At 40.4% G+C, this 254,008-nt stretch overlaps 2 protein-coding genes, 1 long non-coding RNA gene and 2 pseudogenes across 7 annotated transcripts; 4 read left to right on the plus strand and 1 right to left on the minus strand.

Moving 5' to 3' along the window:
* The first annotated feature begins 32,296 nt into the window (after positions 1-32,296).
* On the plus strand, positions 32,297-129,493 carry LOC109389098 (tubulin beta chain-like; annotated as a pseudogene).
* A 12,601-nt stretch (positions 129,494-142,094) lies between these two features.
* On the plus strand, positions 142,095-142,939 carry LOC109389099 (60S ribosomal protein L6 pseudogene; annotated as a pseudogene).
* A 2,234-nt stretch (positions 142,940-145,173) lies between these two features.
* Positions 145,174-166,726, minus strand: MAP3K8 (mitogen-activated protein kinase kinase kinase 8). 4 transcript variants are annotated; one of them, XM_019654406.1, is made up of 9 exons: positions 166,192-166,525; positions 165,835-165,932; positions 161,750-162,108; positions 155,256-155,423; positions 153,804-154,065; positions 152,229-152,335; positions 148,232-148,384; positions 147,271-147,517; positions 145,174-146,318 (listed from the first exon to the last, which is right to left on the minus strand). In XM_019654406.1, exons 1-9 carry the CDS (start codon positions 166,437-166,439, stop codon positions 146,188-146,190), a joined length of 1,773 nt encoding a protein of 590 aa, XP_019509951.1. In that variant the 5' UTR covers positions 166,440-166,525; the 3' UTR covers positions 145,174-146,187. The 4 variants fall into 4 exon arrangements, with proteins under 4 accessions (XP_019509951.1, XP_019509953.1, XP_019509954.1 ...); XM_019654408.1 differs by lacking the exon at positions 166,192-166,525 and adding an exon at positions 164,990-165,500 and having other exon boundaries at positions 165,835-165,925; XM_019654409.1 differs by lacking the exon at positions 166,192-166,525 and adding an exon at positions 164,990-165,244 and having other exon boundaries at positions 165,835-165,850.
* A 19,358-nt stretch (positions 166,727-186,084) lies between these two features.
* MTPAP (mitochondrial poly(A) polymerase) lies at positions 186,085-210,098 on the plus strand. 2 transcript variants are annotated; one of them, XM_019654375.1, is made up of 10 exons: positions 186,178-186,268; positions 190,225-190,342; positions 192,047-192,219; positions 192,737-192,970; positions 193,936-194,160; positions 198,015-198,226; positions 200,028-200,254; positions 207,382-207,474; positions 207,610-207,683; positions 209,351-210,098. In XM_019654375.1, the coding sequence occupies exons 2-10, from the start codon at positions 190,249-190,251 to the stop codon at positions 209,711-209,713; spliced, it is 1,695 nt and encodes a 564-aa protein (XP_019509920.1). In that variant the 5' UTR covers positions 186,178-186,268; positions 190,225-190,248; the 3' UTR covers positions 209,714-210,098. The 2 variants fall into 2 exon arrangements, with proteins under 2 accessions (XP_019509919.1, XP_019509920.1); XM_019654374.1 differs by lacking the exon at positions 190,225-190,342 and having other exon boundaries at positions 186,085-186,268.
* Positions 210,099-235,507: 25,409 nt separating this feature from the next.
* On the plus strand, positions 235,508-241,105 carry LOC109389102 (uncharacterized). The gene is made up of 3 exons (XR_002125346.1): positions 235,508-235,604; positions 237,487-237,698; positions 240,423-241,105. It is a non-coding gene; the product is annotated as an uncharacterized LOC109389102 (long non-coding RNA).
* Positions 241,106-254,008: the final 12,903 nt, after the last annotated feature.

Here is a 254,008-nt window from a genome sequence, read left to right on the forward strand (position 1 = left end):
ATCTATGACAACGGGATCAAGAATTTATACTGGGGTAAAAATAGTCTATTTAATAAATGGTGCTGGGAAAATTGGACTGACACATGCAAAAAAAAATGAAACTGGACCACTTCCTTATGCCATATACAAGAACAAATTCAAAATGGATTAAAGACTTAAATGTAAGATCTGAAACCATAAAACTCCTAGAAGAAAATATAAGGAGTAAATTTGCAGGCAATTTTGGTTTTTTTTGTGTTTTGTTTTTAGCTGAGCCATCCTGCCACCTGTTGTCAGCTCAGTGGCAGCTCAGCTCAGGCCGGGACTCGAACCACTGTTACTCAGAGCTCGCACTGTTGAGTGAGCTCTTAACCAACTGAGCCACTTGGCCAGCCCACCCTGAGCAATATTTTTACTGATACATCTCACTGGGCAAGGGAAGTAAAAGAAAAAAATGAACATATGGGATTGCATCAAACTTGAAAGTTTTTTCACAACAAAGGAAAGCATCAATAAAACAAAAAGGAAGCCTACTGAATGGGAGAAGGTATTTGTCAATGATATACCTGATAAGAGGTTAATATCCAAAATTTATAAAACACTCATGCAGCTCAACACCAAAAACACAAACAACCCAATTAAAAAATGGGCAGAGGATATGAAGAGACATTTCTCTAAAGAGGACGTACAGATGACCAACAGGCATATAAGAAAATGTTCAAACTCACTGATCATTAGGGAAACGCAATTAAAAACCACAATGAGATACCACCTCACCCCTGTCAGAATGGCTATCATCAATAAATCAACAAACAACAAATGCTGGCGAGGTTATGGGGAAAAGGGAACCCTGGTGCCCTGTTGGTGGGACTGCAGACTGGTGCAGCCACTATGGAAATCAGTATGGAGGTATCTCAACAAATTGGAAATGGAACTACCTTATGACCCAACCCCACTCCTAGGTATTTATACTGAAAAACCCAAGACACTAATTCAAAAAAATACATGCACCTCTATGTTCATTGCAGAGCTATTTACAATAGCCAAGACTTGGAAACAATCAAAATGCCCATCGGTAGATGACTGGATTAAGAAACTGTGATACATTTATACAATGGAGTAACTCAGCTATAAAGAAGAAAGAAATTGTACCATTTGCAACATGGATGGACCTAGAGAACATTATACTAAGTGAAATAAGTCAGTCAGAGAAAGACAAATACCATATGATCTCACTTATATGTGGACTCTAAAGAACTGAATAAACAAGCAATGTAAACAGAATAGTCTCAGAGGCACAGAGGAAAAACTGATGACTGCTAGTTGGGAGGGGGTGAGGATGAAGGAGAAGGGGAATGGACGAGACAACATAAATTGGTAACTACAATATGGCCTCAGGGATAGAAAAGACAGTTTGGGAATATAATCAATAATGTTGTAAATATTTTTTAGGGAGCCAGAAGGACTCATGTCTTGTTAGGGAGACCACTTCATAGACGGTGTAGAGGCCTGACCACCGCACTGTACACCTGAAGCTGCAATTGAATAATATTATATGTCAACTATAATTTAATACATATATAGTCATGGGATGTGGAATACAGTGTGGGAATGGAGTCAATGGCATTGTATTAGATATGGATGATATTGGGGGTGGGGGGCAGTGGATGGGGGGAGAGGGGTTGTCACTTTGTAAGGGGTGAAAATGATAACTTTTACATTGTTTTGTACACCTGAAACTAATAATAAAATAAAGATTTTTCTCCAACTCATTAATTAATGAGGGAACCACTAAGATATTAAGACCAGCTGAAAGAGATTTGAAGACCTAGGTATTTGTAGGCAATTTTACAAAAGTAATGTTAGGGCACAATTACTGGGTTGTATACAAAACTAATTACTGTCTTAGAGGAAATAAACTATATATAGTTCACACCAGAGCAACACGGGTTTTAACTATATGGGTCCACTTATATGTGGATTTTTTTTCAATAAATACTATATATTTTCTCTTCCTTATGATTTTCTTAACAGTTTTCTGTAGCTCATTTTGTTATATGATTACAGTACATAATACATATAACATACAAAATATTGGGGGTACCAAAAAAATGTATACAAGTGGACTCTTTGGTCAATGTTGCTCAAGCAGCAGTTTACCGTAATCAGAAATGCCTGGACACTGATGGTAACCACTTTGAGCACCTCTTGTAATTGCAGAAGTCAAATGTGACTTGAATTCATCTTTTGTTATTGGTATATATTGAGTATTACAATTTTAATACAGTTTTCCTTTCTTAAAATATGTATAAATTTTTTAGGCACCCTCTGTATGTGTTAATTGACTGTTTAGGTTATCAATAAGATGTTCTTTTGGTCAACATTAGGCTATTAGTAAAGCTTTTGGGGCATTAAAAGTTATACGTGGGTTTTCAACTGTGCAGGGGGTCAGTGCCCCTAACCCTTGTGTTGTTCAATGGTCAACTAAAGGTTTTCTTTTCCTCCCAGATAAAAAATATTTGCATCTCTAACAAAGAAAAATCTGTTACTTACAAGTATGTAACTTTTCCAAGTCTAAGAACTTTAAAGAACAGTAAAGAGTGAGTTGAAGAAAGTGCATTACCCTAGATAACCCTTAGGTGGGCTTTTGCCTATATGACATTGAAAGGACATTTGGCCCACAATTTACCTTATTTCCAAGTTTTTTATCATGTTTTGTTTTGTTTTTTAAAGATTTTATTAGGGAATTGGGGGAGGAGAACATCACTGGGGAATCGGGAAAGGGGAACAGACAAGTTGCTGTCCTTTAGCTCTTCAGTCTAGATGTGGAGGACACTGCTTCACTGGCCCATGTTGCTATTATCATTGCACTCTTCCCTGGTGAGGCAGTCACTTGCAGGCCATTGGATGGCTGCTCACGGTGGCTCACGGCAGCTCACAAAAGCCTACATCCGCTGCTGGCCAGCCCCACTATAGCCTATGCCATCGCCGGCAACTCACAGCAGCCCAGCTTCAGGTTGAGCTGTTGTTCACCATCTTAGCTGTAGAGGGCACTAGCCCTCATATGTGGGATCTGAACGCAGGCCCTGCTGCTCAGAGCTGGCGTCCCAATCCAACTCCTAACCAATGCGCCACTCGGCTGGCCCTTATCATGTTTTTTGATAGTGAGAGAAAGGTGACGAGACTGCAGGCCTGGAGAAGAAATACTGAGGTGGCAGCTCCATAGATGGAGACACATCTGTCGGACTGCAGTCTCCTCATGTGAAAACTAAGTGGGTCTCGCCAGACCATTGGTCCTCACCCATGGCTGCTCATGAGAATCATCCGGGGAGATTTTAAAAACACTGATTCTCCAGCTCTTCCCACAGACTATAGAATTCTAGCTTCTGAGCATGTGGCCTCGTCATCAGAATGTCCAGCAGTCAGCTACCAAGTCATTGTCTTTTGTCCCCAAGCTCATGAACCTCCAGCTTCTCCTAGCTCTGGTATCCTGGACTTCGTTTGTTCGGCTGCTCTTGGAATAATCAATACAATGACTTTTTTCAATTCCTTAGCCTTTTTGGAATTACAGAAACCTTTGAGAACCTGAAGAAAGCAATGCACCTCTCTCTGGAAAAATGCTAATTTGACTTATACAACATTCAACCTTCGGGACCCCAAACCACCTCCCACACCATCAAGAAGCTGGTTTTAAATTAAAAATTCCTGACCTATTGTAAGTCATATCTGAAAAATATTGAAATTCCTCATGTGTAGCCCTTTACAGGGTGCTATATAAAACAATTTACATGGACCCATTTCTCCCTCAGGAAGGCTAGCTAAGATACAGATGGACCAAGATGACGTGACATGCCCACTGCCTCCTTCTGACTTCCCATCCAGCAGCCTTCAGAACCAACATTTTCAGTGCTTCCTAGTTCTGAGAGTCATGAGACTCACATGCGCGCCACCCCCAGGGACCCTTACTTATTTCATTTGCAATGGACTCAGCATTTATTTAAAGCCACCCTGTGCCTCTAATGGGCAGTCAGAGTTGAAATGCTTCAGGAGAAGACAGAGAGAGGAGATGGGGGGAGAGCTACTGCTGATTCTACTGGCTAGGTGTGCTGATGTGCAGGGGCTGCCCAAACTAATTACTCCCAGCTACAGGTAAGCAAAATTGAGTGGTTTTATAAGCTGCTTAAAATTTAATAATCCAAATATAGAGTGCCTTTAGCGCCATGCATCAGAAAGAGGACCAGCCGAGGAATGAGAAACCTGGGGTTCAGTCCTAGTCCTGCCAGGGCTCCTACTCCCCAGGGCCTGCCTCCTGCATACTTGTCAAAGGCACAGCCTACCTCAGTTCAGACCCCACCTCTGCCTGTAACTTAGATGCCATGCCATCCCTGCAAGTAACTTAGATGCTCTTAGCCTCTGTTTGACTTTCAAGTAGTAGAACAGTGTTACCTCCTGTGTTTTTGATGAACACCGGAGTCCCTAGCATAAATTCTAGCACAGAGCAAGTGCTCAATAAGTTTTCGCTGTTACTATTATGATTCAGCCTAGCAAACCTCCCAGAGCCATCGTGAGGATAAAGCCTTCAGGGAACAGTGCAGTGGTGTGACTATCACTGACCTGGTTTTCATTAGGCTGAAGCCAGGACACGAGTTTGGCTGATGTCAGAGTTTCTTGGAGCACAACTTGAAGTCTCTTATCCCAGTCCTCAATACTTTCAGAAGGGTCTCCTGAGACTAAACTTTAGAATGTTCTAGAACAGCCCCATCCTAGTCAAATATGGGACCAGAGTCAGGTTAGCCAAGGTTAGCCAAGCATTCTTTTAATGGTTTATAGCTACTTTCTCATGTGAGGCTGAGAGAAAACTCGCTCTTGGGACTTCAGCAAAGCCTGAATACAAAGGCAGCAACCGTGATTGGACCAAAGTGGTCAAATTAGAAAAAAAAAAGAAAAATCAAGTGAGCACTACCTCATTCTGGATGTTTCAAATGCTCCACAGTAGATTCTAGAAGAGTTTATAGGGAACTGAAATTCTTAGGCAGAAATTTTCAAAACGTTTTCTTTTGTATTTTTCTTATGAATGCTGCGAAATACTCCCTGAAAAACAACTGAGTTCCCCAAATTCCTGGACACAAGAAGTTTGGAGCATGGAGCTCCCTGAATAGTTATAAATGAATCTCTGTTCGTTTGATCTGAAATTGCTTTCACCCACTTAATGAAGTTTTGCTGTCTCTAATGGCAGAACGGTGTGGATTGTACCCACAAACTCAGGCTTCCAAATAATAGCCTGCTGCCTGTTTGAACAAAGAAAAGGAAAGAAATTCTCTTAAAAAAAAAAAAAAGGAGACTCTTTAAAATGTCCTATCACACTAAATATAAAGTGTTTGCAACATGGGATAATGGTTTGCCAGCTGATCAAACAGTATTCCATATGCAGCAAATTCAAGGAGCATTGCAGAGAATAATAATAATAATACTCAGTAAACGTTGGGATCATAGCTATATGTGTTGGGAACATAGCTAAGGACTTTTCCTTTTCCTGTATTAGCTAACTGAATTCCTCTAATAATCCTATGAAATTAATATTATTCCTATTTTACAAATGGTTTAAGTAAAGCTGAGAGAGTCTAATGAATTTGCCTAAGGTCATACAAAGTTAGTTAATTAGTTTAAGTAATTTAAGTCTATGTTTTTCTAGACTCCTCTTAACCATTACACTATACTACTTGAATACATACCCCAAAACACATTTTGCTCAGAATTTTATTCTCCTATTTCCAAGAAAATGTTAACAGAATTGAAACTAGAAAGATGACAGAGTCATATTTTTCTCTCTCCTTCTCTCTGAGACCCTTCCCTCCTTATATCAGGGAGTAAGTAACAGTAATAACCAGAAGGCAGGCAACAGAAAGAAGGGCCCAATGAAGAAATGTGAGCTGATCAAGCGATAACTGTACAAAACACCTTCAATCAAATTCACAAAATTTCTAGAAAGTTTAAACACTTCAAAGCTCTCTTCAAGTATAAAACAATCAATTTGCTACCAAATTTTCTTGCTGCATGAAGGACATAATTTTTTCAGCTATATTCCTGGCTCCCCCACCTTCTGACTTGGGAATTTCAAAACTCAGTGTAGTTATGAGGTACATACCTCATGTACCCAGTAGGTTCCTTATTAACTTTTATCTTACTGACCAGCCATGTAAAATTTTAAACTTCTAGAGAGGCCTAAAACTAGGATGTGAAAAGTCAAAAAACAGGAGGAAGAAAGAAGAGACAGTAGGCCTGAGAGCCACTGAGTAAGAATAAAAAGAGATAGTTACAGCTGAGGGCTAGGAGCAAGGCTAGTGAGACTGGAGCGCCTAAAAGTTCCACAAAGAAGGAACCAGTAGCATTTATGTGCTTTGCAAAAAAAAGCCCAAACTTGGGGCCGCCTGCTCACTAAAGAGCAGAGCTGTTCCCTTCCTAGTACTCCGTGACACCCTGGCCCCCCCCACCACCAAAAACTGATTAGAATGTGTGTTACATCCTGCATTGGACCATCCCATCCACATTTTCCCGTGAGTTAATAATTTGACCCCTCTTTAAGGTCTTGCTGTGTGTATTGAAACTGTCTGTTAACTCTCCTATGGACTGCTGGGTTCGGTATTTAATCTCCAGCAGGAATTTCAGAAGGTCAAAGTCCCCATCTGTGAAGGATGCCGTGCAAGTAATGAAACAAGGCAGGCAAGTTCACCCTGGAGGAGACGGAAGTCTTTAAGTGTGGTTGACAAACGACCTTTAGACTATAGACATTTGGGGCCTGGGGTGGAGTGCACAAGGAAGAAAATTAGCTCAGGGAGAGAGATTCTTAAATCAGTGGGAGAAAGAAAAACATATGATACGTGAAGTTGCCAGCTACTGGGACATTTGGTTTCTATTAGCTGTACAAGCAATGGTTTGGGTTGTTAGCATTGATGTGTGTGCATGTGCGTTATGTTTAATGGGCACCAGAGCAGAGGCATCAATAAAACTGTAGTGGAGTGAGTATGTGAAGGAATTAAAGCTAGAACTTACTAGTATGTGGAATAAATAAACACAAATATTTGGAGGTCCCAGACTCTCTGAAGCCTGTGGTTTCCCACGCTTACAGGGAGCGCTCCATACAGTGTCAGCTTCCTCATTTCAAAGTCAAAAGCATCCTAAAGCAAACATGAGGCTCATAGTTAAATGGTTCCTCTCTGATTTACACATCAATATTTCTCTGGCTGTTGATTTAGCCCAGTCATCCCTGATAGCACCTTGCCAAGGAAGCTTTCTCCATATGCTCCCCGGTGATGCTGTCAGGGCCAGCCATGGAAGAGTGGCTGAGACAACACACTCCATGCTAAATCTGAGGGCATCGGAAATTTCCTTTTACTTTCTCAAATTTCAGTTTGGTAACCTCAATCCCAAATACTGTCATGGAAATAGTTTTCTTCTTCAGGTTGGTAATAGGTTATCTAGTTTATTGGCCATCAGTATGCATACACAGGCCTCTCCTTACAGAAAGGCAACTGGGGAAATCGAGGCATCTATCCATTGGCATGACCCGTGTCAGCATTTCTATAGTTGGAGGTCACGAAGTCTAAGCTGCATGAACTTCTGAGGGTCCTGAGGCAGTGAGAGTTTGCGGCAGCAACCAACACATTTTCCAACTGTTTGGAAAAGTGGTAAAACAATAATATTAGTAGGTACCATTTACTAAGAACTTGCTATGTCAGGCGTTTTTCATACCTTATCTCTAATTCTCAGACAGCTCATGTTATGAATGAGGAAAATTGACACTGTACATACTGGGGGGCCTGGAAAGGTCTTACACAGAGTATGGAGCAGAACCAAAGCTTGAACACATGGATCCATTTGACTTTGAAGCCTGTGTCCATCCTGTGGGCTATACTGCCTTTTCAGACAAGGCCATTCCACATTGGAGCCAGGTATGGGGTAAGATGCCCATCTTCTACCCTCATCTTCAGGCTCTCCTATAGTCTTCCTTTTCTTATTCTTTTTCTCACAGGTTTGATGTGATGTCAAAAGGGAACATCCCTGAACATATTCTAACAGATGCTTAGCAGATGTGTGGCCTATGCAACTCATCTTTGGTGAGGTGGTTTGTTTGTTTGATTTTTAGCACCTGGATGGAAGGATGGTTTGGAACACAGTTTATCATAATGCTTCTCAGGGAAGCGGTCAGGACTGAAAACGTTGGAAGCCACCATTCCATGGATTTGTTTTCCAAATATAAAAAGGGATACCAGGAGCAGAGGAAATTCCTGGGAACGATTTCCAACATTCCTGAGTTAGCTCTCATGGGTGTGACCTGCTGTTTACCCCATGGTTGGCTCTGCAGAAGCTCTCCAGCACCTTCTACCTGCTACAGAAAATACCACCCGCATTTTGGTCTTCCACCTCCTCTAGTTTTTGCAAAGTCCCTTGGCTCTCACTTATTCTGAACCAATCTTGCCCAGCTGCATAACCACCAATTGAGAGACATTTAATTTTATATTCAATGCATTCATATCTATTTGAAGTATATGTTAAGGGCACTCTGCACTATAAACTCTTCTCAAGTCAAGCAGAACACTCTAAGAGGCCCCTGAGAACAGAGCATTTGCATAACTCCTACTGAAAGGCACTGGGTGTCCTCTTAGCTCAAGAATGATAAGCACATATTTGGCCCTCAGTGATATGGATTGTGTCCCTCATGGTGCATCTTTCAAGGCACATCATATTGAGTAAGTACTTAACATAGCTTGTTGATTTGTGAGGTGTGTGTGTCTGTGTGTGTGTGGTGTGGTGTGTGAAAAGGAAAGAAGGGGGAATTAAGCAGTGATGATAGGCAGCAAGAAGAGAAGCACAAAGAATTAGATAATTTCTATAATCAATGTTTACTATTTATTACCAAGGGAAAATACATTTGCAATGAAGAGCCCTTTATGATTGTACAGAATGATACTGTGTATTCTAGATTTTCATTCTGTTTTCTGTTTTGAAAACATAACTTTCAGATACTACTTTTTTTTTTTTTTTTTTTTTTTTTTTTTNCTCAGCGGCTGCTCAGCTCGGGCTGGACTCGAACCGCTGTTGCTCAGAGCTCAAACTCTTGAGCGAGCTCTTAACCAACTGAGCCATTCGGCCGGCCCCCCTGAAAACATAACTTTCAGACGCAATTTACACTCACATTTTTGCCTCTAGACATAATTATCAGCTAATGGTTATTGGAAGAATTCATTGATAACCTTTCTAAGTCAATGTCTTTCAGAAGACCCACTTGTATTCATTCCTTCCATTGGCTGGCTGAGGTCAAAGGAACATGGCGTGTGTGTATATCTATGTCTGTCTGTATCTTTCCACTTTATTCTTCTTTCTCTTTCTCCCTCTTCTTTTCCTTCCTATTATTATACCATCCATATTTTGTCAGTTAGCAGTTATTCAAATATTATGTACCTGCATATTTGTATAAAATAATCCACCTAAACAAGGAGGAAGTCCTCTATCTTCTTCCTTATCAACTACATGGGTTAACAGAATGAATATTGAACTTAAGAATCAGATTAGATTCAAGTCCTAATTCATTCAATTTCTAGCTGTGTGATGGAAAATGTATTTAATCTCTACAGTGAACTCATCTATAAAGTAAGATAATACCTGCCTCACAGTGCTATTTTTAATATTAAATGAACAAGCATATGGAAAGTATCTGGCACATAGTACCTGACATTCAAAAAATACTCACCACATTTTTCATTATTTTCTGATGTTCCATTTGGCAGGAAAGATAATACACCAAAACCTCAACCATCAATAAAGCCTGGAATTCAGATATAGAAAGAAATGCAAGACTGGTGTAGAACACTGGATCCAAATTTTCTTTGTTGTATTTCCTAGCTATGTCTTAATAGGTGATCTTAATTTTAGGGAGAATTAAGATTTTTCTGAGAAAAGAGAACATTCCCAGGACATTCAAGGCTGATCGCTCAATTAATGTTGGCAACATTTCCTCTACCAATATTATTTGTTCCTATTTTTAAACATTTTTTTAAAAATTGCCATTCATTGATGAATTATAGAGAATTTGTTTGGTGTTCAGTCATTGTCACTGGAGTCATCATGGAGTCATCATCAAAGAGAATGAAAATGGAACTTCCCCTTCTCTCTCGCATCAAGTATGGCTAAGCCTTGGGCTTGAAGTTTGGGGCTCAATTGCCCCACTCCAGCTCCTCTGAGATGCGACAAGCTGGGTCATCCCAGGGGAGGAGGAACATGGACCACTTGGTCTGGACTGAGAGAACCAAAGAAGTTGGTTTTAACACATGGCGTAGACACATCATTACCATGATGGGAGAAGGAGACTACATGGATACCTGAAGCCTAAACACCAATTAGGGGGCTGGCTTAGCATGGTGGAAGTAGATGATTCTACCAGAGCTCCCATCTTGGAAAAATAATTTGAGTATCTCATGTGCAACAAAAGTCATGTACTGTGTAACGATGTTTAGGTAAAAAACTGACCACATATATGACGTACAACGGTGGTCCCATCAGATTAGAATAGAGCTGAAAATTTCCTATCACCTTGTGACTGTAGCCATAATAATGTCATTACAATGTGTTTGTGTTTTAAGCTAAATGTTATTACAAAAGTGTCAAAAAGTTAAAAAAAATAAGTTTATAAAGTAAAAAGGTTATAGTTAATTTAGTATTGAAGGAAGAAAAATTATTTTTTATAAATTTAGTGTAGCTTAAGTTTACAGTGCTTATAAAGTCTATAATAGTGACCTGGCAGGCAGCTTCCAAGAGTGGCCAGTGACCAAATTCAGATCTGATGGTGGTCGGTGACTAAACCAGCATGTGAGCAAAAGTGGCTGACGTTCACTTTGGGGAGGAAAGTGGGGCATGAAAAGTGTACCCACAATGAAAATAGCTCTCCCTGCCCCCCACCTCTATTTTTTATTGAAACATTCAAGCCTAAATGAACAGGAGTAGAGCTATATCCTTCAAGGGAGGTGGGACAGAAACCACCTATTCTGCCTCCCCTTCCACATCAGGTAGTTTTCAGATCTCTGGGCCAGCAAAGTTCACAGATAGCCTGAACTGAAACTCTCCCTCTTCCTAGTCCCTCAGATAGTCTCAGCTCCTCTCATTCTTGATCCCAACTAACTGAATTATTTGTGTTCATCTGGATTCAACCAATCTACTTGACTGACTTCTGACCTATTTTATGATATTAAGAACTAGAAAAACTTTGAAAGGACTACATTTTGGGAATGCACTTTTCTTAGGAAATAGTAAGGTGATTGCTGTTTCCTGAGTCACACCACTAGGTGAAAGCTCTGCAAATCTGTTCACCTGTACTGATGGCAAATCCATGATCATACTGGTCCTTCCTGCATGGCTCTTCATGATGGGGCACTGAGCAGGGGCCACCACAAGTGAACCCCACATGCGCTGAGATACTGCTCCTCCCTCAGCAGCTCTGGTTGTGGGCAGCCTCCTTCCTGACCCCAGTGTACCCTGGAAATGTCATCATTATCTAATTATGCCAGGAGAGGCTTGGGAAATGTCTGTGTAGTTCTGAGGTGAAATCCTTCCTAATGACCATCAACATCTATAACAAGATACTGTAAATAAACTGGAATAAATAGATTCACAATTGTGTTGTCATGTTTGCTCTTTCATTTTTTAAATCTTTAAACCTCTTTTTCTTTTTTACCCTGTAACCTTTTGGGTAAGTAAGAAAATAGTGTAGTTTATGTATGACCATGCCAAATCTAGCCAGAAGGAATCTAAAATTGCTGGCTAAGAACCACCAATCATTTCTGCAGGGAGAGAAGGTCTAGAGCCAGTTGGGTCAGAACCAAATTAGTTCCCCTGATAGGTCATTGGGCAAGAGGCAGAAAGAGGGATGGAAGGAAGAAAGAGCATTTCCTTTAGCCAACTTCTCAAGGTGCTAACAAAATGCTGGGGGAAGAGGGATACCTCACTCCTTAGGTTTAAAGCATTAAACCTGAGATCTGACCTCAGAATTGTAGCAACTATTTTTGCGTTTTCAAAACACTCACCAACTCTTAGTGCCTCAGATGGGTCTACCACAATATAAACTCTTGAAGATCACCCAAGAACTATCACTTATTTGAGTGAGTTGAATTACGGCCCCCAAAAGATATGTCCAACTAGAACCTCAGCATGATACCTTATTTAGAGTAAGGATCTTTACAGACGTAATTAAGGTAAAGATCTGGAGATGATATCATGCTAGATTAGGATAAATCCTCAATCTAATGACAACTGTCTGGATAAGAGACAAAAGAGGAGCAGGCACAGAGACACTGAGAGAAGAAGGCCATGTGAAAACAGACGCAGAGGCTGGAATTATGCAGCCTTACGCCAAGAGACACCAGAGGTTGCCAGCAGCTACCACAATCGAGAAAAAGAAATGGAATAGATTCTGTCTCAGAGCCTTCATTGAGGAACCAACATTGCCAACACCTTAATTCCAGACTTTTGCCTTCTAGAACTATGAAAGGATGATTTCTATCATTTTACGCTGCTATGTTTGTGGTAATGTGTTAAATTGGCTCCAGGAAACGAATACACTTGCCTCCACAAGAAACCATACATTGGTTTCTTAACATAGAGCCTCAATGAAGAGGAAAGAGACAAAATGTTTTATCTGTTCTTACAGAAATAGAACCTAAGACACAAATAGATAGTATGTATGCCAGGTTGATAGATCAGTGACCAGGGCAGGTGACCTGACTCCCAACCCAGGGTTCTTCAAGCTGACTGATTACATCCTACCTGGAGAGAGCAGCACCTGAAAACATTTAAGGCCATGTTGTTACCCTGGTAGACACAATCAACTATAAATATTCCCAGTGAGCAAATGCTTCAAGGATCTACTCACGTTGTCTCCAAGCAGGTTTCGATTGAGTCATCTATAACTGAAATGGTATCTCCCACATCCCACGTCACCCAAAGTTTTGGTCACTGATGTTAGCACATGAAACCTTATTAAACTGTGAGTTCCAAAAGGCATTAACTGGGCTCTTTCTCTGCTGTATTCCGGGCACCTAGCACAGGGTTTAAAGAATAATGGTTGAGTAAGTGAGGGAGGACCCCCTGTCTTACCCTAGCTTGACAGGATATGCCTGACTAGATTTGGAGGGCATTCAATGGAAGGTCACCATCAGACTCATTGAAAACCCACATAGATGGATGGCTCCACAACCTGTGCTCAGTCCTTCAGGACCTACCTCAGTTGTGCACACTCCAAGCCAGCATTTCTCAGCCTCTATTCCACAGGGAAATGCCTGACTGATGAACTCAATGAGTTGCCTCACTCTTGTGGGTCCACATATGCCAGGGCAGAGGTGGTGTGGCAACCCAGACTGCTAACTTCTAAGTGCACTCTGTTCTACCCCAAGCCAGAAACCATACTGCCATGTGGAATGAGTGTGATGTTATTATGGGAAAACAATGGATCCTTTCTAATTTTTTAACTAAGTGATTTTTAAGTTTAGGTGTTCCTTTGCTGGTCGCTCTTTTCTTGCAGCACAATCACAACTGATAGGACTTGCCAATGAATTTCTGCACTGTGGTTGTAAACTTCTGGTCTACACAATGGTTATGCTCTCAGCTTCTGAGACCAATGTCCATGGCCATTTTAAAGAAAGAATGGCAGCTGCCTACTCTGCTCTAAGAAGGGTAAGACCCTCCGGCTGAGGAAACTCTGGCCTAATGGGTTCTTGGGGCAGACTCCTGGGAAAAGACCAGGAGAGGAAGCTGCCGCAGGTACAGCTCATCCAGATTAGGGAAACCGACTTGGCTGTCCCACTATACAGGAGCAAGGCAAAAGCTCAGACTACTTCCATGAATGCTTTGATTAAACCTGGGTGGTCTGCAGCAGGGCTGTAAGCTCCAGCCTGGACAGGTCGACACTAAAAACTCTAGAGCTTGGGTTGAGATTTTGCTTTTAACCATCATTCATCTAAAGCTACAACTGATGTGGGTCAGAAGTTAAATGTGTCCTGAGAGGGGGAAAAAGACAACTGCCTTGGGTCAGACATTTAAGTACATTGCAGAGGCAGAGCGCAGCAGCAGAGATCTTCGCAAACATGATATTCATGTCCCAGTGTCATGGGGGCACAATCTTATTGAGCATTCAAGGAACCTGTGGGCCTTGCATACCAAAGGTAGAAATAAATGAGAGGCACCTAGTACAGAGTATCAGTCATCCAACACATGTTTGTTGATTCCTACCGTGTTTCCCCGAAGATAAGACCTAACCAGAAAATAAGCCCTAGCATGATATTCAGGGTGCTCATAATGTAAGCCCTACCCCAAAATAAGCCCCAGTTAAGATTGTCAGCCAGACATGACTGTATTTGAATCAATGTAGATTATTGTACATGAATAAATGAATAAAATGCATCTTTTGGAGCAAAACTTAATATAAGACCCTGTCTTCTTTTCGGGAAAACACAGAACTGCATGAGAAGAGCTTGAGACAGATCTACGTTTTGGAAGTCTGTAATGATAGGTGGTGTCATCCAACCCATGCCCCTCCTACATCACAAACCTTCTCCCTTCATCTCCAACTATTGAAATCTTACCCACTCTTCAAGGTCATGTCAAAGACACCCTCCTTCGGGAAGCCTCTTTTGATTCCATCCCTAGCCCCATCTTCACAAATACGATCCCTCCTCTCTTTGAACCTCTCCAAGCATTTAATTTCTACCTCTATGATGACACTAATCAGAATCTACTTTGAAGAAGTTATTTTCAAAAGTCAAATTCCCAACCAGGCTGTACATTCCTTGAAAGCAACATCATGTTTATCATTGTAGCCCCTGCAACACTCAGCACAGGTCCCTGCACCGAGCAGGTCGTTAAATGCATTTATTTAAATTATTTAACCTGCACATGGAGTAATAGTTGAAGGTTTCAGGTAGTGAATAAAATCATTCAGGATGGTTCTTGTCCTCCTAGACTCACACACATGCACACAAACACACACACACACACACACACACACACACACACACACACACACTCCCAAGAAGACAAACAGGAATGGAAGTCGTGGTGACAAAGTATGGACACCAAAAGCATAATAATATATGGACTTTTAAAACCAGAATTAAAGTTTTACTGTTTTCAGAATAGTTTTATTATTTATATTGCAGGTGAAAATGACCACAGTATCACATCTTCCAAGAAGTACAGTCACTGGATTGAGTTTGGAGGACTGGGCTCTAGTGCTGGTTTTGCTACTAACTAGCCATGTGACTCTGGACACAGCAAAATCTCACAAGACCCAAATTCCTATAAAATCAGGGAATTTGACTGAATCATCTCTACGGTTTTACAATTTTGTGATTTTTTTAAAAAGACATTTCTTTTGTACCAGATCTTCTAAATAAAGATGACCTCAGATCTTTATGAGAATATCAAAAGGCAAAGTCAGTTCTCTGCTTAGAAAAAAAAAAAAAAAGACTTTTTTTCTGTTGTCATCTGAGATTTTATCACCAGTTTTTCATGTTTCTAATTAAAATGCCAAATCCCTACTTTGTATAATATATCAAAGAGAGATGACCCTGTTACAGATGAGGAGGCTGAAACTCAGAGTTTATTTGTATTAACTGACTTGCTGCAAATCACACAAGTAGTGAATGTCAAGGCCAGGATCCAGCCCTGAGCTTGGTGTGTCCTGGCATGGTCATCTACCAGTCTGTCCTGCTGCCCACCACAGCAGAGCGTGCTGTGCTGCAGGGTCAGGCAGTGGGTCTATAGGCTTCTCACGGGGCCAGCCTGGCTGGGTGAAAGTGGGCTCTTTCGGCTCATGTCACTGACAGACTGTTAGAACTGTTGCTACTCATTGAGGGATTAGAGTTAAAGGGAGGAGGGGTCATTCTTTGAAGAAACTCTATGGATCTATATTTGAATTGGGGGGATAAGGAAGAGAAGAAATACTAGATCTAATTTCTCTGTAGTTTCCAACATTAAGTCCTGATAACAAAAAGTTGGAAAGGGAGAAGGGGAAGGAACCACAGGTGTACCTGTGATCCAGGTGCAAGAGTATTCCCTCATTGGCTACTGTTTCACCCCACATGTGCCCCAATAGACGAGTCTTCTCCCGTCAGACCCACTGAGAGTAAAAGCAAATTGGTGAGATCCGAAATGCTGTAGAAACTGGGACATTCTCCAGTGCCTCTTAACTCAGTTTGTGCTATTTCCCAGAGACCAGCGATTATAAAGGTTGTTGGCATCTCTTATGATGCCTGCTCTGAATGCTCTATGGTACCAAATACACAAGAATTGTAGCCTGATGAAGATTCAGAGGGGTAACCTATCTCCTCCTCTGTCTTCAGGCATGAATGGCTCTGTGGTTAAGCACCTCAGCTTCTAATACCAACTGCAGATGTCACTGAATATTCTCGAGTCTCCTGTCAAGCTGATTCTTAGCCCAAATAAGATTAAGAGCAAGTATGCACATAAATGAGATCTGATGATTTTGTTACTACAGTAATACCTTGGTTTGCGAGTATAATTCGTACTGGAAACAAACTACTCATATTGCAAGACACCGCTCATTTACCACGTTAAAATGTATTAGAAATGTTTGTTCGTCATGCAGAACACTCGCAAACCACATTACTCACAATCCAAGGTTTTACTGTATTTTGATAGAGATGTTGTGGCTATGAAGTTGTCGATTGTCTTGGGCCAAACTGTTCACTTGGCATTTCCAAGGCTTTTCCTTTCCTCTTCCATTCTTCTCTCTGTAATCTTTGGCCCATTCGCTGGGCTTTTTCTACAGCCTGGGTAGTGCCAAGGCTAATTTGTTTCGTCTCCCGAAATGGTCAATTTCCCACCTAGCAAAAGTTGGCTCCTAGCTGACCTGCCGAAGTTGATGCCTCAAAGGAATTTGCTCGTAAGTTCAGAGGTAGCAAAGGCTCAGCTCCCGGGAGTTCCCTCCCTTACCTGACAGAGCAGGGGAGGTTCTTGCCTTCTCAGGTCCACATTTGCTTGTAGTTTTTCTGATCATTTACTTACAATTAGGCTTAAACCTAACTTGAAACACGTGTGTTTTTTTCAGCCCCACTTCCAGTGGCCTAAAAAAAAAAACAAACCTGACAGTTCCTCACAGTCTGAATTTTATCTTTCCACTCTGGGAGCCACACGGCAGAATTATATTCCTTAGTCAAACAAACGAACTACAGAGGGTCCATTATGTTGCTTCTTCAAAACAGGAAGCTGGGGTTAGTGATGGCAAAGGCTGGTTTTACATAATGAGGGATGCTCGGGGCTGCACACACCGCCCTGCACGTTGCAGGCAGAGCCCAGCAAAGTCTACTCCTTCCAACCCTGGAGGGTTTGCTCAGCTTGCACAGTCACACCCTCAGACGTGATGATCAGGCTCCTTTCCCAGGAGAATGCCGGCCCCCACGTCTGGCACAGAGTCCACTTGCAGAAGAATTGTGCGGCTCTTCCAGCGCTCTGAGAATTAACACAGCCATGGAGATGGTTTCCAAGTCCACTCTCCACTGTGCCTCTAGGGCAAGTCTGCCTCCGGGCCCCACGTAGGTGGGCCCAACCGCAGATGCAGAGGGAAAGAAAGCTCAGTGACCTTTCACGAATACCACCAGAGGAAGAAGAGAGCATGTCCAAGGGTCCAGATGTGAATAATCCGCTGACGTGCAGAGGGAGAAGGGCACTTGCCCTATTCCTTCCACCTCCAAGCTCATCCTTGATGGATGCAGCTGGTACTCCTCTTTGTAACTTTGGTTCCAATGACCACAAAGAGCCTTCCAATAGGCCACAGGGAAGTAGACTTTTGAAAAACCGATCGGTTTCCCCTGCTGCTGAGCAGCGCACCAGAACAACCTAACCTCAGCTTCACCTTGGGTAATGTGGACTTGGCTGGCAAGGTCTGAAAGAGTCAACTACTGATAGGCCTCCTGAGAGCTCAGTGTGGCTCCTTTATGAAGCTTTAAAACAATTGCGAGTCTTCTGCAAAAGGCCTTCAGGGGCCACCCACTCCGGACATGAATCATTTACATACGTATCCTGCGCATCCTACAACAATGCCACCCACAGGCTGCAGGACCCAAGGGCTTTCAAAGGGAAATTTCAGGCAGGGAAAGAAGCACAATTTAGGCCCAAGTTCAGCTGCTCATTGGAGGGTGTGTATCCTTCAGGCCAGGAAGGAGTCAGATCAGACTGCCTTTGAAATGCTTCCGATGACCAACACAGTTAGTTAGACCAGTAGGCCCTTGGCTTCCTTATTTCCTATCCCAGATTTCCTAACCAAAGACCAAGAGAATTGTAACCAGGGGTCCTAGAATCCATGTTTACACATGAATGTTCCCATCAGAGTCTATTAGTAGTAAAACTTTATAATATGGGATGTATGCAAATTTTTACTTTTATGTTGATAAGGGGTCCACATGCTCAAAAAGTTGGCATTTCTGGCCAAAAGTCACCAAGAGAAACCAGAAGCCTGTTCTCCCCTAAGCAGCTTTATAGGTGAACGGGATCAGGATGTTAAATCACCCCAAGTCTAGGGTGCTCAAGCCCTGTGCCCAAGCAGAAATATTTTGCTTAATTTGTTTTTAAAAAACAAAACGAGGCAGGAAGATAATTTCAAGTTCTGTAAATGCAGACCTCAAACTGTGGGTACAACTGACTTCTTCCATGTTCCTCGCCACCTAAAGAAAGTTAGGGTAAGCTTGATTTGATTATAAGGAGACTTATATGCCCACCAAACAGATAATGACTAATTTGGGGGTGAGATTTGCTTTCAATACTAAAAAGGAACTTCAATCTGTCAGGTAAAAAATGTTCCTGTAAATAATGCAAATGGCACAGTGCTTTCTGAGTGTGGTTATAAAAGAATTAAATTATCTCCTATTGTGTCAAGCTGTGGATTAACTTCAATTTTCAGAAGATCTCAGGATCCAAGACTCACAGTTTGAACTCCTTCTGAGGAAAATAAATGCTAAACCCTAAACTGTCACTGTGTGAGGAAGCATATTGTGTGCCCACGGCATAGCCACCAGTTCCGGAAGGGAAAGAGCCTACTTCTGGCAAAACAAAGTGCCCAGAAACTTTAACTACATTGAGACCAGTTTATGTGAAAACAAACTATATGAATGAATATAAAATGCTTAGCATCTGCTGAAAAACAGACTCTATAAAATTAGCATTAAGCATTGAGCAGGTAGTATAGCAGTCATTACACTTTATAATGATTTTTGGAGAAACAGATACAGGCAAAATTCATCTGGGGTGAACATTCTAATTCATAGAATCAGGCCTCAGGAACTCCATTTAGGAACTCCATTTGGCCTGAGTGGGCCCACTCTGCAGCCCTCGTGTCACGTGATGCCAGCTCATGTCTTAGAGGAAACGTTCAGCATGAAGAGCAGAGCACCACAAATTGGGAATGTGATGGCAAGAATCGCACAGCGGGTCATGTGGCTGAAAGAGCGGGGTTCAACGGTGATCCGTTACGGATGTTACAGAAAGTAGCTGTGTACAAAGGCATGGGTATCTTCATCCAGGGCCATTATGAAGCGCCCTTTAAACCTAGAATTTGTTCACAAAACAAAATAAGACATAAGGAAATTAATCAAGGAGGGCATCTCCTGAAGGCCCTTGGCTTCTTCACCTGACCTACACAACCGCGTTCCCAGAAGGCAAATGCCCACCTCTTTGATGGGGTGTCCCAAAGGCTCCTGCTAGGAGGTAATGAATTTGCCTAGACGGTGGTTCACAGTGGAAACCTGGGATTGATTTTGAACATAATGGGTCTGTACATGCTTCAGAAAGTGCCCTCCTCCAAATTATCTCATTTGCTCCTCAGACAGCCCCATGAGGTAGGGAAATTCAAAAGCCTGCTTTCTTTATTACAGAAGGAAATGATCACATCATTGTAGCCTGTGAATAAATTGCACCCCTCCCCTTCCTAAGGGTGAAATAAAACAGGAAAAAATGAAACTGAGGGATGTGGAAAGACTGGGAGTGATGCAAAGGAAAACCAACTTTTGTTTGCAAAATATGAAGGTAAGGGTGAAGATCCTGTCTCCGGATCTCCCTGTGCTACCTCTGTCCTGCCCCTTACCACATGAATGTTGACTCATCCATTCCTCCAGAGGCAAATCCATTACGGAGCAAAGGTTTTTGTCTTCCCAGTGCCTCACTCATGTCTGGGTCACAGTCGGAACATGGAAAGTGCTCCTGAATTAGCAGGTATTATAGGAAAAAATATGGAGTAGATTTAACTTAGAGGATCATTAAAAGAAAGGTGTGGCACCCCCATATGTCCACAGAAAGTGATTTAAATAAGGATAAATGTTCAGGCAGAATTTCTGGGGTTCTTGCATCTCCCCAATAATCGTTTCAAGTATAAACTACCATCTTAGCTTAGGATGGGCAGAGATCCACTCTTACAGTTAGGAGCTTTTGGCTATGTTTGCTGGAGACTTCTCACCCAGTTAAAAAGGAATTCAATAGTATAGTTGAGGCTGCTGTGCTAAGAAGCCTCCCTTAAATCCTTATTGTTGGGACTGGGAATACAGGCCAAGGAAATTCTCTTAAACAAATATAGAGATTGAGATAGAGAAAGAGAGAGAGAGAGAGAGAGAGAGAGAGAGAGAGAGAGAGAGAGAGAGAGAGATCTTTAAGATTTGGACTATTTTGCTTCTCTTTTTTACAAAAAGACTTTTCTACAGGGAATTTAATTTCATAGATGTTTGTTTCTAAATGAGAAGCTGAGCCATATGACAAAAGATATTCTTTTAAATAATTAACTTTTGTTCTAATAGCTAAAATAGTAAGGGGAAATTTTTGTTTATTTTTGGGAGAATAGCTTAAAAATATGAGTTTTTTTCCCTGAATTTCAGTAATCTTATTGATATCAAGTTTACTTCCTAATTTAACACTCTGCTTCTTAAATTAACAAACAGAGTTTTCTATTTTCACTCAGAAATGCTATGATATAAAAGAGTTGAGTGATTTCAGAGACAATTGTCAAGGTAAGCATTATGGACAGGTTAAAACAAAAAAAATATATACTTTATCCGACTTCTCCAAATAGTCCCCTCCATGTTCCTATTATACCTACACCCCTAGAGTATGAAATTGTTTCAACAGTATATGAAGTAAACCATATGGTTCCCATTTTAAAACTTTTGCTTACATTTGTCATTTTGTTGTAGGCTCTTAGCTGAGACTAGCTCCTTTGGTTTCTGTGGTTACAGAAAATTTTCTATAATAGCTTAATATCATTCTTCATTCTTTGTTGCATGGTTCTTCCTCATAACAATGCTTCCTCTTTATCTGCTCATGAGTCTAGCATAGGGTTCGTTCATTCATTCATTCATTCATTCATTCATTCATTCTGTAATAGATGTTGAATGACATAAAGTTCTTGTTTACATGGAATTAGCATTCTAATGGAAGTTAGCAATCAAGCAATAAGCGAAAATATAAAGAAACTTTTTCAGGTTTACTCCAGTATGTAGAGAAAGTAATTTAATCGACCCCGGGGGCGGGGGAGGGGAATCTCTTTATGAGTAACTGGTATAAGGTATAGGGAAAAAGTAGAGCTTTGTTTAGACTGTGAAGTCCAGTGTCAACTTGTGATACCTTGGGAGGCCAGGAACGTGACACATTCCCATTCATAGGTCATTGCTGGACCTTCAGATCTTCTCTGTGCCAATGTGTCTCAGTGTTCACTTGCAAACCCCTCTAAGTGACTTCTTTTCAGCCAAAGATCATTTATATTTGAGGGATCTACTTAGGTTTAACAAAAGCTGGGAAACTCACCATAAAACATTTACAGATGGAAACCTGGCCAGAGAAGAGTGGAACATGAGCCCAGGCCTGGTCCACCTGCACCTGGATATCTTTACCAGTGGCCTTCACTTCCCCCCTCTTGGACCCTGGCCACACTGGTTCTTTCATACAACCTTGAGTAGAAACTGGCTTTCCTTTTCTGCCTTTTCAGGGTGTTTGCAGGTTCCACCCAGAGTCAGTCTCAAGAGGGCAAGAATGCAAGTGAAATCACTGCTTGGCCTATAGTGATCTGCTTTAAGGTAAGATCTACACCATAGTAGAGCCAGCTGGTGGTGATACCACCAGTCTGATTCTCTGACATGTACAAATCATAGTACCCACAGACATAATATCTACATGCACTCATCACAAGCAGTCCCAAAGAGCTGTGGCATGTAGTGCTGGCTGATTTTGACAAGACATAAATCCAGTGATCATATGTAAGAGCTCTATGGAGGAAAGCATTGACTAGCTACAGAAATAAGCCTAGCTGCCCACCCAGCATCCACATTCAATTCAATGTCACCATTTTAGATGTCACATGGTAACAATATGTACTTAAAAGGCGCCATGAAGTGTAATCATTGTTTCTTTGTGAAAAAAAAAAAAAAGCCCACAATTTGAAGGACAAAAACAAGCTGGACGCTTAAACCACCAGACAACAAACACTATTTTTTAAAATGACAGTAACTATTAAATGTGGTATGGGCTCAATGATAGACAAACTGACCAATTGACAAATTTGGGAATCAAAGACACACCAGCTCCTAATATGATTACCTGATTTGTGACTAAGATGATACTGCCATTTCACTGAAAAAAGATTATGTTTTGGGCTGGCCGAGTGGTGCGTTGGTTAAGAGCTGGCTTGGGACGCCACAGGGCCCCAGTTCGGATCCCACATATGAGGGCCAGTGACACTGCCCTCTACAGCTAAGATGATGAACAACAGCTCGACCTGGAGCTGGGCTGCCCGTGAGTCGCCAGCGATAGCATAGGCTGCAGCCCCTGCTGCAGTGGGTTTCCATGGGCTACCGTGTGTAGCCAGCAGCCAGCATGAGTGGCCAGCAGCCACTGTAAATGGCCGTGCAGAAGCCAGCGACTGATCTGCCTCGCCTGGGAAGAGCACAGTGATGGTGCCAACTTGGGCCACTGAAGCAACGTCCTCCACAACTAGACTGAAGAACAAAACGACAGCAACTTGTCCCTTCCCCTCCCCCCAATTCCCCAGCACTGTTCCTATCCCCCAATTCCCCAATTAAAAACAAAAATCTTAAAAAAACCCCACAAAGATTATGTTTTAAATAAATGGTGTTGGATCCATTAGATATTCTTTGAGGGGGAAAAAGTATCTTGACTTCACACCATACATACACAAAAAATGAATTCCAGATGGATTATAGATTTAAAGGTGAGAGGTAAAATAATGAAAGAGAAAAACATAAGAAAATACTTTTATGACAAAGACATCTTTGTCAAAAAACAAACAAACAAAACAAAACACTATCCATAAAAAAATGGTACATTGGATTACATTATATTAAAACTAAGAACTTCTAGCTTGAGTTGGGATGCCTCATCTCATCCTCCCCAGCCCTTGGACTGGGATTTAAACCATTGGCAACCCTGTGCTCAGGACTTTGAACTTGGATTGAATTACACCACTGACTTTTGGGTTTCTAGCTTACAGATGGAAGATTGTGGAAATTCTGAGCCTCCATAAACATGCACTGAGATCATCAGCTGCTTGAGTTCTATTTGGAACTCTTAATGCACTTCTGTGTACCCCAAAAAACATGTGTTTAAAAAAATGACAAAGATTGAAAGAGAACCAAGATGGTGGAGTAGATAGACACAGTGCCTGTGTCCTTCCCTGAACACATTACAATTACAACTAAATGATAGAAAAATCAACCTGGAGAACCATCTGAAGTGTAGCTGAACAGAAGTCCTATAACTAAAAATATAAAGAAGAAGCCAGGTCGAGATGGGTAGGAGGGGCAGAAATGCAGAACAGGCCCTGAACCATGCTATAGCAGTTGAAAATCAGGAGGGATATCTTAGCCACAGAGGTTCCCCCTGGAGGAGCGAGGGACCCCAGCCTCCCACACCAGGTTCCTTAGCCCAGAATACTGGTGCTGGGAAACATTTGGCTGTGAAAAACAGTGGGGATTCTGACCATCTGGTTGGGACAGAAGGCATCAGGAAACACAAACTCCTCTTAAATAGACTCACTCTCTTGCAGGCACTCACCTCAGATTCCACCGGGGAGATGGTGACTCCGGAGTCCTTGGAGACACACAAGGGGCACACTGAGGTGTGTGGCTTCACAGGGAGGACTGGAGGATAGTTGGCATTTTCCTGGTGAAGGGTCCTACTCCCATGCAGCCAGAGGCCTGTGCCATGTTGCCTGTGTTGAGCCCGCCCCTACAGGCCAAATGTGAATCTGATTGTCCTGGTGAGCTCCACTGCTCCTCACTGCTGACTTAGCTGAGACCTTGCCTCACCCAACTTGCACAGTCTGAGGCACTTTCTCTGCAAGCGGCCAATCCCTCCCATGTTTTACTTTTTCTTGGAAAACTATCAGAGTCCATGGGCCCCAGTCAGGTGGCGACTATCCTCACTGTGCTCTGAGACTTTTCCTGAGTGGCTTCAGGCTCAGCACTGTCACCCAACCAGAGTCTACATCAACCTTGTGACCACAACTCTTCCTGCTCTAGTGACCCCCTGAGACCTTGCCTCACCCAAATTGTGTACTGCATGAGGCTTTATCAGTGGTTGAAACTTAAGGGAGCTGGCAGGTGGCAGCAGGCCTCAGGGTGTCCTGGCTTTTTGTGGAGTTACCCCAGACTTGGTACTGGTGGCAGCCATCCTTGGTTTACAGCATGGTCTCTCCCATGCGACACCATGTTTAGCACAGGCAGTGAACAATCTCAGATCATTTTGTAGGCCCCAGCCAGTCATAGGCAGTAGCTGACTTAGACCTGCTTCAGAGCCCATCCCATGAGGCCCCAGAATCAATATAGGTTGGCTTCAGAGTATAGGAGAGCGCTGCCCAGTTAGCCCCACAAGTGGCACACACAAAGGGGTGTCTGCTGGGGTGAATTCCATTAGGTGGGGTAAGCCCCTCCCCCCACCCCGTACAGCAGCCCATAAGCTGTGAATGTGGCCAAACCGCATAGCCAATCAGCCTGAGGGTCAACCCACCTACTAATGTGTCAATAGCAATCAAGGCTCAAGCATAAAAGGAGAGCACACACAACCTACACAAGGGACTCTCTGGGAGCACCTAGCTCAGGTGACCAAGGAGACTGTGTCACTGGGCCCCACAGGACACTTACTATATAAGGCTGCCCAGCCAAAACTGGGAGAAATAGCAGACCTACCTAATACATAGAAACAAACACAGAGAGGCAGCCAAAATTATGGGTGGAGGGTGGAGGGGGGAGAATGAATCCCAAGTGGCAGAGCAGGAGAAAACTCCAGAAAAAGAACTAAATAAAATGGAGGCAAGCAATCTACCAGAGACAGAGTTCAAAACAATGGTTATAAGGATGTTCAAGGAACTTAGTGAGAACTTCAACAAAGGGATAACAAGCATAAAAAGGGACATAGAACCCATAAAAAAAAGCCAGTCAGAAGTTAAGAATGCAATAACTGAAATAAAGAATGCACTAGAAGGAATCACCAGCTGACTAGATGTAACAGAGGATCAAATCAGTGATTGGGAAGGTGAGGTTGCAAAAAACACCCAATCAGAACAGCAAAAAGAAAAAAGAATTAAAAAAATAATAAGGATAGTTTAAGAGACCTCTGGGACAACATTAAGTGTCACAACATTACTACCATAAGGACCATAAGGAGAAGAGAGAAAGAAAGAGAGTGAGAACCTATTTGAAGAAATAATGACTGAAAACTGTCCTACCTTGATGAAGGAAATAGACATACAAGTCCAGGAAGTGCAGAGAGCCCCAAGCAAGATGAAATTAAATAAGCCCACACCTAGACACATTATAATTTAAGAGTCAAATGTTAACGACAAAGTGAGAATCCTAAAAACAGCAAGAGAAAGGCAACTAGTAACTTATAATGGAGCCCTCATAAGACTGTTAGCTTATTTTTCAACTTTTCAGGCCAGAGAGGTTGGCACAAAATATTTAATGTGATGAAAAGCAAGAACCTACAACTAAGACTACTCTACACAGCAAGGTTCTCATTTAAAATCAAAGGACAGATAAAAAGCTTCCCAGACAAGCAAAAGCTAAAGGAATTCATCACCACCAAACCAGTTATTACAAGGAATGTTAGAGGGACTTCTTTAAGACAGGGGAAAAAATCAAAATTATGAATAATAAAATGGCAGTAGCTACATATATGTCAACAATTACTTTCAGTGAAAATGGATTAAATGCTCCATTCATAAGACATAGGAGGACTGAATGGATAAGAAAACAAGACCCTTATATATTCTGCCTATAAAGTACTCATTTCAGATCAAAAGACACACACAGACAGAACGTAAAGAGAAGGAAAAAGCTATTTTATAAAAATGGAAATGAAAAAAAGCAAGCAAACAAAAAAGCTGGAATAGCAATACTTATACCAGACAAAATAGACTTTAAAACAAAGGCTATAAGAAGAGATAATGAAGGACCCAGTAATCCCATTTCAGGGTATTTATCTGAAGAAATTCAAAATTCCACTTTGAGGGGATGTGTGCATCCATATGTTAATTGCAGCATTGTTTACAATAACCAAGATGTGGAGGCAGCCTGGGTGTCCGTCGTTGGAAGAATTAATAAAAAGGAGGTGGTACATACATACAATGGAATATTGGTTGGCCATGGAAGGGAATGGGTTCTTGCCATCTGCGGCAGCATGGGTGGACCTGGAGAGTGTTGTGCTGAGTGGAATATATCAGACAGAGAAAGACAGATGCAATGTGATTTCCCTTATATGTGGAATCTAAGAATAAAATTTACAAACAAAACAGAAACAAACCTATAGATATAGAAAACATTTTCAAGGTTGCCAGATGGGAAGGGGATTGGGGGTGTAGGTGCAAAAAAGGGGAGGGATTAAGAAGTACAAATTGGTTGTTACAAAGTAGTTATGGAGATATAAGGTATAGCATAAAGGATATAGTCAATAATATTGTAATAACTATGTATGGTGCAGACAGATACTAGATTTGCTGGGGTGATAGATGGGAGGGGGCAGGGTGAAAAAGGTGAAGGGGTTAAAAAGTACAAATTGGTAATTACAAAATAGTCATGGGGATGTAAAGTAAAGCATAGGGAATATAGTCAATGATATGGTAATAACTATGTATAGTGCTAGGTGGGTATTAGATTAGTCAGGGGGACCACTTCTTAAATTATGTAAATGTCTAACTACTATGCTGTACATCTGAAATTAATATAAAGTAATATTGAGTGTCAGCTGTATTTGATTAATTTAAAAATTGACGAAGGGGAATAAGAGGTCTAAATTTCCAGGTATAAAACAAATAAGTCATGGGGATATAATGTACAGCATGAGGAATATAATTAATAATATTGTGATAGCACAGTACAGTGTCAGATGGTTGCTGTACTTATCATGGTGATCACTTCGTTAGGTGTATAAATGTTGAATAACTATGGTGTGCCCCTGAAACTAATATAATATTGTATGCTAGCTATATTTTTAACAGAAAATCTTTTTAAAAAATGACAAAGATTACGAAAAAGCTAGGAACTTCTGTTCATCAAAAGATACCATTAAGACTGTGAAAAAGTCAACCTAAAGATGGGAGAAAATATTAACAGCACATATATCTGACAAAAAATCCAAAATATATGAAGTAGTCTTCCAAATCAATTTTTTAAAAGTAAGTCCAGTAGAGAAACAGATGAGACTTAAAAGACACTCAAAAATGAGAATATCAAATGGGTAGTAAACAAATAAAAAGATGGTCATCTTTATTAGTCATCAAGGAGATACAAATGGAAACCACAATGGGATGCTATTACACACCATTTGAATAGCTAAATTTAAAGTAAAAATGGCTAAATATTGGCAAGAATGTAAAGCAACTGGAATATCCCTACATTGCTGATGAGAGCGTTAATTGGTATAACCACTTAGGAAAACTATTTGTCATTATCTACTAAAACTAACATAGGCATCGCTTTTGATGGGCAACTCCACTCTGGATTTATGCCCAACAGAAATGTGTGCATATGTTCACCAAAAAAAAAATGCCCAAATTTTTATAGAAGTATTATTTATTGAGGGTAAACACGAAAAGTACCCAAGGTCCCAACAACAGTGGAATGGATGAATACATTATGTTATATTCACACAACGAAATACTATACAATAATGAGAAAGAATTATGTACAATTATTCACACCAATATGGATGAATCTCACAGCCACACTATTGAGCAGAAGCCAGATATAAAAGAATATGTATGCCTTATGATTCAATTAATATACAGTACACAAAAAGGCAGAATAATGACTTCTCTTTTAGACTAGAGATTGGAAGGGACCATAAAGGGGCACTGTATTTCTCATTCTGGGTTCTGGTTTCATGGATATGTTCAATTTGTGAATATTCATTGAGATTATGATATGTGCACTTTTTTGTATGTATATTATACCTTCAATGAAAAATAACAATTACATAGCAGTTCTTATAGAGACCCCCACAGTAAAATCATATGTATCAACTCTGCAGTCATGACATCTGATTCAAGACATAAAGTGTGCTTAAAACCTGCCATTAATATATTTTTTATAATAATGCAAGAATTGAAGAACTATACTACATACCAGCTCTGGTAGTTAGGTTAGGTGTGTATGCATAGGCAAGTGACATGGGGTTTTCACTACTAATGCACTAATAAAGTATAATGGGAAAAATATGATGCCCAAGAGAAAACCAACTGCTGCTGCTGCTGCTGCTGTGGAACTGGACTAAAAATTGAGAAGAGCTCAGAAGTGGTACCTGGAAACAGAAATTTTGTCACAGAGAGCACATGCTAATGTTTTATTCTTGAGTTAGAGAATTTGCCAAGGTTTTTAGTGAAGAGTCTATTACACTGCCTTGCACTGTGAATTTTTTAAAAAGGTGTAGCTCTGGTCTCCTGAATTAGACTTTACGGTCATTAAGAGTAGACTGTTGTTCTACATCCTTCTTGAGTTCTAGGCACACGGGATGTCATTTTTATTTCTTGGTAGTTAAACACATTTACGGAGGTGTCTTCGAGTTTAAAATTGGAGGTAATGCATTGAGACTGAGGCAGAGGTTGTTAGTTTGAGGTGGGTTGGATGGTGTGTAAGTGAGCGAGCTAATAAATTCATTCCTTGAGCTGCTTTTGTCCTTTCAGGAGGAGTGGCTGGTTGGAGAAATGGAAAGGGAAACTACAAACTCTGACTCACGGTTACAGGTAGGATTCAAGGGGGATTGACAGATGAAAGCAACATGCCTGAGCCAACCTTAGAAGCCCATCACAAAACTGTTCACAAAGTGTGCTCATATCTGAAACCTCAGGTTTTCAGCACTATTCCATTTCCAAGTACAGTAGACTCCCCCCCCCACCCCTGGTTGATGCCTGAAACCATGTATGGTACCTAATCCTATATATACTGTTTTTTTCCTATACATACATACCTATGACAAAGTTTATTTTATAAATTAGGCACAGTAAGAGATTAACAATAGTAACTAATAATAAAATAGATTATATATAAAAAATTATAACAATATATTGTAATAAAAGTTATGTGAATGTGGTCTCTCTCTCTCTCTCTCTCTCAATATCTTACTGTACTGTACTCACCCTTCTTGTGTGATGATGTCACATGATACAATGCCTGCGGAATGAGATGGAGTGAGGTCAATGAGACATTACTATGTAGAAACAGGATGCCTTGAACTCAAGCACTGAAATACCACTACAGTTGGTCATCTTGTTAACCAAATAAAAAACTAAGTTCCTGACTGGTGGGGAGTGTACACAGCGTGGAGACCCTGGACAAAGGGATAATTCAAGCCTCGGGCGGGACGGAGCAGGGTGGCTCAAGATTTCATCACGTGACTCAGAATGGGGGACTACTACATTATGGGTTGAGCTGTGTCCCCCTCAAATTTCACATGTTAAAGTCCTAACACCCAGTACACCCAGTGCCTTAGAATGTGGTGTTATTTGTAAGTAGCGTTATTGCAGATGTGTTAGTTAAGATGAGGTCATACTGGTGTAGGATGGGCCCCTAATTCAATACAACTAGTGTCCTTATAAAAAGGGAAAATTTGAATACACACACACACACACACACACACTCACACACACACACACACACACACACACAGCACCATTGGGTATGATATTTCTACAAGCTAATTAACAGAAAAGATTGCCAGCAAACTACCAGAAACTAACAGAGAGGCATGGAACAGGTTCTTTACAGCCCCAGAAGGAAACAACGTTCCTTGAGACTTGACCTCAGACTCTCAGCCTCTGGAGTTATGAGACAATAAATTTTTGTTGTTTAAGCCACCCAGGTGGTGGTGCTTTGTTAGGGCAGCCCCAGCAGACCAAGTGTTGAGATTTCAATTGCCCATTACAAATCACAAACTTCCTCTTCTACTAGCGATGCACAAGAGCATGTGAGGAGCATTTATAATGTCAAGGGCATGTGTATTTGAACATTAACATTTCAGAAAGCATTACTTCACCTTTGAAAACAAACCAAATATTTTGCCAATTCCTTCCCCCAAAGAGTATTTAAAGTTAATTGGACCTTAGCAATCACCTAAGGTCCAATCCTCCCGTTTTAAAGATGAAGGTGTTGAGGACCCCAGGTGTGAAGTGACTTGCTCAAGGTGAGTTAGCTTATTGGACACAGAACTGAGAGTCCTGGCTTCCAACTGCCAAGCAAGGGGTCTTTCCACTAGATTTGCACTCCATCCTGTGGAAAGTTTATGCAGACAGACAAAAGAAATGTCCACTCTTTCTTTGAGATGTGGCTATGAGCAAAGTGGCAGGAATCCCACCAAGGCTCTGGAGAAACTATTACTCACATTGTAAAGATTAAAAAACAAAAGTAACAAAAACTTTAATAGTCCCAGTCCAACAGAGTTCAAAGGAGAATAGAAGAGGCCAAAATCGAATCATGATCTGAATCTTTGCTTAATCCTACAAGCTACTTGGCATCCCTAGTTCCAGTTTTTGGGATTCCAATATGGAACTAAACACATTGGGTACATTTAACTTCAGACTTGTAACAAATCAGTTGTGCCAAACTATGCAACTCCTCCTCAAGGTAATTTTCCCCAGTAGGAAGACATATAATATAGTAGCAGCCAAAATATGTGCACTAGTTGAAAACACCCACATTCCTAACCTAAGTTTTATGTCACTATCATCTCTGTCTCCCTCTCTCCCTTCTCCCTGACTCTCGCTGAATCTTTTCCAGCTGTTTGATTCTACCAGAAAATAAATAAATAAATAAATAAATAAAAGAGCCTTTCATGTAGAAACATAAATGATGGATCAATTGACCTCAAAACCAAGTTCAGTTAATTCATGATTGTGAGTGAGTGAATTTGAATGGAAGAGATAGCTGCTGGACAAATGCTTTTCATGTTGAAGGGGAGAAAAGCAAGAGCGTTAGATAGTAAGGTTCACTTTTTCAGTCTATACAAACTTGACATGAGTCTTAGTCTAGAAAATTGCATTTTGGATAATACATCCCAACTTGTTAGCACTCTGATAGCAAAGGCAAACGGTTCATTATTTGGCAGACAAATAGTTAATATTAATCACTCTAAAAGCCAATGAGTGTCCCAGAAAAAAAAATACTGTCCTAATTACAAATGGAGAGAAGAGCAATTTTAAAAAACATAATGGATTGGAAAAGAACTAACATGGCAGCTTTTAAAAGCTGTTAATAGATCCAATCTATACAGCATCTATGTAATATTTTTATGATTAATACTAAATTATATCCAAAATGATTCATTTGACTATGAACTATGTCTTAGATAATAGCTTGTATCAATATTTTATTAATAACTTCACATTTATTATTTTGCCTGTCTTTTTCTTTTTCTCTGAAATGACACTTATATGTCAAATAAGTTAACACATATTTGAAATATACCAGGTTAAGCTGTATAAACTGTCCAGGTTAACTCCTCTAGCAAACACTTTTGCTACATCGAGATCAGAATGAGGGATGGAATCATCAGGGACCGCCTTTGTCCCTGAATCATGGACCAAACCAGCACCTGCCTCCATACTGAATCCAGATCTCAACTGAGGTAACAGATGCCAAATACATGTTCATTCAACAAATAGTCACAGACAGTCACTTTTGGGAAAGAAAACGCCCCCCGCCCACCAAACTTGAATGCTCAGTATGTCTAATGTTTGAAACTTTCTTTTCACAAGAGAGGTTTCCCTGGAACAATGGCGGCCAAAGAGATGCCACCTATCACCATGGTATGACAGTCCTTTAGGGCAAAAATCTCGGAATTGGATGTGTGCAGCCCTGGGGGTATGCAAGGACAGGTACAGATTTCCAGATTCTCAACGTCCACATTACTCTTTTCTAAAACTGCCCAAGAGGATGCTTGCATGTTCCTGGTTCTCCTCTTCCCTCTCTCCTTTCAGTCATTCTTATCTCATTTTACTAAGGTATCACTTGCATTTTTCCATTCCAAACCTTACTAGGTGGGCATTGCCCTAATGGGTAAAAATATAGTGTGTCAAACACAGAATCATTTGAAATAGAGGGGTAGGTGAAACTTTTTGTCAGTCAAGCTTCCAAACCCATTTCGTTCCCATCTGTCTCATTAAAAGACATGGTTCTAATAAACTTTTACTTTTAAATTTAATAATTAACTATAAAAATATGTAATATATTTGCTATTTTATAGACTACATGCTAACAATAACTAACTGTATTGATAACTGTTGAAGAAAAAAATACAAGTATTTTAAAACTTTTGTTTTAGTCTATTCATTTATTTGTTGCAGACAAGTAAGAGAAGTTTACCAATAAGAAACTAGCAAAAATGTATACAAGGATGTTATTTGGGGAAGAAAATGAAATAAAAATATGATTTCAAATTAAATTTCCAACCCCTGAAGAACTTGTTCATGATTTTTTAATGGATGTTGATAAGTTTCAGATAGCTCTAATATTCAGGTTCTACTAGATATACTTAAAGAGAACTACAAGAGTTTATCTTTCAGTGTCACATTTATAATAAACTGGAGATTTACATCTTTTGTAACTATTTACATTTATGATGAAAAATTTTAGACGTTAACCTAAAAGTGAGCCAGCAGGTGTATAATTTTTCAAAAGCATTTTAGGGGGACTTGAACAAAGAGCTGGAAGACTATTGCTCAAGACATGAGCTGATTAGTGGATGAGGTAGAGGGAAAGAAGGAAAGAGAAACAAACCACATCGAATGCTGAGGTGAGCAGTTAACTTGAGGCCCAAATCAATCACAGGAGGAACAAAGTTTATAAGAGTTAGACGTGCTTAACTTAAGAAACAGGAGTGAGCCACGGCAGGTTACTATGGTTTGAAACTGAGGGGAGAGGTATATCAAATATGTGTCATGAGACAATAATCACTCAGGAGTAAAAGGAGTCTACCCTTTGCCGTGTGTTCTGAATTAGACGTATCCCCTTTCACTCAGAGCAAAAGGCATATGGTGGTTTTAAAACCCCATAATAAAATCCAGGCTTAGAACAAATAAATGAAGTGGTTATTCACTCACATAAAAATTTATGCTAGGGTTCTTTCATTTATGGAAGCTAAATGTTAACTCTAATATTTATAATATTCCTCTTAAGAGCTAAAATAAAAGTCTCAGGTTGGCGAGGGTATTCTGAGCCCAGACCTAGAAACTTCCAATTAATTGTCCCTGTCTGGAAAAGAAAATATTTTTTCCACAGTAGGCAATTTTCACAAGTGTATTAAAAGTCACTGACTGGAAAATAATAATGAACACAACTTCATTTTCTTCTTTCTTGATTTGGATTAAGAAGACAGTAATAACTGGTCTTCACTCTAAAATTCATTCAGCAAACAAATTTTGTAAAAATATATATTTATACATTGGGGCTTCTTAAAGGAGACTTAGGGAAGCCATTCGCAGAAGGGTACAGTATATAAAATGGACAGCAATGCCTGTTACAGGGAATACCCATGAGAACAAAACCAATTCTAAGCAAACCGTGATGCTTACCTTTGGGGCTTCTCCCTGCCCTTCATTGGTTTGCACAAGTCTCGAAGGATCCAGTTCCTCTTATATTCATATTCCTCTGGGCATTTTGTTATAACCCTAAAACTGAACTCTTAATATTACCCCCTACACACAGAAACCACACACCCTATATCCACCGAACCTCTGTATTTCCTACATCAATCATTGTGTCATAAGTGCCCAACTGTTGAAGTGAGAATCCTGAAATTCATCTAAGAGTCCACCTCTCCTTCTGTCTCCTCCATCATCTGTGAACTCCATTCCCTTGTTATCTCCCAAATCAAAACTATTCTCCTCATTCACATACCTTGGCCTTGGTTCTCCCCTGAACTCTTGTGATGCCTCATAATTAGCCCCTTCCACTCTGCTGACAAAGGAGTTTTCTCACCTGTAGATCTAAGAAGGTGCCTTGTCTGCTGAGAATCTGTGAGATGAAAGCCAAACTCCTTTCCAAGACAATGGAAGCCATTGACGAGCAACTCTCCAGCTTTATTCCTTGCCTTTTTCATATTTATATCAGAGTTACAACTACTTCCGCACATTTGCAGTCTCCCAAGCACTCTTTACTTTTGCACTGTGTCTGTGCCCTTGGCTGAAATAGCAGACCCCACTCCTCTCACCCAGCTACCTGTTCTTCACCCCTCAGGCCTCTTCTTGGTCTCACCTCAGCAGCAAACCTTGCTTAGTGATCTCTGCTGCTGTTGCCTGGCTACCCCATGCACCTGCTCCCATGGCATCCTGCCAGCTTCAGAGCACATCTGTATTTAATTGTCCATTGGCTTCTCTGTCTTCCCCATGAGGCTATGAGCTTCAGCCACCTCTGTTCCAAATCTAACCAAAGCCTGACATATAAAAGGTGCTCATGAGTGTGTAAAGAGAATGAGAAAGGAACACGAGAAGGACAGGTAGACTCATTTCTGTCAAGATGTTTATGCCTCTTTCATGGGAGGAGGGTTTTTGTTTATCCACTCCGCAAACATTTTCTTGAGCTTACACTATGCCAGGCTTCCTGACAGATTTGGAAGGAGTTACCTAAATAGTAATACATGCTTCCTATCCTTCATCAACTCACAGCCAGGTGGGAGAGCCCAACACCTAAATGCATAATTACAATAAAGCACATTCTAAAAAGAACTAGAGGCACCATGCCAAGAAAACAGAAGGAGAAGACTGAGTGACTAGGTCAGTCTGGGGCAGCCTCAGAAACTTCCAGAGAAGATGGGACAATGTTGTTTTTTGTAACAACCAATAACTAGCGCTTTCTGCATGCTCACTATATGCAGTTACTAGTCTAAGTTGTTTCCACGTAGAACTCCACTGACTCTTCATAATAACACTATGTGGTAGTGTATTACTCAGTACAGACTAGTCTTTGGTGCAGTAACAAGTAACCTCCAAATCTCAGTGGCTTAATATAATAAGAACTTATTTCTTTTTCACACAAAATCTGCTACATGTCTGGGCAACTCATCAGGCTACTGTCCTCCATGTGGTAACTCAGTGATCCAGTGTGCTCTGATGGTCTCAGTATTTCTTTAGTGGCTGCAGCCAGGAAATGGAAGAGCAGAGAGAATTAGAAAGGAGTTGGTCACCATGTCTGTCCAAAGTGACGTATGTCACTTGTACTCTACCTCCAGATCCAGAACTAGTCACATGGTCCTGCCTAATGCTAATTGGGCTAGGAGATAAAGTCTTCTGTGTGCCTTGGAAGAAGGAATAGGAAATGGGCCTTGGTGAGCACATAGCATTGTCTCTGTCAAACATATATATAATTGTTAATCTCATATTCAGATGAAAACAGTGGAGCACAGAGAGGTTAAATAACTTGCTCAAGATCACATGTCTAGTGATAAAGTGAAAATCAAACACAGGCCTTGTGAATTAGAACCATCATTCCTAATCATTATTGTGTACTGGTTCTGTGCCTTTAAAATGGAGAGAGAGAGAGGGAGAGAGAGAGAGAGAGAGAGAGAGAGAGAGAGAGAAAGAGAGGGAGAGAGAGAGAGAGAGAGAGGGGCAAAAGTTTTGAGGCATGGGTTTTCCCAGTGGCCCTCAAATAGTACACATAGTACAAATAGTACACATCCATCCATGCATCAGGTTGACCTTGATCTGGGAATATTCAGGGACTTTCCTGCTCTGCAGTCATAAACCCTTACCTTGGAGATGAATAGCTCAGGTTTAATATTAACCAACTTGCCCTCCAGCAGGTCCACTCAGGACCCTGTTAAGGAAAGGAGAGATGTCCATTGGAGCCCACTTTTCTCTCAGGAAACTCTTCCTCGAAAAGTGGAGAATGTGGGTGGGACATATTCTCAAAGTCCACCGCCCCTCCAATTTAGGATGAGTGGGAATTAGAGAGATGTGTCTCCCCGTCACCACCCAACTCTCTGGGTGCTCAGCAAGGCTATTGTGCCAGGGTGGGAGGTTATAAATGAGGCCATTTGGATCATCAGCAGTAGAGCAAAGCAGGTATTATGAGAATGAGAATCCCATTCTTCATAGAACAGGATGTGAGGCTGGAAGCCATGCAGTCCTGAACAATTTCCTCCAGACCATCGGGTTCTATGTGTAACCTTCCCCTTGATCCACACTGATGGGCTCCAAAGTGTTTTCAGGCTTGGAAATGACCATCTGCTCCCAAGGTGCATTCTTTCTTGGAGGACACCATCCCCTCCACTTTACAGGCCTTTCATTTCCACCTGAGAGAACTGGTTAGAATTTTCTAACTTCCAATCATCCTCCCATTGACTCTTGGGGTGCCTGCCCCCATATGTCCATTCTGCTTGGAACCCAAATTAGCTTTAGGGATCCATGGTCCTATCTCTTCTCTGCAAAACCAACTTCATCCCTAAAACTGTGTTTCTGAGTCTGCCTCCTAAAGCTCTTAAATATGGAAAATCCATGAGATGAAAATAGAGCAGTTGCTCCAAGGTCTCACAGCTATTTATAATAATAACTTGTAAGAAAAAATTTTCCAATGAAGTTTTTATAGAAGAATCCTCTGAAATGAGGTGTTTAATTGACACCTCCACAGTAAACACAGTGTAACTGGATGCTCTTTTTGAAATTGGACCCAAGGTCTTTCTTTTTTTTTTTAAGCTTGATAAGTTAAATCCAAAACAGATTCATAATTTGTAAGCTACACGTGTGTGTTTTCAGTCTAGCAAGAAGTAAGGAAATAAATTCTTATTTAAGGTAGATGAAACATCTTTGTTCTGAGTGCTAGGATTGCCTTTAGTTGTATGAACCTTTAAGAATTACTTGATTTTGGGAATGAATGAAGAAATTATATTTGCTTTGTATAAAACTAGAATGTAGTTTATTCTTATAGAGTTTCAATTAATTGTTCCTAGGCAACATGGAAACTGAATGCAGGAAAGGCCTACTGGAATTATGTTCACCACTTCCTCTCCCTTGGAAGGAAACCTGTAGATGTGTCTTAGGTTGGCCTGAGATGTCCTCTTCTCTGTGCTATTTAAGACTTAACATCCTAGAAAGAAATCTGGTTGACATTCTATGTTTTTGGAAATTGCCTTTTAAAGCCGAGAGAGAATCTGATCTCAACTGTCAACGACCCTGAGAAGCCAACCTTGGCACAAGAGTTATGGTTTGGGAAGAGGGTTTTAAAGAGGAGGCGAGGGAGAAAACTTGTCCCTATTCATGGCTTGGCTCTCAAGGTGCAGATATAGAACATGACAAGTCATTCCCCTACCCTACAATCCAAGCCGACCCTGAAATGGAGATTGGCACGCAGGCAGTTTATTGACAAGGGCTCTCAGATAACCATGCATGAGGGTATAAAAGAAGCAGGATTGAGCAGAGGCAGAAGTGTACTTGCAGCCACCACAACAAAGACCTTGACTGATTTTCTGACATGCCCTGGATCCAGAACATCCTTCAAAATGTTCTAAATTGTGGAGAGGGGACCAAACTTTATATCCCTGCTTGAACCAGTCGTTGAACATGGGCTGCCCCAGGGAAGGGCAGAGCCTTCAGCAAGGTAGTTCTCTTCAGTCTAGGCCAGTCTGTGGTCCTTGCACTAGCAGCATCAGCATCACTTGGGAACTTGTTAGAAATGCAAATTCTTGGGGTCCCACCCCAGACTTCCTGAATCTGGAACCCTGGAAGTGGGGCCCAGCAATCTGTGGTTTAACAAGTCTCCAGGTAATTCTGATACACAACAAAGTTTGAGAACCACTGCTCTGGGTGCCAGGCCTGGAGAAGACCTCAGTGAGAGCTATTGGGTGTCAATGACAGCAGCTGGAGGAATGGATGCTTCATCCCTAGAGCGGGGCCTGGATGGTACCCAACAGCATCCATTACGCATGCTCAGAGCTCTCTCTGTGGTGGACATGGGCTGGCTACTGTCCCACAGAAGCAGGCCAGAAGCCAGGCAGGAAGGGGCTGCATAAAGGCGGTCCTGGATATTGAAAGCAGAAGTTGTAGTAGCAATTCTAACCTACTCCTTCAGTTGTATTTCCCTTACTTTATCCCCAAATCTTCACTAAAATGTTGTCAAGTCATGCTCTTATCAGTGTTACATAGAATTAAGAAGTACCTATTTCTTTCTGAGTGACAGAGGAGTAGCTTTCCCACCCCAACACCACCAGGACCGGTGTGGGTTTTATTGGTGGATGCAAACAGGTGTCAGCTGTGTGAGGTGGCCCACTCATCTCCCAAGGGCCAGTGGCTACAGAGACAGCATTGTGTCAGTTTAAGAAGAGGCAGAAATAAGATGAGTGACTCATTGTAGAGCACACAGAAAAACAGCATCCTGAACAACCTTCAAATAGAATTAGAAGCTATTTAAGCCTTCAGGCAGGGCCTCAAAGTTTATTGTATTTACAGGATATATGACATTTGTTTTTATTAAAAAGTTACTGTGCCCTGGACATACCAATTACAACAGCATGTATGGGGTCACTAGTTCCATAGGGAAGCCATGCTAAGGCTATTTTCATTGCATTGACAACTCTCTGGCATGAATGACACTTAATCTTAGCCCCAGGTCAACTAGATGTCCAACATGGAGCTGGGAGTTAACGGGCAAATATTCATTATGCTGGTGTAGTGGCCTTAGTATGAATAAAATTTGCCATTTTAATAGGGTAAATGGTGAACTCAGATTCCTACACCAGGGAAATCAATCATCCCCTTATTTAATTTTTATTTTGAATCCTTTCAACTCTTTATCATTGCCCTGAAATCAACCAATGTAAACCTTTATAATTAGTAGATATACTCATTGTTTTCTGCTCTTCTCTTCCAGCTCCTGTTAAAAACAATCACTTGGTAATCAGAAATTTGGTAAAATATTCCAAGGAAATCTTCAAACAGTGATTAATTCAATTGGGTTATTGGAAAAGTCATGATGCATTTTTGCAACGAAAAACATAGAAAAAATATGTCATAACTTTTTTGACAACCCAATACAAAAGAAATTTGGGGATTGTGAAAATAACACATCCTTAATTTAAACAGTTCTCAATGCAGTGTAATCCTGGACCTCAAAAAATTCCAGAACGTCTAAGAGATGCACATATAAGGCCAAAAAAGTAAAGCACACTAACAAATCAGTATGCGTGATTGAACAGTGGCTTGATAAACATGCACTATGTCGTTGTCTATGGTTGAAAACTGACTATTCAGGAAGTTTTGCATATGCCCCGAAAATAAACCCTCAGTCTCTTTTTTTTTCTTGTTTTCTTTCTTTTTTGCTTTCAATAGGCCGAGTGTTTACAGACACAGATTAGAAAGAATGGAAACTCATTAAACAAATAATAAAATAAGTAGAGGAGTTTAGCACATTGAAGTTTTCACCAAATACAACTGCATAGGAAGGAACAGTACGCACTGAAGTTAATGGCTACAGCAGCCACTCAAAGGCCACACTACCTTAAGGAAATGTGGATGAAAAAACGGGGTTTCTAACTGGGCAGGTCATGGAGGATAGGCATGTCCCAGGCCTGTAACTTCTTCCTTCAGTGAAAGGTTTTAAGACATCCCTGTCCACTGTTCTTGTGCATCTAGGCTAACACACCTTTGAAATGCCAAAAGTGGATATTAACCCTCAAGAGAGCACATAATCTTGTTAACTATCCTGTAATTCAATCCCCACCTTGCTTTCACTCATCTCCATGTAAACTTCCTTAGTTCTTCTGAATCTCAAATGCAAAAGAAGCTGCAAAGCTGTTATTCTCTGGAGCATTCAAGACCTTGCTCCCCAGCATATGTCATCAGTTTGGCTCAAATAAACTCTTATAAAAATTCTCTATAGGTCTGGACATTTCTTACATCAACAGAAATCTGCAAATCTGAGGACACTGCACATAACCACACCCCTCCCCGCATTCTTGGTGGCTTCACTCTTTTGACATTCTCAGCTCAATTTGGTACATCCTTCTCTTTCATTTGATATCTCTTTTACACCTTTGCCCATACCCAATCCCGCAAAGAAATAAAAGGTGAAAAAGAAAAAAAAAATTTAAAGAAATACAACTGCAACCATCAGAACCTTTTTTTCAAGTCACACCCTTGTTCCTGTTTTATATTTTCTCCCAATCTGTTGGGATTTTTTGCTTTTGTTTTGTTTTGTTTTGCTTTTTTGCCATTTTACTTTGTATGTATCCTCTCCTCCAGATTCGAGAAAGGAAAAAAAAATCAAATTCCATCCTGCCAATTTTTAATGTTATTAGCAGCTTTAACGAAAATAAATAAATACCAGGGATGAACTTGCAACTCTTGGCCATTTTTACTTCCCTTTCTGTTCATGTTGTTGATGTAAAAAGGTCCAAACCTGTAGAGAATTTTTATAAAAATTTATTTAAGCCAAGCAGAGGATATACCTGGAAGCAAAATCTCAACAGACTGACAAAAATGCTTCAGAGAATGATAGCTTTCAGCTTCTTTTAAGCATTTGGAATTAAGTAGGGACAGTAAGGAAGATTACATGAAGGTGGGAGAAAGTAAGGTGGGGATTGGATTACAGGATAGTTAAGATTATGTGCTCTCTTGAGGGTAGTTATATTTCTGAAAAGAGGCATTTCAAAGGTATGTTGACCTAGATGCACAGAAACATGGACAGGGCTGGCTTAAAGCAAACTTCTTTAGTAAAAGTTTTACTCAGGAATTTATGTGCCTGGGGTGTGACAACCCACCATGACCTGCCCAGTTATGAATATTTGATCAGATCGTCCTGTGAGGTTACTTTCCACAGAACCCCTTTCTCGTCTGCAATATCTACCACTATTCATTTCTAATAACAAGTTAATATTATCTGTCTCTACCAGATTTCAGACGATGCGTCAGGTTAGTGAGATGTCCTGGCCTCAGTGATTTTATAATGAGGTATTTCTTGAGGCAAACAATACAAAGAGACATTAATTCAAGGGAGGAAAAAAACAGTCTAATGTAACAAAGCAAAGGGCAAGTCAGTATACTGGAAAGAGCTGAAATCATCTAGTGATTCCTCTTCCATGGGAGGATGAGGAAAAGGAGAGATTGTCTTGTGACCTGTCGCCTTGCAGCTGCCAACTCGAATGCTCCTGTATACTGATCTTTTGACGTCATAAGGAAGTGTATTGGAATGCTAAGACCCGAGGGAATGGTCTTGGTCAACTTCCTTATCCGGTGGTCTCAGACCATCCTGGGGATCACAGTATGTGTGAAATCACAACTAGTGCTTAATCACAATGAGTTTCCGTGAAGCAGCTCCCAGTCTAATCGAATCAATTTAACTGGATATAGATATTCAAATTGACTTCTTTGTGACCGTTGTAAATAAAAGTTATTCACCGCTAGTATCAGGGCTCACTCTCTCAGTCTGCAGAGACGAGACCCCAGGCCCGCAGAAACTCTACTTTTGACTCTTGTGATTTCTTAACCCTTTGCCACCCCTCCTCAAGACCCCCAGCCCTTGTCACGCGGGACGTGATATCTGGCGCCCTAACGTGGGACCTCGAAGAGGGAGAGTGAGACTCCGAGTCTAAGAAAAAAGGCTCAACGGCGATTGGGCCCCAGGGAAGAGCCACGGCAACTACGGGATAAAGAGGTAGGGAAAATCCCGGGGAATTTAACCAGGGTAAACGGAAATTTACTAAAACACTTTTGTGTAAAAGAGTGTGAACGTGTGAGTGATTGATTACAGCTTCACGGTGTTAACCACGAAGCTCGAGTGGGCCCCCATCTGCGGTTCCGCAGTCACGTTGAAAAAGGCATAACGGCGATTTGGCTGAAAAGTCAACCTGGCCTGGGGCTGATACAGGCACGCCTTTGTCAAGACGGACTTAAACTCCCGCGAGGGAAGCGGCCAGAGGGGCATCTGAAGGAAATTTGAGTGAAAGGCTTACTTTCTTTCTCTTTACTAACATGGGAAACGCTGAGAGTCAAAACAGACCTTATATTTATCTGTTCAACCAGCTTCTTAAAGCTGGGGGAGCTCAAATTTCAGAACAGAGATTAGAAGAGCTTTTAAGGGTGATTGCAACTTATTGTTCCTGGTCACCTAATTTAGGAATAGTAGACTTGAAAGCATGGGAGGAAATCGGTGATGAACTCTGTGACGTACGGTATTCAGGCGTTCCTCTCCTGGCAACAATTTGGATGACTTGGCGGATAGTCCGGTCAGTTTTAGAGCCTTTACAAACAGACACGGAAGATGGAGAGGAGGACGAGGAAGAAGGCTATCATTCCCCTTCAGTTCGTTTAGTTCCGCCTCCGCCACCAGTGTCGGCTACGGCGAGGGAAGGGGACGTTCCAGGCCACAGGAGGAAAGTGTTAATCCTTTCCTTCCCACTGCTCGCCCCCTGCCCCCTCCTAGGAGAGATTCACAGACGCAGCTTTCCGCCGTAGAAAGAGCCATTTGGCAGGCACGTCTGGAGGGCGATTTGGAAGCTTTAGCTTTTCCTGTTATACTTCATGAGCGTGTTGCTCCTGGTACAGACCCTCAAAACCCAAACGGGGTTTATGAACCTCAGTATGAGGCTTTTCCTTTAAGATATTGAAAGAATTAAAACTTGCTGTAACTCAGTATGGTCCTACTTCGCCACTCACCCTAGGCATAATTCGTAATTTGGCTGATGGAATTGTTTAATTCCTACAGATTGGCATACAATGGCTCAGACACGCCTTTCGCCTGCTCGATTTTTACAATTCAAAACTTGGTGGACAGACGGAGCGGAAACCCAGAGTAGATACAACCAGTCGCATAATGTTGCTATTTCTCAAGATCAGCTCCTAGGGACGAATAACTGGGAAAGCACCTGGAATCAGCTAGTTATGGATGATCAGGCTATAGCTCAATTAAAAAGGATTTGCTTAAATGCATGGGAAAAAATAGAAACAGATGGTCAGGCTCAGAAGTCTTTTCAAAAAATCCTGCAAGGTCCAACCGAATCGTATACAGAATTTGTAGCCCGCTGGCAAGATGCAATAAGGAAGCAGGTAGCTAATTTGAAAGCAGCTGAAATCATTCAACAAATCCTTGCCTTTGATAATGCAAATAATGATTGTAAAAAGGCTATTGGGCCAATGAAAGGAAAGACTGATGTGTCAGGTTATATTTTCTTATGTCAAGGAATAGGAACAGCAATTTAAGGCTGTGATGTTAGCTCAGGCGATGGCAGAAAAGCATTTGGATGAAAAAGTCTTAACTAAAAATGATGCCAACATGTTAGTTTCTATGCTTACAGTAATTTCAGTAGTAAGTTATCTTTTGCAAAGCGTTGTAACAGTTAATTTTACTTATTGGGCTTATTTGCCTAATACTTCTTTATTTACTCTTTTAAATCACACGGTTGTGGGCTATTTAAAAAATACCTATTTACATTGTTTTAAAGACCCCCCATGTCTCTCACTTTGTCACCAAACCTGGGAAGTTTCCAGAAAAAAAAACAAAACTACTTTAAAATGTAACTAAAATATTTCGACTTACTGTGCTTAATCTTAGCTTTACTGTAAATATCCAACAACTGTAGCAGGAGGTGAATTTAATGATGTATGCTCACTTATCACTCTTGCCTGGAGATGAAATGCTTTCTGCAGCTGCAGAAGACTTTTCTACTTGAAACCCCCTCCCTTGGGTAAATACCCTTGGAGAAGGACTTATGGGTGCATTTCTAATCTTATTGATTTTATTGTTTCTAGTTTACCTAGTCATCTGCCACGGACAACAAAAACTCAGACGGGACATAATCAGAAAACCACCTAGTCTGTGTTCCTCGTATTGCTAAAATCGAAAAGGGGGAGATGTTGCCTTGCAGCTGCCAACTCAAATGCTCCTGCGCACTGATCCTTTGAGGTCATAAGGAAGCGTCTTGGAATGCTGAGACCCGAGGGAATGATCTCCATAAAACTCCCTTATCAGGTGGTCTCGGAATGCTGACGCCATCCCAGGGATCATATGCAAGTGTGAAAACACAACTCCTGCTTAATCACAATGAGTTTAGGTGAAGCAGCTGCCAGTTGAATCAAGTCAATTAACTGGGTATAGATATTCAAATTGATTTCTTTGTGACAGTTGTAAATAAAAGTTATTCACCCACCAGTATCAGGGCTAGCTCTCTTGGTCTGCAGAGCCGAGACCCCAGGCCTGCAGAAACTCTACTTTTGACTCTTGTGATTTCTTAACCCTTTGCCACCTCTCCTCGAGCCCCCCAGCCCTTGTCACGTGGGATGTGATAGTGACCTGCTGCACCTACCCTTGACCTTGGGAAAGCAGCTTACCCTACCTGTGCTTCTGTTTCGCATTCTGTGAAATAAGGCTGGTACCAATACCTATCTTACAAAGCTACTGTGTGAATGAACAAATCAATCCCTGCGAAGCACTTCAGTAGCACCTGGGACATGGTAAGCTCCCAATTACTGTTAGCTGTAATGAAAATATCGTTATTCTTCTCTGGCCTGCCTCACTGAGTATGTTGATGGAAAGCCAGGACTAGATGCTCAGTACCCTTGTCCCTGATGCTTTGTGTTTTGTGAACGAGATTGTTTTTCCTCTCATTAGTGACTCGACAAATGAGGAATGCCCACGTCAATTCTGTGGGACACTGGAGCTCACAGTTGAGAGCACACTCTAGAGCCCGACAGAGCTGAGCAACCAGAACAACGTGGCCTCTTTTCAGCCATGTAATCTTGGCCAAGGTGTTTCACCTCTATGAGACTCAATTCCCCCATCTTTCAAGCAGAAAATGATGGCATACCCTATCAGGAGGATTAACTGAGATTGCAAGTGCTAAGTGCTTTCACAAAACAAGTGCTTCGTGATGGTGGCTCATAGACATGTCCTGGAGGAGATGATAATGCAGAGGGAAGAGGGAGGCCTGAGGGACAAGTGAAGCAGCTCTTTAAAAAACTGGTGGGTGTGGATATTTGACACAGAGCCTGACCTAGAGGAGGCTGTTTGGAAGTGGGAAAGGTCTGGCAGATTGAGGCATGGAGTGGATGCAGGGAAGGTGAGAGGCACTCTTTTGCCATAGGCCTGCCAAGTTTGGATTTTCTCATTGTCTGAGTAACCCCGGAAACCCATCATTTTATTTTTCAGAAATTGTGTTGTAGATTGTGACAAGTAGAGATGCAATTGCTCTCCATGAAACTAACTGCTTCAGTTATAGGGAGGGAGCTACCAGAAGACGTCTCCCAGTGAACATTTCCCAAGGAAACCAGGTCAGACCAAGGATTTACACCTCTTCTGAAAGAGCAAAAACATTTGCTTTCCACGTCATCCGAATGTTTGTGGCTTAGGTGCCAAGCCTAACACACTCAGCTTGGGCCAATGAGGCAGGTTCCATCCAGCCCAGTGGTGTGGATTCTGCAACCTAACGATCAGGAGCCCTCTGGCCACATAAATCACAACAGCTCCACACTTTGTGGAGGAAATTAGATCAGAGACAAGCCAAGTGTGATAAAAAATGAAACAGATTGACATTCCAATAAAATAAGCTCTTCTGCCCTCTGGTCACCCCCTAGGTCTCCGGAGATGTATATATTCCAGGAATAGCATGACGCTCACATCGTATTCTTGGTTCAGGACTACCAGACCCAGAGCCTGCTATCCTCCCCCTGCCAGAGGGCAGCTCTGACTGATGGCCAGCTTGCTTCTGTGCGATGCTACCTGTTATTACTAATGATGACCAGTGGTTACCAGGGGAATGTTATGGAATACACAGCTTTGAAAACCCAAAGGGAAAGAAACACATTAAATGACATGGAAGCATTAGGCTCGGGCAGCAGAATGCGACATTGTCCCCCTGTAGCATTGGAGCAGCAGGCAAGGAGGAACAGAGGAGGTTTTTGCCAGCCATCAGGAAATGCGGGTTCCATCCCTTTTTGGTGGTGGGTGATTCACTCTGTGGCTGGGGTTAATTGCTCTGTAGCTCTAGCCAAGTTTCTGTAAGCTTTAAAGGCGAGTGAATTAATGCTGCTAAGCCTTGGAGATAAAACGTGGAGGAGTCACACATGACAATCTCTGGGTTTCTGAAAGAAGAATTGCTAATGTTTGGAAAATTGTGAAAAAGTATTTTGACAGAACGGAGGATGTCCTGCTTTCTGTCCTGCCTGTGACACTCATGGTCAAGATCACTGTGTTCTTTTCTTCCCGCCCCAGAGATTAAATGGCCAAGGGGAGACTGAAGGGAGCAGGGAGAGAAGGGAATCACATATTTAAGCAACTTCACACTCTTCTGTTTTGTAGATTAGTATTTCAGGAGAGGGTCAAAATCCAGTAAAATATCTCAGGACATAAGATTTATACCTACACAAATTACAAGTCCAAAAAGGGGAGTTTGGGAAATTCTCTTGAACTGGTCTTGGGAGGAAAGAGGAAGACGTGGGAACCAGGTAAACATTTCTTGATTTATGTGTTCAAGAGCCTCTTGCTACTGTGAAATAACAAACAATATGGTAAATCTTTCAGTTATGCTGTCGGATCCCCTCTTCATGTCCATCTAGTTCAGCGGTTCTCAACCTTCCTAATGCCGCGACCCCTTAATACAGTTCCTCATGTTGTGGTGACCCCCAACCATAAAATTATTTTCGTTGCTACTCTATAACTGTAATTTTGCTACTGTTATGAATCGTAATGTAAATATCTTTTTTGTTTTCCGATGGTCTTAGGCGACCCCTGTGAAAGGGTCATTCGACCCCCAAAGGGGTCGTGACCCACAGGTTGAGAACCGCTGATCTAGTTGAATGCTACCTCTTCCTGTTGTAAGTTGTTCTTTTACCTTGTTTTATAAAAGTAAAGCATGCTGAATTCTAAAGATATAAACCATATGGTAGAGAGAATAGAACTAAAGATCTTCAGTCACACGCTTCAATCTTATCTCTCCTTTAGTCAAACTACTGCACATCCGTGTACTCAGGAATATTGGTGTATGCACATGTATGTGCATAGTGGTAGGGCTTTAAAAAATTATTATTGGGATTATACTATATGTGTATTGTGTTGCATTGCATTCTATATACATGTTGCCTCTTTCCCTTACTGGTATATGAGAGACAAAATTCCATCTCTGTATTTACCTTAGTTTCTTTAAGAGTTATGATCAAGCCCTGCCCCTTCTATGAAAGTTTTCCTGCTGACTCCAACCCTCCTTTCTTGAAACAAGAGCTGCAATAGCACTCAGGGTCTCATGTGCACCAGGGTTTGTGCTAAGCACTTTCTACTTATTGTCTTGAACCTTCATAACAACCTTGCGATGTTGGCATTATGACGCTCATTTTGAGGCGGAAATTGAGGTGAAATGAAGTTCATTACCTTGCCCATGGTCAGGCAGCTCCAGATTCCATGGAAGAGCCAGATCCTGACCCAAGGGCCTTGGAGCCCAGGTCCTCCTCTTCGCCCGTCCTGGCTTCCATTCTGTCACTCTACCCAGTCACTCAGCAAATAGTGTTTGAGTATCTTCTGTGTTTCTGTGCATTACCCTCAGGGCCCGAGACTCAGGGGTGAGCAAAAGCAATTCTGACCTTGTGTGTTGCTTACTTCTTCCCTGCCTTGTAATATGGCCAGCCTTATTGATAGAGTGCAATTTGCCATTAGCACTGGCATGATGGAGGGTTTCTACTGAAACAAACGAAGGCTCAGTAGAAAGGTGAAATGTGTTGCCTTACCATCAGAGCACAAAGGGGAAAAATCATGCTATTTAAAAAAAAATCCAAAATAGCATATTTGATCATGTTTAAAATCACTGGAAAAAAGCAATAATGCTCTTCTTAATCACATTTGTATTAGCTGGCTTGGCCTGCTATAACAAAGTACCACAGACTGGGTGGCTGAAACAACAGACATGTTTCTCACAGTTCTGGAGGTTGGAATTCTAAGATCAAGGTGCCAGATAGTTCAGTTTCTAGTGAGAGCCCTCTTCCTCCCTTGCAGAGGGTCACCGTTCTGCTGGGTCTCACTTGATAATTATAAAGCCTCTAATTACTTCCCAAAGGCCCCATCCCCAAATAGAGTCACATTAGGAGTTAAGGTTTCAACATATGAATTGGGGGATGAAGGTGGGATACACAATGCTATTCATTGCAACATCCTTCTTTTATCTGTCTCCAGAAGGTTCTTAATAAAGAGAAAATAAGCTATTTGAGGTGATAGACACATTAAGCTGTCATCATCCAGTATCACTTAATACTGATCGGCTCATTCACTAAATGGTGTCTGAAATTCTACAGGCACTAACTAAAGAGGGTGCATTGGGTGTGGACCAAACACATCAGGCTCTATTATCATGGAAATGAAAGGAGAGAACTTGTGTCAGGGCACATTTGACTCTGAGCATCTTCCTGATGTTGTTTTGGGAGGTGTTAAGAGCCTGACTCTGGAGCCTGCCTACCCGGTTGAGGTCTGGCTCCACCACTGCTAGAGTCCTTGGGAAAGTAAAACCCGGATAATAACAGTATCTCTTCTCAGTTTAGTTGTAGGAATTAAATGAGATACTATAAAGGGGACTATCAGACCAATGCCTGTGTGTAGCATGGCCTCTGTTTTTGTTATTATTATTATAGTATTGCTGGTAGAACTCATTTTTATTACTAGAATGTCTCTTACATAGCCCAGGAGTCCCAGAAATTGACTGCTCATGTTTTTGGACAGATGAGCTAAAATAACAGGAGTGAAATACAACAAAAAGAAACAAAGGCACAAAAGTCCACCGCAGGGTGGTGAAGGCTGGTGTTGGAAGCATAGCTGTGTGTACTCAGTCAGGTTCCTTAAGCTTTCTAAGGTTTACTCTGATGACCTGTAAAAGGGGGAGGATAATGCCTATCTTGAGGTGAAGATTTCAGTGAGACAATTGATGTAAAATGCTTGGTAGGTATGTTAGAGTGCAAATTTTTAACTGAGTTGTGATTTTTTAAATAGAAGACTAGGGCACGCTGGCTGACTCAGGATATCCACTAGGTGGTGCTAGGAAACAATGCCTAACAATGAAGAAAACTCCACTGCGTCAGGAAGCATGGTTTCTGATAAACACTCCAAGCTCCGTTCTATACCTCACTTTGAAACTTTTAGCTACTCTTTAAGTTCTCACACATTTCTGCCCCGCCCTGCCTTCCAAGTAAGATGCTCACTCAGCCAACACGCCATTATTGAGTGCCTACAATATACCAGATGCTGGAGATTCAAAAATGAATGGGACACACTGCCTGTCCTTTTCATGAGTTCCACTTGGAACATGTTGGTTTGAGATTTCTGTACTGCTTCAGGTGGAGTTGTCCAACAAGCAGTTGGATATTCAGACTGAAGCTCAGAAAGTAACAACCAGAATGTAGATTTTGCTGGGGAGACATCATACCGGGTTCCCAGGTGATCATGGTCGTGGAACACATGACCCAGGACTGAGGTAAAGTGAGGAGAGTTGTGAGCAGGGGCAGAACGCTGTACAATGTGGGCATGCCGGCAAGAGGAGAGGTGCTGAGTTCAGAAGCAAAGTTCAGGGACCCGTGGTCAGAAGCAGGTCAGGGTAGTGTCAAGGAAGCCAAATGCATAAAAGGACAACGCAGGAGTGCCACAGAGAAGACGAGAAATGCTCACTGCATTTTGAACCGGAAGAAGCCCCTCAACTATTGCTAGGGGACAGAAGGGGAGACGTGCTCGTTGAGACAGCCCAACATAGGCTGCTTCTTAGAGAGTGGAGTGGCAAGAGCCAGTAGTGAGGGAAGGCTGACACTAAACCCAAATGAGGAAGATTGACACTCCCTCTACCGCCCCATTCCCTTTGTCTCAAACAAGCTTTTATTCTTGGACCATTTTCTGTGCCCTGTCATCCTCAGATTCCTCACCTATAAAAACATACAGCATAAAAGAGTGAACTATATATAAAAAGATATATATATATATATATATATATATATATATATATATATATATATATATTCTCATCTAGTGCTAAAAAAATTCCATTCCCCAATTTCAGCGTTTTAGCTACCTGAATAATAAAGGAAAGACTATTCAGATTGTATTTACATAACTTCCTTTGAAATGGAAGCCAACCTCACAACCTTATATCAAACGAATGCATTTCATAAAATGCAAAGCAGCCCATTCAAAATAGTCATTAGCTAGTGTGCAAGGGATTGTGTAAATGTCACGTGTCCCGCTTGTGCACAGGAATTAGTGGCTCCTGAGCGTTACCTTCTACCTACCTGTTAAGCTGCAATTGAGTCTTCAGATGGGCCTGTCGATAACTCCTCGAACACGGGTCAGATGGTTCTGGCACTCCCTTGTTCCAAACACACAGTTAACATTGGACTTGTAAATCATGTATCACTGACCTTCTTGGTCAATCATAATTTTGCATGCATGCGAAGATATTCAGGCATACATACAAAAAATTAAATAAACAATATATGTACATCTTGCAAATGGCAGGAAACATGTTGAGGGTACTTCCCATAAGGCCCAGGCCATGTTTAATGGGTCCATTCTAATAAAGAATGTTTTGAATATGATCCTCACAAGACACTACGGAACTCAACGGAAAGCCACAATTTTCTTATTCACGAGTGTCATAAAACTTGTGCCCATGAAGCCCTTGACAAGATTGTTTGATGTCCCAGCAACAAAAGGGAAATGGTGACTTTATTGCCTTGATGCAAAGATATCCAGAATATATTTATATACGCTTCCAGTAGCCCCCATACCCTGCACCTAGAAGATTAGTTATTGGAAGTCTCATAAGCACTTAATAAACATCTTTGAGTTGAGTGACACGGACAAGAAGAGAGCAAACTCCATTATCCTCCACAACCTAATGAGTAGCCAGTGCTGGTTCTTCCTGGCTCATTCCAGACCCGATAGCACGCAAGAGTCAGTCTGTTACAGAGGCAGGAGCTCCAAAACAAGAATCCCCCCAAAAGACAAAATTTGGTGACTATGTTCCTCCATCTCAAACATCAGCAAAGCATCCATTTGGGGGCAATATTAAAGCTTCTTGATTAGTAATGATAATTGCGTAGTTCAAAGGTCATTCAGAACCCCTGCTTTCCTTCTCTATTGGGCTGCCATGTGGTGGGGAAAGAGAAAGAGCTGGAATCAAACTGGTCATTTTGTTTCCACAGTTTGTCCTTCAGGTTGAGGGATTTGGTGGTATGAGAGTCAGGGGCATTTGGCTGGAAGGAAAAGATGAATCGCTGCTGTATTTCTGTCTCCACTCCCCCTGCCCCTTCCTGTGTCTCTGCTCCTCCCAGGGCTTTCTTTGTGCCTTTCTGACACCAGTGTGCTGACAGTGATGTGCTGCTTGCCTTCAATTTGTTCAAACACTGAGTGATTTTAATTAACCGGTTGCTGTTCCAAGAACCGGCATCAAATACTCTTGTGATCTTTCATGGTGAAGCAGAAACCACTGGGTGGAGGAGACAGGAAGTATCCCTGCCCCCATTGCCTGCTGGTTATGCTGAGCCTGGGCCAGAAACACCCCATAAACCCTCAGGCCGTCATTTATTAGAAATAATGTCACTGAAATGGAAGTTGCCATGGTACAGCGGCCTCCAGCTGAGCCCAGGCTACAGGAGAGGAGGGAGGGAAATTGCATTCCAGCTCATGCTGATTAAACTTTACCTTGACTTCACTCTACAGATAAAGCACAACAGAGGGACAGTGGTGATGATCTTATGAAAAGGGTGATTCAGGTGAGGTTTCTTTTGAACTCAATTGAAGGAATGTAGCAAAACTGTTTGGGGGCAGAGAAGTAAATTCAGAAGCTGAAACAAAATGACTTAATTGCTTTGCCATACACACGCATTTTTTTAAATGAGAAGAGCAACAGGAAAGCTTGCATCATTGATTTTAAATCCTTGGTTACTGCAAGCAAACACAGCAATAAACCTGGAGCGAAATTCCATCCAAGTTGAAATAAATGTGATATTGGCTTTATTACACACGGAGAGAAGTATGGGCTCACTGGGGCAGACAGCTTTTGAATTCTTTTTGCCTGATGTCATCTTAAAGAGATGTGTGGCTGGACATTCTGATCCAAAGGATGTGGATTCAGATCAAACCAAATGTGTGGTTTTGTTTTTCAGCTCTTCTAGGGGTCCTGTCACATGGTGAACTGCCCTCTGGTTTTTGTAGATGCATCTCATCTTCCTGATTAAATTAACACACATAAGCTTTTCCTCCTCTACCATGACCTGTCACCCTGGACATATATAAAATGCACAACTTGAGGTGATTTGTGGGGCCAAGTAGACTCTGGCAAGCTCTGGAGTGTGAAATCATGACCTTAGGCAAGTTACTTTCTGTGAGCTTCACATTCATCGTCTCTAAAATTAAGTGAAGAATAATAATACCTACACTATTTGTTATCTATTGCTGCCTAGCAATTTATCCAAAATGTAGCAGTTTAAAACCACAGACATTTATAATGTCATACATTTCTAAGGGTCAGGAATGTGTGAGCAGCTTAGCTGGGAAGTTCTGGTTCAGGATAAGGCAGATGTCAGCTGGATCTCCTGTCATCTGAGGGCTCTCCTGGGCTGGAAGATCTGCCTCCATGATGGCTTCCTCACAGGCTGTGGGCATGAGGCCTCAGTTCCTTGCCTCATGGGCCTCCCCGTTGGCCACGTCAATGTTTTCATAACAAAGCAACTGGGTTCTCCCAAAGTAAATGATCCAACATAGAGCAAGGGGTAAGCCACATGTCTTTATAGCATAGTCTTGGAAATGACTAGCCATCACTGTGCTGTATTCCATTGGCCACACAGAACACCTCTGAGGGAACGTGGGGGAGGACTGCAAATGCATGAACACCAGGAGGCAGTGATCTTGGGGGCCATCATGGAAGCTGCTTCTCACACTATCTTGATGTGGAGATGAGTGAATTCCCATGTAAAATGAGTGGCAGCTAGTAGAGGCTCAATAAATAAAAGTTATCATTATTATTCCATCGGTAGAAAGCATCCCCCTTTAAAACATGAGACAGAGAGAGAACTGATCAAGAATACACACACACACACACACACACACACACACACACACACACACACACACACCAGGATCAAATGAATACAACATCCATTCATTCAACAACTATTTATAGAGTGTCTCCCATGTGCTAGATACTGTTCCAGTTACTTGAATTGTATTAATAAACAAAACCAAGGTCCCTGTCTTCATGCAGCTAAGATTGCAGGGGTGAGACACAGACCATTAAAATAGACATAATAAATAAGTAGATTATACAACATATTAAAAGGCAGGAAGTGCTATAATAGAAACAAGAAAAGGAAAAACAAGTTAAGTGGCATTAGAAATGCAGGCGTGGGAGATGCAGATTGAAATATTAAATATGGGGTCAGGTGGGCCTCACTGAGAAAGCAGATTTGATAAGATTTTGGGATCAGGGGAGGGGAAGAAAGCTAGCCAAGTAAACACTTGGGGTAAAGCAACCAAGGCAGAGGAAACAACCAGAACTAAGCTTTAAGGTGAGATCACAATTCATATGCGAGAGGGCAAGCAAGAAGGCCAGTGCACTGCATAGAGCGAGGGGTCAAAGACCTAGGAGTGAAAATCAAAGAGATAAAGAGATGATAAGATCATACAAGGTTTTGCAAGCCCTTCCTGGCAGGCTCACAAACCTTCCACTGCAGAGAGTGTAACTGACTAAGCTGCTGTGATAGGAAATCCAGGCCAGGTCTGGGCCAAGGCCATGCTTCCCAAGGAGGCTGCCAGCCAAAGACGGCGCAGAAGGACTGCTACGAGGCAGGCACTTTCCTGGGAGACACAAACTCCTCCGTAAGGATTTCAGATGACGTGCCCAGCCTTCCTGAGAGGACACCACAGTCTGGTATCTTCCCACCTAACTTTCCTCCCATCTCTCTTTCACCAGGGATCTGATAGGCATCTAAGTCTGAGTGTTTTCTCAGCCTCTTCTGCTCCTTCCTGATTTTTTTCTCCCAGGAAGATCCTCTAATAAAAACCTTGTTTTTTGTTTTGTTTTTTTTCTGAGCCATCCTGCTACCTGTTGGCAGCTCAGCGAGGGCTGGGAATCGAACTGGCGACACTGTTGCTGAGAGCTCACACTCTTGAGTGAGCTCTTAACCAACTGAGCCACTCAGCTGGCCAAAACCTTGCTCTTTTACTCTCACTTAGGCTTCTGTGTCTCAGAGACCCGGACTGATGCACTGGAATAAGTGGTTGGCGTTTACACTAGATGAAGAGGGCAGCCACTACAGTGTTCAAAAAAGAGAAGGGACACCATCTGAAGCATTTGTAAAGAATCGTTCTGGCTGCACTTTGAAAGAGAAACCTTAGTAGAGACAAGGGCCTAAGCAGGAAACCAGGTGGAAAGCAGTGCAGTGACCCAGGCAACCATGAGGCTGATGTGGGCCTGCGGGCAGCAGGGAGGGGATCTGATTCTGACCACTGTTTGACAGGGTTTTCTGGTACATTAGGTGTGAGATGTGAACAAAAGAAGAGTCAAAGAGTTTTTGCCTAAGAAACTGGACAGATGGAGTCGCCAATCACTAGACTGGGGGAAAGCTATAAATGGAGCAGATGTGGGGGAAGTTTGGTCACGTCAAGTCTCATGTCTCCTAGGCATTCAAGTGAAGATCTCAAGTAGAGGTTTGGCTATACATACGTGCAGTTTAGGAGAGTGATCCAGACTAGAGATAGATATTTGGGAGTTATTTTGTGTAGGTGGTATAGAAAGAAAGGGGAGAAAGTGAGGATGAGGAAGGAAAGAGGACAAGGACACTGCGACACGATGAGAGTGAGGGGCAGCAAGAGACCCAGAGGTGAGGGAGCCAAACCAAGAAAGGGTGGTGTCTGGAAACCGAGTAAGGACAGTGCATGGATGGGACGGAGCTATCAACATGGTCAGATGGGCAAACACAGTGAAGGTCAACCAAGTGGAGGATTGAGGATTGGCCATTGGATTTAGCAATGCAGAGGGCAGAGGTTATCAGTGACTGTTAAGGAAAAAGATGGTTCTTATCTCACCTCTCAGAGACCACCCCTCCTGTGTGTATGTGCTCTACCATCATCCTCAGGACCGAGGCCCTGGACCGCCTGGATTCCTCATGTCCCCCACACCTGCCTTCCCAAGCATCTCTTCTTCAGGGGACAGCCTTTTAATCTGTAAACCATTCCCTGCTAGAGTGAGGGAAGTGCTTGGGGCAGCATCTGAACAAACATATTTTAACAAGTGGCTTCCAGGAATGCTATTTCTCAACCAAAGGAGACTTGTCACTTCACCCCTCTTGGCTGTAGCTGCTTCATCTGTGAAATAAGGGTTTGAGCTGACAGATTCTACACTGTCCGGGTGATAGAACCTGCACATGCCACTCTATGCATAACAATGTGAACTTCTCAGAACATCATGGGTTTCTGATACATTTCATTTTACCATAAGAAATAAAAAGGTTTTATTCCCCCAACAAAAAGAAGACAACACAGATCTCCATTCTGTAGTCTTATTAGACTTATTCAGCTGTGTACAGTATGTGTTACCAGACATGGGCTTGTTGGGAGAGGAGGAGGAGCCAGCTGTTGCGCCCAGAGGACTGCTCCCAGAGTCTCACGTTAGAGTCCCTTGTTGCCTGTTCATCTAGAGAGGGGTAGTAGATAAAATGATGTAAGACAAATGTATGGGAGAAAACTTTGAACTGAGAAAATCCTACTCATTGGCCAATTTCTTATCCTGGGACTTGGAGGAAAGATCAGCTACCAGTTGATTGAAAATCTGGAGCCCTTAGGCCACAGGGAACCAGTTTCTGGGCTAGAATCCCTGCTAGACGATCTCTAAAGTCCTCTGCAGCTTTAAGTGTCTAAGATCCTATAAAGAGACGCCTTCCTTCAGCTGAAGCTGGAGCCATCTGAAACACTACAGCATGGGCTCCCGAGACCATGAGGTGAATGGCTTTATTTTAGTTTAGTTAATACATTAAATAAGGTTACTGGGTAAGGGGCTTCGGACAGACGGGATATCTAAGACGTCCAGCTGCGCTCGAAGGACCACTTGGACGTTTCAACCTCAGGAAACATGTGTGTGAAGTCACAGACACGGATGAGCATATCTTAGAAAGGAAAGCAGAGAAAGAATGAATTACTTCTCCTGACCACCCTTTCTTTTTTCTCCTGCCTCTGCTTAAAAAGCCTAATATATGTAATTACCATGTCCGACTCTAGATGGCAGTCAAGGAAAGGAAAGGTAAAATTCTCCAAGTCGATAGGGAAGACCAGTAGAAACCAGTTGAAACTACAAAAGCAAATATTAAAAAAAATACAGTATCATAAGAGTAAATAGGTGAAATTTGAAGGAAAAAAACTGAAATGGAATTTTTGCATATAATACACAATCAATTCCTTAAGAGAAACCCTATTCCAAGCTACTTAGAATTCCAAAACCAAATTTATAACTTATTTGGGATATGTTTGAGATAGTTCACAATTACAAAACCAAGATGTATGCCTTGCTTTATACAATAAATACTATTATGCTACATGACTCCTAAAGTTCCTCTAAGTTCTAAGATTCCCTGAATATACTTCTGAAAAGTGATATGCAAATTCAGTTTTTGCAACTCGAATCATATTTTTTTGATAGATTTTAACATGGTCCTCATTTTGCTTGTTCTGCTCTGCCTAGCAGTTTCTAACCCTTTGAAATAAGATCAGTGCTATATCCTGGATCCGTCTGCTTGTGTGGGTCTGCCTCCTCCCCTGGGCCGTAGCTCCTGGGGTCACCGTTGGTGCATCGAGTCTGGGGCCTAAAGTGGAATAGGTGTTCAGGGTGAACTGTGCTGAATGCAGTGGAGGGACCTGGATGTCACAGTTCCTTAAGTAAGGTTGCAGATCTGCTAAGATGGGTACGGGATGCTGAACTGCTAAGGGCTTCTCCCAGAGCACAGGCCTGGAGTTCAGCAACATGCAGCTTGGCGGTTCACATCTCCAGAGAGCTCTGAGTGCAGAACTTGGCAGCCGGCGCTGAGGTCAAACGGTTCTTGGAACCAATATCCCTCCAAAAGAAGCCAACGTCACACCCAAGGTCAGCCAAAATTGAGGCAAGCCAGCACCCCAACTGCAGTTGTGGAATCTGGCACACACAGAGCCAAGTATCCAAAGGATAAACTTCCAGTTTATATGGATGAATTTCTTCCTGGCAGTTGGCCCACTTAAAACCTTATTAATATGTAATTCAGGGGGTAAAAAATGTGCTTGACAGTCCAAAGTGTTTATTGAAAATTCTTTCCAAAAAAATTAGGGATCTTTCACAAAAACATAAATTCATAGAGTTCAAATAGACCCCAAGAAATCACTTAGTCTATTTCATATCTCCAGGCAGAGTAGCTCTTAAGCCATGCCAAAAGCAAAAAACAAAACGAACCAAAAAACCTTCCCCCTTTCCTTTTCATCAAGTTTCCAGAGATTTGACCACATACCCCTTCCTCTTTGTCTTCACCATTAGCACATTGTTTTAAATGTCCCACTGTGGACTGAGGCCGAACTGGATTTAAATTCAGGCTCCTCCACTTACTAGTTATGTGAGTTTAAGCAAGCTACCTAACCTCTCAGACCCCACTTTCTCAATTTGTAAGATGAATATTAGAATCTGTACCAATTGGAGGTGTTGTAAGGCTTGAATAAAAATGTATGTAAATCATTCATGTTGTTTGACCGCTATAGCTAATCAACACTTGGCTTCTTCTGTTCTCTTCTCCCAATGAGGAATGGTTGCACTATCATAATTAGGGAATCACTACTGAAATTTAGTGTCTTGGGTACCAGACATTCTACTTGGCTCACTTCAGCCCCACAAAATGAAAAATCATCCCCTGGCCCATATGATTTTCAGATACACAGCTGAACGTTCATGTGGTGGACAAACCTATTATCTCAGCTCAAAACATAATTTCACGTCACATACAAATGCAAGCATTTTTCACATGGTTAGAAATGCGCTGAATTTTCTAGTCAATTCAGGGAAGGTTGCTTTTTTGTTCTTTGTGTGTATACCTTTGCAGAGAGTTGTTGACAGTTTTGTAAAATCACATTAACCATGTTGATGTCACTAAGTCTGGGACGAAAACAGATGGGCCACCAACACCTGTGTCAGCCCACATTGTAGCCATCCACTTCCTGAGGATTCCACCCAGAGGGGCATGGAACCCATCCGTCCGTTATATCACAGCTACAGCATTGTGTAGATTTAAAAAAATAAACTTTGTGGCTCAGTTGGTTAAGAGCTCACTCAAGATTTTGAGCTCTGAGCAACAGTGGTTCAATGCCCAGCCTGAGCTGAGCTGCCGCTGAGCTGCCAACAGGTGGCAGCATGGCTCAGCTAAAAAACAAAACCAAAAACAAAACAAAACAAAAAATAAACTTTGTGTGAAGGAGGTTATATTATTCATTCATTTTGGGATGGAAAAAGGGGAGTTAAAAAAATATCTGAGGGTGGCCAGGTGGCTCAGTTAGTTCTGAACAACAAGGTTGCCGGTTCGATTCCATATGGACCAGTGAGCTGCACTCTCTGCAACTAGATTGAAGACAACGACTTGGCCTCCTCCTCTGTGCATACACTTGCAGGAGCAGCCCTTCACTGGGAGAGCCCCAGAGTCTGTGGGGGCCTCTCTCAACTCACTCTTGACGTCAAGCCTCATTTCTTAGCAGCAACCAGCTTTGAGTGAGGTCTGGATAGAACCGACTTTTCCACTGGTCCCCAGGGGAATCCCCTAGCGTTCACGCCTCACCTGAGCTTCCTTGCCCTCCAGCTGCAGGCCTGGAGAGAAGCAAATCCTCTGTCTCCAAACCACTGGGGCCGCCAAGGGCAGAGTTCCCACCCAGCTGGAGGCTCACTTCCCCATTTGCTCCCTCCCATTCCCCTCCCATCAGAGCTGTCAGACTTAGCAGATAACCCTGCAGTGTGGGAGACGTACTTACACTAAAACCACACAATATTTGGGACATACTTACACCACAAAAATGTTGTGTTGTTTTTCTGAAATTCAGGTTTAATTAGAATCCTGTGTTTAACCTGGCCGGCCTATCCCTTAAGTCTTCCCATGAGGTGAGAGGTGGGAGGGAAGTCAGGGAGGCAGGGAGAAGGGGGCCTGGCAGGAGATCCTTTGGGGGACAGGTTACCAGTTTCAGACTGTGGCCAAGAGAGACAAAGGCTGCCATGGGGGGCTGGCTTTCTTGACTTCAGGACCAAGAGGGTTCTCAATAAGTTTTCCCAAAGTTCCTTCCCTCTGAGAGTTAAAAGCATTATCTTTAGAATCAGGAAAACATACTGACGATCTGCAGTATCTTCTTATTTTAAAGTGAAGGAAACAGGAGACACACAACCCTTGTGACCCCCAAGATAATGGTTGCATTAGGCTTTTAGTTTCCTGATAATCTCAACTAGTCACCGAATCAGAGTTAACACAGGAGCTTAGAGGTCACTTACAGGACCAACTCATATCACAAGTCAGCACACCGAGGCAGAGAAGCAAAGTGACCTGCTCTTGACACCCAGAGCAGCAGTGTTCTTTCCAGTCTTCTATACAAATACGATGGCAAAGGGCTCTGGATTATAGCCACAGGGAGTGAGGTAGGCGGTCCCGACATTCCTGGGTAATCTGGGTTTCCGGGGAAGTTACGTGTTGGTGCATCACTAGGAAAACTGTCTATTGGGCATAATAAATTATCTGCAAATCTTGATCTCTGGAAGCCAGAGTTGTGAGAATGGATAAAAATCTTTTGATTCCAGGTTTTCTCAAAGCCAAGGGGTCTTTGATCCAAAAGTGTAAGGTTTATACAAGATACATATGATATGGTGCCTATACCCTCTTGTGAAATAGAAGGTATCTATATTGGTCTTTGCCCCTAGTTGCTCACACAAAGCTCCTAAACCTTTGTAATTTCCTAAATTATGAGAGCACCAGGGGCATCCTTTGTTCTAATATTTGGCCTTTGACCCATAACACAAGGCTCCTAGATCCCTTGGGATTCCTGGGTGATAGCAGTGTCTTTTGTTCTAATGAGGTGACTCTGGGTGGGTCCCCATATGGGAGCTGGCCACCAGAAAGACCAAGTCATGATTAGAAGCTGGAACTTTCAATGCCACTCCACATTCTCCAGAGAGAAGAGAGGGGATAGAAATTGAATTAGTAATCAATCGTGCCTACATGATGAAGCCCTCATAAAAATCCCAAAAGTATGCGGAGTTCGGCGAACACTTGGTGCTGGGAGAGTGGAGCACCCAGAGAGAAGAAAACTCTGCACCCCTTCCCATAAACCTTGCCCTCTTATCTCTTCCACCTGGGTGTTCATCTGTATCCTTTATGATATCCTTTATAATAAACCAGTAAACAGTAAGTAAACTGTTTTCCTGAATTCTCCAAGCCACTCTAGCAAATTAATCTAACCCAAGGAGGAGGTCATGGGGACCTCTGATTTATAGCTGGTCAGTCAGAGGCACAGGTGACTATTGGACTTGGAACTGGCCTTTTAAGTGGTGGCGGGGATGGGGGTGCAGTGTTGTGGGACTGAGCCTTTAAGCCGTGGTATTTGATACCATCCCCAGGTAGAGAGTGTCAGAATTGAGTTGAACTGTAGAACACCCAACTGGTGTCACAGAATTGCATGAGGTGGGGGAAAGTACACCTGGTGTCAGAAGTGTTGAGAGTATGTTAGTAATGTGAGTGTCAAGGAGAAACACAGGAGGAAGAGTGAGATTTCTCTACTCACCTCTGCAGTCAATAGTTAGGGTCTCCATAACCTTGAACTTGTCCCTAGAGCAGCGGTTCTCAACCTGTGGGTTGCGACCCCTTTGGGGGTCGAATGACCCTTTCACAGGGGTCACCTAAGACCATCGGAAAACAAAAAGATATTTACATTACGATTCATAACAGTAGCAAAATTACAGTTATAGAATAGCAATGAAAATAATTTTATGGTTGGGGGTCACCACAACATGAGGAACTGTATTAAGGGCTCTCAGCATTAGGAAGGTTGAGAACCGCTGCCCTAGAGGGACTCAGCACTCTCCTGGTGGCTAACTTAGGACATTGCATTTCCTAGAATCTAAGTAGGTGACTTAACCTTTTTGGGCTGAATCACTCTTTGTTGTGAGAGCTGTCCTGTGTATTTATTGCAGGATGTTGGCAACTCTGGCCTCTACCCATTCGATGCCAGTAGCAACACACTCCAGACATTTCCGGATGCTTGGGGTCAAAATCGCACCCCGTCCCATCACCACCACTAAGGACCCAGATCTAAAGCACTGGACACTGTTCTCCGTCTGCTGCTGGTTGCACCATTTCTATCTCGAGTCCCTTAAATCACCAATTAAACACACTCGGTTGAGCCCCACTAGTGAATGTTGCAGTGATGATATTTTTCAGCCAGAACTCAAGCCCTAATACGCCAGTTTTCACAACCAACACCGAGATGTGATTGAAGAGACAAGATTGTCTCAGCTCACACACACACACACCCAAAATCTTTAAATCTGCAAACCCGTCCACTCACATCAATGGGCCATAAAAGCAAGTTTGAGCTACAGGTGCTGTTTGGAACAACCATCTGCTATACTTTTTACATTTCCCTGTACCCGGGATACCTGGCTCCACATCCCACCTGTATAACTGCTCCTGGACCCTGCATTTTGGTAACTCCCTGGCCAATCCTTCTACTTCTAGATTCTACCTTGAAACACTCCCTCTGGCTTCCATGTCCCCTTTAACTCAGGTGAGAGACTCCTTGCTCTAGTCAGAGCCAGCCAGTCATAGCTTTTCGAGATTATTGGGATTCAGAGATAGCTTTAGAGACTAGCAAGGATACGTCAGCCCACCCAGAAGTTTCCATTTCTGACCACCAGGCAAATAAATCCAGAAGGCTCTTCTAAGCTTCCCACTCAGTTTCAGAAGGACCACCAGAGCCAAGGGAATAGGAAGAGCTGGAAGAGGAAGAATGGAGGGGAAACAAAAGGAATTCTGGTTTTATTTTGTGTTTCACAAAGGCCCATTAAGATGAGCAGTGACCCATGCTAACGGGCCTTAGTCATGGAGGCTGTAGTACTTGCTAATAGATAGGGAAACTAAAAGAAAACTAAGCAGAGGTTTCGCGGCAAGTCTGTCACTTAGAAGTGACCAAATGGAGGCGGCGTAGACTATCTCCCGGGCCCTCTTTCTTTTTTCTTAGGTGGCAGCAGGAAACCATATACTTGCAGAATCAGGCCATGTCTCTGCTACAGGGAGAAGAGCATCTTTTGAGACAAGCAGGGTGGAAGCATATGGCGCAGGGCAGGAAGGCAGTGGCCCCCGGCTGGGAGTGTGGCACAAATCCAAATGTTAGACTTGGTGAGAGAGATGGAATCTCTGTAACCTAATAAATTTTGAAGACGTTTTGCAAAGCTGGTGAACTTAATTAGTTGTGGGAGACAAAGGGCCTTTCTGACTCACCCATATTGTACTTGGGTTGAATAATCTGGTTGTTAAAAAAGATTTCAGCTACGACACATGATAAGGAGATTCCAAAAGCTGATCACTCACTAGGCTTCCATAGTGGTGCTGGGAGCCGTCTGCGCCTCAGTATCTGACATGGTCAAACACTGCAATTGTGACAAATTCTGAAGCTCTGACTGAGAAACAGATACTACTTTATATCTTAAAGAATTCAAATTCCCCTTTGGATGCCCCCCAGTAGGATGAAGATCTTACATCCCTTCTGATAGATACATCACAATAATTCTATTTTATACACTTAAGGTAATTTTAGTCACACTAGTCTCTTAGTAAAGGTCAAAGTACACACCCTATTAATCTTAAGATCCTGCTTAGCTAATAGTGTTTAGGATAATTGTTGAGTAGTCACATAGTCACTTCACTACAGGTAAAAAGATTAGCCTTAGTCACATAGTCACTATAGGTAAAAAGGATTAAAACACAGTTAAGATAAGTTGATCTTTTAGCATAAGAAAAAGTCAAGGTGTACCCTGGAGCATAAGAATTACAGGAAGTAAAACCCTGATCTAAACTATGTAAAAGAACTTTTTACTGATGAGATAATGGTCAACTGCCCACTATAAAAGGGGGCATGCTGTAGAATAAAAGGAGACACTTCTCTTCTTGAAAAAGCGCTCCTGTGTCTGCGCGCGTCTTTCTTCTTTTTCCTCGCCGACTCCACCTCCACCTGAGGGAACCCCTGGACCCCGTGGGAGCTGGTCTCCCGCATAGTGGCAGGCTGCCTGATGAGAACCCACGCTGTCTTGCCCCAGTGGTGTAATTTGTCATAAGGCTCTGGAAAACGAGACACAACAATTTGATGTTACAGATACCTTCCTCCCTTTAGATAGGGCACAGTGAAGGGTTAGGGACAATGAAAGAGCTTCTTGCCTCAGCTGCTGCCACCACAGACCTTCAGGAATGTGGCTGTGTTCTAGCAATCCATCTCAAAGGAGCTCAAAAGTAGCTCCTTTGAGCTGCTGTAACAAAAGTACCGTAAACTGGTGACTTAAACAATGAACATTTATTCCTTACAGTTCTAGAGTCTGAGAAGTCCAAGATCAAGGTACCAGTAGATCTAATGCCTGGTGAAGGACACTTCCTGGTTCACAGTCAGCGTCTTCTCAGTGTGTGCTCACACGGCAAGAGGGGGAAGGAAACTCCCTGGGGTCTCTTCTATAATGGTGCTAATCTCACTGATGAGGACCCCACTCTCTGGACCTAATCACCTCCACAAGGACCCATCTCCAAACACCATCCCATTGGAAGTTAGGATTTCAATACTGATTTGGGGAGAACAAATATTTTGTCCATTGCATAACCTCACCTTTATTCATGCATAACCTTTTCAGTAGGATTAGCCATACTTGGGCTATTCTTGGGTACAAAGAAATAATCAGTTGAATCTGGTGAGGCAACTGGAAGCATTCTGAAGGTTCAAATGCTGCTAATTTCAAATCACTCACCTACACTGTGAGGTGAATTCCAGGTAGTGGGCCCCCCTTCTTTCTGTCTCTGTAAGTCCTATAGTTTCAGTCCTTGCTCTCTCTCTACCTCACCCTCTTATCCTCTTACCCTTGCCCACTCTTCTCTGACCACACTGGATACCTGCTCCATGTTTCTGCTTGTTGCTCCTGCTGGAACATTCACCCTCCACTTAGCCCCGGGCTCATGCCCTTAACTCCTTCAGATCTTTGTTCAATGAGGCCTGCTCTGGACACCCTTTCAATTATATTATTGAAAAATAATAATTGAAGAATATAATATAATTGTAAGGGAGGAGATTTTTGTCTCTTTCGTTCACTAACTAGAACCATGCCTGGCACATGCTAAGTGTTACTAAATATATGTAGAATTAATAAATGTCCTGCTTTCACCTCAGTCCTTGTTCCTTCAGATTAAAGGATTCTGATCAAATTTCCTCCACTTATTTCCCAAGAACACTGTTGTCTCTCAAGAAAGGGCACCGAGTTTCTAATATGCAGGTGAAACATTTCCCTGATTTCCTGCACGGTCATGGAGTCTTTCCTATTTTTCATATTTCTTCATTACTTCACTGGAGAACCAGAAAGTCAGCGCCTCAGAATATCATTTTACTCAGAGAGGGTCTTTTATCTTTGACCAAGATTTTTCTAATGTCAGTTCACATTTATGTAGAATTCAAACACAGCCTTTAGATGATCACTAATATTATGTCAGGTATATGAAAGGTCTAATAGATAACTGATTACAAGTTTAAGCCATGACTTGTCAGAGGCATGAAATTGCCTTCACAAGCTTTCTCAATATTTGAATACTAAACACAATAGGAAGAAAAGTGTATGTAGGTACCAAACATTAAGTTAAAACTCAAACAAATCCACAGTTAAATGTTCATCACATGATATCTGAAACCACAGTTCTTTCACTAGGAAACATGAAATATAAATAGAGTCAAGGAAATTTTTATGCAGTGAGACAGTTATATAGCTTCACATTGTAATAAAAGGTAGTGCTTGAAAAATAATTATGATGTTGCTTAGAGGAGTTCTTTTTCTCTTGTCAGAACAATCACTTATCAAATTCTTTCTACCAGAACAAAAGTGGAACATGCAAAGGGACAGCTGAGAACGGAGAGGCCACTTGACTAGGACTCAGGTGCTCTTGAGCGAAAAGACCTGCTTTTCAGTAACTGGCTGGGTCCCTGTGGACATTTAGTTTAAAATCTGTGGGGCTCATTTTCCTCATTTGTAAAATTTGGGGATTGGATTTTTAAGGTTCTCTTCACTCTACAAGTTTTTATTCTGAATTTCTTTCTATTACTGATACTGGAATAACTTCCCCTCTCCCCAATACACACACACACACACACACACACACACACACACACACACACACACACTTCACACCAATGCGCCACATCCCAATCTACTCCTTCTTGGATTCCTAGTCATCTTGCAGAATTAACAGACATCATTGGCTTTGAGATGCATATCACACATTGGCATCTCAGGTATAAACTATGCAATGTTTCTAGATTCAACCCACAGTTTTCACAATAGTTCCTGTAGTTTCTGTCTTTCATATTACCACATCATTCACAATCCCCCCACAGACACACACATTCTACGTTGGCTTCCTTCCCAACAACCCATACTCCATAAAAGGCAGAAATATGAGCAGTGAACCCCAGATACTTGTCCTGGGAGGGGAAGGTCATCTGGTTGCCCTCTCTGAGGGCCCAGACAGGTGTGATGTGTATGCTGGCCAATCAGCAGAGATGGTCTGAGCCAACTCCTAGCATGTTGGCAGGGACTCTGCTGGAGCCTCCTTGAGGACAGGTATCAATAACACATTAGGAGAAGGTGCCAGACCAAGCTTCTAGAGAAACCATCTTGGAAATATGGCAGGTAAAGATATTCACCCCAAGTATAATCACAAAAGTGGGTGTCGTGTTCTGAGGTGAGAAGAAAAGGATGCTGTCATGGAGGCCAAACTGCTGAGGCAGATTAGAGATGGCCAGTGCAGACCTCCACTCCGAGGTTAAAGGAACCTCCTTCGTACTCCCCTTTTCCTTCATTCCCCAGCTCCCCATTTCAACCCTAAAAATGCCTGGAAACCTAAAGTCACTTCTGTACCAACATTTCAACCTGATGACTAAACCTCAAGTACATCAGATACATAAACACTCAGCTACATTTTCCAGAACCACTCATATTCACAGAGCACTGAGGCAACTTCAGGAAAGGATACATTTTTCTCCTATAGGGTCATGAGCAAGCCTAATCCCACATGCCTTCTTGAACACATTTAATTTGGTTTAGTAAGGATTTATTTCAAGGAAACAAAATGCCAGCACATTGTACATATCCAAGCCACATTCATTTCCCTTGTATGTCTGCAGCACCAGATAGTAGGTTGGTCTTTGGAACTGAGCTTTCCAAACTTTAACATGCCTGTGAATCACCTGGGGTCATATTAGAATGTGGATTCTGACTCAGCAGGTCTGGGCAGCACTGGGATTCCGCATTTGGATCAAACTCCCAGGCGATGCTGATCCCTGCACCACATTTAGAGTATCAAGGAGGAATGCTGTCCCTGTGGAAATTCGATGTCATTGTGGTCCTCACTCAATTGCTGTCATTTTGGCTTAAGATTTCAGGACTGTTTTCTGACACTGAGGGCTCCCTGCTGACACAGCCTCGTTGGCCAATGTGCTAGAAATGTCTAACAGAGTCCTGTTAAGAGGGTCTATATTCTGGGCATATTTATGACTTTGCGAAAAACTCCCAAGAGAAGAAAAGGTTCAGTCCCAACTGGGTGGGGCCACTTTGTTCACTGAGGTGCCCTGCAGATGGGAGACCCCATCAGGAAGGCACAGGATGATACAGACTTGACGCCCCCATAATTCTTCCCAGATCCTTTCTCTGGCCCCTGATTTTGCCTGAGACCCACTATCCCCAGAGAAGACACGCTCTCCTATTCCCAGCCCACAGTTGCCAGAATTCAGAAACCCTTAAGAAGCCTAAAATGTATAGGTTTATTTGATTCATTATGGGTTTTTGAACGTTATAACAATTCTAAGCTCATATGCCAGACAAAATGGACCATTAGATTAAAACAAAAAAGGGCAAACTTTGTGTGCCAGAAAGTAAGGAAAACTCAAAGAATGATGGTGCTATAGCAAAAGAATACCAGAGCTAGCTTAGGATGCATGGCATAACCACATTTCCTAGTTTCTGTATTTGGTGCTTTGACATCTGGGGCCTTGCTGACTGTGGAGGGGCTGCTCCTCCCAGGGTTAGCTAGTTCCCAGAGCTAGTCAGTGACTCATCCTTTCATGTTCACACCAAGTACTGTTCCAGAGTCCGTACCCCAACTTTTTCCTTGTTCTCACACTGAGGGACATAGTTACCCTGCTCTCATCACCCCAAGGCCAGGTATAGGACAACTGTGCTCCAGGGCCTGCTGAAATTATTAAAACTAGCCAATCCTATGCCTGCTTATCCTGCCTAACCCTTTCCTTCCCATGGAAACTACAATAATGCCCCCCACATTTTTAATCTCACTTCTTTGCCTCCTGACTGACCCAGGTGCCTCTCCATGTGGCCCTACGTGACATGCCATGTCTCCTATTTCTAGGAATCTGTGAGCATAAAAAAATGTCTTCCTTCATGACAGTCATTTCCATAACCGCATGTCATATTATACCTGACTGACACAACCCTGGACACCCTTAAAACACTCCCATTGGTCAAAGTGAGGAAAAGTGAACATCAAGTAAGTAATGATAGTAATGGATTATAATCTATGGCATAGAATAAGAACCCATGAGTTCATATTGATTATAATGAAAAAATGAACAAAGAAATTAGTGAGGAAAAGGAAAAGCTCTTCCGTACAGCAAAGTGTCAACTAATAAACATAGAAGGAGTGAAGGAATCAGAAACACATTAATGGTAAATGCTACAGCTAGTGGGTAAAGGTTTGAGGGGAACAGGTTATTTACATAGTCACAAAGTATCTCTCCACAAATTATGATTTAATTATAAAGGAAAAATTATTAACTTTATAGAACAGAAACCTGGCAGACACCACCTGAACTCAGAAGGAAGTTTACTCTGCACGGTGGACAATGATAAGCGAGGCCACGTGAAGCTTAGGAAAATCTCTAAGAAGGGTTGTGTCAACAAAGACCTTTAACTAAACTTCTGAAAATACCAGAAAGTAAAACTAAACAGAAGACCTTTTCTTTCCCATGGCACTCTAGCTGGTTGACTATCTCTGCTCAACCAAGCTGAAACAGAGTGGTATGAACTAAAATTACTTCATATTTGGGCAATTCTGTTATTCTCGAAAGTACTTCCCCAAATATTATCTCACTTGGTGCTATTTTTCACAGCAATTTTGTAATACAAGGTACTGTTATCTCCTATTTTATATATTAGCAAGCTAAACCCAGAGACTAAATAACTAGGCCGAGGTCACACAGCAGACCCAGGACCTGACACTGCACTGTCACCCATACTCACTAGCACCATACGTGTCCTTTGAAAAATGCCAAGTGACTCCACGTTACAAAGGGGTAAGAAAAAATTTTACTATTTCCTTTGAATTTCATTTCATGGGTACACTTAATCTGGCTTGCTTCCCTCTCTTTGATCAAATTCCTGAAAATAAAAACTAATATCAGAAAGGCAAGTTACATTAACAGAGTCTTACCAAAAAAAATGCTCGTCAAGTAAAATGTGAAGGTGCAAAACTATAAAGAGATGGATTTCCATCTAGAACAGCCAAAGAGACAAACATCATCTTCAGTAGAGGAACTGCCCCTGCCTCCTGCCCCTCCATTTCTCTCAAGAACATTTTCCTTTGTCAACTGTCATGATAGGAAGTCAAAACAATGCATAAAGCCTAAATGGTATGGATCAAGAAGGAAATCTCAGAAAATAAATCCAGAGGAAATAACCTCTTAATACTACAAATATTTGACTTTTTAATTATGTGCCTATATTGCTGTCATAAAAAAAGACTTTTTTCCCCCCCAGAAATGACCATCTCATAGCGGAGTTAGGATAAACGCATCAATACCGCTAACTACAGGGCAGAGGAGGTTATATCCCATAAACAATGGATCTCATGCTGGGGAGTTCAGAGGACAGAGCAGGCTCTGCAGCACCCCTCTGGGTTCAATTCCAGCACCAAATCCAAGTCTCAGCACCTCTGCTCCCTGTTATAGTTTGGCCATAATCCAGCGAATGTGACTTTCCTTAACGACATGGGAGGCTTTCTCTCTGACAGATCAGAAGGTTCTCATAAAACTGATGCCCCACGGCAGAGGTTGAGCGATGCCTAAATTTAGTTCCACTTCTGACTAAAAGATGCTTCCAACCTTTGGGGAGAGCATTTGCTACAATTCTGAATGTTGGAAGAGTTCATAAATTGTGAATGTTCTTCCTTCAAATAATTCTTGCAACGTCTCCAAGAGGAGGCAGCCTTTCAAAGACTCCCTGCCTGTACAGGAAATTATTATAAGTTTCTGATATTTCTGGTGTAGGGTATGGGGATGATTTGTAGGTTTCTTTGGTGTGTTGAAAGGTGAGCTAAAAGCGTGCTGACCCAGATCACTGCAAAAAACCTTCTCCCCAGTCAGTAATGTCTGCTTGCTTTCCCTGAATGCACCAAAGACTGCTTGGCCACTTTTCCTGACCATGTCCGAGCTGTTAGCCATGCCTGGAATGCCGTCCCCTCCTGTCTTTTTTTTTTTTTTTAAAGATTTTTATTGGAGAATTGGGGGGTTGGGAACAGTGCTGGGGAATTGGGGGAAGGGGAACAGACAAGTCGCTGTCGTTTTGTTCTTCAGTCTAGTTGTGGAGGACGTTGCTTCACTGGCCCAAGTTGGCACCATCATTGCGCTCTTCCCGGGCGAGGCAGATCAGTCGCCGGCTTCTGGATGGCCGCTCACTGCGGCTGCTGGCCGCGCTGGCTGCTGGCTACACACGGTAGCCCCTGGCAACCCACTGCAGCAGGGGCTGCAGCCTACGCCGTAGCCAGCGACTCACAGCAGCCCAGGTCGAGCTGTTGTTCAGCATCTTAGCTGTAGAGGGCAGTGTCACTGGCCCTCATATGTGGGATCCGAACCGGGGCCCTCTGGTGTCCCAAGCCAGTTCTTAACCATCGCGCCACTCGGCCAGCCCCCCCCCTTTTTTTTTTAACCTCAATGCTTCACCGTCTTCAAGAGGTTTTGAAACACAGTGGTTTAAAGCTTTAGATTTGATCAGATCTGGATTTGGACATAAAAGAAGAAATCTCTTAATCTCCTGGAGCCCCAATTTTCTCTTCCATAAAATGGGAATAATAATTGGTCATCATTTGGTCATTGTGTTGATTAATATATGTACTGTGTACTGAGAGTGCTCAATAAACGGCAGCTACTGTTAAACAAAGCCTACTTTATAGAGAATGTTGAAGATGAGAAAAAGCCTTAGACCATTTCTGCTTTTGTAGACTAAGAAATTGAGGCCCAGAAGGTTGAAAGAATTTTTGCCCAGCAAAACTGGCTCTAGAACCCGGATCCGGAAGCACCCAGGGCAGCCTCCAGCCTCACCGTGCAGTATTATTTCTTCTCCTTGAAGAAGTCTCTATTCCCTTCATATCACAGTAACACCCTTCCCCTGAGATCAAAGCACACAGACTGCACCACTCTGGGCACCCGAATTGGTAATTTTATATGCACATGTGTCTTCCTACATTGATCAAAGTTCCTTAAGAATATGATACAACATCATGTCCATGACTGATGTATTTTTGCATACTCACACAGTGCTTTGGTCAAGGCTAGCTCTTACAAGGATACCAGTAATCTCTTCTTATTTTTGAGAAAGTAAAGCAGTAATTTCTTCCTATTTCTCAGAACACAATCTGATTTCTCCACCAACTTGAACTCAAATCTGGGCCGATGAAATGTAGTACACCAACTTCTCTGTAACAGCGTGAACCATTTTGAAAGGTCACTCCTCACTCAACACATTGAAATAGCAACGTGGAGATAACTTCCTTCCTTTGAAGCCAAACTAGGTGGTTCTCTTGTGCTTTTTTATTCACATTCCATGGAAGACACCTGAACCATCATGGCTCCCGTGTCTTTCTTCTGGAAATCACAGTGACACTAATAATATTAAATCTTTCAGAGTTCCATTTTTAGAACCATTACTAAATGCCATTGCCATTTGCATGAATGATCTACACAGTCATGTTATGTCCACATCTTGAATTAAAAGAAGGACATTTAGGAACCCCCAGGAAATCGTACTTTCACAGGAAGTGGAAGATGCAGGAAGATAGCATGAGGAAGGTAAAGCCTCAAAGGCAGGATGTGCAAACATGTGTGGGGCTCATGAACAGAAAGGCCAGCTCAAGTGGCCAGATTGAGTCATTGTCAGAGATCTGACCCATCTCCATAAACCTGATTTGGAAAATCAATGATTTCATCTGCTGGCCCAGAACTGTCTACGTTATGGTAAAACATTTCATTACAGTACTATGATTTCTCCATTCCCATTTTTCAAGTGAAGTAAAAAATTTTCCATGTTGGCAGCTTTATAAATATTATCTGAGCAAACTACAGTCCTTCAGTTCCTCATATACGTAATGACAAAGCACTAAGTAGAGTGCTTTAGTTCATGGACTCTGGCTACACACACTTGCCTTCAAATTTTGACTTCAATACTTACTACTGGAGAGCAGTTATTTAGCCTCTCAAAGACTTGGTTAACTCATCTATAAAATGGGAATATTAATACTACCTACTGACAGGGTGTGAGAACTGAGGGAGATGTAAAGGGCATAACACAGTCATCTGTACATAGTGAACATGGGGTAAATATCACCTATGATGTGATAATGCAGAGGATATTGATGATGATTTGCTTTACATAACACAGGGGATGATACCAACCTACCATCATTAGCAGGGCATGTACTTCAAGATGTGCTTCTGTCTATGGTGGTAGCGATGGTAATTCCCAATGAATTATTCCCACCTTCTTCATCAAGTAACTACCCTTGCACATGTCTACAAGAGAATCTGAAACTACTCTAAAAACTAAAGTCTACTAAAAAACAACAACTCCTATTTGCAACAGCATCACAAAAAATAAAATATGCAGGAATAAATACAAAAAAAAGAAGTAAAAAACTTATATTCTGAAAACTACAAAATACCATTAAAAGAAATTAACAATAACTTAAATAAATGGAAAGACATCCCATATTCATGGATTGGAAGATTTAATGTTGTTAATATGGCAATATTGCCAGCATTTCATTGAATTATGTATCAATTCAATGAAATCTCCAGCTGCCTTTTTTTTTCTTTTGGCAGAAATTGATGACATGATTGTAAAATTCATATGGAAATGTAAGAAACTCAAAATTGCCAAAACAGTCTTGAAAAAGAAGAACAATTTGGAGGACTCACACTTTTTGATTTCAACACATACTACAAAGTTACAGTAATCAATACATTGTGGTACTGGAATAAGGACAGATGTATAGATCAATGGAATAGAACAGAAAGACTGGAATAAACCCATACATTTATGATCAACGGATTTTTGACAAAAATGCTAATACAATTCAATGGGGAGAAAATGTTTTTAACAAATTGTGTTGGGACAACTGATAATCCATCTGCAAAGGAATGAAATCAGACAGTTTCCTCATACCATACACAAAAATTAACTCAAAATGCATCAGAGATGTAGATGTAAGAACTCAAACTTTAAGACTCTTAGAAGAAAACAACAATGTTCATGACCTTTATTAGACCATGATTTCTAAGATATGACACCAAAAGTACAAGCAAACAAAGAAAAAAATAGATAAATCAGACCTCACCAAAATTAAAAAAAATTTGTACTTGAAAGGACACTATCAAGAAAGTGGTAGAATAACCCAGAGAATGGGAAGAAATATTTATAAATCCTATATCTGCTAAGGGGGTTGTATCTAGAATACATAAAGAACTCTTACAACTCATTTATTTAAAACGATAAATAACTCAAATAAAAAATGGACAAAGGCTCTAAAGAGGCACCTCTCCAAAGAAGATAAACATGGTCAATAAGCACATGAAAAAATGCTCAACATCAGGAAAATACAAGTCAAAACCACAATGAAATACCACTTCACACCACTAGGATGACTAGAATAAAAATGACAAATAATAACATGTGTTGGCAAGATATAGAGAAAATGGACCCTTTGTATACTGCTTGTAGGAATGAAAATGGTACAGCTGCTTTGGAAAACAGTCTGGCAGCTCCTCAAAAGGTTAAACAGTTACTGCATGACCCAGCAATTCCACTACTAAGTATGTACCCAAAAGAAATGAAAACACATGTTCATATAAAAATTTGTACACAAATGTTAAGAATGGAACTTTTTGCAATAGCCAAAAAGTACAAACAATACAAGTGTCCATCAACATGATCAATAGATAATAAAATATGGTATGTCTATACATATGGAATATTATTCAACAATAAAAGAAATGAAGTACTGACACATGCTACAACATGAATGAGGTTTGAAAATGTATACCCATTGAAAAAAGCCAGGCATAGAAGTCCACATATTATATGTGTACCTTTGTATGAAATGTCCAGAATAGGCGAATCTATAGACACAGAAAGTACATTAGCCATAGCCTAGACTTGGGGGATCGGGGAGAAAGTGGGGAGTGACTGTTCATGCATATGGGGCTTTTTTGGAGTAATAAAGATATTCTAAAATTGATTGTGGTGATGGTTGTACAACTCTATGAATGTACTAAAAACCATTTGAGGTATACATTTAAAACCATTTAGGGTGAAATTATATCTTACTAAAGCTGTTATTAAACAAAAAGGATGGTATCATCATAAATTTAAAAAAAACCATAAAATGACACCAATAATATAACAACTATGTAAAAATTCAACAAGACACATAATACAGATAAACGACAGCACACATGATGAAATCTGAACACTTTTATATCACTCAGGGGCAGGATTAGGTATAGTTACTTTCAAGATGTGTTTGGTTTTTTTTGTTTTTTTTTAATAAATGCTCTTTTAAACATTAGATGGTCAAGGTGTGGGGGACAAGGGGATAATATTTTTTTGCTTTTCAAAAATTTCTCCAATGAAAATGGGAAGAATTGGGAAGGTAGAAAAAGCGCTACTGATGTCCCACTTCCTGATTTATTTCTGGGTACCTGTAACCCACATTGGGCATCTATTTGCCAGATCAGCCAAAGTGGGTCTTCTTTTCTTCCTTTGTTCCTTTCTTCTTCCATTCCTTCTTTCTTTTCTTCTTTCCCACCTACCTTCCCTCAATAAGCAATTATTGAGCCCCTGCCATTAGGTAGGTATTGCGCTTTGTCTGGGCCTATAAAATGGACTTGGACATTCCCACACCCTCCACATTAACGCATAGCCCCACACTCCTACCATGCAAGATCATGACACAATCACACTTCTGTGCTTCTGGTTATGCCAGTGTCTTAGTTTAGCATATATTTCTCTCCCCTTTTCAGCCTACCAAAGTTCTGCTCATTTTTCAAGGCATGCTTTAAAAACTATCTCTTCCATGAAGTCTTCCCTGATTTCCCTGCTCAAAATGACTTCTTCCTCATTAGTAATTTAGTGGTATCATTTACTCTATTATTCTATTTTTGTGAATATTTGCTAATAAAACTTTATTAAATCCACATACATAACTATGCAAAAGCATAACCTACTATTGATGGACTTTAAGGAAGTTGAATGACTTCCAGAACACACACACATGCTAGTCATTTAATTCTTACGTATTTGCTTTTAGGTCCTAATTTTTTTGGCTTTAATTTTACCAACTATATTCACACCATGATTCTTAAGTGATATAACATTTTCTGAGATAAATAATGGGCTGGTTTTTTCTATAGCCATCAGTTTGTTGTAATAGGTCCAAGTTTATTCTTTCAATTTCAGTGAAGCGTTTTTATGACCCAGGATATGGTCTATCTTGGTGAATGCTCCACATACACTGTGATTTTATTTTTTTCATTTATTTTACTCTGTTTGGTATCATAATTTGTTCGGCAAACATCTTTGACCTTTATTAGGTATTGAGTTCCTTGAAAGCAATGACCTCATTTTATTCATTTTCATTTCCCAGAACCTAGCATAGTGCCAGACACACAGGAGGTACCTAACAAATGTTTACTGAGTTGTCTGCTAGTTAATCCTAAATACTTTTTGCATGATTATTAAACATGCCCTGTGTCAGAATATTTACTCCTGTTAAAAGTCATGTAAACTGTGCTCTTATTTTTGTGCTTTTTCTTAAATAAGGAGCGAAAAATCAAAATCCCAAAAGGAAATTCCAATTTTTCAAAATTGTCTGGCACTTGAGAAAAAGTTACTCCCTGTAGCTCAGTAAACAATTGACATCGAGATGTTTGGAAACTTGGGGGAGGGGAGATATTTAAATAATTACAATGAAGAAAGAACCAAATAAATGAAAATACCCTCCAAGAATTTCTTGCAGGTAATTTCAATGTAGTATACTTAACCAAGTATCATATGAGGTGTGGTCAAACTATACAGTGAATGTTTAAATTAAAAAAGAATTTATTATAGTAAAAGACACATTGCCAGTAATCCCCCTCAAAACACTCCATCTCGCTTTGAACACATCCCGTTGTTCTTGCCACTTTCTGAAGCTGTTCTGGAAGTTTTCTTTCATGAGTGTCTTTAGTTGCACTGTCATGGCTGCCTCAATGTCCTGAATCATTTTGACTTTGGGGAAGAGCCAGAAGTCGCACGGTGCCAGATTCCAGTGAATAAAGTGGATGAGGACACACTGTAATGTTTTTATTTGACAGAAATTGCCATACCAGAAGCCATGTGTGACACAGAGTGTTGTCATGATGGAGGGTGAAACCGTTTGTCCATTTCATGTTAATGCGTTGTTTTGTGATTAATGATTTACAGCACACTTTAAAACACACCTCTCAACCGTAACTCACCCCAACTCACTGCACAGAACAAGTTGAAAGTTGTCACATGCTCTTACTAAGGTTTGATGCGCTGCTTCCCTTATTGAAGATGTCTGCCTTCTCATTGGATGGCATTTGGCAGCAGCATTCACCGTATTTTTTTTATCACACCTCATATTCTATGTTTAAGTATGATTACCAATTTGTCCTGACTTCAGTAGCAAAAAAGAAAGAAAGCCTTTTTACTGGATCTTTTGACAAGTTGTTCCAAGGACTAGATTGACCGAATACTCTCTCTCCCTAGCAGCAAGGGCAGTCCAAGATTAAGTCACGGAGGCTGCTGCTTCAGGAAAAACTAACCCCCGCTGGCTCCAGCCGAGTGCACACACTGCCACCTCCTGGTATGGAGGGGAAATGCAGATATTTTGGCCCTGATCACATTTACCCTGAAAAGAGACCCCAGAGTTGGGATGGCTGCTTAGGAGTCAGACCTCTTTCCAGCAGATACAGGCAGCAAACCACCAGGAACCCTGAGTATGCAGCTATGAGGGAAGCCAGAATTCCCTACGTGAGTGCGCTCTGAGGTGGTGTTCTAGACACTGAGATTATAATGAACGCAACAGACCAAAATTCCTGCCCCAAGCTAACAAGGACAAAAACAAGTTTATCTAACATTTAACATGACATAGATTAAAATTTTATCCATGCACCAGTTCTTAAAGTGAATCCTGAATAGATCTATGACATCCTTTGCTGCACTGTTGAAGTTGAATCCATAATGAATCTATCAAATGGGTTGTATTTTGCTCAATTCGAGTGTTTCCTCCATTTCTCCAGGAGCCTCCCCTAATCCTTTGATAGCAAGAGCACGTCTGTGCTGAGTTTCTCTCCTGTTGTCGACTGCTCTGCTTCTGCCTGATCCTCATTTGTCAATGACTGTGTTTTGAGCAGTTCTCCAACATCACTTTCAAAACTTTCATGAAATCCCACCTCTTTTGCAAGATTTGAAATTCACTTTTCAGTAATATGCATTCTGCTTAGACTCTGCTGTCCAGATGCTTACCACATCAGACAGCATGGAAAGGGTGACCAAGAAAACAATGGATGGGGCCCAATACTGCTTCTTTGTTTGAGACAAAGAGACAAGGCCTACACAAAACACAATATAAAATATAAATTTGGAGTAAAAAGTGGGGAGAGATGATTTAGCACCAATTGATTTAATATGTGGACAGTGCATTAGTGAATGTTTTCATACTAGTTAGCTCAGATCCCCCTCAACAAACTTGGATAATGAATAATCAGGTAGCAAGGACCCCTATGTTTAGTGGAAAAGAATCTACTCACTCAAAAGCATTAGCAAGTGATGAAGAACTTCCGGACATTTTGTTGAAGACTCTCAGAGGATGCGGTGTACATCATCTGTTCCACATTACACAAGTTTAGAAGTCCTTCTCAGGGTCTTCAGCCCCAAGAGTTTTGTTTTTTTTAAATCTTGTTCCTACCTTGATCCTCAAAATTCTCTCCCCTGCTGTCACATAGATTCAGCTTGGCCGCAGCTCCAGTCCCTGAACTGCATATTCCACTCATCACATCTCAAAGCACACAATGACACCACAGCTACCAGCACTTCTCTCCTTAGAGGGGACTTCAGCAGACTGGATTTTTTTTCTTTTTTAGCTGAGCCATCCTGCCACCTGATGGCAGCTCAGCAGCAGAGCAGATCAGGCCATGAATCAAACCGGTGACCCTGTTGCTTAGAGCTCGCACTCTTGAGGAAGCTCTTAACCAGCTGAGCCACTCGGCTGGCCCAGCAGACTGGATTTTTCATTTGAGTTTATCCTTTGTGACCTCCTCTGACCAAAACATCACTATGTTTCTTCCAGAAAAATAGTACTTGCCTCACAACAAACTCTGATGAATACTGGTCTTTTCCCCTGATGTAAAGAAAAACAAACTGGAAAGCTACTTTCACATGGGTTATCTCAGAGTGGTGAAATTGTGAAAGCTTTGTATTTTCTTCCTTTTGTTTATTTCCATTGTCTAAATGTCCTATATTATGAACACCTATTTAAAAAGTTTCATTGAATATGAAAAGTTAACATATGTATAATAATGTCAATGAAGTTGACTTTTTACCTAAAAATTATATTTTATAGAGAAAGGTGTATACATTTTTATCTAAAAGTGAAGAAGCATAGAAGGTTTTATATTCAATTTGTTTCTCCCTATCTGTTAACTACTTGCATACTTCATTGTTTGATTTTTCTCATATCATTTTTGGGAAAATGTTATTTAACAAGAATTCTGGTAAATGTAGCAGAATTGTCCAAGAAGCAGTTTGTAATCAGAACATCACTTGTATAATCAGAAGGGCTTTAACCATTCAGGAAGGAAATTCCTGCCCTTTGTTTAATTAAAGCAGTTTTTCTTGAGGAGGGATAAAAGAAAAAAAAAAACCAAAAAAAAACAAACACAACCCTCTTTCCTAACTAGTGTTTACATGTCAGTTGCCTACTTTAAAAGATGCAAAAACCTGTGAAGCGAAATCATTCAGCCAACTATGCACGTCCACCGGGCCAGTGGCCACTGACCAAGGAGAGCACAAGAGATGTCTTAACTGATCAAATAGAGAGAAAAGCCTGCCTTGGCCACACTGATCAGGAAGTGAGGCTGGCTTACTTTCCTCACACTAGGATAACAGCTTCAAGGAAGTTTACTCCAGGATGTGTATCTACCACTTGCTCAAAGTCTACAAATTTGCAATTGATTGTGTCACATTTCAGCGCCATGTACCTGGCAAGGCTTGATTCTGTTTCCCATCCTCCACCCACAATCCTCTCCTGGCACAGCAGATTGAGAGGAGGGGTCAAACAAGGCAAATTCCAGTTAGATGAATTTAATTAGTCATCTGTCCAGCAAGCTCAGCCAATGTCATTGGTTCCACTACAGCACTAAGAGGGTTCTGCAGACAGTTGTAGGGGTCTCCTCCATTGCTTACGGTTACCTGCCCCTTTTCTTGCACCCTAATCTCGGGGCTCTGCCAGCCACTCCCTCACCAAGCTAGATCCCTGGAAATCACCCGTAACTCTTTCTTCCTTACCTCCCGCACACCATTAACTGCAAGTTCTGTCAGCTTAGCCTTCTAAGCTTTTCTTAATTTTCCTCTTCTTTTCATTCCTGCCCCTTGGACACTGCCAGTGTGTTCAGCTTTCACATATGTGTATACGTAATTCATTCTTTGCAGCTAATTAAACTGGAGATGCCTGAGAACAAAATCTGGAACAAAAGTTGATAAAGTGATTTGCCTAGTAACAGCAACAATAACAAAGCTGGCATGACCCTATTTCCTGATTCTCTGTCAGGTATAGGAGGGCAACAGCCCCTCCCAAACCCCCAATGGTTCCCTTGCCCTCTCAAATCCACCATAACACCTTCAGAATTACTCCCTTTCTTGAAGGCTTCCAATGGCTCATTATGCTTTACAAGATGAAGCCCACTCCCTGATGTAGTACTCGAGAGCCTCTGACCACTGGCCAAGTATTCTCTGTCCACCCGCTCTTCCCACATACACTGCCTCACACTGCATGCTCCCTGAGCACATCTGTTTCTGGCTCACTGTGCCTGAGCCCATGTATCCCGTCCCCAACACTCCATTCAGATTCCACTAGCTTCTGATGACTAACTCCAACTTGCAATTTACGACCTAACTCCAGTTTCTCCCCCTTCAGGCATTTCTTTATTCACACCCATTCTCAAACACACTCACAGACCTCTAAGCTCTTGTAATACCCTGGGCATGTCCATTGCTTCACTTAGCATGTTGAATTAATATGATTTTTCTATCATCATGTTTTCTTTCTGGAAGACAGAGTCTTATATTAATCTTTTTATCTTCCTGTCCAGAGCCAGGTATTGAGAAAACACTTGATGAATATTTAGTGATTAAATGCATGAATGTCAAAGAAGAGCCACAATGCAATTAAACTTTTGGCTAAATGATACAAGACTTTTCAGATAAAAATCAGATATAACCTTCAATGGGAGATGGCTTCTAATAATGAAATTTAAAGGATAATTGATGAGCAAGTGGTTTATAGCTAACCACTTTCCCTATCATGCAACTCTTATGTTTGTTTGATTGTTTCACATTGCCAATTCATGTCATACAGAAGACAAGGCTCTATACAGAGATTTATATGAACAATAGTTTTAATTTCTGACATTACATAATGTATATATAATGTATATATTTTGTATATTTAAATTTGACAAGAAAATCAAGAAAATATTGAGAAATCTAAAGAAGGTTCTATTTTCCTAATTAAAGGATATCTTCAAGAAATGGAAAAAAAGGAAGCAATAGAGCTGCATATAGAAGAATTACAAGAGTGTCCACAAAGCAAAGGAAATGTCAACATTCTGGTATTACTCCAAGTAGAGAGAGGAATTTGTTCAGAGTTAAAATTATCTAAAAACTAGGGGCCAGCCAAGTGGTGCATTGGTTAAGAGCTGCCTTGGGACGCCAGCTCTGAGCAGCAGGTTTGGATCCCACATGAGGGCCAGTGACACTGCCCTCTACAGCTAAGATGGTGAACAACAGCTCAACCTGGAGCTGGGCTGCCATGAGTCACCAGTGACGGCGTAGGCTGCAGCCCCTGCTGCAGTGGGCTGTCATAAGCTACCATGTGTGGTCGCAACCAGGGTGAGCGGCTGGCAGCCAGTGTGAGCTGCCAAGAGCCGCCGTGAGCGGCCGTCCAGAGGCCGGTGACTGATCTGCCTCACCCAGGAAGAGCACAATGATAATACCAACATGGACCAGTGAAGCAACATTCTCCACAACTAGACTGAAGAAGAAAAGACAGCAACTTGTCTGTTTCCCTTCTCTCGAATCCCCAGTGCTGTTCCCCTCTCCCAATTCCCCAATAAAATCTTTAAAAAAACAATCTAAAAAATAGAAGTTCCTGTAAGAGAAACTAGAAAGAAGAGAAGGAACACAATAGAAGGATAAGAAAAACCAGAAAGAAAACTGGAATGACTAAAGAAAATTATTTTCATTAAGTTTTACAGAAAAATAAATCCCTGATATATTCAAACAGAATATTGGAAGTTGCTGTGTTGAGTCTTTAAAATTCTGAGTGGATGGTGGTGGGGGCGGTATTCAGATTATATCACTGATTTTTTCACATTGGCATCAACTGCGATGGCCCATTAGTTTTGTCAGTTATCTATTGTTGTGTTACAAAAATATCCCAGAACTTAGTGGGGCATTGTTCATGATTCTCTAGATGGGCAACTTGCACTGGGCTCAGCTAGGCAGGTCTTCTGCTTGTCTCACCTGGGGTCACTCATGAGGTACTCATTAGCTGATGGATTGCTTGAGTGAATGACCCAAGATGGCTTCATATGCCTGAAAGTTGGTGCTGGCTGTCCGTCTCCATATGTTCTCTCATTCTTAAGGAGATCAGCCCAGACTTCTTTACATAGAAGACTCAGGCAGCAAAAGAGACCAGACTCCATTGCACAAGTGTTTGTTGAGCCTCTACTAGTGTCTCATTAGCCAAAGCAAGTCGTCTGGTCATGCCCCTATTTCAAGAAGAGAGCAAACATGTTCTATCTCTTGAAGGAAGGAGCAGAAAGTCACATTGCACAGGGCATGCATGGAGGAAAAGGGGGAAAGTGTGACCATTAAATGAACTACTGCAATTTAAATTTAATACATTTCTTGTAATTTATCACTGAAGGTTCTGAAAATGCTCAAGATGCCAGCTGGCTTCCTTTCAAAGAGGACCTGATGGAAGAGGCTGAGGAGAGGAACTTTAGGGTGGAGAAATCTGGCAAAACTACTTCAGTCAAGTGATCGAAGTGAACATCAACAGTGATTAATTATTTTGACAGCATGTGCCCTTGATATGATGTAATAAGAACAGAACTTATGTGATCTTCCTCTGCAAAACTGGTTCATGCTTAACCTAGTGTAACCATGAGAAAAAATATTAGACAAATCCCAACAGAAGCACGTTCCTCATGGCACCTGACCAGTACTGCTCAAAACTGTCAAGGTCATCCAAAACAAGGAAAGTCTGAGGCTGTCACAGCCAAGAGGAGCCTCAAGAGATATGAGGAAGAAATGTGTTATCTTGAATGGGATCTTGGAACAGGAAAAGGATATCAGGTAAAAACTAAGGAAATTTGTATAAAGGACAGACTTTAGTAAAAATAATATTGTGTCAATATTGGTTCACTAATTGTAACAAGTGTACCATACTAATGTAAGTTGCAGAGTATATGGGAACTCTCTGTAATACTGTCTTAACTTTTCAATACATCTAAGACTGTACTAAAAAAATTAAGCCTGTCTTTCAAATGTACTAAAAATGCACAGAATGGGTTATAATTAATATGTACCCTAATATGTAGACTAACAATTAAGGTCATGTCTCTTTTAATATTCAATTCCACGTATCCTAGTGTCCATTTAGAAGCCATGAATTGTCTTTTCCTTCCTTATGCTCTCTTCCTTAAAAGTACAAGCTGGGAAATCTGACCAGCTGAGAAAGGACCATGTTGGCTGAGTGGTTCTATTGGTATCATTGCTGGCAGTAGCTGGCTCCACAGCCCAGGACCATTCTTGACCATTGGCAGAAGCACATTGTTATCTCAGGCACACCACTAGCAGCCCAGAGGTTTTTGGAGACGGTCAACCCCTGTGCTGCCTTCGTTGCTCAAAGTTCAGAAAACAAGGGGATTCTCCTCTCACAGTGATGTGCTCAGGCCTAATAATACTGGTAACAATGGTAGTGATAACAGCTAACATTTACTGAGTACCAGACACTGTTTGAAGCAATTTGCATATATTACCTCATTTAATCCTCAAGATCATCCTAAGGAAAGTCCTATATTATTGCATGCTCATGATGATGCTTGGCAGTTTCTTATAAAAATAAACAGATACTTATACCATTTGATGCAGCAATCCCACTCCATTATTTACCCAAGAGAAATGAAAACTTACATTCATACCAAAACCTGCACATGAATGCTTATAATAGCATTATTCATAATAGTGAAAAACTGGAAACAACCCACATGTCCTCCAATGGGAGAATGGATAGATAAATGGAAGTACAGTCACATAATGGTATGCCACTCTGCAATATAAAAAAAACAACTATTGATATACACAATAATATGATTTCACTCACTGCATGCCCTGATATTTAACATGTTCCTCTGTCCCCTGGATTTTCTGTGAACAGGTACTTAGATCTGTTGGTGAGATTTTGAGGAAATTCAAGCTCACTTCACTGGCAAGACTACTTCGTAGGTCCTTCCATTAGGAGGAGCATAATGTGTGGTAATCTCTCTTTTGTGAGGTTAGCAGCCATTGACAATTATTGCCTAGGTACATTAATTCACTAAGGATTCACAAAATGATGAAATTCTAATTCTGCCATTCCTTCTGGAATAGCTTTACAAAGAGAAACTTCCCCTCATCAACTATTTGGTTAACCAGAGGCATGAATTTTTTTTATTCTTTCCCTTTATGCACCTGTTTTCAAAGCAATGAGTTAGTCTTCTAGCATCCTCCAAAGATAATTAATGAAATAGTTTTTAGTATCACTATGAATTCATAAATCTGAATATAGCTGATGTGTTTCAATGCATTGTCATCGTTATTCTTACGGATACTCAAATTATCTGGTATTTGGCCAGAAGGAACATCTTCCAGTTGTCTTCTGTGTCTTTTTGACGTGATCTCAGTGCTTATTTTTTAATTGAGATATAATTCACAAATAAGATTATGTTAGTTTTAAGTGTACAACATAATGATTCAATATTTGTATATATTGTGAAATGATCACCACACTAAGTCTAGTCTTAGTGGTTTTGATAGCTTCCTTTCTTCCATTAAAACAAGATGTCCCAGAGTCTTCTTGTGGAATTCCTACCCCAGACCTGGATTCAGTCATTTCTCCAAGGAGTTGTTCTGACTTTTAGTAGGAAATAGAGTTCATAGTCCACAATCTGGGTGCTAAGAGTCATGTTTCAATTCTTAGTATGCCAGGGATTTCCAAAAATTGATGTGACCTGGGCTTCTTGATACATTTAAGAGACCCTATTCCCAATGGGGGGGGAGAGAGAGAGAGAGAGAGAGAGAGAGAGAGAGAGAGAGAGAGAGAGAGAGAGAGAGAGCTGTCAAGTTAGCAGTAGTAGTTTTATCTGAACTGGGATGACATTTGTCTACATTTGTCTTTTTTTTCCAGTAAGAGGAACAAATGCATCTATTTTTAAACCATGAAAGCAGTGGGAAAGCTTCAATACTTTCTGAGGGCTAGTTTCTCACTCCAGACTGGGGGTCCCAGCCAACAACCTAGACAACTATGATGGTGTGAACTCCTACATCACCAGGTTGGGTCCCCAGGGTGGCACACACAGCAAGGTGCCTCATTGCTCATGACGGAGGCTTGGCCCCATTCCAGTACAGGGGAAATTTGAGGCAGGGATGCTTAGGGCATGGCATCCAGCTGGCAACATTCTGGCTGTGCCTCCCAAGCTCCCAAACCGTTAAAAGCCCATGGACCTCTCAGGCGGGTTCCTGGTGTCTTTCAGAAGACCCAGTGCTCTGCCTGTCCCAGAAGTCTGACCACACTGAGCCTTACTGCTTCTGTGGCTACAGGCCTGGATAGAAGAATATTCCAGGGTGGTGGCCTCACTTCCACAGAAAGGAAGAGGCAGTTTGGATTCCTTTCCACAGAAGAAATGGAGAAGAGATTGATGATTTTTTTCAAACAGCGTCATTAAATTCTGGTGCTCATTCTAGGAGCTGAGATATCCTGCTTCCTGCACATGCACAGCTCAGAGAACAGCACAAGCTCATCCAGTTTCATAAAACTCTCACACAGGAGCTTTATTGTGTAACGTAGTTTCCCAGTCTAAGAAAGACACCCACGGGTAGGCAGAAAATGCATTCTCCAGCAGGGACTACAAAGAGTTTCACTCTGAGTTCCAGCTGAAAGAGTGAAAAGACAGTAGAGTCACCAATGAAACTCCTGGGATTTTTTGCAGTCAGAGAAAAACATGTCGCACCTGAAACTGTCTGGGTGTTGTCTCTAGTTCACAATTTCAAAATGCTTTGGGGAACTTAGAAGGGGCAGATTCTGTAGCTCTTGGGCTGAGAAATGGGAAAGTGTAAGGGCTGACTAATAACTCTCCATGTTCTGACCTCTGGCATTAAAAAGTCTAAAGATTGTGAAAAGATGGGGCCAGGGAGAGTGTCAGCGTCTGACTGCAATCTAGGGCAAAGGGCAAGGCTTACTCCAGAGCTACACTAGGTGAACGAACACTGATGTTAGCTTACCAGAGAGAAGATGGTGCCCCAACAGCTTCTCAGACAAGAACAGTAACTTCTCAAGCCAAAAAGTTCTATTTTATTCATCAGGCTAAATCTCGAAGTTAATGTCATGGTATCTAAGGTGATACTGAAGAAATGGAGAAATATAGAACAGTGGAGAGTTGACAGAGCATTACTTCCTGTCCAGGGCTATTTGCTCAGCTGGCAATAGGTACAATAACTGACATCACAGGTAGACTAAATAACAAGTAAACAAGAGCATCTAAATAATTGTGGTGGAACACAGGATGATGTATACAGTTAGGCATGGTACGCTAATCCTCCAAACACTTCAGAAGGTGGAAATAGAAAGGAAAGGTGTATCCTTTTTGTGGTTTGGGCAAGAACTTGTCCTCTGACGTCCAGAACTGGTTCCTCTTTGTGTTCAGAGGAAAATGAGCAGTTATGCAGGGCTTGAAATGTCACGCAAGTGACTGTTGAAAGCTGTGACAGTATTTCATCCAGAGAAAAGAAGACTTGACTGGGACAGAAGATCTGTTCAAATGTTTAAAGAGCTGGCATGTGAAAGAGAAGTAGATGACATTCAGGGAAGAGAGAGGGACTAACGTGAAATGAAGAAGGAAAATTTTAGCTCCATAAATTTTCTAACAATTAGACCTCTCTGAAATGGAAGGAGCAGCCTGGAGAATGGAGTATTTCTATGGGTAGGTGTGTCCTAGCAGCAAAAGGCGCAAGTCGTGATGGCTGCAAAGACTCCATTGAACCCCAGTTGAAGTCAGGATTGGGAGTTCTGCCTTGTGCCTTCCTGGAGCCAGACATCAGAACTTTGGGTATACAAATAAAATCCTCATAGCCTGGATTTCATCATTACTTACACATTAGAGGAAGAAACCGAGGCTCAGAGGGGCTAAATAATCTGCCTAAAGTTGCCCAACGATTGTGTGCCCGTCTTTAGACATCACAAACTCTTTATCATGCTGAAGCATTAATCTCAAACCCCGTAGGAAAGAAAAGTATTATTTTAAAATGTTATCGGGCCTGACAAGTGGTGTGTTGGTGGGCCGGCCGAGAGGCACTTTGGTTAAGAGTTGGCTTGGGATGCCAGCTCTGAGTAGCAGGGCCTCGATTTGGATCCCACATTAGGGCCAGTGATGCTGCGCCCTCTATAGCTAAGATGGTGAACAACAGCTCGACCTGGAGCTGGGCTGCCATGAGTTGCCAGTGACAGCGTAGGCTGCAGTGAAGCTGCAGTGGGCTGCCATAAGCTACTGTGAGCTGCCAGCAGCCAGCATGAGCTGCCCGCAGCCACTGTGAGCTGTCAAGAGCCGCTGTGAATGGCCATCGATTGGCTGGCGACTGATCTGCCTCACCTGGGAAAAGCACAATGATAATACCAACATGGGCCAGTGAAGCGACATCCTCCACAACTAGACTGAAGAACAAAAGGACAGCAACTTGTCTCTTCCCCCTCCCCGATTCCCCAATGTTGTTCCCCACCCCCAATTTCTCAATAAAATCTTAAAAAAATAAAAATAAAAATAAAATAAAATGTTATCAAAATCCTACCTTCCTAGCGCCATAAATAAAATTCCCTCAGGTATGAAATTTAGTGATTCTGAAATCATCTCATGTCATATCAATGGACCTGTCTGCTGAAAATCCATTGGTTTATAATTAATAAAAAGAAACAGAATTAATGGGTTCTTTTTGAAACTTGTACTAGGAACCCCAGAAATCATGTAACACTAGTTCCTGAACTAGTGGTTTAGGTTTTTGTTGCCACTGTATCTGTTTCATTTTGTGACTGTGTTGTGTCTACATCTGTCATTCTCAAAGTGAGGTCTGGGGACACTTGAGGATCCTTAACATACTGCTAGGGGATCTACAAGGTCAAAGCTGTTGTCCTACAAATGAGTACGTTGTTTGCCTTTTTCACACTCATTCTCTCATTCTTGAATTTTTTTCCAGAGGTTACATCACTTATTATACCACAACAAATTGAATGAAGAAGCAGATATGAGTATCTAGATGACTTCTATGAAGCCAGACATTAAAGAGATTTTCAAAATCATAAAATAATGCCACTCTTTGCAATAATGTTTTTGTTTTGGAAAATAGTTATTTATGCTTACATGTAATTAATTGTTTTATTATTGTTATTTAAATAAATACATACATAAACAAATTTTAAATTTCTGAGTTTTAATTTCAAATGCCATAAATATTAATGGTATAACCTCCACAAATAAGAGCTTTCTGGAGGCTTCAATAAATTTTTAAGAGCAAAAATGTATACATGGCATGTGTTTAAGAATTAAATGTCAGTTTCATTAATATCAATTTGCCTTAGTTTTTTTTGCATTTGATATACCACAAAGATGTTTACTTGTCCTCTGTTTCAAACTGTTGTTATCCACCTTATAGGTTTCCTTCTCGTGGCTTCTAGGAATCTGAAGTCCCTCATCCTGTCACATAGGGCTCAGCCAAAGCCACCTGACAGAATGGCAACCCAAAGTCCTGGCCTAATAATTGTACTTATACTCATATGTCTCAGTTTTACAGATGACACTAACTTTTGAAGATTATAAGTTAATTACTTGAGAACTTATCTCCCTTATCTTATTTGTACCTCCTTATGACTTGGGCTTCTTTGGCCATCTGAAGAACATGTCATTTTGATCACCAAGTCACTGAATCACTGATGTTTCTTGTTATTCTATATATCGTAGTCAAGAACCATGAAGAATTTGAGATTTTAAGCTGTCTGCCAGCTAACAGCTTAGCATGACACAATTTCATGGACTCTGACAGGAGACAGGAGACCTCTGGACCATAAACAAAAGGGCTTTATTGCTCACACTAACAACAGCAGCCAGAGTGTCAACATTTGGGTCACTTCTCAGAGCCCCAATCCTCACAGGGCAATAAAAAAAAGGAACTGCAGGCACCCTGAGTTGAGTTACAGGAGAGAACCATTGAACTTATAACAGCCAGTAAACTGGCTCAATCTTTGCCCCAGATGAAGACATTATCTTTGTTATACCAGACAGTAAGTAGATCTGTCCTCGGCTCCAGAAGACACTATCTCACTTTTCCAAGGCTGTTTACTCTATAAACATCCTCGAGTAGACAGTACAAAACAAAAGCAGTGAGTACCTCTGCAGACAAGATATAGAGAAACACAAGAGAGCATGGATAATTGTCTCCCAACAATTACTGCTTCCATTTATACACAGCATTGAAGCTTGGATCCAAATTTGCACCATTTTCTTTCTTTCTTTTGCCTTTCTTACTTACTTTCTTTCTTTTTTTTCTTTTTTATTCCCCTGATAGTTGGTAGTTTAGAGAATATTTGGCATTAAATCCTGGCTAATATTTTCCAGTCTTATGAACAGTCCATAAGCCTTTCTCCTCTATCAACTTTTACTCCCTTCCAACCAGTCCAATGCTGCCCAGAACAAAATTCAGAAACAAATTTAAAGAAATATCAAAGTTAGAAATAAAGATGGCAGATGGGGTGACTGCAAAGTAAATATCAAACAAAAAAATTCATCCTATAGGGTTCTTGGAAGTCCTTGTTAGAGAGATGTTCTTACTTTTGTGTAAAGAAACTTTCTCCTAAACCAAGTAAATGAGACGTACTATCCAATATTCATCTTTTGAAATCTACTGACATTTCTGGCAGCCTATGTCCTACTATCAAGAACAATTTTTTTTCTGGAAAGAACAACTCTGGTCAGAGGAGGGAAGAGCATTTTCACTGTATTTTATTCTATTCTGTTTGACTTTTATGATAAAGATAATTTTATATTTTTATTTGGTGTTTGCTTGATTGCCTCACTGAAGCTGTCCTGTCTCTGCATCTTGAAATGGCAGCCCACTCCACATTGTCTACTTAGCCTAGCAATAAAAAAAATAAAAATAAAAAAATAAAGGCAGATCAGCAGGAGATGCCAAAAATGTCTAGTGTAAAGAACTCAAACACAACAAATCCATTAGAGCAAGTCTGACACTCAAAGTGGGGTGAGAAATGTTTCAAACCAGTTTGCCCTGGCTGTTCTTAAAACAGTCTTGAGAAGGCAGATAGACCTTGCTAATACCAAGGGTATGGGAGATGAAAATATTGGACAATAGTTTCTGTTGGAGACAGAAATACTTTGAATTTCAAATTACCTCTTAGAGAGAAGTCAACTGGTATTCTGACAGCCCTTGAAGGTTAAAGGGGGAACTTCCCACGGGAATCTAGGCTTGTCAGTCTTTATTATACCCTGAAAATTAGTAGCGTGCCACAGTGGGAAAAGCCTGAGATGGGGAGTCAGTCATAAGCTAATTTGCATCCCGAATCCACCATTAACCTGCTGTGTGACTGTGGGTAACCTACCTAGCCTCTCTGAGATTCAGTTGCTCATCTGAAAAGTGGGGATAAGAACACCTACTTCCATTTGGCTGCTGTAAGGAAGTAAAGAGCCTGTCATGTAGTAGGTGTTCAGAAAGATGTTTTTGTGTTGACAGGTGGGGTTCACAACTTATTTGTTCTCCACAGTGTCAGTCACACTGTGGGTCATCAGCTGACGTTTGCTGCTGATGATTTGTTCCCATAGAATGGGATGCAGAGCTGGTTGTTAAGAATGTGGATTCTGGGGTCCTGCTGCCTGGATTCAAATCCCAACTCCACCATTTCCTGGAGGATGATCCTGAACACATTCATAACTTCTTTCTATTTTAGTTTCCTGGTCTAAAATAGAGCAGAAAACCAGCCTTACACAGTAAAATGTTAGATTGTCTATCACTTAGAGAGCACAAAATAATAATGCAAATGATACTATTAACTTGTATTATTAAAAGGACAAGTCCAGGGGTCAAGCAGGTTTTCCCAAACCTGAAATTCGAAGCTCATCAGGAAATGCATATGCCCTTTTTAGAAACAGAAGGGTCTCTGAGATGTGATATGTATATTTAGAGGAACTTTCTGAGAAGAGGCAACTGCCAGAACGGAAGGGTTGAACTCCAAAATTTCCTGTGTTTTTTTATTGTGTGAGAAAATCAAGTGGTTGTCATTATAGCAACATTTTAAGAGCCCTGCCTATGAGGCTCACATTTACATAGTAGGTACTTATCAATCAAATCTGTTGGTTTGCTTTTCAAAAATACAGTAAAAGAAGAGCTTGAGCCCTTGGTAATGGGAAGAAACCCCTTGGGAGAATCATTAAATTTATTATAAATAGAATCCTTCATAATAATAATACAATAGACCTTTGCCATTCACGAATAATATAATTTCGAGAACCTCAGATCTCCAAACTGATGACAACAGTAACAACACCTGAGCAGATGAGCTTTTCTATGCATCACATTTCTTTGATAACTTTTTTCACATTTCATGGCCATTTCCTCAAGGAAACACATTCATTTTCAATTCATAGAGCTACTGAATTCACTGTAGGCCTTCAGCCAGGCTGCCTGGGTTCAATCCCAGCTGACATTTACTGGCTGAGGGACCTTGGGCACATTATCTGGTGTCTCTGTGCCTCATGAGGTTTCACATCCCACCATAAAATAACAGCCTCTTCTCAGGCTTGTTGTGATGGTTAAAGCACCCAGACCTGTGGTGAGTACACGGTCTGAGCCCCACCTCACAACACTCCTGTTTAAAACCAGTGCTACAGTGAAAGCTTGGTTTAACGTGACCTGAATCTTTGTGGTTACTCCTAACTCATAATAATAAAAAAATATTGTAAATCTGCAAATTTTATGGTATAACTAATACCACTTGTTGGAATATCTCATACGTTTCAGGTGCTTACAGTATCATTTCTAATCGCTCCAGGACTGCTCTAAGATTGTTATCACCTTCATTTTATAGAACAAGCAATTGAGATACAGAAAGATTAATTACCTGCCAAAGGTCACCCAGCCAGAAAGAGCTGAATCGGGGCTGCCCCCCTCCGCAGCCCCATGCCCTTTTGTTGGGCCATGTGGTCTTTCCATAACCTTCATTCAACAACCTGCATTAAACACCGGCTCCCTAGCAGGCCCCAGTGAGGACTGATGCCAAAAAGATGCACAGACACAGGCCCTGGCGTGGAGGAGTGCAGTCCCCTAAGTCATCATTTACGTTTCCTTCCTCGCAACTCACCAGTGACGCAGGTGGTTGTTGCTATACTTCTGATTCATGTGTGCTAAGATTTGTTTGCCTTATTAACTGTTGTCATGCAAGAGACATCACCACCTGCCAGGAGGAATTCCACAATGGCTCATGGTTTGGGATAAGAAATAGGCTTCAGTGGAAAAAAGGAAAATTAAAAAGTCCAAGGGTCAGCAAGAGAAGAGATGGCAAGAGGCTTTGCTTCGAGAAATAGGGACAGATAAATATAATAAACAATCAGATGTCATGTAGAAAATAGGAAAGCCAAAGGTTTTTGAGGATGGGATTTCCAAGAGCTTATTAAATAACAAATTATTAAATTCAGTACAGCTTCACATAATCTCTCATCCTAATCAGTGATTTTTACCAATGGGACCAAGAATAAAGAATTCATTCTGCTTGAACCGGTGGCTCTCTCTGTGAGTTACTTCACCCCTGCTGAATAGACCTGCGTCTGCTCACCCATTAGTTCTTACCTTCCTGTGTCACTCAGGACCCTGGGGTCTCTCCACAGCCCTTTCTCTTTGCCAAATCTCTTTTATTGTGACTTTCTATTGGCCTCATTTTCTTGGGATTACCCACTCTGCTTTTGTTACTTCCCCATATCCCTGTTAAAGTCCATGCTTTTATATTCTGTTGTAAACATTTTCTTCCAATGCCTGTCACAACTCACTACATGCTTTCAGAAGCCGTTCTTTGAAAACGGTGCATCTATTGTGAAAGCTCCATGAGAGCGAGGACTATGTCTAGCTCGTTCTCCATCACGCACCCAGCATTGGGAGGTATGCATGCGTCGAATAAATAAATGAATAATCAAATGAATGAAAACTCTACAAGGTCCTCTTAAACTTTGAAAGCCAAGTGGAAGGCAACTTTCATTGCCTTGTGGAGCAGAGTTGGGCTTTGAGGGCTAATTCTGTTTCTTCATCTGTTGCATTAAAAATGAAGGAACAAAAGTTGACTTTAGTTTCCCACTCTCCCACATCTTCCCGCTCACCCACTTCCCAGAAAGAGTTTCGGGTGGAGAATTAGGATATTCAAGGTTAAAGAGCACAACCTTAACCCATCTCAGAACAGAAGTATAACAATCAAGTGTCCACATTTGGGGATACCATGTGAAACACAAGACAGAGTTAAGACTGCCGTGTGAAGCTATCATGGATACTCATTTGCCTGGGTTGGTTAAGATGTGGTCAGGCCATAAAACAGAGGTGTGTGCCCCACAACTTCTCTGGGGGCTACTGGTTCTATGATGGTCTCCAGCACAGGTTCTACACGGCTTAGGCTCAGCTGGCTCCCTATATTCCTAGCCTTTCCAGGGTTGTGTTGACTTTGGAAAGTGTGACAGTGAGCCTGAATTTTAAAAACTCATCACTAGATGGCATCCCATATTTGTCAAGTCATTCAGGGAACTGGCTTTTCTGAGTTTTTAACTCATCTCTACTTAGTGAAATGCCATTAAACTTGTCTCTACTTGGTGGTTGGTAAACTGTTGTGATTTTTTTTTTTGAAGGTAGTTCTAGAATCAGCAACATTTAATCCTGAAGTGGATGCATAAGAATCCTGTGACAGTCCAGTGTGCAAAATATGATCTCTATGTATGACCTGGCTTGAAAGCAGCTCCCGTCAATCATAGTTATCAAATTTCTACAGCCCACTTTTGTATGCAGACTTCAAAGACTAAGAGCAGAAGTGTGTGCATAAACAAAAAAGTAAACAAAAATCAGTTCAGAGTAACACCATACAGTGTTCAGAACCTGTGACATTTACAATGCTAAGTCTGTGCCTTTCTTTGACAATAGGAGAAAGTCAGGGTTTCAGTTGGATCACAATATGATATTTGGGTTATGATTTCTGCTGTATTTTCTCTGCCTCTTCCTCACAGACTTTTCCTGAATAGAGAATTTCAAGTGCAGGAGGGAAGTCTTAAGACTTGAGTCTCCAGTGGCAAACCAGACTGGGTCTCTTACATGTAGTTCGGGCCCTAAGAATGATACTCATCAAATATGCACCCAGCCAAAATGATCTATTACTCTTCAAGTCTCTTGTATGAACCTAAACACTCTCCAAGCTAAAAATAGTAATAGCTAACATTGATTGAGCACCTACTGCATGCATGGTAATGTGACAAGTCCTTTGCATGCATGTTTCATTCTACAAGAAAATTGTAAGAAGGTATATCAATTACCCATTTTGTGGTAAATGAAAGGAGGCTTATTTATGTAACTTTCCCAAGATCACATAGCTAGGAAGTAGTAGATCTGGGTTCAAACCCAGTTCTAATTAAATACTCTATCATGCCACCTCTCCAAGACTAATAAACTTTTAAGAAAACACTTGAAAAGTCTTCATGGAATTTTCTAGTAACACAACAAGCAGGTGGACAGGGATAGGGGGCAACAGCAATCTTGGAGCTTTTGCGACTTCCAAAGGGCCCAATCATGTGGCTCCTAAATAAAAGGATGTATGTCACCTTAGATGAGCTGTTTCTGTAAAGTAAGAAAATGGAATATTTACCACTGGACATAGAGCCTTTTACTTATCTATGTGATTCATGTTAAGCCAACATGCTATCAGATATAAGAAACTGGACTTAAGCACTGGGCTGCCTCATGTCTATGTGTTATGAGTTATGTAGTATGTGTTACATATTATATATTATGTACAGCACATTTTATACTTCTCAAATACTTCCCCTCATTCCTCATTTGGTTCTCACAATATAGGGGTGAGGTAGAAAGAAAGGTGATGTGATATGACATACACATTAAGAGCTTTGTGCAGGGCTGGCTTCACTGGTGTGCAACCAGCATAGGCACACAGAGCTCCACACTCCGAGGTCTCAGAACTCAAGGTTTAATTAACTATTAATTAAAATATTTTTGTAATTTGATCTGTAAATTTGTGTTTCCTCAGTGAAGGCTGATGGGACAATGGAACATGTGTCGGGAGTTTGAGTCTGTTCTCACCCACACACAGTCCTGCCCCCGGGCCTCCTTGCCTCCAAGTTCTCGGCCACCTGCTCCCCTGATGCCCACAACCACTGCTGCCCTCCTCTGCCAGTGGGGGCCTGGGCACAGGCATCAACGCACACGCTTCATGACCAAATTGCACGGTGGGGCCCCCAGTGTCGGTGAGAGCCTGTGCTCACCTTGCATGTACTCCGTGTCCAAAGAAGTGAGACATTAAACAGGAAATAAAAAGCACCAGGACAGGTTGAAAAAGGGACTCTAGAAGAAGGAACCCGTTTTTGTCTTGCTTTTAGAGCATGAAGCCCCACGTTTTCATTTTGTATCGGGTCCTGCAAATTAGGTACGTAGTCCTGGTTCTGTGATTTGCGCGTTGTTTCAAAAGCAGTGCAGAGCCACAGTAGGCCTGTGGCCTGCTGCCATTTCCACTGTTTCGGGCTACAAAAGAGCCACCGTCTTACAAGAGATTTTCAGTAAGTTTTCCTTAAGTAACAGTCTCACTGGGGGCATTTAAAAACCAGATGCTTAGAATAAAAACGTATTTAAGCACACCTAGCATGAATATCCTCTAGGGTAGGGACCTTAGTCTGTTTTGGCCACTGCTATATTCCAAATGCCTACACTAGTGGGTGCTCAAAAAAAAATATTAGTTGAATAAATGAATGAATTACTATTCAGAAATGCATCTATTGAGAAGGCAGGGCCTAGATTTTTTTTTTTCCTATTCCTCTTGAAACTAAGCACAAAGCTGAGCACTCTGGTGGTACCAAGTTCATTTCAGGCTAATTGGTTCTCTGATCAAACAGGCAAAAGTCAACAGACCATCTTTTATTCAGTGAAGTCTCACTTGCTGTATCTTCACTTAACTTTCTGTACACTTGACAGCTGCCAAGGGCCCAGGTAATGCCATGAGCACTTCTGATGAATGACCATGACATAAGTGGCCAGGGTGAAGCCTCCTGAGGAAGGGACATGACAATCTGACTCTTTCCTCAGTCTCTGTCTGGCCGAGTTCCTATTTTCCTTGGGTGGAGGACTGGGGCCAGGCACACCCAGTCATGTGAGACCTTGGAGGAGAGCGCCCTGGGCAGGAAGGCAGGAAGTTGCAGTGGTGAGCTGAGCTTGTAACTTCCAGTCTGCAGCATTTCGCAGGCTTCACAGAATGTGGACGCAGCTCTTGTAAGGGCTGACCACAGAGACACAGAAGCTTGCATTCTTTGCCCGGGTTACCTGGAACGTCATGACGCCCAGGAGTCAGTGACGCACAAAGAGAATGTCAGCAACAACACCTGGCAGGCAAGCCACCTACCCAAGTCCTCGTTAAGTATTTTATTTCCATTGGAATACATTTAGTTACCTAGAACTGTCAGAATCCAGTCTTAATTATTATGCCACACCCAACTTCATGCAGAAATATATTTCTCCACCACTAAGGAAATGATGTTGTTTGCCCTGGAAAAGAGATGTCAAAAGAGCCACGTTAATGTCATTTTGGGATCTAAAAACTTAACTGTTTTTAAAATGAGAAAATGACCAGTCAACAGTTCTCCATATCCACAAAGGGCAAAACAGAAGGAAATAGATTAACATTTTTGGGAATAGACTTTGAGTAGCCTGAGCGGGAGCATTTTCACGTAAGGATGACTAATATATGAAGCAAGCTTCCCAGAACAATTATAAAACCTCACTAGAGACAAGGCACTGTATGGTCATTCAACAAGCATCGTAATAAGTGTAATAAGCCCCTAACAAGTGCATAGCACTAAGCTGGGTGCTAGGGTAGACGCAAAAGAAATGCAAAATAGGGGCTAGTAGGAAAAATAAAATTCACATGGGACACATGCAAAAAGCAGCAATCACGTACTCATTCAACATCCATGTAAGTACCTGCCATGCAAAAGGCACCGTATGAGACTCTGGAGCAGTTTATATAATTGAATAAAAGTTCTGCCTCTAGGAATAAGGTGGGCTAGAAATCCTGAAACTCTCCTGCTCCAAAACCTAAACATTTTAGACAAAATATAAACTTCAATATTTTAAATGAATGAGTAAGCTTGTAGGAACCTAAGGAAGCTCCCACAAGAACAACGGAGAAACACAAGTTCAGGGAGGCAAGCCAAAAAATGATGCTGTGGCCGATCCAGGGATATTTCCCAACACCAGGTGGCCTGATCTGTGTTTAAACAGCCTTGTTTAGGGTCATAGGAGCCTTGTACACCACTTGAAAGGAGTCAAATCAATGAACACCCCCTCACACGTCCCCCCCCTCACACACAGAGAGATCCTCAAAAAAAGTGAAGTGGAAAAAAAAAAACCTACTTCACAGAAGCATAGACCAAAGAATAGGTCTATTTCTGCTTTGGCTCTGGAATAAGGTTGTACAATTATCTCTGAGTATGCATGGCCACTACCACCCTCATGTCAGTGGGGTTAACACAGCCTAGAAAACCATGAGTGGAGAATTTTGATTTAAAGTGGGCATGGTTTGAAAATGTCTTCAGTGCCAGGAAGAAGCAAACACAAATTCTTTCTGAAAATAAGCACACTCAAACCGACTAGGCCTTAAATAATCCCGGTAGTAAAATAACAAACAGCATGGGCTCACATTTAAAAATTATAAAACATATAAGGAAACAAGATATCATGAACAAGAATGAGAAGAAAGAAAAAAACAATAGGAACTTCCCCAAAAGCACTTCAACGTTGTAATTAAATAAAGGTGTAATTACTATAATCAAAAATTGAAGAGAAAATGTTGGTTTAGAAACAATTAAAGAGAGATTTAAAGATTGCTTTAAATGAATCACCCAAAACTTACCTTTGAGGGACAAAAATTGAAAATAAGAAAATATTAAAGAAAGGCTACGAGTCATAGCAGAGTGAAAGGGCCCAACATGCACTGAATCAGGTTTAGAAAGAAAAATAAAGTAGGGGAAAGGCAATATTGGAAAAAGTAAGTCTGAGAATTTCCAGAATTGATGTAACACGTTCAATAAATCCAATGACTCCCAAACAGAATAATTTTTAACTGCATACCTATAGAAACTTTATTGTAAACTTCAAAATAACAAAAACTGAAAGATCTTCACAGAAGACAAAGAGAAAGGACATATTATCTTGAAAGGAGTGAAAAGAAAATGAATAGCTCTTTCTCAACAGCAAAAGTCTAAGTCAAAACTGCATCTTTACACTCTCAGTATTAATGCTGTGAGAAAGTGTATACTAACCTAGAATTGCCCGCCCAGTGACACTATCTTTCAAGAAAAAGAGTAAAATTGAGACATTTTCAGAAAAAAAAGTACTGAGAATGATTACCATTAACAGATCCCCAAAAATAAACTTTTAAAAAACAGACTTTCAGAAAAAGGATATAATCATAGTGAAAAGGTCTAAGATACAAGAAAGTTTAGTGAGTAAGTAAAGTGTAGGGGAATCACTTGGGGGAATCTTAAACAAACAGACTCTGTGAACCATTGTAACGTTTAGTATGTGAAGTTAGAATTGACTGAACAACAGCATGTGAATGGGGAGTAAAGAGATTGGTGTTAAAGCATTCATAGGTTCTTTGTTTGGAAGGAGAATAAAGTTTATTAATTAACTTTGAATATTATAAAGTATTCATATTAAATCATCAAGGGCAACCAATAACACATAACTTACCAATGGAGTAAAAAAATACATAGATGAAAAAGCACCCTAATCCACATGCTTAAATCTCAAAAACATAATTTTGTGCCAAACCAAGCTCACACTGTAAAAGTTAATTTATACAAAGTTAAAAAATACTCAAAGCTAAGCAATACACTTATTTTTAGGGATACACAAAAAATTTGAAAATATAAAGAAAGGCAAAGAAGTGATTAACAGGATCAGGATATAATTGGCTCTGGAGAAAGAGTGTGAAAAGATATTTGGTAATGTTCATTTCTTAACTTGAGATTATACATGTATGCTGTTTTATTAGTTTTGTGTTATTATTATTTAAGGTGTACATAGGAATAATGGAGATTGTTCTAAAATTTGAAGTGTGTTTATACTTAAAGTAGCTTGCTATTACTGAGAAACACACCACACCAAAACACAGTGGCTTTTGCAAAGAATCACTCATGCATCTGCAGATCCTCTGAGGCTCAGCTAATCTAGACTGAGTTTGACAAGAGACAGAGATATATGCTCTATTGCTTGGGAGGAACTGTAAGGTCATATGGCAAAAGTTATGAATAAAGAGAGAAGTGAAAACTTGAGGTCAATAATGCACCATATCACAGATCTTAAGAAATTAGTTCGATAGCTCAAAGCATTTATATTTTTTTTACTGTGGTAAAATACACAAAATAAAATTTACCATCTTAACCATTTTTTTAGTGTACAGTTCAGTGTTATTAAATACACTTCCATTGTTGTGCAACCATCACCACCATCCATCCCCAGTACTCCTTTCACCTTGAAAAACGGAAACTCTACCCCTTGAAGAATAATTCCTCATTCCTCCGTCCCTCTAGCCTCTGGAGGCCACCACCCCACTTTCTGTTCTTATGACTATAACTACTCCAGGTACCTCATATAAGTGAAATAATGCAGTATTTGTCTTTTTTGTGACTGACTCATTTCATTTAGCAAAATGTCCTCAAGATTCATCAAACTACAAAGGAGAGTATGAGAGCACAGACTCAAAACTTTACACAAAATATGTGCAAAATGAATCCATGAACACATTTAAAAAAGCATCATGACCATGCATGAATTCATTTCATGCATGCAAGAATGGCTTGACTTTAGAATCTATTAATATATTTACCACTAAATAGACTAAAGGAACACATTTCATGTTTATTTTATAAAAAGCATTTGATCTTAGCAACAGCATTTGATAAAATTCACCAGCGATTCATAAAAAAAAAATCTCTAAGCAAATTTGTTAGTATCCCAGTACAAATTATTCAAATGAAATAACTTGAGAACAGTTTAATGATTTACAACAGCAAAAACATAATATTGGGAAATCGAATGAGATAGTACATATCTTAGGTCAAGTTTCCTTAAAAGCAAGGCCTGAGACAGGAATTCAAGTTCATGTATTTTACTGAGATTGTTTTCAGGTGAGAGGGGGCACGGGAAGCAGGATATGGCAGGGAAAGAAACTAGGAGGAATATAGTCTCCCTGGAGTTAAGCTTTTCAGTCTGATCCCATAGGAAGTCCTGGAGCATTAACACAGGAGAGTAGGTCCCACATTCAGACAGCCTAGGGGGCAAGTCTTCATGCTCCTGTTTTACTCAGTCGTTGGCTACTGGCTACCCTGGTGGAGGGAGGGGGAATTGAGAGGTCATGACATCCCTTAGAGTCTAAGCGGTTCTCAACCTGTGGGTCGCGACCCCTTTGGAGGTTGACCCACCCTTTCACATGGGGCGCCTAAGACCATCGGAAAACAAAAATTTACATTGCGATTCATAACAGTAGCAAAATTACAGTTAGAGAGTAGCAACGAAAATAATTTTATGGTTGGGGGTCACCACAACATGAGGAATTGTATTAAGGGGTCACGGCATTAGGAAGGTTGAGAACCACTGCCTTAGACCAAGGCAATGTCCCACAGAATCCCATAGTCACAGATCAGATATTCTGTACAATGACAAGAAAGGCAACTCTATGCCCAAAAACCAAATGTCGGTCGCAGTCGGGGTGAATTACTGTCCTTTCCAAGATTAAAGGGGATGGATTAATCAACTTGCCACCAGGTGACTGGCTGGTCTCTTCAAAGAATGGTAGTCTATCAGCTCAGCATTGGTCTCAGACTGTCTCTGAGACATTCTGCAGTGAACATGGATGGATCAGCCTTTGTTGACAGGGAGCTCATGCTGTTGGACCAACATGCAGCCTCCATATCTCCACCATCTCTACCCAGTGAGCATGTTACACAACACTAGGAGGTTGAGGACAGGAACTAGCTGGCATCTACTAGCCAAGTCACCCTGTCCACTTGGTTTCTTAGTGCCTTTTCTATGGTAGATGTTCTTTTGTGAGCATTAACAAGTGACATGAAGATGCTCACACTTGGTGCCCCCACCATGCATGCATCCATCCACATTCCTCCTCTCCAGGCGTGCTTATCTCCAATCTTTCAAACAAGCTTTTTCAAAGCCCCTGAACAATCAGGAAAGCTATTCTTCACAGCTTAGTACTTCACATACATCCTTTCCTCTTAGACATGAAAGCTATTTCACATCTAGAAATAGAGCAAGAGTCTCTGACTTTCCATTGTGGTGACTGATCTCAACTTTCTGCTCACTTATTTCTGAGATCTTTGATTTTACCTATTAAATAATCCCCTTGAAGGCTGCCCATTTTTCTTGTGCTAGGAGCAGCATATTCTATCAGCCATCTCTGTAGACCTCTGTGGATGAGGGTTATTCTAACTCTGGGGTCCATTCTGGTCATTACACCTACCTGGCTTCTGCCGGTTAAATACTGCTGCCTGGCATCACCTTGGCTACTGAGGATACCAATTCTGGAACAATAATTCCTTCCATCAGCCCTGGCCTACAAAAGACAGCCTTCATTGGGCTTCTCACTAATGTTGGCGAACTACAGTTAAATGGCTGAATCCTCAAAAATTCAAAAGCAAGTTGCTGAAGAACATGTACAGCATGACATTGTTTTTATAAAGCTCAAAATTGAGCAAAAGAAACAATGCTTAGGGGGTCATACAAACATGGTAAAAACTAGATGGGAAGCAAGAATATTGTAGAATTCAGGATGGCAGTTAACTCTGGGCAGAGAGGAGACCATGAGATCAGAAAAGAGAACACAGCATGTTTACTAATATCAACCTCAATAACAATATGTGTGCTAGATTCCTTTCTACACATCTAATAGTTCATAATTTTTATATAACAAATCAATCATGGTAGAAACAATCCTTTGCCTCAAGCTTCTCACACGCTAGTGAGGAAAGTCAACATAAAAAAACAAAGTTTAATACAAAATATATAAGAAAATTGCCTCAGAGAAAAAGTAATTAAGTGTAACTGGGAAGATTGGAGAAGGTTCATGGCATTTGAAGATGAGCCTTGGGCAAATTTTTAAGAAGTAGAGAGAGGGAAGAACGTTACCATTTAGGGTGATGGCATATTAGAAGAACCTGCAGGGGATGCTGGGAAAATGAGGGAGATGGTACATGATTTCATGTCTTAGGTCTTCCTACTGCCCCCAGTTCCTTAGAACAATCTCTGCCATATCCAGGGTCTACTCATGGTCTCCAGTGAAATAGAAAAAACACAGAGAAAGGTGGTTTAAATTGTAGCTCCACCATTCACAAACCTATGACCTTGAAGTGTACCTCATTCTCCTATGTAAAATGGAGACGCTATAGCTACCACAGTTATTTCAAGGTATGGAAAATGTGTGCAAATGTTAGCTCTCTTAGTATCAGGACACATTTCTGTCAATGGCTCGAGTTTTATCTTTGGCTTGATTTTTTATCTTTAAATTCTATGTAGAATACATATTGCTTCCTCGAGTTCAGAGGGAAGGTGGCCAGCCTCAAAGCCAACCCAGCCATGACATATATATGACTTGGGGCAAGTTGTTTTACCTCCCTGAGTCTCCGTTTCTTCACAGGAAAAGCAGAAGGAAGATTGAGTCAGGGGTAGATTAGTAGATTTCACCTCACTTGCCATCAACGGACAGTGGCTGTTACTGAGCAAGGAAGATTTCTGAATCTGCTTTTAGTCTCTGGAAGAGAAGGCTGGCCAGTTCTTGTCTGATCAATAGGCAAGCACAGCGGCCTTTGTCCCCTTTCAAGTTTCTGTGAAGTCACAGGCAAAGTGAAACAGCTGATCAACTGTCCAAATAAGTAAGGTTCTGATGAATTACCTGCTCATCTAGCACTCCTTCACCCTAAGAAAAGAAGTCATTTTATGGTTTAGGCTGATTGCAGCCTCAAAATGAATGCCACAAGGGCTGTGCGTACTTTTAGGAAACATCCCCTTTTAAGTTCATATCTAAAGTGACATCATGCAGAGGCTTCCAGATGGAGAAGAATCTTTTTCTGGAGGAAAGTTTTGACCTTTAAAGAGAGGGGTTAAATAGCCTCTCCTCATTTCAGCCAGGACTTTGGGTTTCAACTATGATAATCAATGCCCAGAACGGTTAGATGTGAGACTTTGATTTGGTATATGAGTCACCGTAGGCCAGCATGGGACAGGGGAATACCCTGTCCACTAGAGAAAAACCTCATAGTGGCAGCGGCAGTGGGTTGAGTCAAATAACAGCTACTCTTGAGAATTTCTGTGCTGATATTTCCCTCACTTATCTCAAGGAACTGAGGGGCTTTTTTTCTTTGTTTAAAAAAAATTAAAAAAAAAAAAGCACCAACACACCAAACAGAATTTCAGAAGTGAATTTCCAAATTGTTACATCCCAAATTCCTTAGAAAGGATCTTTTGTTTGTTGGCTTTAACTGTTCATTATGGGACATTTCAAAATTTTACAGAGAGAATAATAGAAGGAACTGCCATGTACTGATCACTCAGCTTCGGCAGTTAAGAATTCATGGACAATCGTGTTTCATTTCCACCCTTATCTCCTTCCCCCAACCCAATCCCCTGGGTTATTTTGTAGTAAATCCCATATATCATATCATTTCATCAGTAAATTCAATGGGGGTTTTGAACTTGTGTGTCACCAGTTGAACAAGCTATGGACAAGCAAGCTGGCTCTGTCAACATTAATCACCCGCCTGTTCCCACTCCCCTCCTACAGATGGTAACTTGTCCTAGGTCACATGGGTAATAAGTGACAGAGCCAGGGTGTAAATCCAGGCAATCTAGCTCAAGCCAGAAGATAAACTATTTAAACGTGTAGCCCTTATCATATTGCAAGTGACTCTCTAATAAGAAATACTGAATGTGGAGTATCGCTGCTAGTTTGCATAATAGGCTCAACAATATTTTTTTTCATGCACCTGCTATGTTCAGAATTACCACTTATGCATAAATAGTGTTTTACAATGTATAAAGCCCTTTAAACATCATGATAGCCCTCTAAGAGTTATTGCACATACTTTATGAAGAAATAAACTAAAGTTGAGAAGAGCCAGCTACGGTAAATCTCTCAGACATTCACTGGTAAGATGACTCAAACTCCGATTTCAAGAACAATTCTTCTACCAATATAGGCTGTGTTGTTATCAACAAAAGTGTCTGGAAAAATCAAAAGCATTGTACAAATGTAAGTGACATGTCTCCCTCTGTACAAACAGTGAGCAGTTTTTTCCTGAACGAGAGTAAATAGAGTATCAACTCCTGAACTCACTACAATTACTTGTGGGTATCTAAAGGGCTCATCTTGTGGATGACTGTAACAGTAATTCATGCTGTGGTAATAAACTTAAGTCTGAGAAGATGAAATGTGCTCTAGAGAACATGAGAGCTCCCATAGAGAATCCTAAATTACTATAAAACATTTGGTCTCCAGCTTAGCCCTAACTACCCCACACTGTGTGGCCCAGTCCATTCCCCAGGAGGAAAGCATTTGTTTGGATGTTAGACATGACACAAAGCCACACAGAGAAAGTTCATCTAAGGAGCAGCCTTAAAAGGGAAGAAAAAAATGAAAGAGATAAAAGAATCTCAAGAATCCAAGAAAAAAACACAAGCACTAAAATTATTTTTCCTATAGTTTCAGGGAAAACATTCACTGTCATCATTCTCTGAGCCTCATCTACCGTTCTGCTTGTACGCAGGAAATGAGAGTAGAGGGCCTGGGTACTTCCTCCTGTCTTCACTCCTTTTGGGACTCTTATAAAGTCATCCAATTAAGTCTTATATTCTGAGGCCTTTCAAGCAAAATATCTGTCACCCTTTCAATAAAGCACTTTTTTCTGCATGTGGAAGAATGAAAAATTCTGAAAAACAATGTATGTATTAATTTTTCAGTGTACCAAAAGGAAAAAAATTATTTTTTATAATTAGGACATATTTCCTTGAACTATTTTTGCATAAGGCACTTAAAATATATTTGTAAACAATTAAACATCTGTGACAAGTACATTTTAAGGTAATTTAGGGTTTAGTATGTTCTCGCAAATGGTTTCCTATAGTGTAGATTTAACCAAAAGAGTCCTTTAAAAACTCATGGTTACTTTTTCAAAATAAAAGCTAAATATTGTCAGCTTTCTGAGTATCTTTGCCAAGTCATATATACTTTTTATTTTATTTTAGCTTTGCTTTTTCCTAAGAGAATGTCATGTTTTTCCTAGGAAACATCAGCTTACTCAGAGATACTTTCTAAGCTATAGTAAAATTATCAATTCCAATAAGGCAGATAAAACATGTTTTCTTCTCTGTGAAGGGTCTAAGATGTGTATCTACCATTCCAGTGGCTCAGAAAGAAACTGTGGGGTGGGTAGGGGTAATCTAAGCAGGAAGGAAGGCATTGTGGGAAAGTCAAAACATTAGAATGAACCTTGTTTATGGGTGACAAGACCTTGTTTGTATCATTGGCCTTTGTTTCCAGATCTTGAAAGGTCATTTCATGATGATTTCCTTAAAATGGAATGTCAAAGCCATCCAAACCTCACTCCTCTCCCCCCTCAAAAAACTAAGCCTAAATTCAGTTTTGTTGTTGCTGTTCCAAAGGATCTAACCAGATATTTCTTCTCACCTGAGCTTAGTAAACATTTGCCCACTGCTGTGTTCTGGCTCTCCTGAGCTGTGAACCAGCTGGGGACCTTCTGTCTGGTGGATATATTAAGGACCAACAAGCATTTAAATGAGCATTTGGAGTTTAGATTGTACCCTGAAGTTTAGACAATGCCAACCATGAATTTATTAAAAATACACCCTTAAGCAACAGTCTAGGTTTTGTCTGTTTTGAAGAGAAGAGCTTTAGTGACGAAACAAAAACGTATGCCAGATGCACCTCTGCTCTGACGGAACCAAGAATAAATTTTTCAATCACATCTCCTTAAATCCCCAAACAGGGAAACAAATGAGTGATCTGGTGAGGGTACATCCAATGTATGATGGACAGCTAACTTTGAGTGAGGTCAGGCCATATTCCCAACATTTCATGTGCATGCCCTCATTTAATCCTCACAACTCTTTGAGGTAGCAGTATTATAATCCCCAGTTTACATCTGAGTTAAAACCAATGCATAAAGAAGTTATGTATTAGTAACTTCCCAAGTCACAGAGCTATGAGTGGATTAGTGAGGACTGAAACCCAGACTATTTTTCCAAGAGTCCTGTGCTTTTATGACAGCTAACATTATCCAGTGCTTTCTCTGTGCAGGCATCGTGCTAAGCACTTGACATGCATTATCTCAGCAGCCCTATGAATTAGTACCATCATTATCCCCATTTTGCATGTGAGATTCTTATGATCGAAGTTTGCTTAGAGAATTAGGTCAATGTTTGAAGCTAGGTGTATCCTGTAATAAAACCTGGCTCTTAACCAAAATGTGCTCCAATATGCGCTGGGTTTTGTGTATTTTACATATTCAGGTAACCTAGTCTGTGCACACAGATTGTTAGAGTGACGTGTGTCTGGTCTATACTTAAAAACAAAAACAAGAACAGACAACATATGAGGAAGCAGAGGAATATGGACTTTTACTTTTTCATAGCAATTAAGAAGGATTCCAGGTTAAAGATTAAATTGTTATGAATAACTAGCCGCTGAATCATTTGTGTATCCAGCAATGCTTAGCATAGGAGTAATCACTTAATAACAGAGCATAGATAACAAATGCAGAATATTCTACACACTATAGCTCCATGGTTTTCAACCTTATACCAAATGCCTCCTTTACTATTGTGAAGTGAAGCTGATAAAATAAAACCTGTACACTTATTAAAAAAAATTTAATGTGTAAGGATTTCAGAGAAATTATAGAGTTATGTTATTGTACTATACAAATACATTACAACTGACTTCCAGTTAACGTTGTAAGCTGAGCATATACCGAGAGTGCCAAAAAAATGAACACACATGACTTGCATTCATCTTTTGTTATTGGTATATACTGAATATTATTTTAATATAATTTTTTCCTTTCTTAAAACGTGTACACATTTTTTTGGTACTTCCAGTATTTTAGACTCCACATTCTCCTGAAGGACCACTAATATAACAACAAAAGATTTTTTAAAAACATAAACCATAAAGACCACACCCCTCCCCCCAAAAATGAGGGGAATTAGAAAGCAGAGAGACGTATGGTAATTCACTTAGCAGAATCAAAAAACTTGAACACTAACTTAGTATTGTGAAGAGTCAAGAAAGAACCTGAAATAAACTGCAGATCTCCAAAAGGCTGAAGAAATGGTATCATCTGATACTTCTAGAAGAAGTAAAAGCTGGATATTTGATTAAAAGTCTGTTTAAGTAGCAGTAAGACCTCCATATTTACTCCCTTATTCCTAAGACTATCCCTCCCTGCCCTGGTGAAAGACTGGACGTTTATTCTCTCCAAAGAGTAAAACAGAGAGCCTCTGGACTGGGGGAGACCGAGCATAATTGAGAATGATGCTTAAGTTCCAAAAAAAAAAAAAAAAGGGATTAAGAGAAAACGTAATGAATGTTGAGACGCCAACCATCTTTCACACTTGGCTACCAGAAGGCTGACTGCCAGGCTTATACCATCTAAACAGGAGACCAAAAAATCCAAACTCCACTACAAAAGGAAAGACTTAAAGATACAAATATTGACTGTTGTTTTTTTTTCAATGAAACAGCATGTCCAAAGCATGCTGAAGTGCATCCCACAATTAAAAACCAAGCCCATATGCCCAGCACTGCCAAACAGCTTTGAGCTGCTAAATATGAGTGAACAGCCAAGGATCAGCAGACATTTGAAGAAGCCTTTAACAGGAAAAACAAACTCACAAAGCAAACTCACAAAAGAATAAAAATGTAAAGGAAAAAGAGAAAAAAAACTTTAAAAAGAACTATCATTAATTTCTTTAGAACAAAATATTCTATCCATGAAATAAGAACAATGTTTTAAAGGGTTTTTTTGAGAACAATAATGTGCTTTAAAATTAAAATATAATAAGAAAATGTTTTTTCCAATCCGTGGAAGCTTTTGGAGTTAAAATTGAGGAAATAGTCCAGAAATTTAAGAGGAAAAACAGGAGGAATCAAAGAAAATTATAGGATCCAATTAAGAGTCCAGAAAAAACTGAGAAAATGAATAGAAAAATAATATTAAAGTTATTCATGCATATAAATTTTCCAGTTCTGAAAATGAGTTTTCAACTTAAGAGTCCCAGATTTCAAGGAAAATGTGCTAAGATATTATTACTGCAAAGTTTCAGAAAACTGGAGCCAAGGTCAAAGAATCTGAATGACTTTAAGTTTGTCAAGAGCAATAATAGAAAATAGAACAAAACACCTGCAAACTTTTGAAGAGAAACCATTTCTTGTCTATACTTCTATACTCAGCCAATTATTAAGTGAGCATGAAAGTAGAACAACAACATTTTCAGAGAGGCAAATTCTCAGAAAATTTGCCTCCCGTGCGCTCTTTCTCAGAAAGCTATGGAGAAAATACTGCACTGAAATGAAGACGTAAATAGGTAAGAAAGAGGCATGGAAACCATGATGTGATAATGAGAAGAGCTCTTAAGATCTCCAGCCTCATTTTGTGGCTCTGTGAACAGAAGGCACAAAGTTGAGCAGAAGACCTGGAGATCAACCAGTCTGTGATGACATGGGCCAGTTCCTCAGCTCTTCTTTCATGAGAGAAATTGTTGGAAGGAGAGCAGTCAGTGACAGCCTCCAGCTGCTATGCTGGGCTGTGCTCTCACCCTGCGGCTCCCTGCCAACCCTTGAGGTACTAGACGTGGTCATTTCTGCCCACCATGGGATTTGTCTAATGAGGTGTCCAATTGGCCATGCTGAGGTTTCCATAGGGCTGCATGACAGTCTGAGCCTCTTCCTAGCCCATCTTCCTTTCTTCCCCCTCTTCCTTCAGGGGTGATAGGCCTGCTTCCTGGTCTAAGGGCTCTCCCTGCCTCCTCCTGAACCCTCACACTTTTGTCTTTCCACAGGCGGTTCTCCCAACAAATCTCTTGCCCTTCAAATACCATCTTGGTGTCTACTTCCTGGAGGACCTAAACTGACACAAATCCAAAACAAATCAGGTTGCAAGGCTCCTGGAAGAAGTTCTTCAAGAAGACAAAATTATTAGGATACCCAGTGTTTTATTTTATTGGACAATATTAACATAAGTGGAGGGAGTTGGGAATAATTAGTGGTAAATACGTAGACAATAGCCTCTTGCCTTCCCCCCTCCAAAAAAAGGCAATGATTAACTCTAGTGAGGAAAAGCCTGGTTTATTGCATGACTAAGCTCTAAACAGCATAATAATAATGTAAACACTGAACAGTAGTCTAACTAAAAATATAACTTACGTTGGAAGAATAGAGACAGGAAGTGTCCAAGAATATGGTAGGGGTTGGTTGTTAAAAAAAAACTAAATCGTCATCTTGTATATTGAGAAATCAGTAGATAATACCTGCCACAGGAAAATAAGGAAGTAGCTAGTATATAATTTAGTTATAATGTAAATGTGACCAAAAGAATCAGTTAAAATTGTTCAAAGTAGTTGCCCATAAGGAGCAGAAAATGGAGGCAGTAGTTCAGGAAATTGGGGTTTTTAAGTTAAACACCATAAAGAACAACTTAACTCAAACTATGTGCAACTATGTCTTTCATATAATGCAAAACAAAAGAATGCATTACAGGGAAGCTAAGTGTGGAGAAATAAGAAAGATGGAAACACACAGTGAAAGACAAGGAAGCGTTGGGTGAGTGAGAAGGTGGTGGGGGAGAGATCTGCTAGCTAGAGCAAATAGCACGTGTTGTGTCGGGAAAGAACTGATGAAAGGCCAGCATGGCTGGAGTGTGGCGGATAACGAGGAGAAAGGAACAAGATGAGCCTGGCCAGACAGGTGGGGACAGGTACATTACCTTGGGACCTTATCTTAGAAGCTATGGGAAGGCTCTGAAGGGTGGTCAATGGGAGGATGTTTTAGATTAATATTTGAAATTACTGTTTAGGATGCTGATGTGGTTTTGAAAGAGGATAGGAGAGCTGCAGAATAAGGAAGAGGGTGTTGTTCAGATGATAGGCCCTCTGGGGAGGGCTGTGAATTACTCACGAAGTACGTAAATACAGAGGAGCAGCAGATTGGGGGACAAAAGACATGACTGTCCAGTTTTAGTTAAGATAGGTTTCTCATGTCTGAAAATCATCTAGTTCAAGATGTCCAGTAAGTAATTAGAATCATAGCTCATGGGCTTAACAGAAAGTTCCACTTAGACATGCAAATGTAAGATTCATTAACGTGTAGATGGATGTAGTTACAATCCTTGGGAATAGGTGAGATGGTTTAGGAAGAGAGTTGAGAGTGAAACAAATTTGGGCAGAGTGCTATGGAACTCCACAATTTAAAGGTTGAGTGTTGGAGGAGCAACCCCTTTATCTCCTTTAGACAGAGAGGAAACAGGCAAAGTAGTAGGAAAGAAACGAGTGGAGTGTGTATTGGAAGACACATGAAGACCCACTGGGTTCCACCTTGACTCATAATTCAGGTAGTCAAAGGGAACTCTCTCATGACTGGAGTTTAGCCACATAGAGAGAAGAGCCTCAAGACTAGACCAACAGAAAACAAACAAACAATAAAAACGACTGGAGGGCTGCCTGCTGAGTACCAGGGCTCTTAAAGGTAGAAGCAAAAGAAAAAGAGAGTCCCCACCAGGTGTGTGCCCAAACACCGTGATGCTGCTCACAACAACTGAGACACAGAAGAAGGCTCAAATGATGCAGAAAAATAAAGAGAACAAGAAAAAAACCCCACTGTGACAAACCAGAAATTAGCTAAACTTCTGGGAGTTTTGAGACCTGCCTTACAGGTGAAAAACAGTTGTCACCAACGCATTCATAAGACGAGATTGTGTGCTTTCTTTGCCTTTTCATGATTCATTTGGGCAGATTGATGCAAATTCTCTTATGGCTTAACCTTAGCCACTGACATGTGTCATTTCTGGATGGTTCTCCTATCAGTGGGTGGCCTGAGCATGTATTGTCAAAGCCTCAGGTTCTGCTATGTCTGCTTATCACACTCTGTGACTGAGGTCTTTCCAACTGTTGAAACCACTTCCTAAGTACAAGAAATGAGTTGTTTTTCTACTCAGGTAAAATGTAAGTTGTAAACACAAGCCCTCTTAAAAGGGCAACTGAATAAAATTATGCCAAATTGGAATGCCCACTTTAAATGTCTGAAAATAATCATCCCTTTGTTGAAATGGTCTTATCAATTGTTATTTTTCTCTATACACTGTCTTAATAACATCAGAAAACCTAATGGGAAGGCATTATAGTTTTTTACTGTAGCAAACAAAACAAAACAAAATCAATGAAGATTGGTGTGCCTCATTTCTTCTGGTCTTTGGAAGAATTATATTGGTATCTGGATATATACTGTGCATATTGCCTTGATTGCTGTGGATATTAAGTAAAAAATAAATGCCTCAGGAGAAAACTGTTTAATGATAATGACTGCTAACTCAAAATAGGGCATCAGAAAAATCACAGAACAGTGGTTTTGACCACATTGGTCCTGGTTTATAGGGTCATCTGCAGCAATATAAGGAAATGCTTACTTCTTTTATTTTTCCTGTCCCCAAACAATGCATGTGTAGCCGTGCTTTAGAACAAAAATAATATAAAGAAATATGTATTTTTCTCTTCACATTTATTTACTTCCTCATTTGCATCCATATAGTTTGGTTGCTTGAAAATTTAGGCTAAGGGGATGGATGAATTATCAACCAAAGTTCAGCACCCCCCCGCCCCCCCACCCCCAGGAAATTCTGTGCATTTTGATTAGAATTTTGCATAGGAAACAATAAAAACTGACTCCAGCCAACGTATGCAAATAAGCGATTTGTTGGAAACATACTGAATGGCTCACAGTATCAGAAATCAGGTAGCAGACAAACAGGCTGGACAGCTGAGCACAACACAGGTTCATGCTAGTTAGACTGTTGCCACTGCCCTTCACTACCAAGTACTGGTCATTTTCTACTTTAGATCATCCTCTGCCACTCAATCGTATCCTGCCACTATGATTAATCTCTGACTGCCCTGAGTCTCTGCTTTGCCCCCTCAAGATGCAAAGTTTTAGGTGAGAACACCCAATTGGCCCAGGCTTGCTAAAGAGCTCATACTCTGTACTTCAGGGAGACAGGAGACAGAATACTTTTCCCACTTTGAGTTCTGTAGAGGAAGACAGGAACCCCACCCTTACATAAGATTCACACATTTGGGTGTTCCCCAACACCAGAATGGGAGTTCCAATGTTGGGCAACCAAAATATAACATATGACCACCATAACAGGTTTCAAACTTTTGTGACTGTGACTCATTATAAGAAATACATTTTATAGTGCACATCAACACACATACATACACTCGTGCACATGCATACGAATGCAAGTTTCACAGCATAATACTATTTATCATTACTAATCAGATCTACCACCTACTGTCCTGTGGATGGTGCATGAAAAACACCAGGGGTGTGTGCCACCCACATAGACTACAATGCAAATGACATTTCTAGAGTGTGCAGTGCACGACATGCACAAACATATTTAGCAGCCCTGTGTGCACTTTGTTCTATTTAAGTTTTTGTAAATGTTCATTGCTAACCACTGAATTGAATTCATTATCTATGCTATGGATTGACTTGTGTCCCCCCTTATCCCCCCCGCCACCTCCCCAACCAAGATTCAGATGTTGAAGCCCTAACCCTCAGTGTGACTATATTTAGAGAGAGGGTGTTTAGTAGGTAATGTAGGTTAAATGAGGTCATAAGGGTGGGGCTCTAATCCAGTAGAACTGGCGGACTTATAAGAAGAAGAAGAAAGCTCCTCCCCCCTACCTCACCCCACTTGCCACATGCAAATACACCTAGGACAGCCATGTCACCACACAGCTAGAAGGTGAGAATGCAGCCACCTGTAAGCCAGAAAGAAAGCTCTCATCAGAGCCCAAACATGTTGGCCCTCTTTATCTCAGACTTCCAGCCTCCTGAACTGTGAGAAAATAAATTTCTGCTGTTTAAGTCATTCAGTTTATGGTATTTTGTTTTGACCACCCAGGCAGACTAAGACAATCCACCAATTTGTTTTAACCCCAATGTCTGAAAACCACTGCATAGAAATACAAATTAGAAGTTAGTTTCTAGCATCAGAGGTCCTCTGATGATTCTAGGCTGCAGCTGTTTCAGAGGGAAGCCTACCTATTCAGAACTTGCACCTTCCATTTCTCTCCCTGGGGCTTTATCCCCTGCTTGTTTCCCATTTGACCACTTTCTTAACTCTACACGGGCAATTAAATAAATCACCTTCCTTGCTTGCTTGCTTTTTATTTCCTGCATCCTTTCCTTTCCTTTTTCTTCCTTCTTTATTTCCTTTAATAAATGAATTATTTCAGATGTCAACACTTTATTAAACTACAATATCTGTTGAAAGAATTTCATTAACTCAAAATGCATTTCAAGGGCCGGTCGAGTGGCGCATTGGTTAAGAGTTGGCTTGGGAGTGCCAGCTCTGAGCAGCAGATTCCCGGTTTGGATCCCACATGAGGGCCAGTGACATTGTACCCTCTACAGCTAAGATGGTGAACAATAGCTCGACCTGGAGCTGGGCTGCTATGAGTCGCCAGCGATGGCGTAGGCTGCAGCCTCTGCTGCAGTGGGCTGCCGTGAGCTACCATGAGTGGCCGTCCAATGGCCGGCGACTGATCTGCCTCACCTGGGAAGAATGCAATGATCACAATACCAACATGGGCCAGTGAAGCAATGTCCTCCACAACTAGACTGAAGAACCAAAGGACAGCAACTTGTCTGTTCCCCTTCCCCGAATTCCCCAGCGCTGTTCCCCTTCCCCAATTCCCCAATAAAATCTTTTTTAAAAAAAGGCATTTCAAGTACATAAGGATCAACGCTGAAAATTTGGCTTTCAGATCTAAGATGGCAGAGTAGACAAACACTGTGCCTGCTTCCCTCAGTGAACAGATTAAAATTACAGCTAAGTTATAGAACAATCAACCTGGAGAACCATATGAAGCCTGGCAGAACAAAAGTTTTATAACTAAGGATATAAAGAAGAAGCCACATTGAGACTGATAGCAGGGGCAGAGATGCAGAACTGGCTAGCCCTAAATCTCCATGTGCTGACTGAGAACTGGGAGGGATATCTCAATCATAGAGGTACCCCCCAGAGGAGTGAGGCACCCCAGCCCCACACCGACCTCCCCAGCCTAGAGTGCTGGTGCTGGGAAGAGGAGCCCTCACAACATCTGGCTGTGAAAGACAGTACGGATTCTGACCATTTGGGTTAGATGAAAGGCAGTGGGAAACCCCCGTGTCCTCTTCAAGGGTCCTTGCACAGACTCCCTCACTTGCAGGCACTCACCTTGGGCTCCAGCGGAGGGACAGTAACTCTGGGGTTGTCAGAGACATACGGGGATGGGGGGCAGACTGAGTTCTGTTGCTTTGGGTTGAGGGCTGAAGAAGAGCTGCCATGTCCCTGTAAGGAGGTCTTTCTCCCATGCAGCTTGCAGGTGGGCACCATCTTTCCTGTGTTGAGCACACCTCCACAGGCCAAATCTAAATCTGATTGGTTTGGTGAGCTCCGTACCTCCACCTTGCTGACTCACTGGGACCCTGCCCCACCCCACTCTGTCAACACTGAAGGCACTTTCTCCAACAGCAGCCAGCCCTGCTCGCATTGTACTCTTTCTCGGAAAACTATAAGAGTCCAACAGACCCCAGGTGGGCATTGACTGGCTTCTGTGTGCTTTAAGACTTTTGCTGAGTAGCTTCAGGGTCAGCACTGGTACCAAACCAGAATTTAATTAACCTGGTGATCACAACTCTTCCCACTTTAGTGACTCCCTGAGTCCCTGCCTCATCCAATTTGTGTACACGAAGTTTTATCAGTAGGTGAACTTTAAGGGAGCTGGCAGGTGGCAGCAGGCCACAGGGTTCCCTGGCATTTTGTGGGGCTACCATAGGCCCAGAATTGGTGGCAAACATCCTTGGTTCACAGTGTGGCCTCTTCCATGCACCTCCAGGGTTAGCAAAGGCAGCAAACAACCATGGATTGCTTTGCAGCTCTTACCAGGTAGTCTCCAGATAGTCACAGGCAGCGGGTGAATTGGGCCTGCACTGGGGCCCCTCACAAGAATCCTCAGAACCAACATGCTTGGAGGTTGGCTTGATACCACAGCAGAGCACTGCTCATTTAACCCCACAAGCAGCACACACAAAGGGCAGTCTCAGTAGGCACTAGAGCCCACTGAAGACAATACCACTAAGTGGGGTTAAGCCCCCTGCACAGCAGCCTGTAAGCTGTGGACATGGCCAAACCCCACAGCCAATCAGCCTCAGGGTCAATTCCACCAACTGATGTGCCAATAGCAACCAAAGCTCAACTATAACAGGAGGGCACATAAAATCAACACAAGGGACACACTTAGAGCACCTGGTGCAGGTGACCAGGGAGACTGTACTACTGGGCCCCGCAGGGCACCTACTACATAAGGCCACCTGGCCAAAACTGAGAGACAAAGCAGATCTACCTAATACATAGAAACAAACACAGAGAGGCAGCCAAAATAAAGAAACAAAGAAATACATCCCAAATGAAAGAAGAGGAGAAAACTCCAGAAAAAAAAGTACTAAACAAAATGGAGGCAAGCAACCTACCAGATAGAGTTCAAAACAATGGTTACAAGGATGCTCAAGGAACTAATGGAGAACTTCAACAAAGAGATAGCAAGCATAAAAAAAAACAACAACATAGAAACCATGAAAAGGAATCAGTCAGAGGTGAAAAATACAATAACAGAAATGAAGAATGCACTACAAGAAATCACCAGCAGACCAGATGAAGCAGAGGATTGAATCAGTGATGTGGAAGACAAGTTAGCAGAAAACATTGCATGGGAACAGAAAAAGAAAAAATAATCCAAAAGAACAAGGATAGTTTAAGAAATCTTTGGGACAACGTCAAGTATAACAACATTTACATCATAGGGGTACCAGAAGGAGAAGAGAGAAAGCAAAGGGTTGAGGACCTATTTGAAAAAATGACCAAAAACTTTCCTAACCTGGCAAAGGAAATAGACATACAAGCCCAGGAAGTGCAGAGCGTCCCAAGCAAGACAAGCCCAAATAAGCCCACACTAAAACACATTATAATTAGAATGGCAAATGTTAAAGACAAAGAGAGAATACTAAAAGCAGCAAGAGAAAGGCAACTACAATAGTAACTTATAAGGGAGCTCCCATAAGATACATGATTTTTCAACTGAAACTTTGCAGGCCAGAAGGGATTGGCACAAAATATTCAAGTGATGAAAAGTAAGGACCTACAACCAAGATTACTCTACACAGCAAGGCTATCATTTAGAATTGAAGGACAGATAAAGAGCTTCCCAGACAATAAAAAGCTAAAGTAGTTCATCACCACCAAACCAGTATGATGAAAAAAAAGATCGAAAATGTAAATAATACAATGGCAATAGCTACATATATGAGTATTTCAACAATTACTTTCCATGTAAATGGATTAAATGCTCCACTCAAAAGACATAGGAGGGCTGAATGGATAAGAAAACAAGACCTTTACATATGCTGCCTACAAGAGACTCACTTCAGATTGAAGGACACACACAGACAGAAAATAAAGGGATGGAAAAAAATATTTCATGAAAATGGACATGAAAAAAAAACAACAAAAAAAACTGGAGTAGCAATACTAGTACCAGACAAAATAGACTTTAACATGAAGAGTATAAGAAGAGACAAAGAAGGACCCAGTGATCCCATTCCTGGGTACTTATCTGAAGAAACCCAAATGCTACTTCAAGGGGATGTGCATCCATATGTTCACTGCAGTGTTGTTTACAATGGCCAAGATGTGGGGGAAGCCTGGGTGTCTGTCAATGGAAGAATGGATAAAGAGGAGATGGTGCATAATGAAATATTGCTCGGCCAGGGAAGAAATGGGTTCTTGCCATCTGCGGTGGCATGAATGGACTTGGAGGGTATTGTGCTGAGTGGAGTATCAGACCGCAAAAGGCAGATGCAATGTAATTTCACTTATATGGGTCAGAAAATTAAGTTCGTGTATTCATCCTAGAAAAAGTGTTACATGCCTCATTCCTGAATATCATTATGGTCACCTTCAAAGTATTCCCTTTGGGAAGTTATGCACTGACACCAGCTCCTAGTCCACTCTTTTTTAAATTTTTATTGGGGAATTGGGGGGATGGGAACAGCGCTGGGGAATTGGGGGAAGGGGAACAGACAAGTTGCTGTCGTTTTGTTCTTCAGTCTAGTTGTGGAGGACGTTGCTTCACTGGCCCAAGTTGGCACCATCATTGCGCTCTTCCTGGGCGAGGCAGATCAGTCGCCGGCTTCTGGACAGCCGCTCACTGCAGCTGCTGGCCACTCACACTGGCTGCTGGCTACACACGGTAGCCCAGGCAACCCACTGCAGCAGGGGCTGCAGCCTATGCCGTCGCCGGCGACTCACGGCAGCCCAGCTCCAGGTTGACCTGTTGTTCAGCATCTTAGCTGTGGAGGGCAGTGTCACTGGCCCTCATATGTGGGATCCGAACCGGGGTCCCTCTGGCGTCCCAAGCCAGTTCCTAACCATCGCGCCACTCGGCCGGCCCCCTAGTCCACTCTTAAAAGCAATTTTGGAACTCTTTTTCTGGAATGGCCATCAGAGCTGTCTTTGTATTACCCTGGAAGTCCTGAATGTCATCAAAATATCATCCTTTCAATATTTCCTTTATTTTTGGGTAAAAAAGGAAGTCATTGGGTCCAGATCAGGTGAGTAGGGAGGGTGTTCCAACAGTTATTTGTTTACTGGCTAAAAACTCACTCATACACAGTGCTGTGTGAGCTGGTGCATTGTCGTGATGTAAGAGCCATGAGTTGTTGGTGAAAAGTTCAGGTGGTCTAACTTTTCCATGCAGCCTTTCCAGCACTTCCAAATAGTAAACTTGGTTAACTGTTTGTCCAGTTGGTACAAATTCTTAATGAATAATCCCTCTGATATCAAAAAAGGTTAGCAACATCACTGTAACAAGCTCACGAACTTAATTGTCAGACCTCATATGTGGAATCTAAGGAACATAATAAACAAATAAAACAGAAACAAATTGATACAGAGAACATTTTGATGGTTGCCAGATGGGAGGGGGATGAAAATAAGTGAAAAAGGGGAAGGGGTTAAGAAATACAAATTAGGGGACAGCCAGGTGGCTTAGTTGATTAAGAGCGCAAGCTCTGAGCCACAGGTATGCTGGTTCAATTCCCACATGGGCCAGTGAGCTGCACCCGAGCTGAGCTGCCGCTGAGCTGCCAACAGGTGGCAGGATGGCTCAGCTGGTGAGAGCACGTGCTCCTAACAAGGTTGCTGGTTTGACTCCCACATAGGATGGTGAGCTATGCCCACCCACAACTAAGATAGAACACAGCACTTTGAGCTGAGCGGCCACGAGCTGCCGATGGGCAGACGGATGATGACTGGACTTGGAGCTGAACTAGCTGCACCCTCCACAACAAAGATTGAAGGACAACAACTTGGTTGTTCCCCTTCCCCAATTCCCCAACACCGTTTCCCTTCCCCAATTCCTCAATAAAATCTTTTAAAAAAGAAGTACAAATTGGTTGTTACACAGTAATCCTGGGAATGTAGGGTATAGCATAAGGAATATAGTCAATAATATTGTAATAACTATGTATGGTGCAGATGGATGCCAGATTTGTTGGGGTGATAGATGGAAAGAGTTGGGGGATCAGGGTGAAAAAGGTGAAGGGATTAAGAAGTACAAACTGATAGTTACAAAATAGTCATGAGGATGTAAAGTAAAGCACAGAAAATATAGTCAATAATATGGTAATAACTATGTATAATGCTAGGTGGGTACTAGATTAGTCAGCAGGATCACTTCTTAAATTATACAAATGTCTAACCATTATGCTGTACACCTGAAATTATTATAAAATAATATTGAATGTCAACTGTAATTAAGAATTTGAAAAAGGGGGGGATTTTTAATTTTCCAGGTATAAAACAAATAAGTCATGAGGATGTAACGTACAACATGGGGAATATAGTCAAGAATATTGTGATAGTGTGTTGCAGTGTCAGATGGTTGCTGAACTTATCATGGTGATCACTTCTTTAGGTGTATAAATGTTGAATAACTATGGTGCACCCCTGAAATGAATATAATATTGTATGTTAGCTATATTTTAATAAAAATATTTTTGAAAAAATTTGGCTTTGAAACTCTGTTAAGCCTTGTCTTATCATTATGAGCAAAAGTATAGCTTTTACAAGTAAAGAAATAAAAAGGCTAATTTTTTTTAATGTGAAGACAAACCTATCCCCAGCCACTGTATAAGATGTAATCTAATGTTGTCTAGAAATAGCCAAGACTGGTCTCTATCTAAATTAAGAAAAATTACCTTAAACATTGTGTTACCTCCTCTGTACCCTGTTCCTGCTTGTCTTATTTCACCTCCTCTTAGCACTTAGCATTGGCTTGCATCCAGATACGAATGTGTTTTATTTGCTTCTCCTTTTCAATCTCTCCTTTGCCTTCTTGTATACCTTAAAATGTTATAAAAGGATTGAGAACTATCTTACATTGACTTTTACGACATTCAGTTAGTTTGTATGCAACATCCCATATTATCCTCATATACCTGGGGTAAATCTTCTTAACCCCACTTTATTGGTGAGGACTTGAAGGTTCAGAAACTTTAAGTTCACAGTAGTAAGTTTTGTCCATTTCCAAAGTTTGTGATTCTTTGTTCTCTACAACCTTGCCTTCCAATTGCATCATTTTATTCAAATCTAACCAGAGTAAACACTTTCAAATTTTCTGTATTTAGACATCAGGATGTCCTAGACAAGGTAGCATCAGGGCCTACTGCTCTTATCAGCACCTACAAGTCCAAGTTCAATGGTGGGCACTGCACTCAAGCCCCCTGAATGACAGTGTCTGTCTCATAAGAATTTATATTCCCTGCCCAAATGGACTTCCATTGAAGTATTCTGTTGAATTTTGAAGGTAAATCCACCAAGTTGAAAGCTTCAGTGACAACATGGATGAACCTGGAGGGTATTATGCTAAGTGAAATAAGTCAAACTGAGAAAGACCAATACCATATGATCTCATTTATACGTGGAATCTGAAGAACAAAATAAATGAACAATAACAACAACAAAAAAAACCAGAAACAGACTCAGATATAGAGAACAAACTGATGGTTGCCAAAGAGGAGGAGGTTTTGGGGTACTGGCTGAAAAATGTGAAGGAATTAAGAAATACAAATTGGTAGTTACAAAATCGTCATTGGGGTGTAAAGTACAGCATAGAGAATATATTCAATAATCTGGTAATAACTATGTATAGGCCACGTGTGTACTAGACTAATCGGGGGAAATCACTGAATGAAGTATATAAATGTCTAACCTCTATGCTGCACACCTGAAAGTAATATAAAATAATATTGAATGTCAACTGTAGCTGAAAACATGAATAAATAATTTATAGCTTAACAAAAAGAAAGCTTCATAGTTTTTCTCTTACCACATTAAATTTTGTACATCTTGTTTTCAAAATTATCTATAATTTGAATCCATCCATCCTCATCCTCCCATTCTAACCTAGGACATAATAGTCTCTTGTTCAGTGTCTTTTGAGCCATGTTGTTGCAGATATAGGACAGGGTCTCTAGTCAGAAAAACATAGGCTCTTATTCTGGTTGTGACTCTTGGCAGCTCTGGGTCTGAGACCTATCCATGTACCTTCTCAGAATATCATCTCTACAGCTCTGAATTAACAGAATGCTACAACATCGTCTCTAAAGTCTCTTTCCTCTTTGAAATTCAGGTGATCCTTTCGCCTTATAATATGTTCTCAATGCACTGTTCAAGGTTTTGTAACCACAAGGCTAAAAACATGGGGCTTAGTCACTGTATTTAGTTCTAACCTGCTGTTAGTTCTAAATAGCTCATTCTACAGGCGTCCATTTAGAATTAACACTGCTTTTTAGAATAGAATGAGTAATTTCTCCAAAACTTGGGTGTTAATACTGTAAGGTTTTCAGATCAGCAGGGAAAGTGTGGGGAAGGAAGTGGTGAGGGAAAGCCTCCTGGAGCACATTCAAAGAAATAAACAGTGGTCAGTGCAGGTCCGGGGAAATTTCTCTCTGGCCTGCAAACAGGACTGCACGCAAGAGTGACTCCCCAACACCCATTCCGAAAGTGTCCTGAGGTACCTACCCTGTGCAGGGTTATGAGCCCTGACTAACCAACTGGTTTGCAGCAAGTAGCCCTGGGGCTGCTCACACTCTCTCTTTTCCTCTCTCCTTTCGAAATAGAATGTCAGCTTTTCCAGCAGTAAGACTTTGAACAACATTTGGCACAAATCCTGAAACTACGTATAAACTTTCAATGTTTTAAAAATGCAATCAAATCAGACTTCCTGAACAACAGGGCATGGATGTGCCTGCATTTCTTGGTACAGCAGGACCCCCCCCCCCCCAGAGTTCAGCTGTTTCAGGGACTTTTTCTTGTACGTTGGCTAATCAAGCAAAACTACTCCCAGGGTACACCCAAGTTCAATATTTTATTCTTTGGGAAATTTTGAGGACATTGACCAGAGAGGAAGATGAAGAAAAAGTTAATCCATGGAACTCTGAACAGTGGCACCGAGCCAGCCAAGTACCAGATGCCAACGGGAGCCTATGGGTGCCTGGGTGTCCTATGGGTGCCTGGAAGCTGCTATTAACTGACATGTATTAGGCCTGGTGAAGGTCTGAGATGCAAAAAGACCACAGCAACACCACCTTCACCCTGGACCAAACTTATAAATAAGTGGGGATCTCGTTGCTTACACAGTGTGCTTTGAGGGGCTAGGGAAAGATAACCATTCCTCCATTCTACCTACAGAACAACCTTCCCTACAATGCCTGATAGTTATCCATCCATAATTTGCTCCCCTTAATTAAGCATTGCCCTCTCTAGAATTTTCATTCATATTATAAACACTCCTGGGAAACAGATCACACTTACTCCCTGGTGCTTTACTATAAATAACTCTGCTTAGTGGTGCCAATAAGCAGGACAAACCAGTGATGACAGAGATCAGATAGAAGGGGGAGATGTTGTCTCAGTTAGGGGAAAACCTTCTCCTACATCACACATTTGCCTAGGACCAGCCCTATCCTTGTGACACATGCTTTACTTCTACCACATGGAAAAATCTGAGGTCATCGTGTTTTTTCTTGAATCATTAAAACATCTTCCCAAGATGACCTAGATTTGAAACAAAACAAAGACACCAAATGAGAAAAACAGTGTAGGGCATCTTGCATGGCACCTGTCACTTCATGTGTGTTCAGTACATAAATGTTTTTTTCCTAATGCTGCAGTGTCTCTACTGGATTAATTCTTCCACAAGAAGTTACATGCCCTAGAATTGTAGGTTCCATGTCTGAAATGACTGGAAATTTCAATGTTCATAATAAATTGATATTTGAGAAGGAACTCTTGCCATGGATATTAGCAGGGTCTCATACCTGTTCAACATAGCTTTGGCTGATTCCAGGGGATATTTTAACCTTCTGTCAGGTGCAACTGATCTCACAGATTCATTGCACACGAATTTTCATATATCTAACATTTAACTTAAGTATCGTGACTCATCGCTTCCCTATCTTCCCCTTCTACTGTAACCTATCGTCAATCGTGTTTGTGACTTAGCACAGTAAAGACACATTTCATATTTGAAAGTTTGTGTGCAATGAATCTGTAAGATCGGTTGCGCCCAATAGAGGGTTAATTGGAGGTGGGAATTTAAAAAAGCCAGCAAACAAAAGAGGTTAAAAAAATATAGTTGAACAAAGAACAACACAGGGGGATTGGGGCACCGATTTCCCCCGTCAAAAATCCTCCAATAAATTTTGACTCCTTAAAACTTAATTACACCGCTTGTCCCACATACCACGGGGAATTGGTTCCAGGAATTACCCACTCCATACCCAAATGTGCAGGTGCTCAAGTTTCCTACATAAAAAAAGCTTAGATCAATGCATAGATTGGCCTCTGAATTCCAGGGTTCCCAATCATGAATAAAAAACAATACAGGCATTTATTGAAAAAAAACTACGCATAGAAGTAGACCCCTGCAGTTCAAACCCATGTTATTCAAGGCTCAACTCTACTCACATACACAGGATGCACTAGAAGAGAGCTCACTTCCTTATATATTATTTATTATTACAAGTATTTCTGGGCCATTTCAATTACAATGCTCTAACAGCACAAAGCTGATTACATAATACGATATGATAATAGCTCCTTGATTTTACATAGTACTTTTCATAGTCCTGTTTTCAGTTTCCTTCTTCATATTTCACCTCTTCTGGGGTCTCTATATTTCTTTTCCTTTTTTTTGGTTTTGTTTTTAGGTTTTTTTTCTTCAGTGTTACTGCCCATATTTCTACTTCTTACTGTTGCTTTACTCCCTTAATTTGGAGATATGTATTTCTTTATCAATTCATTGAACACACACGATGTGCTTGGCACAGTAATAAGGGACTTTCCTTAAGGCACTCACAATTGAGGGTAAAAGATGAGTAAACCGATCTTTGTCACACTGCGGGAGAACATATGCCACAGAGGAGAGACTGAAGGTGGCTGGGACGCTTCCTAGAGAAGCTGACACTTGAGCTGATTCCTTAAGGACCAGAATTCACAGAGGTTAACCAGACACAGAAGGGGGCTGGAAGGTGGGAAGGACATTCTAATGTGAAGGTGGGAGGCAAAGAAAAGCATGCACGAGGCTGGATACCCTAAGCATTGCTGGAATGAATAGGGTATGAGGGAAGGGTACTAGGAAATGGGCCTGGGAAAATGCCCAGGTAAGATCACTGTACTCTGTGTGCAGGGCTAATTTCATGTTAAAAAGATGTAGAGCCATCGTGCTTAAGTAGTAGAGGACTGAGACAGAACACGCTGGCAAGGCATGCCAGGACTGACCTGGCAGGAGGACACAGGGGACACTGATGCAGGTTAGAAAGGCTGCAACATGGGAGTGAGGTGACGTGTTTCAGACACAGAGCACACAGGATTTGGTGAGTGAGGGGAGGTGCAGAAGAGGGGAGAGTTGAGAATGGCTCTCGGAATTTGGGCAGCAGGGTGCAAAAGGATGAGTTTTCCTAAGGCGTGGGAGGAGGAGCAGGCTTGGGAGAAAAAAAATGAAAGCTTCCTTTAGACTCACCCCTGACTTGCACATGGTGCACCCAGGTAGGAGTGAATGGAGCTCAGGAGGGACAGATTCAGGGGTAGTATGTGTACACATAGAGTGGTGGCAGGTGGGTACACATCAGGAAGCCAAGGGCTCTTCCTGGAGCTGGCAGTCCTGTGTGTTCTGGCCTCCGCCCACCTCTAATTGTTCCTGACATGATCCCCACAGTGGCTGCTGTCACTTCTCACCAGCAAGGGCACCCAGCAACACCAGGCCTTGATGGTGCCCAAGATCAGGTGCCCAGCAGATGTTCAATGCCAAGAGCAGATGGCGGCCTGTGACCTCCACCATAGCGGCTCTCTGACTGTGGCCTCTGTGTTCAAGGGCTGCATGTCCATGAAGGAGGTGGTCAAGCGAAAGCTTAACATCCACAAGGACAGCAGCTATTTTGTCGTGTGGAGCACTAACAATGTGAAGACAGCTGTCTGTGACATCCCGACCCAGGGGCTAAAAATGCCCACACACTTCATGGACAACACCATGGGCCCTCAGGGGCTCTTCCATCGCATCTCCGAGGAGTTCACAGCGATGTTTCTGCAAGGCTTTCCTGCACGGGTGCCCAGGCGACAGCATGGATGAGGTAGCTTGAGTTCACCGAGGCTGACAGTAACATGAACAATCTGAGGATCACCCGTACCAGGACACCACAGCCCAGGAAGAGGCTGGTTTGAAGAGGGGGCAGAGAAGAAGATTGTGCCCTAGAGCTGTGTGGTACCTCGTAAAGCATGGTGCGTCTAGACTCTTTCTTCACTCACAACCTGTTCTCTGACAGACATTTGTCACCATGTGTGCACTTGCACTTCTTCCTGTCTTGAAGTCACATCCTGTACAAACAAAAGCATTTCCACAGTGAAAAACGTAAAGCAATGCGTATGCCAAAACGACATGCCAGCCCACCGAGCTCTACCTCGTCCAAAGACCATGTGCTTGATATTTCCTCTGCCTGGAAAATTCTCCTTTGGTTTTCTACCTTCTCATCCTTTAGACCTCTTCAGGGAGACCTACCCTGACCGCCCCCTGCCTAGGTAGGTACTGTTGTTATCTCAGTAATTGCACGGTACTCATTTTCTTCCTAATACTTAGGGCTATCTGTGGTTTAGTCATTTACTTAGTTCTTCATTTTCTGTTTCCCTCACTAAACTTCATGGTGGTGAGGGCTTGGTCTGTTCAGTTCACCATTGTATCCCTGAGCCCAGTGCAATGCCTGGCACATAGCAGGCCCTCAGTCAGCATTTGCTGAATAAATGAATAAATAATGCATCCACGTCTTCTCCACAAAAGAGGACCGTATCAGGAAGGCCTCAGCAGGAAACCATGGCAAACCTCAGTTGAAGAGAGCTTAATAAAGGGGCTGCTTACCAAGGTGCAGAAAGAGTGTAGAGAAACCACAAGGCACAGTGCAGTACCTCGGGCTGGGAGCAGTGGGTGCTCCATTACCACCCCAAGGTCCAAGGGACCTAGAGGGAGTGATCACCAGAGCCCAGAGAGAGAGCAAGCTAGGTGAATAGGGCCAGGTGGCAGCACCTGGGATCTTGGCCTGAGGGAGGGAACCAAGGAACTAAGTGACTGACAGTATGATTCTCCCTCATCTCCTACAGGTCCCCTTCGCCTAAATATAACTAGAGCCTAGGAGGAGGGTGACAAGGAAGACAGAGTCTGTTAACATGGGCCCTAGAGGTCAGCCCTCTTGATAGCAGATGGAGAAGGTAGAGCGGTGAATGGAGATTACATACTACAAGGACCAAAGGACCCAATAAACGCCCTCCCCTCCCCCTGCCAAAACATGCAGTTTTCTACTTGAGACTCTTACCAACCCATAGGGCATGCCTGTATGTTCAGGCCATATTGTAAAGGCTCCTGGTGGACAAGGAAGCACCCTCAATCCCAGGGAAATTGTTTCTGATCTAAGCGGCCAAGGGACACAATGGGACACATTTCCAAAGCATGCTCTTAGATGTGTCTCTCAGAAAGAAATTCTGTGTTACATGAAAAAAATGGGCACCAAAGTCAAATAAGTTTAGAAAATCCTGGGTTAAATTGATTTTTCACTGCAGGGTTTCTCAAACCCTTTTTACTTTTCTAGTGCATGTAGTTAATATCCCAAAGAAAGGGCTTCTTGGCAGTATCTCAGGGACCAATGTGCTCTTTACAGTACATCTGAGTTCTGCCGTGATAATCCTCCTACTGCAGTTCTAGCTGTAGAATTCAGCTCTGCCATGACCTGATTATGTGGACAATGCAAGTCACTTAACTCCCCTGGATCTCATTTTCCTTGTTAAGGGGTTGATTTTAAATGTTCATATTTTTGGCATTCAGTTCGCTCCCAGAGCCAGGGTTGACCAGTAACCTTGAATTTCTCAGGGTAAAAAGCCTGAATCCTTCAGAGAGCCTCAGAGCAACAACTTCCTCAGAGTGCTCACTGGTGTCATCTTTCCCTCTGTACCCAGACCTTAGTCTTGAACTTGTTTGTCATCATCTCATCAGCTCTGCACAGCTCTGGTCCCTGGCAGTGACACATGCTGACCCAACTGCCTGCAGCAACTTACTCAAGCCCCGGATTCTGCCCAGTCTGGTTTTACCTCCATGAATCACTCATCTCCATCTGCGACACTTCAGTATTCTCCAAGGTCATCCTGCTGTGCCCAGGATCACATGTCCTTCAGGTTCTTAGCTCACAGACCTCATCAGCAGCTCCACCCATTCTGTCCTCAGCAGTTTTCTTCTGGCTGCTGATTCTTTTCTCATACCATTTTGTTTATTGCTTATATGTTCCTTATTTTTCCTACCAACACTGGACAGCAGTTTCGTTTTTTTCTTTCTTTCCCAAATTGCCACTTCCCTCCTTCCCTTCCTCTCACTGGCCCCTGGGGCTTCCCTGTATTCCTTTGGACAGAAATTACCATTCCTCTTCCATGTTGGAACCTGAAAATCCAACCCTCCCTTCAATGGAGACACAGTAAGTAGCAAGTTAACTGTTCACTAGGGCCACCATAGAATTTCTCACTCAAACCAGATACCCTTGAGTGTGAAAGAAGGTGAGATTAACAATTATGCCAACACAGTTGATGTAAACCAGGACTGTTCCAAGCAGGTTTTATGATCACACTTTTGTTTGCACACATAGAACAACCTTCAGCACCACTGAAATTTCATATCATGTCCTTTTATGAGATGTGTTTATATCCTAATCCTACAGATTCAAAGCACTATTCCTGACTGGATGGTTTATTGAGTCACATGCATTGCACGTCTGACAGCACCCTAAATCAGCCAAATTCCTTCTCTATATGACAAGCTCCCTACATGGGTGATTAAACTGGTCATCATGTTCATGGTCATAGTCACTGAAGCTGCAGTTCAGGTAACAGCACCAGCTGCACCCTTGCCTTCTCCCCTTCCCTTTCCCCTTCCCCCAGTTTCTTTCTTACCTTCCTTATCCACCTGGCTCCAACTTTCCAGCTTAATCTAATTGTCTTTTAGTGCTCCCACTGGCACCCATAGCAACATTCACCAAGACATTCCCAAAGTCAGGAGCATAAGGTCTGGGTTGTTATAAGTCCCCAGACCCTTGCTAGCCTGCTTCTGTTGTGAGGTGTGTGCTCCTCTTTCTCTGTAACTAGGTCCTTTTTGGCAATGATTTCACTAGCCTCCACGTATTGTTTTGCTGGTAAGAGACAGAACCCCAACTCAGGCTAGTTTAGCCAAAAAGGGCAATTCATTGACGCTAGGATCTAAGAAAATGTTTGACAGTGGCAGGGACAGGGATGCAGAGGAAAGACTGGAAGCAGAGATTTGAATGTAACCCAGACTCTGTATCTCTTGTCAAGTTAGAAACATCAGCTTCAGTCTCGCTCTTTGATGACTAGCATGACCATATGCTAGGAAATGTGGTTTCTGAGCTCCCAAGTTTTATACCTTAGTAGTGTGTGTGTGTGTGTGTGTGTGTGTGTGTGTGTGCGCGCGCGCGCGCGCGCACGCGTGCATGTGAGCATGTGCACGTGCAGCCACAAGTATATTTCCGTCAATTCCTAGGTGTGAACTTGGGGCCCCTGAGGTCACACTAGTCTGGGAAGGCACAGCGGGTTCAGGCATATTATGATTCTCTGTCTGGAGTATTGATGGACATAGGGGAGAGATATCCTAACTGTTTGTTATGGAGGCTGCTGCAGAAAACAAGTTCCTTTGGTGGTCTGTGTACAATGGTGATTTCTGTTGCATTCTCAGCTCAGATTCTCCTGCCAGTTTTTGTTGACAACTGGGTAAGGAAGAACTTCTTATTTTGTTTAACAGATGTGCCTGGTGAAAATCGGGCACACCTTAGTGCTTTTGACACAGAGATAAGTGATTTCATGACATTGGGCCTCCAGCCCCCAAAATCCAGGCAGAAACCAGCTTGATTAACGACTCCGCATAGCTAAGTGAATCAGCCAGAGCTGAAGCGAGAAAGGCAGGGGTAGTTCCCAGAAGGATGGATTTGCTGGGCTGAGCGTTGCAGAGGCTCCTCGACACTGATCTCTTGGACCCCCAGAACTGCCCACCTAAGTTAGGGAAGCCCATCCAGTGGCACCCACCTTTCAGCCTCCTGACTCCTGGGGATGCGCTACCTCCTGCTGAGCATGAGACACTCTATCAGCACCACTCACTCCAGCTTTCTTTCATATTGTTTTATCTTGTTTGTTATTGTCAGCTTCTGGTGAGGTTATTTTATTTTAGGAAGGTCCTTACAAGCTGTCATGGCATAATTGCCCCAGCCTATGTCCAAACAAGCCAGGAGTCGTCCCTGACACTCACCTCCACCCAGTTTCTTCTAGCACAACAAACAATTTCTTATTTCCACCCCCTCGCTTGTTTCTCTAGTGCCTCCCTTGGTGAGGCTATGTCCCTCGCGTACTGGGTTAGTCATATGCGTGTCAACTTTCAGCGGAGTTTCACCACGTGGGCTGACTTATCTGCTTAGGTGAACTCTCCCAAGTTTCCTTCACCTTTGGCACCTTTCCTTCTGGCACCTTGAACGTTTTCTTTTGTTTTGTTTTTGTTTTTTCCAGATAACATCTGATGCTCCCTTTTGTCAAGCTGCATGGACACGTCTTTGAATTTCTCTTGGGGTCTTTTTCAAAAACCGTGTCGCCTACATGCCCTTTGACTCACAACCTCACACACACTCTTCTGCACACCACCACCACCATCACTACCACTTGATGCCCTCAGAATCCCCTCTGTCCCTCTCCCTCTTTCATTTTATGGATCTAAACCAAGCAAGGCCCTCCTTGTCCCTGTGGGAGTTATCTGCTCTTGTCTGTCCCTCCCTGCTCCTCGTGCTGTCCCCAGCTACTTTTTCAGCATTCCTTCCCATTTCTTCAGCAACCACTGAGCCATCTTCTCTCTCTCCACCCCCATTCTTGCCTGAAACCTCTCTTGTAGGCTTTGCCTTCTTGCATCCAGGAGGTGGTCCCCTGTCTGCCTGCTGGGCTACCAGCCTTGTGTTTCATTTCCTTCTCATGCTGGGCCCACCTCTGTTGTGGCCTGTGTGTGGGTAGTTTATATAAATGTAACTTCTCTTCACCCAAAGATTACCCCAGCCTTTCTTTTCTTTTCCTTTGTAACTCAAATTACAGATATAGGCACTATGCTTGAATACTATTCTTAACTGCATAATTGAATTCAGATATCTTCCTCTTTTTTGTTGCATTTTTAAAGTAACAAAATGATTCTTTGTTATTGTAAAAATAATACATGGTTGCAATAGAAATTTGGCAATGAAAACATTAACATTTTGTTGTAGGGTGTTTCCTTTCTATTGTTTAAAAGGTACTTTAATATATATTTGTAATTGTATCACACATGTAGTTGTCAATCCTTCCACTTCCACTTACTATTAAAACTTGCTCATCAGATAGTCACTGAGTGTTTTTATGTGTGAAGGATGGTTTCAGGCCCTGAAGATACAGTGCTCCCCATGCTCACTGAGCTGATGGTCTTGTGTCTGAAGTAATGGGGCAGTTATGATACTGTACAGGAAGCACAATGTCCCATGCACTCATCTGGTCTTGGAGGAGATGGTCAGGGAAGGCTTCTCCTAGTGACATGAGGGCCACGACAAGATCTGAAGACTCAGTAGGAGTTACCTGGGCAAAAGGGAAGGACAATGCTAGGCAAAGGGAAAACAGCATGTGTGCAGCAGAGAGGGGAAGCAGACAGGAGACGTTTTGAAGGTTTATTCTAGAGATAACAGATCATGCAAGCTAGGTTACCGAGTTTGTATTTTATTGTAAGAGCAACAGACACTTCCTTTTGGCCATAATCAGGTTTGCTGATCAGCTATCTCTAGCTACAGCAATGGAGTATGTAGATCAAACTTCTTTGTATAATTATGAACTCTTCATAGGATACATTTTTATTGATAATATAAGATTCAAAAGTAAATGTACCATAATTTACTTAATCATCTCCCTACCATTACTGATAGTTTACAATTCAATAATGTAGCAGTAAACATATTTCTCTTTGGCTGTCTTCTACACAAACTAAAACCCTTTCTCGGTATTAATTGAACAGCCTCTTCTGTGTAATGAACCCTATCTTTTCTTTCTTCCAATTCTAGTTCATATTTCATGCCTCCAATCCAAGCTCCAAACTGGCCTACAAATTTAGCAGGGCTTGTTAGGACAGCTAAATCGGAGGTCCCACCTGGGCATGACCATATTTACCTACCCACATTCACGACCAAACTTTCCCTAGAATACTCATATCACAGCAGACAGCGCATTTCACATAAAAAAGAAAGCCCTATGGACTGAATGGCATGTGTTTCTGAAAGAAGTTGAAAGTCCTTGTGGGAAGAAAACATACCAATAAATTGACAGTGTGCACACTGACAGAAAATGTACTGAAAACTCATACCACCCATTTTCACAACACTTCCTCTTTTTTCAGACCTTTTTTTAGTTATTCCAGCTTAGTTCGTCATTACCAGCAGTGAGTAAAAGAAGAGGAAGGAAGCAAATAACACTTTTCTTGTGTAGTTGGGCTATTTTAGGTCAGATGTGATGGATCCACAATTGAAGCTTTGAACTGAAAATTCTATCAAGCTTTATATCAGTATCACAAATTACTGACCCTCATTTCTCTGGTTTGGGTGTCGAAGAGCCAAAATGCTGGCTGTAACTATTTAGGCAACGTGGTAGCCTTCCTGCACCATGTTATTGTCTACACATTGTAACTCCTCTTGTTAGTTTGTCATCTTGACTACTTAGCTTCCTCTCAAATTAAATTGTATTCATTAGGGAAACACCCTGTTTTCATGGTTCATAATTTCTCACTAACTAGGCTGTGTACAATCAAGATATTAAAAGCCACACCAAAGTTTATAAATCTTCCAGAAACCTCAGACTAATGAACTATCAAATCCCTTCTAAGTCCTATTCAAATTCCACAGGCTGTTTTGTGCAGAAGGGAGTTTGCCAGATAGAAGAGTTCTTCATTCACTTACTCATTCACTCATTTGTTCAACAATTGGTTAATAAAGCACCCACTATGCATGGGATTTATGACACATACTCTAATCTAAAAGGGTCTCTCTAAAGTGAAGTAAGACCCAGGTTTCAGCCTTAGTCTCAAATTTTGATCAAGACTTAAGAAGTTATTCAACATTCTGAATACCTTAACAAAAAAAGACATCTTTGTAGAACTTGCAAAGATGCTTCTATCACAGTGGCACACCTAACATAACCCCCAGAACAGACCATTTTTAACACTCTCTTTCCCTATATGACAAAATTATTTTCAGTTATAATCATGAAATGAAATGAATTATAGGTATGACCAGAAAAGAAGCACAAACAATGAAAATTTTCTTTTACTGGGCCAGCCGAGTGGCACATTGGTTAAGAGTTGGCTTGGGACGCCAGCTCTGAGCAGCAGGGCCCCGGTTCAGATCCCATATCAGGGTCGGTGATGCTGCGCCCTCTACAGCTAAGATGGTGAACAATAGCTCAACCTGGAGCTGGGCTGCTGTGAGTCACCGGCGTACGCTGCAGTGGAGCTGCAGAGGTCTGCTGTAAAAAGTTAGTGAGTGGCTGGCAGCCGGTGTGAGCGGCTGTCCAGGGCCCGGCGACTGATCTGCCTCACCCAGGAAGAGCGCAATGATAATACCAATATGGGCCAGTGAAGCGACGCCCTCCACAGCCAGACTGAAGAGCAGAAGGACAGCAGCTTGTCTGTTCCCCTTCCCTGATTCCCCAACGCTGTTCCCCTACCCCAATTCCCCAAATAAAAAATCTTAAAAAAAGAAAAAAGAAAAAAATTTTTCTTTTACTGAAATTCACCTATGTAATCATGTCAGTAAGAAGATTAGAATTTTAATATTATAGTTCCAAAAACAAAAGTGTAAATGCTTAATGTTTTAATAGGATTAATGTATTTTTGAAAGAGGAAAAATTACCTATATATTTTCCTGTTGCAGTAAAGAATAATAAATTATAGTTTCTGTTTAGTAGCTGTAACTCCTGAAAATCTGTCAATGACAGATTGATCTTCTTTGCATATTCATGTGCAATACATTCTTTACTCATAGTTGATGGAAGAATGATGTTTACTAATTTTAATTTCAAAACATTTCTTATATATGAGAGAACAGATATACAAATAGGAAAAGAATACAGTTTAGCAGAGATTCATGTAAATCCCATTTCGCAATAATTTTCAGAAATTGTGATACTGTCAATGCTTGTCTTTCTGAGGGATTGATCCCAGCAGTTTTCAAAAGTCTCCATATTCCAAAAATTTGCTCTCTCTTCCAAATATCTTCTCTAGAAAATTCACTATAAATTTCTCCTATATTTGCTAAAAGTTCCAAAGTCTTTCTCCTATAAAAATCAGAGAGTAAACAGTGACATTATTTGAGCTATTCCTTTAGAGCAGCGATTCTCAACCTTCCTAATGCCGCGACCCCTTAATATAGTTCCTCATGTTGTGGTGAGCCCCAACCATAAAATTATTTTCATTACTACTCTATAACTATAATTTTGCTACTGTTATGAGTTGTAATGTAAATATCTTTTTGTTTTCCGATGATCTTAGGCAACCCCTGTGAAAGGGTCGTTTGACCCCCAAAGGGGTCGCAACCCACAGGTTGAGAGCCACTGCTTTAGAACAAGTGTATAGTTCTTGGGGAAAATGATTGAGGCATTCAAATATTGCCCTTTGGGTTTTTTCTGGCAATGTAAGGCCAGCATCTTTTGTCATTTTCCTGCATTCTTCTTCAACATTTAATTCTATTTTCTATGTCAGCCTCACTGGTTCAAATTAGTTGTTTCAGATCTAAAGGCCTTCTTCATAACATCTAAACTGAGCCTTCCAACTTCAAAGTTGGTATTAATTTTCCAAAATTAGTCTCTGTGGTATGCAGAGCTTCATACTGAGCATGTCATCTTCCCTGGGAAAGGATTTTGGTTTGTTAGTTACCGGCTGCAGCATTTTTCATTGATGAGGTGAGATTACTAAGAATGCATAAAATTTGTCCATAATTCCAAAAATGTCACATGAAGAAAAACATCCAAAAGAGTAAATTCTGCAAAGGTGCACAGGATGATTTGCAGATGGCACAAGAAAGAACTAGATCAATTTCTTAGATCTTTACTGTATGCCACCCTGAGCAGTGGTCATAGTTGCAGTGTTGTCTGTCATTCCTTTGACCATGGCAGAGGTTTATGTTCAGTTCATTCATATCTACTTGTTCCAAGATTTCTTTGATGCATTTAGCAACAATCTCCCCAGAAACAGAAAAGAGGCCCAAACTGATTATTTTAACTTGACCATCTTCAATAGAGATACATCTGATTACTTCAAATATTTAATATCAGTAAGAAATACCAGGAGTACCATAAAAAGAATGCCAATGTATTTAGCTTTTTCAATTTGGTGTAATTTCCCAGATGAATGAATTACCTTTGAATTTTGGATATGCATGACATAAAACTCTCTTCTAAAACAATAGTATGTTTAATTTTTACAAAATGTTCTTTCAAAACTAAATTGCAATGTGAGGCTCTATCTACCAGTGCCAACAAATTTTGTTTGATTTCTAATGGTATATCTGCTCTTTAACCACAGAAAGGTCTGGTTTGGCAACAAACATAATTAGGTCCAAATGATGATATAAAATTCCTCACATTTTTTTCTTTCTTAATCTATTTTCACTTGGTGGATTTTAGGAGTTTGCCAGGGTTTTCTGTTTGTCTAAAGCAAGAGAGCTGTGAGTCAGTTAGCTCACATTCGAGGACTCCAAGATTAAATCTCCTCAGGTTTTAAAGCCAGTTATGAAGTTGGACGCTCCATTTTAAAAATCTCATCTGCAAGCAATCCCCAACAAAAAGAAGCAAATTTTAAAAATTTTAATAAACTATGCTCTCTGCACTTTTGGTGCTTTAGACATTTATGAAACTATGATGATGTTATCAAGTGTCAACTTCCTGTTTCATTCTTTTCTTTCTGTAGAACAGTAAAGAAGGAACCATCTTATTGTGAGGAGCTCATTTTCCCTCTTAACCAGGTTACTCCCCAAGTCATATGCAACTCGTATTGGCCCCCCGCAACATTTTATTTTCTTGATCCATTTTTTTAGTTTTAAAACCAACAATGAGCAATTAATATAGAAGAATTAACTTTAATTTTTAAGATGTAACTCCAATTTAAGTTTTTTTTCTGTATTACCAAACAAAAATATTTTACCTTACAGTTTATACTCTATTTTGTTGTCTTAAATTTTAAACACAAATAGAAACTCCAAGTGGTCATATAGAATGGCAGAATGAAGTTACTCAAATTCTGTTTCTTGTCTAAAATCATTGGGCTATCAATCATGGTTTGTTTGAACATAGGGATGTGTAAGAAGAGAGGACCTCTAGACACCAGCCATACCTGAGTGAACTTCAATAATTCTGTGCCATTAAAAACTTACTTTTCATGTAATACACTCAAGACCCATCCTTGTTGTTGCAAATGGCATGTTTCATCTTTTTTTATGGCTGAGTAGTATTCCATTGTGCATGTACAGCACATTATCCAATCACCTGTCCATGGACACTTTGGTTGTTTCTATGTCTTGGTCATTATAAATTATTCTAAGTAAAATAAGTCAGATGGAAAAGGACAAAAAAAGTATAATTTCATTTATATGTGGAATATAATACAAAAAGTAATAAGCAACCTAACAAAACAAACTCATAGATACAGACAACAGAATGGTGGTTACCAGAGGGAAGAGAGGGTGTGGGGAGGACAAAGTGAGTAAAGGAGGTCAAATATAATATATAGTAATGGAAAGAGATGAGATTTTGGGTGGTGAACACACAACAGAGTATGCAGATGTCAAATTATAATGTTATACACCTGAAATTTATATGTTACTAATCATTGTTACCTCAATAAATTTAATTTAAAAAACTTACTCTTGAATTAAATACATGTATCAGAGCTCTCCATATGGATATCTCTATGTGATATCTTTATTGTAATTAATTCCCCAAACTACCTACTTATTAATAAGCTAGGTGCTTATTAAAGGATAAGGAATGATTCTACTTTTCTGAGGTACTTAGAGTAATCAAATTCATAGAGACAGAAAGTAGAATGATAGTCATCAGAGGCTGGGGGCAGAGGAATAGAAAGTTAGTTAGTATTTAATGGGTACAGAGTTTCAGTTTTGCAAGATGAAAACAGTTCTGCGGATGGATTTTGGTAATGGCTGCACAACAATGTAAGTAAATGAACTTAATGCCACTGAACTATACACTTAAAAATGGTTAAAATGGTAAATTTTGTACTTTATGTGGCATACTTTACCACAATTAAAAAAAAAAACTATTTTGGGGGAGGCCGGTTAGCTCAGTTGGTTAGAGCACAGTGCTCATAGCACCAAGGTTGCCAGTTTGATCCCCACATGGGCCACTGAGATGTGCCCTCCACAACTAGATTGAAACAACTACTTGACTTGAAGCTGATGGGTCCTGGAAAAGCACACTGTTCCCAAATCAATCAATCAATCAATACTATTAAAAAAAGATAAGTAATTAAAATGTGCTACCTTTAAGCTTATATGTTACGAAAAGCCAACAGGAATACAGTAATTCTTTAGAATTTAGACCAACGAAAGATTTTTTTCAGTAAGGAGAAAATAAATTTATCACAGGCCAGTGCACAACAATAACAAAAGACTTTCGGTTGATTTCATTATTGTTTGCGGATTCCCTGTAAACAATATGCCCCCTGACCCCCTGCACTCTGGAGAACATCTTCCTCTGCCTCACTCTTGGTATGCCACCACTGCTCTTTCATAGATAATAATCTTGGTCACACATGTCAAGATTAGAAACTTGGTTAAGTAGTGGGTTTTCCCAATCTCAGTTTACCCCAGCTAAAGCCCATCATCACCTCAGTCCCCACCCTTGCCCTAGATGATCACCCATCTCGCCTTCCTCTCTGTCAAACTCATTGCCACTCCTTCAGTCACCCAGACTTCAAAAATGATGCTTATTGTCATTTTGTTCCTCCCTTTCACCTCCACATCCCCCAATATGCAATTCCTACCAATTTTCCATTTGATTGACGCACATCCTGACTATACCCTCTACCGTGTTCAAATCCAAGCTTGCATCACTCCTTTTCTGTATTTATGTAACAGGTTCCCAGCCAAACTCCCTAAATTCAATTACTCTTTTTTCTCAAATGGATTTATTGTTCTGCCTAGGCTGATCTTACTTTGTGCTGCTTTCATCTCAAAACCTTCAATAGCAGCCTCTTTCCTGCCACACCAATGGGAAACTGACCTGCCTGCTCTCAAGGCTCTTCAAAGTATGGTTCCACCCGTTTACCAGAATTTCTCACAATTCATCTACTTCTGTTGGGCAGGACAATTCCTTCAATGCTTCACAAACTTGCCTTGTTCTTCCTGCCCCAGGACAATTGTTTACCCTTCTCTCCTCTACCCAGCCACCTTCTACTCACCCTGCAAAATTTCTTCTGATGCTATAACCTTAAGCAAGCTACATATCTCTCATGAAATTTTAAAAAGTCAAGGTGTTCCCTGTGCCAGAGATCTTCTAATGTCCTTCCAGGTCTGCCCTCCTCTCTTCTCCACCCAGCTGTTAGCCCAGGGAGGGGTTGACCAGTGGGGATTACCTCAGTAGACTCTTATTCTCTGAATTCTGATTGGAACTCTTACCTTCTAACTCCTTCTCTGAGGTCATTGTTCCTTTCAAGGTGACCTCTTCATGAAGAAGCCCCTCTGAATTCAGTAACTGCTCTTTCCCCTAATTCCCTCCAGCCTGGAATGGTAACAGTTGTGCTGCTACTACCCCAGAGCTATCGAATTATGCCCCATGATTCCCCCTCACTGCTGTCTCTGGAAAGAGTGAACCGTGAACAAATTGTTCTCAGATTACTTTATCTCTTGAATAGGAAACTCTAGAATCCCCAGCTCTTGAAAGCCCCATCGCTTTTCTCTTGGAACTCTGTATCAGATACGATGTGCATACCTCCTCAGATTCACTTGACCCCACTTGTCTCCTGTGACCTTGGTTGCTGACTCATAGAGACCCTGCCACCTCTGCCAACCACTACCCATTGCCACAGATGCCACAGCCACATCTGCCAGCACTGGCTATCTCCAAGCCTCCACCAAGGAAAGTGCAAGCTCCAACATGGTCTTCACTGCTCCTGCTCCAGTGGGAGCCACGGCAACTCTGATGCCTATGCCTGGTGGGACCCCAGTGGTTCTGGTCCCTCCCTTCACTTACAGATTTGGATGAAGTGCAAAGCTATAACACATGAGAACTGGCTTCCTCAGCAACTGCCCAAAGGTGCCTGGAGACACAGCCCAGAAGTGCAAGAACGCTAATACTCATGGGAAAACCTTGACCAATGAGGCAGGAGATAGAGGGAGAAAGAAAATGAATCCCTTCCCTTCCTCCCTTCAATGGATGCTGTGCTCTGTATGGCCTCTCTGAAGATATCCCATGGGACTAAGCAGCCTGATGGCTATTTTTTCCTGAAGCTGTGGCCACTTCAGTAATACATCTTCTTTTATGTGTTTCCCATTCTTTCCTGTTTCACTTCCTTCTTCCCTCTCTTCTCTCTTCCCTCACTTTCACTGCCCTGGGATGTACCTCCCATAAAACACTAGCACTTAGTCTCATGCTCCATTTTCTAGAAAGTCCAGTCTAAGAAAGATCCTAACTGATGCAATCCCTTCCAGCTCTATTCCTTCAACTTTATATTCCCTATGTCCGTATACAGCACTCTGTGCCACACGAGTGTGTCCTTAGTTACATTGAATGACCTGGTTTCTATTTTTTTGTGCCGTGATCTTATTGTACAACCAGGCTGTAAACTCTTTATGACCGAAGACCACATTCTATACAGTTCTGTTTGTATTGAAGAAGAGGGTATGTCCCAGTAACACACATTTTAATAATTCAACTAACTTCATTTGTAGAGGTAGAAATAGTACAGGAGTCCTAGGGTTTGGATTTTCACAGTAACAAGTGTTAGAAGGGAATTTCTTTCTTTTCTTTTCTCCAATGACATGGGGAAGCAGTAGGGTTTAGTGGGAAGGGCATATGAGCCTTGGGATCAGATGGACCTGGTTTCAAATCTCAGCTCAGCCATGTGCTAGTGGTGTGCCTTCACATTACTCACCCAACCTCTCAGAGTCTCAGTTCCCTAGTTAAATGTTAGTTTCCATTGTGTCTGAGATTCCCTTGCTTGACAATATGACACTTTGTAAGATAATGGCTCAGTGACACTTTGGCCACTTCTAAGTGAACAGACTTTGTAACTCTTGAGCACAGCCCTCCCCTGTCCACACCCTGGCTCTGGCTAACAGGAGACAGATCTGATCCACTCTGACCTTTGCTTTCTGGGCCTCAGCCACCAAAGCAAATGACGAAAGAGACTAGCACTACCCAACACACCTGCCAACTCAAGGTAAAGTTTAGTTGAAAAGATATTTCCTTTTAGAACATTTGGTATCACTTTGCTGAATTCACCATTTACTATGATTCTATTCATCCTAAACAGAAATAATAATGCCGAAACTGCAACACAGTTTACATGAAAAGGAGTTTGATTCCTACAGAGTTAGCTCATTGGAATGTGGCCATCTACCCACAACGGCACTCCACAGTTCTTAAGCACATGGCTGGCACCTAGCAACATTATTTGTCATTGTTCACGTTAATGAGCAGATCAGGACTTTATTTTCTTGTACCAAGCACCATCAACTCTCCTTTAACATCACCTTGATTTTGTCTCCATGTGTAGAAACTCTTCTCCCTGCATTCTTTACTCCAGAGCCTATTCTCACCGACAAAGGTCACATCTCATGACATCAATGGGAGACAGTATCCAGCCTCTCTGTATCAGTAGAAGAGAAACTTGATCAGCCTGGCCAGATAGTTCCTATCAATTTCCCACACCCTGAAGCTAACATGAATATAAGAAGCTGCCTTGCTTCTGCTCTGGAATTTCCCTGGCCCTGGGTAGCTGAAAAAGAAACAGTAAGCAGCAGACAACAGTGTGGTCTGGTGGCAAGATCCTGATGTCAGAAGTCAAGAGCTTTGGTTCCCATCCCTACTCTGCACACAATTAAATTTGGGCCTTAAGCAGATTCATAAACTTGCCATCATTCCATTTCTTTTCCTATAAAATGAGTCTTAAAGATTTCAGTGGCTGGAAGAAAACTGAGAAGTCATCTGGTTGTACCCCTCAATTTCCAGAGGAGAAAAGAAAAGCAGAAGGAGAGCCCCCTCCCCCCCTCCAATGGCAGAAATGGTTTGGGGGGAAGAGGCTTTGCCTAAGACCAATGCAAAACTCAGTTTAAATAAGATTGTTCTTATTAAAACATGTCCTTCCATAATCTCTGGGAAATAGTCTGTCAAAAAAATAAGATGTAAAACTATATATAAATTATGCTACCATGTGTGCATTTTGTTGTTGTTTTATAAAGAATGGTGTTATATGATCACATATGCTTGCATATGCATAGGATATCTTTGCTAGCAGCAGTTACTTCCAGAGGGCAGAACTGGTGGGGGGTGGGGAGTGGTCAGGAACAGGAGCGAGAGGCTGAAGAGGAGAATGAGGAAGGCGCTTGCCAAATCTTTCTGTTTGCTCTTGACTGATGGCCAGACGGAAAAAGGAACTTTGGGTTTCGGTAAGAAAAATCTGAATTAATTACCTTGTTCTTTCTCTTTCTTTCCTATGTAACTTAATTAAGAGAGAAACAATCAGGGCTTTCTTGCTCGGTGATCCTGGTAAGGACTCACAAATAAGTCCACTCAGGGAAGTTGTGAGAGGTACAGGGAGTCTCCTAGGCCTGAGTCACCACCACTTTGCCCTCTGTCCTATTTGGAAGCAAATCTTTGGCAAGACCCAAATTTCCAAGCAGAGGAAATACCTAGGCAGAAAGAGGGGAGGTGTGTATGTGTGGGGCTATGCCATTTTCTTTCTATACAAGTTCAAAAGTGCAGAGAAGACCTTGTCGGAATCAGGCGTTGCTATCCTGTATCCTCCATTATCATCAGGGCCTGGGGGCTCATAGTCCCCTTAGTCCTTCTAAACCGGAAGTCAACTCTACTCCTAGCTCCAAGCCTTCAGTAGTGCCCATTAACCCTCTTTTTCCTGAAAACGTTCTTTTTTTTCATCTCCTTGATGCCTTGGGAGATTAGGTTCAGAACAGTCCAGTCTATTAGACTTTATAAAGGGATTACTATAGTGGATCAAGGAAACACAAGACAATCTCCATTTTCTGAAGCTTTATATTCATGTAGGACAGAGCTTCATAGAGAGAAAATGTAGCATGAATTAAAGAAAAACAATAATAGCCAACGTTTGTAGAGCAAGTCCATATATTTTCTAGTCTTTAGTGTTATTTGTATGGCGACACAATCATTAGGCGAACTCGGGGCACGTCTGTAGACTTGGAGTTGAAACGTGAGAATGCCGCACTCTCTAGCTGACCCCAGTGTCTGTATTCCCCAGTTGGCTTCCATTGCATGGTCACCAGAAGTAGCAGGGTCTCATGAAATCAGCAGCCAGAAAGCCAGCTTTCACCACCTCTACCTCTGTAATGTCTGATGTGACAGGTGTCTCTGATTTGGTTAAGAATCAGAACTTAACCCAGCAGGAAAATAAAGGAAGCATGTACTTTGTTCTCATGTGTGATAGCACTGAGTGGTGTAGCTCACTCTGATTTTGAAGTGAGACAAAAGAGATTTCCCATATATCTAGATTAAACACAGATGACATGGGAAGAAACTGTTGTTCTTACAGAAGGATAAGTCAAACTCCAAACGTTGAGGGGCTAGCTGCTGCTCCCAGGGCTGAGGTTCTTTGTGCCCCAGAGTAAGGAACATGATTGCATGATGCCCTCTTCACACTCACTCCCTCCCCTGAGAAAGCAGAGCAGAAATACTGGTGAGGGTGCATATGGATTAATACTAAACTGTTTTGTATACAGCTGCTTTGCATCTCTCCTGTCTTTGACCCAAAGTGAACTGATGTGGGTGCCCACACCATGTTATTGTAATCATCATTTTCTCATGCATTTAAGATTAAATCGACATTTAAAAGTCTAACCCAGCTCTCTCCGATCTTGTAAGATGGCAGATGGAAAAGCAGAGAATCTGGACACGAAGGAGAAGAAACCTGAAGCAAGCAGGCTGATGCCGGTGGCAAGGTTAAGAAAGGTAACCTCCAGGCCAAGACGCCTAAGAAGGGGAAGCCCCACTGCAGCTGAAACTCTGTCCTGGTCAGAGGAATTGGCAGATGTTCCGGATCAGCTATGTGTTCCCTAAAGGAAGTTTTCAGCAGCTATATCCCAGGATTGAAAAGAAAAAGGAGAAGGTTCTTGTTACTGTCACAAAACCAGCTGGCGACAAGAATGGTGGCACCTGAGTAGTTACACTTCATAAAATGCCTAGATACGATCCTACTGAAGATGTGCCTTGAAAGCTGTTGAGCTATGGCGAGAAACCCTTCAGTCAGCATGTGAGAACACGGGGCCGGTATCAATCCAGGGACCATTCTGATCACCCTCACTGGGTTCCATAGAGGCGAGAGGGTGGTTTTCCTGAAGCAGATGAGCAGTGGCTTGCGACTTTTGACTGGACCTCTGTCCCTCAATCAAGTTCCTCTGCGTAGAACACACCAGAAATCTGTCATCACCACCTCCACCAAAATTGGTATCAGTGGTGTGAAAATTCCCCAACACCTCACTGATGTGTACTTCAAGAAGAAGAAGCCACGTAAGCCCAGACACAAGGAGGGTGAGATTTTCCACACAGAGGCAGAGGAATACGAGATTACAGAGCAGCACAAAGTTGATTAGAAAGTCGTGGGCTCGCAAATTTTGCCCAAAATCAAAGCTGTTCCTCAGCTCCAGGGCTACCTCCGCTTTGTGTTTGCTCTCACAAGTGAGGTTTATATTCAAAAACTGGTGGTGTAAATTTATTACGTAAAACCTAATTAAATGCCCTATCTGTTAAAAAAAGAAAAGGAAAAAAAAAAAGCCTAGCTCATAGGCAGAAGGTAAAACTGCAGGTAAACGCTTGGCCAAAACTTCTAATAATTCCAAAATGGAATGTGCTTCCTTTTAGCAGGGGGTGGCTAAGGAAGAGGGGTTAGGACCCTCTCTTACTTGTGTCCCCTGCAGGGGCCAGCACAGTTCTTTGCCCAGAGCAGATCCCCAAAAGGCCTCAATTTCCCACTAAATAAACAGCCTGCTCTCCCACTGGGTGCTTTCCCTCCTCACTGCCCACAGGGCTTGGCCCTGGACCCATAGCATCAAGCAACCTTTATTCCCAATCATATTGCAAACCACAAAAAAGAATTCCTCAGGCCCCCTAGAAAACACTGGCTTTCATATTGAGTTACACTACAGAAATTTGCTACCAATAAAAGATCAATTGGCTTCAGTCAGTCAGACAGTGAGCATGCAGCAGAGGGGAACACAAGGGGCTGATAGAAATCAGTCCCTCTGATTTCAGGCCCCACTGCAGTGCTTAGTGACATGGCAGACAGCTGGTAGAAACAGTGCTAGGGGCAGAGATGCAACGGCTGGTGCCCGGATGAAAACCATCTCTCCAATGCTGTGCAAATCCCCACTGGCTCCAGCAAATTCCTGGGAGACGGTCTTCATCATCTGTTTCAGGCTATTTTGCAGATCTCCAGGCAAACACAAGGGGAGTTGTGATAATAAGACACTCTAGCATTGGCCTTGTGATCTTCAACAAGCAAGCAGGTCTCCATGCCTATGTAACAAGGGGTGAGACAAGACGATCTCTGAGGCTCAATTTGGAAAGGTCCCACCTATCTCCCATAATGCATCCCAGAGCCACTACACAATCAGAAACCTTGTTGCCTGAAGGAGGAATATTGAGGTGCGCAAAATAAGGTTCAGGATGTGATTATTCCGTCCTTGATACACTCAATCCTGGCAGCCTGCTGCTCTCCTTCTCAGAAGGAGGTGAGTGATGGATTTCCTCAGAACCCACTCAGGGCCTCAGTCCTTCTCTTATGGTGATTCTCTATCAGGTGACTCCTTCCAAGCTGCAACTCTTGGCTTCCCAGGTCAGCAAGTGCTCAGGGCACAAGTCCGGCCCTGAACTTACCCTTACAGCTCTCATGGCCACTTTCTCAGCCATTACCACTGGGAATCACTTCTTAGAAAATAAATATCCTCAATTCTCTCCACAAGCGCTCCAATTTATTTAAAAGGAATGTTTTTCTCCAAGTGGAATTTGTTAACTAGAACTCAGTTTATATTGACTGTTTACACTTTTCGTGAAAATCAACAAGTTTTATACCTTGACCTAGATCCAGGTTTTGTTGGGCCTGACCAGAGATAATACGAAAGTGGGCACTGGGGGCACTGGGCCTCAGAAGGGTGCCCCCATGCATGTGAGGAGCCGTGAGGAAGAAGCTTCATGATAAACCCACCTCTGCCCTGATCTAGTGACCTGAATCCCAGTGGGAGTCCTGTGCAGTAAGATGCATTTATGGTCTATCGCTTACATCAGCATCGTACGAGAAAGAACACGAGCAATGGAGTCAAAAAGGCCTGGTTTCAAATGCCAGCTCTGTTTCTTTACTTGCTTTGTGATCTTGACCATAACGCGACCATGCTTCAGATCCCCCCACCCACCCCCCGGCCTCTCCGAAACAAAGCGGAGGAAACAATGCATCTTTCAAGTGTGTGTTGTAAGGATTACAGGGCTGGAGTGTTTTGCATAACACATGGGAAACTGTGTAATGCTATTCCCTCAGTGAAGGACAGATCAGACTGCCAGTCCACAGTTTTCATTAGAATTTGGTGTATGTGATTGACGTTCACCTTATACAAAGGCAAGTTAGTTATTAACTTGCTAACACTAATAGGCCCAGAGTATGCAAGCATATAGTCCAAGGTAGTATAAATGTAGAAAAACAAGATACCAAATAGAATCACATTTAGCCTGAACCAGTAGCTGACAATGATGTTTCTACCTCAACATGCGGAAGGGACGCAACTCAGTCCAGATGACAACAGCTTGATACAGCAGCAGAAGAGGAGTGTACACATTTGCAAAGCTCTCAGGTGTTTTGCCTCCTCATGATACATGTTACCCTCTAACCTCTATCCCAACCCTAGAGCCCACCCCTAATCTGGGTTGAGAATCACACTCTTCACAATAATTAAGGCAAAATACTGAATTTATTCTGTTGATTTGACCAGTCACACTGGATAAAAGTGTTGGTTTCATTTGCATGACGTAAAAATATACTTTAAGTAGGAATATTTACATTATGTTACAATGTTAAAAATATATGTATAAGAAAGATTCATGAAGGCACTTGATATAAAACATACATAGTATGCTATTTTATTTTACAAAGGCTTAAAAGAAAATAGAGTCATAGGAATTACAAAAGTAGAATCATTAAGAATTGACAAAAGTTTCTATTTTTCATAAAGGTCACAGTCTCATCCTTTGGGATGTACAGAAATTATGTGGTTTACACAGTTTTATACACATTCAAAACATCATGTTTTAAATGTTTTAAGCATAGCATGTACAATACAAAAATGTTTCCATAGGAACATAACAGAACCTGTCACTAGTAGCCTTTTGTCAGATGGCTCCTTACTAATCAGTTAGCCATTTTTAAGACACTAGCTCAGCTTATCGCTACAATATTCAAGTTGCTCTATTCACCCAAAATATAATGACTTTAATTTATACTAGAATCTCCCTACAAAGGGTCAAAGAATTATCATAAAATATACACCAATATACACAAAACAGCTATTCTGAATTAAATGAAGTTCCCATACTTAAATTAGAACCAAGAATAGTAATTTTAGGCTAATATATTATCCTTGTGATTTGTGTTTTTTTGGGTTTTTTTAAATTTTGAGCAAAGTGCACAGTGAATGAAATCAGTCACCAGAAATGATCCTTCGAGGAACGCTTAACTTCCTTCGAGTCACACTGCCTGAGAAATGAGAACCTTTAGACCTTGTGGGTACCAGGGCAGCTCCACAAACTAAACACACAGGAGCCATGTGAAGTCACATTCATGAGTCATGGGAGCCCATGCTGCCAGCTAAAAAAATGGCACAATTCACTAGACAGAGCCCCTGTGTAGAGTCAGCAGAAACAGTGTCCAGGAAATAAATGCTGAGTCTTAATTTAGAGCAAACGATGTCATCGATCAGCCATATTCTAGTGTTGGTGGGCCCCGAACAAGGTTGAAATAGCCGGCCAGGGCTCCAAGGTCTATGTAGAGAGAACGTTGTCTCTTTAGCATCTCAGATTCCTCAGTGCTTCCTGTGCATGAAGAATCTGAAAAAGGGAACATTGAAAACATAAAATACATGGCTAGGGAACATGTTCAAAATAAATACCCATTTCTTCTGCAAAAAAAAAAAAAAAAAGAAAGAAAGAAAGAAAAAATACATTGGGCCTAATGAAACAGCATTCAAGCTCTGGTTTTAATAAACAGATGTAGACCTGAATGCTATGGACTAGTTTATGTAATATACACAAAAGAGTTCCAAAACAGAGTCAATGATGGCAAGAAATAGCTAGAAATCCTGGCATATTTTCCAGCATCCCAGGTGGTTCTCTTTAAATACACAGAAAAATCAGATAAGAAGCAGAGAAATACAAACAAGCATTCCAGGCTTGACATCTGGGTTTGGACCTACATGGATTAAGAATGCCACAGATTTTAATAATACCAATAGAAACCCTTCTCCATGCATCTTCAATGCTCCTGGAATGCATACTAATTCTCCTAAATGGGAAAGATTCATCGCTGGCCAAGAGGTTTTAAGCAGAGGAAGACAGAAATGCAAATTGACTTCAAACTCAATATTTTATCTGGGTAGAGCAGTGCCATGATATTTTTGACCAAGGACTGGCATGGCTTACTATAACTGATTTAAACAGAACCCCGCTCTTTGCCACCAGCAAAACTGTCATGCTTGATTTGTTTTTAAAGGCAAATAATCTTCTCTTGTGAAAAGGCAAGTCAGAGGCAATTCTCAAGGCCTGTGTTACCTACATTTGCACTGAAAACTTATGATTTGCTGGCAAATAAGCCTCTCTTTTTTTTTTTTTTTTGTAATGCTTTTGCTAACATTCTTGCTGACATTTCTCAAACAACTATGGCACTCAAGAAGTCACTTCATTTCTTTTTTTTCAAGTGCTTTCATGAATTCCATCAGAAGTTTGATGTAGACAAAAAAAAGAAGGGAAGCTAGGCGAGGTGCACATAGCAGGGTGTCAGTACCTGTAATGTTCTCAGGAAGTTCCAACTCTTTTCTACTCAGCAGCCTCTTCCGCTCAAAGAGGGCAGAGTCCAGGCTCTGACAGCGCGGCTGGTCCTCTCTGGGAGGGTTCAGGGCCTCATGTTTTAGTAGGTCTGCTGCCGTGGGGCGGTGATTAGGGTTCCTCTCCAGGGCGGCCTCTATCAGCTCTCTCATGCCAGGACTGCAGTCGTCCGCAATATCTTCTAACGGAGGCGCCTGTTTGTGGATCTATGAACAAACCAGCCCTCTTAGTATCAATGGGATAAAAATATACCCTCAACAAGAAACGTACTCTAGTAACAAGACCTGGAAATTCATTTAGTTCCCACCTCATGTCCTGCAGCAAATACACTTCATATAGTCATACCCTGATAAAAGCTTCCCTTTAATTTCCTAAGGACACCGAGTTAAACCCATCTTTCGGTTCTGTGCATTCAAGAACACATACTAGGTTTGAATAAACAGTGACAGCTTTCTATGTGACCAGTGGCCCATAGGTCACTGTGCCATAACAGTGACGTATCTGCTCCTAAATCTCTCAATGATAAAATGGGAGTGGCATATCTCACTGCGTGCCAGGCTGGTATGGGGACCTATCATCTTATATCTTCTTCTTTCAAGTGTTCAAGGAAATATACAGCTACCTTGGCTCAAAGATATATGCTACTCTGATGCTACTAAGGTGGCATTTTATTATTACACATCTAATAGGATAGCATATAATATATGTCCAACACATACTTGGGCAAGCTCTCACTAAAATAGCAATGCTTTCTTTGTGAGAGTGGGGCTTCCTTCACTTGGGGAGAACTTTCAGTGGCCTCTCATGGGTCAGTAGTTCACCATCACCCCACTCAGGTATGAGTGTGACAGGAAGGAGAACCGCTCTCCTGAGCAGCTGGAGCTCCCATCCCCCCTCAGCCTTGGTTGACCCCCACTTACTATGTACAGGTAGGAAGGGTAGGCTGATCGAGGGTAGCGTTTCACCCAGGGCGGGGTACCCGTCTGCATATGGATGAGCGTGGCCCCCAGGCTGTAGATGTCTGCTTTGGTTGAATGGCCCCTGCACAGAATCACCTCTGGGCTCATGTAAATCTGAAAAAGAAGCGGAAAACATTTGTACGTGTTTCCATTTCCCTAATTCAGTTCTGGAAGCTGGTTCATCCACCAGTACCATATCTACGGCTCACTTCATCTCTTCAGAAGAGCACGTAACTGCTGTGTTTCCTTAGGCTGAGGAGAGTAACACTCTCAGAGAGCCAGGAAGCTCTGGCCCGAGGTGTCCCTGCAGCCTGACAAAGAATGATTTTTCACAGACTGACCAGATGGTAGGCCTGGCAGGAGAGGGCCTGTAACCAAGACCCCACCTGGGACCCCCACTCATAAAAGGTCTGCAAAGCTCTGATCAATGTGTATGTTTAATGCTTCTACTAAAACACCAGTTTCTTTCATATTTAAATGGACACTACAAATGGACTTCAACTGTCAGTCATTAAATTGCCAAACTTCTAATTATCTGCAGTGATAGAAAGTGGCAGAAGTCCACAAGGTATTAACACCCAAAACTTAGAAGAAAAGAAGTTTAAAAAGTGCAGCATTGTAAAAGTGATCCTAATTAGTCATTTCTATGAAGTACTTCTTGTATCTACCTTCTATGTAGCCCAGTGACTAAATATTGAAGGCCATGTTAACACTGTGTAAGGTCTATTTGGTTTCATGAGGCAATGCTGGAAAAGTAGGGCCAGTTTAGAAATAGTTTCTCTAAGAAGAGTTTGTTTCTAAACTTAAAAAAGAGAAAAAGAGAGCAAACACTGGTGCTTAATGATCTGTATTTATGGCTGGTCCTGACATATAGTAGTTAATGTCCTAATTAACAATATTTCACTTTAAGAAATTTTTATATCTATTATTTGAATAGGGAAAGGAGGTTAAGTGTTCCAAGAATACACTGCCGAGTAAATAAGAACTGGCTTACAAAAACTGGGGAAATTGCCCAGTTTCCCCATCCAAACCCCACTTAACTTCTTCCTACAACATACTTCCGTTTCTGGGCTGGCATGTTTCCTCCCTTTCTCTCTGTCACTCTCTCTGTCTCTCTCTCTGTCTCTCTCTCTGTCTCTCTCTCTCTCTCTCTCTCTCTCTCTCTCTCTCTTTCAGCAAACAGGCTAAACTGAGCTCCTTGCTCTCAAACTTCCCCTGAAGAAGACAGATCCTGAAGGACTTTCTTACTAAATATCATAAAAAAGTTATTACATAATCATAGCAGTGGGTAGGATTAACTGACGGGAGAGGATGCCCACCACTACAAGGATTAGGCAAATCCTTGTGCACAGCAGCTGTGCACAGGGCTCTGCAGGCTCTATGCGACTGCACATTTGGGGACAGCAGCATTCTGTCCCCCTGGTGACCTGGCTGCTGACCTCAGGCAGATCGCCAAGAGCTGTACGACTCAGAGATCCTGCTCCCTCAAGCGCTCCAAGGGCCAGGGCAGCAGGGTGTGCTGTTCAAGGGCTCTGTGGGCTGGATGACTGCAGGCCTGCAACAGGCCTGGTGGAACCAGGGAGAGGCTCTCTGCGTGTGTGCATGCGTGTGTGTGTGTGTGTGTGTCCATGCATGTGATGATTAGATGTTATGATTAGCTGTTAACTTACATAAAGTAAGACCAAACACAGGCTCAGAAGAAAATAAAAACTTTTTTAAAAGGCCCACGCTATAAAAGTGATTCTGATTAGCTATTTAAATTCATTATTTATTCTTTCTCTGCACTATGTAATTCTAAAACGATAGACTAAATATGTGGCAGATTAACCCTGTATATGTGTTATACGGTTACAGTATGATGCTCTGAACATGAATGCTGAGACAGATCAAACACAGGTTAACCACTGTCTGCACTGGTGAGCTATATGGCAGAGATCAAAAATCACCAGTGAACAAGTTCTAATGGAAAGCAAGTCTGCATGGTTGACTTTGACTCATTCTAGCTTACTGGCTCTTCAAATACCAGAAGGAAAAACAAGCTTGCTGAAAGGTTTCGCTAGTGACCTCACAACATTGCTCATTATTAAACTTCAGCTCCTGAGTACCATACAGATAGTAAATGTAGGTTGATTAGAAGACTTTATAACTATAAACACCAAAGCCAGGTTAGCACTTCATAAAAAGCAATTTACATGTGGTAAAATCACTCCATCTAAATACTATTCAGGAGTAAACACTATGCTATTATCTCTTATTCAAGCATATTTTTTTTTTTTCTGCTAGAGAATCCCAGAAAGGGCATGTCTTTCTTCAGTCATTGCAAAACGTTCAGTTTGATCACAGTGCCAGGAAGAAAAAGGTATTTTCCATCTTTAATACCATAAATAGTCTGTTTCTCAAACTGGCTCCAGGAAAAAGGGGAGAGTGCCACTTATCTGAATTTCTGACTAAGGCCAAAATATGCTGAACATTTTCCAAAGAAAATATGTCATAAGCATTAAGTCTTATTAGATTTTGTGCTTTGGTGAAGTAGTCTTAAGATCTGGGAACTAAAGCATTCTTAAAAAAAAAAAAAGTCTAGTTTTCTCTTCTGAATATTATTCTGCTTAAAGATGACTACCAAGAATCCTCTCAAGTACTTTCCAGAATAACTACAGTAATATCAGCAAAAGCAAGAATTTATTCTGCCACCCAGGACAGTCTTTGCTTTAAGAGAGTTAAGAAAAGGCTCACAGAATCTTGGTTTGAAATGAAGATAGTTGTTTTGGGCACTGTGATTGAGTTCAGAGCAATACATCTACCAGCTAGATAGACTATTTGGTTGAATACCAAGACTGGCCTGGTAATCCTGTGGCAAAGGTGTAGCCAAGTGCCTTCTCTCCATTTCCTAGGGGCACTTCCAGTAGAAAGAAGGGCATGGGGCTAGGAGGCTGAGAGTTAAGCATCTGCAATAGTGGACATGGGTCAGGGAAGCAGCTTCTATACCCATTTACCTTTTCAGTTGCATCCAACCACATTGCCCATCAGAACCAACTGTGAACTAAACTGTTGGTCTTTTAATAGTTCAGGTAAATTTAACATAGGTCCTTTCACCAAAGAGTGGGGACTACTGAAGTACCACTGAGGCCATGATCCTTATTGGTCTTATCCAGCGTTCCATCCCTCATACCCACAACGGCCTGCCATATAGCAGATGCTCCACAGATACTCGCTACATGAATCAACTATTCAGCCTAATAATGTAAATGTTAAATTAAATATCTTATTTGAAAGCCCATGAATGCATTTCTCTGAATCTCATTTAGATTCAGGAAAGTTTTGTTTTGGTTTTGCTCTTTTTGGTTCACAAGTGAGTTAAATATTATAACAAGTTTATATCTTCAATAACATTTATTTATGCTACAACAGGTTTATTACTGAGGTTTATTAGAAGATTCCCTAGGATTAAAGATAGGCTTAAAATGTTGTTATTCCTCAATATTATTAATGACCATGAAAATTATGTCTGTAATTGCACCAAAACAGTAATATTAGTTATACTAAGAAAATATATACACATATATATCAGTTATATTAAAAAGTTGCCCAGTGGTTAGACCTTAGATTCAGAAAAAAGTGGGTTCAAGTCCCAGGCCTACAACTAGCTGAGTACTTTTGGGCACTTTATTTTAACCTCTTCAATTTTACTCCCTTCTTGTAAAACGGGAATCATAAAGTATTTGCCTACAATAACAGTATTTACCAATAACAGGATTGTTCTGAGGATTAAATAATAGAATTCATTTAAACTGCTAAAATGAGTACTTGGCACAAAGCAAGTGCCCATTAAATATGTTCTAATGACAATAATTTAATGCAATGGTTTTTCTCCCCTTCTTTGTCCTTTCTGCAGTAATGCTAGAACATTTTTTATATTTTACTCTTAAGATATTGACCATTCTTATGGGAATATGAATACCTCTGTTCCGCGCAGGTCCTTAGGAAAATAGATATCTTCAGTCATCTGAACACTGAGGCCAAAATCCACCAAAACAGCTTTTGTGGACATAAAAACAATATTGCTAGCTATAAAGAGAGGAAAATTTTTAGTATAAAATTGTCTATATACCCATAAATAAAATAAAAACATTATCTAAAACAATAAGTCCCAAATCAGAATAGATTGAAATGCTTTCCCTACTGAGATGGGTATAATACATTCAAAAGAGGAGTATGAATCTGGATGAGAGTTTAGGTGAAAATCACTTCAAATCTGTTAAGAATTCAGCCAAAGTGGATATAAATGATTGTACCCATAGATAACAATGCTCAAGATATAACAGCCAAGACATGGAAACAACCTAAGCATCCATTGATAGATAAATAGATGAAAAAAATGGGATATATGTGTATGTATATATGTGTGTGCACAATGTAATATTATTCGGCCATAAAAAAAAAATGAAATTGTGCTATTTATGACAACCTGGATGGACCTTGAGGGCATTATGCTGAGTGAAATAAGTCAACAGAGAAAGACAAATACTGTATGGTCTCACTTATATGTAGAGTCTAAAAAACCTGACCTCACAGAAACAGAGAACAGACTGGTGGTTGCCAGAGCCAGTGGGTGGGGGAAATGGGCAATGTGGTCAAAGGGTAGAAACTTCAGTTATAAATATGAATAAGTTCTGGGGATGTAACATATAGTATGGTGACTAGAGTTAACAATACCATATTATATATTGAAAAGAGTAGATTTTAAAAGTTCTTCCCACCAAAAAAAATGTGTGTGTGTGTGTGTGTGTGTGTGTGTGTGTGTATAAATAAAACTATGTTAGGTGATGAACGTGTTAACTAACCTTATTGTGACAATCATTTTGCAATATATACACATATCAAACCATTACACCATATACCTTAAAGTTACACAATACTATACGTCAATTATATCTCAATAAAGCTAGAAAACTGCAAGAATGCTCACGAGCTTGAGTTTCAAATTCTAAGATATAAGCATACTATTATCAAGCCACTTTCTTAAACAAAATATAATAAGATACCCATTTTTTTCCAGTAAAAGTTTTGCTAGTCCAATTTATCATTAGGTATTATGGGTTCATAGTGGTTCTCTTTTGCATATTTCCTTATCATCCTTTTCTCTTAAAAGCAGTCAGTGAAGGCTTGTTGAAGGGACCATTGCCAAACGGATGTTCAAAATTTAAAAGCTATTTGTTTCTCAAAAAGATGTGGCTGTATGTGTGTGTTTAAGTAAATAAGCCTTTTAAAAGCTTTAGTAACAAAGGCATAGGCAGTATTTAATAGATGTGTGTCTCTAATCTATTCCAGAATTGGATAATCTCCCTTCCTTATGACTTTGAAAGCTCTAGTGACCAGACTAGATTTTTGAAGGTTGTTTCAGGAGCTCTATAGAGGAAGGTGCAAAGTGAGCTCCCCGCCACGGACAATTCTCAGGTTGAGGGGTAGAGCCCATTTGCCTCCTGTCTAACTAGTTTCTTTAAGCCAAAAAGGTCCATATTCAAAGACAACTCACGTTTAATATCATGGTGAATTACTTTCTTTGAGTGTAGAAAATCAAGTCCCTTGAGAACATGCTTTGTCACCCAAATGATTTCAAATTCTCTCATTGGTCCACAGCTCTCCAGCTTCTCCAGGACAGACCCTCCCTCGCCAGCTTCCATAAAGAGATGGACAGTTTCACCCCACAGGACGGCGCCATATAACTCAGCGATGTTCTCATGCCGGAAGCAAGCCTGGATTTCCACATCTGATGGCTTAAATTGATCTATTGGGATCTAGAATGCAAAAATACCAGTAAGATTCTACACACCCCCAGGATAATGAGCAAAATATAAACCGTCCACCATCCATGTCTGCAGGTTCTGCACCCACAGATGTTATGATAACAGAGATTGAGATGATATTCAGCAATTATTTTTTACTTTAGTTTCATTAAATCAAAAGAGTTTATTTTATTGTGCTGCACTTAAAAAACCTTTTAAAGTAAGACAGACATAGAAGTGTAAAACTGGTTAAGTATCAAACTCAATGAGTCACCAGCTGAACACACCCACGTAACCACCATCTAGATCAAGAAACCGAACTCCGCCAGCACCCAGACCCCCCTGCAGACCCATTCCAGGCACTGCTCTTCAAGGGAACCCACCAAGCTGACTTCCAACAGCATGGACTGGGTTAGCCTGTTTTTGGCCTTTATATCAGTGGAATCTCATACTGTAGATTTTATTTTGTGTCTGGCTGTTTTGGCTCAACGTAATGATTATGAGATTCACCTACACTCTTATCATTGTAAGTCATTCATTTTCTTGGCTATTCTGTATTGCATTGTGTCCAACGATATACCACATTTCAGCATCTGGAAACTTTCCACTTTGGGACTATTACAAATAATGCTGCTATGCACATTCTAGCACATAGCTTTCGGTGACCGAGTGCACATGCCTATTGGGTGTGTACCTATAGGAGTAAAATTGCTGAGTCATCGGACGTGTGCAGTTTTCCAAAGTGGGGGCGCCTCAACAATGATTGTTGGCCTTTTCAATAATCGTCCTATTTAAATTCAGCCCTTTAATCTGCAATCCTGAGAAGCCTTGCAACTTTCCCAGCTTCTGCTTCCCTGCCTGGCCCCCTTCCCAGTGGGTGGGATTAAAGGAGCAGTACCTGGATTCGATCCTGCAAGAGACTGCCCTTCCACCCCAGCCCATCACAACTGGGATGACATGATCCAAGTCAGCACCTTCTTTTTTATCAGGGCAAACTAGGTTAAAATGAACTATGCACTGAGGAAGATTTAGGAGTTGAAGGGCCCCATGGTAGGAAGCAAATCCATAAAACACAGATGCTTTTGGACAAGGCACACTTAGACAAGATCTAGTCAAAGGCTAACAAGCTTTGAGTAATGCAAATAAACAAACGCCACAATGCCAAACATGCAGTGCATGTTGTCTGGTTATAAAGTACATACCAGTTTACACGCCATTCTTTTCTTAGTCTTTATGTCTTGTGCTAGGTACACTTTTCCAAAGGCCCCCCGAGGAATGAAATCGGAGCCAATATTCCTGTATGTCAGCTTCCACGGGATGAGGAGGACATCAGAGTCTATTTGATAGCGTCCGTTTTGGGGAGTGATTATCTACAACAATATAAAAAATGAGGGAGGGTGAGAATTCCAGCAAAACCCTTTTCTAAGACCCACCCTTTACAAACTGGTTACTTTAGATTGCATTCGCACATTGTTTGAAATTAGTGTCACTGTGTGTAATCCTAACAGTGTACAGAGACTATATTTAGAGTTTCAGCAAGACAGAGAAAGCATGTAACAGAAACACGTCCATCCCTAGTCAGACCTGATCAGATTTCCGTCTCCTCAGGAGTCACGCATTGCCAAATAGAACTTTAAAAATGATTTATCTAAGGGAGCATGACTACTGTGACCAAGAGGCTGAAAATAAAGATTGCATAATTATACGCTATGCCTAAATGTTGACTTGTTTCCAGTTAAAATGTGCTAACCTGTTGGTCCGCATAGCTGTTACTCACGCATGATGCATACAGAGAGAGTGTGGAAATAAATTGATGATCCAGGATTCTAAAAAACAACGTGTTATGCCAGACCTATGAGTTGACAGTGCTACCTAAATAAAGTTAAGGGCAGGATTATTTCTCATCTACTTACTCATTTAATATTTACTGAGTGCATAGTGTATGCAAAGCACTGTGTTTGGTGCTGAGGGGGCAGTGATGAACAAGAGGCAGATGAACCCTGACCTCCAAGAGTTCATGAGCAAACACTCAGAATAAGAGATTTCAAAACCAGTTGACTCAAAAATTAAGAGATATTAGCAGCAGATGATAGCAGTTGTCGAAACTCATCAAACTGTATACTTAAGATCTGTGTGTTTTACTGCATATCAATCCTATCTCAATTTGTAAAGAGTAAAAAATTAAAAAGAGAAATCATTAAAATTAAAACAAATTAATACGTAAGGTAGCCACAGGAGTATAGCCTGGAGCACATGCCTAAAGAATGTTTCAAGTGTCCTTACAAGGGATAAAGTGTCTCAAAACTACACGTTTTTCTTACATGTAATTAGTAATCATAGAACTTCAGATTATGAATTTGGGGATTATGAAATGATCAAAGTGACATCAAGTTATATCAAATACAGACAAAGCAGACGGGGACTGTGGGCCACGTGGGGAAAGGTTCATCCTCAGGCGAAGGTGGCCCTACGCATGCCTCTGCTACGGGAACGGTTCGGTTCTTATACCGGTAAGGGTTATTCACTCAGTGTCCATTATTGCTAATCTTAGCTACACTCCCCACAAACAGATGTGCTCACTCTTAGAGAATGAAATAGGGAACAGCTCTAATACTCATAGCTGTGAAGTCACTAAATTTAAAAATTAAATATTTACCGAGCACTCCCTCTGTGCGGAATCCTATGCAGACAGAGCCCTAGAAAGTGAGTAAGTACAGACCACAGGCTTTCCTGGTTTGAAATATGACCTCCTTTCAAGAAGTGCGTCACCTCAAGTTACTGGAGGTCTCTTTTTACAGCATGCTAAGAACGCAATGGATTTAGTCCCTTTCCACATTTAGACAGAACCATGCTCACTGCATGCAACTGTACTTGACTATGGCCCTTTCTTGTTATTAAATATTTATAGATCCAGTTGCACTGTAGCCTCTGTTATCCACTTCAGTGTTTAACTCACGTTCATGAAAGTTTTACTTTTGTTTAACTGAAATTTGTTATACTACAGTTTGAGCCAATGTCCTTTTGTTCTATCCAAGAGGACGAAGAATAAAAATAGCAGCCATATACTGAGTGCTAATTATGGGCCAGGCACTGGGCTCAGTACTTCAACACATTATCTCATCAAAGTCTCACAATAATCCTACGTGGCAAGTACTATTTTTATCTCCATTTTACAGATGTGGAAACTGGCTTCTAGAAGCTAAGTAACTCCACAGTCAGTGACAGAGTCAGGATTCAAACTCAGGGCTGTCTGAACCCAAAGCCACCACCCCTATTCTTTGGATAAGAGCTTGTTATCTTCCAGAGGCTATAATTAAAGCTGAGCCATGCTCAAACCCCGGTTATTAAAAGCCTACATTTACATGGCACTGAGCACGCCTTAGCCTTCTCCTCTTTTGATCAAATCCTGCAAATGCCTTTATCCCCTTTTTCGATTTCCTGCATTCAGGGGAATCCCTCTGAAGGCCCCACAAGTTCTCCATGGCCACCTCAGAGTGTACAGTGTGATATGCAAGTGCTGACCAGTTGGCCGTTCTGCACAGTCCCTGGTTCTTCCCGTTGCCCTAGACCTTCCCTTATTTGGGTTTGAGATGTTTTTTTCCCCTTCTTCTTCTTCTTTCTAAGGGCCCTACCAAATAATCTCATGCATCTCTGTCTTGCTTATCTCTGCCAATTCTTCCACTTATCAAAGCCATTTTCAAGTACAGACACTGTAAGTATGTTTCGATTTCCTCATCCAGATCACTGTCATAGATACTGAACAACACTGGGCCCAGAAACAGCAGACACTTCGGAAATATCCCAAGGTATTTCAGTAAAAATAAATTCCATAGAGGACCTGTGTGATGTGGCTGCTATGAAATGGATGTGACCTTGGGCTCCATTAAAAGAGCATTTTATCCAGAACAGAGTCAAAGCTGGTCCTGTGTTACTCTGCTGACCACACAACAAATGGACTGCATGTGCATGTCCTGGGCTATCAGACGGGCATGACACAGGCCTGCATTCAGAGAGCACTACCAGTTTGATGATGCAAGTAAACATTACAATATAAGAGAAGTAGCAGACGCAATTAGAAGTGTTTGTGAAAGAGGTGAGAAGACGTGGGGAATATGCAATTTTAAAAATATTGGCAGGGATGTCATAAAGAAGGAGAGTAACAAATATATACAACAACTACTGCAATGGCTTGCATGCTTTCAACGCTCACTATGGGTAAACAGGTCACATGCATTTGTTTCAAACAATAACCCTGTAAAGTAAGGGCAATAGTATTGCCCATTTTACAGATGTATACACTGAGGCATAGAGGGGTGTGATAACTAGCCAGAGGTCACACAGAGAATCCATTTCAGAGCTGAGATACAAACCCAGGCACTTTAATTCCTGGGCCCTACAGTCCTCACCACGACTCATCATATATGCCTTTTGGTGGTCAAAGAGTAGAAATAGGACTAAAAAGAGTCAGAGATAGATTTTAGTTTTATATAAAGGACTGTCTTATAATCAGAATTGGCCAACTATGAAATTAAATGTCCCACTACGTGATGAACTCTTCATTACAGACCAAAATGCTCCACCAATTAGTGGAGATGATGTATGAGGTGATTCAAGCATCAGACTGAGAGCCTGAGTCAGTATCTTTAAGGTGTTTTCAACCCTGACAAGCTGACTCCATGACTAACCTGAGGAACAGCATGCGACACCTCACACCCACATCTGTGAGCGAGCCCTTTGGGCCCTTCAGCTGCCCATAGAATCACCAAAGATTTGAGTGTTCAGAACCCAGTTTAAATTATTCATCCCCAGATCAGGCTAAGAATTGGTCTAGATGATAAATAACTGGTAGCACTCTTAGACAAAAGAACTCCTATGTTAGTCTCCTAAAGATTCTTCCCCGGGTCCTGCTGGAATTCGGTGGAATCTTTATGTAATATTACTTTTAGGAAAAGAGCACACACTTGCGTGTACACACACACACACACACACACACACACACACACACACAGAGAACACCATGTAATGTGCCTATGCTTCAGCATATCTTTGTAATTCCTGGTCTTACCCCCTAATTAACTAATTAACTCCACAGGTGTTTGGGTAGTTGGTTGCCTGGAACACACCATGTCTCCAGGCCTTTGCACATGCTACTCTCTTCACTTGGAATACTCTGTGCTCCCCATCCCCTTCATCTGGATGACTCTCACTCACTTAACTTAGCCTTGGAGGGCTCCCTGAAAATCTCCTGTCCACCCTACCCACCATGATGGCTGTGCGAGGTACCCTGCCTGACTGGTCCCTCAGCTATCCCAGCTTAGTTGTATGGGGAGGTTCTGCCCTGTATTATAATTGCTTGTTTACTTGTCTCCTGCATTCACCAGGCAGTAAGATACCAGAGGGCACAAACTATTCAACACTGTATCTCTAGCACCTGAAAAAGCACCTGATATACTATTGATATTCGAGCTGTGTCTAGCAAATGAACGGATGAATACTCGAAAGAAAGCATTTGGTCCACGTATAGGTACATTTTAGAGATAGATCTGAGCAGGGAATCAATCTGTTTGGTAGATAATTAGCTGTCATTTTGTAAAGCAGAGAGACAGAGAGCAGCAAATGAAGCCCAGAAGAGAAAGGTTTTGGTAAGGTATTAGGGGGAGGACCATGTTGGAAGAGAAAGGTCTTGACCCCAAGATGGTTCCAAGGAGACCATGATGTGAGAATGAAAGGAAGCTGAGAGAAAACCGTGCCTCCTGTATCATCCTATCTCAGACTAGCTATGATCAGGGATGAAAAGACATGATTCTTATGCCATTATATATGAAACACAGAGCTGCAATAGGTTACTAGCAATCGCAGAGATGTATCTGATTCTTAAGGTCAGTGACAGGAAAGTTGGCCATGGTCCCCCGAGTCATAGACCACTGGGCTGATTTGTCCAGTGAGGCAGTCTATGTTCCTGGGGGATTTTAAGGGTCTCTTGTTATTCTGCTCTGTTTTTTAAATCTCCTTACTTTATATTTGATATTCTTGATCATTTTTAAAATAAAAATCTTTTTGAAGTTTTCAAGATCCCTGCCTTATGATGTGTGCTATTCTTAAATTTTCTCCTAAATTTGTCTTTGTTCATTTATAGGCTCCATGGCAGGAACTAACAACATTTTACTCTGACCCTTGGCTGATATAAAATTTTCACTTCCTTTTAATGTCTTAGGGTTTTTTATTATTATTATTCCAAAACTCCCAGGAAACTATTTCTTTGTATTCCTTCTAATTTCCCTGAATTCCCTTCTGTACATTCCCAATGAAGTTTTACGGCCCATTTCTCATCAGTTTGGTGGACCAAGGGGAAATATACTTGTAATATTTAATTATATTATATAATTATATATAATTATATATAAATATAAATGTAAGTCTCTACATATTTAAAAACAAGAGTAATTTGTTTACTCTGCATGTTTTCCTTTAAAATGCCCATTTCAACAAATAAATATGTTAAAAAAGAGCGAGAAATACATTAACGGTTATGTTTGTCATTATAGACATACATATTATTTTGAAACAGAATCCTTCAGCTGTATTTTAGCTAAGAAAATCAGGTATTGTTTTTAGTTCAAACGACTGCTTCCCATGTATAAACAGACGTGACATTCTCCAGGTAAAGTGCTTCATCAGCGATTAAATACAGTTTGGTACATCCAGACCAAAGCAAGTCCTACAACTATGCAAAATGTATTCTTGCTCCAAATTGAGCTACAGCTGAACACAACTGGCTTCTAACAAAACAATTCACTACATAGCTGACCTAAATTACTGTGTTGTTTTTAATTGATTGAATGTGGCATACAAAAACAAAATAATTAAGCACTTTGTCCAGACATTTTACTGTTTAGCACTGACCTTCTCCCTACATTAGCCATTTTGCCATTTTGATGCATCAAAGGCAAGGGAGTCACTTTCATCGATAAACATGTTTTGCAAGTTACCACCTACTCCTTTGTAAACTGTTCTTTTTAAAAAATTAGATCACCTTTAGCCAGCACCTCACCTACATTCACCTTTGACATACTAAGAGGCTGACAGAACCTCAAGCATACCTAAACACATCACCTGATCTACTACTGTGGCAACAAAACGTTGTCACGATATTTGGGATTATTTGCATAACTTGGGATGACTAAACACGTATGTCATTTGTCATTCATGCTTTGCCAATTAAAGAGAGTGAATCTGTAGATAGCTATTTACTGCTTACAGACTACATTTCTGCAAAAATTGAATTTAGCCAGTGTTGATATTGTGACATTTCCAAATGCGACAAGAGAAGAGCAAAGAATTCAGCCTTCAAAAATATTAATTAAAGACAAAGTCTTTATTCCCCTCTCAGATGAAGGATTCTCATTAAGCCTTTCTCTTCTGCCTAATTGGTGAGTGAGCTTTTTAACGACTTGTTAGATTAAAATATATTCTTCATTCCCTACTTGTAGAATTACTACTAAAATTCTTTAAATGGAACTTTTAATGAAGACTCTATTTACATTGTAAACGTGAATGTGATTCTAACAGACACTGCATTTTAAAAAATCATACCTGGCAGCCAGTCTAAACCAAGTTCAAATGCCACCCTGAATTAAATGAAGTTGCAGGGGTAAAGCTGAACACACAGCACTCAACTGATCAGGAAAAAACATACCATATTTAACAAAATTCCAGATTCCTGTCGTCGGTGTCCATAAAAATGTTTTGTGGCATTGGATATATGGTTCGCAAAAGCAAGTAAATCCTCCACGGTTCCATATCTGACCGATGACAACCAAGGCACTTCTTGGCCACTGAGCAGCAGGGACTCCGAACGCTCCTTGTTTTGATTACTGTCTTGACACATGGTCATTAGACTGGGTTCATAAACCGCGGGCTCTTCGCTTGCATAAAGATTTTCCATAATGTCTATGACATCGGACACATTCAAATGTTGAATTAACAAATCGATTTCTTCTTTATTGTCACTTCCAGTGCTCATGTACTCCATTACTGTGGTCCTTTCCAGAGAGTCTGCGAAAGAAAACACAAATACTATGTTTACTATATTTGTATTTGTTTTTGAAATCAGTGGGAAACTGACATAAAACGATTGGGCTTCTAAATGCCTTTGTCTAAAAAAATGAGGTCTCTGTGTCTACAGGGTGTGTGAATTCCAGTTGACAGACAGTGAAGAGACCTGAGATACCCTTTAGTCCATCTTGCTCACTTTGCAGAGGGGAAACCTGAGATCCAGACAGCTTACTCCTTACTCACTTACTGGCTGAGTTGGTGGCAGCAGCCAACTGCAAATAAACTTTCACTAAACATAAACACGAATAAGAGCAGCTCAGGAATCTTGAGTTGCTGAGGCTCCAGGCCCCTTACAACTTCCAACCATGCTGCTCCCTGACGGGGGCAACCCTCCCCCGTGCGGTCTCTGTGGCTTCTCTGCCTTGGGTGACTTTGAAGCAAAAGAAATACTTCAGCAAATTCAGGAGCTAACTTAGCAAAGAAAATTCAGGTCCTAAAGACAGAAGCATGTAAAATGGATTTGAATTTAAGCCAACTGACAATGATAGGGGCAAGTTTCAGGAATAATTCTGATGCAAATGAGTTAAACAGCTCATTTAGACAGGGGACAACCTCAAACCCTCCTCGACCAGCAGTGAGTATGAGAAAGGGGAAGATTCACTTAACCTGTGAATCAGCTGTCCTCTCTTGAGACCAAAGTTTTTTATAGTACAAAACACACATCTCAAGGTTCCGAGAAGGTTCATTTAACATAAGATGAATGACCCTCTAGTAGTTGTGGCCTTACCAAGAGGCCAGGAAAGCCAAATCTATCATAAGCAAGATCAATATACTTACTATCATAAGCAAGGCCAACTAACTACATTAGACACAATTATATTTCAGTTCTTATATACAAATCAGGTGCTACACCTCAGGACTTGTAAATGAGAAAAAGAAGGTAAATCAAGGATTAAAAATGATGCTCAGGATTTTAGAACAACTATGTTCCAAAGAATTAAACATAAAAAAAAATAATGCAAGAGACCTAAGAGAATTTGGAGGCATTTATGTCTACTTAAACTACTGTGCTCCTAAGAGCACATCCTGAAAGATGTTTCAGGTCCCTAAAAGCACAAATCTTTAACACATTCAATAGTCAGTGCAAAAAGCCAAGGCTTTGATCAACCAGGAGCTCCAGTATGAGGCCCCAGGAAATGTTCCACCTTGGGACACCTGGGAAACTCACCATCCAGCCATTGGCCTCTGAGTGAAGTTCATTTGAGAAAAGAGCCATGTAATTCAGTGCCCTTAACTGACTTGACATTCATTTTCTGATGTATGAATTGTGTCTCAGGCAAGCAATCTAGCATCCTGCAGTCTGACATTCCGTCCAGACTCACACTTCTTGGGATCAAATCTTGGACCCTTTTTTACAATCTGCATGATCTTGAGCAAGTACCTCAGCCTCTCTGCACCTCAACTTCTCCTGTCTGTTAAATAGAATCATAACAGCACCTGTCTCACAAGGTGGTTGCAAGGATTAAAGGAGTTCATGTACATAAGGTGCTCAGTGCAGTGTCTGGTGCACAGTACATAAGCTGTGTCATTTGTAGTTGCTATTATGTGCATAAAAGAGACAAGGACAGAATCAACCACCTGCCTTTGCAGATATTGCATTAGGCCTCCTCTCTTATCTACAAATGGGATGTGGCGACCTAGTCCGTTCCCCCCTCCCTTCTTGGGTTTTAAAGATTGTATCTACAACAAGTGACAAAGAGAAAAAGGCAGAAACCTATGAAACGCTTTGATGGCTGTTATCACCTCAGTTACAACTAGAGAGCAAAGACAGCTCCCGCTCAGAGATCTTGTACACTTTTGAGAGAGATTGAGATTTAGGCTCTTGGAACCTGTTGAGTTATGAAAGGAATTTGTCAGGGTAAGGGAGGAACGTTCGTTGGCTTGGGTTTCATTGAGCCATTTAGTTGCAGTTTCTACTTGTAGAATTTACTGAAAAACAGAAGTTAAAACAAAAATAGTCTGATGTAGGACCCCACTGACTGGAAAGTTCCAAGGTTGCTGGACTTAATTATCAAATGGCTGACTTGAAAGAAAACAAAGTTCCCAGTAGTAATATGACTCAAGGAAGAGGAAAAAGTCCATATAGTTTACTAGTCAGTCAGCTGATCCAGAGAGGAAAGACAGGTTATGGTTTTTAATTCCTGCAGAAAGTCTCAAGTATTCATATGTAAAATCTAAGTAGGAGGTTAAATATACACATCCCTAAACTGCTCTGTGGGGGCAGGGCATGATAGGGTGGGGGAGGGGAGAGAAAGGGAGGCAGGCAAGGAAGGGAGGTGAGCTGGAGGAGTATAGGACTGAGGCTGTCAGAGCCAAGCATAATTTCTTAGCAACGCAGGGCCCCTCTCAGGCAAAGCAGTGCTCCCAAAGCAACCCTGCTGACCAGTCAGTCTGCCCACTAAATACCCCTGCAAAGAGCCTCAGCACTGTCAAGCCTAAATTAAGTAAACAATATGCTAATGATATCTGAGTTATTCACTATCAGTACCCAGTAGAAAAAGTGTGGATTATATTCTACTTGAGCAATAAAGACCCTTCTACATACGGTTTACAATCAAAATCCTCATAAAAGTCCTACTTCTTAGCAAAATGACTATGCCAATTTTAGACATGGAGAGATGGGCAAATAGTGAAAACCATTTGCTTCAAATTATTTCAGAAATCAGCAACAAACCTAAGAGGAAATCCTATTCCGAAACATCAATGTCATCGTCTTGGCTACTTTCATTTACACAAACAAAATTTGAGTGTCCTGGCAAGTGTGAATGAAAATGGCCAACATTACAGCCATCAGTTTCTGCCATAACAACGATGATCATACCTGTGTTACTTCCCATCGAAAACATTTTTCTGCCAAGATAGCACTTTGCTCCTCAGGGCACATCTCTTATTATATTTTTTTGGTTTTCAAAAAGCCCTAGAATGATGCAGTCTAGCTGTATAGAAGCACAGCCACTCTGTTTCAACACCTCCAGGCGCCACAATCATCCAATTTTCCTTATGGGACAAAGTCCTTAAGGGTCATCTACCAGAAGTACTGCACACGAACTCAATCCATCGAAGTTCCAGGTGTCTGCTGGAATCAGATTAATATTCTATTTGGCAAATACATGAAACTCAGGCCACAGATAGGAAAATCAGCTGTATTAGTGTTTCTTTCCCTGTCCTTATGAGGAGTACTGCATTCTGGACCAAAGTATGTCTTCCCAAAAGTGAAATGCCGGCATTGCAATGTTTCACTTCAAGACAGCTTGTGACCTTCCCTGTAAACTTCTGGGCCAAGCTCTGTGCACGCCGCGCTGCCTTCTAAGCCTGTTGTTCTCCGCCTAGAACTAAAAGAATTTCGGAGTCCTGATATCGCATTGCCATAGGGAAACATCTGTGAAATAACTCCCCCCCCCCAATATTCTCAGACCAAAAGCCCAGCATTTGCGTCCTGCTATCCTCACTCTTCAGTCACAGAACAGCGTCCGGGTTATAAGCATGAAATTAAGTTTCAGCTATTCAAAAGGCTCTCTGCTCTGCCACCTCCCCCCTCTCCCCCCCAACCCCCCCAGTCCCCAGTTCCTAACGGCTAAGGGAGCTTTTATAGAGTTCATAAATTATAGAAGCGCCCACCATTTGGGCGGGCGATAGCGGGGCCCCCAGCCTCTGAGGTGCACTCACCGGGTGTTGGCAGGGAGAGTGCAGCCGCCCCGGCGGCGTACCCGGTGACACGGGTGCCTGCTTCTCTGCACACTGCCCAGCCCAGCACTGCTCGCGCGCTAGGGATCCGGGAAAGAGGAGGAAGGGGGCGGAGTCGCGAGTTCGCACCGCGTGAGACCCTTGCGCAAGGTGCTTTCCAGCTGTGCTGGCTGCAGCCGCGACCCGCGCGAAGGACGGAAGCGCAGGCTCCAGGGCGGCCCGCGAGCCCCCACCGTCCCTAGCCCCGGAGTCTCCCCGCTGCCGGAGGCACCCTCCCTTTCAGCACCCAGGAGGGCTGAGACCAGAAAAACACCCCTGAGTCCCCAAACTCTGGGTTACCTGCTCGCAGGCCGAGCGCTCCAGCTGCGGCCCCCCAACAGCTCGATGTGCAGCGGGTGGCCGGCCCTCCCGAGCCAGGCGCGCCCAGGCCCCAAGGTCCGGCGGTGGCAGAGGCTGGAGCCAGGGCGACGGGCCCCAGAGCGGACGAGCGAGCCTGGGCCACCCTCGTCGGCCCCTGACTCACAGCGTCTGAGCCGGTCGAGGGGTGGCGCAGCGGACGCCAGCCGCCGCCTCCCCGCCTTTTCCATTTCCCCTTTCTCTCCGTAAACAGAAAGAATTGCGGGGAAGCCGGAGCCCCCGCGCTGGGAAATTCCGTCCTCCCCCGCCCCCCCGCGTCTGCCCTTGGGGTGCCCGGGCGGAGCTGAAGGCGAAATGAGGGAGGAGCCAGCGCCGAGCGCTGGAGTCGGTATCGCCACGCCATCTGGGAGCCGGGAGAGTAGTCAGGGCCGAGAACACCTATGCGTTTTCCCTTAGACCTAGGGACCCGAAAACCTGGTGGTAGAGGGCGCCCCAATGGCGGAGCTGGAAAGAACAACCGTGTCTCCGCACCCCTTCCTTGTCCCGGGAGGAAGATCGCATTTCCTAACGCGCTCGCACCCTCGGCGCAAAGCAGGCGTCCCAGGCCCCGGCGGGCCACCCAGGCCCTTTCCCGCGCCCCCACTGCCTTGGGGGACAGAGACGCGGCGTGCCGTCTCTGCAGCGCTGCAGGAGGCGCAGTGAGGCCTTCTCTAACCGGTTCCAGATTCTGGTTTAGGTCTACACATACCGAGTGCTACTATCCGTGGTCCTCACGCACGCATTCGGGTTTCAAGGTTCGGGAGTGGTTGCTGCAGGCTGGGCGGGAACCTGAGGGGGCGAGCACCTGGAGGGGGGGGGGCTGGTGTACTCCGCTAGCAGAACCTGGTTTTGTTCTTTATTAGACCTGGTTATTTTGTGACACCGCCCCATTACCGAGTGTGTCGACCGATCTCCTCTGAACCCCCCTGCTGCGGGGATTCTCTGTCCTGCTTGGAAAGTAGATTGAAGTTTATGTATAAACGTTCTTCCTTCTTGAGTGAAAAGCATATAGTCCAAGTGAAGCCAGAAGAGAATTCTACGGAAATAGCACCCCTCTCCACGAAATCCATTTGGCGGGATATTCCCAATACCACTGAGATGCATGCAGTCCACCCTCACCCCACAACCTCTGCGTCCGCCAATACTGCCTTCGTATCAAGCATCTACTATGAGCCAGTCATTTTGCAAGACGTCTGGAGGAGAAGAGAGAATGTTAGGCAGACATTCCCTCCATCTTACCCACCCAGACTCTGGGTGTGCCAGGCAGAGCCCAGATTCAAACACCCCACGACTCTGAGCCCACGCCCTGCCCTTTCCAGAAGCCAAGCTCATTCAAAACTGCATTGGATGAGCCCTAGAGCTCTCCACGTTTCTCCGGTGGAAAGTGAATTATTATTCCCACCCCAGGAAGTAATAGGAGAATTGCTGGCGGACCTGGGCTAGCTGAGGTGAGAAGCAAGGCCCTCCTTGTAAGACCTTAACGCCCGTCATTTCCTTCTGCTTCAGGTCTGGCACCGATGACGATGATAACAAAGTGATTGACAGTCACCTGAGCCAGTAGGTAAAAGTGAGTCCAACTAGCAAGTAAAAGGGCAAGAACTAAATGACTGGACTAGGCACTAACTCACCCTCTCACCATTATTTTAAATTCTAGAGTGCTGTGAAATGAAATGAATGACATGGGATGCGTACCACCCCCTGGAATTCGCCAGGTAGTCCCAGGTGGGGGGCGGGTCTCAGGTGACTGGAGAAGAAGCCCTTCTTGGATACTGGGCCTTTCTGGTTTTGGAGAGAGGTCGTTCTGCTTGGACCACCCCTGGGGCTCTGACTGGGCAGGGCAAGCATGTACCCAGACTGGGAGGAGAAGCCCCCCTGGCTTGGACCCTGACTCCGTGGAATTTGGCCATGGCTGAAGAGCAGATGATCCCAGCCCTGGCTCAAAATAAAGTTTAAACTCCTTTCGCTTTTTCTCTGGAAACCTGGTTGGCCAGGTTGTTCCTCTAACACTAACGTGAGAGACATCTCTCCATGATCTGTTGTCTTTGAGCAGCAAATGATGATCTTTATAAGCATTTTAAAAATAGAAACCTGGAACCACTCCCACCCCCACCCTCTTAAATGAGCTCATGAAAACCACGCCTAATCTTTTGGGAACTATTACCCTAACTTCCTACATAGAGGTCTCCCAAACATACCTGCATGTGAGGGGCCTGGTGAAATGGTTGCTCCGGCAGGGTTCTCTCTGGTCCTTAAGGACTTACGCAATAGCAGATTTTCATCTGGCAGGATAAATTAAGAGGAGATGTTACTCAAAAACATTTTAGGGCTGGCCGAGTGGCGCGTTGGTTAAGAGCTGGCTTGGGACACCAGCTCTGAGCAGCAGGGCCCTGGTTGGGATCCCACATGAGGACCAGTGACACTGCCCTCTACAGCTAAGATGGTGAACAACAGCTCAACCTGGAGCTGGGCTGCTGTGAGTCACCGGCAAAGAGCGCAATGATAATACCAACATGGGCCAGTGAAGCAACGTCCTCCACAACTAGACTGAAGAACAAAACGACAGCAATTTGTCTGTTCCCCTCCCCCAATTCCCCAATAAAATCTTAAAAAAACAAAACAAAATAAGTGTGATGATTGGGTGTTCACGCTTGTGTGTGAGATGTGCCTCCCATAAACCTCGTTATGACATTGGCACATTATCCATCTGACATAAAAAACAAACAAACAAACAAAAAAACATTTTAAAAGTCTAACAAAGATTGGATCTGGCAGAAACTGAAGAGAGAGAACAACTATAAGTTTGCAGGCTCCTTGTACTTTGCTTGGTCAGGACTATGTTACTTGGGCTTACAAAAGCGATCCTGCTCTTGTAGGAGTGCTAACAAAGTGAGGTTTAAACTGACCAATGAGAAGCCACCTGAGCGCGAGTGTGCACAAACATAGTGGAGTTATTCAATAAGTCATTATAAAGTGCATTAAAAAACAGCTCTCTTGAGGCTGTTTGCAGCCAGCAAACCACACTTTAAAGATTAGCTGCAACGGGTGGCAGTTGACTTGAAGAGGCTTTCCCCACTCACAAGTTGGGACAATAATGAGTGGGTTTGTAATCTGTAGTTTGGAAATCAGACCTCATTTACTCACGGAAACAAAATGATTAACAACAGGTAGATTGATTACCTAGACAGTGCATTGGTCAATGGAACCCTAGTGGGGCTCTATACAAATAAATATAACATAGGACACACTTTCTAGTCTTTTTCATATTTGTAAAACACAATATTTTTAGAGACTACATGGATAAACTGGAATAAATTGGGGGATACCTAAATGTGACTTGGTGAAAAATATGTTTCATTTTGTTAAATTATAACAATAAAATGTAAAGCATGTAAGGAAGATAATGAAATACTGAATTTGAATAAAGCTTCAGATAAGATAGTTTTAAAGTTAAGAGGAACTTGAGCCTGTTTTCATAAGCATAACTGGTTTCCATATGGTTTTGTTGTAATAATTACTATACATGTTAACCAATTAAGATGTTTGAATAACATGATAATAACCTTCAGATGAGAACCCTTACAAATAGGTGGGTAATAAATTTAAAGCCATTATTATAATCTTTAAATTTTTTAAACAGTTGAAATATCTCAAAAATCCAGTAGTCCTTCTATTTCTTTCATTGACATATGTAACATTTTTGTGATATGTGAGTGGACTTTGATTATAATTGAACTTTTTCATATTAAGTCTTTGAAAATGGCAAAGCTTTAATTTGCTTTGAGCAGTTAGCTTGGGCACTACTAAAAAGACAGCAAATCAGCCCAAAGATAAAATACCCAGTGGAGGAGATTCAGGGCTGCCCCACCCCCACCCCACCCCTGCTGCCATCCCGGCAACCACCAGCCCCACTTCATGTCCCGCCCACACTCCTGACTGTTCCTTCGGCTTTGGGCTTTGGCGGTGCTCCTCTGGTACCTGAGACACAAAGCCTTTCCTCCGTGAGGACCTGGCCCCCCTGCAGCTGCTGTGTGATGGACCTGGTCACCCACTCCACGTCTAGAGGTGGTTGTCTGTCAGACCTGTGAAGACCACATCGTGCATCATAAATTCTGCCCTGCCTCAGCAGCACCCTAAGGCGTCCCAGATGAGAGACTGCAGAGGCAACAGGTCCTGGAGCCTTCGGCCCTGCCTGGCCACCATAAGGAATACAGGGGATAGTGTCTACAATGCACTCACGGCCCATCAGCGTGCAAAGCTATGCCCTCAGCTCCTGCAGCTCTCTCCCCTTTGGATCGTCCCTAGGACTCTGGGGGAGGAGTGCAGACAAGGATGAAAGGGACAGTTTCCTCTGGCCTCCTCCCCCTTCTCCCTTTTGCCTTTTCCTCGCCTTTCAGGATATTACTGTACTCACCAATTTTTGCCATCACCATGCAAAGTGGAAACAGCAACTGGAAGAGGGAAATGGGGCCAGAGGAGAGATGGAGTCCTCACACAAGGGAGGGGAGAGAAATCCCCCAGTAGCTGTGGGAAGTGAAGGGAAGTTCCCAAATACTCTCAGCTGGGGCCCAAATCTCCAAGGCTTTGTATGAACTGGGCGGGTCTGTGAATCAGAGACCTTCTGTTCTCCTGTGCAGAAAGCTACCCCTTAGGTCTCTCCAAGTGCCTCAGTGGCACTATTCTGTATGATATGTAGTATGGTTTTATTAATTGCTTTGTGCTGCGACTTCCCCAAATTTGAGGCCCTTGAATCACACTTTGAAAACAGAAACTACTTCTCCGTGCTTCTCTCTTCTTCCTCCCAAATGGAAACTCTTGGTACAGCATTTCTTAATCTTTGGCTTCTGAAATGACCACATGGCTCAGGAACTGTGCAAGGCTCTGTCCTCTGGCCTATGCAAGAGCTTTCATTTTTCATATTTGAAACTGAGGGGGGGGGGGAAGGTTCAGCAGCGATACTCCCCCAAACTTCCTGGGGAGCAATATCCTGGAGCAGTCCCAGGTGGATCAGTGGATTCACATGCTATCCGAGGCACCTCCGGCCACTCTTTATGAACCTCAGTCCCCCCACCCCAACACTCAGCCTCACCTGCAAATGCTCTATAGAAAGGGCCCTGCCTACAATGTGAGGGAACTGTCCGAAACATGTCAGGATGAGGGGAGGCAGGGTTTTTAAAAAGTGCAGTCTGATCCCCACTCTGGAACTACAAATGTAAATGCATAGAGAAAAAAATGCCGGAACAGCTCACCGCCCAGAAGCAATGATTTACTAACCTCCTTTGAAATGGTATTCTTCCTCACATGCAACATGTGAGGAAACGGGTCAGATTTTTCTCAGCCTAAAAAAGGTTGCGGTGTGCATATCTTCCTGTGATTTATTTTAAGCCAAGTAAATTAAGCACGTTTTGTTTGCTGCCCTTACAGTTATCTTGCAGAACTAAAAGCAATTGCCAACAGATTCACTCTCTTTCCTGTGGATGGAGGCGGCTTCTTTCCTTTCTTTATTAACTCAGTCGGGCGCAACTGATCTCACAGATTGTTTTGAACTTCTATTGATGTTTACACTGAATTTATGTAGTAAACATACATTGCTTTTACTTTGTGGCAAATTAAAAAATTTTATTCTGAGTAAATAATAAGCATGCTTATATGTTATTTTCATTCATTTTCAATTTAAATAAATAAATGTCGTACACCCTTCTAGTAGATGCATTGCGCCCGAACTCTTGTAGCTTCTGCAATGCGCCCGATGGGGAATTAAAGCCATGGAGTCATCAGAGCTTTTTTTCTTAGTATCAGGATGCTTTGGTGGATGGATTTCATAATAATGAAGAATCATTATACACTCTGACCATATTAAAAATAACAATAAAAGCTATTGTACTTTGGGCACTTCCTACATCCCAGACACTCTGCTAAACCCTTTCGCAGGATCATCTCTCAACCACCCTGAGGTGAGCACTGGCCTCTACATTTGCATGTGGGGTCTGCCTGAGTTTAAAGAGGGTAGGCATTGTAGTACCCCCTTATCCCCGGTTTTGCTTTCTGAGGTTTCGTTTACCCAAAGTTTCAGTTACCTAGAGTCAATTGTGGTCCCAAAATATTAAATGGAAAGTTCCAGAAATAAAAAATTCATAAGTTTTAGATTGCACACGGTTCTGAGTATTGAAGTAAAACTCTCTCCCATCCTGCTCTGTCTCTCCCAGGACCTAAATTCTCCCTTTGTCCAAGTTATCCACGCTGTATTTGTTCCCCACCCTTTAGTCACTTAGTAGCGTCTCTGTTATCAGATTAACTATCCCAGTATTGCAACGCTTGTGTTCTAGTAACCCTTATAGTAGCCTCATGCTGTGTCACAATGCCTACATCATTCATCTCACTCCATCTCATCACGTAGGCGTTGTATCATCTCACATCCCCACAACAAACAGGGTGAGTGATGTACAATAAGATATTTTGAGACAGAGGTTAATTTCACATAACTTTTATTACAATACATTGTTATAATTGTTCTATTTTATTCTTAGTTATTGTTGTTAATCTCTTACTGTGTCTAATTTATAAATCAAACTTTATCATAGGTATATATGTACGTATAAGACAAAAACATCGTAGGAGTTGTGATCATAAAATATGGATGTTTAAATAAAAACATGTATTAGAGTAAAAGACACATTGCCATTAATCTTCCTCAAAATACCTCCCTTCCCACCCCGCACCCCGACCCCCACTTCAAACACACTTATCCCATCATTCTTGCCACTTTTGGAAGCAGGTCTGGAAGTCCTCTTTCGTGAGTGTCATGGCTGCCTCAATGTCCTGAATTGATTCAAACGTTTTCCTTTCATGGTCATTTTGACTTTGGGGAAGAGCCAGGAGTTACACGGTGCCAAATCTGTTGAGTAAGGTGGATGAGGACACACCGTAATGTTTTTATTTGACAGAAATTGCCGCATCAGAAGCAATGTGTAACACAGAGTATTGTCCTGATGGAGGATGAAGTAAAGACACTCGTGAAACAGGACTTCCAGAACTGCTTCAGAAAGTGGCCAGAATGATTGGATAAGTGTGTTTGAAGCAAGGAGGTGTATTTTGATGGGGATTAATGGCAATGTGTGTTTTACTGTAATTTTTTTTTATTTAAACATTCACCATATCTTTTGACCATACCTCATATATGTAATGATACTGTCCATAGTTTCAGGCATTCACTGGGGGTCTCGGAACATATGCCCTATGGATAAGGGGTAACTACTGTAATGTGTCCACAGAAACTGGATTCTAACCCATGTCTGTCTGACCCCAAACCCAAATTAACAACTTCCTGCATCTACCTTCCACAGCCAAGGCACCTTTGTGCACAGTTGGAGGAAAACAGGACTGACCATACGCCAGTTGTGAGATGCTTTGGATAATTTTTTCATCCCTGCCTCTCCTTTGGGGGAGGTTGATTTTCCTTCTCAGGCTTCAGCCTCTGACCTTCTTCCTAAAGACATGAATGAATTTCAGACATACCTTGATCTGGTCTATATATTTTTAATCTTTTATCTCTAACTGAGAGAGGAAGGGCTCTGAAGGGACCTCCCGGGGGGGTAGAGATGTGGGTGAGGGCTGAGCCCGGGAAGCCTCAGACATGGACCACTAGTTTCACTTATCCTTAAAGTAAACCAGCTTTAACTTCTCTTGGGGTCTGTAGATATCTTGAGAGACCGCAGGCTTCCTCTTACCCTGACTCTGGATGGGATGATGGGTGTATGGAGGCGCTGCTGGGGCTTAGGGCCTGTTCTTAAGGTGTTCTGAAGAATGCTGAGGGTAGGAGGGACTTCCTTTCCCACTTGCCCACCCAGCTGTAGCACACATGCGCAGTCTAGGCCAGTGCTGTCCCCACAACAAGAGTCCTCTGCCCAGACACCTACAGGCTGTGGCATGCTAGGTGGAGCCCATTTTTACCTGCCCACAGAGCCAGTATTCAACTTTCAGGATCTATGAGAGCTGGTTGTTAAACATAGTCATTATTAAAAATGAAATGATATAAAATTACACACAGACTACATATTAAAGATAAAGATAATAAATACTATCTCCTTACCATTTTCTGATTATTTTATTACATTTTATTGTTTTCTAGGCTCTTGAGATTACTTTTGTCTTTTATAGCTGCATTGTGGAACTACTACAATATGATAAACTCCTGTGCATCACTTTCCAACTCTGCATTTGGGGGCCTCCCACTGGTAGCTTAACATAAGCCCTGGTGGGAATATTTACACCACAGGAATCAGTAAATGCTACAAGTCAGGGCAGACTTCTCAGAGAGCTGCTTGTTAAATATTTATCAGCACACCATTGCCTACAGGTAAATTGTATGTTTTCAGGTACTTTTAACATATTTTAGGTTATTAATTTTGTGTTTGTATTCTGCTCTCCCTTTTCTAATATTCAATAACACATCTATACATCTTTTATTTCTGCCCAAGTAGAAAAATCTCTGGCAATGAAGGGTGACTGTGGGCCTCCACCTTCTGTTAGTCGAGGCCATCCTATAGCTTTAGCCCTGTTCTGACGGCAGAGCCATGGGAAGGTGAGAAGGTCTTCGGTGGCCCCTGCTGAGAGCCAAGCTGGGGCACTGTGAGCCTGGCCCTTGGCAGTCGGGGAGAGACACTGTCATGTAGAAGCTGAACTCCCATGCTGATGCTGGCTGGGGGAAGATCAGTTTCCATTTTGCCTCATAGGAATCACCTGGGGAATTCTCATCCCATAGATGGAGGCTGGGGCCCCTGAGATCTGAATTTCAGAAAGTTCAAGGGGAATGTTCCTGAGAAATATTGGGCAAGCTAAGAGCACTTTTTGGATTCAAATCTCTGCTTTGACACTTTCTGTCTAGGCACCTTGGACAAATCACTTAAATTCACAGAACCTTGGGTTTTTTTTATTTACGGGAAGGGAATAATTAAAGCTACTTCCCCTTCATTTTACTTTTTATAATAGCAAAAGCTGTTAACAACCTTCAACATTAGGAGAAAAGGGAAATCAATTATTACATGTGTCTTAACTATACTAAAGTACTTTTGAAAAACATAATAATACTTTCATTTACTTATTAGTTATAATCACTAACACAGCAAACCTAAAAGTTGCTGAAATCAGGCCTGTTTTGCATTGGAGGAATCTGAAATGTAGAGATCAACAACCTGTCCTAGATCACTCAGATAATATACAGAGCCAACATTCTTTTTTTTTTTTTTTAGATTTTTTTTATTGGGAATTGAGGGAGGGGAACAGTGTTGGGGAATCGTGGGAAGGGGAACAGACAAGTTGCTGTCCTTTTGTTCTTCAGTCTAGTTGTGGAGGACTTTGCTTCACTGGCCCAAGTTGGTACCATCATTGTGCTCTTCCAGGGAGAGGTAGATCAGTCGCTGGCTTCTGGACGGCCGCTTACAGCAGCTGCTGGCCATTCATGCTGGCTGCTGGCCATACATGGTAGCCCATGGCAACCCACTGCAGCAGGGGCTGCAGCCTACACTGTCACCAGTGACTCACGACAGCCCAGCTCCAGGTCGAGCTGTTGTTCAGCATCTTAGTTGTAGAGGGCAGTGTCACTGGCCCTCATATGTGGGATCCCAACCAGGGCCCTCTGGTGTCCCAAGCCAACTCTTAACCACTGCGCCACTCGGCCAGTCCCAGAGCCAACATTCTAACCCATATTTGTTGCTTTCAAAATGATGCAGTCATTGGATTATTGTATTCTTGGACTTAGCAGGTGCTAAGTCACTCACTTTTGCAGGATAAGTGAGGTCCTGGGATACAACCCACAACATTGTTCATCTGCTGCAGTTTACCATCTGTGAAGCCACTGGCCAGCCTTCCCCACTTCCATCTGCAGCCCTGCTCTCAGAGTTCATACTAGCCGCCAGCCCCCTGCCCCCCTACCCCCCATACACACCTACACCTTCTTGTTTGCTCAAAACCTGCTTCTATGGGTGGTTCTACCTAAGTGAACTGCAGCTCAGCCAGCTCCTCCAGCTGTACCTATCAGATCCAAGATCCATGAGCATAGTCTGGGGCACAGACCTAAGGGGGGCTGGAATAAAGAGATGTATCTTCTTACCTCCAGTTAATTGAAGATGGGGAGGTTCCATCCTGGAGGCTCCAGGGTCTTCACAAGCCCCCCATCCTGAATGCACAGGTTATAGTTAAAACTGCCCCAGAAGAATACCAAATTAGAGTGCACGCGAGTTTGTACTTTTTCAAAACTGAAATCTGATTGCAAAGCAATTCATGTTCAATAAAGCCATTTCGGAAAAGAGAGATAATGAAATTTATGCCCAGTCTTAATACTCAGATTAGGGACAACTAATATCAACAATTTAGTGACCGTCCTTCTGATTTTCTTTGTAATGCATGGAAATTAATATTTTGTTGCCTTTATCTCTGGTAACTGCTTCTAAAATTAACTTTACCATTGAGATGTAAAGAATACCCACCACACAATTTTAAAGGCAATTTGCTCCCTCATTTGTTCGTTTAACAGACATGTGAGTGTGTATTATATGCCAGTCAGAGTTCTGCATGCTGGGAAACAGCAGGGATCAAGCTCAATGGCTTTCAGGAGCCTGTAGCACAGGGAGAGAGAGATGCTGGACAAGTAAATACAAGAATACGACTTGTGACAAGTGCCATGAAGGACATAAACAAGGTGGAGAATATAAATGGGTATGTGAGAGACATTGGGCTGGGCCTTGCTTCGGTCAAAGAAGACTTTTCTGAGAATGTGCCCAGCACACAAAGATAATGACGTAGGTTATAACAACCTGGTGTAAGTCAAAAGTTGTTGTGTAGGAGTAGCCGTTCGTCACTCAAATCCATGCTTCAATTTTATTATTAGTTGATGTGGATGGATTCTCAAAGTAAGCAAAGATGTTAGAGATGATTTAATCCAACACCTTCATCTTTTTAAGTGAGGAAAATGTGGTTAAGGGGGAGACTTAGCCAGAGTCACTTTACTAGCAAATTATAGAACCGTGACCAGAGGCTAGCCTTTTCACCCACAAACCCCATCTATCATTCCCGTAACATGCAGCTCCTTTTCGAGAAGGGTAATATAAAGAAATGTTGCTCTGCACAGCTCCCATAAATACACTGTAACCAAATATAATCAGTTACATAGTATTTGTATCCCCCTTTTTTCTGATGCGAAGTCTGGGGTGAAAGAACGAACATGGGATTTAGTGTTACATAACATCCAGATGCCTTTTTATTATTTTTATTTTTTGCCTTTTATTAGCTGTGTGATTTGGAAAGGGTACTTAATCCCTCTGAGCTTTAGTTTCCTTATTTATGAAACAAACATGCTTAGGAAAGGTGGTTATTAGCCCAATGTTTAAATGGAGAAAATAATAAGAGTTTATAGAAAAAAATGGCACACACAGAGTGATAAAATTTAATGTCTTCAATGCAGGAGAACTAGAGTAGGACTTGGTGGTTGGTTGGGTTTTTCTTTCAACTCACCAGGGCTCTGGTTAGTAACAGAAACCCCAGGTCTCTGCGTGGAGAAACCCGGGTAACCAATTCGGCAGATCGAAGCCATATTGCTGTGGTTTTTCTTTTTAAGATACCAAACTTTCGGGTTTTCTTTAACAGTTCTTTTATTACACTTTATTTATTGCATCATAAGCTGTGTGGTAGTGGTTTCATTTTTACCGTGTGAACTGGATTATTCCGCTGCAAATCTCCCTGGGGTTCTTGGAAAAATGTCTGAAATTGATAAGAAACAGGACATTTTTAAGGAAATACCCAACTAAGGAATTGTTGGGTGTTTTGCATAGTTTGCAGAGGTTTTAGGGAGATCTTAACAGTTCCTCTAGAAAGGCCAGTTTAAACGCCTGTTTTGATGTCTCAGAGACCTACATAGAGTGCTCATTTTTAAAAAAACGAGAATAAACCCAATTTTTAATGCCTTTAGACCTTTAGCTATGAGGCTGCTCAGGCAGGCTTCTCTTTTCTTAACCCAGCTGGGTTGCCACAGACCAAGCAGAAGTGGCTTGAACTGGTGAGAAAACGTGGACTCCATCCCAAATAGTGAGATCACCCTGTTCCCAGAGCCCACTGGTCTCCATCCAACAAGAGGCGGGTTTCCTCTCCCTTGCAGGCCTTGCAGGCGTTTCTGCCCACAGGAAAATCTCATTGAATCTTGGCTGCAGCAACACTGCCAAAGGAGTGGGAAAGGGAGCCAGTGACACATGGCTCTGAGAGGGACAACAGCCTGCACAGGAAAGAAACATGGAAATGCAATCTCACTTCCCTCTTGCTTCTTCAAAGGGTCTTTTTTCCTTCCTTTTCTATTTATTTTATTTATTGTTTATTTTTAAATTGAGGAACAGTGTGCTTTTCCAGGACCCATCAGCTCGTCATTTAGTTGTTTCAATCTAGTTGTGGAGGGCGTGGGGATCGAATAGGCAACCTTGGTGTTATGAGTACTGTACTCCAACCAACTTGTAACGGTGATTGTGTGTCTAAGTTCATGGGCTTGTTGGGGTCTCAGTTTATAGAACTCATCATTAAAGATGAGATCACGATTCAAAGTCACATAAAAGTGAACCAATAAAATTCTTTGTGATCTAAGTAAAAATTAATATAAAGAGATTTAACAAACAGCAAACATTATTTTATAACAAATACGGGGGAGGGGGGGAATCATTAACTTGTTCTCTACGGGAAAAAGTGCTTAACTCTCACAATAACTAAGTTAGGTGAGGTGTTTTTCACGTGGTAAGACAACCTCTTCAGGAAAGTGTGGCATTCTATGGGATTACACACACATAGTGATGGTCTCCAGCAATGGTTCTCAAGGGTTAGCATACCTAACAGCTTGTAAGAAATGCAGATTCCTGAATTCCACCCCTCAATTGTCTCATTAAATAAGTCTGGGGGATACAACCCAGAACTCTGTGTATGTTAGTCAGTTCACAAATTCTTCTGATACAAGAATCAGGGCCCTGGACCAACTTTGGAAACCCTCCACCGCACCGCTCCCCCCACCAAAGACAGAATTTAGTGTTGGTGTCATAATTCCCAAAGCCAATGTTCACAATTTAAAACATTTGTTTACAAGCACGTGTACATGCCATTCAATCTGTCACTTCATGTTCTCCAAATAGTGGATTTGTTTAAAAAAAAAAATCAGGGGAAAGAAAAAGTTGTCAGTGCTACTTGTTTACATAAAGTATCTGAGAGGGTAGCAAAGAAGATACAAAGCTCTTTCAATTAAGGCAACTCTGTAGCTCAAAGCTCTGTTTAATTCACTGAATACAAGAGGCTCTTGTGGTCCTAATCGAAATGATTCTGATTCTAAGGTCTGTTCAAAAGCCCTCTGTGTTCTGAGGTACCTGAATGACTCCTTCTTTAAGGGTCTTCTGTAGTTTTGTGAAGGGGTTGGGACTGTTGGTCACCTTAATTGTTATATTATTCTACCTTTATTTACAGCCTTTTTTATGCCTTAGGCAAATTATTTAATCTCTCTGTTTCCCAGTTTCTTGACCCATAAAGTAAAGGATGATAATTGCTTATTTTATCAATTCTAAAATAAACATTTTCCCCATATTTTAATATCTCTGAAATCAGAGTATACCTCACCATTAACAATCAAAAAGCATTGTGTCCTAGATCGATTGGCAGCATTTTTCTTAGTGGTGCATAAAATAATGGAGTGTCTTATACTGATGATGTCTTATACCAGGTGAAATATGATAATAATACCTATATCCTACGGTTTTGTGGGGTTTAACTGAATCAAGGAACAAAATACTTAGAACTATGACTATTTAATATTAATCACTTAATAAACATAATCTATTAGTATTCTAATCTGTAGATGGATTATAAATTAACTAGTCCCTCTTTGCTGGGTCTTTAGATTGTCTCTAGTATTCCTACCATTATATACTCGTACTGCATTGAATATCCTTGTAGGTAAATCTTTATGTGCCTCCCTACAGGATAGATTCCTAAAAGTGGAATTACTAGGACAAAAAGCAATGAACACATTGAAGAGATAGACCTATAATCATGGTGACTAGAAAGTCAGTCAAACCTGGGTTAGAATCACCACCTACCCTGTGATCTCATTCATTTACATAACCTTTCTATATCTGTTTTTGCACCTTTAAAATGGGAATAATAATTACATTCCCAGGCATATCATGAGGCTCAAATAAGATGATGCAGTTAGACACAATACAATACTAGGCTATAGTAGGTTCAAAAGCAACGTAAGCTATTTTTATTAAGACATTGAGAGACCAACAGCACTATATGGCTTCATACAGGCTTTGGAGGAGTAAGTGTTGCACTGTGGAAAACCACTAGTTTTCAACAGTGACCCCATGTGGCCATAGTAGAAACAGCAGCAGCAGAAAATAGGTGTGTGCTGTCAGACATGATCAGGTTTATCAGTTCTTTCTCATGGCTGACAGGACTGTCCATCTGGATGGCAGAAGCCTGTGCCTGAGATAGACAGGCTTGGGAAAGGGATAATGAATGCTGTCAATCTGAATATGAGAGGCTTAGCAATTGTTTTAAATATTGAAAGATGATCTATTTAGATCTCGTAGATAAATATGAACTGGTGAAAGAGTTCACCATCACTTCTATAGAAAACGCATAGGAAAATTTTATCTCTCCACATAATATAATCATGAGAAATCACTTTGGCCATTTTATGCGTATCCCACAAATCCTGGCAAACTCTAGGACTGAATTTTTGTCAATGGTTGGGATTGGCATGCTGTCACCCAAGCTGTAATTCATGAAAGTCCTCCTGGCTTCAACTTCCAGAGAAGTTAGGCAGTCTAGTATTTATAAATACAACCAGAAGTGTTTATATAATGAGCACATTGAATATATTAAACAATTGGTTTGTCAGCTGTTGAATTTACATATTTCACAAATTTATTTCAGCAAACATTATGTCAATCTTAATTCATGGTTTCTACATCTACTTATAATGATTAAATGAAAGAAATATGATTTTAAAATAAGCTTTTACTTTCTTAAGTCTATAAATTTCTAGAACCTATAGAGCTGCAAGTAACAACTGAAAATTACTTTTGGTAGCTAAACCATATAAACCTAAAGATATGGATCAGTCGATTATAATAAATTTAGAATATGTGATTATATGGTTTTATATGATTTTTAAAGGCAATTGATCATATTTAAGAATTTATATAATAACTTCATTAACAAAGTTATATGGAAGACCTAAAGTGTACATATGTGGTACAAAATTAAAAGGGTGCAAAAAGGGTAGATAGTAAAAAGTCTCCCTGTCTCCCCTAATCATTACTCAATTCATCTCTGAAGCAAACTGTAGATCTGAAGGCATTTTCCTTTTTTTTTTTTTTAAAGATTTTATTGAGGAATTGGGAGAGGGAACAGCATTGGGGAATTGGGGAAGGGGAACAGACAAGTTGCTGTCTTTTTTTCTTCAGTCTAGTTGTGGAGGATGTTGCTTCACTGGCCCAAGTTGGCACCATCATTGTGCTCTTCCCGGGTGAGGCAGATCAGTCGCCAGCCATTTGATGGCTGCTCACGGTGGCTCACGGCAGCTCACACCAGCTGCTGGCCACTCACAGTAGCTCACGGCAGCCCACTACAGCCCCACTGCAGCCTACACCATTGCTGGCAACTCATGGTAGCTCAGCTCCAGGTCGAGCTGCTATTCACCATCTTAGCTGTAGAGGGTGCAGTATCATTGGCCCATGTGGGATCAGAACCAGCAGCCCTGCTGCTCAGAGCTTACGCTCCCAAGCAAACTCTTAACCAATGAGCCATTCAGCTGACCCAGCATTTTACATTTTTAATGAAGTATTTTAAATCTTAAAAATAAAATTTGAAATTATAATATGATTAAAATCTTTAAAAATTCAAAGATATAAAAAGCATAAACAGTCCTTTTTCCACACTTGTCTTCTAGCCTTTCAGTTTCTTCTCCAAAGTCAACCAAGGTTACGTTTTTTGTGTATCCTTCCAGAGATAGTCAGTACATATATAGGCAAATGAGTGTGTGTGTGTGTGTATGTGTGTGTGAGCGCGCGCAGTGCTCTGTCCCTTGTTTGTTTTACTTAGTAATTTTAATAATATATCTTGAAAATAGTTCCAGGTCAGTAAATAAACACCTTCCTCATTCACTTAGGTTATTTCTTATCGCTTGCTATAAAACACCAGCTACAAGTTTGAGCAAGTATATCATCTATACATTTACAGAAGTAGAATTGCTGGAATAAAGCTTGTATGCATTTGTAATTCTGAAAATTATTGTCAAATTATCTGAAGGACATTTTTAAAAGGTTGTTCTTCAAGTAGTTCAAAAACACTCAGACATAGTTTACATTTTAATTTTATTATATATCCTGGTTTCATAAACAATGGAGTGGGAAAGATGCCTCTGGATCGTTTTGAAAAAGGAATGGCATTATCACAACATTCTAGCCAGTGGGCTGAGAACAGACTATACTGAACATGGTAGAAAGAGACAAACCAGTTAAGAGCTTATAGCAAAAATATAGGTAAACTGAATGCAGCAACATGTAAAAGGGATTACACACCATGACCCAGTGGGATTATTGCAGGAATGCAAAGTTGGCTTAACACCTAAATATCAATTAATATGATATAACATACTAAAGGAATAAAAAAACAAAACCATCTTGATAAATACAGGGGAGGGAAAAACACATTTGAAAAAATCCAATACCCTTTCATGATAAAAGTACTTAACAAACAAAAATAGAGGAGAACTTCTTAAACTTGGTAACGGGCATCTACATAACACCCACAACTAACATCATACATTAGGGTAAAAAACTGAATGCTTTTCCACTAAGGACATGAACTATATAAGAATGTGCATTCTCACCACTTCAACATTCTATTAGAGGTGCTAGCCAGGATAGTTAGGCAAGAAAATAAAATGAAGCTTCCAGATTGTAAAGGAAGAAGTAAAACTGTCTCTCTTTGCAGATGACATGATTTTGTATATAGAAAAATTTAAGGAAGCTACCCCCCAAGCCACCCCCCCCCCAAAAATGATTAGAACTAATAAATAAGTCAGCAAGGTTATAGGATATAATGTCAATATACAAAAATCAATTGTATTTCTATACACTTGTAATGAACAATCCAAAAATAAAATTAAGAAACAATTCTGTTGATAATAGCATCACAAAGAATGAAGTACTTATAAATAAATTTAATAAAAGAATAAGGCTTATACACTGAAAACTGAAAACATTTGAAAGAAATTAATGAAGACCTAAATAAATAGAAGGGCTTCCCATGTTCATGTTTTGAATTATTTAATGTTGTTAAGATGACAATACTCCTGAAATTGATCTACAGATTCAACACCATGCTTATCAAAATCCTTTATTGGTAGCAATTGATAAGCTGATTCTAAAATTGATGTGGAAATGCAGGGAACTTTAATAGCCAAGACAGTCTTGAAAAAGAAGAACAAAGTTGAAGGAGTCACATGTCTCAACTTTAAAACTTGCTACAAAGTTACAGTCATCAAGATAGTGTGCTACTGGCATAAGGATAAACATATAGGTCAATGAAATAGAATTGAGAATCCAGAAATAAACCCAGTTGTCTATGATCAACTGACCTCAGTAAATATACCAGTATCATTTAATGGGGGACAGAAGAATCTTTTCAACAAATAGTACCGTAACAATTGGATAGTCACATCCAAAAAAATGAAGCTGAACCCCTATCTCATACCATACACAAAGAGTAACTCAAAATGGATCAAAGGCCTAAATGTAAGAGTTGAAAATATAAGACTTAGAAGAAAACATAGAGGTAAATCTTCACAATTTTGAGTTAGGCAATGTCTCTTAAATATGACACAAAAAGCACAAGCAATAAAATAAAAAATAGGGTAATTGGATTTCATCAAAATTAACTTTTATATTTCAAAGGACACCATCATGAAAGTGAAATTCAACACACAGAAGGGGGTAAAATATTTGCAAATCATATATCTGATAAAGGATTTATATCTAGAATATATAAATAATTCTTAAAACAATAATAAAAACACAAATAATCCAACTTAAAAATATCCGATCTGAATAAACATGTCTCCAAAGAAAATATGCAAATAGCCAATAATCACATAAAAAGAGCTCAACATTTAGTAGGGAAATGCAAATCAAAAGTGAGATACTACTTTATATCCATTAGAATGACTATTATTTTAAAAAAACCAAAATAGAAATAGAAAATAAAAGTATTGGCAAGAATGTGCAGAAATTGGAGCCTGTGTACGCTACTAGTGGGATTGAAAATGGTGCAGCTGCTTTGGAAAATAGCCTGGCACTTCCTCAAAAGATTAAACATAGAGTTATATGACTCAGCACTTCCACTACTAGGTGTATACCCAAGAGAAGTGAAAACAGATGTTCACACAAAAACTTATTTGTGAAGGTTCATAGCAGAATTATTTATAATAACTAAAAGATGTAAACGACCCAAATGTCCATTAACTGATAAATGCCTTGTGTGGCATATCCATTGTTAAAAACAAGGCAACAGGCCCAAAATGGAATTTATGCTCGCCACATGTCACCAAACCTAGACTTACAGATTCAGCTCTCCCAGGAATCAAACCAGTCAATCAGGCATTGCCTGATCAGCACTAGTTAGGTATCTGCCTGATAGATCCCTGCCATCTCCTAAAAGAGGTAACTTTGCAATAGCCAACCCACTTTTTTGCCTGGTATAACTCCTTTTTCCTGCTCACTTCTGCCTATAGAAGTCTCTCATTTTGTACAGTTCCTCGGAGTTTCATTCTGTCTCCTAAATGGAATGCTTCCCAATTCGGATTAATTTTTGCACAAATAAACTCTTAAAAATTTTAATATGCCAGTTTAACGCCATACAATGGAATATTATTTGGCCATAGAAAGGAATAAAGTACTGAAAGATGCTACAACGTGGATGAACCTTGAACCTATTATACCAAGTGAAAGAAGCCAGTCACAAAGAAACAAGGTGCATAATTCCATTTATATGAAATGTCTAGATTAGGCAATTCCATAGAGGCAGAAATAGATAAATGGTTATTAAGGGCGGGGGGGGGGCAGCCGTGGTGATTGGGGTGAGATAGCTAATGAGCACAAGGTTTCGTTTGGAAGCGATGAAATGTTCTAAAAATAATTGTGGTGATTGTTGCACAACTTTTTGACTATACTAAAAACCATTGAATGGCACATCTTAAGAAGTGAGTTGTTTGGGAATATGAATTAAATCTCAATTAACTTGTTACAAGAAAAAAGAAAAATAAACCCTGTACCAGACACCCTACGTTTAACTCCCATCTTTGCCCCTGACTGGCTGTGTAACTTTAGGAATATTACTTAACTTGTGTATGCCTTAGTTTCCCCATAAATAAATAGAGATAACAGTAGGTCCTACCTCACAGGGTTGTTGTAAGGATTAAGAGCCAATAATACATGTAAAGACTTAGAACAACGTCTAGTAAAGAAACAGTGTCACTAATACTCTAGATTCCCAAGTCAGTCAGTACTGCTTCTTCATGACCTTGCTCTCTGTTTCTCTTTTCGCGACTCTATTTGAATGAGTAGGTGGGTGCTCAAACTATTGGGGTCTCCTTTTACAGAAATGCCGGCGAGTGTAAATAAAGCACGCCCGAAAACTCAGGCGTCTTCTTTCAGGACTTAACTTCTTCTATAAGCGAACATCTTTGGCCTAGTTTGACCCTCGAGGCTTCCCATTGTTTTCGCCTCAGCGCGCATGCGCGGAAGCCGCCTGCCCTTTCGTCTTAACGCTTCTATTACTGTGGCAATGGCGGCTCGCGGTGTGGGGTTGTTGGCCCGTTTACCACTTTGTGCTCAGAGAGGTCAAGTCCTGCATCCTGTCCACAGGCTTTTCAGTTGCCCAGGGACGGTGGCCGCAGACGTCAAGAAAGAAGAGCAGTCCTCCGGGATCGCGGAGACAGGTGATGCTGCCGTGTCCTCGGCTTACTCTGTAGCCTCCACCTTCTGCGGGGAGGGAAGGGGGAAGGGATAGGGATCGTGGCCTGTGGAACCTTTGGCAATCGGGTGTGGCTGTGTCCTCTGATCTCACGAGGGGAACCTGAGGCTGACCCCGTTGCTCACGGTGGTGATGGGTTGTGTGACGCTATTTTCTTCGCTGGCTCCTGTGCACAGTTTTGAAATGGTTTGCACCTCTGTGAAGTTTCAGGTCAAGAACACAGTTCGCTAGTATTTTATAATTTGGCGAAATAATGTTTCCAATAGTAACAGTGATGCCCCACACCAGTAAGTTACTTCATCATTCTCAAATGAATCTGATTGTTATACTCACACGTTGCTGATGGAAGCCAAGTATACTGAATCCTTGATGAGGGCTCTACCTATGAAATTTACTGTCGTTGACTTTATCCTTTTAGCTATTTTGAACAAAATCAACCTGGTAACCGATCTGCATCCACTGGACCAGGCTATTGACCTGCAGACGTTGTAAAGTTATTATTGAGAAGCCCGCTATTATTGAACCCCTCTTGTGCCCAAGAGCTGTGTATACATTGTTTACAATTCTTAAAACAATCTGGCAAGAAATGTTTCCATTTTACAGATGTAGAAAGAGGCTAAAAAGAGCTAAATGACTTGTGCAATGTCACGTAGCTGAGTTAATGTAGACCTGAAGTGGAGCTGTTAAAACGTGTTGATTTCTATCATTTCTTGGAGCTATAGTTTTAAGAAATGAAATTATTTCTGGGAGTAGTTCTAAAATGGGCTAAACAAGTAAAAAACTTTCCCATAAAATAAATGATAGGATTTATTCCCCTAAAATAAATGTTACTTACTATGACATTTCATTGAAATACTGATTGGAAAGTATTTAGTAGAAGCTGCTTCTGTTAAAAATTCTTAAGTAACTGGAAATTTGAGTAAGGTTTCTGCCAAAGAAACTATTGTAATTTAATACTTGTATAGTGATTTAAATTTGAGAGGATTTTCATATGCTCTTTGAGAAATAAAACTCTGTAAAGTAGGTACAGAAGGAATTGTTACTCCGTTTTATAAATGAAACAGGCTAGTCCACATGGCTAGTTCAAACTTGCCCTGCTAATCAGTGCCTAAAATAAGAATAAAACCTGATTCCTATGCTATACTCTTCATTTATTGCAGCTTTGTTGTTTTACTTAGGAAATTTGTTTCATATTGTATCGTTAGGATACTATAACTCACTATGACTAAGTATTCAGGGACGCTTGTGGGGCATAACAAGTAACAAAATCCTCATTTGAATTGCTTTTTCATTTTTAAAAGGACAAGGTAACTACACCTTGTACTCACTTAGAAGCATGTAATTTTATAATTGAAAGGAACTTGGGAAATAATTCAGTGTAGTTTTTCACTCAATGTGAGAACTCATTGCCAAAACATTCTTAGTAATATTTTCTAGTAACAAGGAACACACTGTTTCATAAATCAGCAATTTCATTTGGTCAAGCTGTAATGGTTGAAAATGTTTATAATGAACTAAAATCTACTAATTTCCATGTTAATCTTAGCTTTGACATAACTTTCATCTGAGTGGTGGAAAGAACCCTGATTTAAGAATAAGAATATGTAGTGCATTATTCAGGACTCTTTTGGATGCAGATCACAGAAACTAATGCAAGTTACCTTAAGTAGAAAAGGGAGGACATACCAACCCATGTGCAAACTCCAGAAAGAGACATAGGCGCTTTAAGATTGGATAGATGTGCTCAGTGTGAGGTGGTGGTGTTTTCGTCAGCTGTTGTTTGGTGGTCTTATTATCTCAGGTTCTTCTACATGGGGATGTTCATGGTGGGGGGCATGGCCACCAGCAGCTCCATGTTCACATGCTCATAGCTTTCTCTAAATGAAAGATAAAAATAATCTTTTACCTGAACTTGAAAAATTCTAAGAAACAGCTTTGGGTTGATCAGACACCCACCCTCTTTGAGCCATGAGGAGTTTTCCAAAATAGTCTGATAATCCTGGCCTATCTAATGGTGTGAGGGTAAGCAGGGTAAGTGTGCTGGGTTGGACAACTATTGACAGCCCCATACAAGCAGGGTTGTGCTGTTACAAAACAAAGGAGGATGCATGCGAGGCAGCTAAACCACAGCTATATTCTGCAAGAGGCTACCCAGTTTATGAGATGTTTGTGCAGTTTTTGTCCATCAGTAATGATACCTGCTCTGTCTATCTCAAAGAGTTATAGTGAGATTCAGAAGATATGTGAAGGTGTTTTGAAAACTATTAAGTGCTGCACAAATAGAAAGTTCTCTCTTTTATTTGAGGACAACTCTCAGGTTCTCATTAGTTCTTTTCCAGGCTGTAAAGCCCCACTTTATGTACAGTAATTATCAGTTTCTAGACCTTTTATTACTTCTCTCTGGGTGCTCTGTGGTTCATTCATATCTATTATGTCCAGAGCAGAACATATACTCCATATGTGGCTTGACTAGTAAATAGTAAAGAAGTGCTGTTAACCCTTGAATTTGGATTTTTAAAAACATGTGTCTTAATAAAGCCAAAATTTTATGTATATCTTCTCTCCCTATCTTCACCCCAGAAGTTAAGACATTCCTTTGACTTATTTTAAGCTTTCATCAAATCAGACTTCTAGGCCTCTTATACAACTATTATTCGGCTAATTTCCCCCTCCCCATTATATGCTTGTGTCTTTATGTTTTTTTAATTCTAGCAAGATAGTATTTAGTCTTAGTTTTGTGTGTTAGTTTACGCTTAACAGATTATATTATCAAGACTGTTGCAAATTTGAGTCTCTCATAAAATATTAGCACTTACTAGTTTTTCCTCTCAACTTTGCCATTTGTAGATTTGATAAGCCTTTTGTGAGATGATAATCTTCAACTACCAGAACTCTTGACCCCTCCTTCACAACTTTGTCATGTCTACAGCATTCTTACCTACTGTTGTTCAAGGCCAGAGCTGTAAATGTTTTAGATTCTGCCTATCCCATTTTCTCAAGCACATTGCACCATCTTTTTATCAAACTTCTCTATCTCAATCTCATTCAGTCCCTGCTCCTCCCCAGTAATCCAACTGCAGGGGTATAGTTGCATAAAAGTGCAAAGACATTATATACAGATGACACTGCAATATTGCTTGTAATAGTGAAAAAAGGTAAACCACTTAAATATTTATCAATAGAGGATTGGCTAAACTGTGATAGGTGTATACAAGAATGCTTAATACAATTATTTTAAAAAAGAGGTAAATACAGAGGGTGCCAAAAAATGTATACACATTTTAAGAAAGGAAACAAACTGTATTAAAATTGTAATACTCAATATATACCAATAACAGTAGATGAATACAAGTCACGTGTATGTATACATTTTTTGGCAACCCCCTCCCCCCCACCGCTGTGTATCTACTGACATGGAAAGATAAATGTTTAAATTTCTCAAAGCATATTACAGAACAGAATGTATAGTATGATTTTACTAATTTCAATTGTGTAAAAAATGTTTATGGAGAGATACAAATGTACATGTTTATATATGCCTTGGAAAATGTCTGGAAAGGTAAGTGCCAAATTTAATGGTTGGGTATTATTGGATAGAGAGAAGTAGGGGAGGATTTTTACTTTTACTTCATTAAGTTTTACAACTTGACTTTACTTTGACAATAAGCAGTTGGACGTAATTCTAGGCTCAGTCAATATCAGAGACAGGAGTATATAGGTCGTAATTACAACTGGAAAAGCGTGTAAGGAGGTCCAGGCAAAGCCTATACCATAAAATAAATAGGAAGTAGGGAGCAATTGGAAGGATTATCAATAGACTGAGATCAAAGTTAGTAAGAATAGTCCCTGTCCTCAACATGGAAGAGATATTCTTTCATATTGTTAAATAAATGCAGCATCATGAATTACATTCTTTCATAGATCTTAAAATAAGGTAGTACAGAGATGGAAGAGATTCTGCCATGGAGAGTGAAGAGTCTTCACAGACCTGAGAAGCTTTGGAGGATGAATGGGAGTTTGCGAGGCAGAAAACGAGAAGGTGGGCATTCCAGCCAGAGAGAAGAAGACAATGATAGCTGTAGTGTGTGTGATGGCATTGTGTGTGAAGAGTACCTTAAATGAACAGTGTGCAAAAGGAGGAAATGGTAGAAATTGACGTTGATGAGGAGAGATGGGACAAGATGCCAATAACTTTATACTCATGCTGCGGAGTTTAGACTTGATCTCGAATCTAGTGGGGAAGCCATTAAAGGGTTTTAAGCATGGAAGTCAAAGGATAAAACTTTTAAAATTATATGTTTTATAACAGTCACTTTGGCAGCCATGTAGAGAATGGCTTGAGAAGGACAAGACTAGAGTGAATGAGACCTCTTTAGGAATCCAGCTATTGTGGTGACAGGCCTGAAATAAGCGACTGATGTTGAAGAATTGGCATCCGGAATGGAGATGAGGACACATATTTGAGATGTATTTTCAGCATCTAGTACAGTGAGTGTAGGGAAGATATTCACTACTATATGTTTGATCCATTGTTAGAAATGTGGAGTAGGTCAGGGCCAGGAGTTAGTTCTCTGGTGTGCCATTAGACACAGGCCCCTAGGTTAGTGCTAATGAACAGAGCTCAGGGTTCAACCAGCCTCATGGTCATTAACCCACATTGCTCTGTCGTGTCTATGAGGATGTCTTGGAGTTTGCTGAAATCAAGGTACAGTGTGTTTGCAGTATTTCCTTTATCCATCAGTTTTATTATAACCTTTTGAAAGAAAATGAGGCTAAAAAAAACCTCTGTTCATTTCCATGCATTAGTTACATTTTCTATTTAATCTCTTTGGAATTTTGTTGAGGAGATTGATACCAGACACTTGGTTTTTAATCTCCAGAATCTACCATTCCAGACTGTTAGAAGAAGCACTTTTAAGCACTCAACTAGAAGCTAAATATTTTAGGGAAAAAAAATGAGTTCCTAAGATTTAGTGTTTGGCTTTAATATACTCTTGGAACTTGACTGATTTTCTTTACTCCTTATACTTGGTTTGCTTGTTGATCTTTTTTTTTTTTTGTGGTCAGTGGATTAGTAATATTTAATTCTTGACTGTCACAGCTCTTGTCTTCATTTCCTGTGATTGTAAAACCCCTAACCCTTGGAGTAGTTTTTAATGAAAAAAAAATTGCCCTCTATTTCTTTAGTAAAATCATAATGAGCTCTTTATAAGTAGCAACTAGGTTTTAAATTCTTTGATTTCCCTGTGATACAGAGCACATGATGGTTGATCACTCATTATTAATTGTTTGAGCCCAATCAAGACCCTTGACAAAGAAAAACTGTAATGACTTACTTCACTACATGAAACTTCTAAACCCCTTGTCTCATTACACTCAGGCTTGTAATAATTTCTTTGAGGCTTTGAAATATTACAACTTGCACAGTTTGTGGGGGAATATTTATGGAAGTGTTAAATGGGTGCTTTTACTTTTAAAATTTTGTGGAACTCCCTCTTTTTAGAACTATGCATTGAATATAGTAAATTCAAAACAGAGAAAGTGGACAGTTTTAATGATAATTACAAGAGAATGGTAAAATGAAAATTGCAAATAGTATAGCTTCACCCTTATAAAAGAAGAAGGTAAGATTAGGATAAAGTTGGTTTTAGTTAGATGTAAAATTCTTATATATCTTATCAAAATATGCTTTAAATTTTACACGTGTGTGTGTATGTTACAAGTGATTTTGTCTCATTCATAGGCTCTGAAGACAGGACCCCCAAAAAGAGATTCTCTGAGGTACAAAAAGAAAGACGAGAACAGGCACAGCGGACTGTTTTAATACATTGCCCAAATAAAATCAGTGAAAAAAAGTTTCTCAAATATTTATCCCAACATGGATCTATTAATAATCATTTCTTCTATGAGAGCTTTGTAAGTATTTGAAAAACAGCGTAACTTATTCTTTTTTTGTTATTTCTTGCCCTCTTGCCTCTTGGCAGTATGGTAAAATTGGATTGTCTTTTGCTCTCCTACATCTTTCCTTCTCTAAATTTCTTTAATGAGGTTTGATTTTTAGATATGAGGATAGAAATCCCTACATGAGTATTACGGAATTATAAGCAGTTTGTAACTGAAGGATTCCATTATTTGAATATTTTAAGTAGCCCCATTATCTTACTGATTAAAGGCCAGTGGAGGGCATCTTTGTTTTGCCTTTTAATTTTGTATTTCAGCATTCTTTTCAGCTTCTCTTGACTATTATCATTTTACAGTGTTCTTTCTCTTAATCTGCTTATAATGGTTAAAACCGGTGCTTGTGTTAGAAGCATATCATTTGTAAATTTTAAAAATTAATATATTTTCACGTTGTAATTGCTTTGGAATACAAACTAAAATACTGTGTTAAATATATCATTTGTTGTGTTCTGTTTTTATGTTTTTGGTATAGGGTCTTTATGCTGTTGTAGAATTTTGTCAAAAGGAAAGTGTAGCTTCTCTGCAGAATGGAACTCGGACTCCGAGCATGGGCACAGAGGCTGCGATCCCATTCAGATCACGTTGCTTCAATTTGAAGTTGAAGAATCCATCAAACCAGACTTCTGAACAGCCATGTGTATCACGTAGTAATCAGTCACCTCCTTCAAGCAAGAAGCTTTTTGAATTACTTTGTGATGCAGAAAGTGTAAGTTTATAGGTATACTTCCCTAACTTTTAAAAGTATGTGTGTGTTTGACATTATTTTGTACAAGCCCTTATTATTAAATATTTAAACTATAGAATATGTTAAGTGAAATGTGAAAGTAATCTTTCCCCACTCCCTGCTGCGTCCCACGTTTTTCCAAAGTTTGGGGCCTTTGGACTATTCTTTTGTCAATATAATGACATAATTTGTACATGGCATTGTTCTCAAATTTTAAAACATCTTCTAGTTTTATCTTTGTTTTTGCTCTCATGCTTATATTAGTTTCATTTTTTTTCTTAGACTTGTCAACGGTTTGTCTAGTTTAGTGGTAGTTCTTTCAAAGCATCAATTCATGGTTTTATTTATGAAAATACTAGTTTTTGGTTTGATTTTCTAATTTTTAAAATTTTACTTCTGACCTTTTATATTTTCTTTACTTATATTTATGTTTTGAGTTGAATGCTTAGTTCAGTTATTCTCAATATTATGTTCAAATATGGGCATTTAAGGCTGTGATTTGTATTTTAAATATTTGACTCCAGTGCATACCTTTAACACATGATCATTTTGGCATCAGTCTTGCTTGAAATTGGAGCTGCTTATTCCCAGTGTTTCTTGCCTTTGGCATGAGCTCTTCTGTCCCCCAACTCCTTTTAAAATGTCTAGCTTTGTGGTTGTTTTGACCCCCTTTTCTAGAGCTTTTTACTGGTTTCATTTTCCTAAAACAATACTTCATACTCATTGCCTAAGACAAGTAGTAGTTTTAATTTTGTTTTGCTGGTGTTACCATTCCTCAATGCTTTCTAAAGAGTATTTTTTAAAATGTACTTTTAAGCCTGAAGGGAAAAAAAAGATTGCATGTTTTTAAGGTCAGTCTCCAAAGCCATTAAATCTTTAGAAGTAAAATGACAATTATTTTATATGACCTGTACATTTTCTATATTGTTTTTGATTTGGCCAGCTAGATAGATGATCAGCTGAACACTCTCTTGAAGGAATTCCAGCTAACAGAGGAGAACACCAAGCTCCGCTATTTCACCTGTTCTCTTATTGAAGACATAGCAGCTGCGTATTTTCCGGACTGTGCAGTCAGACCCTTTGGCTCTTCAGTGAACGGTTTTGGGAAATTAGGATGTGATTTGGACATGTTTTTGGATCTGGATGACATTGGAAAAGTCAAAGAGCACAAGGTAGTTACATTTCTTTAGATCACTGAAATTAAGATATTAGAAAAGACGACTGAATAAAATTATAACTGTTGATTTCTAAACTTAGTAAACATTATGGTTAAAGAATATGGTCTATTTGATATTGATTCTTTAGAATTGTAAAGTATTTCTTTGTATTTCTCTAATATACAATCTTTTTCGGTGAATATTCTTTCTGTACGTATGCAATAAAATAGTTGTTATTTTCAACAATTCAGAAATATTTCGGTTAGGCCAAGGTTACTTGAGCTATTCAGGTTATCTGTATCTTAACTATTTTTTTTTATCTGTGTGATCTAGTTATTGAAATATTTTGAAATCTCATGATTTTTGGCTTTGTTAATTTCTCTTTAAAATGCATTTGATTTTTGTTCTATTCAAAGGCTATTTTAGGTACATATAGGTATATAGGTGTATGATTATTATATCTTCTTGCTGGGCTCATTTATCATTAAATTATGTCCTTTACCTCTATAAATGCTTTTTTCTTAAATTCTTTTTTTTCGTTTAGATGGCCACTTGCTATTTACCTCACATATCTTCTTCTATATCTTTGTTTTCAGCCTTTATATATGTTGCTATATTTTAGGTATATCTCTTGTAAATAGCAGATCACTAAATTTTATGCTTTTACTGGGATCTGTAAGTCTTTGAGTTTAATGTATTATGTATTACAGATAACTTTTGGATTCATTTCTCTCTCATTTTTATTTCCTATTTTCTTTGCTTTTTCGTTGCTTTTCATGCCCTTCATGTCAGAAAAGCGATGTGGAGTATTTGGTGGAAAGCTTGAACAGCTGTCACATTCCTGCTCCCTTCCTGCTCTTCCTTCAGTGTCACCAGTCTCCTGGCTCTACTTCCGTTACTCAGATCAATGTTTTCTGTGGTGTCATTTTCACTTCCATTACCTCAATGATTATATTCTCTCATTTATATTATTTAATTTAAAAAAAAACACCTCACTATCTTCTTTCTTCTGAGGTGTTTCTAACCTTTTCTTTGCATCTGAGTCCAGCATTACTCCTCTCCCATCTAGTATGACCCTACTCTCCCTACTGCCTTTCTTTTGCCATCCTGAGATGATTTGACCCCATATATGTCTTTTTCTTCCAGATCTGCTTAATTTTAATAGACGATGTTCTCTTCCTTTGCTTCTCTGTGAAGGAGCTCCACACTTTATTTATTGGTTCCTCTTCTTTGGGTTTCTCCTTCCATATAAATTGGTGTCTGTTTGTATTTTAAGACCAGGTCAACGAAAGTTATAAAGATGTTATAACAAAGGGGCTAAGCTAGATTTTATGAAATTTTAATGTTTTTAAAGGAAATCTATTTTTTATTTTCTTAAATGTGGAAGTTTTCTAGTAAATAGAAATCTGTTTAGATGACAGAAATCAATAGGGAAAATATAACTTGTTGATTTGTGGGGATTGTTTGTATACATATCACATTTGTATTTTTTTTTTTAAGATTTTTATTGGGGAATTGGGGGGATGGGAACAGTGTTGGGGAATTGGGGGAAGGGGAACAGACAAGTTGCTATCATTTTGTTCTTCAATCTAGTTGTGGAGGACGTCGCTTCACTGGCCCAAGTTGGCACCATCATCGTGCTCTTCTCTGGCGAGGCAGATCAGTCGCCGGCTTCTGGACGGCCGCTCACGGCGGCTGCTGGCCGCTCACGCTGGCTGCTGGCTACACATGGTAGCCCATGGCAACCCACTGCCACAGGGGCTGCAGCCTACGCCGTCGCCGGCGACTCATGGCAGCCCAGCTCCAGGTTGAGCTGCTGTTCAGCATCTTAGCTGTAGAGGGCAGTGTCACTGGCCCTCATATGTGGGATCCGAACCGGGGCCCTCTGGCATTCCAAGCCAGTTCTTAACCATCGTGCCACTCGGCCGGCCCTGTATTCTTTTTAAATAATTTTTTTCCTGATTTAAAGTAATAGTTACGAAAATGTGTAAAGTGAATATCTCTGATGGTCCCACCACCTCCGGAGATAACTGCTGTGAATAGTTTAATGTGTTTTATCCTGGATTTTTTCCTTTGCATATTGAAATGTTTTTTTTTAACAAAAATTTAATTTGTATAGACTATAACAATCTGTACAGATTATTACTTTATTTTTTTTCCAGTTAATAGTGTCTTGGCAATTCCATCTACTGCATCCCTTTCATTGGCTGCAGAATATTCCCTGGGGTGAATGTACCATAGTTTACTTAACCCATGCTTTATTTGTTAGACAGTTAGGGTGCTACCTTTTCCCCCACTTTTATTGCCAACTATATTAGATAATATTCTTTGGTTGTACATGACAGAAACCAACCCAAACTAGCTTAAACAAAGGGGAAAAAAAAGTAGAGGAAGCATCCTAGACCCCGGTCAGGAATGTGGATAAGTTTTAGGAAAGGACTAAAACTAGGAAGGGTAAACTATGCAGAACCCTTGAAGTCTTCTCTCTCGCTCGCTCTCTCTCTCTCTCTCCACAAATTTGCTTTAATTGTCTTTCTCCCCTTCACTCCCTGCTCCCTCTCTACCCGTGGATTTTCTTTACATTTTTATTCTTGTGGTATGGAATGTGCCTGCCCCAAAGCTTCTGCGTCACACACTTCAGCCACACGGTTGCCCCTGAGCCTGAGTTCCGATTCCTAATAGCTCTGGATGAGTGAATGGTACACTCCTCCAGTGCTCAGATCCACTGCACAGGCCTGGTCCGCTCAGATGGGTGTCGGGGGTAGCTTTCCATGATACACGTTGTTGGGGTCTGAATCTTTTTAGTAGGAACGAGTTCTAGAAGAGGTAGTGGTTGAGGGTGGGGAGCCTAATGCAGCTAGATAGAGCTCTTAAAAGGTGCCTGCCACACAAATAATGCTGCAGTGAGTGAACAGCTTTGGAAATGGACTCATTTATGCAAATATACCTTTGGGATAGTGTCCTAGTGTTTTAATAGCTAGTCAAAGTATTATATTTTTTAAGTTTCAGTAGATATTGAAGTTGTCCAAAAAGTATGGCCCAGTTAACACCCCCACAGATAGTCCATACGTGTTCCCCACACCCACCAATGCTGGTCCTGTCAGCCTTTTAGTCTTTGCCAGACTGATAAAAAGAAAATCTCATTGCTGTTTTAGTTTCTTTAGTTTCTAGAAAACAAGAACATCTTTTACTGTTTCTTAGTCATTTTTATTCTGTTAATTTCTTAATATGTTTTTCCCATTTTTAAAATTGAGTGGGTTTTCTCCCTGTCCTTTGTACAAATGCTTCATAAATTAGGGAAATTAGCCCTTTCTGTTACATATGTCTTACTTTGTCTTTTATCTGGTAGTGAATATATGCTTTGCCTTAAGATGGTTTTAATCTTTATTTAATCATATTTCTTCTGTGTGTTGTCATGCTTAGAGAATCCTTTGGTCATGCTTAGAGAACCCGTTGTCTTCTTGTACTTTCCTGGTAAAACTTTTTACATTTTAAGTCTTTGATCCATATTGAATTTACTTTGGTTTTTGGACCAAAGTAGGGATCTAGTTTTTTTCTTTTTTTTTTTTAATGGTCACTTGACTCATTTGTTGACTAGTAATTTTTCCCTAGTAATTTGCACAGTTTATTTTGTTAAATATTTAATTCCCATATATGATTAAGCCTGTTTACACTGTCTGTTTTCTTCTGTTGATCTGCTGTTCTCTTGCAGGTACTCTCAAGTCCCACTTTTGGCTGTGTTTTGTTTTTGTTTGTTTGTTTGTTTGTTTGTTTTGCCAGAAATCATGTTGAACTTCCTTTTGTGAAAGTTTTTGTAAGACATTTCTATTTATAAAATGCTCCTATTTACAAATGTTTTTATTGTTCAGACCTTAGGAAATTTTCTGGTGGAATTTCAAGTGAAAAATGTTCCTTCAGAAAGAATTGCCACTCAGAAGATCCTTTCTGTGATAGGAGAATGTCTTGACCACTTTGGCCCTGGTTGTGTGGGCGTACAGAAAATACTAAACGCTCGTTGTCCGCTTGTGCGGTTCTCCCACCAGGCCTCTGGATTTCAGTGTGATCTGACTACTAACAATAGGTATGGTCTCTAAAATTTATCATCTTAAATGTGAATGTTACAAGGTATTTGCATAGTTTTTCTTGTCCAGAACGGTGTAGTGGCTTTGGACTCGTAGACATGCTTTAATAATTGTTTAAAGATTTGAACACTTAGATTGAGATATAGGAAATAATTTCTCTCATACCATGTATATCGGTTTTTGGTATTCAGAATAAAATGTTAGGGTATGGTGTTAAAATGTTATCATACCTAACTAACATCATCTTCTGGAAGAACTGTATTTCATTGTTCTTACTTATAACAGCATAAAAGTACCTATAGCATGCAGTCTTCTCTATATAGTCTTCTAAATATACTTAGAAAATGAAGTAGCAACTTGAGTTTGACCTCTGAAATACCTCCAGATATAATCAGCTTTGTGTTCTAAACAAATGTGGTGTTTGCTTAAGTCAGAAACTTTCCTAAGCAGCTTAAGACTGCATAGTTTTTCTTTAGCATACTTTCATTCTATTATCTTAGCAACCTGTTTGCTTAAAAAAGGGGTTGAGAATGATACCTGACTGCTGTTTTTTGGTTCTTGATAGGGAAAACATCTTGAGTTTATTTTTTAACTCTAATATTCTCATTGCATGCATTTGATTTCACTATATCATTTCTTACATAAATAATCATAACTACAAATAGATTGTGAAAATCCTTTCTAAAACAGTTTTGATTAAACTCCAGTGTTCACTAATAAGACATTTCTGAGTACTTCTGAATTTCTCTGAAGTAGCCATGAAGTAAAAATAAGAAAATATATACTGCACTTTCTATCATTATTATATTTCCTTTCTATGGAAAATAGAACAAAATGACACTTATTGTCTATAATGGTGTTATTTTCATTGTCTTATTGGGACAGGTTTTTAAAAATTTGTTTTAAAATTTGTTTTTCAGGGTTTTATCCTCTTGCATTGTTTCTTTATATCAGATACCTCACACTATTTGAAAAATTTTTTTCAGCTTAATTTAGCTTCATTTACATAGATAAAATGTTTAATCACTGTGACTTTCTAATTTGCCACTTCTATTTTCTTTAAACTCAGGAAGTAATACTTTTATAGACAGTTTGAAGTTGATACTGTTACATGATTTTGTGTGCTCAATCTGTTCTTTGAGAAATTACAAGACATGTTTTGATCATTAGGAACTTAAATATTTTAAAATATTTCTGGTTAATAATTCTTTTCATTGTAACATTCTGAATAGGAAACTCATAGAAAACAGGCTCAGAAGTTTGATTTCTTAATAGACACTTTATCTTTGTGGGTTTTATAAGTAATTGACTTCGGTAATTTTGACTGAATTTTAAGACATTTATACTTTATTGATAAAATAAGTAGAATGTTTTCCTCTGTGTTTAGGCTAGCTTATCTACCAAAAGACTAGACAACCAAGGTGTGAAACTGAGGTGCAAAGCTTCTCATTTACAAATGCATCTCTGTCTTTATTGATAATTATTAAAGAGCACTTATGTAACATGTTTCACTTATTATTTAAGTCATGTTTAGGAACTTTGATTTAAAAATTCTGAGTTTTAGAACTACATCGTGATTGTCAATATTTAAAAGAATGTTTTAATGGTAATGAATATTTGATCAACCATTTACATGAAATTTTATATTGCAAGTACATAATACTTCTGCTATCTAATCATGGTGTTCTGAATACATTCAGATGTAGAAAGACATTTAGATATATTTCCAGGTATGTGTTTTGTTCTATCCTGGGATCATGATTTGGGGGTTGAAAATTCCTTTATTTTTCTCTTTTGAAGGATCGCCTTGAAAAGTTCTGAACTCCTTTATATATATGGCGCCTTAGATTCACGAGTGAGAGCCTTGGTGTTCAGCATCCGGTGTTGGGCTCGAGCACATTCGTTAACAAGTAGCATTCCTGGTGCTTGGATTACAAATTTCTCCCTTACCATGATGGTCATCTTTTTTCTCCAGAGGAGATCACCCCCTATTCTTCCAACACTCGACTACCTAAAATCCCTAGCAGGTAAGACTAGTAGCAGCCTCTCTATTCTCTCTTCCTGACGTTTTGAATGAATATAATTTCTGTGTTATCAAAGTCATGTGTGTTTATTAGTCACATAATTTGTCTTCTGTATATTTAAAGCCTTGTCAATTGAAAAATTTAATTGTGTTTTATTTTTTTAATGCCCACTAGAGGTCATGAGAGCAGATGATTTGCCAAGCTGAGGTCTTTAGAATTTTTTGAGTGTTCTGTCTTATTTGTGTCAATTGGCAGGTGGTTTACAACTGTCATGAACTTCTCCCTTAGTTGATTAAGTTTGGAATGACTTTGGAGGGGAAAACATATCTCAGATACAGCTTTTGATTGGATCACAGCTTCAGAGATGCCTTTCTAAATGTGAACTTATTTCCAGATTTCTGTTAGAGATGCTAAAAATTGTTTCATGATGTTTTAAGATCCTGAATTTTTTTAGATTATAAGCAATCTTTGATGAATTATTTTAAAATTAGTATACTAAATTTAATTTTTAATTTATATTTAAAAAATTAAAATTTCAATAGAATGCTGGAGGAGATACTAAAGTATTACAGTCCTAATTTTAAAAGGGAGATAATTCAGGGATACCCTCAAAATGTATATAGATTGTGTACCTTTATAAGTACATCCCTGAATCTTCCCTGTTTAGAGTTACTTTAAAAGGGATTTTATTCGCTGTCGACTAAACATGGAACAGTTTCCTTAGCTTAACCTATCTCGTCAAAACCCGATTTTCCAGCCTCTTCTCCTACTGTTCCTTTTCATGTGTTCTATATTCCTGCAATACTGTGATTATTCTAACATTTTGTCTTAGCTCCTTTGTTGGCATTATTTGTTTTTCTGCCTGATGCTGTAAATTTTATCTTCTGTGCCACTTTCCCTTATTATCCAAATTATAAGTAATCTTTTCTTTCCTGTGAACACTTTTAAGAGTTGGTACGGCTTGAAAGTGAGCTTTAGAAAAGTTCAGTGTGATAGGAGAGTAGGGCGTTTTAAGGGAGGTAGAGTGATAGTCATGTACCTTACTTTTGAGATTGAAAGAAAGGGCGACATCCATGCCCGTGCTCATCTCATCGTTTGGTGTCATTCATTCACTAAATATTTACTGGGAACTTACTGGTGTCAGGTGTTATTTTTGGTACAATGGGATATGGACGATGTTCTCAGGCAACGCAGTCTAGTACAAAGATAAGATGTACATAAACAGAAAACATGGGTAAGCAACTTGTAAAAAGCACATCCTGTAAATAGCATTTCCTGTTCAACCCCTGCTGTGTGCACTGATGCTTAATACGACTCATGGAACTTTTGGAGTTCAGGAGCTAAGAAAAAATAGAAGTGGTAAGAAGGAGGAAGAATTGAGGCAGGTTTATGTTAAGGGCAGACTACTCCTAACATCTAGATGGCTCTCTTCCATTTTTACAAGCACTGTCGCTCCTGCCAGACTCAGGCCCTGGTATCCCCTGCCTGGAGGAGTTTACACTGCCTTCTCTCCTTACCGTTGTGGGCTTCCCACCAACCCATTCTTAACTAATAGTGATTTTCAGAAATTCATATCTACTTCTGTTAGTCTCTCGAAATCCTTCACTAACTTGCTAGTATGTTTCTTTTTAAATTCTATTAATTACTTTAGAAAAAGAATAGGATTTGTGCACAAATTTAAAATGACGTGTTGAGTTTTTATTCCAAATCTATTTTAAAATAAATTTAAATTTATTCATCTTATGGCATTAAAACATGAAATTACTTTTGGAATTGTTTAATTTCTACTTCAAAATACCAAATTGGTTGTTAAAATTATTTTTCATGTTTGTAAACATGGTAAGAGAAATTTTCAGGCTTTATTTTGCAATTGCTTCTCTGTACATAGTGTATTGTATTGTATTGTAGGTGTGAATTGCCAATAAATGCAAAGATAACTTGATATAATTTTTGCGTTGGTTTTTGTACCTTTGCTTTTTGAAGTTCTAGACATATCTTGAATTTGCTATAAAAGAATCTTTCATATTTGATATTCAGATAGAGGCTATGAATTTATATTTAAAAAATATATATATCTTGCCTGCTAGTTCGTTTTGTAATAGAAGGCAGCATGCACTTCCAGAACACCTTCCAGCACCTCTCGGACTTTGTAAACCACTATTTGGAACCTCGAATAAGCTCAAGTCCAAACTTTATAGTGTTGTATGTAGGGCCCTCTGTGAGCTTCCTTTTCCTCCCCTTCTCTTCCTCTATTTGTGTGCACAGATCAGAAACTTCAGCACTCCAAACTCCTTGCTCATCCTCAGATGTTTGTCCGTTTTTAAGTCTCTGTGCCTTTCCCTGAAATGGCATTCTCCCTACCTCCTCTTTTTACTTGAAGAACCTCTTGAGATTAAGCCAGGGAAGAGGACAAACCCAGACCACGATCTCATTTGTTGGGTCTTTTCTGCCAGTCTTCCCTGCTCCCAGGAGGTAGTGCTCCATTGGTTTACAAGCACCTGGTGCACACCTGTATTGTAACAACTGTTAGATTGTTGTAGATCTTTTATCTGCTGGCCTTGCTAAGCTTTTCTAGGGCAGGCGGCCTTTGACTCATCTTTGCATCTTCTGTTCCTGGCGTGGTATTGTATTGGGTTCTTGCTATAAGGTCAGTAAATAGATTTCAAATGGGTGGATGAACATTTTAGAACATGTTTGTACTGAGCATGATGACAACTTTCATATTTTGGTTATGCTTGAATTTCTTTTTCTTCATATTAAATCTCCACTACTTTCCCCTCTATATCTCTTATTGCCTTGTGTGTTTCATCCTTGTTTTGGTTTTGCTACTGTTGTTATATTTACTTCTGTGCTTAGTGCTTTTATATAGCATTTTTATCTTATAAACAGTTGTTTGATTAGAGTTTTTTGTTTAGGACCCCTGTTGTTCTTTCCTATGAGGAATTAAAGTCTTGAGGAGGAAACGATTAGGTAGCATCTTTGGCCAATTTGATGCAGAGACCCAAGCATAGAAGAGAGTTCTAATCGGTAGCTCCGAGTAACCCAGTGACAGTTTATTGAGTGCTAACTCTGTGCCAGGCACTTGGATAAAAAAACTTATGCATCATCTTATTTCTTCCAACAAACCTTATGGGCAGAATTACTATTTTCATTGTATAGGTGAGAAAAGTGAAGCTTTGAGAGATTATCTAAATTTCCTAAGGCCCTGTAGTTAGAACATGCTAGAGCCAGAATTCAAACCCATGCACTGATCAGAGCTTATACTTTTTTTTTTCTTGGATGAAATTTATATTCATAAACTGAACACATCCGTGTAATCACCACCAGATTGAATAAAGCACCCTGGAGGTACCAGCCGGGCTCCCGTCCGTTCTCTATATACCTTCCCCCACCCCGAGTCAGTCCTCACAGCATAGATTCATTTTTCCTGTTTATGCCTTTTATGTAGAAGCTATCGTGTAGTATGTTCTTTTGTGTCAGGCATTTCCCTCTCAACATTATGTTTGGGAAATTTATTGGTACCATTAGCGTATTTGTGAACCATTCATTTCCATTGCCATGTAGTATTCTGTTACATGACTATACCAAAAAATATTTTTAATTCTAGTTTTGATGGGCATTTGAGTAATTTGTAGTTTGGGACTATTACAGGTAGTGCTGGTGTGACTATTCTAGCACATTTCTTTTGGTGAATACAGGTAATCATTTCTGTCAAATATAAGGAGTGAAACTTCTGAGTCTTAGGATTTGGGTGTATTCAGCTTTAGTGGACATGGTCCCACAGTTTCCTGAAGTGTAAACTCCCACAGGCATCGTATACAAGTTCTAACTCTGCATGTCTTGGCAGCACCTGGTAGCAGCTGTCTCATGGGATGAGGTGTGCTTTGCTTGGCCTTCTCCCAATGACTAAAGAAGTTGAGCACCTTTTCATATATTTATTAGCCATTTGGGTGTCTCTTGTGAAGTTTCTTAAGTCTTTTGCCAATTTTTTTGTTTCAGTATCTATAATTTTCTTATTCATTTGTAGGAGTTCTTTATATATTCTGCATATGCGTCCTTTGTCACATACTGTGTACGTATATGTATATCTGTATATCTCATATGTACATTATGGTTCCCTTTTCACTCTCTCAATGGTGTCTGATGAAAATACAGTTTTGAAAGTTCAGTTCTATCAAAGTTATAGATACACATAAAGAGTGAAAATATTCTACAAACTTTGTAACAGTAACTCACCCTCTGAGTAACTTGCCTGTGCCTTCTACTTCTTTTGCCTCTCCCTGTGGGCAAACACTTAACTCAAACAGCTGATCTGTTTGATATTTTAAGCCATATTTCCAAAATAAAATGCTTGAATTGCCGTTTCTTAACTTTTAGGGTTAACAACCACCTAGGAGTCCCTTTTATGGAAGAGGAGGAATTAACTCCTGTTCTCCCAGAGCCCCCACCACACATCCCTCGTATTCTGAATATGGCTATAGCATACTTCTGGTTTTGCATTCTTTACACTATTGTGATTGTTTACATGCTATTCGTATCTGATCCATGGGATAAACTGAAATTAATTTTCTTTCCTGCCCAACTTTTTATATTTTTTGCAATTAATAGTTTGTTTTTTGTTTTTTTTTTAAGATTTTTATTGGGGAATTGGGGGGATGGGAACAGTGCTGGGGAATTGGGGGAAGGGGAACAGACAAGTTGCTGTCCTTTTGTTCTTCAATCTAGTTGTGGAGGATGCTGCTTCACTGGCCCAAGTTGGCACCATCACTATGCTCTTCTTGGGTGAGGCAGATCAGTCGCCGGCTTCTGGACGGCCGCTCACTGCGGCTGCTGGCTACATACGGTAGCCCATGGCAACCCACTGCTACAGGGAGTGCAGCCTACGCCGTCGCCGGCGACTCATGGCAGCCCAGCTCCAGGTTGAGCTGTCGTTCAGCATCTTAGCTGTAGAGGGCAGTGTCACTGGCCCTCATATGTGGGATCCGAACCGGGGCCCTCTGGCATCCCAAGCGAGCTCTCAACCATCGCGCCACTCGGCCGGCCCTGCAGTTAATAGTTTTTAATACTTTGTATTTTCTTGTTTGCGTCGTTTTTCATGTACTTAACATTAATCAAACCTCCAACTTGCCACCAGTTGTCTAAATAAAACTCTTTTCTCAGAAAGAAGCATCAAATATTCTATTAATAAATTATTCTTTTCCTAGCCTCAGTCTTTTCTAGATAGTTTTTCATTTTATTTTGTTCAGTTTCATGTTAGAGGCCTTCCTTAGGTGTCTGATAACCTTTGAATTTCTGCTCATGTTTGAGTTAGAAACCAGAAAGCTAATTTCAATCTCTGAGCTTAGGTGGGGCTTGTTGACTATGCCATTCGTTATCGGGTAATTTGGCTGAACTGTTTTATTTGGGGGTACTCAGATGACACTAACTCTGGGTCATCCCTTTTGGGCTATTCTTATTCCCCAGAAATGACTCCTTAAATCCTTTTTTAAATTTTTTCTGGAAGAATAGCCCTGGCAACTAGCATCCTGAAACGCTGGCATTTACTATTGCTTTTAGAACTTTGTTCCTACCCTTAGCCATGTCTTGTATCTCCCTGATTGGAGATCCTTTCTTTTACCATCTCCAGAGTAAGCCTAAAGTTTTCTGTCAGGGAAGAAGAGATCTGGGGGAGTCTTAAGTGCTTTAACCATCAAGCTTCCAGTCGTTGAGCCGTCGGGGGCTCTCTCTCATTTATATCTGGTTTCTCCTTGGCTTTCTTTATTGCTGGTATAGGACTCAGTGTTTTCAGATTTCTTAAGTCATTGCTACGAGTCGATCTGTCCTTCAACTTAACATTTTTTTTTTTTAAGCTGAGCCATCCTTTCACCTGTTGGTAGCTCAGCGGCTGCTCAGCTCGGGCTGGGACTCGAACCGCTGTTGCTCAGAGCTCAAACTCTTGAGCAAACTCTTAACCAACTGAGCCACTCGGCCGGCCCTAACATTTTTTGATTACTCTTATCTCTTCTGTTCTCTTTCTTTAAGATTTTATATCATTTTACTGTTACTTCAGTGGTGGTATAGGAGAGAGTAAAGATAGATGCTTGTGTTCATTTCACCATCTTTAGCCTGTGTTCTTAACCAGTCTATAGGCTGCCTCCCAGAGGGGCTGAGCATCACTGGAGCATAGGGCATGGTGGGAGGAGCAGGTAGGCCTTGTCTGTTGATTAGTATAATCCTTTTCTAATTTCTTTCTGGCAATCATAGATAGGCATTCAAAATCAAACATCAGCAATCATTGAGATTATTGGGTATGTGCTTGCTATGTGTTAGGCACTTGTGGACTAGACTAGGAGGGAGAGGCAATAATGAATGGAACAGTGGCCTTTGAAGTCCCATACTGGGGTAGGCAATCAAAATGAAGCCAGATAAGTGCTAAATGATAGAGCACCAACTTGGAGTTGTGATTTTGATTCAATTTTTGAAGAGCAGGAGTTTGCCGGCATTATTATACGGTGGAAGGTAGATCAGAATGGGTGATGGATTTCATGGTAGTTGTATATTTATCAATAATTAGGGAAATTATTAGCTCTACAGATATAAATACTATTAGAAAAGAGGAATGCTTAAGTCCAGTCTGCTGTTAAATTTGTCATAGTGAATTCTAGTCTCTTTAGAGTACTGCAGTTTAGAAATTATCTGAAGTTTTTAAAAACTCTTAGAGCATTCTGTTTGTGTCATGGATGCATTGTTGAAAATAAATACATACAAAGGTGATAAGAATGGAAATGGAGATTTAAATTAAATATTATTGATAAAAAATGGTGCCAAGATTTGAATTGATGAAAGATGAGAACTGTCTGCATTTTCATTTATAATTAAAAAACTGATTATCTCAAAAGATAGATGAAAAATCATTGGTTGTTGATAGACAATTCTGTAAGCTAAAGTAAATGTAGTGTTCATTTCACTTGCATAATTAGTCTAAATCTTTTTAAATGGAGTTTTAAATTCTATTAACTAAATATATATAACACTGACTAATAGGAAAAGTTAATCTATGATTTCGATTTGTTTAATTATAGACTTCTTTTCTGAAGTAGGGAATGTCTTTGCAATATAATGTGAAATATTTTCATTTCTGTTTATGTAAGATGCAGAAGATAAATGTATAATAGAAGGCCACAACTGTACATTTGTTTGTGACTTGAATAGGATTAAACCTTCAGGAAACACAGAAACACTAGGTAAGTGTTTTTCCTCCCTCCCTTCCTTCCTTCCTTCCTTCCTTCCTTCCTTCCTTCCTTCCTTCCTTCCTTCCTTCCTTCCTTTTTTGGATTGAAACATTTTTCTCTTATTTTCCTTGTTTTATTTTCTTGCAGAATTACTACTGAAAGAATTTTTTGAATATTTCGGAAATTTCGCTTTCAATAAAAATTCCATAAATATTCGACAGGTAAATACTATTTTAATATTTGGTGACTAGTATCTGGTCTCCTACTGTACTAATATTTAATAAGTTTTCAAAGCACGCTAACAAATGTTATTGCATTTCAACTCTACAGTAATAGATACTCATAAGGAAAGTGATGCCTAGAGGAGCTACATAACTTGACCAAGATCAGTGACTTAGTGATGTGAAAGAGCAAAAGCTAGCTCTTTCAACATCTAAGACTGTATCTTTTAAAATGTGGTATATATTATGAAAAGTTTTCTGGAAAGTATAATGTTACGTTTAATTCTTTTTAAACTGCATTTGTGTTCCTAAGGAAGAAATATGATACCTGGTCCCAAAGATAGATTTTAGTGATTCCCTTAATTAGAGCCCTTAGGATTTAATATATTTAGGCAAGTGAATTTATGATTTTGGTTCATCTGAGTAGCTGGAATGGTAGACAATTTTCTGGAAAAGACAATCGGAGCAGAACTCTAGGCAAAAATGATTTCTAAGTGGGTAGTTGAGATAGCTCTCTGTTTGGGTTTATTCTGTTTATCATTTGGACACTTGGTTACAACATTACAAGATTGGCTTCATAAAAACACATGCTCAGATTTTTGTTGTTGTTGTCTCTTCAATTCTCCTTTATTCATTCTTCCTAACTCTTATTCTGCTGATGTGAATTTTGTTTTTTGTTTTTTTTTAAAAGTGAGGGGAAGAGAGAGGGCAGAGACACAGTGCTCTGGAATGCAATCTGGTTTATAATTGGATTCCAGATTAGAAAAACGTCACGGAACATAGGAAGTTGTTTATCCTTCTTATGCTCTTACCCTGGGGCTTAGAGATGAGGGACAGGCAATAGCCCCACTGGGCAGGGGCATGAGAGAAGTTAGGAAAAAACAGGTGCTTGCTCACACTGCGGAAATCTGACCCTTTACTTTGTAATTTTTAAGTAATATATGTGATTTCATTTGAAAGAGGAGAAGATTATAGAGGCTCATGGATCACTGCTATTCGTATGAGTCATGGCTTTCACTTTTCCTTTTATTTCTATGAGATGTCTTACCTGGCAGAACCTTAGTTAAGTTGGAGCTTTAGGAATGATGAAATAGAAAACTTTTAATGTTTTAAAGTGAATCATGAATAATCCTTCGTTCTTTCTCTTCCATTCTGATTACTATATTTAATTTAAGGATTCTGATTTTAAGGAGACTTTCTAATTTAAGGAGACTTTAGCAAGTTTTAAAAATAAGTGTCTTCATCTTAATTTCTGCCATTTGTCTTTTTCATTTATTTTCCTTCCAGCTCTGTTCTGTTAGGTAAAAGTTATGTTATTTTAAAAGTTCTTTTTGTTATTGGCTTACTTAGTCCAGATACCTATCATCCAAGCAATCATCACCGATGATGATGCTCATAAACCTAATTTATTTTTCTCTAAAGAATACTCATAAAACTACAATAGAAAAAAGTCAGAAGTGCGTGTGCGTGCACACACACACCCACCCACACACACACACACATACCACACACGCACACAAATGCATAACGCACATACCAAATCCCCTTAGGAAAGAAGTTCTTAAAGTTTTGCTGGTATTTTATGTGTTTTTGACATTTTATTAAACCAAACTGTTCTTATATCCCAGCCCTTCATATATTTTTGTCTTCCTTGTGATGATCTATAGGGAAAGGAACAGAACAAACCTGAAACTTCTCCACTGCACATTCAGAATCCTTTTGAAACTTCCCTCAACATCAGCAAAAATGTAAGTCAAAGCCAGCTGCAGAAATTTGTAGACCTGGCCAGAGAAAGTGCCTGGATTTTACATCAGGAAGGTAACGATCACCCTTCCCCATCAAATAGTCAGCTGTGGGGGCTGGCAACCCTGCTGCTACCTTCCGTAGCAAAGAATATGTCTCAGGCCAAGAGGAAAAGAAAGAAGCCTGCAAGTGAAAGAGTTAAGAACTTGTTGGAATCCATAAAAAGTAGCAGTACAGAAAACCCCACAAATACCAGTGGAACAAGAACAGTTAGTACTCAGGCGTAATGGCTTATTGCTTTGCTTTGAGAACTGGTTTTATCCTAGAAGACGATCTTGGAATTACCTGGAAGAACTGGTGTGGAACTTTCACACATCTCAGCTTTCACTGATGTCTCTACATGACCTGCCGTCTTCCCGTTGGGCCTTTACCTGGTCTGAAGTTCTGGGATGTTTTTCAGACTGACCAGTCTGTTACCCAGTGGTATTTGATTAAAACGTCAGCCACAAGGAACAGGTGAAAGAAGACGGGAATGTACTTTAAATAGATAAACTATACAGAGCGAATGGTAAAAATCAGGTGCAGAATCACAGCATTGTTGATGTCCATGTCAGTCCCTGGGTATGTACAGAACAGTCAACGAATATAATAAAGCTTCAAATTTTGGTAGTACTCTTTAGTATGTATTTTTGTATTCTTTAAGCCAACTGCTCTTATTCACATACAAATTAGAAAAGGTTGGTAATGACTTCCAAAAATGTTGATGTTTTTAAAAGCTATAAATGCAGATATTTCAGTCACTACATTGTGGCACACTGTATTCTAAATATTATTTAGCTACTTTTTTTATTTTAAACAATAAAACACTGTTTCTATTAATATATGATATTCCCAGTATTCCTTCACTTCTCTTTTGAGAACTCCTTTCTCCCTGTAGGAAACAGATATGTATTGAAATATCACTCCATTACATTCCCCATGGAGTAACTTCCAGTTTAAGAGGCAAAAAATGTAGTGTTTGAAACCAGACTGGTTTCATGGTGTGTTATCACTCAGCCTCTCGGCCCCGTTGTTTCATCTGTACAGTGGGGATGATAATAGTGCCTATTTCACCGATTGTTGGGAAGAGTAAGTGAGGTACATAGGGTGCTACGTCAAGAGCCTGGCACGCAGTGCATGCTACTTCCTTTAACTCTTTACATTTTTGTATGTGTGGTATATAATTACAATTCTTGCTACTCATAACTGAGATTTAGAGTGTTGTAATCGTTTTCAAAATAGTTTCCCATGTAAATTTTAGGACAGAGACAAAAATAATGAGCTCTGCTTAGGATATTTTTGGGAAACTCACTAACAGAATTGTTATGAAGCAAGTAAGCTTTGTGCATAGCCAACATCTGAAACCAACAAACAAGCATCAGTGTTCTTTTATATAAATCGTGTCTTTAAATTAAAAGCCATTTTCCATTTGTTCTTTAATTAGGTTTTTTATGTTGGGCTAGAAATTTGTATTAAGAATTACAAAGAGGTTTACAAAGCATAAATATTTAAGAGTTTCTAAATGATGGTTTTTTTCTGTTTATTTGATTGGACATTTTCTCTTTTAGATTGGTATTACGTCTAAAATGGTCATATAAGTACATAAAGTAGGTATATGTAGTAGCTTTTTTTTTGTAATTTATAGGACAACTTTGACACTAGGTCTGCTTTACTTTTCAGAATGAGATTTAATTTTGATAAATTTTAATCTACAACAATCTTTTACTATGAAGTTTTAATTCTAGTTAACTGAATATGGACTACAAACACATTTAATGTTTTATCTTAAGTTCACTGTATCACATTCTAATTTTTTTTTTAAGATTTTATTGGGGCTTAGGGGGAGGGGAACAGACAAGATGTTGTCCATTTTGTTCTTCAGTCTAGTTGTGGAGGTTGTCACTTCACTGGCCCATGTTGGTATTATCATTGTGCTCTTCCCGGGTGAGGCAGATTGGTCGCAGGCCACTGGATGGCCACTCACGGCGGCTCATGGCAGCTCACAAAAAGTGCACATCAGCTGCTGGCCAGCCCCGCTGCAGCCTACGCCGTTGCCGGCGACTCACGGCAGCCCAGCTCCAGGTTGAGCTGTTGTTCACCATTTTAGCTGTAGAGGGCACAGCGTCACTGGCCCTAATGTGGGATCTGAACCAGGGCCCTGCTGCTCAGAGCTGGTGTACCAAGCCAGCTCTTAACCAATGTGCCACTCGGCCAGCCCCACATTCTAAATTTTTAAAAGGTATTTTATTACATCTTAGGGATAATCACCAATTTCTTGTCATTGCCATTTCTTAGTTAAAACTAATTGCAACAATAAGATAAGGAAGAATGTTTTTCAAGTTTTTCTTTTCTAGCTAGTACTAGGCTTTCATCCAGTAGCTTAAACCTACAATGAGTTTTACTCAGTGTGTGAAAGTAATTTTGATCTGAACCCACCTAGATCAGATTGATTTCAGTCACACATCATTCTAGATTTTATAGCCCACTAGTACATGATTCATGGAGTTGTTACCCATCTTTAGGACATTAGAGAATTGGCCAGAGACATTCCAGGAAAACAGTGTATATAACCTGTCTCATTCACAAACCTTTAGTGATCATAGAGGATAAGAGAGAATAAAGACAATTGTTGATGAAGTAGGACGTTCTTCCTGCTGTCATTTCCTACTTTCTTCTTCCCTTTGCTCTAGGGCTGTAGTCAGGTGAGAACAGAATTTGATTGTTTCAAGTCCTCACATTCCTAGAAATTCCTTGGCCTTAAAAGTACAGTTCTATTCAGTCCCTCACAGCCTGCCAGTGCCATAGGAAAAGCTCCATTTGCATGTATCATTCAAGCCAACCCCGTGAACATCTGCAGCAAGCCCAGCAGAAAGAGCAGTCGCGCAGCGGCCGCGTGTCAAGGTAGCAACTTGCCGCTTTCCAGAGTTCGGCATTCAGTTGGTGAGTAACTGTCGCTGTGTTTCAATTCAGCCTCTTCAGGAAATACTGTAGGCGCAGAACGTTCAAAATGCTTTAGAAATGAAGATACCATTTCTTCCTGCTATGGTCAGAAAAGGCATCTTGTGATAGGGTAGGGTAGGTCCTGAAGGGATGGTAGGGAGGCTGAGGGAGGGGCACAGGGACTATGGTGTGGGGAAAGAAGACAGTCTCATAGGAGGCAGGAAGAGCGGAATGTGGCTGGAGATGTGGCCACTGTGATGCTCAGAAGAGTCAAAGTTGTGAGGGATGAAGAGATGGTGAAGGATTGCCAATGGCAAGTTCAGGAGGTTGAGCATGTTTTCAGTGGTAAATGTCTGAAAGTTTTTGTGTAAGAAAAATAAAAATTAAAGCAGTGCTTTTAGATTATTTAATCTATTGATACCAAGTAGTTTTAGACCACTGCTCTTTTTTTTTTTTTTTCAAATTTCAGGGCCATAGGTCTCATCAAGTTAGATAAAATCTGGCTGTTAAATTTTCCATAAAGTTCCAGAAGTTAACTCTCATATACCTCAGAAGAATCTTCTAAATATTGAATAAGGAAGCAAAGTTTAAGTAGTTTAAAGGTATCAGGAAATATCAGGTCATAACATACAATTTTATGTCAAGCCTTATTAATGAGAAATTCTTTGAAATATATACTTGGAAAGGAATGAAAACATAACCAGAAATCAATTTTCACCTTGAGATGATGTTGGAAAATTTATTTTAAATACTTGAAAGGCTTATTTTGGTTTCCATGCTGAGTTCAATTACTTGTAGATACATACTGCAAAGAATATAAACATTACAGCGTTTCTCTGGAATTCCCATGGAGCAGCTCCCAGAAAATGTCCATTTTAGATAGAATCTTTACTCTGAAGTAGCCAGGATACTAGATATATAAAATTACCAATTGTTAAAAAATAACACTATTTGTATTTTAAATGTGATTATCCGTGTGTGTGTGTGTGTGTGTGTGTGTGTGTGTGTGTGTGTGTCCACCCACCTTTAGAACTCAGTGGAGTCAAAGCTAGATTAAAGCCATTATTCACTTTTTGTCTGTTCTTAGATGAATACATTTAAACATTTTTTCATAACAAAGTTTCTAAGCTCTTAGAACATGGTACTGAGACATTTTCAAGAGAGCATTTGGAAAGATATAACTTGAAGTAAATGTTACACTGAAGAATACATAGTATTACCTAATTTGTAATACTATTAGTAATTAGATACTCTATAATTATCAAGTTAGTAGTACCTAATTTGGAACAGGACAAGTCTAAATTAATGAAAAATATAAATTATAGATTGTTATTTTTTCTGGGTTTATTTTAAAGTATGGCATATTGAAAACTTACTATAATGGATGTTGTCAAATAAAATAGAGCAACTTAATGAAAAGATGACAACTTAGGTCTGTATTACCAAAATTCTTTAACATGTTAAACTTGTTAGGTACAATGAGTGTTAAATTTTTGAAGCTTTTCCTATTACAAAGTTACTGGTACTTGGCTTAGATTAATGCAGTTTAATGATTAGGATTTTAATGAGTATTTGCTAAGTTTATATATGAACTTGGATAGTGGTGTAGAATAGCATATTGGCATGCTCTCTCAAATCTGTCTCAAAAAAAGGTTAAAGGTGGATTATGAAGCTGGCTGATGTGTTGCAATGGAATTTGAAACTCAAAGCCTGATTTTTTTTTTAACTCCATCTAAAATGTGTTGTAATTCTATAAATACACACATCAATATAAAACTAGCACAAGCTCCATTTTGTTTTCTGTGGCAATTAATTTTGGTGATTTAGAAGGGCTGTTTGATAATGACTAATGTGATAATGTCCTTTCATCCCCCCACCCCACCAACTTAATTGAACCTATAGTAGTTTCTCTGCTTGATTTTTTGGTATAACGTTATAAATTTCAGATATCAGTATTGAGTGGTTTCCTTAAGATTTATATAATCGGGTTTTTAAAAAAGAGAACCATGTCACTTTTTGCATATTTTTATATTTGATTTATTTACCTTTTTTTAAAAAGAAGTGACTACACTTAAAGTAACAGTGAGCAGTAGCAGTTCATTTATCTATTGTGGGGGGTAAGATGGGTTCAAATAAACACATCTTTCAGATAACATTGATTTCCATAGTTTTGTCATCACCTTTGGGCATATGACTGTCAAATAATTATCTTAGTCCCACCCTCTAGAGCTTCATCTTTATTGTGCATTGGACTTTGGGCTTTAACTAGTGTTTTTTTACCTCCAATTCAACCTGTGTTAAAATTATTTTTTTCCCTAAAATTGGCTAACCTCCTGATTTGCTTATTTCTTTAATGCCATTGTTTTTTGCCACTGTAGCTCAAATTCTGGGTTCCTTTTAGACTCCTTCCCCCACTTTGTTTGATTAATGTTTTTCTCTCTATTTCTGTTGCCATTGGTTTAGTTCATGTCATTGTTATCTCTTTTCTTAACACAATATTAATCTACTAGTTTGTTTCCCAACTTAATTGTTTCCCTCTTCTTCATACACATTTAAACCATCAATATTCAAAGGAGTAGGAATCAAGAAAGTACATCTGATGGTAAATCAATATTAAAGTATGTGTTTGTTTATTGTGATTCTGAAGATATCTTGGAATTGTACAGAGCCGAAGGTCATTCGAAATAACAGTAACATTTTTGTACAGGTGTACAAAATATACTGATTAAAGGTTCTAATTTGTAGGAAGCACAGGACTTTTTCTGTAACATCCAAAATGTATTGTTTATAACTCCACTGACAATTTAACATTTTCAAACTTCTCTAGTATAATACTTAATCCCAAAATACTGGTGCAGTGGAGTCATTCATTCAGTCAACATATACCCATGCTTACTGTATCTACTAGACACCATAAATCAAGACACACTACTTATTAAGAGATATGAAGTGTTTGAATTGCTGGAAAACTGATTTTTATTCTTGAATAGAAAGGTATAGTATAAGGGTAACAGTTCTGCCTACATGTGTTTATCAGTTAATGATGGAATCAATTAAAATCTTATAATCATTTTTAAAAGAAATTTGAAAGTCATCACAAGTGTATTTGGAAGAATAATTATACAAGAATAGCTAAGAGGAAAAAATTTTGAATTTTTGAAAGTAACATTACAATATAAAATAAAAGTAATTAAAACAGAATGCTACTGGTTTGAGGTAGACCAATCAATGAAACAGTCCAGAAATATACTCAAGTTATATGTGGGAACTTAGTAATATGCTAAAGGACAGCATTTCAAATCAATGGAAAGATGGATTATTTGGTAAGTTGTGTTGGGACAGCTTGTAGTTATTGGAAAAAAGCAGTTTGAGCCCATTCTCTCTCTTACACCCAAATATCAGATGGGTTGGAATTTAAATGTGGAGGGGGAGAAAATGAAATCATAAAATGAAAGACGTTATGGATGAAATTTATAAACTTGGAGTAGGGAAGTATACCTTTTAAAGTACCACATGCATTTATAAAAGAATAGAGTTGGACCATGAACAACATGAGTTTGAACTTCACAGGTCTGCTTATATGCCCATTGTTTTTTTTGTTTTTTTTTTTTCAATTGACGCGCGCAGTTTAAACCGGCATTGTTCAAGGGTCATCTTTGTTGAGAGTTGAGAATCCGTCAATGTGGAGAGTGGACTCTAGTTATACACAGATTTTTGACTACGTAGGTGGCGCTGTTGTTTAAGGGTCAACTGTGTATGGATAATTTGACACTTTAAAATGGAAAGCTATGCCACACACAAAAAAATTCTGATACTAGTAAAAAAGGGGTAATTTTTCTAATAAAGAACGAGTTTTACAAATCTAAAAGTAATAGGCCAAAACAAAGGCAGAGAGATATTTGAAGCAATTAAAATGGACAAGTAAACAGTAAAGACTGCCAAGCTTACCAATAATTATATAAAGCTTTATTATGGAGAATTTTGAACACAGGCACAATTAAATTGAAAAGTATAATGAACTTGCATAAATCTATCACTTTTCAACAATTAACAAATGGCAAATTGTCTTTAATTTATAATCCCATTTACTTGCCCCTTCTGTATTATTTTAAGCAAATTCCAATGATTTTACCATTTCATCTGTAAATATGTATCTCAAAAAGATAAGGACTTTTTTCTAACATAATCACAAACCATTTGAATCTAAATGGAACAAACAAAAACAATAGTTCTTTAATATCGCCATATTTAATTAGCGTTCAAGTTTCCAGTTGTCTTATGGATATCACAGTTGTCTTCTCCCAAGTACATTTGTTTGAATCAGGATCCAGTTACTGTCTGCATATTGTGATTGGCTGATCTGTTTCTGAAGCCTCTTCAATCTTAAGATTTCTGCTTCATTAGTCTTTTCCCTTGCAATTTATTGACGATAATGGAATTATCTTGAGGAATAATTCCCAGGTCATGTCTTAAAAAATTCCATAGTTGTCTTAAGGAATTTCACATATCATGGAGTGTGCTGATTATGTCAGCATGTGATTATGTGCAGTGGAGTTGCTCAGCATTACTTAATGATTTAAAAATATTTTTTATCAGTTTTAGAAAACTTCAAACCATATTCTTTCATGTGTTTTCTGCCCTTTTTTTCTCTCTTCATTTCTGATCTGTATTACAGTGTACCACATTTTTTCTTCAGCTCTGTCAAATTTTTTAAACCCATTCATTGAATTGTTAATTTCAGTAGTTTTTGTGGGCTTTTTTTTTTTTTTCAGTTCTAGAATTTTCTGTTGGTACTTAAACTTTTTTTTTCTAATTTTCTGACAGAATTCTCCATCTTGTCTGATTTTCTTGCATTAAACAGTTACTTTGAAGTCTGTGTCTGGTAACTGGATTACCTGGTTCCTCTGTGGGTCTCTTTCTGTTTTTCATGTCAATTTCTCTCCTAGTACATCTAGTTGTTGTTTTGTATGTTGACATTGTATGTGAAAAATAGAGATTATTTCAGGGAAAGTGATGTTAATCTCCCTTCAATTAATTAGTTTTGCTTTGGGAAGGCAGGTAGGGGTACTTAGGACCCTGGATCACCCTAATCCAGAAAGGGCTTGAGATTCTGAAGTTGGATTCAGTTCTAGGTTCTCGTTCATCTTTATCATAGCGTGACCCAGTCCAAAGGTATAGGAGCGTTTACCAGGATCCCTTGTCCTGGGTAGGCCCCAAACTCTAATTTTTGGTCCCCTTTCCCTGTGAGTCTTTTGAAAGCCCTGCTCAGCTCTGAATTTCTGAATCGCCCCATCAGCAAATGGCCCTATGGGAGAGGCAGCTCCAAATGCTAGGCTCACCTGTGTAAGTGTACCTCTCCACAGTCCTGTAATTTTTCACTGCCTTATTAGCATTTGGATTTTTGTTTTGCCCAGCTTTTCTAGTTGTTTTCAGTGAGATTATATTGCCTAGTCTGCCGTTACAGGAAACCATTGAGTTCTTTGTGATTCCAGCTTCTGATCCTCAAATATATATATATTAATATCAGGAGAATGATGTACGTATACTGTTCATTTGGTTTGCTTTCTTGTAAAGAGCTTTCAAATGCTGTCTCCTTAGCGTGTGTTGACTTGGGTTTTGGGTAACAGTGCAAATAGCTGGAACGAATGCCTAGTTCAGCGCTAAGGAAAGAAGGTACTGCAAATGTTGTTTTGTGCTCCACTTCAGAAATCAGAGAATGCCAGCTTTTATTTCTAGACTGTGATTTCTTCATAGAGGATTTTATACACGCCAATTCAAAGTTTAAATTTATGCCATGTGTGAATCAGTGCAAAATGCCCAAATCAGAATGGGGAAAATATTTTCTTTTTCCAACCATATTGAGACACCTCAAATAACTTTGAGATACAGTTTTCTTCCAGTTTTCCAAAATATTTATCTGGGCTGAGACCAAGAATGAAGCATTTTAGGGCAAAGTGCTTCTTGAAAATGTTATGATTTATAAGAGAGGGTGTAGAGATTCTCTTTTGAACTTTAAGCCTATATAATCAGGATATCTTATTCATGAACAAAATTTTAGTGCATTTTTACATCAGTGAAATAATTTTGGTGTTGCTATATTATGAGTCAGCTATTTCTCTAATGTTTGACTGTTTCATATTTCTAGTTTTTCAGCTGTTATCAGCCTATGTTTGTTTAGGTAACAGAGAAGTAGCAATTAAGAATAGCTGTCATTATTTTGAGTTTTCAACTTGCATTTATAATTTGCTATTTATACTCTACCATACTATATTGCCAGAGACTTTAATTCAAGTCGTTAAATATTTGATAAAATCATTTTTGAAAACTGAAATTTTTTGATGTTTTTATCTTGATTGCTTTGAACAAAGACAGCACTTCAAACTTCTGATGTTTCAGGATGAAAGCTGTGTTAAGTAATATTTGAATTTAAATGTGATTTAAAATGTTTCTTGATTCAAAAGCCCTTTGTAGTTTCCATTTTCTGAGCAATATTAGCTATATTTGATCTTCTAGATGAAGAAAGATTTGACTATGATTATGTACATATAAATATATACAGTACTGTCCTGGAATAAATTTTATTCATAGATTAATAAAGTATGTGCAGCATGATTTAGGACAAAATATTTTAGGTCATTAAGTTTAGTTACATAAGCTACAGTCTGTTTTAAATTCTGCAACTAAAATCTGTTTTGCTTTTTTTTTTTTTTTTTAAGTTCATTACACTGGGAAATGTAGAGTGTTTCTTTTCCAAGACCATCAAAAACATACCCAATCACACATTAAGGAGAATTTTGAAATAACTAGTTTAGCCTTTCAACTTGAAGACAGTTGTTATCATTTTCTAATTTTCTTATCTGTGCTCAAAAGCCTAAAGAACACCCTAATATTTGATTTGGCTACATGTTCGTTATAGTACCTCCTTGGTTCAAAGGCAATTCTTTTCTCTGATAAGGAATAAACTATGAAGAACCTAGCACAGTGCCTGGCACATTTGGTAATCAATAAACATTACTTTCTCTTACCCTCTTCTCCCCCCCCACACACATTCTTAGCCCACGATTTTAAAGGTATTAAATAAAAATAGTACCAAGAAAAATTTAAGAGCTCAGCTTCCATTTAAATCTTGAAACTTCTTTTTCTATAAGAAAGATTAAAATTTACGCATAGCGTTGTGGGCAGAATTCTGTGGTGGCTCTCCAGACCCCTGCCCGCCTTGAGCACACATCTACCCTTGAGTGTGATCAGACCTGTGAATATGATGGAATGAATTGTCATTCTTCTTGATTGGGTTGCATTAAATGGCAATGGTAGTGGTTGAATCATTCCTCTGTTTATATTAAGGCCTAAGACTCCTTAGCAGACTGGAGAGAGAAATTCCAAATTCCTGCTTGCTCTGAAGAATTAAGCTGCCCAGTTATGGAGCGCCATTTGGGTAGGACCTGAGGGCAACTTCTGAGAGCTGAGAGCGAGCAGTCCCTGTCAACAACCAGCAAGAAGTCAGGTACCTGTGTTCCAGCCAAAAGGAGACTGAGACTAACAGTTGACCCTTAACGTGGGTTTGAACTGCATGGGTCCACCTACATGCAGTTTTCTTTAATAAGTGGCCCTTTGTATCTGCAGGTTTTGCATCTGCAGATTTAACCAACCATGGATCGATAACAGTATTTTCATATTTCCAACAGCAGTTTCCCTATTTGAGTGTTCTAATCTAAAGCAGCTTTCAGAGGAAGAAACCAAGCATAGACACAGATGCACAAAATTATTTTCTGTAAACCTAAAAAATATACAACATGTCCACATTCAATTTTCTGCTATCTAATTAATATTTTTAGATCGAAAAGTTTTATTTTTTAAAGAAAATTTAGAATCACATTTCCAATTGTTCTGTTTCCAGATCAGTAATTAGAATTGCCTGCCCAGGCTTTCTGTCCTTACTACTGTAACTGCTGTAATTATTTTAAAATAAGTCCACATTGATGTAGTACACACAGTAGGTATTTTCTTGAGACATAAAAAATAGCTTACTGGCAATGGATACTTGTGAACATATTCAAAATTAAATATTTTCTCTTACTTGGAGAGAAAACGTGAAAATGACTCCATTAAGATCATTATAAAGCACTTTCATAGTATGCATAAAAAAAAAACTAGAGGGCTGGCCAAGTGGTGCGTTGGCTAGGAGTTGGCTTGGGACGCCAGCTCTGAGCAGCAGGGCCCGGGCTTGGATCCCACATGAGGGCCAGTGACGCTGAGCCCTCTACAGCTGAGATGGTGAACAACAGCTCGACCTGGAGCTGGGCTGCCGTGAGTGGTCGGCAGCTGGCGTGAGCCACCGTGAGTAGCTATCCAATGGCTGGTTAGCAACTGCCTCACCCGGGAAGAGCACAATGATAATACCAACATGGGCCAGTGAAGCGACGTCCTCCACAACTAGACTGAAGAACAAAAGGACAGCAACTTGTCTGTTCCCCTCCCCCAATTCCCCAATAAAATCTTTAAAAAAACACAAAAACTAGAATGCCTTTTCAGTTAACATATTTGTTATCATTAAAATGACTTTTTAAAGGCCAAAGAAATACCTTTTTTTCTTGGGCAATTATATGGGTATCATATTAGTTTAGTTTATAGAGTAATTGGTAAAAACCAAAGTTTACTAATAAAATCCAAATGAATAGGTTAAAAAATTGTAACCATAAGCCATTATATGACTTTTATAGATGAAAATATTTTAATCAAAAGTGGGACTATACTTACTCTTCCACTTAAAATAACCAGAACACCAGACAAGCTATGAGAAAAAAAGTTTTCATGTTTTCATGACTTTGGACCTAAAGGAAAAAAAGAAAGCCCTGAGAGATGGGGAAGAAATGAAGTGAGCCCTATGTTTTTCCCAGCTTACTGCCTCAAGAGTTTTCCAGCTATAGCTCTAGGAAGATACAAGATGACTTCCTGAATCAAGAAGATGGAGACCAAGGCACTGCAATATGCAATGCAGAATACTGGAGAAGAGGGAGGTACACAGACTCCTGCATACAGCTGGATCTTGTTTCTAATCCATTCTGCCATCTCTGCCTTTTAATTGGAGAGCTTAATCTATTTTCATTCAAAACAAATTTTTTTCCACATTTTTTTTTTTTTAGCTGAGCCATCCTGCCACCTGTTGGCAGCTCAGCAGCAGCTCATCTCAGACTGGGAATTGAACCAGCGACCCTGTTTCTTAGAGCTCGCACTCTACAGCTAACTTAACCAACTGAGCTACTTGGCCAGCCCCAAAACAATTTTTGATAGAGTACGTACTTCTGTCATTAGGCTATGTTTTGTTTTTTGTTTTTTGTTTTTAAAGATTTTTTTTTTATTGGGGAATTGGGGGTAGGAACAGTGCTGGGGAATTGGGGGAAGGGGAACAGACAAGTTGCTGTCGTTTTGTTCTTCAGTCTAGTTGTGGAGGACGTTGCTTCACTGGCCCAAGTTGGCACCATCATTGTGCTCTTCCCGGGCGAGGCACATCAGTCACTGGCTTCTGGACGGCCGCTCACGGCAGCTGCTGGCTGCTCACGCTGGCTGCTGGCTACATACAATAGCCCATGGCAACCCACTGCCACAGGGGCTGCAGCCTATGCCGTTGCCGGCGACTCACGGCAGCCCAGCTCCAGGTTGAGCTGTTGTTCAGCATCTTAGCTGTAGAGGGCAGTGTCACTGGCCCTCATATGTGGGATCCGAACCAGGGCCCTCTGGTATCCCAAGCCTGCTCTTAACCAACGCGCCACTTGGCCAGCCCAAGGCTATGTTTTTATATGTCTTATCATTTTGTTCCTCAATTCCTCCATTATTGCCCTCTGTAGTGTTTATTTGTTCTAGGATACTATTTTGATTCTCTATTTATTTTTCTGTATATTTTTAATCTTATTTTCTTAGTGATTTTCCTGGGGATTAAAAGGAACATCTAAAATGTATAATCTAGTTTGAATTAATACCTATTTAGTTTCAATAGTATATAAAATCTCTGCTCTTCTATAGTTCTGTCCCCCTTATATGTTAAAACTGTCACAAATTACATCCTTATACATTGTGTGACCATTACATTACACACTTGTAGATTTATAATTTTTATTTTATGTATTTACCTCTTAAATCATATATAAAATAAAATAAGAATTGCAAACAAAAATATAATAATACTGGCTTTTCTATTTACCCGTAGAATTACCTTTATTGGTGTTCGTTATATGGCTTTATGTTATGTCTACTGTCCTTTCATTTAAGCCTGAAGGTTCCCTTTAGCATTTCTTGTAGGGTAGGGCTACAGGTGACTAACTACCCACCTGAGCTTTTGTTTATCTGGGAAAGTCCTAGTGTTCCTTTATTTTTTAAGGGATAGTTTTGCCAGATACAATATTCTGGTTTGACAGATTTTTTTCTTTCAGCACTTGAAATATATCATATCACCTATTGCCTCTGGCCTCCATTGATTCTGATACATTAGCTGTTAGTCTTATTGAGGATTCCTTGTACACAATAGAATCCTTTTTTCTTGGAGCTTTCGAGATTCTCTCTTTGACTTTGATGGTTGAATTATAACATGTCTTGGTGTGACTATCTTTGAGTTTATCCTACTTGGACTTTGTTGAGCTTCTTGGATGTGTAGATTCATACCTTTCACTAAATTTGGGGAATTTTCAGCCATCATTTCTTCAAATACTCTTTCTACCCCCCTTTGCTCTCTTTCTTTTAGATTTCCATTTAGTGTATGTTGGCAAGCTTGATCAGGTTCCACAAATCTGTTGGGTTCTGTACCCATCCCCTCTTTTTTTTTCCCTGCTCTCCAGACTGGATAATCTCAATAGATCTAACTTCAAGCTCATGGGTCCTTCTGCCTGCTCAAATTTATTGTTATGCCCCTCCAGTGAATTTTTTATTTATTTTTTTATTTTATTTTATTTGTTAAATTTCTTTTTTTTTTTTTGGCCTGAGCCATCCTGCCACCTGTTGGCAGCTCAGCGGCAACTCAGCTCGGGCTGGAACTCAAACCGCTGTTGCTCAGAGCTCACATTCTTGAGCGAGCTCTTAACCAACCAAGCCACTCGGCCGGCCCTAATTTTTTATTTTAATTGTTATAATTTTCAGCTCCAAAATTACTTGGTTTCTATTTTTGGGTTTTATCTCTTTATTGACTTTCTCTACTTAGTGAGACACTGTTTTCCTGGTTTCCTTCCCTCCTTTGTCTGTAGCTGAGGGGATCTTTTGCTGCCAAGTTATGTTCACCTGGGGAATGGAGTGGCACAGGTTAAATGCTTCTTACACTTTTCTGTGCAGTCATCCTGGATTTTTGTGTTCCACAGGGTTCTGCATCTTTTTAATTATACTCCAGAGTCTTCACAGAGCTATTTTAGTCAGTGAGTAGCTGTTAAATAGTTGTTTTTTTATTTGTGGAGATCTAGGGTTGGACTTTGTAGTCTACCACCTTACTAATGTTCTATTTATATCTTCTTTATTATTATTATTACATAAAATATACTTTTTATCTTTATATGTAAAGATGTAAATATCTTTATATATTCTTTATTGAAGTACGTAGTCAAATCTTACAGTTAAAAAGTTGAGTTCTTTTTTTTTAAAGTGAGGTATAATATGCGTATATAACATTGTGTAAGTTTAAGGTACAGAACATATTGATTTGATACATTTATATTATAATGCCATTGTAGCATTAGCTAACACTTCTGTCATGTCATATAATTTTTGTTCTGTGGCAGGAACAATTAAGATCTAGCCTCTTTGCAAGTTTAATGTTTATAATATACTTTCATTGTCTATACTGTGTCACTGTACTGTGTACTAGATCTCCAGGACTATTAGGTGCAAGTCTGTACCCTTAAACAACATCTCTCCCATTCCCTCCCCTCCGCCCCTGGCAACTACCATGCCACTCTCTGTTTTTTTAAGTTCAGTGCTTTTAATATTTCATACATAAGAAATATCATACAGTATTTGTCTTTTTCTGCCTGCCTTATCTCACTTAGCATAACGCCCTCAAGGTCCATATGTGGCGAACACCCTGCTTATTTCTAGTGGATATTGTTTCAATTTTGCCAGGATAGTTGCAATTAGGGTGAATAACAAGATTATATATATACACTAGATGTGACACCAGAAAAAATAATGTTTCAAACATTATAAAGTAATAATACCTGGTCCTGAAATGCATCAATAAACCATAATATATTTTTGACATAATATTCCTTATCATGCGTATTTCCTGATATAAATGTTAATCTACAAAGAGTTTATAGTTGTGATTAAGAAAACAATTTACATAATTAGTCTTGGATATGAAAAGTTTAGAAATGACTGTTATAGTAATATTTGCTAATAAGAGTTGCAGCACAGCATATCCATGCAGGAAAGCCATGGCACCTCGTGCTTTTTGACAGATTACCTTTGTGGCAGGCAGTAAGGCTGGATATTGGTCAATAGGTCCGAATCAGAATGTCAGCATGTGAATAAAGTCAAGCTATTATTTCAATTTTGATTGGTTGGTTTTAGAATGGTGAATGGATGGACAGATGAATTTAGAGCCAAATCAGACATTTAACAAAAGAATGGCTTTATTTAAGAGTATCCTAGTATATCTTTTTCCCCAACCTTGATACTCTTCTGTCTCAGCTTTATTCCTACTAGCCAGGAGGAAAGAGAGTTAAACTAAAAAAGAACACATTCTCTTCTTCTGGGCAGAGAAGTCTAGTCAGCTACAAAAGGTATTTAGAGGGTTAGTTGTGTAATGTCACATTTCAAAAGATATTCAACATGACCAAAACAACAGCAAACTTTTGTTAATAATAATAAATTCTGTATAAAACGTAATTCTGTTTTTCTCTACTGCTTAAACATACTGTGCTGCTTCTGTTGACTAGAAATCTTATTCTTGAAAGGTCTGATGTTCTCTGAAAATGTAAAGGCAAAATTAGGATGGGCATTAGGATCCAAAGTAGGGGCTTCACAGAGCTTTCTGGAAGCTCCTTAAAATGATAATCTGATATGTGCTCAGTTGATTTAAGAGCAATACAGACCTGTGTCAGAATGTACATTCTTCCTCCCCTGAGGGAGCAAGTCATCGGTTGCTGTTTGGAGGAAACATAGATGAGGCCTTATTTTGGGAGTTGTGGAGAAGTGACTTATGTCTTTATACTTTCTACAGGCACTGTTGTCTCAATTTACTCTGAGAGTTTAGGATCCTATTGTAAAAAATACACAATACTACTGTGAAATGATAATGAGTATTTATACAGCCTCACTGTTCTTTCTGTCTGAAAATATCTTCTGATTCACCTTCAAGCTTATTTATTTATTTTTTTTAGCCAGGTTTCTTAAAGCCCAAACTAAAAATGAAAAGTTGGCCTGATTTATTTATCTACCTACATATCTAGAATTTGATTCCTTTATTTTCCTCATCCTCCAGCTCCAGTCCACTGGGATATTGTGTGGACTGCTTTCCAGAGCACAGCCCAGATGTGTCCCTTCCCAAGCTCCCCAGTAGTAATGCCCTAGCTCAAGCTGCCGTCATCGCCTTACTGCTCTCCTCACTTCCAAAACTGATTTCCCTCTTTCCATTTATACACAGTAGTTAGTTAGTATATTGGTCTGCTAGGGCTGCCATAACAAAATACTATAGACTGGGAAAGTTAAACAACAGAAATTTGTTTTTGCACAGTTCTGAAGTCCAAGATCAAGATGACATCAAGGTTAGATTAGGGTGAGAGCTCTCTTGCTGGCTTGTCAATAGCTGCCTTCTCACTGTGTCCTCACATTGGAGAGAAAGAGACATCTCTGGTGTTTCTTCCTCTTCTTACAAGGACAGACAACAGTCCCATTAGATTAGGGCCCCACCCTCATGACCTCGTGTAACCTTAATTACCTCCCTAAAGGCTCTATTTCCAAATACAGTCACCTTGAGGGTTAGGGCTTCAATATAAGAATTTGATGGGGATACAGTTCAGTCCATAACAGTTAGATGGATCTTTAAACAGTTCAAATCAGATCATGTTTTTTCCTTGTTCAAAACTCTCCAATGGTTTCCCATCACTCTGAAAATAAAATCCAGACTTTTTACCTTGCCTTACAAAGCTGTATGTACTCAGGACCACCCATCTTACCGAGGGCCATGTTGCACAACTCCAGGAGTCATGGTTCCCATACGAAAGAGGCATTCATAAGCAGACCCTCATCTGTGCTCCTTTCAGTAGGTCTTGATACACTGTCAGGGAAGTTTCCTGTTTGGTCGCCTACGGAGGCAGATGGACCCTCCTCACCCAGTGTTTGGTTCAGATGTCCAGACTGATGATGCCACATCCACCACACGCTCCAGAGGGCCTGACAAGGTTTATGACTTACCTACTTGAGGCCTTTGGGGAGAGCAGGGTGGGCCTCCCAAGCAGGTCTTAAATGGCTTGAGAGAGCAAGGGAAGGAGACTGGCCTGGGTTTTTATTATGGTTAAGGAGTGGGGCTGGGGTGGCTAGGATAGGACCTTGCCTGGTTTGAATCTCCCGCCAGCATCAAAGGAAGAGGCACCCAGCTTTTTTAATCAGCCGTCCAGGTGTGGGCACAAGGTAAAGAGGGAGGGGTGAGGCTTAGATGTTCTCAGCAATCAAATACATAAAAAACAACAACCCAACAATAACAACAATTAAAAAACAGAGTCAGACTTATTACACTTCACTAGTTTCTTGTTCTTCAAAATGTCTTGACTCTTTTACCCTTTGCCCTTCCATATAATTTTATGGATCAGTATAGCAAGTTCCACAAAAATCCCAGTTAGGATGTTTATCAGAATTGCAGTGACTCTCTATATGAGTTAGGAGAATCTCTGACATCCTTGGGGTATTGAGTCTTTCCATCTAAAAACAGTGTATATCTATTAAAAATTTTAAATCTTTCAATAAAAATAATAATTTTCTCCAATCTTTTTGTAAGATTTAGTTTTAGTTATGTTACATTTCTGGTTGCCATCATAAAATTCTGTTATATGAAATTACGTTTCTAACTGAATCTTAACTTTAACACATTGACTTTGTATTCAGTGACTGTGTTAAATTCTCACTTTATATGTAGATTCATTTGTCTTTCCTATGTAAAGAATAATAGCACCTGCAAATAAGGCCAGTTTTGTTTCTTGCTATCCAGTGTTGATGCTACCGATATGTGTTTCTGGTCTTGCAACACTGGCCATGCCTGTCTGTACTCCACTAAAGTGAAGTGGTGCCAGAGGGCACCCTGGCCTTGTTTGTGACCCTAACATGTGTTTCACCATTACAGATCATATTTGCTTTAAGTGTTTTGTGCATGCCCCTTATCAGGTTAAGGAAGTTCCCTTGTATTCTTAGTTTGCCAAGAATTTTTATCAAGGATAGGTATGAAGTGATCAAAACTATATATTTTTGCTTGTTAGTACGCCTTGTGCTTTTTTGTTGAAAGCCAGACATGATGTGCTGGGTACTCTGGTACATAGGCTTTTAGTAATGTAGTGGTGACGTGTGGGAGGAGGCAAAGCCTGTCTTTTACTAGGCTCTGACCTTGGTCTGTGAGCTTAAGTGGTCCTCAGATTTCCCTCCCTGCTTTCCCACCCCCCTTAGGTGGGACAGGATGGCTAAAGAAAGCTGGAATTGTGTTTTCCCGTCCCCTACGTGCAAGGCTCCAGGGGGCTGGATTTGGACGTTTCCCTTGTCTCACGTGATGGCTAGAGATGGGCGAAGTTGGGTTTTCCCCTTCCCTCAGGTTCGTCGGGCTTAGATAAACCTCTCAGTAGGTTAGGCTCTCTTGAGGGCAGGCCTTGCTATGAAGAACAGAATGCTCTGGTGTATTTCAAAATGATGACTTTTCCCCTCTCCCTGCCAGAAATAGGAGGGGTTTTTTTTTCTCTGATATTTACTGTGAGAACCTGGAAGGGTTCCTGGAAGCTAAAATCACAAAAGTGTGTTCCCCTCCTCCCCACAGATCTTTAACTCAGACTTGTCCACACTAAGCCTCTAGCAATTCATCAATTATAATTTAGGATTTTTCTGCTCTGGTACTGGTTCTCATGGATGTTTCTGTTCCAGTAAGTGTTAAGTCGCTGTATTCACCTGTCTTTCTCTCCGATTTTGGAGGGGGGGGGGCAGCAGTTTGTATGTGACCTCACTTCTCTGATGAATCTAAGAAGAGTTGATTTTTCCATTTGTTCAGCTTTTTCTTGTTAGATTGGTGTGATGACTTCCAAGCTTCTTATATGCCAGGCTGGAAAACAGAAGCTATTTATGTAATTTGATGCTATTTTTTTATTTGCTTAAAGTTTAGAATTATTATACAAAGTTTATCTTTATGTCGTGACTCTCTTTTTGTCCCTAATAATACTTCCTATTCTAGTGTTTTCTGTTTGATAATATAATAACCTTAAATTCCTTTTGAGTAGTATTTTATTGGTATATCATTTTCCATTTTTCAGTTTTCAATATTCAATATTTTCAACATTCCTGTGGCCTTGTGCTTTAAGGGTGTTACGTATAGACAGCTTAGCTTTTGTAAATTTGTTATCTCTGTTTATTAACTAATGAATTTAGTCCATGGACATTTATTGTGATTATTTATAAATTTGAACTTGTTTCTGTTCTTTGTATTTGCTTTTTTTTGTTTTTCTATGTTTTCCCCCTTTTTTGAATTGAATATTTATTCTTTATTTTTTGAAATTTAATTTGCTTTTATCCACTCTGGCATTTATACAGTATTTCTTTTAGTGGTTACCCTAAAATTTTACCACATATATTTAATCTAACAAAGTCTAAACTGTTGCAAACCACACAACACACTTTGACTTTGTTTATTATGCAACTTGTATACTCTTGTTACCCAATATTTTAGTTCTGATTCTTGTTTAAGTCTACAGATTAAACCTTATTATTCTATATAGATAGCATTTATATCTGAAATGTGTTTACTACTTTACTTGTTCTACATTTCTGCTTGCATTTCAGAAATGCTATAATGTTCCATCTTTCAGAGTGTAGATCTCTTGGTAGAATTCTATCAGTTTTTGACTGTATGAAATTATCTCTTTTACCTTACTTCTGGAAGTATCATTTTGCTTACTTCTGGAAAGTTATGGCTATATTCTCTCAGCACTTTGAAGATATTCCATGGTATTCTAATATCTGGTGTTAGTATTAACAATTTGTTGTTAGTCATGTTGTCAATCTTTTCTGAATAATCTGGTTTTCTCTCTAGCTCTTCTCTCTTTTCACTTGTTTTAGGGGTTCTATAGTCCATTAGAACAGGTTTATGCATGCATTTTTCTTAAACTTACCCATCCTAGAATTGTGTTTCTTGAATCAATGGATTCATGTATTTTTATCAATTCTGGAAAATTCTCAACAACTTCTAACCAAATACCGTCTCCTTGATATCCTTGTATGCCCCCTCCCCACTTAAAAGATTTATTAGATATAGGATGGACATTCTCTTTTTCATCATCCATATCTCTTAATTTCTGTGGTGGAACTAGCCATTTGTTCACATTTTTCAGCTTCCCTTGCTGCTAAATTTGGCCTGTGTTCTGGCCATTGGAGTTTAATAGGCATAAAGTAAGCCATTTCTGTGCACAAAAATTTTCCATGTAAAAACATAAACAAATATTGGCAAATTGAATTCAGTAATAAATAAAAAATATAATACCTTATGACTAAGTGGTGATTATATCAGAAATGCAAGGTTGGTTTTACAATTTAAGATCAGAGTAAAGAAGCACAAAAAAAGTATGATCATCTCAATAGATGTAATAAATTATAGTTAACATCATACTTAATAGTGAAATATTGAATTTTTCTCCCAAATTATAGAGCAAGATATGAATGTATACTACGGTTTCATAAAACATTACCTTGAAATTCCTATCCAGTGTAATTAAGCAAGAAAATTGAAATTTGAAAAACATGAGGAGAAACTAGTTAAAGAAGTAGCATCCCAGGCTGGCCGAGTGGCGCAATGGTTAAGAACTGGCTTGGGATGCCAGAGGGCCCACATATGAGGGCCAGTGACACTGCCCTCCACAGCTAAGATGCTGAACAACAGCTCAACCTGGAGCTGGGCTGCTGTGAGTCGCCGGCGACGGCGTAGGCTGCAGCCCCTGTGGCAGTGGGTTGCCATGGGCTACCGTATGTAGCCAGCAGCCAGCGTGAGCGGCCAGCAGCCACAGTGAGCGGCCGTCCAGAAGCCGGCGACTGATCTGCCCCGGCCGGGAAGAGCGCAATGATGGTGCCAACTTGGACCAGTGAAGCAACGTCCTCCACAATTAGAATGAAGAACAAAAACGACAGCAACTTGTCTGTTACCCTTCCCCCAACTCCCCAGTGCTGTTCCCATCCCCCCAATTCCCCAATTAAAAAAAAATCTTAAAAACATAAATAAATAAATAATAAATAAAGATGGCTGTAGCCCTATCGCCCAAAAAAAAAAAAAAAAGAAGTAGCATCCTGATGAGCTTCATGACATTGTATTTGCCAGTGATTTCTTGGAAATAACAACAAAGGCATAGGTAACAAGAGAAAAGATAGATAAGCTGGACTTCATAAAAATTTAAAAAAACAAACAAAAAACTTTTATACATCCTGGAACAGTGTGAATAGAATGAAAAGACAACCCATAGAATGGCAAAAAAATTTGAAAACCATATATCTGGTAAAAGATTAATATACAGAATATATAAAGAACTCTTAGAATTCAACAGCAACAACAAAAACTCAACCCAGTTAAAAAATGGAAAAAGGATTTGAATATACATTTCTCCAAAGAAGATATAAATGGCCAATAGGCACGTGAAAAGATACTTAACATCACTAGTCTAGGGAAGTGCAAATCAAACCATAATAAGCTACCACTTTAAACCCATTAGGGTGGCTACTATATTTTTAAAAATGGAAAATAACACATTGGCAAGGATATGGAGACACTGGTACAATGCTGGTAGTAATGTAAAATGGAGCAGGACTGTGGAAAACAGTTTAGCAGTTCCTCAAAAAATAAACATAGAATGATCTTACCATATGCTCAGCAATTCCATTCCTTGGTGTATACTCAAAAGAATTGAAAGCAAGGACTCAAACAGATACTTGTATACCACTGTTCACAGAAGCCAAAAAGTGGAAACAATCTAGGTATCCATGAACATTTGAGTGGATAAACCAAATGTGGTATATACATACAATTCAGCCTTAAAAAGGAAGGAAATTCTGATGCATGCATGCTATGACATGATAAACCTTGAAAGCATTATGATAAATGATATAAGCCAAACACAAAAAGTCAAATATTGTATGATTCCACCTATGTGATATGCAAATACAATTAAATAGAGAAAGGATAGTCTTCAACAAATGGTGCTTCAAAAATTGGATGTCTATATGCAGAAAAAACAAAACCAAAAACGAGTCTTGGACCATAATTTGCACCTCATATGAAAATTAACTCAGAATGGATCATTGACCTAAATGTAAAATATAAAAGTATAAAACTTCTAGAAGAAATCAAATGCCACTAGAAGTTCCACTGGAAATCATATGAAGATCTCATTTACATATGGTTTATTTTAAGGGTCTGGCTTATGTGATTGTGGAAGCTTGGCAAGTCCAAAATCTGATGAGGAAGCCAGCAGACTGGAGATTCAAGAGAGTTGCAGTTCAAGTCCAAAGGGAGTCTGCTGGAAAACCAGGTAGAGCCAATATTGAAGTTGAAGTTGGAAGGCCATCTGCTGGCAGAATTCCCTCTTGCTCAAGGGAGGTTAGCCTTTAGTGCTATTCAGGCCTTCGACTGATTAGATGAGGCCCACCCCACTATGGGGGACAATCTGTTTTACTCAAAACCCCCTGATTTAAATGTAAATCTCATCCAAAAAAAACACCCTAAAAGAAACATCCAGAACAATGTTAGACCACATGTCTGAGCAATGTGGCTTGGCGAAGTTGACACATAAAATTAACCTTCACACCTCCTCTCCCCCTGGCCCACGTGGTCATTGAAGCAGAAGTTCAAGTCGCTAAGCATCAGCAGAAGAATTCTGCATAAAATCTTGTTTTTGACATCCAAGGTATAATTTCATCCTTGCCAGTTCAGCAATTCATTTAAAAATGATTCTTAAAATACTTTACTAAGATTTTTGTTGTTTCAGTCAGAGGGACTCTCAGCTCTCCACTGTATCTTATTGCTAGAAAAAAACTCTTCATTAGTTCCTTTTTCAACTTGCTTCCATTTTCTTTACTTCAACAAACCAAACTGTTTCTGTTTAGGAATGCTGCACTAACTGCCCCTGTGCCTAATATATTCAACTCCAATTTTGAAGAAATATATGGTGATGGAAGGAGAACTGACTCTGGGTGGTGAGCACACAATGTGATATATCGATGATGTATTATAGAAATGTACACTTGAAACCTATATAATTTTACTAACCAATATAACCCCAATAAATTTAATAAAAATTTTTTAAAAATCACATCTGCAGAGAGGCCCTCCCTGACCACCAATTCTAAGGTATCCACTAACTTTTTATTGTTACCATTTACCTTATTTACAGTCTCTGCACATTACTTAATATTTAATTCTTTTTTTTTATCATTTATTTACTTGCTTGTTAGTTTTCTGTCATCCTACTCTCCTATGGAATGTAAGTGCCTCAAATGAAGGGACCATTCCTGACTGATTTACCACTCTTTTCCCAATGCCTGGAAGAACACTCTAAATATTTGTTGAATGAATGATACATTTTTAGGTTACCTGTTAAGTAATGACATCTGCATGCAGATAGTCAAATCCTTCTCTTGCATAGAAATTAAAATTAACATTCAACTCTCAAGTCTCCAAGTCCAATGTAAAAAGAAGCAAGGAGCTATTTAGCTAGCTGAAGCTCAAATTATTTACTCATCTATTTACTCAACAACGTTTACTAAGCTCCTATGACAAGGCTAAGTACATATATAGAGGCTGTACAAAAAAAAAAATGGAGGGTGCCATAAAAATGTATACACATTTTAAGAGACGTTATCTCTTAAACATTTTAAGAGACATATAATTTTATTTTTTTATGCATACATGTATACATGCACACACATATAAACGAAAGTCTGTATTAAGCACTCTAGGAGCACAGTTGAAATGGAGTGTGTGTTGGGAGCTCCTTCACAGTTCATGAAGGACTTGACCGAAGAGGTGATGTTTGTGCTGACTGTGTGGCGGGTGCGATTCGACACTCCGAAACTGGTTCAAAGGTAGCAGGAGGGGAAAACTCTAGAGCGACACTCAGCACTATCCAATAGAAATATGATGTTAGCCACAAATACAAGCTATATATGTAACTTACATTTTCTAGTATTCACATTAAAAAGTAAAAAGAAACATATCAAATGAATTGTCATGCCATATTTTGTTTAACCCAATATATCCAAAGTATTTTTTCAACATATAATTATTATTAAAAGTTTGAGATTCGTATAATGTTTCATACTAAGATTTGAAATCTAGTGTATATTTTACCCTCACAGCACATCCCAACTTAGACTAGCAGCATTTTGAGTGCTCGGTAGCCACAGGTTAGTGGCTGCCATCCTGGACCCCGCAAGTCTAGTGGAACTTCCAGTCATCCTGGCTAGGTGAAAATATAGATCAAAACAGTAAATCTCCAACCATCTCTGGTATAGGACCAGTGTTTTGTTTTTTTACATTTCCAAACTGTTTTGGATTGATACTTTCGTAAACTAAAATAGAAAACAGCTACTGGAAAAGATAAAAATGAAATATAAAATGAAGCTTAATTTTAAATACCAGATTCATTAGGCATAATATTGTACATTCTCACTCTCAGCTTCTATACTTACCTCACCATGGGCGGATCTAGAATGTGGTGGTGCTTGTCCTCTGAACAATCTTATTCATTCCTGCATAAAGGAAAACACCCCCTTTTTGCTTGGCTAACAAGATAGCATCCCTCTGGCAATCTGATGCTTCAAATCTCCCAGCTAGGTGGTTTAGCATTGCTTCCTTCTGAAAATAATGGCGCAGGGCTGCCGTAGTTTCTCCAGTAAACAAACCCATGCATGCACACCACAGTTGTCCCAACATCAGTTATTAACACATCTTCCATAGATTTTAAAATCCTACCTTTATTACATAATAAATTCCAATTTGTATTGGGGTATATTTCTGACTTTCTATGTTATTCTATTGGTTTGTCTATTCACATACCAATACTACACTGCTTTAACGTTATAGCTTTATAATTTGTTTTAATACCTGAAAGAGCTTGTTTTTCTCATAACTCTTATTTTTCAGAAACTTCCTAGCTAAATTTTGTTTACTTAGTTTTTTATATGAACTTTAGAATCAGCTTCCCAAGTTCCAACAAATTTTTTTTTACTGAGATAGTATTAAATTAATAAATTAATTTAGGAAGTGTTAACAACTATATGATGTTGAATCAGCTTATCTAAGAACATGGTATACCCTTCCATTTATTAATATTTAGATTCTCTTTTCTCACTATTGTATTTAAAGTGTTCTTCATATAAATCATTCCATTTTTTTTTGTTAAGTGTATTCTTAGGTCGTTTACTCTTTTTATTGCTGCTATGAAAATGGGGACTTTTCAGGGTGATGGGTTAGCTCAGTTGGTTAGAGTGTGGTGCTGATAACACCAAAGTTGCTGGTTCAATCACTGCACGGGCCACTGTGAGCTGCACCCTCCTTAAAAGAGTCAACCATGCCATTGTAGCATGGAAGCAATGTGGAACCAATGACCATGGCTGTTCCCCAATAAAATTTAAAAAAAGAAAAGAAAAGAAAACGGGGATTTTTCTTCCATTACGTCTTCTAACTGACTGTTTTTAGTGTTCCTATTCTTACCAATGAGCAAACTGACAATAAGAGAAGTGACACTCCCACTGGCAAGTGGCAGAGGTGAAACTTGAGCCCAGGTTTTTATTATACCCCCTGCCCCAGCTTGTGGATAGAAACCATCCACTCTTTAGCATATACTTTGATAACAAAATATATTATTACTATCACATATTTGTTTCTTTTTCAGGTAGAGCTTAAAGGAGTCACAGGACATGATCTAACCCACTCTCATTTTACTGGAGAGGAGAACGATGCAGACAGACAACCAAGGAGCTGACTTCAAGTTACAGGTAAAAAGGACAAATAGATCCCATGTGATTCTGTCACCTGGCTTTACCAATTCCTCTTCCATAAAGCAGCCTGCGAACTTCAGGGAGCTGGAAGTGATGGCTTGCAGCCCTGATTTTGGCTTTCTAATTGGTAATGCTACTTTAATCACCCCCTGCTGAATTTTTTTCACGGAACTGAAATTACAAGGGCTATTTCTACTTCTTATCCTTGTTTAAAGTACCGTTTTGCTCTGCTTACCATAGAATTTGCATGAGGAAGTTTTTTATTTTCTTTTTTTGTTTTTTCGTGGGGGTTTTTTTTGGTGTCCACATTTAATTTCATTTTGAAATAACAGACGCTTTGTTGACTAGGGTCTTGGGTTCTTTTAAGGAAGCCAAGAATGAAAAGCGGTCAGTTCATACTATCATAGACCTGCAGAGGGAGCTCGGTGGATTTCTTTTTTTTTTTTTTTTTCTCCAATGCTTCTGCAGGTCCCTTGGTGAATGTAGCAGATTTTAGAGCTGTGTATCCATCAGACAGTGACTATGCACTATACATTTTTAGAAGGTCAAGGTAGTTTTTCCTTTCCCTATTGCTTCGCTGTAGAATGGATTACCACCCTGGGAGTGGAGGGGTCAGTGCATAGAGGGTTTTAGTCAAATGCGCTCTATAGTGCCTCTGAAAGGCTCTGGACTATCTCCCTGTAGGCATAGACCACAAGGAGTCCTCTGGCTTCCCCAGAGCTCGGCATCCTTGGCTCTCTAGAGAGAGCCACTGCCTTTTCCACATAGCCTGCCACCCCCTCCCCCAGTTTAAATTATAAATGTCATACGTGCTCATTGTAGACAATTTTTGAAAATTGAAAACACATTGAAAAAGAAGAAAACACATCCATAATTTCCAACCCAGAGCTAACCACTCTTAATGTATTTCCTTCTAGTCTCTTTATAGAGAGAAAAACTGCCTAAAATGTAGACTCTGCAATTTCCTTTCTTTTTTTCTTAAGGCACAACTGACTTATCACATTATATCAGTTTCAGGTGTATATTGTAATGATTTGATATTTATATATGTTGCAAAATGATTGCCACAATAAGTCTAGTTAACATCCAACATCATGCATAGTTTCCAAAAATTTTATTCTTGTGAAGAAAACTTTTGATCATTCTCTTAGTACCTTTCAAATATGCAGTATAGTGTTATTAATTATAGTCACCATGCTATGAATTACGTCCCAGGACTGACTTATTTTACAACTGGAAGTTTGCACCTTCGACCCCCTTGGCCCATTTTGCCCAACCCCCACCCCTGCCTCTGAAAACCACCAGTTTGTTCTCTGTATCTATAAGCTCATGTGTGTGCGCGCGTGTGTGTGTGTGTGTGTGTGTGTGTGTGTGTGTGTGTGTGTGTTGGTGTTGTTTTTAGATTCAACATGTAAGCGAGATCATATGGTATTTGTCTTTCTCTATTTGACGTGTTTCACTTAGCACAATGCCCTCAAAGTTCATTCATATTGTCACGAATGGCAATATTTCATTCTTTTTTTTATGGCTGAATAACATTCCACTGTGTATATGAGTATATACTACAGTTTTATTTATCCATTCATGTGTCGATGAACATTTAGGCTGTTTCCATATCTTGGTTATTGAAAATAATGCTGTAATAAACATGGGGGTGCCTATATCTTTTCAAATTAGTATATTTATGTTCTTTGGGTAAACACCCAGAAGTGGAATTGCTGGATTACATGGTGGTCCTGTTTTTACTTTTTTGAGGAACCTCCATATTGTTTTTCATACTGGCTGCACCAATTTACAATCCTACCAACAGTGCACAGGGGTTCCCGTATTCTCCACATTCTTGCTGACACTTGCTATTTCTTGTCTTTTTGATAATTAGGCTCTGCAATTTTCACTTGAGAAATCATGAGCATTTTCTCACTGAAATCCATGTCAGGACAACTTCCTTAGCTGGAGAGGGGTGAGGGGAGGATGGATACTAACACACATGACAGTTGTTAGTATCCACCGAGGCTTCTGCAATTGGAATCCAGTTTGACTGAACACACAGACCTCTCCCTTGGTCCCCTGAATTCCCCTGATGATCTGAAGGTGAGTGCCTTGGTCTAGAGCTGCTGTGGCTCAGTGTTCCTGCTAATATCCACATATTAAAAGGCTAGCTCGTGATTCTTTCACTACCCATGTGATGATAAAGTTTTGGTCACAATTCTGAGATCCCATGTGACGTGGCAAAACATGTTCAACTTAGCAGGAAGCATGTGTTTTATTGGGCACTGCACATGGGACACAGTCCACTGAGCCTGCCCGTGGCACCATCCAGCCCCGCTGTTCCTTGTGCATTTGGAGGAGGTAAAGAGGGTGGAGCCTGCAGCACTCATTTAACTAGACTCATTACTTTGTGTTAATGCAGAGAACGAGAAGACAAGCTTATGTTAGCACCAGACTTTCTTTTGGATAAATTACTTTTATGCAAACCATGTTTACTTTAAAAAGTAAAGTGTTATATAAAGTGCTTCATTGGGAAAAAAAAAAAAGGATCTCAGGTAATATACCAAAATTTTTTTTTTGTGGTGTGTTTTTTGTTCTTTTGTGTTTCTTCTTTTTAATATACTAAATATTTTTAACAGAACTCTGTCTAGATGTGGGATTATGAATGATGTTTCTTATTTCATTTTCTAAAGTGAACACTTAGGTCTTTTGCATACTAGCGAATGTCTACTGAGAGAATAATAGGAATTTCTAAAAACTTGCTGCCTACGCTGTTCTCAGGGAGGAGATATTTCTTTGCTTCAAGGAAACTAGGAGAGAGAGAAAAGAATTAAGCAGCAAGGCACCCCAGTGAGAACTGAGATGCATAGAGACGCCCATGTTTCTGTTATATTTGTGAGCTGAGGTGTATTCATCTTCCACCTTTGAATGAGTGGGCTCTTCAGATCCCTGTGAGCAGGATGGCTGAGCCTGACTTCCACATACCTGTTTATTCTTTACATGAGGGAGACAGATAGATGGAGGGAGACAGGGGTCAGGGATGACAGTGTTCCCTGATTCCTTGGTCCAGGTAAATGCCATAGGGGCCTTGACTTTATGGGGCACATTTTCTTCTTTCAGTGTTTACTGTGAGAGAAAAAAATCATTCTTTTCCTTTTAGTTAAAATTGTTTCACATAAGTCTTTAATATCTGTAGGGAACCCTCTTAAAAAAGAAAAGAAACAAACAGAAAAGCAGTAATCTACTCAGTTTATGTTTAGAGCAGTGAAGGGGTTCTCAGGAAGTAAAGTTTATGATGACTTAAATGCATTCTAAATTAATTAAATTAAATCAATCAATCAATCAATCACATTAAAAAAATTGCTGTTGCACACAGGCAAGGGAAAGGAAAAACATTTTATTTGCATGTTCTCAAGGTTGATTTCTCGTTGACCAAATGTTTCTCTGCTTGATTAATCAAGCGAGGTCTCCTTAGCATCTCAACAATGAAGAGGATAGAATTCGTAAGAGAGAAAAAGCTAAACTCTATTTTGAGAGCAGTATTTTACTTCAAGGAGAAGCACACATATTATAAAGGGTTCTGGACACTGCATTTGTAGGAAATGCTAGAAGGTCCTTAGGTGATGACCCAGGGAAGGAAAAAATGTGATGGCTCTGAAGAATTTCCCCAGGTTTTACCCCATTTCCTGAGGGCGGGGTTCAACCTGAAAGGGCTGTCAGCCTGTGTCAGGCTTGCAGGTTCAGACTTGGGCGAGTTTGAGATGAAAAATGTGCTTCCAGCAGGAAGCATTTTCTAAACTTCCATTATGTAGGATGTTTCCATCCAGATGACACAAAGCTCACTGCTTAAAACGTGAAACCAGAAAGTAATATTGTAGTGAGACTAGAAAGTACTATTGCTGCAGCCTGTATTTCATTTTGGTGATGGAAATGGATGCTGTAACGCATGACTAAAGATTGAGGAACTCATTTAAGAATCTGAATGAGCCCCAATCAAATAATTACTTGGACATTTGTTAGTATTGCATGAGCTTATCCATGGATCAGAGAAGTCTTGTTCTCAGATGTAGAGCTTTTATAATTTTGCCCAAGGAGGACATTATGGTTTATATCCATGTCAAAGGCAACTTTATTGTTGCAATCTTTATTTTATTATTTTTTTTAAAGATTTTTTTTTTATTTTTTATTGGGGAATTGGGGGATAACAGCGCTGGGGAATTGGGAGGAAGGGGAACAGACAAGTTGCTGTTGTTTTTGTTCTTCAGTCTAGTTGTGGAGGACATTGCTTCACTGGCCCAAGTTGGCACCATCATTGCGCTCTTCTCTGGCGAGGCAGATCAGTCGCCGGCTTCTGGACGGCCGCTCACTGCGGCTGCTGGCCGCTCACGCTGGCTGCTGGCCACACACGGTAGCCCATGGCAATCCACTGCCACAGGGACTGCAGCCCACGCCGTCGCCGGCGACTCACGGCAGCCCAGCTCCAGGTTGAGCTGTTGTTCAGCATCTTAGCTGTGGAGGGCAGTGTCACTGGCCCTCACATGTGGGATCCGAACCGGGGCCCTCTGGCATCCCAAGCGAGTTCTTAACCATCGCGCCACTCGGCCGGCCCTGTTGCAATCTTTATTTAAAAAAAAAAAAAGTGCTAAGGGAGCGTATTGGAAGAGGCGGATTTTGTTTACTGTTCTTGAATTCCAGGTAGCTTGACTTTACTTCCTTAGAACCCCTCCACTGGTCTAAACTAAATATTAACATGGTGTCTGGAACGTGGTGGGTGCTCAGTAAACATTTGTTGAATGGATTTAAAGAATTGCCATTGTCTCCGGCTAGGGACTGTACACCTGGGCCCATTTCCTCAGATGACATCAAGGAAATACCCGCGTGACTCCTCAAGTAATCCAGCGTCATCTTGGATTGGACCATGAGAACAAAGGCTAGGCAGCTGACCCAGGACAACAGATCGCTGCCAAGAGAGGCAGCTGGAGATGCTGGGGGTTGGCAGAAAAGAACCTGGTTAGCTTGGGTGCTGGGGAAATGTGGCCTGAGGCGACAGGGGGCCAGGAAGCCTCAGGAACTAAGAGGCTTCGTGCTGGGCAGGCAGACTGTCTTCCCTTCTCCCTCTGCCTCTGCCTCCCACCCCTACCCGCCCACCCAGCCACATCAATTTCTTTATCTTTGAAATTACAGGTTGTTTGTTTCAAATGGCCTGAGTCATATATGTTCCTTGTGGAAATAACCGAAAGTAACAGAAAAGAAGTTCCTCCTCATCCTGGTACCCAGAGCAGAGTCTGTTACTATTTCACTGTGTGATGCTTCCATGCTTGTTCTTGCATCTAAGTATGCCTACATATAAAGACGATTTTTATACTAACAGACGTGCGTGTTGATAGTATTATGATTGACAGTGACTGTTGTTTCATGTATTTAATGTAATGAAAACACAATATTCCCTAAAGTGTGTTTTTTATTGGCTGCATAATCTAACAAGCATATGTGCCATGGAGATTCAGGAGGCCCTGCCCAGGTTTGCGGGGAGGGGCCATGGGCCCCACCTCTTCGTGGGTGAGTGGGAGGGTTCTGGGAGAGCACGTGAGACGGGAAATGTTGTGGTCTTCCGCGGGAAATCTGCTCCACTATGTTCAAAGCTTGGACTGGCTATCCTGCCTGCTTCATAGTCCTAACTGTTTTCCAGTTGCCTTCTGTCTTCTGCAAAAGGTTACTCACTGGAATGATGTAAGATTAAACAGAGGTGACAAAAATCATACAGCCTGGCTCGGACTGAGGGAGGGACCTCAAGGAAGGTTATGGACGTGCCATGATGGTGATTACCAAATTCTCAGCATCATCTATCTATGCTCATGGCCTTTGGCCGTCAAGGCCTTTGAGTGTCCCAAAAAAGTGTTTTGAAGTGGGAAGGAACAAACCACTGAACCACTTCCTAAAAAAAAAGAAAGAAAAAGGGAGGAGGGGGCTCTTCCATGTGATCGCTGAGCCACTAGGCAAATTACTAAATTTTGTATGCCTTAATCTTCTATAAAATGAGAATGACTATAATACATATCTTCTCATATAATAATAATAATAATAATGGAGATTAAATGTGTTACTCAGTCAAGCATTTAGAACAAGGTCTAGCGAGGAAAAAAACCTCTTAATAAATATTATTATTATTTATTACTATTATTATTAGCAGTAGTAATAGCAGTAGTAGTATTTTAACAGCTCTCTTAATTGTTGGATATTTAGGTATGATAAAACATTAGAACATCTTGTAGATACATTTTTACACACATGATCTGATTGTTTCCTCAAAGTATAATTGCTATGTGTTCATATTTTAAGGCTTTTGATACATGTTGCAAACCATACTCCATACATGCAAATTTGCTCCAATTCACTTTACAGTCAACATTTTAAAAGAATGCCAATTTGCCTACTCCCTTCAGTACTCAGTATTGTCATTTTTAAATCCATATGTGAATTCATTGTTTCTTTAATTACTAGTGAGGTTGAGAACTCTTTCCATATGCTTATAGTCAGTCATACATATTAAATCTTTTGTGGGTTGTATCCTTTTCTATGAATTAACTATCTCTAACATAACTTTAATCCATTTATATTATACTTACTGTAATATTTTATATATCCCATATTGTGATTTAAAAACTTTATTCCTAGCATATTACTTTACATTTTCTGTTTATAATATTTCTACATATTACATGTAAATTTCCTATTCTCTCATTTTTCCTGTTCTGCTTCCTGTGAATGATTGAGTTTTCTTAATTCCCTTTTCTTATTTTGCTTCTGCTGCTTTGGAAGTTATATATTCTATTTCTATTCTTTTAGTGGTTACCTCCCAATTTTTACCTTCTACCTGAATTAAGAAAGTCTGTGCTCAGTCATTCTTTCTGCCTTCCTCTCACACTGTGCACAGATCTGGGAGTGCTGTATTCTCTATCCCTTCTGACTCTCCTCAATCAAACGTGTTATTGTTACCTAGCATTGTATTCCACTTTCTGTATCTCTTTTCTAAAATCTGTCATTGTTTTTGTGTGTTTTTTTTTTTTTTTAGCTGAGCCATCCTGCCACCTGTTGGCAGCTCAGCGGCAGCTCAGCTCGGGCTGGACTCGAACCGCTGTTGCTCAGAGCTCAAACCTTTGAGCGAGCTCTTAACCAACTGAGCCACTCAGCCGGCCCAAATCTGTCATTGTTTTTATACAGATGATTCTTGTCTAGATTTACCTGAATGCTTACAATTTCATTGCTTATTATTGCTTCTTCTATCATGTTTGTTTTTTCTGGATTTGATTATTTCTTCCTGAAGAAAATTACAGCAATACCTTGGTTTGAGAACATAATTTGTTCCAGAAACAAACTATTCATATTGCAAGATATTGCTCGTTTACCTAGTTAAAATGTATTAGAAATGTTTGCTCGTCTTGTGGAATACTCGCAAACCAAGTTACTCACAATCCATGGTTTTACTGTAATTAGTAATTCCTTTAGTGAGAGTTAATGGGCTAACTGCTTTCAGTCTTGGTTTGTCTGAAAATATTTTTAATTTTTCCTCACTATTGAACAATAGTTTCAGTAGATGTAAAAATATAAATTGAGCGTTATATTCTTTCAGCACTGTTAAGATATTATTCCATTGTATTTTGGGTTTTATTGCTGCTATTATCATGTATCTGCTCTCTGTCTAAAAGATGATCTTGCTGGTTGCTTGTAAGGTTTCCTCTTTGCCTTCTAATTTGCAGTTTTACCATGATGGAGGTGTTTGGGTGTGGACTTGTTTTATTATTTTGCTTAGAGTGTGTTGTACTTCCTGAATGCACAGATTTATGGTTTTGATAAATTCCAGAAAGAGTTTAGCCATTCTTTTTATGAATATTGGCTCTCCTCAGTCTCATGATTCTCTCTTTCTGCAACTTCTACTCGATATATTTGGATAGTTTCATTTAATTTAAATATCTCTTAACTTGTTTTAGATATTTTTCATCTCTTCATCTCTGTAGTGCATGTTGTGTGTTTTCCACATATTTGATTTCCAGTTCACTAATTCTTTGATCAGCTGTGTCTAACCAGATGAAGACTATCCACTGAGTTTTTAATTTTAATTACTAGATTTTTAATTTCTAAAATTCTTATTTGATTATTTTTCATTTTCACATAATTTCACTTTTGATATGTATTATTCCTTTCTTATGATTTGAATGTTTCCTTTTTGACATCAATCATGTCAAATATTCTTATTTAATTAATCTGTAGGATTATCTAATTACCTGAAATTCTTGGTTTATGGTTTATAATACTATTGTTTATTATATCTGTTGGCTCTTAATAATAGCTGATGACTTTCTTAGGCATCGTTGTGAGCTCATCCTCTGTGAAAATATTGTGGAGCCTGAGTTAAGTGCCCTAGGGATTTTTGTTGTCTGAAACAATTTCCATCTTCTTTTTTTTTAATTGGGCTTTTCTGAACCATATTTTTAGTGTGAAATTGAACCCAAAATATGCATGAAGTATAGTTATGAATTTCTAGGAAGGTTTGTTTGTTTGTTTTTTGTTTTTCCCCCTTGACTCCCAGTCCACTAAGTGACATACAAGCCTTCTTATCATGTCTCTGTGATCTTACATGGATATTTATCTACTCTAATCTTTTATGGAGGGTGTTTTTTTTTTTCTCTAAGGGCCCCACTTGCTGTGGGAGTCTTGATCTCTTCAGTCAGGTGGGACCAAAACTCTGCCTCCTGTCTTGGCAACATTATTAAAATTCAAGCCTCAAGATGATGGAAGCTGACAACCCTATCTCTGGGGCAGTCACATCACAATGTCAGCTCACATGCTCACTACTCTGGTTTTTAGCTTACTCTTTATTTCTGACTTCTGGGATTTCGTTTACTTTCCTTCAAGCTATACTTAAAGTCATATTTGTCCTATTCTATTTTGTATTAACAAGTATTTGTAATGGTTCAGTTTTTAAATTATTTCCCTAAAATTGGAGCCCCCCCCGCCCCCAAACTTTTTGTTCAATTGCAGCTGCTATAATTTTTTCTGTAGGATGTACTGGAGTTTGAATAACTACCCATGCATGCTCCCCAAAGTCCTGAAAGCTTGGATTCAGAGGCAGTCTTCCTTAATTCTTAGGATGAAGGGAAGGCCTTCATGGCACACAGAGAGCATGGTTGTGTGTTCTGGAGTTGTACAATGTAGTAGCCTTGATTGAAGGTCAAAAGGCACAGCTCAGGGCATACAATACATACGAGGTCTGAAAATTAAGTTTGCAAACTTGTTGCAATAATGTTGCTAACCTTTTTTTGATATCAGAGGGATTATTCACTATGAATTTGTACCAACTGGACAAACAGTTAACCAAGTTTACTATTTGGAAGTGCTGAAAAGGCTGCGTGAAAAAGTTAGACGACCTGAACTTTTCGCCAACAATTCATGGCTCTTGCGTCACGACAATGTACCAGCTTACATGGCACTGTCTGTGAGGGAGTTTTTAGCCAGTAAACAAGTAACTGTATTGGTACACCCTCCCTATTCATCTGATCTGACCCCCAATGACTTCTTTCTTTACCCATAGATAAAGGAAACATTGAAAGGAAGACATTTTGATGGCATTCAGGACATCAAGGGTAATACGATGACAGCTCTGATGGCCATTCCAGAAAAAGAGTTCCAAAATTGCTTTGAAGGAAGGACTAGGTGCTGGCATCGGTGCATAGCTTCCCAAGGGGAGCACTTCAAAGGTGCCCATATTGATATTCAGCAATGAGGCATGTAGCACTTTTTCTAGGATGATTTTGTGAACTTACTTGTCAGACTTCATACATTAAGACTTGATGTGGTGCTGCTAAGTCACTAGGAGGAAGGAGAAAGCAATGGTAGACTTATCTCTGATTTGAGATGAGTGCCATCCTTCTGGAAACAAAAGTCCTATCAGGAAACTGTACAAAACCAAGGTGTCCTCGGCCTTGGACAGGGGAGCTTACATAATCTGGCTGGAGGAAAACACCAGCTGAGATACACAGGTACAGGACACCCACCTTCTAGTCAGAAGCAGCTAGAAAAACAGTTTATGACAGTCCTTGCTCTGAATCTGAATCTGATGTGTTTCAGTTCAGAGGAACATCTGTCATAGATGTCATGCTGGTGACATTCCCCAAGTAATGATCATCCTAACTTGCAAAACTGCAAACCACAGTTGTGCTAACCCAACCAGTGAAGTGAGGAAAGAAAACTTAGTATGAGAAATATTGTATGTAAAGGACCATTGGATTATTTGCTATTAGTCTCATTGATACTTTCTGTGCTCCAGAAAAATACCCGTTACTAGTTAATTTTAACAGATTAAAGTGTAAGGCAGCTTTAGGAATAAAGATAGTTTTAGGAAGAAAATTTAGGCCTTAAGCGTGACAAGTATTTCTACTAATTGCAATACAGTGGGCCTGGAATTAACTGAATCAGATCAAACTTTAGGAAAAGTTGCTCTTCAGAAAAAGTACCAGTAAACTTTTCAATAGCTCATTGATTTAGGGAAGAATCCCTTTAACATAACTCAAATATTGAAGAGGATCTAGCGTCACCCAGAAATGTGCTGGGCCCCCATGTAGCAGCTATCTCATTATTTAATCTACCAGAAATTAATTGCATAGCTTTGTAGGATTTCCTGGCCTCAGGTGATGTGGCAAAAAGTGCTATTCTGCAAAACCTCTGTTTGCCTTTTCTCCCTGAACATACAGTTAGACTTGTTTTCCCAGAGTTCTTTGCAATTCAGTATGATCATATGACTGAGTGATTTGAATGGAAAGTGATTGGGAGTATGTGTATGTCACTTCCAGGCCTGGCCTCTTAAAACTTCTTTATTCTCTGACATGCTTTTTTTCCTCTTCTGAGTAATGGGGGTGACGACCCCCAGGTGACCTTGGAGGCCACATGTTCAAGATGGTTGAGCCACCATTAGCCTAGATTCTTATTTGAATATGTGGATTAGAGACCTCCAAGGACTGTGACATTTTTATTTTGTTGACCCATGGCACGTTTGTGTCCATTTTGTTATCCCAGCCTGGCCCACCTGAGCCAATGCAGACTATAACAAGGACACCAAGGATATTAGCTGCCCAGGAGACCCCTGTTTGTGTGCTTCCAGATATAATACTTTTTCCTAATGTGACTTACGCATGGCACTCTCCTGGAGAGAGGTCCTCTGCAGTCCCTCTGTCACCCAGAGCCTGGGATCTGTGCTCACTGTCCCTGTCACACATGGCAGCCAGATTATCAACCAAGAGTTGCCCTAAATGCACATAGATTCTGGATACCTGATTATTGAAACCCCTGGTCATATTAAACTGGGCTATGTGTTCCCCTGCCACACCTTCTTGGAGCGCTGGGTTTTATTTGAAGATTTTGGAGGAAAAAGAATATTATTTTCATATTAAAATAAACATTAATGGGCAGAATGCAAAATTGGATGGATTTCAAAGACCAAGCATAAGATTTCAAAAAGGTTTCGCGTTTTCATTTGCAGTTCTGGGTCAAGTGTGTAGACCTCCCCTGGGGGACTTGTCCACTGTGCTTTATTTATTGTTATTCTAAGGGTTTTTAGGTTTTAGTCCAAGAGCTAAATATTTTTTTCCAATGCAGTGAAGACACCTAATTCAACGGTTGTCAGATTTGTTGTTGGCCTCCCTTCTCTTTCCATTTCCACCCCCCGCCCCCCCAAAAGAAGGAAAGAGATAAATTTACTACCCAAGCATATAATCTATGAAGTAGGTTTTAAATGTGTCTCCAAGACAAACACTGGGAAGGGCCAGTCTCCCTTTTAGCTTGTGGCCTCAGGCCCCCTTCCCTCTACACGATACCTTTCCAGCTCCCTCTTCATGCCCCCCACTTTTTATGAACATGGGAGGAGTTCTCAGGCCCAGGTCCCACTGCGTTTCTTCGCCCTCAGACCACACACGTCCTGAGCTTGTGTGCTGGAGCTGCACATGGCCTAGCCACCCCACACAGAGTGGCTGGCTTCTGCCCTGAGAAGTTGTGCATTTAGTACCAGTGCTGGACACTTTTTATCTCCCCAGAGCCTGTGTCCTCTTCTGATAGCCAGTGTACCTTCTGTCAGCATCCACAGAGGAAGGAAACCAACTCTGGAGCTGGCAGTAGTTTAGCAAAGACCTCCTCACTTTCTGGGGGTGGACACTCCATCAGCAGCTCATGGCGGGCTCACGGTCCATATCCCTTTTGCACATTCACAGTCCTGCCTCGTCATGTCATCCTCTTGGACATCTGCATACTTGACTCTTTTGAAGATGAGGAAAACTCCTCTAGCATCAGATTCGCTTCCAGAGAGAGCCAGAATGAAGCGGTGGTGTCGTGCCACCTTCTGAGAGGCCCAGAGCAAAGCTGGAGTCAGGGCCTTGCCTGGAGGGGGAGGGGCCCGTGTGGCCTGAACAGTGAGATGTGGCCAATTTCAGAGGTGCGGGGACCAGGTTCTCCAGGTCTCATTGCTGGTGGGTTCTTTTGCAGGTATGCCTCACCTTTGAATGAGTGAGTGTTCCCTGGGCCAGCTTTTCCCAGGAGGCTTGTGTGATGGAGGGATTAGAATTATGCTCCAGGCGAGCAGGAGTCCTTTGGCCAGGGTCTGTGGGTTCCTGTAACCTTCTCCCCACTCCTTCCTGGAACGATGCCTTCTCTATGTATTTCCCCTTCAGTGCTGCCTCCTGAACTTCTCTAGATCTCAGGCTAAGCTAGGTCCAAGGAAGGGCCTACACTGGCCCCACACCTGATCCTGTGATCTCAAACAAGGGACTGATGGCTGCTCCTTTCCGGGAGCTTGAGGGGCTGAGCGGCACCAGTGTTGCCGGAGCTCTGTGCCCCTCTGCCTTTTCCTTTGGAACTTCATGCCTCTCATGGACCTTCCCTGCTTTGGTCAGCCCTTCCGTCCACTGTGGGTTGGGTGACAGTTCACTCTTAGCTGTGTTTCTATTTCTTATTCTCCTTGTTGTGTTTGAGTGATTTCCCAAAGGAGAAGCGGGGGAGGGGTGCCACCATATTTACTCCAGCTCCTACCACAGAGCCTCTTTCTGTTTTCAGGTCACTCCAGAGCCGTGTACCAGTGATGCGTGTCTTACATGCCAGCCCCACCTCTGAGGAGGAGAGGCACCTGGGGATGGTATTAGTTCATTGCTGGTTGTCCAGTGTGCATTTAATTAGCATGTATTCATGTAAATAAGAAAAAGCATGGAGTAACTTTAGGGCTGGAACAACTTCACGGGTGGAAGACAGGCGGCTTCAGCACTGGGGATCCGTTGCTCCCAGAAGCTCACACTCAGGTGGTGGGTGTGCTGTAGCAGCACCAGCATCGCCCCGGGAAGGACAGATGGAGTACAGGGGCAAAAGATGCCCCATGGTTGGGCTCTCTGAGCTCGTATTCTGGCCGGAGTCTCACCAAACCAGTAATTGTCAAGGTGTAGCCAAGGGCTACAGAGCTGCTTTTTAGGATGATCTGGGTTATATTCCTAGATTAAAACTACATCTTAATTTCCTGGGGGCACAAATTGATGATTTCCATATCATCACTCCCCCATTATCATCATCCCCCACCAGAGTGGGATATTTGTGAAAATTGATCAACCTACATTGATACATCAGTGTCACTCACAGTCCATAGCTTACATCAGGGTTCACTCTTGGTGTGGATTTATGTGGTTCTACATATGTTCTATGGGTTTGGAAACTGTATAACATTATATTATCAAACAGAGTACTTTTTTTCTTGTTTACTTACTTATTTATTTATTTATTTATTTATTTATTTATTACATTTTTTTGGGGGGGTGACATTGGTTCATAAAATTAAATAGGTTTCAAATGTACAATTCTATAATACCTCATCTATTGGGTCATCCGGAAAGTCATGACACATTTTTGCATTGAAAAACATAGCAAAATACATCATGACTTTTCCGATGACCCAATATATATCACATTGTGTGTTCACCACCCAGAGTCAGCTTTCCTTCCATCACCATATATCTGACCCCTGTTACCCCTTCTGTCACCCACCCATTACCCCCTGGTAACGGCTAAACTGTTGTCTGTGTCTATGATCAAAGAGTATTTTCACTGCCTTAAAAATCCTCTGTGTGCCGCATATTCATCCCTCTTTACTTCAACCTCTGAAAACCCACTGATCATTTCACTGTCTACAAAGTTTTGCCTTTTCCAGATGTTATATAGTTTAAACCATACAGTATGTAGCTTTTTAAGACTGCTTTTTTCAGTTAGTAATATGCATTTTGGTTTCCTCCATGTCCTTTCATGGCTTAATTGCTCATTTCATTTTAGTGCTAAAATTCCATTGTCTCGATGTACCATAGTCTATTTCCATTCTCCCGTGGAAGGACATCTTGGTGGCTTCCAAGTTTTGGCAGTTACTAATATTAATAAAGCTGCTATAAACATCCATGTGCAGGTTTTTGTGTGGACACAGGTTTTCAACTTCTTTGGGAAAATACCAGGGAACACCATTATGTATTGTATGGTCAGAGCATGTTTAGAAGGATGCCAAACTGTCTTCCATGTTGCATCCCCACCATCAGTGAGTGAGAGTTCCTGTTGCTCCACATCCTCGCCAGCATTTGGTGTTGTCAGTGTTTGGTCTTTTGCCATTCTAATAGGTGTGTCGTGGCATCTCAATGTGGCTTTAATTTGCATCTCCCTGATGACATATGATGTGGAGCATCTTTTCTATGCTTATTTACCATCTGTATGTCTTCTTTGGTGAGGCGATCAATACTTCTAGGGCTTAAGAGCTGACGTTGCATATCAACACTGATGAATCAAACCATCCGACTGGCCCCACAGAGGTTGTAGACAGCTGGTATAATTTGTTCCTTAACTATTTCATAGAATTCACCAGTGAACCCACCTGGGCCTGGTGCTTTCTATTTTGGAAGGTGATTAATTATTGATTCAATTTCTTTAATAGATGTAGGCCTAATCAGATTCTCTGTTTCTTCTTGTATGACTTTTGGCAAATTGTGCCTTTTAAACAATTGATCCATTTGATCTAGGTTATCAAATTTGTTTTCATAGGGTTGTTGAAAGCACTTTTAATCTATGAAGAGCGGCATAAACCTGAGAACGCTTTATTGTTATCATTGTTATGACATCATCCTGAGTAAGATGATTATTCTTTAAGAAATTCAGTCATCAGACATTTGTGGAGAATTTGCTCTGTGCTAGGTAGGAATTGTTTAGACAGTGTGCAGTGACCAGTTAAGATGTGACACCTACCCTCAGAGAGCTGGATGTCTAATGGAAGAGACAAACAATAAATAACAGTTATATAATGATAAAAGTTAAAGAAACACAGAGCAATAGCAGAGCTCCATAGCAGAGGCACAACTCCCTAGAGAAATCAAGAGGGCTTCTAGGAAGTGATGACTTAACTAAACTAGGAGAACTATAGTAAGCCCCCGACTTACGAACATTCGAGTTGCTAACTTTCACAGATACGTAGGGACCTCACATTACGAGCATTTGTAGATGCAAACAAATCGCGGAAGTAGCTCACGTGTGTGATGTGAGCTCAGGTGTGAGCCAAATTCCATCTTGCCTTCCATCTCCACTGCTGACGATCCTTCAGCTCCACTGTCTCCCACCTGCCCTCTCTCCTCCAGTTAGTAACTCCCTCCTTGTCAGTTCACTCCATGCAATCCCCTATATGCCAGTTGTACTGTACTGTACCACCATTTTGAAGTAACTGTAAAAGTAAAAATAGTTTATTTACAGTATTTGTGTGTGTGTTTAGTTTTTTTATGCTTTACATTGTATATTTGTGTCAAAGGTGTATAAGACTCACTTTGTCGGACTTACAAACGAATCCGACTTACAAACGTCCTCCGGGAATGGAAATCGTTCGTAAGTCGGGACTTACTGTATCTGGAAGTCACAGTGAGGGCGGGGACATGGGGGCAGGCAGGTATTCCCGGCAGAGAGACCTGTGCAAAGGCTTGGTGATGGGAGAGAGCATAGCATAGATGAGAACTTAGACCAGTGTCAATAGTATCAGCATAGGAGAGGAAAGAGGAATCCAAAAGAAGGGGAAAGGATCAGAGCTTTATAAGTAAAAGGAAAACACAAAAAATTCTCTTTGGAGGGGAAGGCGAATGCTTTAGAACACCCCTCCTGGGGCTGCTCTGAGGGATGCGAGAAGTGAAAGGCACAAGTCCTGAAGCAGGTTCACTGAGGGTTCCCAGGGAGCTCTGAGCGTTGCATCCACTGATCAGTGCGGTTTGCACAGCTGAGAACCATGACTCCCAAGGTAGAAGAGGGCACTCCATGCCCTGCTTCCACCTGAGCTCAGGGCTCCTTCGTGGGGCTGACAGCATAGGGCACCAGCGCTATGGCCAGTGCAGTGGTGAGCCCCATGGAGCCACTTACATGCTTTGGTTAAAGAAGTCTGCAGAATTTTTCTAGAGTTTCCACGAATTTTTTGTGACATTCACAGGTGCCAGAGAGCAAGATCTGTTCTTTGACATTTATGCCCCAATTCTCACAGGGACCGAAATCAAACCAGGCAGTCAGTCGCCCAGTGGTTCCTCAGCCTCATTGCACACAGCTTTATGTTTTGAAGGTCCTTTTCCTCCAAAGAATTAAAATGCTTTATGAACTTCATGTAGCAGCCTCCTTGAGGATCAAAGGAAAAGTGACATTCGTGCAGGTGACATACGGGAAAATGGAGGCAAGTGCCCTGCCGGTGTATTGCAGTAAGCCAGATCTGTGATTCAGCTGTTCCAGGATTTTAACTCTTGCTTGGCCTTGGGCAACTTGTTTTTTATGAGCCTCAGTTTCCTTGTATGTCATTGGAATAATAATGTTTTATCACACATTGTCACGGAGAGTATGCGGTTAGTATGTATCAAGTGTCCAGCACAATTAGCTCCTATTTCTCCCAGGTTCCTAGGCACAGTCTGCGCATCATCAAAAGGTATGAAGACATAGGTGAGGTGGGGGATGTGCGGCAGCCCTGCCTTGTTTATGGATGCAGCTTATACACCGTGAGAAGCCAAAGGGCATCTTCATTTATTGGTTTTCACAGCTGAGAGCTGCTCTCTAGGAATTTGCAATTCTCATGTTGAATTTGGGCGCAGGCCTGGTGGTCTTTGGCACGTTATCCCTGATACTTGGCAAAGAGCATTGTGGGGGTCACTAAGAATTGAGAACATTCTGGAGCCTGAGCAGCCTCTGCTTGGTCTTAGGTTCGGCCAGTGTTCTCTCCATCCTTTACATACCTCCTCATTCTAAAAAGGATTCCAGGCATCTTTCAGAGCTACAACCAATATAAAGTAACCAGTCACACAAAAGTGGTACCGCAAATGCAGGGCCTCACAGCTCAGATCACACTGGGTAGAGATGGGCTTCAGATTTGGCTCTAGGCATGTTAACAGCCCGGGTGAAAAGTAGATTTAGCGAGTTGGTGATACCATCCAACAAATACTCATCCAGCAAAGCCATGTTCCCAGCATGAAAAAAAGTGTCAAGTGGTTTAGGTTGTCTTAAGTGTGTATATATTTAGTATTCACTGAGCACTTGGGACTTTTGTGAAAGTGGGTACTTATAGGTTATACAAAGGCAACCATCTTATGCTTGAACTCAATACATTTATAGTCTGATTTTTCAAGGAAATTCATTTATGAAAAGTTGTAGTGGAAGATATTTTGAACAGATTTCATGGGAAGAAGTGTCAGAGTACCCTGGCTTGTTTTCTTCTCCAAAGGGCTCTGCAACCAGCTTGAACACATCTTGTCCTGCCTTCATTGCACAGCTGAACACAGAAATACAAATATGGGGTCTCCTACCAAAAGGGGAATGTCAGCTAGCGTATATATTTTACATCAGCTTGCTGTGACTGCACCCTTTCAAAGTTGTTAGTGTTTTGCTTGTAGTATGTTAAAGTCAGTCTAACAGGAAACTTAAAAAATACAGTACCCGCAATTTTGCGTTCCATGGTTTTAGTTCCTTGTGGTCAACTGAGGTCCAAAAATACTAAATGGAAAATTCCAGAAATTAACTATTCATAAGTTTTATTGTGCACTGTTCTGAGTCAGGTGCTGAAATCTCATGATGTCGGGCCCAGGACTTGAATCATTCGTTTGTATAGCATCTCTACACTCCCTGCTCATTAGTCACTACGGAGCCTCTCAATGATCAGATCATGTTGTCATAGTATCGCAGAGCTGGTGTTCAAGTCACCTTTATTTTGCTTAATGGCCCCAAAGCGCAAGAGTAATGATGCTGGCAATTCAGATATGCCAGAGAGAGAGAAAGAGAGAGAGAGAGAGAGAGAGAGAGAGAGAGAGAGAGAGAGAGAGAGAAAGAGAGAGAGACCACATTCACATAAGTTT

Source organism: Hipposideros armiger, unplaced genomic scaffold (assembly GCF_001890085.2).
Source record: "Hipposideros armiger isolate ML-2016 unplaced genomic scaffold, ASM189008v1 scaffold_221, whole genome shotgun sequence".
Lineage (NCBI taxonomy): Eukaryota > Metazoa > Chordata > Mammalia > Chiroptera > Hipposideridae > Hipposideros > Hipposideros armiger.

Bases quoted from the DNA above. Each gene is read 5' to 3' on its own strand.
- MAP3K8 (XM_019654405.1), bottom strand. From the start codon at position 166,612: ATGGCGTGGCGATACCGACTCCAGCGCTCGGCGCTGGCTCCTCCCTCA. The intron at 162,109-166,191 runs GTAACCCAGAGT...TTTCTTTCGCAG, and splicing joins AGCGCTCGGCCTGCGAGCAG to ACTCTCTGGAAAGGACCACA. The intron at 147,518-148,231 runs GTAAGTGGGGGT...GTTTGTTCATAG, and splicing joins ACCCTTCCTACCTGTACATA to ATCCACAAACAGGCGCCTCC.
- MTPAP (XM_019654374.1), top strand. From the start codon at position 186,115: ATGGCGGCTCGCGGTGTGGGGTTGTTGGCCCGTTTACCACTTTGTGCT. The intron at 192,971-193,935 runs GTAAGTTTATAG...TTGGCCAGCTAG, and splicing joins TACTTTGTGATGCAGAAAGT to ATAGATGATCAGCTGAACAC. The intron at 207,475-207,609 runs GTAAGTGTTTTT...ATTTTCTTGCAG, and splicing joins AGGAAACACAGAAACACTAG to AATTACTACTGAAAGAATTT.